The sequence below is a fragment of the Globicephala melas genome, chromosome 20 (genome assembly GCF_963455315.2).
Source record: "Globicephala melas chromosome 20, mGloMel1.2, whole genome shotgun sequence".
In the NCBI taxonomy this organism is placed as follows: Eukaryota; Metazoa; Chordata; class Mammalia; order Artiodactyla; family Delphinidae; genus Globicephala; species Globicephala melas.
The window spans coordinates 4,378,677-4,667,034 of record NC_083333.1 but is presented as its reverse complement, the minus strand read 5'-3'; the positions used below and the strand labels follow the sequence as shown (position 1 = coordinate 4,667,034).

General features: G+C 42.7%; 10 protein-coding genes, 2 long non-coding RNA genes and 1 other non-coding gene across 31 annotated transcripts; 8 read left to right on the top strand and 5 right to left on the bottom strand.

The window, feature by feature from the left end:
• Positions 1-6,627: 6,627 nt before the first annotated feature.
• On the top strand, positions 6,628-18,063 carry SLC46A1 (solute carrier family 46 member 1). Of its 2 annotated transcripts, XR_009560481.1 has the most exons (6): positions 6,628-6,861; positions 8,248-9,100; positions 10,222-10,305; positions 12,451-12,607; positions 13,145-15,718; positions 15,883-18,063. XR_009560481.1 is itself a non-coding variant. In XM_030862051.2 (5 exons), the coding sequence occupies exons 1-5, from the start codon at positions 6,634-6,636 to the stop codon at positions 13,200-13,202; spliced, it is 1,380 nt and encodes a 459-aa protein (XP_030717911.2). In that variant the 5' UTR covers positions 6,628-6,633; the 3' UTR covers positions 13,203-18,063. The 2 variants fall into 2 exon arrangements, 1 of the variants encoding a protein (XP_030717911.2); XM_030862051.2 differs by having other exon boundaries at positions 13,145-18,063.
• SARM1 (sterile alpha and TIR motif containing 1) lies at positions 15,214-33,828 on the bottom strand. Its single transcript, XM_030862048.3, has 9 exons — positions 32,973-33,828; positions 27,960-28,575; positions 25,328-25,540; positions 24,930-25,021; positions 24,577-24,812; positions 22,613-22,715; positions 22,347-22,536; positions 17,469-17,590; positions 15,214-17,379 (listed from the first exon to the last, which is right to left on the bottom strand). The coding sequence occupies exons 1-9, from the start codon at positions 33,440-33,442 to the stop codon at positions 17,250-17,252; spliced, it is 2,172 nt and encodes a 723-aa protein (XP_030717908.1). The 5' UTR covers positions 33,443-33,828; the 3' UTR covers positions 15,214-17,249.
• On the top strand, positions 25,334-38,037 carry VTN (vitronectin). Of its 16 annotated transcripts, none has more exons than XM_060291124.1 (14): positions 25,334-25,727; positions 27,978-28,535; positions 30,130-30,970; positions 31,432-31,576; positions 32,360-32,464; positions 32,990-34,301; positions 35,143-35,266; positions 35,360-35,479; positions 35,556-35,903; positions 35,981-36,120; positions 36,380-36,536; positions 36,703-36,855; positions 37,268-37,618; positions 37,847-38,037. In XM_060291124.1, the coding sequence occupies exons 6-14, from the start codon at positions 34,110-34,112 to the stop codon at positions 37,957-37,959; spliced, it is 1,698 nt and encodes a 565-aa protein (XP_060147107.1). In that variant the 5' UTR covers positions 25,334-25,727; positions 27,978-28,535; positions 30,130-30,970; positions 31,432-31,576; positions 32,360-32,464; positions 32,990-34,109; the 3' UTR covers positions 37,960-38,037. The 16 variants fall into 16 exon arrangements, with proteins under 16 accessions (XP_060147107.1, XP_060147106.1, XP_060147110.1 ...); XM_060291123.1 differs by having other exon boundaries at positions 32,546-34,301; XM_060291127.1 differs by having other exon boundaries at positions 31,432-31,612; positions 34,237-34,301.
• Positions 38,038-39,326: 1,289 nt separating this feature from the next.
• On the top strand, positions 39,327-40,431 carry SEBOX (SEBOX homeobox). The gene is made up of 3 exons (XM_030861104.2): positions 39,327-39,357; positions 39,521-39,681; positions 39,854-40,431. Exons 1-3 carry the CDS (start codon positions 39,327-39,329, stop codon positions 40,232-40,234), a joined length of 573 nt encoding a protein of 190 aa, XP_030716964.1. The 3' UTR covers positions 40,235-40,431.
• A 5,446-nt stretch (positions 40,432-45,877) lies between these two features.
• TMEM199 (transmembrane protein 199) lies at positions 45,878-50,931 on the bottom strand. 2 transcript variants are annotated; one of them, XM_030862052.2, is made up of 6 exons: positions 50,684-50,931; positions 48,858-48,931; positions 48,445-48,534; positions 47,890-47,932; positions 47,566-47,678; positions 45,878-47,267 (listed from the first exon to the last, which is right to left on the bottom strand). In XM_030862052.2, exons 1-6 carry the CDS (start codon positions 50,892-50,894, stop codon positions 47,172-47,174), a joined length of 627 nt encoding a protein of 208 aa, XP_030717912.1. In that variant the 5' UTR covers positions 50,895-50,931; the 3' UTR covers positions 45,878-47,171. The 2 variants fall into 2 exon arrangements, with proteins under 2 accessions (XP_030717912.1, XP_030717913.1); XM_030862053.2 differs by having other exon boundaries at positions 45,878-47,264.
• Positions 50,932-51,016: 85 nt separating this feature from the next.
• On the top strand, positions 51,017-59,732 carry POLDIP2 (DNA polymerase delta interacting protein 2). Its single transcript, XM_030862056.2, has 11 exons — positions 51,017-51,255; positions 52,585-52,666; positions 53,856-53,953; positions 54,632-54,728; positions 54,897-54,972; positions 55,215-55,322; positions 55,775-55,911; positions 56,728-56,754; positions 56,964-57,089; positions 58,073-58,152; positions 58,679-59,732. Exons 1-11 carry the CDS (start codon positions 51,095-51,097, stop codon positions 58,791-58,793), a joined length of 1,107 nt encoding a protein of 368 aa, XP_030717916.1. The 5' UTR covers positions 51,017-51,094; the 3' UTR covers positions 58,794-59,732.
• Positions 59,733-59,897: 165 nt separating this feature from the next.
• TNFAIP1 (TNF alpha induced protein 1) lies at positions 59,898-69,706 on the bottom strand. The gene is made up of 7 exons (XM_030862057.3): positions 69,565-69,706; positions 66,231-66,548; positions 65,439-65,608; positions 64,918-65,007; positions 64,783-64,835; positions 63,773-63,968; positions 59,898-62,627 (listed from the first exon to the last, which is right to left on the bottom strand). The coding sequence occupies exons 2-7, from the start codon at positions 66,433-66,435 to the stop codon at positions 62,391-62,393; spliced, it is 951 nt and encodes a 316-aa protein (XP_030717917.1). The 5' UTR covers positions 66,436-66,548; positions 69,565-69,706; the 3' UTR covers positions 59,898-62,390.
• A 158-nt stretch (positions 69,707-69,864) lies between these two features.
• IFT20 (intraflagellar transport 20) lies at positions 69,865-76,248 on the top strand. The gene is given in 7 exon segments (XM_070044419.1): positions 69,865-70,049; positions 72,882-73,074; positions 73,077-73,101; positions 73,261-73,389; positions 74,581-74,666; positions 75,264-75,367; positions 75,830-76,248. Coding segments are annotated over 6 exon segments (480 nt in total). The 5' UTR covers positions 69,865-70,049; positions 72,882-73,020; the 3' UTR covers positions 75,912-76,248.
• Positions 76,249-76,496: 248 nt separating this feature from the next.
• On the bottom strand, positions 76,497-84,303 carry TMEM97 (transmembrane protein 97). The gene is made up of 3 exons (XM_030862061.3): positions 84,079-84,303; positions 78,634-78,778; positions 76,497-77,713 (listed from the first exon to the last, which is right to left on the bottom strand). The coding sequence occupies exons 1-3, from the start codon at positions 84,205-84,207 to the stop codon at positions 77,454-77,456; spliced, it is 534 nt and encodes a 177-aa protein (XP_030717921.1). The 5' UTR covers positions 84,208-84,303; the 3' UTR covers positions 76,497-77,453.
• LOC115856072 (uncharacterized) lies at positions 84,050-91,864 on the top strand. Its single transcript, XR_004040684.2, has 3 exons — positions 84,050-86,253; positions 90,402-90,741; positions 91,731-91,864. It is a non-coding gene; the product is annotated as an uncharacterized lncRNA (long non-coding RNA).
• Positions 91,865-91,900: 36 nt separating this feature from the next.
• On the top strand, positions 91,901-97,425 carry LOC115856073 (uncharacterized). 2 transcript variants are annotated; one of them, XR_004040685.2, is made up of 3 exons: positions 91,901-92,163; positions 93,143-93,262; positions 96,487-97,425. It is a non-coding gene; the product is annotated as an uncharacterized lncRNA (long non-coding RNA). The 2 variants fall into 2 exon arrangements; XR_009560352.1 differs by having other exon boundaries at positions 91,901-92,169.
• A 23,504-nt stretch (positions 97,426-120,929) lies between these two features.
• On the bottom strand, positions 120,930-267,754 carry NLK (nemo like kinase). Its single transcript, XM_030862064.3, has 11 exons — positions 266,102-267,754; positions 181,330-181,459; positions 172,702-172,757; positions 146,306-146,412; positions 144,736-144,821; positions 139,972-140,181; positions 136,725-136,826; positions 131,126-131,212; positions 125,785-125,983; positions 124,774-124,867; positions 120,930-122,733 (listed from the first exon to the last, which is right to left on the bottom strand). The coding sequence occupies exons 1-11, from the start codon at positions 266,557-266,559 to the stop codon at positions 122,679-122,681; spliced, it is 1,584 nt and encodes a 527-aa protein (XP_030717924.2). The 5' UTR covers positions 266,560-267,754; the 3' UTR covers positions 120,930-122,678.
• Positions 206,696-206,768, top strand: TRNAA-CGC (transfer RNA alanine (anticodon CGC)). The gene has a single exon. It is a non-coding gene; the product is annotated as a tRNA-Ala (tRNA).
• Positions 267,755-288,358: the final 20,604 nt, after the last annotated feature.

Genomic DNA, 288,358 nt, shown 5'->3' with positions numbered 1-288,358 from the left:
AAGCCAATTATTACTGTATCAGCACTATCGATACATCTATGAAAAGAGCATGTTTATATGGTCAGCCTAGGAAAACAGGGTACATGAACACCACCAAGGAAGGGAAGAGCGAGCCTGGTTGATGGTGCCACAATCACTTCAGTCCCCAGACAGCTGTTCTCAGTGGTGGCTTCCCTTGTGCAGGGAGAAGATAGCCTGCCCCCAACCCCTCAACCATCCTCCTTTCTTTGGCTCTGATTCCTGCTCACCCAGCACCTTTCTGATCAGTAATTCCATCACCCATTTCCCTGTACCGGGAACGGGCAGCCCTAGATGAGCAATGTGGCCAGTACAGTCCGTGAACAGCCTTCTGGTTGGCCCCCCAGTCTCGTGTGAGTTCATTCTCTGGTGCACTCAGAAAACCAGGTGCTTGAGACCATCACCGCTGGGGTTCTGAGCCCAGAACTGAGGAAGGGCCTGACCAAAATTGTCCTTCCTCTGAACCCCTAGACATTACCCTCATGGTCACCCCCCAACTGGGTCAGCCATGAGGAACTCCTGCAGGGCCTCCCAGAAATCAAGAAGCCTGGGTTCAGTTACTTTATTTGAGAATCCAGGGAAAATAAAAATGAACACTTGTCAAGACAGGTTTTTTGTTTTTTTTTTTTAATAGCTTTATTTATTATTTTTTTTATTTTTATTTTTTTGGCCGTGCTGCACGGCTTGTGGGATCTTAGTTCCTCAGGCCCTCGGCAGTGAAAGCACGGAGTCCTAACCACTGGACCACCAAGGAATTCCTAAGACAGGTTTTTTTTGTTTTTTGTTTTTCGTTTTTTTTTGCGGTACGCGGGCCTCTCACTGCCGCGGACTCTCTCGTTGCGGAGCACAGGCTTCGGACGTGCAGGCTCAGCGGCCATGGCTCACGGGCCCAGCCGCTCCGCGGCATGTGGGATCCTCCCGGACCGGGGCACGAACCCATGTACCCCGCATCGGCAGGCGGACTCGCAACCACCGCGCCACCAGGGAAGCCCCTAAGACAGGTTTTTATAGTACATTTTTTTTTTTTTTTTTGCGGTACGCGGGCCTCTCACAGTTGTGGCCTCTCCCGTTGCGGAGCACAGACTCCGGACGCGCAGGCTCAGCGGCCATGGCTCACGGGCCCAGCCGCTCCACGGCACGTGGGATCTTCCCGGACCGGGGCACGAACCCGTATCCCCTGCATCGGCAGACGGACTCTCAACCACTGCGCCACCAGGGAAGCCCCTATAGTACATTTTAAACATTTACATTGAATAAATTAACACATTTTAAGACACACAACAGAATGCTGTTTAACTGTGCTATTCACGGGATAATTGCATGGACCTGCCTTTCCTAGGGCGCAGAAAGCCCTTCTCTATTTCTTCTCTCTGTTCGCCTGGTGACTCCATTTCACCACCTCATGCTTCAAAATTCAGCTCCTCTGCTGTGAATCCTTCTTTGACTTCCTCGTGAGGACGTTCTCTGAACGGATTTATGCAACTGCATACTTTTCTTATTGTAATTTGGAAGTGGTAGTGCTGCCTCCCACTGGCCTGGGAATTCCCTGAGGGAAGGGATTGTGTAAACGCTAGTATGTAACCGCAGCACCTGGCAGTGAGCTTGGCAAGCAGTCGATGCTAAGTGAACCGGATGGAGGGATGGAAAGATGAGAAGGTCCTATCAGGGACAAAGTGTTTAAAATGAGACCAAGAGCAGGAGTCCCAAGACAGGAAGTGGTCTGGGGAAGCTCCCCAGCCGGGTAAGTGGCTGGGGAGCTGTGCCTGCAGCCCTGCACTTCTCTGGATCCTGGACGGCCTTCCTGTCTAAGGCTCAGCTGGTCCCCTCACCTGAGACAGCCTCACTTCTTTCTGGTAAAATCCCTGCCCATCTTCAAGCTCGATTCAACAGCAACCACCATCCGTGGCACCTGGACCCAGTCACACAAAGTTCAGAGTTGGCATGTGAGAAGCAACAACTCGAAACAGGAAATGTCTTGACCCTATCTAAAACAAGAACAGCTCTCCAGAAGCTGTGGTTGGCCACTTGTGAAAAGGAAGCAGAGGCTTTGGGTGGAAGTCATGACAAGACTGCCATTTGGATGAGGAATCTTTGCTGCAATCATCTCTTTCACAGTGGTTGGTTGTAAGACAGTGCTCTACGGGCATGAACCAACTGGGAGTGAAGAAACCATTGTAGCTTCCACGGGCTTCCCCAAAGCTGGTCAACAAAACTTACTGAGCGCATGGCCCAGGGCTAGACAACACTGTCATTAGATACTTTTCATTCCTGAGGCCATGGCAGACAGAACTAATGGATCACATGACTCCTTCCCACCAAGCCAGAGAAGCAGCCCATCTCAATGCTGCAATCCAGGCAGCTGCAATCAATCGACTGAGGTTGGTGCATGCCATCAAATCTATTCAACATTTCATTTTATCGCGTGCCAGGCCCATTGCTAGGAGATGCAGAGATGAATAAAACAATGTCTCTGGCCTCAAGTCTGGAGGCAGGATGTGGGTAGGGGTTGGGAAGAGACAATCCTGTGAACACGTACTTATAACCGGGTGAAGTCTAAAACCAGGATTAGATGTCTGAATACAGTCCTGTGGAAGCACATACGAAGCAATGATTAATTCTGCCTGGAAGTACGGTCCAGAGATGGGTCTTGAAGGATGAATAGGAGTTGACTAGGCCAAGCAAGGCGGGAAGGGTATTCCTGGCAAAAGGACTAACATATACTAAGGCTTGGGATCCAGAAAACACTGGAGTGGGAAGAGGGAGAAGGAAACCTATACCCAGGGTGGGGAGGACTTTTCCCTGCATCTCTCTAAGCCACAGATATGACATCTGTGAAAATAATAGTACCTACCTCATAAAGTTGTGGTGAGGGTTGAATAAGATAATATGTAATGCCCCCACACAGTGCCTGGTTCAAGGAAAGTCAGCTCCTTTTTTTTTTTTTGGTGGTACGTGGGCCTCTCACTGTTGTGGCCTCTCCCGTTGCGGAGCACAGGCTCTGGACGCGCAGGCTCAGCGGCCATGGCTCACGGGCCCAGTCGCTCCGCGGCATGTGGGATCTTCCCGGACTGGGGCACGAACCCGTGTCCCCCGCATCGGCAGGCAGACTCTCAATCACTGCGCCACCAGGGAAGCCCGAGTCAGCTCCTTTTGATGTCTCCAGAATACCAAGGGGCAGAATTCCCTGGCAGTCCAGTGGTTAGGACTCCACGCTTTCACTGCTGAGGGCCCAGTTTCGATCCCTGGTTGGGGAACTAAGATCCCACAAGCCTCCTGGCATGGCCAAAAAAAATAAACCAGAATACCAAGGGACATGAAGTTGATCTCTGGCAACAGAGCCAGGTTAGGTTTAAAGTAGGAGAACATCAGATTTTTTTAATGTTATATTTTCCATGACTAAAATGCATGTTTATATTAGAAGAGTTGAAAATATTTTAAAAAGAGAAAGAAGAAAAAAAAACCAGTCTGAGGATTGTAACCTGGGAGACAGTCTTTCAGAAAGCTCTGAGGACTGTTCTACCTGTTATAGAAGCTTTTGAGACAAAAGGTTCTACATCAAAGTAACATATTGACAGTTTCCATAGTCCAAGAAGGCGAGTAGTGGGTTATTTTGACCTCTTTACAGGATTGAGAAAGAAATGTCTCCTAAAGAGTTACCTTGCTTGTGCCAGGAGAAAACTGCTTTTTTTTTTTTTCAGGGGGCGGGGGGTGACTAGGCATTGCTGTGTCTTCTCAAGGGATCTAGTTAATGTATCATACAGCTGCTCATTGCACACTAAAGGGAGGGGGTGGTGGCTCAAATGGGCAGAGAGAGAATTTTATGGTTAAAAATGTTCTCGTCCTGCCTTGCAAATATTCTTATTTTATTGGTTAGAAGGGGCTTCTCGCCACGTGGGCACCGCAGGCTCCAGCTCTGGGACGAGCCACACCCTGTCCCATTCCCAGAGATGGACCTTGGCCTTCCATCTCTCAGTCTTAGTTCTTTATCTAGGAAATGATTCTAAGATTTCAGCTGGACACCCCTTCCTCACTGTAGCTGACCTAACTGGGCCAAGCTTTTGTACAGGTAGCGGGGAGGGAGGGGAGGGAGCCAACCCAGGGACTTGTATGTTTAATGTGCCATTTCCTGTCTCTAGGAAGACCACAGGGTGGTGATGGCTGTGGGGAGCTTGGGCATCCTTCAGTCCACTGGTATCTAGCCAGCATCTACCTAGTTTGAGGCTCGGACTCCTTTTGGCTCAGGGGAGGGGGGAGAGTCAAGAAGCCAGCAACAAGCCCATGCACAGCCATGATGGCCAGAAACGGAGCTCTCACCACCCCAAGAATCAGGCCTGTGGGTCATGGCACAAGGCTTGCCTCCAGAAATCCACTCAGCTGCCCCCTTGTCAGGGAAGGCAGCCTTTCCTGGCTCCGCTCCTTCCAGACCAGGCCAGTCTTCTGAATTAGTACCCTCAGAGTCCCACGCTCTTCTCCTTTAAAGGTCTTTCCGCAGTTGAAATCTTAGTAGGATTTTTTTTTTTTTTTTTTTTTTTTGCTGTACGCGGGCCTCTCACTGTGGCCTCTCCCGTTGCGGAGCACAGGCTCCGGACACGCAGGCTCAGTGGCCATGGTTCATGGGCCCAGCCGCTCCGCGGCATGTGGGATCCTCCCGGACAGGGGCACGAACCCGTGTCCCCTCCATCGGCAGGCGGACCCTCAACCACTGCGCCACAAGGGAAGCCCTAATAGGATTCTTTGATGTCTCTCCCCGACCATTCTAGAAACTTCAGGGCCTGGTTGAGGGCTTTGTTTCCTCACTGCAGTCGACTTGAAAAAAATGCACAACATAAGAGCTGTGAGTTGAGTTTATTCAGTTTCTCACTGAGCTCTGAGAAACTGTTCCGAAGAGGTAACGGAGGAGCCGGGATATATATATAAAATTTTTTTGTATGTCTGGGACCATGCTGGGGGGGTGGGAGGGGCTCTGGAAACACAACAGTGTAAAGAAATAAAATGTTGCCTGTCATTCCAGTTCTACAAGGATCAAGCCGTTAGCCACTGCAGTCGCCCACCCAATGGAAAGAAAAACACCTAGTCGAACATAACAAGATTACTGCTAACCACAAAGAACAGGCATCTTAAGTTAATGATTGAGTACTTTTCTATGTTTGGGAAGACACAGGAATCTAGGGTGACTGAATTTTTTCTTCAGATGTGTCTCTTAACTACCTAGGGGCGGTGTCCAAAGCACAGAATTTCCCTCAGGTGCACTGTGGGTGGATGGATGGTGGGGGACCGCAGCGGCTAATGGCTGATTTCCAGAGCCTCCCCTAGGCATTGTCCCTGACATACAAGGAGCACTCAACAAATGCACTGATAAGGGAGAAAGCCAAGTAATACCATTCCCTTTTACCGGCAATAGAACTGGCCCAGACAGGAGATCCAACTGCTTTATGCCCCTATTTCTATAGTAGGAGGACCAGGGAGCACAAGCCCACACCTAAGGGCCTCCCAGGTCCTCCACCTTCTTCTCCTCCTCCTCTGCTCCTCCAAGGGCACTGCAGAGCCAGGCCCCAGCCCCAGAAACAAGATAAGCTTCCCAGGGAAAGATCCTGTGGCAGGAGGGGAGCAAGTGACAGCCTGTTTATAACAACAACAGCACTTACAATGTATCAGACGCTTTTTCCACAGCAACTTTTTGAGGCAGGTTCTATCAGCACCACCATTTTAAAGGTGAAGAAGTGGAGGTACAAAGAGCTAAATGGCATGTCCAAGATAGTAGCGGGGCCTAGGTGATGGAACTGAGGCAGGAGAGTTGGAGGCTGCACTCTTATCCACTGAGTCGCCCCTGTCACAGCGCAGAACATCAGCATAGACATCGGAAGTCATGTGTTCTTGGGCTTCCCTGGTGGCGCAGTGGATAAGAGTCTGCTGGCCAGTGAAGGGGACACAGGTTCAATCCCTGGTTCCAGGAAGATCCCACATGCTGCGGAGCAGCTAGGCCTGTGTGCCACAACTACTGAGCCTGTGCTTTAGAGCCCAAGTGCCACAACTACTGAAGCCCCCGCGCTTAGAGCCCGTGCTCCGCAACAAGAGAAGCCCCCGCTCTCTACAACCAGAGAAAGCCCTCGTGCAGCAACGAAGACCCAACGCAGCCGAAAATAAACAAAAAAAAAAATTTTTTTTAATTAAAAAAAAAAAAAGTCGTGTGTTCTTCTAGCTCAGCCTTGAGTGTCCAATGTCCTTGTTTCTTCATGAGTCAATTGAGATCCTTGATAACATCTAGCCAATAGAGTTGTTGGGACATTAATGCACTTAGAGTTTAGTACAGTGCCCAGCACATAATAAGCGATCAATGAATGTTAATTATTGATATTCTTGTTACTGTTATGGGTGTTCTGCACCTGAGGAATGCAGGGCTGTATCCTGGCACGGTCTGCAGTTGAGGTCACTCTGTAAACCAGGGGTACGGGGTCCCTCGCCTCCCCTCCCCAGCCCAGAGAGGGAGGGGCCGAGAGGAAGGGGGCCCACCACTCCTGGCCCCGCCCCACCAGGCTTAAAAAAAGAAAAAAAAAAAAAAAAAGACGCTGGGCGCAGGCGCAGAAAGCCGAGCTGTAAGCCTAGCGGCAGCTCAGCATGGACGGACGCGCGAACTCCCGGGGCGAGTCCCGCGCCTGGCCCGCCGGGCCCGTGCTGTGCCGCGGCTTCGTGGAGCCTCTCATCTTCCTTGCCAACTTCGCCTTGGTCCTGCAGGGCCCGGTCACCACGCAGTACCTGTGGCACCGCTTCAGTGCCGACCTTGGCTACAACGGCACTCGTGACAGGGGCAGCTGCACCAACCATAGCGTGGACCCCACCGCGCAGGTAGGGGCGGCGGGGAGAAGCGAGGAGCGTGCCAGGGGCGGGCCCTGGGGGCAGCGGAGTGGGCGGGGCCTGCGTAAAGGTTGGGGGCAGCCCAGTGGGTTAGGATATTAGGTGGTGGGCGGGGCCGGAGCAAAGTTGGGGCTTGACTGAGAAATGCGTTGCGGGGATGCTTAAAGTTGATCTAGGTAAAGCGAGTTTGAGGGTTAACAAAAGAGGGTGTCCACTGAAAAAAAATGCATAAACTGAGGGACTTCCCTGGTGGCGCAGTGGTTGGGAATCTGCCTGCCAATGCAGGGGACACGGGTTCGAGCCCTGGCCCGGAAAGATCCCACATGCCGCGGAGCAGCTAAGCCCGTGCGCCACAACTACTGAGCCTGCGCTCTAGAGCCCGCGAAGCCTGCGAGCCACAACTACTGAGCCCACGTGCCACAACTACTAAAGCCCGCGCACCTAGAGCCCGTGCTCCGCAACAAGAGAAGCCACGACAGTGAGAAGACCGCGCCGTGCAACGAAGACCCAACACAACCAAAAATAAATTTTAAAAAAAAAAAAAAGCACAAACTGAAAGTTGAGAATTATGTTTTATTTGGCAGACTTTCTGAGGACTCAGGCCCGGGAGGCAGTCTCTGAGATAGCTCTGAGGGACTGTTCCCAAGAGGTAAGGGAGGCGCCAGGATATATAGGAGTTTTGCAATAAAAACCAGGTAGTTGGAACATCAAAAGATTACTGTTAATTGAGGAAAACCAGACATCTCAAGTTACTGGGCTTTTTTTTTTTTTGGCTGCACCACCTGGCTTGTGGGCTCTTAGTTTTTTAACCAGGGATTGAACCCAGCCCCAGCCGTGAAAGCACCAAGTCCTAAAAATTGGACCACCAGGGAATTCCCACGAGTCAATGAATTTAGCACTTTTCTAAGTAAGGGAAGATGCAGGAGCCTGGGCTTATTGAAATCACTCCTCTGATATGCACCTTAGCTCTCTAGAGCCAGTATCCTGTTCTGTCCCATCCTGGGTCTGTACTTGGGGCTGGCTGCAGTGGCTGAGGGCTTGGCTGTCGGCAGCCTGTTGGTCTCCATCCTGAGTTACATCAGGGCTCAGCATCAGGGGCGGCAGTAGTGGCTGAGGGCTCGATGGCCGCAGCATCCATTGTCTGCCGATGCGGCAGGCAGCAGTTTTCATTCACAGTGCTAAAAGTAAGAGAACGGATCTTGCCCATTTCCCATACCCCTCCAGTGTCAGTTTTTAAGAGTTGTACTAAAATTCTCTGAGGTTTAGGGCTCCAAAGAAAGTCCTCGTCCCTGTATCTCCCAGGTTGGTGATGGTGTGGGCGATGGGCAGCCCAGAGTGAGGAACGGCACCCTGGTAATAAGACTCTTGCCTCCGCAGAAAGTGGAGACGCTTACCTCCCACTGGACCCTCTACATGAACATGGGCGGCTTCCTGGTGGGACTCTTCTCGTCCACCCTGCTGGGTGCCTGGAGTGACTGTGTGGGCCGCCGCCCGCTGCTGGTGCTGGCCTCCCTCGGCCTGCTGCTCCAGACGGTGCTGTCCATCTTTGTGGTACAGCTGCAGCTCCACGTTGGCTACTTCGTGCTGGGCCGCATCCTTTGTGCCCTCCTCGGCGATTTCAGCGGCCTCCTGGCTGCTGGCTTTGCCTCCGTGGCAGATGTCAGCTCCAGCCGTACCCGTACCATCCGAATGGCCCTGCTGGAAGCGTGCATCGGGGTGGCAGGGATGCTGGCGAGTCTCATTGGTGGCAACTGGCTCCAGGAGCAGGGTTATGCCAACCCTTTCTGGTTGGCCTTGGCCGTGCTGATTGCCATGACTCTCTATGCAGCATTCTGCTTTGGTGAGACAGTGAAAGAGGCGACACCCGCCCGGCTCTTCACACTCCGTCACCACCGATCCATCGTCCAGCTCTATGTGACCCAGGCCCCGGAGAAGTCCAGGAAGCACTTAGCCCTGTACTCGTTGGCCATCTTCGTGGTGATCACTGTGCACCTTGGGGCCCAGGACATCCTGACCCTCTATGAGCTGAGCACACCCCTCTGCTGGGACTCTAGGCTGATTGGCTACGGTTCTGCGGCTCAGCACCTCCCATACCTCACCAGCCTGCTGGGCCTGCGGCTTCTGCAGTACTGCCTGGCCGACACCTGGGTGGCTGAGATCGGTCTGGCCTTCAACATCATGGGGATGGTGGTCTTTGCATTTGCTACCATTACACCCCTCATGTTCACAGGTAAAGTGTGTATGGGTTCAGGGACCGTTTGTCTCAGAATTGCTGGGTGAAAGCTGGGGACTGGCCACCTGCTGCTGCCAAACGTAGTTCATGCCCATGTCTTCGGAAACATCACTGTGCCCCTAGCCTGCACTGGAGGACAGACAACTAAGAAACCTCATAAAAATGCCATCTTTGTTATACAGAAAATATAGACCTTCAATAGCCAAAGTAATTCATTCACATTACCAACCATAAATATTGTTAGTAAGATAGAGCCAAAGACAAAAATATGGCTCTTACACTAATTGCTCCACTCCTTGGCCTCCCACAGCCTATATTCCTGGTGCTCTTAAGCAAAGTCCAAGCCATTAATGCCTTAATACTCACTTCTCTGATAAGAATCACAGGACCTATCTCAAATATCCTTGGTCAGCTTCTTTGGGTTTTTAAAAAAGCCAGTCTTCTCAGACCGCAGCTATCAAATTCCTGCTTGTGTTAGTTCTTCTTTTCTTTCTTTCCTTTTTTTTTTTGGTGGGAGGGGGCAGCTGCGAATGAGGAAGTTAGCTTTCCTGAATGGACAGATTTATTTTAATAGAGCCCTAAAATGTGTACAGTTAGCCATTCTGTAATCACAGATTTCCTAATGTGGCCGCTCGCCTGGACAGTGCTGACGGGGACCAGGTACCTTTTTCTCCTGCCCACAGCATCTTCCATGGACTCGGTGCTGGGCTCAACGCCTTCGGGGGTGCAGAGATGTTGAAGACACTGTCATTGCCCTGGGATTTGGGGGCCTTTCCCCTGAAGGGGCCCTGGGGGGCCTCATCGTGAATGCACTTCACAGGCACCACTGTTTTTTAGCAGTTTGCAGTTTTTGTTGAGGAGGTAACAGTTGCACAAGGGAGAGAAATGGTTATGAAGGAAACAGTGTAAGCCTGTGAGTAACTAAATGTCAAGGGAAAAGGAACTTGCATTTACTGTGTGCTTGCTGTCCCCCATCATTGTCTCCTTCCCCGTCAGGGAAGTTCTTCCTGTGTCCAATCCGAGTCCCTCATGGGGTAGATACAGGACCTCTGCTACATCTCACTTGGGCACCCCTCTCCCCAAGCCCATTTCCTTGATGATTGTTTCTTTCCTCACAGGGTACGGGCTCCTCTTCCTGTCGTTGGTCGTCACGCCTGTCATCCGGGCCAAACTCTCCAGGCTGGTGAGAGAGTCAGAGCAGGGTGAGTATCAGGGTGAGCCTGTGTCTGGCTCCTCACGCCCAGTGTTTCCTGAACTGCGCAGAGGGTAGCCACGGGCCAGGAGGCAGCTTACCTTCCTCCCTCCCACCCTGGAGAAATAAGTAGCCAAGACAACTGCATTGCTGTCACAGCGCCCAGGGCTGGCAGGGAACCGCAGCGATTTGGATTTTCAGACCACAGCGTTGGAATTTGCAGTCAGCAGCTTACGATTATGTTCTTTTGCATAAGCCAAGCAGAGGATTTACTCTTTCCAGACTTCAGCTTTTCCATCTGTAAAATGGATGTGATGATGCCAGAGTTCCCTGCTTCTCTGGGGTCAGAGTGTCCAACTTTGTGATGTAGGTTTCACTGTCTCCACGTGGCGATGAAGCAGAGGCCCAGAGGGTTAAATTGATTCACCTGAGGTCACTCAGTAAGTGGTGGAACTAGGATGCACACCCAGGTCTGTTTCTAACAGCAGCAGATCTGGGGATCTGGGTTTTAGTCCTGGCTCTGTCACAGCGGCTCTGTGATCTGGGCCTGTTTCCTCATCTGTAACACATGTGAATTGCTCTTTTTGTGTGTGTGTGGGGGAGGGGTTCTTTTATAGTTTTTTAAATTTAATTAATTAATTAATTAATTTTTGGCTGCATTGGATCTTCGTTGCTGCACGTGGGCTTTCTCTAGTTGTGGCGAGCGGGGGCTACTCTTCGTTGCGGTGTTCAGGCTTCTCATTGCGGTGGCTTCTCTTGTGACAGAGCACAGACTCTAGGTGCACAGGCTTCAGTAGTTGTGGCACGAGGGCTCAGTAGTTGTGGCTCGCAGGCTCTTGAGTGCAGGCTCAGTAGTTGCGGTGCTCAGGCTTAGTTGCTCTACGGCATGTGGGATCTTCCCGGACCAGGGCTCGAACCCGTGTCCCCTGCATTGGCAGGTGGGTTCTTAACCACTGCGCCACCAGGGAAGTCCTGTGAATTGCTCTTGATGACATCTGTAGGCCCTTCGAGCTCTGACAGTCTGATAGTTTAATCTCAACTTTTGTTGGGCTGTTGCTTATTTTGCAAAATTTGTGTTCTGCTGGCATATCGATTCTATTTATTTTTAAATTTTTGGCTGCGTTGGGTCTTCCTTGCTGCGCGCAGGCTTTTCTCTAGTTGCAGTGAGCGGGGTCTACTCTTTGTTGCCGTGCGCGGGCTTCTCATTGCAGTGGCTTCTCTTGTTGCGGAGCACGGGCTCTGGGCGAAAGGGCTTCAGTAGTTGTGGCTCACGGGCTTAGTTGCTCTGTGGCATGTGGGATATTCCGGACCAGGGTTCGAACCCGTGTCTCCTGCATTGGCAGGTGGATTCTTAACCACTGTGACAGCAGGGAAGTCCCATGCTGTCATATCTATAAAGAATAGCTTATCAAGCCTCTTGGTCTTAGATCCCAATCCGGAAACATGTGGCTCATCCACTTTTTCCCATCTGCCCTGGAAGTAGGATCTGGTGATGGCAGAGACTCTGGTGGCATGTATAGCCCACCATGGGTTCTGTTATCCTCAGAACCCATGTGCCTTCATTCATTCACTCAATAAGCATTTTTCTAGCACCTTCACTGTGCCCAGAGATGCCAAGGGGAACAGGAGAAAAGAACAGCTCTTACTAACTGACTGCCTTCAGGGGGCCAGGCCCTGTGATAGGTGCATTACATGCGATTATAGTGTTACCAACAATCTATGAAAGGTATTATCCTTATTTAACAGAAGGGGGACAGAAACCCAGAAAGATAAGTGTCTTATTCGGTGATCACACAGCTGATAAGTGTTGAAACTGAGAATTAGCCCAGAAATTTATCCTAAACAGGAGATGATTCCAAAGGGGATAAACCTAAAACCATTTTATCAGACTTTATCAGACTTTTGCTAGGAGATATCACATGTACTTGTAATATAGAGGTTTAATAACAGCCATTTGTTTTGTAGCACAGGTGCTTTCCATGCATGACCTCATCGAAGCCTTATCACAACACATGATGTAGGAGTCATAGCTGAGGAAGGTGACACTCAGAGAGGTTAAGTGACTTGCTCCAGGTCACACAGCTGCGAGGTAGTGGTGTCAGGATTTGCATTTGGGTCTTTCAAATTCCTGAGTGTGCTATTTATTTCTTCACAGGTGCTCTCTTTTCTGCTGTGGCCTGTGTGAATGGCTTGGCCATGCTGACAGCCTCCGGCATCTTCAACTCGCTCTACCCAGCCACCCTGAACTTCATGAAGGGCTTCCCTTTCCTCCTGGGAGCTGGCCTCCTCTTCATCCCGGCCGTCCTGATTGGGTAATGCAGGGCCCTGACCCAGGCTCAAAATGGACCCCTTCACCCTAAATGTATCCTCTTCTTCCTCCTCCTTCCAACCTCCTCAGTCCTGGAGCTCTTCCCCTGTGGGTGTCTCAGTCCCAGCCTGACTCTCGCCTTGCAGCTGGTTGCCTAATCGTCTGGGAGCGATTCCCCGGTAGCAGCGCAGAGGCTGGTAGGGGAAGGGTCAGGCTCACAGTGCTTCTTGGCAAGGCTATGTTCTCGCACCCAGTTCCCCTCATCCCCCTCCATTTCCATTTTACAGATGGAACTACGGTGGCAGAAATGTGCTAAAGGGAAGCCTGGAGAGCTTCCTCGGCTAGTGGTGACCGGGCCACATGCTAACCTGACCCACTTGTTTCTTCCCCCAGAGCCCTCTGTCTCTGGACATTGTCTTCCACCTCTCAGCTTGGGGAGGGGGATACCTGGACCAGCCCATCCGATAAAGCCTGTGTCACTTCTTCAGGAGTTGAGGGTCCCCCCGTGTTAAATCTGAACTCTCTCTCTGGTCTCTCACAGGATACTGGAAAGGGCTAATCATTGCCCTGAATTCCAGCAGTTTTCCCAGAGCCCCTGATCTGCCTGGACCAGAGGGCAGGGGGCGAGAGGAGCAACGTGAACGCCAACCAGCTGGAAGTACACGCCTCTGGGTCCCAGTCCTCAGCAGCAGCGGCAGCTCCCCTCAAAGGGCAGTGTTCACCTTGGACCAGGTGGTCAAGCTAGACCAAGGCCCCCACCTCATCCACGCCGTGCCTGCCTGTGATTCTAGGATCTGGAATTGTAACCCAGACAGTCCCACTCAGGGCGGGCGGTGTGGGAGCCATTTGGAACAGGCATCTGTTAACCCTTTAGTCCATCAATCACATAGAACCCTCCAGGGGAGAGGAGAGGTCCTGATGGAGGGACCAGTTGAAGCATGAGGGCAGCACCTCTGCTTCCAACCCAAACTGTGCAGCCCACCGTGCTCAGTTCACGGCCAAGCAGCTACCAGTCACTCCTTAGTGATGAATACGGTACCACTGGTCAGTGCCAGCTCTGGGGGAAGGGAGGGTTGTGGGAGGGACTTGGTACCACCTGGAGGGAGAGTGCTGCTATCTCTGCGTGGGGATCAATCCCCTGGGCTTAGCAGTGCCAATCATAATAAGAAGTCTGTATAATCACCCTGGAATGAAACTTCCGGCCCCCAAGGCATTGGGCTGTGGGGCCTTCTGTTTTCCTGTTCCTAGTTTGCCCACTGTAGGTCAGATAGCAGTGGCTGCTGGAAGGGACAGGGGCCCCTGAGTTGCCATGGGATTGGTACTGGGCGTGGCCAGCTCAGTCCTCATCTGACTGCCCATTCTCTTCTCCGGAGCTGCTGGGAGGCGAAGGGCTGCCACGCTTGCATCAGGTCAGCAGAGAAGCTCCGGGCAGAGCCCTGGCCGCTCATTCCTCAGGGTCAGAGACCTACTCCCTGAAGACACCTTGCTGTGGTCTTCCTGGCTACACCAAACCAAGCAGAATCAGTTTTTGTTACCACTCAGCCCTCTAACACCTCCCATTGCTGGGCATTTCAGCAGGGCCATGTGCTGACACCATCCCTCGAGCATCTGTAGCTCAACAGGAACCTGGAGATGGGCCCGACTCCCCAGAGAATGAGGGGCCCATTTCTAGGGCGTTAGGAAAGCCTGGACCTGAAGTTGAAAGGCAGAATGGGATTTGGTATTAAGGCACTGGCTTTGATGAGGGCCATAAGCCCCCAAACAAATCAGATGACACTTGACTCTTCAAAACAGAATTGGCCACAGGGCATGGCCCCCTACTGGTATTTCTACCCTCATTCTCTCTCACCTGCCCTGCTAGCCAGTTTTCTGGCTAGAAATCACGCAGGTAAAACGTGGCCCAGGGCAAACTAGGGTCAGCTGTGGTCCTCTGTAGCCTGGGCCTGTTTCCAGATTACCATCTCACTGTCCCCTGTCATTGGGAGATCAAGCAAGGAGAGGCCCCCTCCACTGACTGTCCCAGCAGTGAGGGTGGTAGGAAAAAGGCTCTGGGCTGGCCTTAGGCCCAGGCTCTACTCCGGGCATTGCCTGTGGTTCGTGTGTGGCCTTGAGCAAGGCCCTCTATGAAGGGTTAGATCAGCAATGCCTCTAATTGTCTGATCATGGTTGGACAAGTTAGGAAACACTAGATTAAATACTGTTTTAAGATCCTTCCTGTCTCATACATTCTAGAATGGAATGAATGCCTCTATTCATGGACCTAGGGGAAGGATAAATGAGTTGGAGCTGGACTTTTGACTTTTGAGTGTTTCTTGGTCGGTCATGAGCAATTCTTGGTCTTGGAGAGGGGTGGGGTGAGGCTGACTCAGCCCCAACCTGGGAGCAGCAGCTACAGCCCAGCCAAGCAGAAAACCCTGACCCCGCAGACCCGGCTGCAGTGCCAGAGCCGGCTGGGGGGCGGGGGGTGAAAGGCTGTCTCTCAGCCCTTTGTCTCAGGACCGGCCCTGTGAGACCACGCCCAGGTGGAAGGTGCGGGCCAGGGTGCCTGCCCTGGCTGCGATCTGGGCAGTGTTTGTTACGGCCGGGGAGGCTGGCCCCTGAACACACTGGCCTGGCCAGGGGAGGCTCATCACTTCAGCTGCTCCGGTGGGGCCCGGAGGCTGGGCTGTGATTCCCCAGAGAGACAGGAGGCAGGCAGCAGTAGAGAGTATGCCAAACAGAAAAAGAAACAGTGCTGGGCAACCTCTCTGAGTACTGCCCATGAGGGACCTCAGGAGGGAGTGGGACTGATTGGGGACAAAAAGACAGAAGGCTTTCCCTGGAGGAGACTCATCACACTGTATTGTTATTGTCTCTGCTCTTGAGGGCAACATCCAGTCTGCCTCAGTCACCGTCGTATCCAGGACACTGGTGGGCATTCGTGCGGCAAGAAGGAAAAGGGTCAAGTGCAGTCAGGACCGGCTAGAGGCAGTATCTTTGACAGGGAGGCGAGTGGAAGGAAGGAGTTCCAAGCCTGGAGCGAGACCTTTGACTTTCTGACGATGTGGCCCAAGAGCTCCGAGGGGCCTGGCCAGCACCTGCTGGAGGTGGCTCTGGGAGCTGAGCCAGCCTTCAGGTGTGAACCCACTGCCCTCAGGAGGGGAGGGGAGGGGCAGGGCAGGTGCCCGCTGAGCCCATTAGCTGGAGCCTGCATTTATTGGAAGGAGGATGCTTTCTTGCTCTCCTACCCCGGTGGAGGAAGGGGCGGAGGGACACTCCTGCTTGGTTATTTCTTTACAGCCCCTGAGTCAGCCTTCTGTTGTGAAAGCCTGTCCCCCCACGGCTAGATTCTTTGGGGCAAGAGGGAAGCCAGCCGTCTGTGGAGCAAGCCGTCTGATTCTCAGTCCCCCCGGCAGTGGACTGAGCGCCAGGAGGCCAGGTCTGCATCCTGGGGCTGCCACTGGTGACTTGGGAAAATGACATTCAGTTCCTTCTCTGTAAGATGGAGATAACACCAGGTAAGGCTGCTCTGATGATTAGAGACCATGGAGTGAAGTGTCAGGGAAATGGCAAACGTTTGTGGGCATTTGTGTTTCAGTCTTGCTTCCTAAGGTATCATTCCTTGATCACCAGCTTCAGCCCAGGTGGGAGTTTGTGAGAAGTGCAGGAACTCGGGCCCCACCCCAGGTGTCCTGAATGGGATTTTAACAAAATTCCCAGGTGATTCGAATGCACCCCATGCCCTTCCTCAGGATCTTGCCTCTTCCCAGGGAACTACAGGTTCTGCCCAGGCTACTGCTGCTGCCACAGGGGGGCTGCCTCGCCCCAGCTCCCCCTGAGCCAGTTCGGGGGCAGCCTTGGACGGGTGAGGGGCTGAGGAAGGGAGCTGGGCCATGATGGGCAGAGGCGTGGCACACAGCACCAAGGCCAGGTAGGGTGGCTAGCTGCTCTTCGAGAGGCAGCGTCCCCTGCTCAGCCTCAAGCAGGGGGCTCCCGTGCACCGGTGAGCGCAGGCCGCGGCTGCAGACCAGCCAGAGTGAGGGCCGGCTCAGTCTCACCCTGACCCCAGATGTGGCAAAGGAGGATGCACATCAGGAAGGCTGGGAGTGGACCTGGGACCAGACCAGGCCAGCTAAGGGCACTGAGTGGTTACAGGGCAAGGCCACAGGATGGCAGGAAGTGGTGAGCCCGGGGCCAGGCGCAGTCTCGGTGGAGAGCCGTGGCTAGCCTCTCATCCCTAGCTGGCTCCTGGGCCCAAGCCCTTGCTTGGTGGTGAGGGTTGGCCATTGCACTGAGCCCTGCCCGAGGCTGCCTGCCTTCACTCTACTCAGGCTGGCTGTTGGCAGGGCAGCAGAGGGGTTAGCGTGCAGCACACCCTCATTCTCCAGTCTCCAGAGCTGAGCAATGACCCTCCCACGCCCGAGACAGGACCTGGGGGCAGGGGCTAGGGGAGGTCTTAGCACCCCCAATGCCTGGCTTCCCTTCCCTTTCCAGATACTGAGGAAGCTGGGTTTGAGGTGGACGGTGAGGGTCGGGGGAGGCAGAGAGCCATTTCCTGAGAAGAGCCCAGGCTGTCTCAGCCCAGGGAAGCCGGTTTGAGGAGCTGTTCCATTGGGGGGGATGATGGAAATGGGGGGTCACGGCAGGGCTTGGGAATTAGGGACTGGTTAAGCGGGGCCCAGGGGTGCAGCACCCTCCAAACTGGTGTCAGAGCCCGCAGATGAGTCCCGGGAGGCGCGGCCCTGCAGGAAGCGGATGATCTTCTCGATGGTGGCCTCCTGGTACTCGTGGGACCACCTGTGGGTGCAGAGGCTGGTGGGTCAGAGGGCTGGGCAGAGGGAGCTGCTGGCTGGGGGCCTGTGTAACCCGCCCTGCCCCCTCCTCACTTGATGCCATTGAAGGCGAGCACAGCCTGCATGTCCTCAGGCAGGGCCTGGGGCTCTGGCCACTGGAATCCATCAATGACGGGCACGATGTTCTTGCCACAGTTCAAAGCAGTCACAATCTCCTAGAGGAAGAAGAGGGGAAGAGGAGGACACGTGGAGCCCCATCCAGGGACCTCGGGGCCAGGCTGAGCCTAAGGGGGGATGTTGGCCGTGAAGTCCACGTTGACTTCTCCCTCATCCCCTGTGGTATGATAAATCTCATTTGCCCTTTGTTCCAGGTTCTCGGTACAGAGCTCCTAAAGCCCTCTCGCATGACCTGGGGGGTGGGGCTGTGCCGAATAGCTTCAGGATGGGGGCTGGTGGCCAGGAAGACTAAGCTGTGATTAGAGGGTTGGAACTTTCAGTGCCCCCCTCACCTCCAGGGAGGGGAGAAGGGCTGGAGACTGAGTTCCCTCACCAATGACTTAATCACGCCTACATAATGAGACCTCCATAAAACACCTAAGGACTGGTAGGTTGGTGAACACATCTAGGTGTGGAGAGGGTGGCCCGGAGAGGGCATGGAAGCCCTGCCCACGCTCCCACCCACCCTTACTTTGCCCTGTGCATCTCTTCCATTTGGATGTTCCTGAGTTGTATCTTTTAAAACGAACCAGTAATAGTTAAGTAAAGTGCTTTCCTGAATTTTGCATGTCATTCTAGCAAATTATTGAACCTGAGGGGGGTGGTCATAGGAACCCCTGCATTTGTAGCTGAGTCAGACAGCAGTGCAGGTGGCCTGGGCCTTGCGACTGGGTCTGAAGTGAGGGCCGACTTGTGAGACTGATCCCTTAAACCACGGAGTCTGACACTGGCTCCCGCTGGGTAGTTAGTGTCAGAACTGAACTGAATTGTGGGACAGCCAGTTGGCGCTGGTGAAATGGAGAACTGGTTGTTGGTATGGGAAAAAGCCCGCACAAATTTGGTGTCAAGAAGTACATCGCACCCCCTGCATCCAAACTGATCCACCCTGAGCCCTGCCAGTTGTAGTCCTTATTTATTTCTCAAATCCTCTCATTTTTCTCCACCTCCACCCCCACCAGTGCCCTGCTCCAACCCCGTATTACCATTAGCCCCTACCGGGTCTCTTCTCATCCATTCTTGCCTCCTCTAATTCATTCTCCATGTTGCCCCTTCACCTAGCTACTCTTTGCAAAATGCAAATCTGATCATGTCACCCCCCCTACTTAAAACTTCACAACTCTACATGGCTCTTTGAATAAAGTTCAAGGCTCTGTGCGGTTGGCCACAGCTCACTTCTCAAACTCTATCGCTGCGCTGTCCTCCCAGCCACACAGACCTTGCAGTCCCTTAGATTTGCTACCTCCCTCCCCCCACAGGGCTTCCTCTGACTAGAACACTCTTCCCTGCCCTTTCACCTAGCTAATACCAACTCATTTGTCTGATCCGAGCTCCATCAACTTTCCTAGGGAAGTCTTCCCTCACTTCCTGACCAGGTCAGATCCCCTGTTATAGGTTCTCATAGGTTCCACATCACATGCTACACTTAAAAATTTAAATTTACTAATGAGTAATTTACTTAATATCTGCTTCCCCACCAGACATAAAGGTGGGAACCATGTCCAGGTTTGACCCACCTTGTATCTCAGCATCTTTCACAAAGCCTTGCCCATAGTCTGCCTTTGCTAAATACTTAACAGTGGACTGGCTGAATGAATGAATGAGACAGCATAGCATTTAGGGGTTACGCTCTGGAATCATCAGATCTGGGTTCACATCAAGTCTCTGACACAGGTTCTGTCATTTGAGGCAAAAACAACAGGCTCTCAAAGCCTCTGTTTTCTAATTTCTAAAATAGAGTTAATGATAGTCCCTGTCTTGCAGGATTGCTGGGAGAAATAACTGTGCTATCCCATGGCAAGTGGTTAGGCTAGCGACTAGCATGCAGTGTATGCATGCAGTGTAGCTTTAAATAAATAACAAGTGTTATTACTTCCTCCTCTGTAAAGTGGGGATAATAAAACTTACCTCACTAGGTTGTTCTGAGGATATTCCTATTAATGGGTGCTCTGGTAAGTGCTTATTGAATGTTTTTTTCCTTTCAAGGGGGTACCACAAGGATTGGACTTTTTGAGTGCAGTTCACTTGTGGTTTTCCATATTGATTACCCACTAAATGTGGCTTTGAGGAAAGCAGTTTTAAAACCAGAGGCAATTCAGTACTAAAAACAACCAAGGAGGGATGATGGAGCCTTTGGGACTGGTCCAAGGCAAAGGCTCCCACCACCTGCCCGCTCCTCCCTCCTTGCAGTTGGCTGGGACAGTGATGGACGCCAGGCACCCTCGTGGAGCAGAGCCTTCCTGGGGAAGGAATCTGCATAACTTCAACCCTGATTGGCTTCTGGGGCACCTCTCCATTTTACAACTGAGAAGAAGGAAGCCCAGCGAAGGGGAGGGACTTGCTCCCAAGTCACATACATGCCCAGCCCAGGAGGGGGCCAGGTCTCTGACTCAAGCATTCAGATTCCAAGTCCAAGGCTATTTCAACCAAGCCCTCTGCCTCTCTGCTGAGCACTTGGATGAATTCTGGCCCTGCAGCAATTTATGTGGGAACCTTTAGACATTTGTTTTATCCAGAATTACACAGAAGCAAAGACAGCACACTGCTCACTGTACCAATTCAGAGGATGGCCAGTCTGACCTAGTAAACCTAGTAGATACGTATGTTTCTCCCAGTCATCTCAGCTTCATCAGAATCACTCATCTATTTAATCATTGATTCAATTATTCTAAAAACTCTTCAAGAGCCTACTTTGTACCATGCATGGTTTTAGGCATCAGGGATGCAGCATGAACAAGGCAAGGTCTGAGCTCTCACGGAGCTCACAGACACTCCTCTCTTTCTCTCAGAAGGCCGCCTGCCACCTGCTCTAAGCCATGATCCTCCAGGGTGTCTCTCTGACCCAGCATCCCCTCCCCAAACCAAACCCAGTATTCAGACCCTCCTACATGGCCTCTGGGGCCTGACCCTCTTCCTCACTGTCAATCTGGGCTGCACCCTAGTGTGAAGCCTTCTCCCTAAAACCCACTGGTATGGCATCACTGCCCTCATGGGATCCTTTTTGCCAGTGCTTTCAGCACAGGTCTTCTCTCTGCCTTTAGGAACCCCATAACCTGGTTTCTTAGTTCTTATCCAGCCAGTGGTGTGCTGGTACATGTTTAACAACTAGCTCTCCAGAGGGGGAAAAAAACAACCAAACAAATAAAATCCTGATTTGTAGTTTTTACCAATTTCTTTAGTGTAACTACTCCCACCACGGCTGATTTCAAGCTACTGGCGTGACATCACTGAACTCGGAGTTGGGAAAAGATGCAGTCAGTCTGGTGTCAGCTGATTCCAATCCTATCTCACCACCTCCCCTCCCACCCTTCAGATCTGAGACATAGGACAAAGCTGGATCTTAAGAAAGTGCATGGGCTTTGGAGTCAGATAGACAGGAGGAGTTCAAAGCCCAGTTCTAATTTCTGCCCAGGCAGTGTGGCCATGGGAAAAATTATTCTACTTCTCCGAGCCTTGGTTTCTTCATCCGTAAAATGGAGAAGGCAATACCAGTGATAATGCAGGTTTCTGGCACCCTTCTCATGCCTACTTTTTTTTTTTTTTTTTTTTTTTTTGCGGTACGTGGGCCTCTCACTGCTGTGGCCTCTCCCATTGCGGAGCACAGGCTCCGGACGCGCAGGCTCAGCGGCCATGGCTCACGGGCCTAGCCGCTCCGCGGCATGTAGGATCTTCCCGGACCGGGGCATGAACCCGCGTCCCCCGCATTGGCAGGTGGACTCTCAACCACTGCGCCACCAGGGAAGCCCCTCATGCCTACTTTTCTTCTTTGCTCCTGCTGTTGCCCTGCCTGAGATGCCTTCTCTTCCACTGGCCTAAATTCTTAAGACTCTTCTCAAGTTCTGCTTCCTTCACGAAGCCTCCCCGGATTTTTCCAGCCCTTGATGTTTTTTTCCTTTCTCCATATTCTCATAGCAAGTAAGAGGTTCGCCTACCCGGCTTTACGTTGACACCAATTTATGTATGATCTAGTCATTCTGGTCATATCCTTGTCTCCTTAGCTGCTTTAGGACAAGGGCCCTATCCATATGACAACTGCTTCCCTTTGCCCTGGCCCCAATTCCTGCTGACTAACGAGTAATGATTAATAACCTACAGATGTGATATAGATCCATCCATCCATTCTACAAGTTCCCAATAAGTTTTTACTATGCGTTAGGCACTCAGGATACAATGGGGAATTAAACAGTGGTAGTACTCACAAAAATTATATTAATAATCGTAATTGCTGCTATCATACAGCAGTTCTTATGTGCCAGGCATTCTGCTAAGCACTTCACAAATTTTACTTCTTTTAATCTTCCTAACAATATCCTAGGGAGTTAGGTACTATAACTATCCCACTTTCCAGTGATAAACATGAAGCTGATTAGGGTTAAGTAACTTGCCCAAAGCCAGAGCCAGGATTTAAACTCACAGCTTTGTGCTCTTAACCATTCCACTGTGCCTGTCACTATGCTCTCCTGCCCCCCTTCCCTCACAGAGGTTATTTTTCAAAGCGTGTTCATCCTTCTCTGACCCTCACAACAATTCTACGAGGTGAACAGGACAGGTAAGTTACCCCCATTTTGTAGATGAGAAAACTGGGGCTCGGAGAACCTAAGTAAGTTGCTCAAGTCCTATTACAGTCAGAGCCATGGCTCCTGACTTCCAGCTGGGCTATGGAGGTTGCTGGAGTATATGCAGGTGAGAAAGAATGAAACGGGGACCTTGTGCCCTGGGCCACAGGCCAATGCTGGGACCACAGAGGCCAGCACTTACCTTGTGCACCCAGTCCTTGCAGTCGTGGTCCTGCATGCACTTGTCCAGAGCCCCAGCCGACAAAACCAGCACAAAATTGCGGGCACCCATGATACTCTGAATGAGCTTGTCCTCGAACTTGCCCGCTTCCAGCTTCTCCACATCAATGAAGACACTGAAGCCGTGCAGCTGCAGGTGCACCTTCAGGAGGCTGCAAAGAGGTCCTGTGTCACTGCCACGGCCTCCCCACAAGGCCCCAGGCAGCCTGCCTGTCCGCCCCTCCTCACCTGGCGAGCTGGGAGCCCGAGTTCCGGCGGTAGCTGATGAAGACGTCTGGAGTGTCCCCGCAGGGCTTGCAGCCGGTGCAGGGCAGCGGGGAGTGTAGCATTTCTGAAGCAGACAAGAGACGGCTTGGTGAGGGTGGGCCTTCCCCATCATTCACCACGAGGTACATCATCTCCTGCATACCCAGCCCTCTCAGCCCAGCCCAGGCAGGGTGGCTTGCTCCATAAAGGGTCAGAGAGGTGGAGAGATGGGGCCTACACTAGAGCTCCAGACCTGCACAGCCAGCTGCCCACAGGTACTCCAAACCCAAACCATCCCAAATCCTCCCCAGACCCCACTTCTTCCTAGTCTCCCACCAAAGCCAGAAACCTGGATATCAGCCTCAACTCCTGCCTCTCATTCATTCATTCAACAAATACTTACTAAGTGCTTTCTGTGTGCCAGGCAGTATTCTTAGTGCTTGGGATACAGCAATGAACAGAACAAACCCTGCCCTCATGGAGCTGACACTCAATGCTCAGGGTCAGGCACCATGCTCTGTGGATTCTGCCTACCAACATCCTGGACTCCAGCCTCAGGGCCGTCCCTGTGTCCAGGCCCTCAACTCCAGCGTCCTCAGTGGTCTCTCCAGATCCACACCTGCCCAGTCTAATCTTTTTGCCGCAGGCACCAGAGAGCTCTGCTTAAAATCCAAATCTGAGTGTGTCATTGCCCCCACTACAAAGCTGTGCATGGCTCCCTACTCCCTACAGGAGGTGTTTGTAAGCTATTTTTGCTGTAGCACCCTCTTGTTTTTAAAAAATTAAATCTTGGGGATTTATTGGGAGCTGCAATGTAAAAATGATAGAACTTAATCTGCTTTGGTTGAAGCAAAAGAATGGGGCCAAAGCCCAGTCCCTTGTCCCCTGTGGGAGCTTAGTATATACTTATTGAATGCATGCATGCATGAAAAGGACCCATCTTATAATATGCAGACAACAGTCACAGACAACGTTTGTCTCTTTACGAGGTATAAAGGCAGAGGTTGAGATCCCAGTTCTGTCATTTAATGACTTATAACCTTACAAAATGAATTTAAATCTCAGTTTCATCATCTGTAAAATTAACACCCATGATGGAACTGTCCTTTATCTTTGATTATGATGATGGTTACACAGGGGTATACATTCAAAACTGTTCAAACTGGACACTTTTAAGTTAAATTATACCACTTTTATTCTTTAAAAAGTTTTAAAAGCTGACTTTAAAAAAACAACACCCACTGCACAGAATGGATGTAGAGATTAATGAGATAATATCTCATTAATCATAATATCTCATAATCAGGACCTGGCCTCTAGTAATTGACAATAAATGTCAGCCAAATAGTAAATTAGTAAATTAAATTAATAAATCAAGAGAGCTGCTAGAGCCCTAGGATCCACTCTGCTCTCACGACCTCCCTAAAGCACCCATACTTTGTCAGCTGTGGACTAACAGGATAAGCCCTCTGTCTTCCCGCCCACATCCCCTGTACCCAGCCCCCATGCTGTCTCACCTCCACACTTGCATGTACGGCTCCCTCTGCCTGGGCTGCTCTTCCTGCTGCCACCACTCTTTTCCCCACCCCCAACACATCCTTCAAGATCTGGTCAGGCATCCTCCCCTCTCCAAAGCCTAGGCCTGGGTGGACAGGGTAGGTGGTGCTTCCTCTAGGCTCCCACTGGAGTCCTGGGCATGCCAGCTCCTGCAGCCACGTGCCTGTTTATACATCTGCCTTCCTCCCACCCTCCTACCCACCTCAGACTGGGAACTTCTTGAGGGCAAAGTGCAACATATTCATCTGCATCCTCAGAGTCCAGTGCAGCACAGCCTACGTGCTCAATCAACCCGCAGTGAGGCTCTGAGCGCCCCCCCCATGTGTCTCCCCTCACCCCTCCAGGGCAGGGGCAGGGGCAGGGGTAGGGGCCCAGGTGGGCAGGCTGACCTCTGGCGGCCGTGAGGATGCGGGCGCGGTGCACGCCCAGGTGGATGCCACAGTCCTCCAGGAGCTGCTGCTCCGACACTCGGTGCAGCAGGGAGCGGTCCAGGCCGCAGCTGACCAGGCCATACGTGTATTGACGGAAGCGCGGGTCCAGGCTGCCCAGCCAGTCAGCCAGGTTGCTGCGGTCGCATGTAGCGTAGTTGGCGAAGGTCTTGAGCTCTGTGAGCTCCCTAAAGAATCTGCACCCAAGGGAGGAGAGGATGCTGAGATCTTGACTGGGCATTGGCTAGAGGCGGAGGGGGCGTTTAGTTAGACCTGCCTGGGGCGGGGGAGTATGCGGGCTGGAGCCTCCGTACCTCTTGCGGGTGAGGCCTGACTTCATGCCCAGGTCGGTCTGGAGTTCCTCATCCGTGAGCCGCAGAAGCAGGTCTCCATCCACTTGCTGCTCCTGGAGGAGGGGTCAGATGTAAGGAAAGGCTCCCATCCTCAGCATTTGCACCCCACCCAGCACAAGATCAAGAGCAGGGACCTGGAGATGGCGGTGGGAGAGGCGGATGGGACCCAGATGAGAACCGAATGACCCCAAAAAACACTGAGTACAGGCTCCCCACCCCCAAAAGTCCACCCTGGTGCCGCTGGCGTGCTGCGCCGGGATGGGGCGCGGTCGCCTGTGTGCAGGACGCCCCTAGCGGCCACGCGGCCCTCGGGGATGCGCCTGCTCCGACCGCCGGCCGGCGACCCCGTGCGGCTCTACCCGGAAGCTCTCGCAGTACTGGGAGAAGCCGATCTGCTGCAGCCATGTCTGGACCTCGGCTTCCTTCCAGCTGGCCACGCTGGGCAGGATGGGCCGTGGCACCTCCTCGCCCAGCAGTCGCAGCGCGCGCTTCGCCAGCGCCGACGTGGTACCGTTAGTGGAGTAGGAGACGAGGCGTTTCAGGCTCTGGATAGCACCTATGTCGCTGAATACCTGGGGAAGTGCGGAGAGCGTGTCTTGGACCCACCAATTCACCAGCCGCCCCCAAACGTGCCCGGTCCCTTCCCTCGCCTCTTCTCACCGCTGAAAACCCCACCGTCTGCCCTTGCCCTGCCTTCATCCAATAAATCACCAGGTCCTGTGGATTCCCCCTCCAGAAGCTCCTTCAACTCTTGACCAGGTAAGTCGCTCTCATGCCTCCCCTCTACAGCTCCCATCTGCCCTGAAATCAAGTCGAGTTCTCAGTATGGCTGCCAGGCCTGGCACAGTGCAGCCCCTGCCCACCAATCCCCGCTCTACTCCCCCTTCACCAAGCCACCCACCCATGGAGGCTCTCCCACCTCTGGGCCTCACTCAACCTGTGGTGTTTCCAGACGCTTAGTTCTTCTAGCCTGCTTGTGGGAATCCTACTCATCCATTGGATCCAAATTGATTGGCACCTCCAACATGCAGCCTGCTTTGATTGCCCCACAGCTTGGCCCATACCTCCAGTTAGGCCTCGTGCTACACTCTGGATGCTACTGTTGTTAATTGATAGTGCAATTCCTACTGGACTGTAAGCTGAGGTCATGTCTTAGTCACCCCTGGAGTCCCATAACTGGCACACTGCAGGGCACAGAGTGAGGGCTCACTATGTCTATATTGAACTGTGCTCACTTGGCCTTGCTGGGAAAGAGGTGCCAGAGCTGGTGGTCATGGCTGCTGCCAAGACCCACTCCTTGGGGTCCTCACTCCCTACTTCCCTTTAACTCCCTCCTCCCAAAACAGAATGGCCTGTTTTGTAAAGCCAGTCCTCCCATGGCCCAACTCTGGGGTGCAGAGAGGAGAATCAAAAGCTCCTAGAACACTGGACCTTGGAAGAGGCCTCAGAGACCCCCTAACACAACAGTCTCTTCTGCATCTATGGGGACACACGTGATGGGTGACAATCACCTGTGAGACACGCTCCTCTGATGACCCCTGTCCAGCCCCAGATGACCACTGTCGCACAGATAGGGTGGTCCATGCAGTGTGCTGTGTCACTAACCCCCCAAACCTCCAGAGGAATACAAAGGAGGGAGAGTGACATTATTGGATAATCTTAATTCTTTAATATTTAAAAAAATAACACCAGAAACTTCCGATAATTTAACTATTACTAGTCTCACATCCAGGGTAAGAACTGCTGCTGTGGTCCACTCCTTCAGTTTTCCAGAGGTCAAAAGTGAGGCATATAGGGACTTCCCTGGTGGCACAGAGGATAAGACTCCGCGTTCCCAATGCAGGGGGCCACGGTTTGATCCCTGGTCAGTGAACTAGAACCCACATGCATGCCGCAACTGAGAGTTTGCATGCCACAACTAAGGAGCTCACAAGCCACAACTAAGGAGCCTGCCTGCTGCAACTAACACCCAGCGCAACCAAATAAATAAATAGTAAAAAAAAAAAAAAAAAAAAAGAATATCCCACATTAAAAAAAAAAAAAAAGTGAGGCACATAAAGGCCCAGAGAGGGGAAGCCAGGTACCCACAGTCACACAGCAATTTAAAGCAGAGGGCAAAGGCTGCATATCAGGTCCTGAGATTGGGGACCCTTTGGGACTTGGGTGGGAGTTATCTAGTTGACACATGGATGTCCTGCCTCTGTTTACTCCATCTCCTTTTTGGACTCCAGACCCAAATGACAGAATGGCCCACTGGAGCACCCCAGGTTGTCATCCCTCAGGCACTTCAAACTCCATCTGTCCCATTGAACTCACTTTCTCTCCACCCTCAAACTATCTCACCCAGTTCACCTTATCTCAGTAGCACTGTCACCATCCACTGGGTTGTCCAAAGCCAGGAGTATCCTCAGCTGCTCATCTTCCTTCACCCAGCCACCCACCAAGTTCTAACTCTGTCTCTTCAGTACCTCTGGAATCTGCTTCTCTCTGCCTCTGCTGTCATGCCCTGGTCCTCACCTCCACCATCCCAGCTGCCCCCTGCCATGGCCTTCTATCTGACCCCCCTGCCTGCAGCCTCACCCTTGCCTACCCCATCTCCACGCAGCAGTCAGGGTGATCTTTGTAGAACACAGAGATCATGCAGAGATGTATGTCCCCTACATAAAACCTTGGTCTTGCCTTCAAGGCCAGAATGATGGGTCCCTCATCTTTCTCCTTGTTTCACCTCTCATGTGTATTTCAAGTCCTAGTTTTTTGTTTGTTTTTGTTTTCTTTGTTGTTTTGTTTTGTTTTTGGCTGTGCCACCAGCATGCGGGATCTTAGTTCCCTGACCCGAGATCAAACCCGTGTCCCCTACATTGGAAGCGTGGAGTCTTAACGAATGGACCGCCAGGGAAGTTCCTCAAGTCCCAGCTGAATGTCATTTCCTCTGGGGCGCCTTCCCAGTTTCTCTTTAACCCCCTCCCCACCCAACCCCACACCCGCACCCACCTTGGTCTTGCCCTGCAGACTCTTGATGACAGCCTCGGCACAGAGATAGAAAGCCCCGATGCACTGCGCCTCCAAGCGCGACGAGTCAAGCAGCGGCACAAGGCGCTGCAGGTCGTCAGGCCCGCGGCCCTGGCTGGTGTCACTGGCGTCCACCAGGCAGCGGGCGAAGCGGCCGGGGTCCAGTGAGGCCACTAGCGGCTCCACGAGGGCCAGCGTGCCCGAGCGCTCCACCTCGCGCTCCACCTCCTTGTTGGTGGCCAGCACCGCCACGGCGAGGCAGGCGTGCAGTCGGAGCATCTCGTCCTCGGAGAAGGCGAGCGGGAAGAGCCACTCGGCGGCGCGCTTCTCCACCATGCGCCTCTGCGCCGTCTGGCCCCCGTGCAGCGCGCAGTTGGCCAGCGCCAGCGCGCAGTGGCGGAGCAGCGGTGGGTCGGTGCGGCGGCACCAGTACAGCACCGCGTCCAGGCCGCCGGCCGCCACCAGCCGCTGGCACGTCTCCTCCGAGTGCTTGAACATGTGCTCCAAAATGCCGGCCACGCTCCGCGCCAGCTCCACCGGCTCCCGCTCTTTTGCCAGGTTCAGTATCACGCCCAGCCCGATGCGCGCCACTCGGTCCCTGCCGAAGGAAAGCGGGAGGGAGGAAGTGGAGGTGCCGCAGCCCGGGGTGCTTATCTTAACCCTTATGCTTTCTGGGCCTCGCTAGCGTCAAATAGTACATGAGTCTGGTCCTCCCTGCCTCCTCCACCTCCCTCATCTCCTGCCCTGGGACAACCAGACTTCTCTGATTATAAGGGTGCTCCATCCTGGCCACACCCATTTCTTCCCAGACACCCTTCCCTGGAGAATCAGCATGTGTAGTGGTTAAGATTTCTAGCTCTAGAGCAGATCTCCTGGGTCCTGGTTTCTTCTCTACCATTTTCTAGCTGTGGGACCTTGGGTACCTTCCTTTATCTTTATTGGTTTCCTCATCTCATAAATAGGATAAGGTGCATACCCACCCCATAGAGTTATTACGAGAACTAATGTAAAAATGCATTTAAAGTGCTTGGCACAGTTCCTGGCACATAGGAAAGACTCAATAAATGTTCATTTCATCAAAATTCTCTGCACTCTATGCTGTGTGACTGGGGTGTATTTATTCATTCATTCAAAACACCATTTATTGAGGACTTACTGTGTGCCAGGCACTGCAGTAGGGGCTGAAGTTAAACAGTGCCTAAGAGAGACTGGAGCTAATAACAGCTAATATGGAGACAAACAGTAAGCAAGTAAGCAGTGAATGAACAGGATAATAGTTATCTGACCAAAACGATAGCAAAACCAGGTGCTGTGATGGAGAGTGCCTGGGCGGAGGGATATGTCTGAGGAAGTGACATCTGCGAGTTAAATGTCCAGAGACCCCTGCTTGCCAGTATCTGGAAGGAGAGCATAACAGGCAGAGAGAACAGCAAGGACAAAAGCCCCGAGGGCTGATGAGCTTGGCACGTTCCAGGAAAAGAAAGAAAGCCAGAGATGTTTGCAATGTCTAAAACAAACAAGGAAAAGTATAAAATCAACGAGGGACTCATATATAGAATATATAAATACATATTCAAATGAACAAGCAAAAGGCAGTAAATCCAACAGAAAAGGGGCGAAGGACACAAATGGGCAATTTATCAAAGGAAATTCGAAACGTTAACAAGCAAATAGAGATACTCTAATTCATTAGTAATCAGAGAAATAAAAATTAAACCAGCTATCACTTTACACCCATTAAATGGGCAAAAAGCAGAAGCTACTTCAAGTGGTTGAGGTGGAAGTTTCAAGGGAAGAGTGAGGAAAGAGTTCCTGGGGGCCGTTTGAGCCATCTCAAAGCATTTGGACTTCATCTTGATGGCAAATGGGGAGTCACTGAAGGGCTTCAGGAAGGGGAGTGACCTGGTTAACACATAGGTTTTAGGAAACTCGCTCTGGCTGCTGTGGGGAGGACAGGTCAAAGGGAGAGAGCTTGGAGGCCAAGAGAGGAGACAGGAGAGTTGCCACACTCCAGGCAGAGGTGAAAGTGTCCTGTCTTCCTGACCTCCACCAGTGATGTCCCTCAAAGACTTATAGGCCCAGCCAGCTATGGAGTCCTTGCCCAGTGAGCACCACAGTGACCACAGTGCTTATGACTTTGTGTCCACTGCAGGGCCCAGGTGAGCCCAGAACATGGCCTGAGGCCAGGACAGCTTTGCTGAGCTGATCACTGAACTTCTCTGTAGCCCAAAGGAACAGATGGGTTCTAATCATCCACTCGGGCAGACGGCACTGCAATTGTTCCTTTAACCAAGGAGAAAGCCAAGGCTCAGAGAGGTTACATGGCATGCCCAGGTTACACAGCTGGTGAGAGGCATAGCTGGGATTTGAACTCACATCTGTCTGTCTCCAGGGCTCAAGATCCTTTGTCTGCACTCTGTGCTTCCAGAACAATCCGACTATATATACTCCAAGAAGATCAGAACCAGGAAGTGCTTAAGAAGTCATCTAATCCAACAACACCCCGCCTGAGGCTCCATGAAGGGAAGGGCATGTTCAGGAACATCAATTCAGAAAGAGGACTTTATTCACATTTCTTTTTTTTTTTTTTTTTGGCCGCGAGGCTTGCAGGATCTCAGTTCCCCGACCAGGGATCAAACCCAGGCCATGGCAGTGAAAGCCCGGAATCCTAACCACTAGGCCACCAGGGAACTGTGCAATTGTGCATTTCTTGAACCCCAGCCCTCACCTTTCCCTATGCACTTGGCACCTTTATAGAGTTGAACTCTGTGCTAGTTGTGACATTTATTCACTCAATTCTACAGTCTGAGAGGCTGTGGGTCTGGGATCAAATCACAGCTCCGAAAGAGGGGTAGATTGTCCATATATAAGCCTGTATATGTAATATACACATATATGCAAGTGCTTGTATATGCAGAGACTCTCTCTGGAAAGACGTACAAGAAACTTGTTTCACCGGTTTGCCTCCAGTGAACAGAAAGAAGAACGTTTAAGTGTGTATCTTTTTTGTACTTTGCACTTGAATTTATGTGCAATAGTTGTTTTTTTTTTTTTTCCTTTTTCTTTCTTTCTTTTAAAAACCTGTAGCCTCCACTTATTCACTGTGTATTCTTGGGAAAGCCATTTAACCTCATTATGGTCTCCTGAAGGGGGCAGGCTGTGACTTTAGAGGGCTAGCAGTAAGAGAGTGTGGTGGGACCAGGCTCAGAGCGCCCTTCCCTGATGGGCTTCTCCTGGTATTCGAGGGTCAGTGGAGCTGTGACCTAGGCTCCTGGGCAGTGAGTGTGGCAGCACCCAGGGAAGAAGAGAGCTGCAGGAAAGGGAATGGCAAAAGGAGTGGGTGCACTGATGGAAGAACCTTCTTTATGAGGAAGTTGGTTGGTGGAGGAAGGAAAAAATTTCATAGACACAAATTCTCAGTGTGTCATCACCCTCTTCCCTTCTTGCCTTCCAGCCTCCTCTCGGAGCAGTGCAGAGGTGTGGGGAGATTATGCCTTTCTCTGGAAGGATTTTGATCGGGACCTGGCTCGCTGGGTTCTGTCCTTGGTCCTGAAGTGATGCCAACACCAGCACGTTGTTTCTTGGGACCAGAGACATGGGTTAGTGCGCCTCCTTTCTCAGTAATTCTGAACCAGGTGAGGATTGTTATTTTCAACCTTGAAAAGTATCAGTTCTATTTGCATCTTGCAGCTCTCCTCTTCTTAGGGTGCTGGCTACACCCATTCTCCAGGAGTTCTAGTTATAGCTGCCCTATCCCACATACCAGGCCTACAGGACACGCCCTTCAGTGCTAGCCCACCACATCCAGTGAGCACCCACTCCATTTGCTAGCCCTCCACATTCACAGCCCATCCCCAACAGGACACCTGTTGTTAGATAGAAGATTAATGACTTACTGAACAAGCAGAATCCTAACTGGGCCTCCCAACTTAAATTGCTTCATTCATGCACTTTTGAAAGTTGTATCATTTCCACCATCCACAAGCTTATCTTTACTTTTTGAAAAGGGCAAGGAAAACGCCCCTAATCCATGCCCATCACACCGTTGAGAGCTTCATAAATGGAAAGTGGCCCTTCCAAAACCCTTCTAAACCTGAAGGGCCCGAGAATTCAGCATGAGACTGGAGTGTGACAGCCTGGTCTCCTCTGGCATTAGAGGCGCAAGGAAGTGGGTCAGTGGTCCTCATATTCCAGGGGAGATCCCAAGAGGCAGGGAAGCATAGCAACCAGCCTTCAGTTGGACCCCACCTACTGTATCTTGGCACGTGTGGGGAAGATGTAGGGAACACATACTCTGGCCCCTGCCTAGCTCCACACCTCAGTTTTCTCTTCCCCCACCATCCATCCCAACTGAAAACACCCATCGTGTTTCCCATGAGCAGGCACAGCATGAGATCATGTCTGTCCTGTTACATGAAGCAAAATGAAAAAGGAGGAAGCAGGAAGTGGACTGCTGGGGGTGGCATGAAGGCAGCAGGTAACCTTAGGTAAGCACTCATTTCAGCCTGGGGGAAGAGGAAAGGGGTCCCCCCTCCTATTTTCTGAGCAATGTTCTCTTTCTCTTTTAGTGGGAGTGAGACGGTATGGCAGAGAGAAGGTAGCACGGAAGGATATCCAGGCCCATCGGGAGGAGGGCTGTGGGTTTAGAGGGCTTGGGCAATGGGATCCCAGCTCCATCCTCAGAACCAGGGACAGATTCCTGTCCTGCTACTCCATTCCTCCCCTCTCTCATTTCTCACCCCACCAGCTCTGGGAGTGAATCCTGGCTGCACCATTAGTTCACTGTGTGACGCTGGGCAAGTCACTAAACTTTCCCAGGGCTCAGTTTCCTCATCTGTAAAATGGACACTCTGGTCCCCAACAGGGATATAATGCAGGGGTTTGTGAGGTGAGGCAGGAAAGGCACCGTGCGAGGCACACGGGAGACCGAGGCACTCGACCGCCCTTGCGACCCTACACCACGCGGCGCTCTCCGCCCCAGCCCGGCCCCCTCACCGGTTCTCTGCCACCAGGATCTGCTCCAGCAGGCGGGCAGCCTGCACGCGCGTCTCCAGCTCCGGCGCCTGGAGCAGGCGCAGCAGCAGGTCCAGACCACCGTCCAGGCGGATGGCGTCGCACAGACCCTGGGCTACCTCGCGGCCCATGGCTGGTAGCAGCCAGGCCTCCTCCACCAGCTGGAAGACCTCGGCTAGGCTGGCTCCCACGGCCCGCACGCCGCCCGCCTGCTTCAGAGCCGACAGCGCCTGCTGCAGCTCGGGCAGCGCGCGCTCCAGGGCGCCCTGCACCTCGGTGCTCGCCCCTGGCGACACCTCGCGGGGCCCGCGGCTGCCCGCCGCCCACCACGGCCCAGCGCAGCCGCTCCCGTCCGGCCCCGGCACCGCTAGCCGCTCGGCGCCCGACCGTGGGCCCGACATGGCGAAGAAGCGGCACAGCTTGTAGGCGGAGAGAAGCAGCGTCAGGACCATGGGCACGGGGTTTCAGGGGACATCCCTGGAGAGGCGGGGCCGGGCGGAGCGACCCAGACCTTGGGAAAAGGAGGAACCAAGAGGGGACCAGGGGGAAGATGATGCAAGAGGGAGGGTGGAGAGAAGGGTAACAGGCAAGGGCACCGACCAGAAGTTTGGGGGAGGGGTGAGGGCAGGATATAGGACGAAGAAGTTGGGGAAGGGGATGCAGGCCCAGATGCAGGGGACAGGCGGGAGGAGAGAGCGGGAAGGCGAGGAACGGACCCAGGGGCCAGAGGGTCTAGAAAGCAGCAACCAGAACAAAGAGCGGTTCCAGTCTCGCCTAGGTTCGCAGGGATGCTCTGCAGGAGCCCCGCCCCTGAGAAGCTGTGGTCGGGGAGCCGACGCCCCGCCTGTCGGTCTCGCGGGGCTCCTCCCTTGCCGCCTGCGTAGCCCCACTCCCAAGTCTTCTCCAGCTACGCCCACACGCTGGCTGGGCCTCTCCCCCTAGTCACGTTCCCTGCCTCCTATACTGGTGGCAGGGGAAGGAGGTGGGAGGCGGAAGGACTGCTTCGGTTTTACGTTGGAGACACTGGGATGACACTGGAATGTGAGGGCAACACGGTTGAGTGTGCCTTTGCCCTACTAGTGGTTAATGCAATCATAATAGCAACGCTTGAGACGCTTTATGCCTGTTTCTCAAGTAAGTCTTACATCGTGCCTACGAGGTAGCAATTACTGCTCCCATTTAACAGCTGAACCGACTGAGGTCCATGGAGAAGCTTCTCCAAAGTCACACTCCCCTCTGATTATAGAACAGAAAAAAAGCATCGGAATCTCTGAGGATCACTCCCTCCAGGTGGTGGGAGGACTTCCAGAGGTATGTGAACCCCTGAAAGTGGGCACAAAATCAGGCGTTGTGTGCCAGTGAGCATTTTCTAGGTAGAGGGATCCTATTTCTCACTGGAGCCTAGAAGTGTGGGGAACTGGGCCGCTTGTTACCGATGGGGGAGGATGAGGGTGGGGACAGGGAGTGGCCTGTTGAGAAGCAGTAAATTAGTGGAAGACTCAGGAATCACATCCAGTCCAAAGGGTTAATATTCACCCAACTTACCGTGCTGTGAAGACCAGCTTGGGGACATCAATGCACCCTGGAGATGAACCCAGAAATGAAACTTTGTTCTTTTATGATAAAAAAAGTGTCCCCAGCTCCTACCCCCTCTTTCACCGCCCTAAATACACAAGGGGTGGGTGAACCACCCAGCCAGGGATGTGCCTGATCAAACAGGTCACAGGTCAATAACCACTAATGGAGAATGAAGTTGGAGCTACTCCAGGAGTTGGGCATTTTGTCTGCTTTAGCTCCCAACACCCTGTGAGGCGAGTATGATTAGTCTCATTTCGCCAAAAAAAAAGAACTAAGGCAGGTAAAGCAGTTTGCCCCAAGGTCCCACAGCCCGTGAGCGGCAGAGTGGGACTTCTTTCTGCCCTCCAGATTCACTGTGCTAGTGCACTTCAGAGATGCCCCGGAGCTTGGTAAGGATCCTATTCACAGCTCTCCCAGGCCCGGAGTTCCAGGAACATGACCCTCTGCTGCAACAGCCTCTGGGGTCGGGTCACTGGGGGCTGGGCTGGGGGTTGAGCAAACAGAGCAGTAGAAAAGGCAGCTCCTCTTCTCTGGTTCCCCTCCTCCTTGTCTTGCCACTCCCTCCCTTCGTCAGGCATCAGAGCAGAGACCGCAGAGAACCTACTTCACCAGGCTCGAGGCTGGAGGCCCCGCCATGGCATCCCCAAGGCCCCTTCTGATGCTGGCCCTGCTGGCGTGGGTGGTTCTGGCTGACCAAGGTGCTGGAGGGTGTTGGTGGCCATTTGGGTCAATGTCGGGTGGGCAAGGGTGGTCTGGGCTTGGCCGTGCCAACTGATACCCCCTCCCCACAGAGTCGTGCAAGGGCCGCTGCACTGAGGGCTTCAACTCCGACAGGAAGTGTCAGTGTGACGAGCTCTGCTCTTACTACCAGAGCTGCTGCTCCGACTACGTGGTCGAGTGCAAGCCCCAAGGTGCGTTCAGAGTGGCTGGGCGGGCCTGGGGTCCCCTCTGCAGCTGGAGACTCACTACCACCCTCCCCGCCTGCAGTGACTCGTGGGGATGTATTCACTCTGCCAGAAGACGAGTACAGCTTCCACGACTACCGCGAGGAGACCAGATCTAATACCAGCGTCCAGGCACAGCCAGAGAGCCCCACCCAGACCTTTGTCCGGCAGGCCGGGCCTGAAGAGACTACTGAGCAGACACCTGTTCTGAACCCTGAGGAAGAAGCCCCAGGACCTGGGCGGGAGAACTCAGAGCCTGAAGTGGGGACCGTCATGCCCGAGACTGATAATCTAGGGATCTCCGAGTCCCCAGCAGAGGAAGAGCAGTGCAGTGGGAAGCCCTTCGACGCCTTCACCAACCTCAAGAATGGTTCCCTCTTTGCCTTCCGAGGTGACCTGAGGGGCAGGTTATTGGGGTGGGGGTCTGCCCCAGGAGCATCCTCCCTCACACAGCCTCCCTCCCTCTAGGGCTCTACTGCTATGAGCTGGATGAAAAGGCAGTGAGGCCTGGGTACCCCAAGCTCATCCGCGATGTCTGGGGCATCGAGGGTCCCATTGATGCTGCCTTCACCCGCATCAACTGTCAGGGGAAGACCTACCTCTTCAAGGTGCCAGACCCAGGGGCTGTGGGTCAGGGCCGAGCGTATCTAGGCAGAGGTTGAGGGCTGCTGTGCCCAGGATCAAAGTAGGCAAGAAGGCTGGATTCTGGCCTGTGGTCCCTGGCTGGGGCTCTGTGAGGACACAGAAGCCCAAGACTCCAGGTCCTGGGTGACAAGCCTGGAACTAGGGCTGCTGCCTTGGGCGGGGACTCTGCCTCTGTGCACAGCCAACTGCCTCCTCACCCTCTTCTCCTTCCCGACCCCTTAGGGTAGTCAGTACTGGCGCTTTGAGGATGGTGTCCTGGACCCCGATTTCCCCCGCAACATCTCTGAAGGCTTCAGGGGCATTCCGGACAACGTGGACGCAGCCTTGGCCCTCCCCGCTCATAGCTACAGTGGCCGGGAGCGCGTCTACTTCTTCAAGGGTACTCGGGAGGCGGGAGGCAGGGTGCGCACGCGCTGCAGCAGTCTTGGTCTCCTTTAAACTTCGCTGGCGACAGGCCTCAGATTATCCCCACCCCCGTTGCCAGGAGCTCCTAACTTCCGCAGCCTCTGGGCTTTGCAGCCTTGCTCATGGCCACCCTTCCCCAGGGAGACAGTACTGGGAGTACGAGTTCCAGCAGCAGCCCAGCCAAGAGGAGTGCGAAGGCAGCTCCCAGTCGGCCGTGTTCGAACACTTTGCTCTGCTGCAGCGGGACAGCTGGGAGGACATCTTCAGACTTCTCTTCTGGGGCAGTTCCTCTGGTACAGAGGGAGGGCAACTCTTGCGTCCCCATCCAGAGGGCTGGGATCCCCCAGGGTAGAGGTAGGGCTGAGCTGGCCTGAGGGGCTGTGACTGTGCATCTATCAGTCAAAAGCTGTTTGCTCAGGCCAGACTTTGCTTCTGTTGACCTTTGTAGGGGAGGCCTGCCTCCACCCGGACCCCACACCTTGGACTTTGCCTAGCACAGCCAAGAGCACAGCCAGCAGAAGGCGGAGCTGTAGCTGAGGCAACCGGGGAGGGATATGGTGGAGGGAGGCCAGGGGAAAGCGTATTGAACAGGTAGTCGGAAGGCTGGGATGCTGGGCTCTGCCATTAACTTGCTGTGTGTCCTTGGACAAGGCATAGCCCGTCCTTGACCTCCAGGGCTCCCCATTAACCCCTTCCTTGCCACAGGTGGTGCTGGAAAGCCCAGGTTCATCAGCCGGGACTGGCATGGTTTGCCTGGACAAGTGGACGCGGCCATGGCTGGCCACATCTACATCTCAGGCTCAGCTCCCCGCTCCTCTCGGACCAAGATGACCAAGTCTGCGCGTCGCAATCGTAAACGCTACCGCTCGCGCCATGGCCGTCGCCGTGGCCGCAGACGCAGCCAGAACTCCTACCGGCAATCTCATTCCACCTGGCTGTCCTGGTTCTCCAGTGAGGAGTTGGGCCTGGGAGACTATAACTATAATAACTACGAGATGGACTGGCTTTTGCCTGCCAACTGTGAGCCCACCCAGAGCGTCTACTTCTTCTCAGGAGGTGGGAGCCCTCGCCAACCCTGTAGCTGGTCTAGCTGGGTCATCCCTGCTGTCCCTGGTCCTCATGGGCTGAACACAGCCCTTGAGTGGTGACTCCAAAATGCCAGGCCGGGAGTCCTCTGGTGCATTGTGGATGTTCACTTACCCTTCCAGGAGAGACCCAGGTCTTAGGGCAGGATGGGCAGGGCCAGGCAGGGTCTCATGCACCCTCTCCCAACCTCTCTTCCAGACAAGTACTACCGAGTGAACCTTCGCACACGGCGAGTGGATGCTGTGATCCCTCCCTACCCACGCTCCATCGCCCAGTACTGGCTGGGCTGCTCAGTCCCTGCCCAGGAGTAGGAGTCCGAGTCCAAACAGCTGGGCCTCTGCTGCTCCCTCCTCCAACATCCTCCTCCCAGCTCAATAAAGATCCCTTGGCCCTGAGTTTAAGACTACTGTCCTGACTGGAGTGGACAGGCAGGAGGCAGGGATCTGCCTGGGTAAAAGAGGGGAACTTGGGCAGTCAGTGTGACTTGGGGGAGGGGACAGAGAAGATCCTTCTTTGTGTCCACCCTGTGTTGGGCTCAGGCCCTCTCCATGAGCCAGAAAAGCTGTGGGTTGGGAGAGCCTCGTGAGAGAAAGCCTTCCTCGCACACGGAGCAGCCCCCAGCAACCCACCAGCAGCTAAGCAGGAGCTTGGACCCCTCTGAGGATGACAGGAGTCACCAAGCTACCCTACCCAGCCCTGGGTTTGTTTTGCCCCTTGTCATTGACTATGGTCTTGGAAGGGGCAGGGGGGCAGGAGGTGGTGGGTTCCAGCTCAGCTTTTCTGCCCATCCTGGACCTGAAGTGCTGTTAGCTCGGACCCTTGGGTCCCTGGGGAAGCGGTCACTGTGCTCCCCCAAACCTATCCCTATGATAATGGGCCTTTGAGGTCTCTGTCTTGGGTCTGGGGTGCAGAGCACTGAGGCAGGAGAGACAGGAAGGGCAGGAACTGAAAGGAAATTCAAATGCACCTATTTCTCTTAGAAAAGTGGCCCAGAAGACTTCCAAACGATGAGTACACTGTAAAAACAAACATCTTTCTCAAAACCCCTCAAATGTACTTGTGGAACCTCCTCCGGTTCCAAGTTCCCGGACTGTAGGAAGTCCATCTGGGCTATCGAAGGGCCAGGGACAAAGGGCTAGGTGCAGGTAAAGCTCTAAAGCAGAACTGAGGGTGATCTGGTGGCGACATCTGCTCCCAGCCCTGCTGAGGGGAGGGTGGCTGCCGCTCATCTGCTGTCCAGCTTCTCGTCCTGTCCAGCTTCCCCAGCCCCATCCTCAGTTGTGGGATAGGACTCCACCCGCTCTCCCCCAAGGCAGCCAGCACCAGAGCCCCAGGAGGAGCATCTAGAGAGTGATCTCGTTGGCTTCCTGGACGGAGCCCTGGGAGGATTTTCACAAAGTACAGGATTTCAGACACAGACTGCCAGAGTTTGAGCTTTGAGGAGGGGGGCTGGGGCCAGCTTCTTTTGTGAAGCCCCGGAGGAACAGGGTTGCCCCACCCATACCCCTGCAAGCCCCCTTTTCCTCCGGGGCTTCTCAGCCCTCCTCGAGCTGGATGCTAAACCTCCCGCCTCCTGGAGGCGGGGCCAGCCTTCTGAGCAGGATAAAACTCCACGCGGAGGGGAGCGGTGTGGGCACAGCCTTGGCATGGCCATCGGGGTCCTAACTGTGCCGGCCCCATGGCCAGTCCAGTGGACGTGTCCCCTGCAGGTGATCTGGTGGGGAAAGGGTGGGCAGGGCGAGGATGTGGGGAAGGTATGATGGGTAAGGTTGAAGAGGGGTGGGGAGTAGGGGCTTCAGGGTCTGTTGGCTTTGATGCTGCAGTGGAGGCTCTTGCAAGGAGTCCTGACTTGACCCCCATCCTGGCCTGCAGGCCATGCCAGTGGGTTGGGTCCCCACCGGAGAAAGAGGACTACCTTCAGCAGAGGGCAGCTGCTGGAGTTGGAGCGGGTGTTTGCAGCACGGCCTTACCCCGACATCGGCACCCGTGAGCACCTGGCCCGGGTCACCTGCCTTCCTGAGGCCAAGATACAGGTGAGCTGTGCCCCTCCCCCCGACCTCAGGGTCGGGGTGCTCTCACACAGCAGATTTCTAAGCTTGAGTCACAGTCCCTTCTCTCTGGATATCCTGCCTCCAGCTTCTGCTTTCCCTGTACCTGGGGGGAGGGGATGCTGGCACCGGAAGAGACTCCTTCTTTCCTTACCAGGTGTGGTTCCAGAACCGCAGAGCCAAGAGAATCAAGAGTAGGAAGCCAGGAGGCCTAAGTCCCAGGCCCGAGCCTCCCCAGAGATCCCTTCCTCTTCCGGACACCATCCAGCAGTCCTGGGAGCCCCGCACCCTTGGCCAGCCTCCACCCTCCAACAGCACAGCTCAGTGTGCCTCTGTGTGTCGACATGCCTCCTGTCCAGCTCCTGGCTTGGGTTCAGGGCAGGGCTGGGTAGGGGCTAAAGCTACGGCCCCATGGGGACCGGCTGGGGCTTCAGGGGTCCATGTCTCTTCAGAGCGAGCTGCTCCCCAGACCTCACTGGGCAGCCTGTCTGACCTCATCTATGCCTCGGCAATTGTCACCAACCCGGACCACTCCTAATCTAGGTCTAGAACTTGCAAGTCCCTTCCTCTGGCTCCTGTAGCCCATCCTGCCCCTTAAGACTGAACACACCAGAAGCGGATCCCCTGCCCTCTCCTTTTACACGAGGCAGTTCTCTTATGGGAAGAAAGATTAGCTCAGGGATCCCTCTCTCTGCTGTCCTCCAGCCCAGCCTAGATGCGGGTGCTATGGAGTGACAAGGGCCTGGCTTCTGCTACCCAGCACCCTGCCCCTCCAGGGACACCTGCCCATCATCTTGGCAGGAGGTACCTACAGAGGGATGAGGTGGGAGCCCATGTTTCCCACTTCTCCTGCCAGGCCTGGTCCCCAATTCTTCTCATGCCAGCTGACAACACGTCCTCCCTCTAAAGGAGAATGGGCAGCTGCCCCTCACCGAAGGGCCCTTCGGGCCATTACCTAACTGACTGTCAAGTGAGCTAGGAGAGTGCCGATCCTAACTTTAGACTGCAGGGATCAATCCTTAACAGATCAGGGCCCCCTCTCCTGTCCTCCTGCCACCTGGATGAATTAATCACAACCATGGATCTGAAGAGGGAGTGATATTAAAGTAATAAAGTAGAAATAGGAACACAGGGCTTACGTTTATTTAATTTTCACAAATATCAGATTGGCTGCCCTCTGACCTGGGGCTGCGGAGACAACCTGACAGATTTCGGGATGGGGTGGGTGTGGTGCATGTGGTAGCATTGGGTTTTGATATCACTGTCGTCTGTAATACCAACTAATCTCCAAATAAAACCCAAACTCTGTACCTTAATCTGGATTGTTGTGTGCTGCAAATGAATTGGGACGATGGGGGCCGTTTGCTTTTGAAATTTATCTCCATCACCTAATCCCTAAACAGGGCCAGGTTCCCCGCAGATTCTGGGTGGGAGGTATTACCCAGGCTTCTGCTGGGATTGGTTAGAGGGAGAGTTAATCGAAGGGCTTAGGGCTCTGGCTGACAGACCCTGGAGAGATGGGAGCCTCAGCTGCATCCCCTGCTCCCGGTCCCGCTTGTTCCGGGACACTCCAGCTGCCTCCACTCCTGGAGCTGCTCTGCCTCAGAAAGAAAATCTTGGGATCTGCAGTTGGTCTGTGCCGGATTCAAATCCTGGCTGCTGTGTAGTCTTGGAACTCTGCAAAAGTCTATGAACCCGAAAAATGGGGATGATAATACTCATCTCCTCTCTGTGTTGGGAACGAGAAGCAATAATGTAGGTGAAGGGCTTCACGTGGTGCGCGACACGTTGCAAAAGCTCTCAACGCACGCTAGTTCCCGCTCACTCCCCCTACGGCGGGCCATGAGAAACTGGGAAGGTCCCAAACTTCTTGCTCCTCTGGCCTCCTGCCAAGGACTCCCCTTTCTCCCTGGGAAGCCCTGGACCCAAACTGCACTGGAGAAAGCATGGTATAGTGAAACAGAGGGAGTGGCTGGGGCTGAGAGCAGAGTTCCCTTCTCTGGGATGAGAACTAGAGGACGGGTCACCTGATTCCTATTTCTCATTCTGCCCTTGCAGATGGACGCCACCTGCACCATGGCCATTTCCTCAGCAGGCACTAAGGCTTTGACCGCTTTAGTCTCAGAAGCCAGCCCATAAAGGAGCTCTATATTAATGCCACAGAAACCTATTGGCTTGTGAGCAGGGGGCTGGGATCAGGTAAGGATGCCATCCCAAGAAAGAGGAGTGTGCAGGGAATTGACTCCAATGGCATCCTGAGAAGATGCCCTGGGTCAGAAGCTATTTAAGAAGCCCTGCTCCACGGGAATTCCCTGGCGGTCCAGTGGTTAGGACTTGGCCCCTTCACTGCTGTGGGCCCCGGTTCGATCCCTGGTCGGGGAACTAAGGTCTTACAAACTGCTTGGCAAAAAAAAAAAAAAAGAAGGTCTGCTCTTTATCTAAAATTTGGAAGTCTTTCAACCTGAATCCAGGTACATGGAGGCTGTGAAAACTTGAAGATATGTGGGCTCCCCGGCCCACGGAGTTTAGCACAGGTAAGTACAGCCATGACTCTCCACAAAGCTTCAGTATAAGCTTTTTTTCTCTCTCTCATGTTTCAGGGTTGTATAACAACTTATTTTGCACAATAATATCTTTGTATAATAATTTTTATTTTAAAATGTATTTATTACCATAATCTACTTAATCATCTTACTGCTGATTTTTTTTTTCTTTTTCTTTTTTTTTGCGGTACGCGGGCCTCTCACTGCTGGGGCCCCTCCCGTTGCGGAGCACAGGCTCCGGACGCGCAGGCTCAGCGGCCATGGCTCACGGGCCCAGCCGCTCCGCGGCACGCGGGATCTTCCCGGACCGGGGCACGAACCTGCGTCCCGTGCATCGGCAGGCAGACTCCCAACCACTGTGCCACCAGAGAAGCCCTTACTGCTGATTTTTAAGTTGAATCCAATATACAATTTTATTTTTTTTGGCCTCGCCGCTCAGCTTGCAAGATATTAGTTCCCCAACCAGGGATTGAATCCAGTCCCACGGAACACCAAGTCCTAACCATGATGTCTCCATGTTGCCTGTGAAGTGAAGGCTCATGTCTGCCCAGTTCAATGCCTCTCACCCTTCTCACCCTGGAGTTGATAAATTACCAAATTTCATCTTTCCCTTTTTTTTGGGGGGCTGCACCACACGGCTTGCAAGATCTTAGTTCCCCAACCAAGGATCAAACCCATGCTCCTTGCAATGGAAATGCAGAGTCCTAACCACTGGACTGCCAGGGAATTCCCTCCAATATAGAATTTTATTATTAGACATAACTCTGAGATGAACACTGGCATGTATTACAAACATCACTTACAGATATTGATAAATCACTTTTTTGTGTGGGTAGCTTTTATTTTTATTTATTTTTTAGGGGGTCCTATTGAATTTTATTTATTTGGTTTTGGTGCTTTAAATTTTTTTTTAATTTTATACTAGAATATAGTTGATTACAATGTTGTGTTAGTTTCAGGTGTACAGCAAAGTGATTCAGTTATACATATAGATATATCTATTCTTTTTCAGACTATTTTCCATTATAGGTTATTACAAGATATTGAGTATAGTTCCCTGTGGTACACAGTAAGTCCTTGTTGATTTATCTATTTTATATAAAGAAGTGTGTATATGTTAATCCCAACCTCCTAATTTATCCCTCCCCCAACTCTTTCCCCTTTGGTAACCGTAAGTTTGTTTTCTAAGTCTGGGAATCTGTTTCTGTTTTTTAAATAAATTCATTTGTATCATTATTTAGATTCCACATATAAGTGATATTATATGATATCTTTAACTTACTTTCACTCAGTATGATAATCTCTAGGTCCATCCATGTTGCTGCAAATGGCATTATTTCATTCTTTTTTATGGCTGAGATAAATTGCTTTCTAAAAGGGCTGTTGGTATGCCTTTTTTAGATACTTATTTTTATTTTTTTATATATTGATTTATTTTTTTATTTATTTTTGGCTGCCTTGGGTCTTCGTTGCTATGCGCGGGCCCTCTCTAGCTGCGGCAAGCGGGGGTCACTCCTCGCCGCGGTGCGCGGGTCTCTCACTGCGGTGTCCTGTTGCCGAGCACGGGCTCCAGGCACGCGGACTCAGTAGTTGTGGCGCCTGGGCGTAGCCGCTCCGCCGCACGTGGGACCCCCCGGGCCCAGGCCCCAAACCCGTGTCCCCCGCACTGGCAGGCAGACTCCCAACCACTGTGCCAGCAGTGAAGTCCCTACTTTTTTTTTTTTTTTTTTTGCGGTACGCGGGCCTCTCACTGTTGTGGCCTCTCCCGTTGCGGAGCACAGGCTCCCGATGCGCAGGCTCAGCGGCCATGGCTCACGGGTCCATCCACTCCGCGGCATGTGGGATCTTCCCGGACCAGGGCACGAACCCGTGTCCCCTGCATCAGCAGGTGGACTCCCAACCACTGCGCCACCAGGGAAGCCCCCTACATATTTTTTAAATACCTCTTTTTGCTGATCCCTGATGTAGATCATAACTGTCCAGATATCTTTAGGTCAGTGTGTGAAATGTTTTCTCTAAGAAGAGTTGAAATGGAGGATGGTTCTATATTACTGACTAAAGCCAAAGGACAAAGTGATGATCAGTTTAATCCCCAAGTCTGTCTCATGGCACATGAGTTGTCAGGCTCCCTAGTACCAAAGCTTAATGGTGACCCCACAAAAGTATAGGCAGTATTCTCCACTCTTCCCTCGAGCACCCTAAGTATGAAGTAAAAGAAAGGAGAGAGAATATAGAAAATTAGGAACTGCATCAGACACAATGAATACTTCAACCTCAGACTCCTGAAGGTCAGGAAGAGAAAAAAAGAGCTAACAATTATTAAGCACATGGTGAGAATGAGTTCCCACTCCATGTTAGTACTTCATATGTACTTTCATTTGACCAATTTTCTAACTTTAGGAAGAGACTGAATAGTGTTAAGTGTGGAGAATGGTGACATGACAGCCAAGAGTCAGGGGTTCTAGTCTTGGCTCTAATAAGCTCTGTGGCCTTGGACAGACCAGGTGATCCTCCTGAATATTAGTGTCTTTGTGAATTGCTTGGTTGGGAAAATTAATCTAAGTTTTTGTGGCATTTAAAAATTCTGTGGTTCTCTGTTGTTTATTTATATTTTTGGCTGTGTCGGGTCTTTGTTGCTACGTGCCAGCTTTCTCTAGTTGCGGCGAGTGGGGGCTACTCTTCATTGTGGTGCGCAGGCTTCTCATTGCGGTGGCTTCTCTTGTTGCGCAGCACGGGCTCTAAGCACATGGGCTTCTGTAGTTGCAGCACGTGGGCTCAATAATTGTGGTACACAGGCTTAGTTGCTCTGTGGCATGCGGGATCTTCCCAGACCAGGGCTTGAACCCGTGTCCCCTGCATTGGCAGGGCAGGCAGATTCCTAACCACTGCGCCATCAGGGAAGTCCCTGGTTCTCTGTTCTGATTTATATGTTTCAGAATAAAATCTGTGTATTTTTTCCCTCATTTTTCTTACTGTTCTCGGCCCCAATACCCCAGAGATATTCATTGTCAAAGGTGGAGAATGGAATACAGACCAAAGCAAATAATTCAAATAGATTTTTTAAGCACATAGCATAGATATTGGTCTGAAGGTTAAAGTTCTTTCCATTTGCAAGACCCAATCACTTGAGAAGGGATGATGTCTACAAGAATTCTAAAAATCTGGCTTGGCTTTGCTTATCAGGCGCAATGAGTGACTCAGTGTAGCTTTTTAACTCAATCTTAAACAGTCTGGGTTGCTAGAAACACTGTACAACGCCACCTGCATTTTTTCTCACAGTTGACATTTCTTCCAATCAACAACAGAAATCCTAAGATTTCTCAATAAAGTTATCCGAGGCGTAACAGAAGGGCCTAAGCCCTCCTTCTCTCTCATGCAGAATATTGCCCTGAGAGGCTGACTTGCTATAATTCAAGAAATTGGCAATATTGTAGAGGAAACATCTACTGAGCCAATGAGTGTATAATTTCTAAGAACAGAATAGTGTCCTGGGAAAAAAGAAGACCATGGGAGCTCATACACTGAACAAACGGAAAGACAGAATCCACCATTAGGAGCAGACCCTGACCAATTCTCACAACTATGGAAATCTTCGGGCTTTTGTGTTGTTGTGAGATTTGAAATAAGAATACACTGGATACAATAAATATTTATTGGATAAATAATAATGCTGCTATAATTTCTAAACGTCTTATACAGATTCTATCAATACACCACTAATCTAAGTTCTTAGAAGTTTAACATTACATAGAGACTTCAGGACAACCTAGGAGTCTTTGGCTCCATTTAACAGAGGAAGAACCGAAGTAGATCATTTGACCTCTCTCAGCCTCAGTTTTGCCTTCTGGAAAAGGGGCCTAAAACCACTTCCTTTTCCAACCTCCAGGATTGTTGTGAAGACAAAAAGCAATCATGTAAAACAATTAGTCAACTGTGAACTTTTACATACTATTGTTTTGCACCTATCCAAACATGTTTAAGAATCCACATAAAATAACCTACATTAGGCTAATGTATAACAATATGTACACATATCATATATATTATAAAGTGTATACTCATATTTATATAATTATACATGTAGTTAAATCTGAAAATAGTCCCCTGTCTACCAATAATATCTCCCTTTATTAGTTGAGACAATTCACAGTAGGCATACTCTCCCCACAAATACAAACAAGCACAAGGGGTTTTGCAATTAAAAGCAAACATACTGTTTTGCCATCTGAACTGTTTTCATTTTTGGAAGCAGAGCAAAGGGTGATAGGAAGGTGGGAGGTTTAAGGAGGGCTGGTGAGTGGTGGAGACGGGCAGAAGCATATAGAAAATCTGAGCAAGGCAAGCAGAAGGAAGAAGATGAAAACAGAAACTAAGATTCCAAAAACGTAGCTGCCTTGCTTCTGAGTCCACCGTCCTGTACCACCCGGCTTTCTCTTATTTGATGTCCTCTAATTGGTTCCTCTTCCAGCACAAACTGAAGAAAGGGAATCCCTTCTGCTTTCTTGGAGTCTTCTGATCTAAATTACAGGTCTGCATCAAGATGTGTGGAGCAAGGATGACCACTGGTTTCTGCACCTGGGCAAGTTCAAGGCAGTATGGTCTACTTCTGGAAAGGCCTGGATTCTCTTTACTTCCAATGGAAGAAAAAAACCCAGCCCCAGCAATGCCCAGAATGGACTGTAGAAGGCAGATGGGCACCGGGTTCAGGAGAATGTACAGATAGACCAGTTCTTTCCAGTCGTTGTCTGAGTCTCCTCTACTGCCCACTCTGTAAATTGACAGAGGATGGGGCTCCCTGCAGGAACAGCAGGTGGTCTTGGCTCGGCCCTCTGACTAACCGGAGCTGAGTACAGAGAGCCTGATGGGTTGACTGAGAATCAGTGATTGGCAGCTGGGAGCCTGGAGTCTCCAGACTTTGATGATGAAGCACGGTTACAGCTCTCCCAGCTCACCTTCCATCACCCTCACCATGATGTAGAGCTCAGCCAGACCCACCACAGAGGCCACGATCAATGCTGCCAGTACCTGCTGGGAAGTGAGAGAACCAGGCTTAGGGGATGCAGGCCAGCTTCCAGCTCTGCAGCCTCTAGCACCTAATAAGGATGGAGAGGACCTCAACCCAGCCCATAAGTTGGGGGGAAGGAAAGAAAAGAGAATCTGGATTCTCTTGAGGTTATTACCTACCTCTATGACTGTTGGCTGGATCTAATGTCCCCCTTGTTTATCACATAAATACCTAACCTGTTCAAGGCATTTTCACATATGTCCTCCCTTTCCCACTAACACTCCCACCTGGGGCACCCTGCCCTGACCAGTACCTACTCACCGAGGTCATTTCTGTGAAGATATACTGGCTTCCAAGGTAAGTGCAGACGAAGGCAGCTGCCACCGTGACAATGAAGTTAAAGATGGTGATGACCAGAGCCTTCACTGACCTCACTTTGGGGAGGAGCCCAAGGAAGAAACCGTTAGGTCAGCATCCTCCAAGAGGCCCTTTTATCTCATGGCTGCCTCCCCCCTCAGCTGGGTTTCCCTCCAACAGCAAGCCTGAATAGCTCAGGCTTAAACCCAGAGCACTGGAGTGGGAAGCAGGGCCATGACTGACCAGTCCCAGGACAGGCTTTAGCAACCTGATTTCCTAGTACCTCACCTTGCTTTCCCAGGTCACTGAGGGTTCCACCATGCCTTGAATCCTGGGAAAAAGAAAAAGCAAAGGATTTCAGAATGGAAGCAGCTCAGAGGCAGCCCAGCAAGTATTCATTTGTCAGTCTGGGCTCAGCCCTTTTTATTACCCAACACATTAGTTCTGCCTTCTCCATGGATTTTGTCTGGGACCAGTTGGATTCTTCTCTGGACCACAGGTCAAGCATTTCAGAGAAGAGACATAGGTTCCCAGTACCCATGTACCCCTCTCCTGCTCCGGGGCAGGAGCATACAGAGAATAGGACGGAGCCACGTCAGAAGAATGGCTCCAGGCTCATCCCCACCCTCTATAACCTTTAAGACTCAGTCACCATCTGAGCCCAGAGACTCAGTAAATGAGTTGGGAATTGTATTTGGCTTGTACGCAGCACAGAGCTTCTACGGTCCCTTAATAGTATACAAGCCAAGTTTCCATGTTGCTTCTTTCATTTGTACCTCTTCCCAGAGCAGGGCCCTGCTTTCAGGGGCTACACAGTCCATGTATTGAAGAGCGGGCCCTTACCTGACAGGTGACATTGCGGGTGATCCGCTTATATTCCTCATTGGCCAGATGTATCTTAATCTTCTCCAGACGGGCAACTAGCTCTGGGTTCTGAGGCAGAAAAATCAAATGAGAAGAATGATACGCCCAGCTTGCTAGAAAGCATGTCACAATCACTAGTTTCAGGCAACAAAGTACTAAGAAGACCCACGTACCAGTTCTGCCTCCAGTGCTTTGGAAACTATTTTTTTTTTTTTAAATTTCAGTTCTCCAAGCTGTCAGACTAGGAGGACAATATCTGGTTCCCCAACCCCAGCATTCAAGGATTTAAAAGACAAATTTTTGAGCCCAAATGTTGATTCATAAATTTGGATGTATCATGAGTAAACCCAACTCAACCAACACCCACTCTCACAAATATATCCCTTACATACCCGAGGAGGCTTCACAACCTCTGGGAGATAGATTTCACTGCCTTCTAGGAGCTCATGAAGGTATAGTGTGGAACCTAGGAAAAAAAGATTTCCACAAACATAATGATGCATAGAGCTGAGGTTGAAGGATTAACATCAGAGAAGGGTCTAGCTCTTCAGTTCTTTCTACCAAAATAAAACATGGCCATGCCTATACCAATTCATCTCCAGGATCATTTTCAACTGGGAAGAAACTAGGACAATCCCATGTAAGTATCTCCTAGTGCTACATACTGACTTTAATTGTTGGCTCTCAATTACCCTACCAACGTCACAGCCAATAACATGTAAGCCATTTATATTTGCCTTTAAGTTAGGTAATTTCTGTGGCCACAACAGAACTTGCCCTAAATAGGTTTAAGGCGTAGTGGTGGCAAATACTCACAGGACACTGTACTAGATGATCTCTATGGTCCTTTTTAGTTCCAATAATTGAAGAATTACCCTTCACACTTCTGGGTAGGCTGTTAATTCCGGCAAAAGACCTCACATGTCAGTTAGTCCTACTGCCCCCCTTTACATGTTCAGGGAACTGAGGCCCAAGGAAGAAAAATGACTTCTCCAAGAAGAGTTAATAGCAGAGTTAGGTCTAGAACTTAGATGCTACTCCCCGTTCAGATCTTTCAACACACTTTTCCATCATCCTATATCTAAAAACAAAAACAAAAAAATCCCATTAGGGAATTCCCTGGTGGTCCAGTGGTTAGGACTCCGCACTTTCACTGCTGAGGGCCCGGGTTCAATCTCTGGTTGGGGAGCTAAGATCCCACAGGCTGAGCGGCGCAGCCAAAACAAAACAAACAAACAAAAAAACCCATCAGATTTGGCACTTTTGCTAAGAAATCCAGATTCCCAAACAGGGCAAGCTCACTATGCTAAGTTGTTTTTTAGTGTGGCTTAAAAGAAAGAAACTGAACCTGTGCAGTGGTATTGGGTTAGAACTTGGACTTCCTCAAGGGTCAGGTGGGCCTAAGTGGGCCTGGAAGTTAAGAGGAGACTCAAGAGAACAGAAACTGCACAAGTAAATTTTGTCATCCACGAAGAATTCCCATGGAAATTATGAAGGGAGTGGGCTCCCCAGGGTTTATGAGGTGACTCTTGGGCTGGCCAGATGATCATTCCATGGGTGAAGGAGAGTGATGGATTTGAAACCCAGTCCCCCTAAAACTGAGTTCCCTTAATGAGTTTATAATTAATCTCTCTATCCAAAACTTTATTCCCTTTCTTGTCCCCTCTAACCTCAATCCTTTGCTAACAATACTAATGAACCAGAGTCAGATGACTAAAACTGCTATTGCTGATGACATCTTTAATGTACTAAAAGTGCTGTTATAGATATCATCATAAACCTGCAAACTCAGGTTGTTTCTCCAGGGCAAGGTAAGCTAACAGACGCCGGAGCCATGGACCACCTGGCCTGAGAATCCTTAATCAGAGACATCCTGACTCGCAAAACGACAATTAGGAAATGTCACATGACAGTGATTATTCCCAGTCTCTTTGTTCTTCTCCCTTAAACGAAAACCCCTTAACTCAAAGACCAAGCTGAAATGGATCTGAAGCTTGTCTCCCACTCCCTTGCTTGGCACCCTGCATTGAACACTGTACTTTCCTTCACCACAACCGTGCCTCAGTAGATTGGCTTTGCTGGGAGTAACGCAAGCCGCGAGTGTGGATCCGCAACAGATACATCCCTCATAAAAATGATAGAGGTAGGAAAAAAGACCTCAGGAGAGACTAAACTCTGGAAAAAAGGAGGCGACTCTGGACTGGAGACTGGGGCTCACCCCTTTCTCTCAGGTACTGATGCAGGTCCCGGATCAGGCGGAAAGAAACCAGGCGAGCGGGGCCAGCCGGACGATCGCCGCCCTTGTGCTTCTTCCCTAGCACGGCCTCAAGTTCTTCCCGCAGCTTCCCGGGCAGCTGCTCTGGCTCCAGCTCTCCACCGGGGCTCAAAGCGCGTACAAGTCGCTCGCCGACTAACAAGGAAGACGCCATGACTAGCCGACTTTAAGGTCAGGTGACCCCGGGCTGGGACTTCCGGCCGCCTGTGCCGGAAGGAGCGCGAAGCTCGCGGGGCGGGGCAGAGGGCCAAGGGGGCGTGGAAGCGGCGCGGGGCAGTGTGGGGCGGGGGCGGAACGCCGCCCGGCGGCGGGTCGAACCCTGTGTCAGCAGCGCAGCGGGTACTCGGGCGGGACATGGCGGGCTGTGTGGCCCGGCGGGCCCTGACCGTGGGCAGTCGCTGGTGGTCCCGGTCGCTGACCGGGGCCCGAGGGCCGAGGCCGCTCTCTGCGGCGGGTGGAGCTGGGACCTTCCCACCAGTGGCGACCACGACGACGCGGAGGCACCTCTCGTCCCGGTGAGGGACGAAGCACGGGGGCCGAGCCCGGAGCCCAGGGAGCGTGTCCCGGGCCAGAGGGGAGGCCAGGGAACCCGGCCGGCTGGGGGTGATTGGAGTTCGACCCGGGAGAGGGTTCTGGCCGGGAGCCGACTGCGCTGCCCGCGACGCGTGCCAGGAGCGGACAAGGGAGCGCGGCCCAGAGCCCTGGGTTGTGCAGGACTGGCTCTGAGGGGGAACTAGTAACCCTCCCGGAGCGAATCTTACTTCCCAGAATGTGGGAATCCGAGCGCCGCTGTTAGTGGGCAGCCCTTTAATTAAGTCCTAGGGCTTTCCCCCAGCCCGTGACTGGGCCAAGGCCTCCCACAGAAAGATGCTAGAAGTGGGAAACAGGATCCGAATCTGCGCCCTGCGTGGGTCCCAGGTTTCAATGTGACCTTGGGGACACACTTTCTCTTTATGTGACTTGGGGAATGGGGTTTGAGGCCATGGGGATGGTGTGAGCAGTGTCTCTAGGGATGGGCCAGGCAGATCAAATTGGGGCAGGTGAATCAAGTGGCAGGAAACATAAAGTTCACATCTCCAAAATAGTAAGAAAACAGTGCTTTGAAGGACCCCTAGAAAGAGCAGCCCTGTCCGGAGAGACCACTGTAAGAGCTGACCTTTTAGTGGGTGAGATTAGACACGGACACTGGAGAGAGATGATAGCTATTTCCAATTTAAGGCTCCTGTAAAAACTGATTAAATCTGAACAAAAACTAGATTGAGAGAATAATACTAGGTGTAGTGCAGGGGTGAGGACTGCAGTTTAGAGGGGGAGATGGACATGGAATTATAACACAAAATAAGTATTTTTTGAGCACCGTTTATACACTAGATTTTGAGGGAGCACAGGCTAATCAGACACAGGCGTTGCTCCCAAAGAACTTGCAGTCTCTAATGGAGATAAGACAGGGACACAAATAACTGAAATGCAAGGTGGAAAGGGCAGTTAAAATGCTGTGGGAGTTCAGGAGGGTGGGTCAGGGAAGGAATGGAGGCAAGGGATACAATTAAGCAGGGTCTGAGGGCATGATATGAGGAATGCTGAGAGTCAAGAGAGAAGAAAGTGATCTGGGAGCAGTCAGATCTTATGGAGGCATCTGTGGCTGGACCTCAAAGGAGGAAAGGCAGAATCTCTGTGGAGTGGTGGCTTAGCAGGATCCTTACCTGCTTCAGCTGGCCCCACTGCTGCTACCCTTCTCTGCTGTCATTGCCCTGGCCCCTCAGTATCCTAGTAGCTTTTACTGATGGATTAGTACCCTTCACTTCTTAGCTGTTCAGTTGCTTGTTCTTTTCCTTCCTAATCAGAAACCGACCAGAGGGCAAAGTTTTGGAGACAGTTGGTGTGTTTGAGGTGCCAAAACAGAACGGAAAATATGAGACTGGGCAGGTGAGTGCTGGGCTGCGTCATCTTTCATTTTCACTGTGTACTCTGCTTCTGAAAGGGTCAGAGTTGGTCACAGGCCTGAAAGTTATGGTTTTCTGCCTTGGTGTTTGGTGCCAGACCAGAATCAAGTTTTTTTTTTTTTTTTTTTAAAGACGGGTTTTCTGTTTTCCTGGATTTGAGTACATTTCATGTGTCATTGGGTTCTGTTTCCAAGTTAGTGTGGACAGAGATGGTTTGGACTGTATTGAGGAGAGAGTCCTGTTGCTGAAGAGTCGTCTAACAGTGGCTGGTAGGAAGCCAGTGGAGGGAGCTTTCAGAAAAGCAAACCTGCTTTCTGATGCTTTGTCATAGTTGTTGAACTGATTGCAGTGAAGTAAGCTCTGGGTGTGAGGCTCTTTTTCTGTGTCAGCTTTGTGCCAAATCCACTGAGATAGATTTAGGCCCCTTGTAGGTAAGGAGGACTTTTTGTTTATTCAACTTTTTTTTCCCGTATGCCTACAATGGACTAAGCTTTATGCATTGGTGTTAAATCAGAAAGCAATGCCTTCATGGAGTTGACAGTCTAGAAAGGAATTACAATATGCAAATGGTCAACGGCTGTACAGTGTGCTAACTGGAGAGGAGGTGAGGGAAGACTTCCTAGAGACCTCAGCTATGGCCTAAAGGATGAGTAGGGGCTTCCCTGGTGGTGCAGTGGTTAAGAATCTGCCTGCCAATGCAGGGGACACGGGTTTGAGCCCTCGTTCGGGAAGATCCCACATGCCGCAGAGCAACTAAGCCCATGTGCCACAACTACTGATCCTGCGCTCTAGAGCCGGTGAGCCACAACTACTGAGCCTGTGTGCCACAACTACTGAGCCTGTGCTGTAGAGCCTGTGCTCCGCAACAAGAGAAGCCACCGCAATGAGAAGCCCACGCACCGCAATGAAGAGTAGCTCCCAAAGCCCGAGCACAAAGACCCAATGCAGCCAAAAATAAATAAATTTAAAAAAAAAAGGATGAGTAGAAGTCAGCCAGGTAAAGAGGCAGTAAGCATGTTCCAGAGTTGGTCTGGGTGGATCACAGAGTTCAAGGGAAAGAGTAGCAAGACCTTGTGCTGGAGTTGCCACCACTTGTGCCACTTAGGGGTCGGGGCCCCTCCTGGATGGACCTGCTGGACTGCACACTGACTGAGGCCTCTCTTTTCTCCCAGCTTTTCCTTCACAGTGTTTTTGGCTACCGAGGTGTTGTCCTGTTTCCCTGGCAGGCCAGACTGTATGACCGGGATGTGGCTTCTGTAGCTCCAGAAAAGTAAGTTTCCCTATCATTGTGCCTCATAGTATCCTCAGGAGGAGGCCTGACTCATGGCAGACATACATAATTGGGGTCCCAGCACTGAAGGCAGCATCCTTCTGGGCCTTAGGAGCGGTCCCAGAACACTCCCTTGGCACTAATACCCATGGAGACAAAAGTCTTAAGCTAGGAGGTCCCTTTAGGTCTCCCCAAGATGCTCTCCCAAGGCATTCTCAATTTGCATTATAAGTACCCCAGAGGGCATCTGGGGGACTAGGCTTCTTGATTTCTTGATGTTCAGTTAGAATCTTTCCCTTAATCTCTTATCATCACTAGAGTACATTAAAAAAGAAAAGGCCCAGCTCCATTAAATGATCACAGACAGCCCCTGGGATGTGAGAAGAGTGGGGTGCACTGGGCTCCAGGGACTAAGGCAGCAGTTTGATTTTCTCAGCTTGGCCCTTTTTTTTCTAAGAGGCATCCAGAGAGTGAGACAAATAATGACTCTACACCACACTCTGTTGCTTGCCCCTGACTGAGGAATGCTGGGCCAGGGTGTGCTGCACAGCTACCCAGCTGGTGCTAAGCTCCTTCAGCTTGGGCACTGGTCTGTTGAGGTGAGGGGGTGGTAGGGAGCTGGGGCAGGCACTGCTTCCGTTTCTCTGGGGTTGATCTTGGGCTTCTCCTGCCTCATAGAGCAGAGAACCCTGCCGGCCACGGCTCGAAGGAGGTGAAAGGCAAAACTCACACTTACTATCAGGTGCTGATTGATGCCCGAGACTGTCCACATATAGTAAGTAAGCAAGATGGTTGCGCCTGGGGTTCCTTTCCATGGGAAAGCCCCGAACTGTGATGGGGACTAAGAAGGAGAGGGGTCAAACAGGCCCAGATCAGCACTGGGCCCTAAGTCCTCAGGACTGGATAGTGACCGAGAAGATCCCTGACTCGCTTCTTGCCTTAGTCTCAGAGATCTCAGACAGAAGCTGTGACTTTCTTGGCTAACCATGATGACAGCCGGGCCCTCTATGCCATCCCAGGTGAGTAAGGAGCATCTGAGTGGTGCCTGTCAATGAGGGGGGTCTGGTGTGTCTCAGGGAGAGGATTCTGAGGCCTTTCTGCTGTCCTTTAATCTGCTGGGAGGGAGTATAGGCGCTGAGAGCAGTGGTGCCAGGGTCGTCCCACCCTGCCATAAGGCCAGGAATTGTGTTTCTTTTCAGCCCCATTCCTCCCCGCCTCCTATGTGAGTTTCACTGTCTCTTTGTCTCTGTCTCTCTGCCAGGCCTGGATTATGTCAGCCATGAAGACATCCTCCCCTACACCTCCACTGATCAGGTTCCCATCCAGCACGAGCTCTTTGAAAGATTTCTTCTATATGACCAGACAAAAGGTAACTTCTGTCATAGAGGGAAGGTGGAGTGGGAGGGCCCTTTCTTCAAAGAGAATATCCCAGCAGCAATTTCAAAGCTCTATTTCTACAATCTTATTTAATCTCCCATTAGACCTGTCAGGTAGATGGCTATTATCTCCTCCTTACAGATATGGAAACAGACTCAGGGATGATGAGAAGGGACTCGAGGTTGCTAGGTAGTGGCAGAGTGAGGTCTGAAAACCAGGGCTCCTAACTCCCAGTCCATTTCTCTTCCTCTGACGTCACATACCTCCTCAGGGCTTATTCTTGGTAGGCAGTTTTGTGTGTTCTTCCAGCCTGTGCTCTTGCTCACGTTTGGGTGTCTTGTTTACCTGGGCCACCACTGGGAAGGGTTTTCTAGGAGGAGCAGTTGGGCAGGGTGTAACGCCCTGGACGCTGGCCTGGACTAACCAGTCGATCTCTTGCCCCAGCACCCCCTTTTGCGGCTCGGGAGACGCTACGGGCCTGGCAAGAGAAGAATCACCCCTGGCTGGAGCTCTCCGATGTCCACCGGGAAACAACCGAGAACATCCGTGTCACCGTCATCCCCTTCTACATGGGCATGAGGGTATGTGCCCAGCCTGGGACCTCCCCTCAGGGCTAGGCCCCCAGGTTCTGTGTCGTGTCCCCAGTGACTGGGGGTGTGGGTTCCAAATTTAAACCACGTGCCTGTGGTTCTGCTTTCAAGTGCTGCATGTATTGATTGGGATTGAGCAGCCTCTTGGCAACAGCTGACACCAAGACCTAGAGCAAGGAAACTCTCAGATCCCAGGAAGGAGGCCTCCTGGCTGACTCTTCCTTCTCTTCCGGCTCAAAGGGAGCCATGTCTATGAAGAATATACACATACTTGTTTAAATCAGTGTAGGCTTATCTTCCCACTTTTTATGCATTTATTGAGCTATTTCTTGCTTGGCCGTAAGCTAGGTCCGGGGGATACAAATATAAATGAAACCCTGTCCCCTGCCTTTCAGGAGCTCATGGTAGTGGCGGGAGGCCAACATACAGCATTCCAAGTATTGAAATAAGGTTGGGATATGGAAAGGCCGAGGAGGAGGACAGCAGCCTGGACCAGCAGTAATGTGGGGCAAGACAGGGAGGGTGGTGAGAAAGGGAAGAGCCCCAGGGCTGGTTTTTGTTGGCATCCAGCTCTGTTCGTGATCTTGATAGGAATGAAGAGGAAGGGCGCCAGGGATGGACCCAAGGGAGGCTGCCTCCCTCTGGGCTTGTTGGCCATAGTTGAGACATCATCAACCCACAGATACCTGTGGCTTTGTTCTGTCTTTGCAAGTACCTGGAATACATCCACTCCCTTGGAGAGATGTTGATTGGAATAGACTTGTTCCTGCCCTCTGGGCCTGAAATTCTTTGTGTTTTTTCCCCCAGGAAGCCCAGAATTCCCACGTCTACTGGGTGAGTGTCTCCCTCGGGAGGAGGGGAGCTCAGGAGGTGTACCTGTGGGCACAGGTTGGGAGGTGGGCAGGTTTACCTCTGGGGGCGGGAGGTGAGACGGTGCAGTGCCGGTGTTGGTCTTTGTTGCCCTGTGCTCTCCTAGAATTCCAAGGGAGCTGGCCCAGGGTCTATTCCTTCTCAGATGTGAACTCTCTCCCCTACCCCTGCAGTGGCGTTACTGCATCCGCTTGGAGAACCTCGACAATGACGTAGTACAGCTCCGGGAGCGACACTGGAGGATATTCAGTCTATCCGGCACCTTGGAGACAGTGCGGGGCCGAGGGGTGGTGGGCAGGGTGAGCATCTTTGGGCCAATAATGCTCAGTTTCTAGTCCTGCCCAGCAGGCCTAGGAGCTTAGTGCATGGTTTCCTCCTCCTCTGTGGTTAGGGACAGAGGCTTAGTGTGTGAAAGCTTAGGGCTGTTTGGGGTGAGAAACCTCACCCGTGAGATCGGTTTTCTTATAACGCATTTCACAGATGAAGAGACTGAGACTGAGACTGTTGTTTAACTAGCCCATGGTCCTGTAGCTAGTAGAGGCAGGGCCTGGGTTTGAATCCAAGTGAGTCTGCCATCAAAGCTTGTGGTTGCCAGCCTATTAAAAAATCTACTGGGATGCCCTTGGGTGGGGCATGGACCCGCCACCGCTCCTGGTCGTCCTTCCTCTGCCTCTTTACACGTGTTCATCCTCTGCTGGTCCTTGAAGAGATCTGATTTTGCAATTCCTGCGTTACCCTACCCAGTCTCCAGAGAAATAAAGTCATGAGAGGACCACATTCAACAGGCATTCATCCATGTTAGCAGGGAGCTGGGGAAGCAGCGTGGGGTGGAAAGAACAGGGCTGTGGGGTTAGTCTGTTTTCAGATGCCCACTGTGTTGTTTATTTACTGCATAACTTTGGGCAAGTTAACCCAAATCTCCATTTCTTAGGATCACACCTGTTACCTTATGATTACCAGCAGACTTAAGTTAGCAGAAGTTTGCTGAGCACAGTGTGGCTCCTGGCACTTAGGTGCTTGGTGAATGGGTGCTGGACAGGGTATTTACAGAGTAGATCCTGGGCTTAGCATCTTTGCCTGTAACCTCAGCCATTCAGCCTGAGATTATCTTTCCCAGGGTCAGAATAAAAGGCCCAGGGCAATGGCTGTGCTGTGGAAGGTGCTGGTCGGCCGTTATGGTGGGAGGCATGAGGGGGGCATCCAGCCCGGACTGGCAGTCAGCATGTGGCCCCGGGGCACAGGGAGCTTGTCTGGCCTGACCTATTTGCCTGAACCCTCACAGGAACCAGTGTTATCCAAGGAGCAGCCCGCATTCCAGTACAGCAGCCACGTCTCCCTGCAAGCTTCCAGTGGGCACATGTGGTGAGTAAGCATATGCTGGGGCAGGGGCAGCTCAAGTCCACGGACACTGCGGGTCAGAAAAAGTGAGAGCTTGTAGCTTGCAGTTAACTCTGGACCAAGTGAAGTCCTGAGGTGGAGCCTTATCTGCTGTTCATTGCTGTGTGGGTCTTGTCTGATTTATGACTGTTTTCCAGTTCCCTGTGATTTTGTAGAACGAGGACTTAGGTCAAAGAGGTCTGGTGACTTTGATGCTGCACTGAGTTGCCCACGTAGTTGGGTTTTTTTCCCTGGTGTTTCACTCCTTAACCTGAAAGTATAGTTGGGTAGCTTATGCAGGGTGTATCTAAGGGCCAGATTCAGGAGAGCTTCATTTCTTCTTCTCACGTAGGGCCAGGATAGGCTCTTGGGTCTCTGATCAATGTTGTCCTGGCATGAGCCAGGCAGAAGAGAGCCCAGGCCTGTCTTATCCTGCCTCAGTTCTGGCGCTGAGGACATAGGGCTCTACAGGCTTCAACCCTCACTCCCTCTAAACCAGTTTCTCTCACAGGGGCACATTCCGCTTCGAGAGGCCTGATGGTTCCCACTTCGATGTCCGGATCCCTCCCTTCTCCCTTGAAAGCAATAAAGATGAGAAGACACCACCTTCAGGCCTTCACTGGTAGGCCAGCTGAGGCCCTAAGCACCCAGGCTCGGACCCCAAAGAACAGCTCACATCCCACAATTGCTGCAGAACTCTGTCATGGGCCACAGTGGGTCTCTTAATTGTTTGCACCTTTTGATTGTGGGGTTCTTATTTTGGCGGGTGGAGTATAACTGTTTTCTCCAGAAGACCCATGTAGGACTCCTCCAAGGGTGGCCTTCCCCGTAAGCCCTGCCTATGCTGTGTTCCAGTAAACCTTTCCATCAGGAACTCTGTGTTCAGCTGCCATAGGTCTGGAGGAGTTTCCTAGCCTGTCACACAAGTTGTTTAGAATGTGAGGTTTGGTCAATAAACCAGTGCACGCTTGGCCCCCCTTGCCATTTCTGCCCCCCGGGTCTCAGGCTCCCTTTTTGACCTGGCAGGGGCCCTTGGTTGCTGTCCTTACTGCCCTTCCAGGAAGCTGCCCCTTCAGCTAGAGTATCTGTCTCTTTCCTGAGTCTGGGGGTTGGCCGATGTCTCCCAGGTCACTCAGCCAGTGAGGTGGGGGCTGGACTGGACTCTTGTTCCCTTTACCCTCTGCCAAGTGCAGAGCGGGAGGCCAGCGTCAGGATCAAAAAAGTGGCTCGGCTCTTTGTGCTGGCCAACTATTGGCATTTCTGGCCTCCGTGGGCCTGGGGGAGAAGTGAGGCAAGCCTGTCAGGTTTTCTGGAGCAATGGGCTTGCCAGCACAGGTCTGTCAAGCCTCCAGATCACAACTGCAGAAACTCAGCCAAGGAGCGTTAGGTATGGACAGTGATGAAGCCAGTCTACTTTCTGAGCTTCTCACAGATCTCCAAGAGCCAGAGATAAAATGTGCTGCATTTTTGCCCTGATTCTTAGGATTCCTGCTCCTCCACTACTGTAGTGATTGTCACAGAGGTTGTTTTCTTGAATTAATATTAAATTTCAGTTCCAACCCTTATTAGTGGTGTCCTTAATCCTCCACCAGGGGGAGCCTGGGTTGCAGGGCAACTGAGTGCAATGGGGCATAGGACCCAGTGAGAACATAATAAGGTCAGGTGGTGAACAGAAATACAATTATGATGTCCACAGCAGCGAGCTGACCAAGCTATACTCACTGTAAGCACAGCTCTGTACCACTGAAGTGTAACACAATTTTATTAGAAATTAGTGTATTTTTCCATCACTTATGTTGAGCAACAAAGAATTGTAGTTACATGATAAAGGAGTTCTGTCATGTCAGGACCTGTGCCATCCTTTAAGCAGAACTTGGTCAGGTAACAGAGTGATTAGAACCTAATCCTGGTCCATGTAGTTAACAGCAGGCTTCCAGTTGTCTCAGAAACTGACAAGAAGGTTTGACCTTCATCCACTCTTTTTGTTTACATTCCCCTGGGCTGCTCAGAGTTGAAAAATTCACACAGCCGAGAGCTGCTTTCTAAGTGGGGCTGGGAAACTCAAAGAAAATACCCCAAACCCTTACACCACAGTCTGATTTTAAAAGCTAAGATTACTTCAGTGAGTTCAATGTTAGTATTCAATATTTAAAGACCAAAGAGATATTTTCAATTGGACAACATAAGTGCCCAGAGTCCCAGAAAGACTACTCACCACTGAGACAGCTGAGGATCTGAATGTCAAAGCAGTAAAGAGAGGCTACAGGGGCTGGGGAGGTCAAAGGACAAGCATTAAAATGCCTCAGTGGGGAGCTGGGACTTTGAGTATTAAAGGGCTTCAGGAAGGCAGCTGAGGAAACAGACCAGGGCCCTCGAGCAGAAGCATTCCAGTCGCTGTGGGAAAGCCACAAAGCCAAAGCCAGAATCCGGTCAAAGAAATGGATTTGTCTTCATCTTGTTACTCCAGTGAAGGCTGGAAGAACCGTTTGTAGCTGATCACCAAGGTGCCTCACCTGAAGTCTTTATACATTCAAGACAGCGACAAGTGAAAAACGCTTAATTAAAGTCACCTTTCCCCTGCCCCACCATGTCATTTCAGGTCCTTGTGAGTGTCTGCTAACCCTGGCCTGTCATTTGCCCATAGGCTCATGGGTCAGCCGTGAAGAGCCACCTAGCTATAGTAAGAGTAAAGAGACATGAACTTGGTAAGCTATGTCCCTTCCTGACGGAGTGGGTACTGCCAAGTGCTATGCTGCTTTGTTAGGCTGGCTGAACAGCTCCCTCACTGGCGGCATTCTTTTGGAAAAGAATTCGGATAAGCAGCCTCCTAAGGGCCAAGCCAAGCAGAAGGGAATGAATACCAAAGCCCTGAAGAGGAACCTGCACCCTTGCCCAAGAGCCAGTGCTTGCATCTCCACAGCCAAGTACCCAACAATAAAAATGAAGAAACCTTTCAAGGCTCTTAGGCTACTCACATTATCCTGTGTTCAGGGACTCACCACTGGGCAGAACCACCATTCCGCAGCCAGGACACAAAACCAATAGCATGGATGCAGGGCAGGGAGATGTATGGCCAAGCACAGCCGCCTCTGCACAGGGCCTCCAGGAACGTGGGGCTCTGCGCTTGCTGTCCTCAGCTGATGGCAGGCAGGTGTGGTGCCCGCGGGCTCTGCAGCCTTCCTGCTGCAGCTCATGCTCCTGGCTGCAAGCAGCTCCCGGCCCACATGATGGCTCTTTGGGTTTAGAGTGAGGACAGCATGCCTTGGAGCCAAGGGCAAGAGAATCAAAGACCAATCATGGAAGACTCTAGAAGTCAGCACGTGACCCTAAGATGTAGGGGCAAAGTATCCTTTCTTATAGGGGTGTCATGAGGACCATAGGTCCTAACTCACACATCCTTACCCCCTCAGTGCTCCCTGGGCCAGCTGCTTGGCCAGTTTGGCAAAGCCAAAGATGGTCAGTTTTTTTTTTTATTGCTTCTTTCCCCTCCCTCAGATTGATTCTACAGGGAAAAGGGGGTTAGGATCAGAGAAGGATGACGTGGGTCAGGGCAGAATACAAATCTCCTGAATAAAAGTACAAAGTGCTTTACAGAACCAGATCCCAAAGGCATCAAAAGGGCCGAGGGTTCTGTTTTACCCAGGGTCTTGGAACCCTGGAGCAGAAATACCCAGTCTCCTCATTATTAGACTTAAAACTAGTCATTTCCTAGATTATTTTTTAAAAACCAAACTCATTAAGCCTGTGCTTAAACACCTTAGGAAAAAAGAAGCCCCACCTTCGGTAAGAAATTGGGCCTCCACAGCACCAGAAGCCACCTTCCCCACAGAGTGAACCCATTCCCCATGGGCCTCCCCTGAGGCCTAAAGTAGCCCTTCAGCAGAGCAAAGGGGTGCTCAGCGAAGGGCCACGGGGAATGCTCTTGGCAGGGGGGTGGGCAGGTCAGTCCATTCAGCCCAGGGGCAGCAGCGGCTCCCTGTGGCAGAAAGGGAGATGCTGAGCAAAGGGGCTGGGACTCAGTCATCCTGAAGTGCTCAGGGAGCTAGGAAAAGAAACGCAGTCCCTCCCCTGCTCAGGCCCTCTGACCTCCCAGGCAGGGCCTGTCATGCCTCTGGGTGCTGGAGCAGAGACCCAAGCCAGCAGCAGCGTGGGGTGGCCAATGGGGCGGGGTTCCACAAGACAGGAGACAGGGTATCTCGTGCCCTGACTCCGGGAGGGTCTTGTCAGTCGCGATGGGCAGACTGGTGGCCGAGCTGCCGGTCATCATAAGTGCTATAGCGCTTGACGTGGATGCGGCGGACACGGTCCCGCAGTTCAAAGGTTTCCTCGTCTTCACTGGGGGACGCCTGGCTGCGGTTCCGGCTTGTGGCCTCCAACAGGGAGTTGTCAGGGACTCGGGGGGTCTCGTAGAGTAGAACGTTGAGTGTCTCCTCATAGATTCGGGCCTCTGGGAATTCCACCTGGGGCAAGGGGGACGAGAGGACCGAATGAGGCTTTACCCCAAAGAGGGAGCAGCATGTCAGGGCCCCTGGCCCTGTGCTGACTCCATAAGGCCTCCAGAACTCTCTCAAGAGACATGACTTTCTATCTCAAGAGGGAGGGCAGGGGTCTTCTTCTGAAGGAGGCGTGAGGAGACGGACTCTACGGACACAGAGACGCGGAACGCTAGCACCCTCCCCCTGCCTCACCCAATCCCAGACCAATGGACTAGTGTGTGTAGAGGTTATGGCCTTGGCTCTGTGGTCAGGCCTAGGTACAAATACAGCTCCCCCACTTATTAGCTGTGGGGCCTTGGACTTAACCTTGCTGTGCCTCAGTTTCCACATGTTAACATCTACCTCAGTGAGTTGTTGTGAACATTACATGAAAGATGCCAAATGCTTAGCAGAGAGCCTGACGCACAGTAAACGAAAAAGAAAAGCTTGGCTGCTCTGAGGCCTTCACGTGCACACAGCTCTCCCCGAGATGAGCTGCCCTTCCACCCCAGCAATGCTCTGCCGTCTCCAAAACACACTGGCGGCGGGGTGCGGGTGCACAGCTATTCTCCAGGGAGGCACCATCTGCCTGCAGCCGGGGCAAAGAGAGTTAGCTATCTCCTATCAAATCCCTTACATGTGCCTGGCATTGCATTGTCACTGCAGAGGCTAAGCTGATTGACCAGAAACACCCAACCAGCGGGGGCCAGAGGAGATCTGAACAGCTATTTCTACTAACCTGCACTGCTTCTCCTAAGAACTGTCTCATTTTCATAACAGCTCTGTTAAATTCACACTCTTATTCTCAGATTTCTAATGAGGAAACTGAGGTCCAGATGGTTTACATGGCTTATCCAACATCAGAAAACTGATAAATGGTGGGACCAGAATTCAGATCTGACTTGGGCCAACTCCAAAGACCCGGTCCTTCCCATGGCATCAGGCTGTTCCCTGCTGGTCAACAGCCCTGCCTCTCAGCTGACCAAAGCAAAGTTCTATACCATTCCCTAAACCCCACGCATTGGCTTGTGTCCTTGAGCAGCACCATCACGGCAAGTTTGGGAAAGACAGCAAAATGTATGCCCGGTGGCAAAAGGCTCAGCCCCACTCACGCGGCAGAAGCCCCATACCTTGGTCTGCTTCTTCTCGGTGGCGTACACGATGGACGTGCAGCACACCTCTGCCAGCTTCCGACCCTGCCCGTAGAAGGACCAGCAGCAGATCTCGTCGCCGATGACATCCTTGATGAAGAGCACACGGCCGTTGAAGCGCAGGGAGAGCTTGTCGAACAGCTCGATGTTTTTCAGCAGGTGGTCATCGGAGTTGCTGAAAAACCAGTGAGGGCCCGGGGGCCTGGGAGTGAGGGAGTTCCCAGCACAGGGGCGGGTGCTGGCCGGGATCTCTCCTCCCCTCCGCTGTCGTGCTCATGAAAGGAGGAAGAGTCAAGATGCCAGAGGGACAGCGAGAGAAAGGGTCATGGGGCCCCCTTCGGGTTTGGGGGCCTGTGAGGAAAAGGAGGTGAGTTGGTTTTAAGTTAAAGCAGAGAGGACTGAGGGAGGGAGGTCTCCTCTTACCAGGCTGGAAGGAAGGAGGCTCGCTGCCATCTCAGCAGGAGGACCCCCTTCCCTGGCTGTGGGGTGTGACGCTGGCAATATGTCTGCCCACGGGGAGTCCCTGAGAGGGTTTGGGTCTCCGAGCCTGCAGCCTCCTGCATATACTTAACTATGGCCTGTTGAGAGGCCACTGGGGGACAAGGGGGACACTGGCCCAGCTATGAAGAGCGAGGGCTGCCTGAGGAGGAGTCCCAGCCCCTTGGCTTCCCAGCCTTCCTCCAGCCCATAGAGAATGCAGGGAAGACACCTGGCCCGCTGCCTGACATGACACACGTTAAGAGGCTGTTACATGTTCAGTCCCATCTACATCCCAGCCAGGGCCCCGCATTGAGTTCCAAATGCCTCGGCTCTGATTTCCCTCCTACTATGTTCTCTTCCCGAGACCCAGACTCACGCCAACTGTGCCAGGCGTGCAGGTGGCCTCCCTTGGGTCTGCTGCCCGATTTCTGTCTGCTCAGCCCTCCCCGCTGCTTCTATGGCCCTTCCCTGGGCAGTGCACCCCACCCCTCATCAGGTGCCCCCCCTACCTGGTGTAGGAATACTTGTTGTTGCTTCTGTTGTATAGCAGCTTCACCACGGGCTGTGAGGGAAGAGAGCATGAAGGCCAACGGCCCGACACCCCCAGCCCGCGGCCCTCGGCGATCCCTCGAAAGTCCCAGTACCTTGGTGGAGGATTCGATGAGCCTCTCCTCTTCCTTCAGGGATGTGATGACGGGGACGTTGCACACAGGCTGGTAGGAGTCCTTCTTGTCCTGGGTGACACACAGCCAAGAATCTTTTTTCGAGATCTTCTGTTTGCCAGGCTTAGCCAGGCTTTCCCCAGGAGCCGTCAGAGCCCCGCTGCCATGGCCACCCCCTACTTGTTGAGGAGGCATCAGGTAGAGACAGGAGGCCCCTGGCAATAGAACTGCCAGCTGGCAAGCAGACCCCCATTCCCAGAAGCCTAAAATCCAGATATCCAGGCAGATAAACTAGAAGCACGGTCTACTCACACCGCCTGAGTCCGTCACCTTATAAAACGACCGGCTGCCGGCTTGCTTGGCCTGGGCAACAGCTGGTGTGTCTAACTAGGTTTGGACTCATCAGTCGTACTGACACGTAGCCTTCCAGGAACTGGACCCTACCTCCCTGAAGGAGGGGGCCCAACCCGACCTCATCAACCTGGCTGACTCTGCCTCCGTACCTGCAGGGCAGTCTGGCACATGTTCACCAGCCCCTGAATGAGGTAATATTTTGCTTCAGCCATCAGTTCCTTGATTTCTTGCCGGTTTTGAGGGAGGATGATGGTGTCATCTCGGAGGTAATTCAAAATGGTGCCAAAGTGCTTTCCACATCGGTCTATGAGGATCCAACCTAGGGATTCAGACAGGCCCCAGAGGGTTACTGTTTGCCTCCAGGTACCTCAGAGCAGGTAGCAGGCAAAGGCCACCTGACGAGCCTGGTGGCAGGTGATAAGGGGCACAGAGCCCACAGCACTGGGTAACGGGAGTGGGAACAGAACCTCCAGCTGTTAAGTCCATGGTTGCTTTTCACCCCTCCTCCCTGAAGCCAAGAACTGGCACATACCGTGGGAGACACAGGCCCTCCAGGCTCCGCGGAGGCCCACAGAGTTTGTCTAAGCTCAGGAGTGCTCAGGCCCACCTCCCGGCAACACAGAAACACCTGGCCCTGCTCGCCTTTGGCCCGCTGCCCAGGCACTATGGCAATGGCTCTTTTGAGAATCTAGTCCTATGTGAATATTTTAAAAGTATGGATCTTCTCCCTGGAAAATATGTAAATACACAACATTCTATGTATAACTTCAAAGAATTCTGAAGCTCTACTAAGAACTCCAGGTGAAGGAGTCCTGCACTAGGTGAACAGGAAAAATGAATCTAGATTCCAGATCTGCCAGGCTTGAGCCACGCCCTGAAATCACTTCCTCAGGAACTTCTCCTTCCTTCCCCACCCCACCCAACAAGCCCCAGCACCTCACCTTCTTTGTCGGTCAGCACCTCCATGCGCCCACTGAACATGGCCTTGAGCATGGTGTCATGCCGGGTTAGCGCCCGCACGGTGGTGTAGTACAGGGAACCACCCACATTGAGCTGGACGTATTTGTTGCCCAAGCCTCCTCCCTTGAAGCCGCTTAGCTTGGGCTTGGCCCCTGACGCTGGGCACAGACAGGTATCCCCCGACATCTCCCGCTGCAGGTAGATCACCACACGGCAGGAGGTTGGCTTGGAAGGCCCCGCCGTGGTGGAAGGGTCACGAGTGAGTGGCCAGTGGAGGCCAGAGCCTCACACTCTCAGCGCTGTGAGCAGGAGATGGGAGAGAAGACAGGAGTCAGCAGAGGAGAGCCCTCAGCCAGGAGGCAACAGGAAGAGAAACACTGACCATCCAGTCATTCTCTCCTTATGAGCCCAAGTCTCCCTGGCGAGGCTAAAGCCCTAGGCAATGGCAAAAAAGACATTCCTGCTGTTCTTCATGGTACCAGGAACCAGGTCTGGGAGCACAGTCTCCCAGAACCCGATGCTGGTCACCTCACCAGTCTCCCTGAGACTTGGCCCAGCTCTGGGTGGCAAGGAGGCCAAGTAAACTCTTGGAGCTAATCAAAGACAGCTCCAGGAACAGACAGGGCAGAGCAGAAGTCCTCACCCTGGGGATCCACCAGTCAGATTCCAGTTGTTTTCTTCTCAGTGTTCCCAGGATCCAAGATTTCCGGCCAAACCTACTGGGAATCCAGCCAGCCTAGGAGTTTCCCAGGAGTCTGAGGGACAGGATACACTTCCTTTCTAACGATTCTAGGCTCAGGAGCAGCCTGCACCAGTGCTTCCTTTGAGCACCATCCAGAGTCTGGTTTCAGGAAGGCAAGTAACAGCAGCTTCAGGAGAACATGGATTGAGCCAGGCTGGAGTAAGCCGGCCAGTATTCCTGGCAGAGGTTACCCTAGCTCCCCCCAAGGTTTCCTGACCTTCACCTTTTTTGGCATCAGCCCTATCCCAAGTTCCTGAAATTGTCACCATTTTTCAGGATAGAACAACTACAGGATGGCTATTTTTGCTTCTTTTTCCTGAGAACAGGTCCAGCCTTATCTCCTTCTCTCTTCCTGCCCGACAAGAATGGGGAGAAAGGGCCAAAAAAGACCAGATGATAAATTTAAAAACAATTAGGTGATTTGGAAACTGAAACACTGACGGGAGTTCACAGGAGGGAGAAGCAAGCAAAGCAGAGAAGGGCAAAGCCAGATCACCCCTTATGATCTAATTCTATATGTGTTTTGGCTTTCTAAAGAATCGCTAAAATTCATTCACTGAACGAAAACAAAAAGCAAACATTCTTTGCATGTTTATTATGTTCCAGGTACTATTCTAGGCATTTAATATGTATCAGCTCATTTAATTCATTTGTCAATAAAACAATATTGCGTACCTACCAAGTTAAGCAGGAGGGATAAAGAGATGAAAAGATATTGTCCTTGACTTCAAGGAGTTCAAAGAAGCATGATAATGTCAGTTAACAAGAAAAAAAACAATAAGCGTTAGCATTTATCATGCCCCTGGCTTTGTGCCAGGTACTGGGGATACAGAAGAGAACAAACAAGTCAGCCTCGTGGAGCTTACATTCTAGTGGGAAGACAACAAACAAGAAAATGAATAAATAAGCAGGCAATTCCAGAAGGTGAGAAATGTAATAATAAAGATAATAAAACAGAGAGTGACGAGGAAGAGGTACTATTTTAGATGGGGAGCCAGGGAAAGCCTCTTTGGGAAGGTGACTTTCCAGCTGAGCTCTAAGAGCATTCCAGACAGATGGAAGAGTAAGTGCAAAGTTCCTCAGTCAGACACAAATTTTAGGAACAGAAATAAGGCCAAGATGGCTGGTGCATAGAAAGAAGGGGGAAGTTGGCTGGATGTAAACTCAGGGAAGGCAAGGGCCGGATCATATTGAAGAGTTTGGATTTTATACTAATTGCGATGGGAATCGATTGTAGGGTTTAGAGCAGGGGAGTGATATGATCTGAGATCACTCTGGCTACTGTGTAGAGAATGGACCGCAAGGGTGCAAGAGACCAAGTGGGAAGACTGGAGGAAGCAGTAGTCTAGGTAAGAGATGATAAAGCCTTGGACTGCAGTGCTGGTAATGAAATTAAAAAAAAAGCGAAATGACCTCATTTCATCATCACAACTTGCAGAAGTTTACCTCGTTATCTCTTTTAAGTGTAACCCAGAAGTGCACTGGTTTTCCCACGTTTACTGCTCCACTCTCCAAACAGTGCTTAGCACAATGCTATGCACATTTAAAAGTATTTGTCAGTTTGTTAGACTGAAATTGTCCCCGAAAAGATTTAGGTAGGTCCCTGGGAGGAATGTCCGAGGAAGGCCCAGGGCAGGTGCTGTATGAAATACTGAATTCCTTTGGTGGCTTGTCATGTACGTATGAGATGAGCCCCCACCAGCAGATTGCTCAATCAGTAAGTAAACTTGAATAGTGTGAGGTCACCTAACCTTCCTCTGCCCACCCCAAAGGAATAAATCCACTCCTTAACAGGTTTTAACAAATTCCCTATGTATTTTGTGTCTAGCCCAATTTCCCCAGGATCAGAGAAAAGGAGCTCACTAAAGGCTAGGCAGCTGCCAACAGAGGAAGACAAATCCAAGCTAATCTATTCTTTTCCAACAAAGCAATTGCTTTGAGCCCCTGGATGACGTCAGCTCAGATTCCACCGGCTCAGATTCCGCCCAGGCCAATGGGTTCCAGGAATCCTGTGGCAGGTGACGCCCCAGAAAGTAACTCCGGTGAGAATGAAGTTTCCACTGAGAGCCTCAATGCTCTTCCTTCCGGACTTTGTGTGTGGATATTTGGGGATGCTAGGGGCGTATCCGTGTCACACTCGGCGAAGCGAATGGCAACCCAAGACGAATAAAGGACAAACAACCACGGCGGTGTTACAAGGTGGGGTCCTAAGGAAAGAAGGTCCCAGAAATTCGTCATACTGGGGATGGCGAGGGGAGGAGCCGATCTTGGTTAGAAAGGGCGGATCTAGCAGAAACCCAAGGTGTAAATCTTATGCTTTATCCAAAGGGTCTGGGGAAATTCATCGAGACCCAACCTCTCCGTGGCCTTTGTAGAGTCTTCCCCAGCCCGTACCCTTCCCTACTATCGAGAAACCGAGACCGGTTCTGACACCCACCCCCAGGGCAGGATTTCAGCTCTCCACCTCCCTTCGCCGTCCCACGCCTTTTCCCCAGGACTGGGAGGGACTCTCTTTGCTCAGCCCAGGACCCGTCCATCCCTTCCCCTAGGGCATGGGCCGGCTCGGCTCTCACCCTCCCAGGTGGCGCCTCTCCTCTCAGCTGGGTTGCAAGTCGACACCGTGCCGCCCCTAGACTGCGTCCGCCTGCCCTCCAGCAATCCCGGGCCTTAAACTCCCATCCTCTACCCGCGGACTCCGCCCCAAACCAGCGGGAGCCTGAGACTATAAGGCGGGGCAGGCCCAGCACCCAATCAGGGCGGAGGGAGGAGCCCCTGAGAGAATCCCGCGGTGAGCGCACAGCTACTTCCGGCAGCCTTTCCGGCGCAAAGGCCTCTGGGTCTTGTAGGCAGCCGTCTCTCCTCTCAGGCCTCTGTTTCCCAGCAGGCTCTGCGGGTGTACGGGCTTACGATGTCGGGAAGTGATGTTAGGCGTAAACAGGTCTTGTAGCCGTGGCCGCTGCTGAAGCTGGCGAGCAGGGCGCCGGCTGCCACTGACCGGAGAGAGAAGCTGCCTGTCGACGTCAGCCTGGGTCGCAGCCGCCGCCGCCGGGGTAAACAGGTAAGACATGAACTTCGGGTCGGGGGACGTGGGCGGGCCCGGGGCAAGATGAGCCTGACAGGCCCGCGGCCCGAGGAAAAGCCTTCCCAGGGTGAAAGAAACGTGGGAATTCCGCCCGGCTCTGGGACCGGTTTTACCCCCGGCTAGGGCCTGGAGCTTTACGCGCTGATGCTCGCAACCATTTTAGGAGGAAACTGAGGCTCAGATAAGTTCAAGGAGTTTACGTAGTGAAGACAGCCAGCTCCATCACCCAGGTCTTCCTAATTTTCCCCACACCCCACGGATGGAGCCTGCTCGTAGCGCCCAGCGTGGGTCCGGAAGAGCCCGGGGGCCCGGGGGGTGGAGAGCGCGTTACCACCCTGATCTTCAGGGAGCTTAGTCCGGCTTTTGTGCCCGGTGCTCCTCAGGTGCGCGTGTGGTGGTAGCTGGGAGAGAATGCCGTAGTCGGCTGTGAACCCTCTGCCTACACTTGCTCTTCGGTCTGACCCATCTCATTCAACTATGTGCCTTCCAACCGTGCAGCTGGCTCCGGCCAGATACACGGGAATCTTGCCTGACTCTCCTTCACTCCTCCTCAAACCCCTGCATTCAATCATCCTTTACTAAGTCTTATCAACTCGACTTACAAAACATCTCAAATCGGAACACTTTTCTTCAGCTCCAAGCCTTGGTTACTGAAATAGCTTGCTCTGTTTGTTGTCACAGCCATTCATGCCACAGACATTTGCTGAGTGCCAGTTCTGTGCAGGCACCATGCCAAATGCTCGGGTAACAGTGATGAACAAGATAGTTGTAGCTCCATCCTCTTATTCCCTCCAACCCATTCTCCATCCTGGGTTAGAGTGATCTCTCTAAAAGGCATATTTGACTATGCCACTCTGCGGGCTGCCCATTAATTACCCTTATGAGAAAATCCAGGCTCATTGCTGCAGCTTTCAGAGCCCTCTGCCATCTAGCCCTAGCCTCCCCACCTCGCCTCATCCCGTTTCTCTCTTCCCCTTGCTCAGTGTTTCTACCACGCTAGCCTTTTGGCTCTTGGAACACATCAAATTTCTCACAGCCTCAGCATCTTCACACATGCTTTTCCTTCTGCCTGGAATACCTCCTCCCCCTTTAACTTGAAAAACTTCTGGACACCCTTTAGGTCTCAGAGTGTCACTTTTTCAGAAGACTTTTGTTTACAAATGTTTTTTGTAATTTTGTTTACATATAAATTATGTCCTCCTGCTTCGGCTTCACGTAGCACCATGTGCTTTTCTTCATACTGTTATCACAATTCATGATTATCTTTTTACTGTCTGTCCAGAGGTCAGAAGCTAAAGCATTAAAGCATTTTCTTCACTTCTCTATCCCCAGAGCAGGGACTCAGTAGATGTTTGTGAATAAATGCAAGCTCTCAGGGAAGAGAGTGGAAGTTGAAGCAGATCTTTGTGCCCTCAGGTTACTTGAAGCAGTTGTTCTAATTAATCAGCTGGTAGGTGTTAAATGCTTAGACTATATGTGTAAATAGAACAAATAAGAAGACAGATCTTTTTTAAAAACCCAATTATAAGGGAGGTCTGGATGATTAAAATGTTTCAAAATGAAGATGCTAGCCAACTTACTTGAATGGGCTGCAGTGAGGCCAAAGGCTCTGGACCACGGTCATACACAGCCAAACATACATTAGTTGGCCCACACAGTGTTGGATGTTTTTTTTTTTTTCCTTGCTTAAAAGTTTTGAATTAGATACTCTCCTTTAAAAATCAGATTTCATATATTAATCTGGATTTCTGGTCCTCTTGAAAATCAGTTCTTGCAAGAATGGAGCTTAAGTCTTTTTAACCATTGCTCTTCCTATGGCACACCTACCCCGGGAAGTCACTTGCAGAATCACCCCATTCAGAACAGAACTTCTCTAAGGAAGCTGGAAGGGAAACAGGTGAGGCTGGGGGAGGTGGGAGGGAAGGGCTGGCGCAGGGCCAGGTTGTGGTAGCCTTCGGAACACCTGGGGTGTGGGAATTGGTATAGCAGCCAATGGCTAGACCTCAGTAGCATTGCCTCCCTTTTTAGACGGGGTATGTGCTCTCTTATTTTTATTTTATTTTATTTTGTGTGTGTGTTTAAGCCAGAACGAGGGTGAGTTTTCAGTGTTTCCTTCCCAGAGTTGAGGCATCCTTTGGACCAGGAATGCAAGGTGGCCTGGGAAGGGAGAAGTTATCGCTGCTGGTTCTCTTGTCTCTTGTCTACGGAAAAAAAAAAAAGCCAAACTCCTTAGCTTAGCACACAGGGTGTTTCTGATCTGGCTCCATCCGACCTTTCCGGCTCCATCCTCTGTCTTTTCATCTTCTAGGCAGGATAGGCCCTTCCAGTGGCTTCATGCTCTTGTCCAGGCTGTTTTCTCTGCTTGGAATGCCTTTCCTTGGCCCTTATCGGTATGTTCTTGATGATATTTCACTTCTTTTTGTGTTTTCTGCTAGAAAGAGACTGACCCCTTTGGGTCCCAGTTCAGGCAGCTGTGCCTGTGGCGTACATTTTGGGTAATATTCCTACACCTGGGTTCTTATTTTTTTAACCTTAATTTTTAATTCACTCAGATTTTCTTTTACTTGTCTTTTATGTTGTTCCTGTACTATATTTGAAAAGCTCTTTTATGTCTTTTTGGGTACATAGCTGTGGTTAAATAAAAATGCTTATGGCTCACAACTTAGTTCACATGTCACTTCCTCACCCCAAGTTAACTGTTCTATTCTCCTCCACGCTTTAGTGATATTTCTGTAAAAGCACTTAACACAGTATTATTTTTCAGTGTACATGTCTGTCTTCCTCCAGCTAAACTCTGTGCTCCTCCAGGGCGGGCACCATGTTGTACTCATCTTTACCCCCAGCATCTAGCAGTGTTGGCATGTAGTAGGCCCTCAAGAAATGTGTGTTGAATGAACGATGCCTGTGACAAGCAACTGGACTTTATTCTTTCCTGACCCTTGCTCCTATGACACACCTCTTCCTGGCTGACACTGTTACCCCTTCAGAGCAGGACTGCTCTTCTCTAGGGAAGCTGGAAAGGAAACAGGTGAGGCTCAGAGAGGCAGAGGCAGAGGGAAGGGGGAGCCTTTGGAACATCTGGGTTTTTGGCATTGGTGTCCGGGACTGGGAGTGGGGCTGGGCTGGAAGGAGGCATTTCCTTGAGTGGCTGGGAAGTGATCGGGGATTGGGGCTGGTTTCTTTACAGCCATGGCCAAGGACATCCTGGGTGAAGCAGGGCTGCACTTTGATGAGCTGAACAAGCTGCGGGTGTTGGACCCAGAGGTTACCCAGCAGACCATAGAGCTAAAGGAAGAGTGCAAGGACTTTGTGGACAGTGAGTGTCATCTGGGGAGACATGGTGCCACTCAGCTTTGTGCCCCGCCCCCACCCCCGGACTGCAGCTTTTGGCCCTGCCACAGTGGAGCTGCTGGCTCCCAGAAGGTTGAGCCTGGCCTTCATGAATTCCCGTGTGCCACCCACCTTGTCTACCTGTCTTCTTGTGTAGTCCCAGAGTACCAATCAAAACAAACACTGCAATGGAGAGAGGAGGGTATTTGTTTAGATATGCCATCTCAGGAACCTTAAACTTCAGAACTATGGCTTGGGGGTGGGAAGTGGAGTTATGATCTGATTTCTTGGGAGAAATAGTGTTCTCAGTGCCCGGCTTGCCTTTATTGATGGATTGATTGACTGCCATGCCTCAGGGCATGGCCATAAGTAAATAAATAGTTCCCTGACCAGGGATCAAACCCGTGTTCCCTGACCAGGGATCAAACCCGTGCCCCCTGCAGTGGAAGTGCAGAGTCCTAACCACTGGACTGCCAGGGAAGTCCCTGACTTGCCATTATTTGGAGTGAAAATTTCTAGAGGCAGTTCAAAAGACTCATTTTTTTTAGCTAGAGATACCCGGGATGCCTCCTGTCCCAGCAGCCAAGCAAACCCAGTAGCAGTGAATACAGAGCAGATCTAGCTAGAGCAGGGATTTCTGAGCTTTTGGACATCTGTAGGCTGTGGAGAGAGCTTGACTGGTGAAAGGTAGCGTGGGTTCTCTCACCAGTCTTCTGATTGCTGTGTGCATGTCGTCCTACCCTCTGGGCCTTAGTTTACTCCTCAGTAACATGGGGTTCCACTACACCCAAGGACATTGAAAAAAGCAAATGCGAGATTAAGTCCTTAAATGCTTTGAGCTTTTTATTAGCTCAGGTCATAGGTGGAAAGCCCCTACCCCACCATTAACTGAAATCTAGTGTCTTATCTGAGGCTTGTCTAGAGGCAGTGTTCACATCCTGAGGCGGTTCTTTCATGAACACAGCCCTTTGTGCCTCAAGATCCAAATACGCCCCAGTCCAGCTCTGGGCACCTGGCCACCCTTCTCTAGGTTCAGACCAAGGGTGTCAGACACCAAACGTTTTCTGACACAAATTAGAAGGCGCAGTTAGCCCTGCCCTCTTGCTGCAAGGGAATGCTGAGGGAGAGTGGTGATGCTGAGAAAATAAAACATTTTGTTTTGTTCTTTCCCCAAAAGAAATTGGCCAGTTTCAGAAAATAGTTGGTGGTTTAATTGAGCTTGTTGACCAACTTGCAAAAGAAGCAGAAAATGAGAAGATGAAGGTAAGATCAGCATGAGTTTTGTCTAAATCTTGGCCTGGTTCACTAGCCTCTCATCCTTCTGCCCTCTTGACTTATTTGGGGGTAGGGGAAGGTGGGCGGGGATTCTTTAATTAGAACAAGATTTTAAATAAGAATACCCATGCAAATATTGAATGATTATGTTGTACACCTGAAATAATTCCTGGTCCAGTTAAACCTACTATTGAACTCTTATATGCCAGTGTACTTTCAGTCATTGTTTCCTTTAATCTTCACGTCATCACTGAGATAGGTGTTTACCCTCATTTTATAAATGAAAAAATGAAGGCGTGCAGAGTGTAGATGACTTGGCAAAGGACACAAATGGCACACCAAATGGGCCGTGTGCCAGGCTCTGGGGACACTCCTAGGTCTGCGTCAGAGCTGCAGTTCCGTTCTCACCAGGCACTTTGGGATCGTGAGGTTAATTAAGCCTCTTTCTGACTGACTCCTAAAGCTCTGAGGCTCAACTTTCCCCACGCTGGGCCCCACCCTCCACCGGACCCAGGCAGCGTCTCTTCCCCACTTGAGGACTTTAATGAAGCCATGGCTTTCTTTGGCAGTATCGTGTTTTTCTAGGCCATTGGTGCTCGGAACTTGCTCAAATCTATAGCAAAACAGAGAGAAGCCCAACAGCAGCAACTCCAGGCACTAATAGCTGAAAAGAAAATGCAGCTTGAAAGGTAAGAAGTTCTGACATAAAGCAAGTTCTTTACTGAACTGCAGTTCTATTTTTCCTTTTCGAATGGTCACCTCTTGTCCTTATTGTTCATCATCGTTCTCCCAGGAATAGTGTCTTAACTTGTCATCCTGATTAAAATAAAAATAAAATTACATTTCATGGGAGAAAAATGTCACTATCAGACAGCCTCTAGTAGTTTGAGAGCATGAACACTCAGGTAATGAGTGTCCAGAGTTGGCTGGCTCTGTGAAAGGAAGACTCGCAGGGTTGGAGACTTCTCATGGGTGGCCCTAGGTAGGGCTTTGCCTCTTATTTTTTCTCTCTTTCTTGCCCTCACTAACTTCATTTTGAACTCACACCGTTTCTTGGAATCATCTAAATCACTTAACGTTCTTCTCTAGAAGAATTAAGTCCATGGTTTATTTCATCTATTTTGAGGGCTTCTAACAATTTTGTTTTTCAGGTATCGGGTTGAATACGAAGCTCTGTGTAAAGTAGAAGCAGAACAAAATGAATTTATTGACCAATTTATTTTTCAGAAATGAACTGAAAATTTCATTTTCTAGCAGGAGGGCAAAAAAAAAAAACCCCACAACCCCCAAAACAAAAAAACCTCTGTACCAATCCAGTGACTTGACCAATGACCCAAGTGTGTTGTGTGAGATGGTGTGTGAGGAATGCAGCATCTCTGAAGGCAATAAAACAAATCTGGGGGAGCTTGTTTCAGACGTCAGTGCCTATCTGCAGGCGAACACCCAGTGGCCATTGTGGTCCAGGTTCTCACCTCTTGCATTCTCAGTCTGAACTGAGCGGCCTATAAACTTTTTTTGTAAATTCACAAAGCTTTGGAAGGAAAAGCAATAAATTATTATTTTCAAATGGCTTGATCTACCTCTTTTCCTGGTGCCCTTGAAATGTACATTTAACCCTTTGTAAGAGAACCCTGGGCTCTCTAGCCCCTGGTCCACAAAACAAACCAGGCAGTGGTCAGCAGCTACCTTTATTTTGACCAGACACAGGAGTCAGACGATACTCCCAACAATCAGACCATTAGGGCTTGTAAGCAAAACAGGCAAAAAGGGGGAACTAACCAGAACCAGCATCTACCATTTTCCATGTGTGTTCACAAGTTTCTTTGTTTTTTTTTTTGAGTTGGCCTCGAGTATGAATTTAGAGAAAGCTAGCAGAATACCAAGTACTAACGTGAAGAGACCCTATATGCACACACTGGACCTGTCATGCACAGCTCCCCGCCACCCGTTGCCTTTGACTGGGAATGAGACAGGAAGGAATTATTAAACTATTCGGTAGGACGAAGTTATCCAGTAGGAGGGACACCTCCAGCGCAGGTTTGAGACACCAGATGTGAAAGGAACTTATGTTAGGTGGTCTGTAAAAAGTAATAGAAGACAGGCTTGGAAAGAGCATAAACAAGGCGACTTTAAAAAATCTCTTCTCCTGGGACAACCTGTTTAGGACAGGAACAATACACCTTCCAATCTGACCCATTTCTGACTGAAGGTCATGCCAAGGTTGAACGTTTAAGGAAAACTAAGTTTAACCCTCTTACAGAATAGCTCACCCCCTCCTAGGTGTGGGGACAAGAAAACAGTTTTTAATGAACATCACAGAGGCACAGCTTCAAGCTTAAAAATGGCCTGAGACACCCCAGTGACACGCTGTAGAGTCATGAGTCAAAGGGTTAGTCACAGGTATACTGTGGATCAAATGACTCATGAACATGCCAAGTAGGCCGTGTTGCTTGGAAGTTTATCTGGTGTCTGGTCTGGTCCTGCCTTTAGTAATCCTACAATGGCACTTGGGCACACAGTGAGGCCTTTGGCACCCCTTCCCTATAACCTAGCCCTCACCCCTCTGCTCATCCTCAGGTGATCGGTCTGTTTATGCCAGTGCCCTTGGAAGACGAGGGTTTGATGTGCCTCCTGCCAGTGCCTTGGCCTTGTGTGTTGCTGCTGGTGTGTTTCAAATACTACTGAAAACATGGGTTCTGAGCATTTTCCTGGTACTGGGTCCAACAGGAAACTGCCCCGTGGTCACCTCTCCCCTGGACCCGGGGTGATTTTTCCTCATTTTTTCTTTCTTTTCTCCTCAGACTTGTAGTAGGGGTTGTGCAACATGAAAAGCAGAAGTATAAGAGGGATGAGAAAGTAGGGCATGTAGACAGACATAAGGAATAGTCGTTCGTGGAAAGTCTTAGGTCCTTGTCCTCTGAAACAACTGGCTTTGGAGAAATCCTCGAGTAGAAATGTGGAGAGGATTGGAATCAGAGTTGTCATCGTTTGAACCGAGTAGATGATTGCAGGGGTGCGGATCCACCTGCAGCCTCCTGAGGTCATCGAGGAGAGAAAGAGATAAGGGTTAGATCTGCTCATGGCTCCAGGTATGTCCACAGCATCCTCCACCCTGTCTCTGCCTGCTTCCTTCAGCTGAATCATTCTAGCTCCTTTTCCACCAAGTGGAAACTGGATGTGATATAATAATGCCCAAGGTGCAGACTTATGTGACAGCTGGAGCCCTAGCCACTGACTGCCAAAGAACACTGGGTGGTGTCAGAATTAATTCAGAAAAACTCTAGGGCAGTTAAATCGCCATTACTAGTTAAACCAGGTTGTTCTAAAATGCAATTGGGGGAAGGGGAGGAGGCGGGGGCAGCCCTGTCAGCAACATCTCTTTGCTAAGTAATTATATATAGGTGAGAGGGATCAAGAGATTCTGCTAAGAGATGGCTTGGGGGTTCCAGTGGGAGAGAAGCTGTACAAGCTTAGTTACCATGAACACTGGTATGGCCACCTTCTTTTTAAAGGCATTCGTCATGGGGACACTGTAAGAATAATTTTTAAATGAGAAGCCACTTAGAGATTAGCTTGATGCTACTGCTTAAAAGCCAGTATGATACCACCCAAAGCAGAAAAGTAAACGCACCAACAAGAAAGAAATTCTGTTGGGGTGAGGTGGGGGGGGAGGGACAATAAAAAGGAACAAGTTCAAACTTGAAAGTAGCCTCAGGTTTCATGTGTGTGAGAGATTTCCAGTTGACTGAGGCAGTCCTGCAGCCCAGCTGACCACAGACACTAGCCTGAGCCACATTAATGTCCCTATACAAGATCTATCCTGGCCGTTCCCACCAATCCTATATCACCCTCATACAGCCTCCAGGGACCACTCCCCTCTCCCTTGGTAAAACTTTCCCAAAAGATTTCTGGGACCTGGTTTCAGAGCAAAAATGGGATTTCCCCATTTACTAACCTTTGAAGAAGGCATATGTTGCGACAGGAAAGAAAGGCAGCTGAAACACAAGCTCGCAAAACAGGAAGGACTTAAACCACACCGGGGGGTTCTGTAGCAAGGGGTCTTTGAACTCCTCAGTATACCACTGCCGCAGGTTTCTCAGCTGGGAAAAGATGAGGATCACAATGAATACAGCTACCTGGCAGGACAGGCTTCAGCAGGTCCAACCCGCTGGCAGAGCCTCTCACTACCCAGCTCCCTTGGCAGCAGATGGCACACCCAGCTGGCTTTTGTGGTGCAGCCTAGATGGTCATTTAATAAAAACTCACTAGCTCTAACTCAAATGTTACCTTCTCCCAGCAGCTTTCCTCAGCTCTTCCAGCCCGTGTGCTACCCAGCATGTCTGTGGTAACACATGTCCAGGTGTGGATACTGTCAGGAGCAACAGTATGTGGCACTTAGTAGGCTCTCAGCTGAACGCACAAACGTGAAGTATCTGCCAACAATAGCCTTCTTTATAAAGAAATGATGTGAAAACCATCCTGACGTTTGTCCTTTCAAAATAGCAACTGCACAGCAAGCTCCAAGGGCCAGATTGCCTCAAATACAGAAATAAGTTTCCTTGTCTTTTTTGGGGGGGCGAGGTGCGGGGGGGAAGTGTAAGGGAGGTAAATCTAACCTCTGCGAAGTTGCTATTTTAGACAATCTAACTTATCCCCAAATCTCAAGTTCCTTGTCATTCTTTACCCCCCTAATTCTAAAGTTTTTTTTCTCTTTTAGGGGATCAGTAGTATATTTGCAGAGGAACAGACTCTGCCTCACTCTGGAGAGTGAGTGGTCTCAGTTCTAGCTTGGGCCCCACCTTCGTGATGACACTGTCAAATCAAAAGATGCAGATCCATGTAGATGAGGCTGCAGGCAGGGGAAGGAAGCAGGAGGGTTTGAGGCTGCCCACTTTGTGCTCTTTTAAGAGCCCAAAGCCTAGGGCTCTCCACACTACATAGACTACTGAAGGTCTGTCACATTTCACATTTAACCTCCTGGAGATGGCATCTTGATATGATAAATCAAGACAGCTTCCAAGAAAAGCATTTGGCTTACAATGGAAAATCCAAAGATATTTTTCCTGTTAATTTTTAATCTAAAGATAAAGGCTCACTATTGTGAAATAGAGGCCTCTGTGCTGCAAGTGTGCTGTTTGTTTAAGCAAACATACAGAAACAAACATTCTGTTAGCATAATATTAATTACAAAAAGGCCTTAGCTAGATAATCAATTTATTGACCAAGTGATCTTGAATTTGTATTTGACTTGAAATTTAAATTCACAGCAATATCCTTAGCTTCCTTCTAAGCACTTTTCAGGATGGTAATGTGGTAGAAAATATTCATAAATATTCACTGCACCTCTCCTGGGCTCTATTTTCTCATCTGTAAAACAAGCAACTTGGATTAAATTTTTTAAGATCCTTCTTTGCTTTCTAGATTTACTTTAAAAAAAAAATTAGAAGGATGTATTTTGAAAGATTTATTGCAGAATTTAAAAGGCATTCTGGTTCATTTGGGCTTCCCTGGTGGCACAGTGGTTAAGAATCTGCCTGCCAATGCAGGGGACATGGGTTTGATCTCTGGTCCGGGAAGATCCCACATGCTGCGGAGCAGCTAAGCCCGTGCACCACAACTACTGAGCCTGCACTCTAGAGCCTGCGAGCCACAACTACTAAGCCGGCGTGCCACAACTGAAGCCCACACGCCTAAAGCCTGTGCTCTGCAACAAGAGAAGCCACTGCAATGAGAAGCCCGCGCACCGCAACGAAGAGTAGCCCCCGCTCGCTGCAGCTAGAGAAAGCCCACACGCAGCAACAAAGACCCAATGCAGCCAAAAACAAATTTATTTTTTAAAAAAAGGCATTCTGGTTCATTTGAACTTCACTTTCTATTTAATTCGTATACATTCAGATCCACCTATTTCATAAATCCAGGCAGATTTGTACAACACTGTAATTTCTAAGGGCTGCAGGATGATAACAGCGAAATTTAAAACACAGTTGACCCTTGAACAACACGGGTTTGAACTGTGCAGGTCCGCATATATGCAGATTTTTTTCAACAGTAAATACTACAGTACTACACGGTCAGTCGGTGGCTGGCTGAATTTGAAGATAGGAACGTGGGTATGGAGGGCTGATTATAAACTGTACGTGGATTTTCGACTGTGGAGGGTCAACGTCCTTAACCCCCAAGCAGAGTGATGAGCATGGTACCCAGGGGCTGAGTGCCTGGCTCTGAGTACTGGCTCTGGGCAAAGCACTTAAATCTCACTAAACTTGTTTCCCAGTTATAGTACCTACCTCGTTGTTGGTAAGATAAAAAGAGTTAATACTTACAGTCATTAGAACAATGGCTAGCACACAGTAAATGTTAAGATTACTTAACTGAATGTAATACATATTTAGAGAAGTTCAATTTAATCCTATTAAAATCTCAGCGTGCAACTGGTCATTAATAATTATTAGGTAAGACCCCCAAAAATAAAACTGTTTCCATTTATAACTGACTCACATTTGACTCAACTTATCACTGTTATCCATTAAAATATTCACCTGGCCTACGCACATGGATTTCTAGACCGAAGTTGCTACTGAACAGCTTGCACTCCTCTTAGAACGAGCGCACAAACTTTCAACATCTAGATGCTCACTTGTTTTCCCGTATTTTAACAGAAGCAATGCTACCCAGCTGCAGATGATACTACAAAATGCTTCCCATCCTCTCCATGTTCTAATCCAAACTAAATTCTTATTGTTTCACAGTAAGAGTTTTTCCAAGTGTTGATCTGCTTCAAACCAAGAAAGATATTTGCAAATTTTAGCCTAACCATTATGTGATCTCCACAAGCTTTTTAGTTCTGGAGAAATTCCTTCTATTTAGGGAGGAAAAACACAACAGATGTTAAAATTTGGCATTTTTCAAAGAGAATGTGAAAATAACTCAGGGCTTTTATTATTATTATTTCCCCATACAGAAGCAACAAAACCATCATTGCCCACCCCAAAGCAACAAGGGTGAATAGAGACACAGGCCTTCCAAGCTGGGTGGCCCCTGTGTTACTAAGGTCTTTAAACAGTATCATAGACAAACACACACACACACACACACACACACACACACACACACACACACACACTCTCTCTCTCTCTCTCTCTCTCTCTCTCTCTCTCTCTCTCTCTCTATGTTGGCCCTTGACATTTTACAACAAGTCAACTTAAAAAAATAAAGCTGAGAAAACTACCAAATCAAATATATAAGTTTAAATGGGGTCTTTATGATTTTGGAAACATTTTAATTGTATTTTGTGAGTGGAGAGCAAGAACTTGTGGGAATGGCACATTCACAAAAGATAGGAAAACCAACAGCTGCTAAGTCTGGAACGGTTGGCTACCTGGAGTAACATAACTGCTATGTATGTATGTATGTATTTTGCCTGTGCCAGGTCTTAGTTGTGGCACTCAGGATTTTCGTTGCGGCAGGCGTGTGGGATCTAGTTCCCCGACCAGGGATCGAACCGGGCCCCCCAAATTGGGAGTGCGAAGACTTACCCACTGGACCACCAGGGAAGTCCTATGACTGCCTAGTATTAAAGGGACTCATAACATCAGAGATTGTGAACAGGCAGCCTGCTTGAGTTCTGCTGGCCCCATAGACTTTGCACAGACATGGCTCTCCTTTCTTCAAGGCAATTAATGGCTAATGCGGAGCTGTGACGACCTGTTTAGAAGGATCATGTACCACCTGGGCCTGTGTTGTAGGCTGAATAATGGCTCCCAAAGACATCCACATCTTAATCCCTGGAACCTATGACTGTAACCCTATTTGGCAAAAGTGACTTTGCAGATGTGATTATCGTTAAGGATTTGGAGATGGGAAGACTATCCTGGTTATCTGGTGGGCCCTAAATGTAATTACAAGTGTCCTTATAAAAGTTGGGCAGAGGGAGATTGGACTAAAGAAGAAAAGGCAGCAAAGTGATGGACTGAAGCAGAGATTGATGTGATGTGGCCACAAGCCAAGAACACCCACAGCCACCAGAAACTGGAAGAGGCAAGGAACAGATCTGCCACTACGACCTTCAGAAGGAACGAGGCCTACAAGACTCATTTCAAACTTCTGACCTCCAGAACTGAAAGATAATAAATTCGTGTTGTTTTAAATCACTGTATTTTTGTAATTTGTTACAGAAGCAATAGGAAACTAATACATCTTGTATATGTTTGAGCTTGTGATTTAACTCATCTCTCTCCTACTTGACAGTTGAAGCTACAGAGCCCTGACTTGCCCAAGGAACTCAAGAAGTTCTTGGAAGAACCAAGTCCCCAGACAATGCTCTTGCCACACACAACCTACACTTTTCCCAGGAAAAGGTAGGTCAGAGGTCTTCCCATTTATGCTTGGAGCTAGAAACAAACCAGACTACGGAGTGGGGGTTTATTGTTGAGCAGTGGCTCTTAACCTTTTGGGGAGGGTCAGACCCCTGGAAAAGTTGATGGAAGCTATGGAAAACAAGGCACACACAATTTTGCATGCCCTCTTAGGGGTTCATGGACCTCAGGTTAAGAACCCCTGCTCTGCAGAGAAAAAGCATTTAAGGAGAAACAGAGGTTAAAATCAAATCTTTAGGTAGACACGTCAGGCTTGCCTATAGTTCTGCAGACAGATTGGAGAAGTATAGAACTGAGGACTGGAATTCCGTGATAGAAGGTTATAGGGTCCAGACATGAAAATAAAACTCAATAAATAAAAAGCATTTAAAGCAAAAGTTAAAGTTTGGGGTAAAGAATGCTCTCCAACAACCAGGAAATGGGGCTTTCGCCTCCGTTTCTACTCAGATGCTCATTCTTGCTCAAAGCGAATAAAAAAGGCCGATTTGAAAAGGTGTCGTTTACTTATGAGCTTCTGAAGTTGCTGGATCCTAATCTTGAAATCAGGACGCTCTGCGAATGTCCCTTAGAGGGGTCTAATACTACTTGCGTTATTTCTTTGGGATTAGTCGGTATTTTTAAAGCTCTCTCAAGAAACACAACTTGAAAACAAATCCAACATGTGTCCATAATTTAGACACTGGTTCATCCAGGCTACTTCCCTCAAATACTGACAACTGACCAGAGCTGGGGTGTGTGTCTTAAACCCAGGGAAGAACTGTCTTTAAAAGGAGCAAGGTGTTTGGCCCCAGGAGCCTTGGGGAAGCAACTGGGAGAGACAAAGAAAACCCCGAGGAAGAAGTCGAGTTGAAGGGTAAGGAGGGGCCGGAGCGCCGGCGGGATCCAAGGAAAGCAGGAGGGAACCCTGAGTGGGCGAGGCGGGGCGCCAGGCAGGAGGAGGGGAGATCACGGGGACGCCGGGGCAATCGTTACGCCGAGGGGCGCCAACCTCGGCGACCGGCGGCTAGGACAGACGGCGCCCTCACCTCCACAGGGTAGAGATCGCGCGGAAGCACCGCCTGCAGGTCCACGAGCAGGGTGATGGGGATGTGGGAGAGGAAGTAGAGGCCCAGCAGCCACTCCAGGCCGCGCCGGGCGCCCAGAGGCCCCATCATCCGTCGCTTGGCAGAGCAGGAGCCCAGACTACGCTGGAGGGAACGCGACGTGAGAACAGGCCCGCAATCGCGCCATCCCAGGAGCCCGCGCCCCGCCCCGCCCCGCCTCGAGGGCGACGAAGGCCGCTCCCATTGGCTGAGAAGCCGCGCCCGGGCCGGGAGCGTCCGCCGAGGAGGCCAGCGGACCGTTTCCATTGGCCGTGGGGAGTACCGCGTGACTTGGGGGCGGGGCTGCTCGGCTGCCGCGTGGGGCCGCTCCGGGCGCGGGGCTTGCACAGCCAGAGGTCCTGCCTGTCGCGGGGCCTTCCGGCCTTCTTTCCGCGATCGCGTGTCATCCGTGGCCCTTTCGCTCATTACTCTTACGTTCCTTCGCTCCATCCGTTCAGTGCTTGCTGGGAGGCTCCTGTGTGCCCGGCCGTGGGCGCTTATGGAGATGGAGCGCCCAGTGCAGTGGGGTGTCACTCATCAGGGCCGGCCGGACAGTGCGTGGTGGTCCGGGCCGTGGCGGCAGTCACGGGCCGTGGGAACAGCGGGCAAGATCCCTGTCCCCCCGGAGTTAGGGTCCCTGAAGCCTTCTGAAGGATGTGTAGGAGGCAGCCAGCCTCAATTAAGAAAGAAGCACGGGGATATAGTAGGAGGTAAAACTGATAATTCGTGGTGATTGGCTGTGGAGAATGAGGGAGGCTCAGTGGTTCATTTTTATTCTGCAAATATTGATCTTTAGTTATATGCTGGGTGCGGGTCTTCCCTGGGACAGGATGGGTGGGGCTGCCATTCACTGAGAAGAGTGAGGTAGAGGAGAAGTGAGTTGAAGAGAAGGTAATTTGGTTCTGGCCATGTTGTCACTGAGCGGTAGCCTCTGCGGCATCTGAGTGGAAAAGTCTAGCAGGCAGTTGGCCGAACATGTCTGAAGATGTAGATTTGTGAGGCATCAGCGTTTGATGGGAGTTGAAGTTTTGAGAGCAGAAGGCCTGTGAGAGATCTTAGGCGACCTGCAACCTTAGGGGTCATGGGACGAGGGGGCTGAGATACAGGTAGACAGCAGGAGTGTGATGTCTCAGAGGCACGGGCAAGGAGGGAGGGTCAGCTGTGTCAGAGCAACACCTGTGACCTTGTGCGAGCAGCTGTGGCTGGTGGAGGCAGGAGCCTGATGACAGCAGGGCAAGGAGTAAGGAGATGGGGAAATCGAGGCAGGGAGCTAGACATCTGATTATGAAGGGGAAGAGAGATGGGGCAGTGGGTGGAGGGGGATGTGCTCAAGAGAGACTTATTTATGTACTTTTCAGATGAGAGAGACCGGAGTACTTTCATTTGTTTAGATGCTGCTTGAAGTTTCTCAGTCCGGGGAAAGGTCGTCCATGTAGGAGGCCGAGAGCAGGAAATGTGGCTCAAGGCCGCCGAGGAGCTGGAGAGAATGGATCAGGTTTCGGTCAGAGGAGTGCTGTGCTCCCCAGGGTGGGCCCCATGGCACTAGGACAGAGAACTGTGGTCAGCGTAGAGGACCCAGCTGAGATGTGTGGCCATTGATCTGGAGGCCCCACTCTCCTAGGCTGTGTGCTTTTCTCCATCATGAGATCTGCACAGAAAAAGGCTGTTCGACTTGTCCAGGGTTGGGGTTAGAAAGACAGTGGTGATGTTGAGGAGTTGAACAAGAGAGTAACTGAAGAGACGGAGCCCGCAGTTCAAGCAGGGTAGGGAGTGAGTGACGTAAGGCCAGAGGGGGCTGGTAGACTGGGAGAAATTGGAGAAATGAATGGATTTGAGGCCTTGCTGAGGAATGAGCGCTAATGTGATGGGAGTAACTGGATGGATGGGCCGGAAGGTTGGGAGAGTATGACACGCGGGTACAGGTGTGTGGGTTCTGGATCTCAGACGTTCTGCCCATGGGAAGCTGTGGCTGAAATGGAGTGGAGGGGAAGGTATTTGGAGATGAAGTCAAGGGACGGAGAGCCCAGGGTGTGGGATGGATGGGCCACAGAGGCCACCTTGGATGGTGGTGGCAGTCGGGTGGAGAGAAGGCTGTGAGAAAGGCTGCCAAAGTCTTCGGTAAGTAAGGGGAGTGACCAGGAGGGAGGTGGGCATGGGTTGAGGTCTGGCTTAAACCTCGGAGAGTGGAGGGGAAATGGATGTGGCCTTGGGGAGCAGGGAGGCTGGTGACCCCACCTCCTGACCCTGAGCTAGCGGACTGTGAGAAAATGAGCAGCCAGTGCTGGGGAGGGCCGTGGGGAAGCCGAGCCCTTAGGGGCAGGGGAGCTAGGTGTCATCTACTGCAGGAGGTAAGGGCTGAGGGTGTGGAGGGCTTTGTGAGCCCCATAGTAGAGGGGTTTAGGCTCTGGAGAGGAGAGGGGTGTTTACTGGGGAGGAGAATCAGAGCAGGGTGGAGGGAGAGCACAGCAGGAGAGGCAGTGGAGGTTCCTTCTGGGATGGTGAACAAGGGATAAACATTGTGAGAACACAGAGTTCTGGCATCCCCAGGGCCTCTAGGGGGTAGGCTGGAGCGCTTCTGCACAGCTGTACTCAGGAGGGGGCCTGGCAAGAGCGCCCCCCCCCCCAAGAACGGCTTTCAGGACATGGCAGACACCTTTTAAGCTGTAGTCCATGCTGACTGTAACTGCTTGCTACGGGGAGGGAGCGTGGGGCCCCCAGGCTGGGATTTGCCCAGGGAATGGCGTTAAGTGTACAGCTGTTAAAGTGACTTCCTCCAAAAGCATCTCACTCAGCCAAGTTTGTTATCTGTAGATAAAGATTTTCAAGGCCAAGCACTTCAGGAAGGCTCTCCATCCAACAAAATCTCTGTCCAGCTGCTGTCTTATGTTTGAAATTCCTTTAGTGGGGGAACCAAAGCTTGACAAGGTCAGATAAGTAGTAGAAGATAAATGGCCCTGGGGAGGAGGACAGGGTTAATCAGCAGATTCTCACCAAAAGCAAGTGTTGAGTGAAGAATGACTTAAAAAAAAATGTTCTGAGCAGCTTCCTTGTCCTTCTGAGTGAGAAGAGGTGATGTTTAGCACCTTTTGAAAATTATTTGTATTGTGATGAGACGAACACCACTAGCCCGACAATGGACCCCGCAGTGGTGGAAACAATTCTAGCCCGTAACCCCAGCCGAAAAGTGCTCGGAGAAGGCCCGCGCTAGACCTGCCACCTTCCTCTGGGGCAGCAACTATGCAAGGCTCTTTCCTCTCCTCTCTGCTTTTGTTTCACTCTTCTCTCTCCTTAAAATGCACTCACCCCCCTCACCCCACCCCTGCCCGCCTCCCCATTCTTAGGTGTTTTAAGTTCCAAAGGCCTGCTGCCCTGACTGCCTCTGCCTGGGGGATCGTTGCTGTCTCTGAACCTCCGAGGCATTGCCTCTGACATGTTCATTCTTTTCACTCTGAGCAGCACTGATCTGAGTACATGTCTACACCATTTTAGGTGTACGGTTCAGTGGCATTAAGTACATACACGTTGTTCTGCAACCATCACCACTGTCCACCTCCAGAACTTTTTCATCATCTCAAACTGAAATTCTGTATCCATTAAACAATAACTCCCCATCCCCCTCCCTCCTCTCCCCAGTAACCCCTATACTATTTTCTATCTCTTTTTTAGGTACCTCATATAAGTAGAATCATTCAATAGTTTTCCTTTTGTGTCTGGTGTATTTCACTTAGCATAAGGTCTTCAAGGTTCATCGATAGATCATGTATCAGCATTTCTTTTTTTTAACTAAAGTATAGTTGATTAACTAAAGTAAAGTAATGTTTTGTTTCTGGTGTACATCAAAGCAATTCAGTTATTTATATTTTCTTTTTAGAATTCTTTTTTATATATCCTTTTAAGTAATATATATATTTTTCATATTCTTTTTCACCATGGTTTACTACAAGATACTGAATATAGTTCCCTGTGCTATATAGTAAGACCTTGTTTGTCTATTTTTATGTATGTTAGTTTATATCTGCTAATCTCAAACTCCTAATTTATCCTTCCTCCCCCTTTCCCCTCTAGTAATCATAAGTTTGTTTTCTATGTCTGTGAGTCTGTTTCTTTTTTGTAGATAAGTTCATTTGTATCTTTTTTTTTTTTAGATTCCACATATAAACAATATCATATGATATTTGTGTTTCTCTGTCTCGCTTACTTCACTTAGTATAATAACCTCTAGGTCCATCCATTTTGCTGCAAATGGCATTATTTCGTTCTTTTTTATAGCTGAGTAGTATTCTATTGTTTATATATATATATATATAAACTTATATATATATATAGACAATATATTCTATTGTTTTATATATATATATATATACACACACATACATACACACACACATCTTCTTTATCCATTTATCTGTTGATGGACATTTAGGTTGCTTCCATGTCTTGACTATTGTAAATAGTGCTGCTATGAACATAGGAGTGCATGTAGATCTAATCTCTGGAGACAAGCAGACCATTGGTTGCCTGGTGCTGATGGAAATGGTTGGGAATGGGACAAGGGAATATTCTGGGTGATGAAAATATTCTGTATCTTGATTGTGGTGGTTGTTACATGGGTGTATATATTTTTCAGAAGTCATAAAGCTATACCCTTAAATTAAGTTTTATTGCATGTTATACTAAACTCATAAAAAGTCACTTAACATCATTAGTCATTAGAGAAATACAAATCAAAACCACAATGAGAAACCACCCCACATCTAAGATAACTATAATTTAAAAAGCAGCAACAACAGAAAATAACAAGATTAGAGAGAATTAACAAGTCTTGGGGAGAATGTGGAGATACTGGAACCCTGTACCTTGCTGGTGAGAATGTAACATGATGCAGCCACTGTGGAAAAGTTTGGTGGTTCCTCAAAACGTTAAAATTACCATATGACCTGGCAATTCTACTCCTAGGTCTATACCTAAAAGAACGGCAAACAGGGATTCAAACAGATACGTGTACTGATACATAAATGTCATAGCAGCATTATTCACAATAGCGAAAAGGTAGAAACAAGTCAAGTGTTTATCAGTAGATGAATGGATAAACGAAATGTGTTATGTACAGTTGACCCTTGAACAACATGGGTTTGAACTGCATGGGTCCACTTATACTTAGACTTTTTTCAATAAATACATACTACTACCTGGTCTGTGGTTGTTAAATTCATGGATGTGAAACCAAGGATGCAGAAGGCTGACTGTAAACTTTACACAGATTTTTGGCATGGAGGGTCAGTGCTTCTCACCCCTGTATTGTTCAAAGGTCAACTGTACTTACAATGGAATATCATTCAGCCATAAAAAGTAATGAAGTTACGATACATGCTGTAACATGCATAAGCTTTAAAAACATGCTCAGTGGGGCTTCCCAGGTGGCGCAGTGGTTGAGAGTCCGCCTGCCGATACAGGGGACACGGGTTCGTGCCCCGGGCTGGGAAGATCCCACGTGCCGCGGAGCGGCTGGGCCCGTGAGCCATGGCTGCTGAGCCTGCGCGTCTGGAGCCTGTGCTCCGCAACGGGAGAGGCCACAACAGTGAGAGGCCAGCGTACCGCAAAAAACAAACAAAAAAAACAAACCAAAAAACCAAACATGCTCAATGAAAGAAGTTGGATACAAAAGGACAAATATCTAGGAAAGGAGAATGCTTAGAGACAGAAAGATTAGTGGTTGCAAGGGGCTAGGAGGAGGGAACTGGAGTGATTGCATAATGGGTACAGAGTTTTGTTTGGCGTGATGACAAAGTTTTGGAAATAGTGATGGTTGCAGAACATTGTGAATGTAATTAATGCCCCTGAAATATACACTTAAAATGGTTAAAATGACCAATTATCAAAGAACTAAAAAGAAACAATTTTTAATTTCAGCAAAAGTTGAAAGCAAAAAAACATTAAGATTTTAATTTTGTAAAGGTAATGGTTCTCAGAGATATAATTTGATACTTTTATCTCTACCTGCCTACCCTACATTTTCACTGTGATGTCTAAGAGATGCCTCCACCTCAGCTATGTCCAAAGCCATGACTTTCTGCTTCCACTCTGTTCCTCCAGATTCCTTCCCCCATAGTTGACCCCTCCTCTGTTTCTCAGGCCCAAACAATGGCATCATTCTTGGCTCCTTCCTTTTTCACAAACTCCAGATGTGAATTGAAGAAAAATAAAGCTGATTCTATCTTTGAAATATATCTAGACCTACTCATATATGAGCACTTGCTTTATTACAGGATTACTACTGGTGAACAGCGAAGTAGATTTTCAGTAAATGGTGCTTCATCAGCTGACAATCTAGATGGAATGAAATCAAACAAAAATCAATTGCAAGTGAATTGTGGATCTAAATGTGAAAGGCAAGATAAACTGGAAGATGACACAGTAGAATATCTGATCTCAGGGTGTGCAAAAAGCTGAGGGCAGGAGACTTTGGTCTGCTGTGTTTATGATGTATCTCCAATGTAGACGCTCAATATTTACAGAATGAAAATAAAGAAACTTCAACATTCTCTTGAGCGATATACACACATACAAGTACTTGGATCATTGTGAAGACACACAATGTTCTTAAAGGTAAGATTTAATGTCATATAAATGTCACTTCTCATTAGTCTATCATCTAATGAAATCCTAATTAAAAACCCATTCAGGGAATTCCCTGCGGTCCAGTGGTTAGGACTCCGTGCTTCCACTGAGCAATGAGGTGTGATAAGGCCTACCAGGAGGTAAACAATATTTTAAAGCCACAATTATTACCATTTTGTTGAATCTAGGACACTGTGTATTATAAGGTGCATCACTGGTTCGTGTGCCGCTAAGAAAAACACTGCCAACTAGCCTATGACTTCTTAGTTGCCTCCTGATTCAAAGATCTCACAGGTGTGAATGGCACTGACGCATGGATTCTCAGACAGATTAACAACAAAAAAAATTAAAATGCCAGAATAGACCCCAAAACCTACGTGATTAGTAGAAGATTAATATTGCAGATAGCTGGGAAAAGAGGGATCTTTCATCGACTGGTATTGAGAAAATTAGGTGGTCATCTAGGAAAAAAGCCTCCTATCTCACACCTGATACACACACACACACACACACACCAGCTGGACCAAAGATGCAAAACCAAAAAACAGTTGTAGAAGAACTTGAGGGATAATAATTTTTATATTATCAGAATAGGGAATACCTTTCTAAATATGTCATAAATTGAGAAACCACACAGAAAGACTGATAATCCGACTTCTTAAAAGCAAAACCCAGAGGCAAGGCCGACACTGCCCCACAATCTAAGTGAAAATACAAAAGGTAAGCTGGGAAGTAGCCTGGCTGCTCCTCCCACAGAGGGCTTGACCCACCCCATCTTATTTCCAGGGTCCTCATTCTCCCCAGACCCCCACTCACATGGCTGCTGCCAGTGCCAGTCTATATGGGACCTCAGCCATCTCCTAAAATTCGAGGGTTATTTTATACAAACATAGTGGGTTGAATGGTGGCCCCAAAAGATGTGTCCCCTAGAATGTACAAAGGGACATTTTCTTTTTTTTTTTTCTTTTTCTTTGCAGTACACGGGCCTCTCACTGTTGTGGCCTCTCCCATTGCGGAGCACAGGCTCCAGATGCGCAGGCTCAGCGGCCATGGCTCACGAGCCCAGCCACTCCGCGGCACGTGGGATCTTCCCTGACTGGGGCACGAACCCGTGTCCCCTGCATCGGCAGGCGGACTCTCAACCACTGCGCCACCAGGGAAGCCCAGGGACATCTTCTGAAAGAAGGGTCTTTGTGGAATGAGTGAAGGATCTGAGATGAAGTCATCCTGGATGAGGATGGAGGAAAGTGCTTGGAGCCATGCCAGTGACAGCACGCATGCCGAGTTGCAGGCCACATGGGATGGTCGGGTGGTCCTGGTCTGGGTGCTCTTCTGGAAGTTTCCATTTACCTACCTGAGCTACCCCTCCGCTCCTGGACCCCACTGCCTGGGGAGAACTTACAACAGCAGGTACAGGTAACACATCCTCTTTAACGGGTGGCAGCCCGGCAACTCCTGCAAAAGGTCCGGCAGAGGCCCATTCAGACTGGGCCATCCACACGGCATGGCCCCTCACTCCCAACCACCAGCCCAGCCCCGCAGCCGCTGACAGGGCAGGGAGCGTGGCCTGAGGAGCAACTGCAAGCGCTCTTGCTGCCTGGGAGGGTGTTTCCAGACCTTGATCCAGGCACACCTGGGAAGGGCTGGCTGGCTGACTCAGGCTGCCCAGATCGGCCAATCCTTGCCCATCAGGGGCTCACAGTTGCAGAAAATGGGCCTTGCTGCACCAGCCAGGTCCAAGGAACAGGTGTGAGGTCCTGAGGGTCAGGATGGACATGGGGCTGTGACTTCGGCTTGTTTTCTAATCCTTTTAACTGACCCATGAGTGGGAGGCAACTGCAAGAAGACCCTCTCCTCACAAGAGGGATCTAGGTGTCAGGGAGAGGAGGGCTGGTGGGCGGAGACAGAGGCCTGGTGCCTGGGTGCAGTGGAAGCCTCTGGAAGAGCCAGTGGAAGGAGGCTGCACAGAGTGAAGCCCAGGGTCGCAGACATGTCCAGGAGCTGCTGTGTGTTAGTTCAGGCCCTTCTCTGAGCTGCTCAGGGTCAGCTCTGACGGACAGGTGGGGCTGGGGTGCTTTGCTTCGAGGGCTATGGGCGCAGTTCCTGTGTGCCCAGCCCTGCGGGGGTGCCTGCCCAGGTGGGCCCTGTGGGCTGCTGGGTGCCTGCCCAGGTGAGCTCCATATCCTGGGAGGTGCCTGCACAGGTGGGCCCTGTGCCCTGGGAGGGGGCTGCCCAGGTGAATCCCATGCTCTTGAATGTGCCTGCCCACGTGAGCCCTGCGGGCTGCTGGGTACTTGCCCAGGTGAGCTCCATATCCTGGGAGATGCCTGCCGGAGAGAGCCTCCTGTGCCCTGGGGGGGGCGTGTGAGCTAGCGTCCTCTCTTTGCAGCCGGCACGGAGTTGCTTAGCGACTCCCCCGTGGACACCATGGACACTGCTGAGATGAGATGAGAACCAGGAGAGGCTGCTGGTGTCTGAACCTCTGCCCGGGCCCGTCTAGAGCAACGAGGTCAGTAGGTGGGTGCTGGCTGCTGTGCTGCGTGAGGGAGGCCCCATGGGTACCTCTTGTTTCTTCCACCTGACACCACGGAGGCACCCCCCCACCTGGGACAGAGGGTACAGCCTGCCCCAGGCAGGTGGGAATTCCTGGTGACCCTGTCGGGGACACCAGAGGGACGGAACAGGCAGGAGGGGAGTGGGCGCCCATGCAGAGCCATGGGGCTCGGGGCCCAGGGGGCCTTTCTGGGTCTGCGTTGGGAGTGGACGAGCAGTGGTGAGTGTGACCCAAGAAAGCTGCCCTGGTGACATGAGACTGACCCCGCTCAGGGAGACAAGCCTCCCAGGTGACTCCCAAAACAGGATTGGAAGACAAATCCTGTTAAAAGAAAGTTTTGTAACATGAATCCTGCTGAAGGAGAGGTTTTGCAAAGCTGATCCCCTAAGAGGAGGCTCCGTGAGCTCTTCCCCTCAGGGGGGGACGTGGAGCCTGCCGGGAACAGGCAGTCCCCCTGGGCGGGCGGCGGGTGCAGAGCCCACTCTGTGGCCCCATGTCTGTGCTTCTGGGCGGGTAACTTGGCTTCTCGGAGCCTCAGCTTCTCAGTCTGTTCAAAAGGTGATGGCAGCATGGATTGACTAGTAAGTTGCCCAGAACAGAGTAGAAAGGGGTCTTGTGGAAATTGCACAGAACATCGTCTTTAGGGGAATCGCAGGTCCCGTTTCCCACAGGTCTGTCTTCAGGATCAGGAGAGCGGATCTAAGCAGATTTGCAGTAGAGCCTGGGGACGGGCTCGGTTTGGTGGGTCCTCCTGTCTCCTGAATCATGGACGGGGAAGCTTCAGCGGGCAGTGGCAGGTTCATCCCACCTCTGGAAGTGTCTGGACTCCAAGGCCCAGCAGCCCCTGAGCCCTGCGTCTGGGCCCCTCGGAGGCAGGCGGGACAGGCTGACCTCCTTCCTTCCCAGGACATGTGAGGTGCAGGCTGTCGTCAGGGAGAAGCAGGGATGGAGGGGTATCCTGTGTGGGAAGAGGACATGGGGCAGCTTGTGTACGTGGATGTCCACACCAGGAATGTGGGTCAGTGCAGGGGGACTTGGACACCAGGAGGTGCAGCTGGTGGGCCTGAGTAAGCAGGGCTGGGGGTCCCGTGGAGGCGGTGGGTCGAGCTTCACCCGTGCTGGGCCTTGGACTCCCCGGCCTTCCTTGTCCTGGTCACTGGGGAGGAGGGGCTGAGCGGTGCTGGTGGAGTGACCACCAGGCCTTGCCAGTGTTGGCGCCTCCGGCTGTTGTCAGGGAGCCTGTGGGGTGTGGGTTCTGCCGTGCCCGCCAGGGAGGAGGTCTGGAGGGCTCCGGCAGGAGGCACTGGTGTGGCCAGCACCTGTGCAGAAGCTTCCAAGCCAGTGTCCAGAGAGAACCCCTGCCTGTGGATTTCAAGTCCACATACACAGATCAGCTTCTAGTGGGCTCGGATTATTTTCTAGACACAAAGTCCTAACACCCTGTGTGTCCACGGCACATGGAAAGGCACATCTGATGTGGTTCCAGGTGCTGCCTCTGGACCCCCTCCTGCCTGGACGCCGCGCAGCCAGTGTCACCATGGTGACTGTGTGTCAGGCGGGGGGCAGGGGGGAGAGCAAATGGTCCAGGCCCACGAGGGGCTGTGCCATCCACGGAGCCAGTGCTGTGGCTGTAGGTGTGCCCTCCGCTCACCCCACTGGCAGAGGCTACTATCCCCTTACAGATGGGGAGGCAGTCGGTGTGGCACCTGAGGTCGGGGCCTGTGGCTGGCAGGCGGTGGTGGTCAGCAGGGGGTACGCACGAGGTCAGGGAAGGCTCTCAGTGTGTTTACAGAGAAGATGCGAACGTGGGTGCAGGTGCAGAGCTGCCTGCAGATACTGCTGTGAACGCCCCTGAATTCTTTCCTGAGAATATTGGCGGAGGGGCATTCAGACAACAGGGCAAACAGCTTGTTCTGGTGGCTGTTGTTGGGGAAGCGGGGCATAGACAGGGGCTCAGCCCGCAAAACCCTAGAACCGCCCCCAGAATGGCAGGAAGTGGTTCTTCCACCTACTAGACGTGGAGGGAAGGAGTGAGGTCTGCGGGGCCACCTTCACTTTCGGGGACTTGCTGGGAGGCTCGTATGCTCAAGGCTAAGATGGGTCACAGCACACAGTAGGGGTGCATGGCGGGATCCCTGTGCTGGCTTCCTCATGCCCCCTCCTTCACTCGAGGGTCTTGAGAGTATCTCTTCCCCCAGTGAGGAAGGGTAAAACCATGACATTTTCCCCCAGGGAAGCTCATTAGGGACTTGGCCCCCAGCTGGGGCTGGTCACCTGGCATCGTCTGCCCTCAGCCTCCAAAATGCCAGTGCCCAGAAGGAGAACCAGTGTTCAGCATGAAACACATGGTTTGTGCAAACGGCATAGGTGCAGGGGCCGACCCTAACGGGAGGGAGGTTTAGATAAAAGCAGGGAGCCGTTCCCCAGCTGTGGTAGCTTCCTGGGGCGGCCATGACAAATGACCACAAATGGAGCCTCAGAACAGCAAAAACCGATCCTCTCTGTTCTGGAGACCAGAAGTCTGAGATCAAGGCGGCTCAGGGCTGAGCTCCCTCCCGAGGCCCCAGGGGAGGAGGCTTCCTGGCTTTTCCAGCCTTTGGAGGTTCCAGGCGTCCCTGGGCTCGTGGCCACATCCGTCTCCATCTTCACGAGGCTTGTCCTGTGTCTGTCCTCTTCTGTCTCTTCTAAGGACACCTGTCACTGGATTCAGGGCCACGCTCATCCGGGATAAACTCATCTCCAGATCCGTAAATAGCGTCTTTAGATCCTATTTCCAAACAAGGTCCCATTCCCAGGTTCTGGGGGGCCAGGATGTGGACATAACTTTTGGAGGGGGCCCATTCAACCCATACCGCAGCCCAATTCCCAGACGCTGACCAAGGGCCATCCATGCCTACTGACCTTCCTCAGGACAGCAGTCAGGTTAGCGATGTTCTGTCTTTCTGCACAGAGGCATCTTTTGTTTCATGCACTTGATGGGGGGAAATGCTGCTGGCTGACCTCCCAGTCTTTCCAGGGACCATGCCGAGCTATCCTCCCTGGGAGTGTGGGAGCACGGCCAGGGCACCCTGTATATGCTCTGTGCTTACTGCTCAGTGGTCATACACCTGCTTGGGGCTGGGCACCCTCAATAGGCTAGACTGGCCCCTGGACCACTGCACTTTCTACCACATCAATAGGTGCACTATGTGCGGGCCTACGACCATGATGTGTGGACAGGCACTCATGCCTGCCGCATGGCCTCCAGCCCACCATGGACCCTCCAGTCCTGCTGTGGACACCACCATCTAGTCATGGACTCCCGCTCCTGCTGTGGACACCCCCATTCCATTAACCCCCAAGAGACCTGCTGAATAGGGGTGAGAACTCCACTGAGAAGAAGAGACCAGGGATGTGCATGTGCCTTTGAGGAAATCATTGCTCAGAAGACTGCAGCATCTATCAGCAGTCTTCTCCGTGATCTCTTGACCTTTGCTCTTCCTCTTTTCATCTGGTATCTTGCCAGATCGTTCATGGAGAAATTAGGTCCTATCTGGCAAGAGCAGAATCGTCTTCCCAACACATGAGAAAAGAACAGGCATGGGCCCACACCCATCTTATCCTTCCCTGCCTAACCGGCCCCATCAGGTCAGGAAGATGTGTCCCTCCTCCTGTCAGAAGCCAAATCCCAGATAAAGAACTTAGATGTAAAGGAAACCAGAATATTGTTTTGAGCTATGGACACTTTAAAAAAAAACCAACAACAGCAAAAACAAATGATCAAATTTCCCAAAATATGGATGTTACAGAAAAACCCGAACGAACTTTTGGGCCAACCCAATAGGTGCAAAGAAGGGCGCGGGGACCTTTCTGCTCTTTTTTCCCCAAAGCAGGAGAGAACATATCCTCCCCCCCAACCCCCACTCCTGCCGCCATGGAAGACGTCCTCCCTCTGCTGGAAGGAGAGCGACATTGTTACCGTCAAGGGAAGAAAGTGGAGAATGAGAGAATTCTGTACAAATGGAGTTTGTTAAACGTAATTCTCATACTCCTTCACTTCCCCACACAGTGTACTTCCTTTTCCACAATCGCCTCTCTTTGTTCAACACAACAGAAAAGCATTTAGGTTTTGCCACTTCTCTGGGTCTGTCTTCATTTCTGTAGTGGGGCACCCTGTGTCTTGTAAATCTTATGGGAAATAAATGTGTATGCTTCTCGCCTGTGAATCTGTCTCCATTTAGTTCTCAGGACCAGCTGTCAACTCTAAGAGGGTGGAGGTATGGTTTTGTCTCGGTGACATTTTTCTTGTCAGCATCTTTGAATTCTACCTCCTTCCTTGGCTTGATTCTTCAGTATGCTGACATGCTCTCAGCTACCATCTTTAGAAACTGTGAGAATGAAACACATTCTTTTTTTTATTTTTTAAATTTATTATTTATTTTTGGCTGTGTTGGGTCTTCGCTGCTGCGCGCGGGCTTTTCTCTAGTTGGGGCGAGCGGGGGCTATTCTTCGTTGCGGTGCGCGGGCCTCTCACTGCAGTGGCTTCTCTTGTTGCGGAGCACGGGCTGTAGGCGTGTGGGCCTCAGTAGTTGTGGCACACGGGCTCAGCAGCTGTGGCTCACAGGCTCTAGCGCGCAGGCTCAGTAGTTGTGGCGCACGGGCTTAGTTGCTCTGCAGCATGTGGGATCTTCCCGGACCAGGGCTCGAACCCATGTCCCCTGCGTTGGCAGGCAGATTCGTAACCACTGCACCACCAGGGAAGCCCATGAAACACATTCTTACCCTATGATCCAGCCCTCAGAATTTTTGGTATCAGTGGACCCAAATGAGTCGATTGCTTACATCTACTCAGAAACCTGCACCAGGATGTTTAGGGCAGCTTTATTCAGAACTGCCAGAACTTGGAAGCAACCAAGATGTCCTTTAGGAGGTGAATGGACACATAGACTGGGCTACATCTGTGCAACAGAATGTTCTTCAGCACTGAAAAGGCAAGAGAGAGATATGGAGCCATGGAGAGACAGATGGGGCACCTGAAACGCATATTACTCACTGAAAGAAGCCAATCTGGAAGACTGGCATACCTTAGGGTACCAACTACATATGATATTTGGGAAAAGGCAAACCATGGAAAGGGTGAGAAGACCATTGCAGCGCCAGGGGTTTGTGGCGGGGTTGAGGGGTGAGGGCTGATAAACAGGTCGAGCACAGAGGCTTTTTAAGGCGGTGAAGCTATTCAGTGCGATACATTCATTCATGGTGAAATACATTTGTCAAAACCCATAGAATGTACCACACCAGGAGTGAATCCTAATATAAACTCTGGACCCTGGTGAAGGTGTCCATGTAGATTCATTGATAGTGACTGACACACACAATGTCGTTGGATAGTCAGGGAGTGGGGGGCTCTGAGCACCTGTGGGGATGGGGACAGGGGGAGCAGCAACAGCAGAGCAGGGCATATGTGGGACCTCTCTGTACTCTGCCCAATTCTGCCATGAACTCAAAACTTCTTTAAAAAAATAAAGTCTATTTAAACAAAGAAACAAACATTCGAGTAGTATCACATGGCTGCTCGTCTTCAGTCCTCAATTTTTTTTTTTTTTTTTTTTTCCCGGTACGCGGGCCTCTCACTGTTGTGGCCTCTCCCGTTGTGGAGCACAGGCTCCAGACGCGCAGGCTCAGAGGCCATGGCTCACGGGCCCAGCCGCTCCGTGGCATGCGGGATCCTCCCGGACCGGGGCACGAACCCGCGTCCCCTGCATCGGCAGGCGGACTCTCAACCACTGAGCCACCAGGGAAACCCAGTCCTCAATTGGTCTGGGCCACTTGAGAGTGGAACTTCAGCGGCCATTGTCCTTTCAACCCGCATCATTTCAGAGTTTCATCTGACATCTGCTTTTTATCTCACTACAATCTTTTTTAAGATAATATGTCTTCTTTTTTTTAAATTGACGTATAATTGATGGGCAATATTATATTAGTTTTCTGGTATAACACATAGTGACTTGATAGTTTTATACATCACAAAATGATCACCAAGATAAGTCCAGTTACATGTCACCATACAATGTTGTTACAGTATCATGGACTCTATTCCCTATGCTGTATGTTACATCCCCATGACATTTGTTTTATAACTGGAAGTTTGTACCCCTTAATCTTTCTCACATACTGCGCTCATGCCCCCAGCCACCTCCCCTCTGGCAACCACCAGCATGTTCTTGGGATCTGTGAGTCCATTTCTGTTTTGTTGTGCTTGTTCTTTTGTTTTGTATTCTACATAGGAGTGACATCATAAGTTAGCTCTCTCTGTATGACATATCTCAGCATAATACCCTCTAGGTCCATTCATGTTGTCATAAGATTTCATTCTCTTTTATTGGCTGAGTCATATTCCACTGGGTGTGTGTAAATATGTACATGAAATCTTTCTTACCCATTTGCCAATTGATGGATACTTTGGTGGCTTCCATATCTTGGCTATTGTCAGTACAGCTGCCATGAACATAGGAGTGTGTATATCTTTTTGAATTTGTGTTTTTGTTTCCTTCAGAAAGATACCCCCAAGTGTAATTCCTGCATCATATGATAGTTCTATTTTTAATTTCTTGAGGAGCCGCCATAATGTTTTCCGTAGTGGCTGTACTAATGCACATTCCCAACAAAAGTGTCTGAGGGTTCCCTTTTCTCCACATCCTCGCCAACTTTTTTTTTTTTAATTAATTAATTAATTTATGGCTGTGTTGGGTCTTCATTTCCGTGTGAGGGCTTTCTCTAGTTGCGGCAAGTGGGGGCCACTCTTCATCGCGGTGCGCGGGCCTCACACTATCGCGGCCTCTCTTGTTGCAGAGCACAGGCTCAGTAATTGTGGCTCACGGGCCTAGTTGCTCCGCAGCATGTGGGATCTTCCCAGACCAGGGCTCAAACCCGTGTCGCCTGCATTGACAGGCAGATTCTCAACCACTGCGCCACCAGGGAAGCCCCCTCACCAACTTCTTATTGGTTGCCTTTTGGATGATAACCATTTTTTCAGGTGTGAGGTGGTAATTTCATTGTTGTTTTGGTATGCATTTCCCTGATGATAAGTGATGTTGACTATGTAGTCATGTATGTGTTGGCCATCTGTATATATTCTTTGGGAAAATGTTCGATCTTCTGCCAATTTTTTACTTGGGTTTTAGTCTTTTAGACGTTGCATTGCATGAATTCTTCGTCCGTTTTGGATATAAACCCCTTTTCCGATGTATTGTTTGCAAATATTTTCTCACGTTCAGTAGGCTGCCTTTTCATTTTGTGGATGATTTCTTTGCTGTTGAAAAGCTTTTCTTTTAGGTGGGATCCCATTCGTTTATTTTGCTTTTGTTTCCCTTGCTTGAGGAGACAGATCCAAAAAATATTGCTCAGACTGATGTCAAAGAACATACTGCCTATGTTTTCTTCTAGGAGTTTTATAGCTTCAGGTCTTACGTTGAAGTATTTGATTCATTTTGAGGTTATTTTTGTAGATGGTATGAGAAAGTGTTCCAAATAGATTCCTGTGCATGTTGCAGTCCAGTTTTCCCAACAAGATTTATTGAAGAGGTTATCTTTTCCCCATTGTATATCTCACCTCCTTTTTCATAGGTGAGTTCACCATACATAATGGGTTTGTTTCTGGGCTCTCAGTTCTGTTCCATGGGTCTATGTGTATTTCTTTTGTGCCAATACCATACTGTCTTGATGTTTCCGGGCTTGTAGTATAGTTCGAAATCAGGGAACATGATATGTCCACGTTTGTGCTTCTTTCTTAAGATTGTATTGACTATTCAGGTTCTTTTGTGTTCCCACACACATTTTAGAATTCTTTTTTCTAGTTCTCCAAATAATCCCATTGGCATTTTGATAGGAATGGCATTGAATCTCTAAATTGCTTTGGGGTGTGGAATCATTTTAACAATACGAATTCTTCCAATCCGTGAGCATGGTATGTCTCTCCATTTGTTTGTGTCCTCTTCAATTTCTTTCAACAGAGTTCCAGTTCTCCGAGTACAGGTCTTTTACCTCCTGGGTTAGATGTATCCCTAGGTATTTTATTTTTGTTAATGTCACTGTCGATGGAGTTGTTTTCTTAATTTATCATTCTGATAGTTGTGAGTGTATAGAAATGCAACTGATTTCTTTAGATTAATTTTGTATCTTGCAACTTAACTGAATTTTCTGATGAGTTCCATTTGTTTTTGGGTGTCATCCTCAGGATTTTCTCTGTAGAGTGTCATGTCATCTACAGACAGTGACAGTTTTAAACTTTTTCCTCTGCCATTGAATTCATTTTACTTCTTTTTTTTTTAAACAAACATTTTATTTTGTTTATCTTTATTTTTTTTTTGGCTGTGTCGGGTCTTAGTTGCAGCATGTGGGATCTTCGTTGAGGCAGGATCTTTCATTGCGGCACGTGGGCTTCTCTCTAGTTGTGGTGTGTGGGTTTTCTCTCTCTAGTTGTGGCACACAGGCTCCAGAGCGCATGGGCTCTGTAGTTTGCGGCACGTGGACTCTTGTTGAGGCGTGCGAGCTCAGTAGTTGTGGAGCATGGGCTTAGTTGACCCGTGGCATGTGGGATCTTAGCTCCCTGACCAGGGATCGAACCCGCGTCCCCTGCATTGGAAGGTGGATTCTTTACCATGGGACCACAAAGGAAGGTCCCCCCACCTTTTTTTAAATTGAAGTATAGTTGATTTACAATGTTGTGTTAGCTTCTGGTGTACAAGGAAGTGATGTAGCTTTATATGTATATATTGTTTTTCATATTCTTTTCCTTTATGGCTTATTACAGAATATTGAATATAGTTCCCTGTGCTATACAATAGGACCTGTTGTTTATCCATTCCATATATAAGAGTTTGCATCTGCTAGTTCCAAACTCCAAGTCCAACCCTCCCCTGCACCCCTTTGTTCTCTGTATCTGTGAGTCTGTTTCTATTTTGTAGATAAGTTCATTTGTGTCATATTTTAGATTCCACATATAAGTGATATCATATGGTATTTGTCTTACTCTGCCTTCACTTATGATAATCTCTAGGTCCATTCATGTAGCTGCAAATGGCATTATTTTATTCTTTTTTTTAAAAAAATATTTATTTATTTATTTATGGCTGTGTTGGGTCTTTGTTTCTGTGCGAGGGCTTTCTCTAGTTGTGGCAAGTGGGAGCCACTCTTCATCGCGGTGCGCGGGCCTCTCACTATCGCGGCCTCTCTTGTGGCGGAGCACAGGCTCCAGACGCGCAGGCTCAGTGATTGTGGCTCACGGGCCTAGTTACTCCGCGGCATGTGGGATCCTCCCAGATCAGGGCCCGAACCCGTGTCCCCTGCATTGGCAGGCAGATTCTCAACCACTGCACCACCAGGGAAGCCCTATTTCATTCTTTTTTATGGCTGCGTAATATTCCATTTTGTGTGTGTGTGTGTGTGTGTGTGTGTGTGTGTGTGTGTGTGTATCACATCTTCTTTATTCATTCATCTGTCGATGGTCATTTAAGTTGTTTCGATGTCTTGGCTATTGTAAAGAGTGCTGCTGTGAACATAAGGGTGCATGTATCTTTTTGAATTATAGTTTTGTTGGGATATATGCCCAGGAGTGGGATTACTGGATCATATGGCAACTCTATGTTTAGTTTTTTGAGGAACCTCCATACTGTTTTCCATAGTGGCTGCACCAACTTACATTCCCACCAACAGTGTAGGAGGGTTCCCTTTTCTCCACACCCTCTCCAGCATTTGTTATTTGTAGACTTTTTAATGATGACCATTCTGACCAGTGTGAGGTGGTGCCTCACTGTAGTTTTGATTTGCATTTCTCTAATAATTAGCAATATTGAGCATCTTTTCTTGTGCCTATTGGCCGTCTGTATGTCTTCTCTGGAGAAATGTCTATTTAGGTCTTTGCCCATTTTCTGATTGAGTGGGGTTTATTTTTGGTATTGAGTTGTATGAGCTGTTTGTATATTTTGGAAATTAAACCATTATTGGTTGCATCATTTGCAAATATTTTCTCCCAGTCTGTAGGTTGTCTTTTCATTTTGTTTATGATTTCCTTTGCTGTGCAAAAACTTATAAGTTTGATTAGGTCCCATTTGTTTATTTTTGCTTTTATTTCTATTTCCTTGGTAGACTGACCTAAGAAAACATTGGTATGATTTATGTAAGAGAACGTTTTGCCTATGTTCTCTTCTAGGAGTTTTATGGTGTCGTGTCTTATATTTAAGTCTTTAAGCCATTTTGAGTCATTTTTGTGTATGGTGTGAGGGTGTGTTCGAACTTCATTGATTTATATGGGGCTGTCCAACTTTCCCAACACTACTTGCTGAAGAGAGTGTCTTTTCCTCATTGTGTATTCTTGCTTCCTTTGTCGAAGATTAATTGACTGTAGGTATATGGGTTTATTTCTGGGATCTCTATTCTGTTCCATTGATCCATATGTCTGTTTTTGTGCCAATACCACATTGTTTGATTACTGTAGCTTTGTAGTATTGTCTGAAGTATGGGAGGGTTATGCCTCCTGCTTTGTTATTTTTCCTCAGGATTGCTTTGGCAATTCTGGGTCTTTTATGGTTCCATATAAATTTTAGGATTATTTGTTCTAGTTCTGTGAAAAATGTCATGGGTAGTTTGGTAGGGATTGCATTAAATCTGTAGATTGCTTTGGGTAGTATGACCGTTTTAATTAACGGTTTAATTAACAATATTAATTCTTCCAATCCAAGAGTATGGGATATTTTTCCATTTCTTTAAATCATCTTCAATTTCCTTTATCAGTGTTTTATGGTTTTCAGTATATAAGTTTTTCACCTCCTTGGTCAGGTTTATTCTTATGTATTTTTTTGATGTGATTTAAAAAAAAATTATTTACTTATTTATTTATTTGGCTGTGCCAGGTCTTTAGTTACAGCATGTGGGATCTAGTTCCCTGGCCAGGGATTGAACCTGGGCCCCCTGCATTGAGAGCATGGAGTCTTAACTGCTGGACCACCCGGGAAGTCCCTGATGTGATTTTAAAAGGGATTGTTTGTTTCCTTTCCTTTTCTGATATTTCATTGTTAGTGTAAAGAAATGCAACCAATTTCTGTACGTTAATCTTCTATCCTGCTACATTGCTGAATTTGTTTATCAGTTCTAGTAGTTTTTGTGTGGAGTCTTTAGGGTTTTCTATATATAGTGTCATGTCATCTGCATATAATTACCTCTTCCCTTCCAATTTGGATACTTTTTATTTCTTGTCTGATTGCTGTGTCTAGGACTTCCAGTTCTATGTTGAATAGAAGTGGTTAGAGTGGGCATCCTTGTCTCGTTCCAGATTTTATCAGGAAGGCTTTCAGCTTTTCACCGTTGAGTATTATGTTGGTTGTGGGTTTGTCATAAATAGCTTTTATTGTTGAGATATGTTCCCTCTATACCGACTTTGGGAGAGTTTTTAAAATGAATGGATGTTGAATTTTATCAGATGCTTTTCCTGCAACTGTTGAGATGATCTTGTGTGCATGTGTGGTTTGTTTGTTTGTTTGTTTTCTTTTGGCTGCACTGTGCGGTTTGCAGGATCCTAGTTCCCAAACCAGGGATCGAACCCAGGCCCCTGGCTGGTAAAAGTGCCAAGTCCCAACTACTGGCCTGCCAGGGAATTCCCGATCTTGTGGTTTTTGTCTTTTCTTTTGTTGATGTGGTCTATAACATTGATTTGTGTGTGTTGAGCCATCCTTGTGACCCTGGGATGAATCTATCTTGGTCGTAGTGTATGACCCTTTCTATGTATTGGATTTGGTTTGCTAATATTTTCTTAAGAATTTTTGCATCTGTATTCATCAGAGATACTAGCCTGTAATTTTCTTTTTTGGTAGTGTCTGTCTGGTTTTGGTATCAGGGTGATGGTGGCTTCATAGAATGACTTGAGAGTATTCCCTCCTCTTCAGTCTTTTGGAAGAGTTTGAGAAGGATCGGTATAAGTTATTCTTTGTATGTTTGGTAGAATTCCCCAGTGAAGCCATCTGGTCCTGGACTTTTGTTTGCAGTGAGGTTTTTTTTTTTTGCTGTACGCAGGTCTCTCACTGTTGTGGCCCCTCCCGTTGCGGAGCACAGGCTCCGGACATGCAGGCCCAGTGGTCATGGCTCATGGGCCCAGCTGCTCCGCGGCATGTGGGATCCTCCCGGACCGGGGCACAAACCTGTGACCCCTGCATCAGCGGGCGGACTCTCAACCACTGCGCCACCAGGGAAGCCGGGAGGTTTTTTTTTTTTTTAATACATTTATTTATTTATTTATTTTTGGCTGCATTGGGTCTTCGTTGCTGCACACAGGCTTTCTCTAGTTGTGGCAAGTGGGGGCTACTCTTTTTTTTTTTTTTTTTTTTTTTTGGTATGCAGGCCTCTCACTGTTGTGACCTCTCCCGCCGCGGAGCAACAGGCTCCGGAAGCGCAGGCTTAGCAGCCATGGCTCACGGGCCCAGCCGCTCCGCGGCATGTGGAGTCTTCCCGGACCGGGGCACGAACCCGTGTCCCCCGCATCAGCAGGCGGACTCTCAACCACTGTGCCACCAGGGAAGCCCTTTTTTTTTTATTTTTCTATTTTTTGTTTGTTTGTTTTGTTTTTTAGGGGGCTACTCTTTGTTGCAGTGTGCGGGCTTCTCATTGCAGTGGCTTCTCTTGTTGTGGAGCACGGGTTCTAGGCGCACGGGCTTCAGTAGTTGTGGCATATGGGCTCAGTAGTTGTGGCTCACGCAGGCTCAGCAGTTGTGGCGCATGGGCTTAGTTGCTCCGTGGCATGTGGGATCTTCCTGGGCCAGGGCTTGAACCTGTGTCCCCTGCATTGGCAGGTGGATTCTTAACCACTGTGCTGCCAGGGAAGCCCAGGAGATTTTTTTTTTTTTTAAATTACAGATTCTATTTCACTTCTAGTGATTGGTCTGTTCAAATTATCTATTTCTTCTTGATTAAGTTTTGATGGGCTGTATGATTCTAGAAACTTGTCCATTTCTTCTATGTTGTCCAATTTATTGGCATATAATTGTTCATAGTATTCTCTTATGGTTTTTTTTTTTTTTTGTATTTCTGCATTATCAGTTGGTTTTTTCCTCCTCTTTTGTTTTTTTAATTTTGTTTATTTGGGTCCTCTCTCTTTTCTTCTTGGTGAGCCTGGCCAAAAGTTTGTCAATTTTTGTTTACCCTTTCAAAAAACCAGCTCTTGGTTTTATTGATTTTTTTAAATCTCTATTTTATTTGTTTCCTCTCGATCTTTATTATTTCCTTCCTTCTGCTGAATTTAGGTTTTGTTTGTTCTTTTTCTAGTTCTTTTACTTGGTAGGTTAGGTTATTTGAGATTTTTCTTGTTTTTGTTTTTGAGGAAGGCCTGTATCGCTATGAACTTCCCTCTTAAGACTGCTTTTACTGCATCCCACAGATTCTGTATGGTTGTTTTCATTGTCATTTGTCTCAAGGTATTTTTAAATTTCCACTTTGATTTCATAGTTGACCAGTTGGTTTTTTAGTAGCATGTTGTTTAGTCTCCATTTTTTTCTCGTTTCTCTTTCTGTGGTTGATTTCTAGTTTCATGCTGATGTGGTTAGAAAAGAGCTTGAAATAATTTCTGTCCTCTTCAATTGGTTGAGGCTTGTTTTGTACCCTGGTATGTGGTCTTTCCTTGAGAATGTTCCATGTACACCTGAAAAGAATGTGTATTCTGGTTTTTTTTGGATGTAATGTACCGAAAATATCAATTAAGTCTTACTGTTCTATTGTGTCATTTAGGATCTCTGTTGCCTTATTGATTTTCTGTCTGGAAGTATTGTCCACTGATGTCAATGGGGTGTTAAAGTCTCCTCCTATTATTGTAGTCCTGTCAATTTCTCCCTTTATGTCTGTTAGTATTTTTTTTTTTTTTTGTGGTAAGCGGGCCTCTCACTGCTGTGGCCTCTCCCGTTGCGGAGCACAGGCTCTGGATGCGCAGGCTCAGTGGCCATGGCTCACGGGCCCAGCTGCTCCGCTGCAGGTGGGATCTTCCCGGACTGGGGCACGAACCCATGTCCCCTGCATCGGCAGGCGGACTCTCAACCACTGCGCCACCAGGGAAGCCCTGTTAGTATTTGTTTTATGTGTTTAGATGCTCCTATATTGGGTGCATGTATGTTAATGAGTGTAATATCCTCTTCTTGTATTGATCCTTTTATCGTTATGTAGTGTCCTCTTTATCTTTCTTTATGGCCTTTTGTCTGATATGAGTATTGCAACGCCCACTTTCTCGTCATTTCCATTTGTATGAAATATCTTTTTTCATCTCCTCACTTTCAATCTATGTGTGTCCTTTGCTCTAAAGTGGGTCTCTTGTAGGCAGCATATTGTAGGCTCTTGTTTTATTATCCAATCTGCCACTGTGTCTTTTGATTGGAGCATTTAGTTCATTGACATTTAAGGTAATTATTGATAGATATGTGTTTATTGCCATTTTAAACCTTCTTGTATTTAAGCCTTGATTTTGTATTCTTTTTTTTTTCTTTTCCTTTTGTGGTTTGATGGTTTTCTTTTGTATTATGCTTGTGTTCTCTTCATTTTCGTTTTTGTGAATCTAGTGTATGTTTTTGGTTTGTGGTTACCCTGTTTTGCAAGTATGTTAAGCCAGTACTGTATCTACTTGCTTTAGATTGGTAGTCATGAAAGCTCAAACACATTCTAAAAAAAACCCTACATTTTCCTCCTCCCCTCCCCCACATTTTATGATTTTGCTGTCCTCTTTTACATCTTCATGTTTATCCTTTTGCCGCTCATTGTGGTTATCGTTTTCACAATTTTTTTTCTAATTAATTTAATTTATTTATTTTTGGCTGTGTTGGGTCTTCATTACTGCACAGGCCTTCTCTAGTTGCGGTGATGCGCAGGCCCAGTGGCCATGGCCCATGGGCCCAGCCACTCCGCGGCACACAGGATCCTCCTAGACCAGGGCACGAACCCACGTCCCCTGCATTGGCAGGAGGATTCTTTAACCACTGTGCCACCAGGAAAGCCCTGCTTTCATTTTTTTTTATGTGTCTTTCTGTCTGCTGTTTTTTTTAAAAAAGTATTTATTTATTTATTTATTTATTTAGGTTGTGCTGAGTCTTAGTTGCAGTGGGCAGGCTCCTTAGTTGCGGCAGGTGGACTCCTTAGTTGTGGCATGCGAACTCCCAGTTGCAGCATACACGTGGGATCCAGTTGCCCATTGAACCCGGGCCCCCCCGCATTGGGTGCATGGCGTCCTATCCACTGCACCACCAGGCTAGTTCCCTGTCTGTTGTCCTTATTGGGTGATTTCCATGATTCTATCTTCCAGATCACTTATTCACCCTTCTGCATTATTTATTTTGCTATTTATTGCCTTCAGCTCAGCTTTTGTGTTGGCAAATGATTTTTCTAATTTAAATCGGCTACTCTTTATAGTTTCTAGTTCCTTTTTACAGTGATCAGCATTTCTGTGGATAGCTTTTCTTAATTCCTTCAGTGTTTTTATTATCTCCTTTTTGAGGGCTCTAGCAGACTGGGGAGGTCTGTTTCATTGTTCTTTCAGTGGAATTCTCTTGTTCTTTTAATTGGGAGTGGTTCCTGTGCTTCTTCATTTTACTTATAATTTCTCTGACTATGAATTTGGGAGAAACAGTGTCTACTGTTGTCTTGAAGGGGTGTTTTCATGTGGGAGCACCCCTGTGTAGCCTCCATGAGCCTAATATTTTTGGTGCAAGGGCTGCTTTTAGTATGGATGCCTGCCACGTCTTTTCTCATTGTGTGCTGGCTGATATCCCCTTGATAGGGGGTGTGATTAGTATTATGGTGACCAGAGCCTGCACTGGATGCTGAGCAGCGCCTCCTCTTTGCTCTGTGATTGCAAAGCCCTGTCGAGGGCAGAGTCTGTTCCCCAGTTGTTTGAGTAGAGGCTCCCAGATCTGTTTCTGAGCTGCAGTGTGAGGTAGGTGGGACTGGAGCACTTCCGCTGGGAGAGGAGCCACTGCGTTTTCCTCTGCAGGAGCTGTCCACCAGGAAGTGCACTCTGTGGTGTCGCCTATCACCCACCGTGCCCACTCACAAAGCACACTGTCGTTGCCACTGCCGTTGGCCCCGCTTCAACCATGAGAATGCTGGCATTTGGCCTGGGTGTCCCTCAGGCACTGTGCTCACAAGGCCACCAGCACAGATCCGAGATCTGTCAAAGTCAGGCACAGGGACGGCCATAGTTGCGCACCTGGACCTGCCGTGGAGCTACAGAATGAGCCTTGACCCTGGCCCTGCCTCCGCGTGCCTATAAAGACCTGCAGCTGCTAACACCAGACCCACCCCAGCCATAGGAGCACCAGTAATCCGCTTGGCTGGGGAGTGCAGCAAGGTGGCCGGGACTGCCTGTGCTGGTCTCTCTCTGTTCTGTGTGCCACAGTCTGGCTGCTGTACTTCCCTCTGAGCCTCTGAAGCTCCCTATCTGTCCCAGCTGATCTCCCAGCTGGTAAAGGGGGTTCCCAGGCTGAGGGAACCTTTCCTCTTTCACAGCACCCTCCCAGGGGTGGATGTCCCATCCGGAGTCCTTTTTTTTCTTTCACATTTCCTGGTTACCTGACCTTTCTTGCAACTTTGGTTGTATGAGATCTTCTGCCAGCATTCAGTAGGTATTCTGTGAGAATTGTTCCATACGTAGATGTATTTTTTATGTATTTGTGGGAGGTGTGCTCTACATCTTTCTATTTTGCCATCTTGCCAAAATCTCTCATTTCTTTCTTTCTTTTTTTATTTTTTGGCTGCGTTGGGTCTTTGTTGCTGCACGCGGGCTTTCTCTAGTTGTGGCGAGTGGGGGCTACTCTTTGTTGCAGTCTGTGGGCTTCCCATTGCAGTGGCTTCTCTTGTAGAGCACGGGCTCTAGGTGCGCGGGCTTCAGTAGTTGTGGCATGCAGGCTTCAGTAGTTGTGGCTTGTGGGCTCTAGAGCACAAGCTCAGTAGTTGTGGCACACGGGCTTAGTTGCTCCGCGGCATGTGGGATCTTCCCGGACCAGGGCTTGAACCCCTGTCCCCTGCATTGGCAGGTAGATTCTTAATCACTGTGCCTCCAGGGAAGCCCCATTTCTTTCTTTTTTAAGCTGGAATAATATTCCATTGTATGTATATACCATATTTTGTTTATCCATTCATCCATTGATGGACATTTGGGTTGTTTCCACCTTTTGGCTATCGTGAATAATGCTGCTTTGAACAGTGGTGCACAAATATCTGTTGGAATCCCTGCTTTGAATTCTTTTCAAAGAATTGTATATACAGTTCTTGTGTATATATACATACATATATATATACAATATATATACGATATATATATATGATGTATATATATATATATATATATCTCATATATATATGTGTATATATCCAGAAATGGAATTGCTGGATCAAAGGGAAATTCTAATTTTTTTGAGGAACTGCCACACTTTTTCATAGCAGCTGCGCCATTTAACATTCCTATCAGCAATGCACAAGAGTTCCAATTTCTCACATTCTTGTCAGGATATTTTATCATACAATATCTTGTATGATTTTTTAAAAATATCTTTTGCTTTAAATATATTTTTATCAGCACTTCGTAGCTACAGATTCCAGCTAATTCTAATTGTGGAAAAATGACTATCATATAAACTGATCGTAAAGTCCTCATTGGCAAACCAAGTGGTCAAAACAGATTTACCTTCTGTTAGAAGTCTGGCTTCATTTTATACGTTTCCATAAAAAACCTCTCACTTCTGAATTTCAAGACAGAACTGTGCCATGAATTTGTTGCCTGAATGAAATAAAGTACTACCAGTTTCAGTATTTCTTCCTAATGCTCTCTTTGCTTTACTTTCAAGGTGTTCTCTTTCAAGATTGATGTATTATTTGACAGTAATGAGATGAAAGAGGTGAGGTCCTTATTAAAAAAACCCAAAACACACAAAACTGTTTACTTGGCAACCCAGGAAGTTTTTACACACAGGGGCATCGTGCCGCAGTAATATTTAAGATGGATGAGAAGTATGTCTATCTTTTGTAACGTGGGAGAATGGTGATCATGAAGGGGTAGGTGGAAAAGGACACCCTGAAGGAGAATGGTGATGGCGGGAAACAAGTTGAAGTTGACTCTCTTAAAAAACATATGTGCTGGGAGCGGAGTCAAGATGGCGTACTAGGAGGACACGGAATTCGCGTCTCTGCGCAACTAGGGCACCCACCAGGCACTGGTGGGGTACCAGTGACTGGGTAGGATGTGGGGCATGGTGGGAGTGAAGGGGGAGGAGAAGTGGAGGCAGGACGGGACTGGTGCCCATGCCCAAGGGGGAAATCGGGGAATCACTGGGAGGGCAGAGGATCAAAAGGTAGTGTGGCCAGGTTTCCCCTGCCCACTTGGGCCCCCAGGAACCTGCTGAGATCCCGGGCCTGACCCTTTGCCCACCAAGGCCCCCTCCAGCCATGCGGGTCCTGAGGGAGAGGGAGGGAGGGAAGAGGGAGCAAAAGTAAAGGCCGGAACTCCGGGACTGGCACCCCTGAGGGGTGGCTGGGGGAGGGGAGGAGTTCCTACACCCAGCGGGACCCACCCATGGTTAGGGGTCCAGCGGCGACGGGGGAGACCCTGGGGGAGACGGTGGGGGAGGGGTAGAAGGAACGGAAGGGAACATGGCCAGCGCTTTCCTTGTCCACTTAGGCACCGGGGAGCCTATTGGGCTCCCGGGCCTAATCCTCTGCCCTCGGAGCCTCCCTCCTGCCACGCACAGCCCAAGCCCCGCCCCTACACCCCCACCCAGGGCCCCACCTCTACACTCGGAGACTCCCTCCAACATGCTGGGCCTAAACTCCACCCACAAACCTTCACTCAGGGCCCTACCTCCAAACTCCAGAACCCCACACTCCAGAGGCCCTCCTTTCCACGTGCTGCCTCTCCCCTTCTGCACAGGTCCTAAGCAGAGGCCCCGCCCCATGCTCAAATGTCACTGCCCCACCCACCTAGGTCCTGCCCCACCCTAAACCCCGCCCCTGCCTAACTTCCACCCCCACCTAAACTCCGCCCCCATAGCCAAGGCTTTTTTTTTCTTTTTTTTTGAATTTTATTTTTTATACAGCAGGTTCTTATTAGTCTTCCATTTTATACACATCAGTGTATACATGTCAATCCCAATCTCCCAATTCATCCCATTCCCCCCCCACCCACTTTTCTCCCTTGGTGTCCATTCGTTTGTTCTCTACATCTGTGTCTCAATTTCTGCCCTGCAAACTGGTTCATCTGTACCATTTTTCTAGGTTCCACGTACATGCGTTAATATGCGATATTTGTTTTTCTCTTTCTGACCTCACTTTGTATGACAGTCTCTAGATCCATCCACGTCTCTACAAATGACCCAATTTCCTTTTTCTGGCTGAGTAATATTCCATTGTATATATGTACCACAGCTTCTTTATCCATTCGTCTGTTGATGGGCATTTAGGTTGCTTCCATGACCTGGTTATTGTAAATAATGCTGCAATGAACACTGGGGTGCAGGTGTCTTTTTGAATAATGGTTTTCTCTGGGTATATGCCCAGTAGTGGGATTGCTGGATCATATGGTAATTCTATTTTTAGTTTTTTAAGGAACTCCATACTCTTCTCCATAGTGGCTGTATCAATTTACATTCCCACCAACAGTGCAAGAGGGTTCCCTTTTCTCCACACCCTCTCCAGCATTTGTTGTTTGTAGATTTTCTGATGATGCCCATTCTAACTGGTGTGAGGTGATACCTCATTGTAGTTTTGATTTGCATTTCTCTAATAATTAGTGATGTTGAGCAGCTTTTCATGTGCTTCTTCGCCATCTGTATGTCCTCTTTGGAGAAATGTCTGTTTAAGTCTTCTGTCCATTTTTGGATTGGGTTGTTTGTTTTTTTTTAATATTGAGCTGCATGAGCTGTTTATTTATTTTGGAGATTAATCCTTTGTCCGTTGATTCGTTTGCAAATATTTTCTCCCATTTTGAGGGTTGTCTTTTCATCTTGTTTATGGTTTCCTTTGCTGTGCAAAAGCTTTGAAGTTTCATTAGGTCCCACTTGTTTATTTTTATTTCCATTACTCTAGGAGATGGATCAAAAAATATCTTGCTGTGATTTATGTCAAAGAGTGTTCTTCCTATGTTTTCCTCTAAGAGTTTTATAGTGTCCAGTCTTACATTTAGGTCTCTAATCCATTTTGAATTTATTTTTGTGTATGATGTTAGGGAGTGTTCTAATTTCATTCTTTTACATGTAGCTGTCCAGTTTTCCCAGCACCACTTATTGAAGAGACTGTCTTTTCTCCATTGTATATCCTTGTCTCCTTTGTCATAGATTAGTTGACCATAGGTGTGTGGGTTTATCTCTGGGATTTCTATCCTCTTCCATTGATCTATATTTATGTTTTTGTGCCAGTACCATATTGTCTTGATTACTGTAACTTTGTAGTATAGTCTGAAGTCAGGGAGTCTGAATCCTCTAGCTCCTTTTTTTCCCCTCAAGACTGCTTTGGCTATTCGGGGTCTTTTGTGTTTCCATACAAATTTTAAGATTTTTTGTTCTAGTTCTGTAAAAAATGCCATTGGTAATTTGATAGGGATTGCATTGAATCTGTAGATTGCTTTGGGTCGTATACTCATTTTCACAATATTGAGTCTTCCAATCCAAGAACATGGTATATCTCTCCATCTGTTGCTATCATCTTTAATTTCTTTCATCAGTTTCTTATAGTTTTCTGCATACAGGTCTCTTGTCTTCCTAGGTAGGTTTATTCCTAGGTATTTGATTCTTTTTGTTGCAGTGGTAAATGGGAGTGTTTCCTTAATTTCTCTTTAAGATTTTTCATCATTAGTGTATAGGAATGCAAGAGATTTTTGTGCATTAATTTTGTATCCTGCAACTTTACCAAATTCATTGATTAGCTCTAGTAGTTTTCTGGTAGCACCTTTAGGATTCTCTATGTATAGTATCATGTCATCTACAAACAGTGACATCTTTACTTCTTTTCCAATTTGGATTCCTTTTTTTCTTTTCCAAGCCAGGACATGGAAGCCACCTAAGCATCCATTGACAGATGAATGGATAAAGAAGATGTGGCACATATATACAATGGAATATTACTCAGCCATAAAAAGAAACGAAATTGAGTTATTTGTAGTGAGGTGGATGGACCTAGAGTCTGTCATACAGAGTGACATAAGTCAGAAAGAGAAAAACAAATACTGGATGCCAGCACATATATATGGAATCTAAAAAAAAAAAACACGTTCTGATGAACATAGGGGCAGGACAGGAATAAAGACGCAGATGTAGAGAATGGACTTGAGGACACGGGGAGCGGGAAAGGTAAGCTGGGACGAAGTGAGAGAGTAACATTGACATATATACATTACCAAACGTAAAATAGATAGCTAGTGGGAAGCAGCTGCATAGCACAGGGAGATCAGATCGGTGCTTTTGGACCACCTAGAGGGGTAGGATAAGGAGGGTGGGAGGGAGACGCAAGAGGGAGGGGAAAAGGGGATATACGTATGCATATAGCTGATTCACTTTGTTATACAGTAGAAACTAACACAACATTGTAAAGCAATTATACTCCAATTAAGATGTTAAAAAAAACAAACACATGTGCATACACACCTCCTGGAGAGTCTTCACTTATCCCCAGGGGTATATGTATCCTAGTTTAAAGAATGCTTGTGTAATTAATTTTATCCCCCTCCCAACTAGACATTATTTTTGCTTTATGCAGTCTTTGTTTGCTTAGTTTCCCCCACATGTTCACCAGTTTCTTTGTTCATTCTTGTATTGGAAATCTGCTTGTAATTATCCTGTCTTCTTGAAGTATAGCCTTTAGGATTGCCTTTGGTGAGGATCTGTTGATAGTAAACAATTGGTTTTCTCAAAGATCTTTATGTATTTACACTAAATGTTAGTTTATAATTCTAGGTGAATTTTCTATCAGAACTTTGGCTATATTATTTGGTTATCTTCTAGCTTCAGTTTTTGCTGTTGAGAAGGCAAGTTTCACTGTTATTCTTTTTAGGCAATTTTTTCTGTTACATTTAGGACCTCCTCTTTGTCATTCTGCAGTTTCACTAAGTTGTCTATCCTGCTTATGATTTGTTGTGCTTCCTAAATTCAACGATTCCTATTCCTAACTATGATCAAATCTAAGAAAAGCTCAGCTATGATTTAATATTGCCCCTCTCGTATCCTTTTATCTTTGGAACTCCAATTTTATATAGATTCAATTTTTTTCACTCTATCCCCCAAGTCTCAATATTTTATTATTTTCTGTGCATTTGTGTTATTTCTGCTGTATATGAGGCAGTGTATATTGGGTAAGTTTTTACAAGTTTTAGTTTTTCTTTGGCTGTGTTCAATGTTCTGCTTATTTTTACTTTCAGTGACTTTTTAAAATTTTATTTGTGTGAGTTGATTACTTTTCAAATATGCCTGGTCATATTTCAAAGACTTTTAGTCCTTGCTTGGCGTTTGGATACCTTCATTTTTCTAAATATTCTTAAGCATAATCATTTCGTATTCTGTATCCAATACTTCCAATATCTGAAGTACTTGGTAATTACTTTGTAATTGTCTCTTAGTATAGTGGCTTATCTCCCTGTGCTTTGTAATTTGGACTGTGAGTTCATATTTGGGTGGGCTTTATCTACCAGAATCCTCTGGGGCCCCAGTTAAGGATGCATTCCCCTCAAAGGAGCATCTGTGTTTGCTTTTGCCAGACACCCCAGGGCACTACCAACTGAGGGCCACTTTAAGTTAATACCTTGTTTTGAGTTTCTTAAGCCTTGATGGTAGCATAAGTCTGAAGTCTAATGACATGTTAGGGCATACTTGTGGTTTTAAAATTCTTGTGGAGGACTTTTTTTCCCACCAGGAGCTGAGGCAGTAACAGACAAACATACACACACACACATATATGTATGTGTGTATATATGTATGTGTATATATATATTCTTTAAATTTTTCCTTCCATTAATTTATTAGAAGATATTGAATATAGTTCCCTGTGCTACACAGTAAACACTTGTTTATCTATTTTATATATGGTAGTGTGCACCTGTTAATCCCATACTCCCAATTTATCCCTCCCCCACCATTTCCCTTACCGTTTGTTTTCTGTTTGTGAACCTGTTGTTTTGTAAATAAGTTCATTTGTACTTTTTTTAGATTCCACATGTAAGTGATATCATGAATTTGTCTTTCTCTGACTTACTTCACTGTATGATAATCTGCAGGTCTATCCATGTTGCTGCAAATGGAATTTCATTCTTTTTTATGGCTGAGTAATATTCTGTTGTATACATATACCACATCTTCTTTATCCATTCATCTGTTGATGGACACTTAGGTGGCTTCCATGTCTTGGCTATTGTAAATAGTGCCGCTGTGAACATTGGGGTGCATGTATTTTTTTGAATTAGATCTTTCGTCTTTTCTGGATATATGCCCAGGAGTGGGAGTGCTGGATCATATGGTAACTATTTTTAGTTTTTTAAGGAACCTTCATACTGTTTTCCATATAGAGTTTGTTTTTTAGAATATCTAATCATTCCTGTTGCTGGAAGTAAGAGTTCAAATATTTTTGCTGTACTCAAAAAGATACATGTACACAACTGGTTGCAAAACTCAGCTTAACCTGTTTCTTGATAGATGAAAAAGCATGGACATTAATGATTTGGTCATTCTATTGGTCTTTACTTGCAATCTGTATGATGATGTATATGAAGACGTTAACTTTTAAGGCCCTTGTTGGTAAAATAATTGAATGATGAGTTTTGGTAAACAGTATAGAATGAAAAAGGGTACACAAATGACTAGACAGGGCCACATCTGAATCTGGGAAAAGTTAGGAAGCTTGTATAGCTAAATGCCTCTTGAATTTTTTCAGTGTGTCTAGTGGGATGGAAAAAATGGTTAGTTTTTTAACAATGTGGTTTGAATAACTTGTCTTTAAAAAAAATTGTAGTGAACTGAAAAATGATTTAGAAAATACGTAATACTACAGATATGAGCAATGGCTTACCTGGGGGAAGACTGGTTAGTTGGCTCCACCTTGAATTACTTTTCTTCGTGGAAAAAAATGTCACGCCGAAGTATAAAAACATAGATAAGAGGTAATAGATTCAAGTCGTTCATCGTTTGCCTTCGTAATAAGGAAGTGGCTGAAATTAAAAGCTTTAGCTCTGTGTTCACGTGGAACAACCTTCCACATTGGTCAAGTGGAGAGAAGAGGGCAAGACACAGGAGTGTTCCTAGTGTGCTGTCATTCCTATAAAATTATATAAGCTTGATTGTGCAGAGTATCTCTGGAATGATCCCCAGAAACTGGAAACAGTGGTTTGCACCTCTAGGGAGAACGACTTCCTTTTCAGGTTGTACCATGTGAATGTATTACTAATACATACACAATTTAGTTTTTTTTGTTGTTGTCTATTTTTATTTTGGCTGTGTTGGGTCTTTGTTGCTGCACAGGGGCTTTCTCCAGTTGCGGTGAGCAGGGGCTACTCTTCGTGTGGTGCGTGGGCTTCTCACTGCGGGGGCTTCTCTTGTTGCGGAGCACGGGCTCTAGGCGCCCGGGCTTCAGTAGTTGTGGCACATGGGCTCAGTAGTCGTGGCTCGCGGGCTCTAGAGCGCAGGCTCAGTAGTTGTGGTGCATGGGCTTAGTTGCTCTGTGGCACGTGGGATCTTCCCAGACCAGGGCTCGAACCCATGTCTCCTGCATTGGCAGGCAGATTCTTAACCACTGCGCCACCAGGGAAGCCCCACAATATAGTTTTTATTTTTATTTTTTCACAATATAGTTTTTAAAAGGAACTCACAGTATTGTGTTTACAAGATTTTTCTTCTCAAGGATAGGCGTTCTCAAAAACTCTAAAGCTGTCCATTAAAAAAAACCATGGTATAACTGCTGTAATTAAGAAATGGATAAAAATAGTTGGCTGTAAGGATGATGAGCTGTGAAAATTAGTATTATTATCAAAACATAAGTAAAAATAAACCCAGCTTTCTTTACTACTTAGAGATCTTTTGAGCATTTCCCTGAGACAGGAGACCGACTGCTGTTTCAGAGACCTCTGAAGTCGGCTACCTTGCATAAACACTGACCTCTTAGCAAGAAGGTCCGCTTGTTAAAAATTCTACCAACAGCAACCTGAAAACGTTGTAATTTACTTCTTTCCAAGTATCTGGGCATTGTTCACTCATTGGTAAAGTCACAAGAACAGGGGAAAATGTTATCACTTGTGTTTGATTCTTAAAATATTTTAAACCTGAGAGAGGAAAAACTGGATGTTAAATCAGTGAGTAGTATCAGTCTCTTCCATTCAGCCCTGATTTCCAAAATGGAAAACAAGATTGAATAGCATTTAACTTATTCACTGGAAAACTTTTACTTTGTTTTTTCTCCTTCATGCTGTGTCATTTAAAACATTGAGATAAAAGTACGTTAAAGAATGGAATGTAAAAAGTGCATGAATTCTGGAGCTGAGATGGGAGTGAGGAAGACCCTGATTTCGGGCTTATGTAAGCGGGTGGATGATGAAGCCCAGAGTCGAGGGGTGAGGCGTACGCAGCAAATAGAGCACTATAACTGGAGTCATTCTCTTCCATCTCACCTGCCAAAAAAGAAAAGCCTGGTGCTGTGCTGCCAGGAGCACCACCCTGGCACTGGTCCTAACCTAATACGAGGAGCCTGGCTCAGTGTACAACTCTACTCCCCTTGTCCCCAGTCCTTTCCCTTCCACAATTCCTCATGAAATAGTTAAACCTCAACTATTTTGCTCGTCTAGGAAGGGGAAAAAAAGAGCTAGTGGGGAAGTGAGAATGATTTAATAATAATAAAATTGTCGGGGGAAAACCATTATTAATTTCATTTTTGACATGGCTGAGGTGCCTGTAAGATACCCAAGTAGAAATTTCTAACAGACACCTAGTAGAAAAATCTGGGTATACAGGTAAGAGATTTGGGGTCATTCTCTTACAGTCAAAGAGGCCATGAGGGTAGATGAGGTCACAAGGAGAGTGTCCAGCAGTGGATCTCGGCTGCACATTGGAATCAGTTGGAGGACTTAACAAACAAACAAAACCACAGCACAAAACTGATGCCTGACCTTGCCTCCAGAGATTCTGGGGTGTGGCCTTGAAATTTCTGAAAGTTCTCCAGGTGATTCTACCAAGTAGCCAAGTCAAGAACCCTTGGCTTTGGAGTTGGATGAAAACCCAGGATTGATCCCTAGCCCAGAGAACACAAACATGGGAGGTTTAAGCAGAGGAAGGAGCCTGTAAGGGAGACTTGTAGCCCCTAAAAGAGAAAAACAGGTGTGTTTCAGAAGCCAAAGAAAGACCACTTAAGGAAGGAGGGGTGGAGAGTCACTGCAGGGAAGACTCTAAACGTGTCTATTTACTACCATCCTGCCTAGACGTTACTAGAACACAGTAGAAAACAGCACCCCCCAAAGCTGTCTTAATTTAAAAATCCATGCAAGTGATGCATTGTCTTCTTTAATGTATTTTAATTTTAATATAAGAGTAATATTTAAAATGACTTAGCCACCTCAAGAGATTATCTCCATCTTCTGGATTCTTACACTTAAATGGCAAACAAACTGTAGCTGCTTACAGCCCTGACTTACCTGTTCATACTGATTACTGGCTGTAGAAAACTCCACATTTTTGCGATTATCAATAATTTTAAATTAAGAAATAATCCCCTGGTTAGGTGAGCAGGTTCTAGTGGGAACAGGTCAGCAAGTTTTCTCTAATACTTATCTGTGAAGAAGTTTAGTTTCAAAGTGTTATACGTGCAGTTATTTCTTAATGCTCTCGTGATGAAAACGTTTTCTTACTTAAGCATTATTGATATTAACAAGGCTTCCATATAAGTGATTATTGCACTTAGTAGGTTTTCAAAAGTTTGTTGGATAAAATAAACTAATACTTGTATTCGTATTGATTTATATGCGTTATAACAGTCAACTCCTCCCATGTCAGAAAAAAAAAAATCCATTCATTTTGCTAAATCAGGAAAAGATAGGGAGAAGTACACACACCACCTACAACCCCAAGAGTAATGCTGTTTTATCTAGTCTCAGGGAAAGTATTCTGAAGTTAGGCAGTTTGGTATCAGGTCTTAGTCACACCACCCAGCTGGGGCTTCTTCAGCTGGAGGTACCTTTGGGATGCCAGGGGCAGGAGGCAGAAAGGAAGAGGAGGGAGGGGTCAAGCCCCCTTAGCAGTCTGCTGCATCCAGAGCAGCTCACTTTTGTTTAATATAATGGACTCCATTATATTGATTTCACATGAAAATAGGATTCTTTGCTTAAAAAAAGTTTGAAAACCACTGGATTAGACTCTATAAAGTCTGGAAAGACTAAATCAAATTGCATATATTTAAACCACAATATCTTTGACATCAGTTAACTAAGTTTCCAATATGTTTTTGGCAATCTAAAGTCTGAGAAGATTAAAAAAAACCCCACAACTAATTACCTCAAAGATTGAAATGGAAATATAAATAGGTAATGTCTCAAAACTTTGCAAATTCAGGATACAAGCTGTACTGAAGAGAAAATAAAGGAAAGGAGTTGAAATAAAACAGATGACACCTCTTTTTCAAATGTCACATTTAATGTTTTCACCACTGTACTTCAAATCTACATTGTACAAAGTGACCAGTAAGTGTGCCACGGTAATTGACCAACCTCTGAGATTGTACCTTTCACACCAGTGTCTTCTTGGGCTCTTTTGATACTAAACACGTTTCTCATTCAAGTGAATTGAAATGCTTCAGTTGGGTTGATTCTCAGGAGCCTCATAAAAAAAAAACAAAGATATTGCACCATCTTTGTTTAGTAATTCAATGTTTGTTTCTTTCACAGCAAATAATTACTTCATTGAAGTTAAAACTTCCAAACATAACTTATTAATAGTCTTCAAATTCAGCTCAGATCACTCAAGATGAAAATACTCTGCTAAATACAGATAACTTACAATAACTTTAACAGTTAATTGTCCATAACACACACCAAGGTTTTTCCTAGACCAATTTTAAGACGATCCATTTAGTATTCCTTGTACAGGTGAAAAACGATCTTCAATTTTCTTGTCTTTTTATTTTTAATATAAAAGTTGGAAGGGACATTCAAGTTTCAAGTCTCCACATTGAACTTAAAAAAAAAAAAATAGTCATCATCAGCATGTGGAGGTAAACAAGCCAAGTTGTATAACTCCAGGAGGTAGAGGCCTTCAATTTGTATTCATATATACATATGCACAGAAGAATTCAGTGTTCCAACAGAAAAAAGAATTTGTCAAAAAGTAATAAGTTATTTACTACTGTGACATTTCAAGACTCCCACAGCTTTGCCTAAGGACACAAACACATTTGACATAATTCCCTATGTGCCTTTTTTTTTGTGGCTTAAATTTTTTTTAAATTTGTTTTTGTCTTTTATTTATTTTTTTTTACTGTCCAGTGCAGGAAAAGTCTCACAAAATTTCACAGACCTAAAATGTGCAAGCTAGTTCTCTCTCTATACAGCAATGTTGGGATTCTTTTGAAATTAGCCCAGAAATGAATTATTTACACACATGAAAGATGCATGCTGGGGGTTCTTTTATGTAAGAAAGAGCAGAAAAACTTCTAATAAAAATAGATTAAATATATATATATATATTTATACTGGGTAAGGAAAACAAAAGTTTAGTCTCTCCTAGTCACAAATTCATTCTCTCTACCAACAACATTGGATTTTAGACAGCACACATCACCGTCACGGCTCTAATGAGAAGCTAATTATAGGGCTTGATCATTAGGTGGCATGCCCCTCCCCCCTCCCCCCTCCCGAGGTGCAGCCACGATCAGCTCACGTGGCTCCATGATTGGTCGCAGGCAAGGTTTCCAGATTCTTTCGTTTTAGAGAACCCCAAATTTTCAGGAATGGCTCAAATATCAAAATGTATGACTGTCCTCTGTGTGTGTGTGTGTGTGTGTGTGTGTACAATCTCACTTCATTTTAAAAAAGAAAAACAAAACAAAACAAAAAACACAAAACCCCAAACTCCCAAATTTGGTTCAATTCTCTTTTGTTCTGAGGTGAGCCATAACAGCTGCACTAAATTCATAAAACATGTGCAACTCTGGGTAAAATATTTTTCTTCTAAAAGCACAACCACTTTACAAGATTAAAAGTCTAGTAACATTTCTAAATATTATTCATATCATACAAGTAGTGGTTGTTAATTTAAAACTTCATTAGTAAAATTACAGTACAAGCATGATTAACCTCCAGAATTGCAAATCCCAGACTCCAGTGGAAAGCTACATTACATCTTCAGTAGTACATTATCTTCCACCGTCACTCCCACACCAGAGGAGATGGGGGCATCTCAGACGGCTGAGCAACAGTGGAACTGGAAGAGAAGAGAGACACGGTGAACCGGTTGTAGCACCACAAAAGGCAACAGGGCAATTCATTACTGCCTGTTTTCCCCCTTCCTTTAAAAAAAAATTGTAAAGTCCATTCCTGGATTTTTATTTGTTTCTTTTCACTTCTCTAAAGGTGCATTTGTTCCAAATTGTTCATGTAAGGATCTGTATCTGTAGTGAGGTGATATGGTACAGTAGCTAATGAGTGGGCTTGAAAGCAACACATCATTTACTAGTTGTATGACACCGAGCAAATTCCTTCATCTTTCCTCTCCTGGAAAGGGATGCTATCCACCTCATAGGATATTGTGATGAATAAATGAGATAATGTATGTTTTTCACAGTACCTACTTCATAATATAAATGGTAGCTATTATAAATAATAATGCTTATAAATCAGTCGGGAAGATAACCTTAAAGGATACAGAATTATCCATTTAAAAGTAGCTTCTCAAAATAAGGTGATTTTAAGTGGGGACCTATTTTGAATGAGCCTCATAAGCATTCTTTTATCAAGTTTTAATTGATAATCATTTAGCACTTGTTATCCACAGATCTGTTTTATCAGTTATTTCACATGTCTGTCTAATGTTGCCAAGATTATAGACTTGAGGGGGATGTGTGTCACTTTGCTTCCTGGGGGCCCAGGATAATGAATAACTTGCACCTGAAAGGTATTAAAACACCTAATTGACTCTTAGGGAAAAATATTAAAACAAAGTAATTTTAAACCACAGGGAAGTAAAAAGGCAACTTAAATTCCTTCTTTCTACAGAAAAATACATGGAAGGAATGAAAGTCCCCTGATTTTAAAAATTACAAACAAAAATTCTTGACCTTGGTTCAATAAATTCAATCAGCTTCAACACTATATCAAGGCCAATTAAAAGGAAAGTGAAGGGAAGGGAAAGACAAGCAAGGAGGAGAGGGAAAAACGAAAGGCAGGAAGGCAGGAAGCGTGTGGCCTCTCAGATCAAAGCCTCCCTTCGTGCTGCTCTGCGATACCTGAGCCAGACCCTGTTCACCTTTTTCCTTCGCCACAGGCCCAATGATAATCTTTGTCAACAGAGGGCGCTGAAAGGGCATTGCAAGGCCTCTTTTTTTTTTTCCCTTGGAAGGCCCAGCTTTGGTCTACCCAAACTTTCTGGCAAGTTTCTCTCCACCTAGCAGGCTCTTTGATGGATCAGCTCTGCTCACCCCTTTTGTAAAGTTTCTTCACCATCATGCTGTGTTCCTGTGGCTCCTCTCCAAAGAGGTCCAAATCTTATTAGCCTTGGGTAGAGGGGCTTCCTCTAACTTCTCAACTTCTCCCTTGTTCACTCTCCCTCAGTCCAGAGGGAGTACTTGCTTTCCGCATTTGCTACTTCAGACTCTTCAGAATCCTCTTGCATGCCTTTTAGTAGTTAACCATCTTTTCCTAGTTAGTGCTTGTTATTAAATTTTCCCTGTTCATATTACTGGGTGTGGTTTCTTTCTCCTGACTGGACCTTGATTGATACAAGGAGTTAGGGAAAAAGAGATGGAGAAGGTAAGGACAAAGAGAGATCAAGAGAATGACGCTTTCTAGGTTCTGAAGGAGGCTTATAGCTCTATAACCAGTAAGACTGTTGGTTTCTCTTTAAACAGGATACACCAGCAGTCCACCTATAAAACAGAATTTTCTTGCTTGCGGTTATTATTAAGGTGGTGGGGATGGCAGTGGGAACTGAGAGGACCATGTGCAACGCCAGGACAGTGGCTGCCGCGCTGCTGGCAAAGGAAGATCCCCACGTACTTGACCAGGCAGAGTAATGGGCATCTGGGGAACTGCCAAGGCAGCCACAGTGAACTGGAGCTAGTGTAAGAACAAATGCTTACATTTTTAACATGCTTTTGACTAAGCCAGAACTCACAACAGAAACTTTCTGTTGGACCTTTTATCTGTTATCTAATCTAAATAAAACCAGAAATATGCTGAATGAGAAACTCACAATGGCATCCTTTTAATTCTAACAAGAAAGTCAGAATTACATCCATATAGTTACCTAATAAAGCTCTTAAAAGCAGCAGACTGAGGGTTGATGCAGAGAGGCACTCTGTTTCCTTTCTGCTGTTCCAAAATGAACTGATGAATAATTTCTGTGGAGAAAACAAATATCATACAACCCACGCCAATTTGCAGGCCTGGGAGCAGTGGATTCTCAGGTTAACTCTAGTCAGCATCTGAACGGCATTTCCTAGTGGTTTAGTTAAACACACATGTCATCTATCAGGCAGAATCCAGTGGAACTTTTCTGAAACCAAAATGACAGGTGCTGCTAAACGTAGGCAAAACCCCCCAAAGTGCCATTCCGGGGGTTGGAAACCCCATGAGTGGAAGGTGTAAAATGGTCTATAAATTTGAGAGTGACTCCACTGGGTTGGCATTATAAATGAACTCTTCTAAATTGCTGGTAATTATTGCCTTTTTGAAAATCACTTAAAAAACCTCAGTTGGTATTTAGGTACATAGTTTCAGGCTGGTCACTTTGGGGACGACTCTCTTCTAAAATGTCCTGGAGCAACACTTAGAACCACTCAGAATTCTGGATGTCCTTACCCGCCCCCCCAGTAGATCGTGTCAGGAAATTTTATGAGCAGACTATCAGAAATCCCCTTCTTGTCATCATCCAAGGAATGATTCCCTCAGTGGATGTTTATCCTTTTAAAAACTTTGCATGTTATATAAAAAAGTCCAATATGTATCATTCCATGAAATCACACTGAGTGAATACATATTAAATATACTGAGTCACACTAAGTCAGTCAGCTTTGAAAACAAGAACAAAATGTTCATTCCTCTGCCGGACCTTCCCCTGGATATAAAATCAGTGTTTTTATAACACACACAGCTTTCTTGGCATATGTGCTCCGGACAAACAGCTGTATGCAAGTTTGTAAAACAAACATATAAAGGAGCTTTGATCTCCATCCAGAGCTCAGCTTTCCACACAGCCACATAGCAGAAAATGTTACCAGTCACCCCACCTGGCGGAGGGCCAAAAAAACAAACTCACCTTTAACCTGTCGGACAGAACTGAGGTTCTTCTCAAAAGTGTCATCAAACTTGGGATTGGTGATGGGCTCAAAGTCACTGGTATAAACTCTTCCAGTAGAGGTGGAAAAGCAACATTTACACATACACGTGTGATATCGTAGTCGCCCTTCATCTAGGTAGGGGTGGGCTAAGGCATCCTTAGCGGATATTCTTTTGGACTGAAATCAAATTTAGAGACCAGCACATCAACACTGCAGATAAACATGACTGTCCACACAGGATCTTTCACGAGCCACAGTGACTGCTTTACACGGCTTATACTTAACTTATGGAACATCCTGTGTAAAGGGATAATTGCGGACGGTGAGGGTGAGACAGTAATTGAATTTGGAGGTGGGTAACATAGCAGTAGAGGGAGTATATGACTTAAGACAAACTACTGTGATAAACCACCATACGCTACCGGAAAGCACTTAGAAATGACGCTGCTAAGATCCTGAAAGTTCTTACCTTGAAACAGATATATGCAGGGTCAAAAATGACAAATATCATGACATTCAAATATGTAATGCTTTGGAAGGGATATATTTACATTTAAAATAACAGTTATATTTTCTAAATATGTCTCAGCATTTAGAAGAGATGTGATCATGGTGGCAATTTTACAAAGCTCCTTGAAACTTTTATCCTCTTGGATACCAAATCAACTTGGGCAAAAGCTTCTCTGAAAGCTGCTGGAGTAGGCAGCAGCTCATGAATGGCCTGTATGCCATGTTCTGATATCCAGCCCAGGGTGAGTGTCAGCAGCCTGGGGTTTTCTGGCGCTTCAGATCAGAACACTTAATATACTAGTTTCAGGTTACATAAACCATAAACTTTTAAACTCATTTCTCCATGAAAAAAAGAAAAAAGCTGTCCCTCCTTTTAGCTCAGTGGGTATGTAAGTACTACTGAGAGAAGGTGGATTTTGATTTAAGGATGACTCAATAGTAGAGAGTAGAACACAAACTGACACTTTGCCCTGCTTATAATATGATCCAGCACTTCACATAACACAACTAAAAAAAAGAAAACCATCTGCACTCAAACCAAAAATAACTGGATCACCGCAACTGGTTCTGGTCCCCCAAGTAATAAAATGTTAAATATTTCCCATAAACCTGGATTCCCTAAAAACACCTTATCTCTGATTTTTTGCTATGCTAATGTTAAAAGGCATGTCATGACCTTTTGGGATATGATAATAACAAGAGAAAGCTGCTGTTTATCCACCATGAAGAGATGAATGTAAGCTTCACAATCCTGGTTTTGTTCCTTTTGCTACTTGTCATGTTTTGTATTTGGTGATGCAGCCCTTCTGAAGTCTGACTCACTAGCACAGTTAGCAACTAAACTTTTCCTTTTCTTCCTAAATGAGTCCAACTATTCCCAGAGGTTCCACTGGCATCAAGGTCTAACACCCTGCCTGGGTCTGGGCCCCTCTCAGTCCTCAGCATCTCTGGCCAGTCTCACGTGTGGGACTGAGCTCTTTGGCTTTTGCCCACTAAATCTGGTTATTGGCCAAGTCTATTTCTGTTTCTGACTGAACATGGCTGATCGTGTCCAAACTGGTGGCAGCAGTGATTGAATCTGGGTTTTAATTTTATCATATGACCATTAAGTCACTTCTGTCAGGTGGCAGATGTCAGAAATTGGGCCCCTGTCAGCTGCCACCAGCAGATGGAATCTGGCTTCACTGTTAGTCTTTTTTGTTCGTCTGGGAACGCTGGTATTTCCTGAAATTTCAGATGCAAAGCTGAAGAGATTTTGGTGTTTTCCTAACTATGGATGGCACGCTCTGTGTTTGAATGTTCCTTGTGCACCAATATGGGGTCCTCTAAAGTGTCTTACCTAAGAGAAGCCTTTGAACAAAAAGTAAATCAAATCCCTAGCATGCAATGATCAACTTTCATTTCTCTAAACAAATTAAGGTCTCTTTGGGACTTCTGAAACACGGCTAAAGAAAGGAGACTCGTTTTTTAAGGGGTATGAACACTGAAAAGAAAAACTGTCCTGTTAAATTGAGGAAAAAAAAATCACAAAATTTCTCAGATTTAATAGTGATGTTCTTTTGAAGGAATTGATGGTGCATAATTATGTCCTCTATGTCTTAATTACATCTTGTTTAAGTAATCAACATTTGTAATAGATATGGACACTTCACTTGTTTATATCCTAGATTTTGTTACTTTATCAAAATTGGCTCTTCTAGTTCTGAATAAGTGATAAAATTTTCCATTTTACAAATATAAATGGATGTACTTCGTATACTTCTGAGGCGAGTTAATACATCATATTATGAGATCTCTTAAAATCAAATGGAGCAAACTCCTATTGCAACTGGCTTTTAGAAACAGTATCAACACATTAAAGACATATAAAAAGCAATGGAAAGATGTAAAAACATTCTTCTTCCTTATGAATAAAATATTTTGGCTCTTTAGAAATTTTTGCTTGCTCAAGTTATAACTCAAAGATTAAAAAAAGCTTTAATTGGGAGTTAAAATAATACTATTACTTGATTACTAGATTACAAAGTAGGCAAAATATTTCTCTTAAACACCTTAGAAGTTTTAATATCCGGTATATAATTGTATAAGATAATTGTATACAAGATGACTCTTTGGACAAATCAGTCTGAGTTAATAGTTATAAAAATTTAAAAACACCTGTACAAATAACGCTAATACAATATTCTCATTTATATAAGTTTTAGGTTTGTTTTCTCATAAAAAGCCTAATCATTCTGAATTTGATTTTTTTTCCTACTGGTTTTGCTGGTCAGATAAACTAATATTACTCTAAGATTATGGAATTACAAATTATGTGTTAAACTAAATGAGATGAATCATAATAGGTAATGTGTTTCTAAAAAGAAATTAGTTTTTTGTATGCTACGAATCATAAAGACTTAATGAGTCAACTAAAATTTCAATCTCCTAATTCTTAATTAACAATAAGACCTTACTAACATTAATTTGAGTTAATAAATGGTCTTTGGATATACGGACAACATAATTTTAATATACCTAGGCTCTTCATTAATACAGTATTGAGTAGCCATCAATAAACAGTTAAAAAAGATGTGCAAATACCTTTGGGTTAAAATACATATGTATTGTTTTAAAGAACGTAAAAGAATGGGTGATGATAGGAAGATGTGTATGCAAGATAACAGTGTTTTTTTGTTTGTCGAGAAAAAAGTAAATAGTTGTCTAAATTCCTAATAATTATTGTTGTGCTTTAAAAATATTGCTTGTAACTGTTTACTGCCTTTACATAAATTACGGTCTCTGGAGATTTGTTTAATGTCATCACTATTTTGAGGTAATAAAACCCTCATTTCTTTCTTCTTAATGTATCACTAACCCTCAAATTTAACAGGTTAAAACCAGAATGAAACATTCTTTAAAAATGGTATCTAGGGCTTCGCTGGTGGCGCAGTGGTTGAGAGTCCGCCTGCCGATGCAGGGGACACGGGTTCGTGCCCCGGTCCGGGAAGATCCCACATGCCGCTGAGCGGCTGGGCCTGTGAGCCATGGCCGCTGAGCCTGCGCATCCGGAGCCTGTGCTCCGCAACGGGAGGGGCCACAACAGTGAGAGGCCCGCGTACCACCAAAAAAAAAAAAAAAAAAAAAAAGGTATCTATTTCTAAATGAACCCTCAGAACTAGAAAAAGAATCCTTAATATCAATCATAAACTAAATTCAGTAAGCATATGTCAGAAAAAAATTCCAGATAAATCATATCTCCTTCTTATAGATAAATCTAATCTGTAACTATGACCACACCAAAGGTTTCATTTAATTAGGTGTGACAATCCCACTGTTAAGGAATAAGGACTACATTTCACATGTAGAACTGATGTCTAAAAGGCCTCCCAGGAAATATGCGTGTTATCCGCTGTACAGTTCAGGAAATTCCAGCCTTAGAGTTCCAGCCATGAGCTCCTGGCAGGTCAGGATCATAAATAAACATGGGATCTCAGAGAAAGAGAACACCCAACATCTGTAAGTACTGCGGGAAAAACCTGGCACAGGTGAATTACACAGTTCCTCGTTCTTAATCTAAGTGGAACTAATAAAGAAAATAACATACTTCTGACACAGAAAAGTAAATTTAACCTCAGGGACTTTAGAAAATCCTTAATGGGCAGACAGAAATTACCTCTGAAACCTGAAGTTCATGTGCCTCTAGTTTTGTTAACCATACAAAAGGTCTCTATGTATTAATCAACATCTCCTGTTAGCTACGCAGATAAACTTGTGAAATAAAATATCAAACTAATGACACTAAACCACTAGCTCATCCAGCAAATTATGTGGCTGAAACTGTCTTTAATGGCAGGAACTTGACCACAAGGAGAGACTGTGGGAACAAGAACTGCCACTTTGTCTTGCTTCCCATATCACTAAGTACCTCACTCACATGCCAAAGTAAACAAACAAAAGGAAAACAAAAACACCAACCAAACAAAAAATCCACTTTGCACCCTGAGATGTAATAAAAATAACTTGATCACTCTGATCGGTTCTGGTCCCCCAAATAACAGAACCCTGTTTCCCACAAACCTGGACTTCCTAACAAAACATTTTTATCCCTCATCTTTGTTATGCTGACATCTGAAGATAGTTCTGACTTCTGTGGATTTAATAATCATGTGAGAAAGTTGCTGTTTTCTCATCATGAACAAACCAATGTAAACTTAACTGGTAATTTTGTGGGTATTTTTCCCCTTTAAATATCTGTTGTATTTTGTATTTGGTGACTTCCATGTACTCTCGGCAAGTAAAATTTTCTTTCCTAAATGCTTCCGTTTTTTAGTCTTCTTTGACAACAGTTATTGGCACAGATGCGAATAATGAATATTCTTTGGACAAATGAATAAACGAAGAGCTGAACTTTGCCCCAGAAGAGTCAAGTCTAGAAATGGCATTTGGAAAAGCCACCATTTCAACAACCCAGAGTAAATATTTCCTTACGCAATACAATGGGCAGATTTTTTTCAAATAATGTTAAAAAAATTTTTTTTCCTAATTCGAATTGGTGTCAAACTCCTTTTACAAATATCGAGATAAATAAGGATGGTACCGTTCCTTATCTCTCTTCACCTAGACTCTTATGTGTTAATACTCAAACTTCTGTGTGATGGGTGAGCATGATACACATGGAACTGGGGGCTGAAGTTTATCTTTTAAAAAGTCATTATTAAAAAAAAAAAGTCATTATTTACATTGCCCATCTATTCAAAGCCAGGATGTTTTTCTTAGAACACATATTTTTAATTCATTAAAAAAAATATAAAAACAAACACTACTTACTGGATCAAAGACCAACATCCTGCAAAGGAGATGAACAGCTTCATGTGTAGCCTGGCTAGACAGGGTATAAAGTACAGGAAGAGATGGCTGTGAAAAAATAAAGAATTCAAATATGCAAGTGAGTGTTTGTGTAAGTAGATATGGAATACAGCCAATTTATGACAAGGTAAGTACCCAGCTCAAAAGGTGAGTGCACATGAGTCTCGACTCAAAGGAAATGAGTATTCCCCTCATTAACCAGTCTTCAAAAGCAACAACTGTCACTGACTTTCAGTGGCATATTTTATATTGCAATGATTACCCATTGTAGGTCAGAGCACAGAAGAGCCTATGAAAAATGAAAGCTAATCCTGAAAATACGGAGCTCCTGTTAGCCTTATATCATACACGCTTTGGCAAGAAGGGAAGACCAAACACGCCCAAGGATGGGAGAAAAGAAGATTTAAAACCTTGGCTACATGCAAGTAAACTGCGCAAAGCAGGCATGTGAACTATGTCTTACGGCAACATTACCTTGCTAAAACACTAAAGGAGCCTTAGGACACTCAGGAATTTACAGAATCTTCTAAGAAAGGATGACACCACTTTAGCACTGATTACTCACTCAATAACTGTCTTTTTTAAGTGGCAGGCATATCCACATGCCTATATCTAACCCTCTTGCACTGAGGCAGGGAGACGACTCTAATGACCTGAGAAGCCACAGAACTTATAAAGCTTTTATTTCGCTGCTTGGAGGGTCAGGGGATGGAGCAGGTGAATGGCATCACTGCACTGTCTCTCACGCAAGTAACACTAAAAGGTCTCCTTATATCTCAATCACGGGCCTAGAATCCTACTATGATAACCACTAACATCAAGTATTTTACATATCTGCCTCCTTCCCTCAGTTAAGCCGTAGAGGAAAATTCTACAAGAACAACAAGACACCTCAGAATCATCAGGAGGTAATTATTCACCATACAGATGTTTTCTTCAGGATCAAGAGTAACAGGAGATGAGATGGGGGTTCTAGTTTACTAACTAATTAGATAAATCAACATCCTGAATCTCAGTATCCTTAAGTATAAAATGAGGAGGTTGGACTAAATGATCACTGAAGTTTACTTTAGTTCTAAAATTGCATGACACTTGATAGGATTACTATAGGTAAAAAGCATTATGTGCACAGAACCCATATATAGTTGGCATTTAAATATTTGTAGATGGGAATTTCCTGGCAGTCCAGTGGTTAGGATTCCACACTTCCACTGCAGGGGGCACAGGTTCGATCCCTGGTTGGGGAATTAAGATCCCACGTGCTGTGGGGTGCGACCAAAAACAAAAACCCCTAAAATCCATATATATATATTTGTAGACCAATTTACTACTCCTTGATGCATTTACATGTTTTCCTGCTAAAAATATGTAAATCTATGACAGCTCTGAAATTATTTGTATTAGTCAAGATAAAGGAGGGGGGGATTGTGGAGAGCGTGGGGAGAGGTTTTAACTTACAATTTACATATATTTTCCATAAGAACTTTTTTATTGTGTAAAATGAAGTAATTTGATATTCTTAAAAGATTCCGATTCTTGGTTTGACTGTGAATAGCTGTGCTTTTTTTCACTGGCTTGTGCAGGATGGCAGCCAAATTCCAGTCAGTTTTTACTGACCAAAATGTCTCTCCATAAGCAATTCTTTTCTTTCCACTCTCAAAGTGAATCTACCCCTCATCCCATTTTTGTGGTGCAGGCAGGTTATAGGGAAGGGAACACTAGAATGAGTACTAGAAGACGCGGCTTCAAATTCTAACTCTGCCATCACTAGACTCAGATAAGTCCCTTGAACCTTAGCTTTCTCATCCATTAGACTGCACAAGTACAGACCTGCTTACCTACCACCACCACTGCTGATCATCTAACATCCACCAAGTGCCAGACCCTGAGCTAGGTGCTGGGACAACAAAGATGAATAACACCTCTCTGTGGGCAAGGAAAACACATAAACAAACAGTTCCAGAGGCCACTGAATAGAGGATATAAGACAAATTAGAAGGCAAAATTTACGACTCAAAGACAACTGGGTATGGGATGGGGAGCTTGTGAAAATCAAGAGTGGATGTTTAAGGCTACCTGAAATTTTTAAAATCCACCCCCCCAATATTATCTTTCTTTACAGAAGCATACCCCAACAAATACACTAAAAATAAGCCTAAGTTTCATTTCAGCCTAAACAGTCATCTGATATGCTTTCTCCTTTCCTGTGTTTATATTATATATGCAAGTTAAAAAGAGGGACAGAGAAAAACAGTCAGTTCAGTCATGCCAGTACCTCTCTAGAATGACACCTGTTAATAATTTAGCATTGGCTCCACAGGAAAGATGCAATACTAGAAATGCTGCATTTCTAATTCCATTTTCTTCCCCTCTAATTTACCAGCCATTATGCCCGGGCAAGAGGCCCTAGATGGTATATGCCACAGTCATCGTGAGCCAACTGCAGGGTGTGGTCACCCCGGCAGCACCGGCCAGGCTGCACAGGGCCTGTTAGATATTGCTGACAGTCTTCACCCGGCAGCAGAGAAGCTGAGCTCCTCAGTCAGCAGCGTTGAGTTGCACCATGCACAGTGCACTCTAGTAAGCATTCTTGGGATTATATAAAAGAAACCCCCAATTGAAACATAAGAAGTTTGAATTGAATGAACTCTCTACCATACTCTGAGTCTCTTAACTGTAAGATAAGGTCCCTGTCAGGGGACAGGACCATTTTCACCTCAGTGAAAATACTTTACCTATTTCTGACACAATTAGCTGAGAACAATCTGAGGAATGATGAAGATCTAAACCTTGTAAGAGATGAACAAAGGGACTAAGGGCTCTTAAGAGACTTTTCAATCCTACCAAAACGGCAGTGCCTCAACAAGTATCTGCCCTTAATAGGTCCCTGGGCCATGGCAGCTAAGATTTTGAGTTGTGGAAAAGAGACAGTAAGTTAAAAATGCCATATAGTGTTCTTGTCTGCCCCCCGTTTCCTGACTTTAAGGGAACCACTCCCTTTTTCACTCTCAGATCAAGTGGTTTGGCTGGGCTTGATTTCAATCTCTGAACTCCAAGGATGGGCACTTGACCCAGGCCTGGCCAATCATATGGTATATTCCCCTGAGCACCACGACTGGTTCCAGGATGGGCACACAGTTAATACAGGTCAGGAACATACAATGGAATGGATAAGCTAACACACACCTCCAATCCTTTTATCCTTATCTACCTTTATTAACTGGGATAGAAAAGACCCATTTTTTTTTTAGCTTCTCTTGCCATCTCGGAGGCCACATATCACATAGTTCTGGACAATGACATATAAGCAAAGGTTTGCTAGGCAGGCTTCTGGGAAAACTTTTGCTTTCCTGATAAAAGGAACAGATAGTGCTAGCGCTCCCTCTTTCCTCCATTTTTTCCCTTTGAATATGGATGATTTCTGGACAAGCTACAGTCATTTTGTGACCATGAGGCAATAGGCAAGAGACTATGAAGTCAATATTCTAAAGATGGCAAAAGCAGAGAGAAAGAAAAAAATTAAATCCTCTATGACATAATTGAGCTGCTATGCCATCACCAGACTGCCTACCTCTGAGACTTCATGATATGAGGAAAAAAATAAACTTCTATTTCTTTAAACCACTGTAAGCAAGGTTTTCTATTACTCATAACCAAATACATTCCTAATGGAATCAGAGACCTTCCAAATATTTTTATGGACCTATTTGGGAAAGCTCTTTCCTGAGGATTGATATGCTAATAGAACGCAGGGCTAGACTACTGGTTCCATTTTTGCAAACACATGGGGGAAAGCCTGTCTGAAAATGAAGCCACCACATAGGAAAACAGAACAGAAGAGTCAGATTCCTGGCATGAAATATCACTTGACTACCTGAATCCAGCAGAGCCTGAAGTCAGTGGTAGCTCAAGACTTTTCAGTTATATGAGCCAGTAAGTTCCCTTTTTTGCTTAAGTCAGTTTTAACTGTCTCAGTGGAAAGAGTCCTGACTGATGCCACATGCAAATATGTATATTAATAAACCAACACAAGTATATTAATTTGAGGCAGTAATCTGTGACTTTAAGAAGATAGCCAATAAGGTTCTCCTGTATATGTATATTTTTTAAAAAGTCCCAACAAATAATAGTACATATTTCTGTTTGTACAAATTATGTAAATAAATGCATAGAAAAATATGTCTGGAAAGATATTCTAAAATTAATCCAGAAGAGACTAGGATGGCGTGGGGGTAGCTATGGATGACTAACTCTCTGTAGAATTTTTATTTTACATGTACTCACATATTACTTGCATATATACAAAATTTTAAAAAATTGCTTTGAAGGTATATGCGCCAGGTATTGATAAATTAGATTAATATTCCTGATACTGGCCAGTAAACTGAACATAACAGATCTTGTTAGTTCTTTCTATTTATATAGAACCTTCCTCTAGGTTAAGACTTACTGTGCTCTTCTAAGGGAGTTAGGGCCCAAATGATTCTATACTTCTAAACTAAATGCAACAGAAGGATGTAACCAGCAGGAGGCTATTTAAAATACCAGCACCTACATCTCTAGTAGTAAATCTACATTTACTAGTTCAGGCTGGCTTTAGAAGATAACACACTTTACCCATTGCCCTTTTTGCCTGTCAAAATGGAAGCTCTGGAGTCACTAGAATCACAGAGAGGGAACCACAAGGGAAAGGTAAGGCCTTGACCAAATGTCTGGCAGGTAATTGAGAGGACTGTCAAACTCAGTCTGTCATTTGGTCTATCAATTAGATCAACCAGATCTTCTAATGATCAATCAGATCATCTAAATGCCCAGTTTAAAAGAAAGCAAGGCAAAGCCCAGGAAAATCAGTTGCCGAGTCTTCCTGTTCAAGCCTTCTCTCTTCTGTTTCGGTTTGTTGTTCCTAGGAAAAGTATTCCCCTTACTCACTCTTCACATCATTAAGCTGTTTTGTCCAAAGGAGATTAGGAAAGTGCTTCTAAAAAATGCTGCTAAATCGACAGGGTGGAGATAATAACCATCTTGTCTTTCTCAGCAGTGACTTGGCTGGTTGCAAGTAATATTGATCAGTGCAAATCTGGCAATCTCTCTTCATACTTCTTTTCTAACAACATTCACATCTGATTCTGTGTTAGTGGCAAGAGGGCAATAGAAACAGCTTCACATTCCTGGCTGGAATGAGAGACACCAGGTATTTCGGCTCAGTATGTGGAAAGTGTATCTTGAGTATACATGCACTAGGTTATGGTACTGAGGTCAAAGCTCCACCCCCAGTAACTTTTCCCGGACACATCAAAAACCAGGAGACAAAAGCCAGGGGTCATTTATTAGCAAAGGTGCTACAAAAATATTTACTTTTTCCTATAGCATTGGGAATTACTATATTCTATTGGGTTTGACAAATATTTTAACATTTTCTTACTTATGGCCATGACATAAAAAAATTAATAAAACCTACAAGTAATGCTTTTGTTTAAAAATTCTCATTTCATTATTCTGTTGGAAGAAAACTCTGCCCAAACAGATGGTTACCAAATACAGAGCCCTTCTCTCCTCTTACCTGTTTATGAGGACCCCTGAGTATGTGTGCCTTAGCACCTTCACAAGCTGTCCTCATTGCTTCCAGTGATGGTGTGCCCAAGAGATCTGTGATCAAATCCAACTACGAGGAAACATGAAGTACAGATGGACAGTAAGCTCATGGAAACAACATTTCATTACTCTTAAATCACAGCGTTAGAGATGAGGACCAAATTTGGGGGAAAAAAATATTAAGGCAACTTCCAGATTAACTGGTAGGAGCCTCTACTTTCACCTTCTGGCCTTTTTAAAAACAAACAAACAAACAAACAGATAAATGTTTATTAGGAATCTGTAAGATACAAATAGAGAAAATAGTTTTGGGAAGCATGGCATTCTAAGGCTATAGTAATTTAGGGTCTGCATCTGCCTGCCCCATGTCTTGATACCGCAGCCTCTATGATCCTTGTAGAAACAAACTGCACTCTCAGTGATGGCTAATGACTATTCTGTTCAAACAGTTAATCAATGGATTCTGATGCTTCAAACGGATTCAGGCTCATCGAGGAGCTAATCCAAACCAGGCAGCTGTGATTTAGTAAATACTCAGAACATTCACACCTGAAATAAAAGCTAAGTTTGGGCCAGTGCAGACCCTTTACATCTGGTTACGCTAGAAATCTCTTATACTGGCGAAAAACCGTGTGATTTAGAAAACCATGACACCGCATAAGGCCACACCTAATTAGCTGTGCACAATAAAGGAGAGCAATAAAAATGGTCTTCTCACAAACAAGTCTTTGTAGGTAGCAAACTACCTTAACAATTTTCTTTAGTGCTATGATTGTTCTAATTTCATAACCCAATTAGCAATAACATTTCATTCTAATTCCTCCAGGATGGAAAATTCTTATCCAGTGGATACTTATTTTCCTGGTTCTGGGGTTGCCAAATACAAAGCACTATTTTCTGCACTTAACTAAGCTATGGGGTAGCCATCAGTATCACTGCCCTCCAGGATAATAGAGATTCTCAAGTAGCTTGTTTTGCACAGAATAAAAGATCTCTATATAAAAGCTCTTTGGGAAAAGTGTGTTGGCGATACTTTTGGACCTCTAACAACTACACTAAAGGCCGAAGGAAATGACTGGCTCATGAAAACAAATGGAAATATTGAGAAAGTTGTCTAAAATGTGTCAGACCTACGGATGAGAAACATTTTTATGAAGTCTGCTGGTACTACAGTACATAGGGTATTTATTTCTCGAAGATAAAGGAGAAAATGCTACAGAAAATATCTACTTCCATTTAGAAGTTAGACTGTTTTTTCATTTTAGATCTTGATTTCTCACTCCAAAATACACTGATGACTGATAGATGTGAAGGAGACTTCAGTGGCTACATGAGACTGGCAAACTCAAGACCTATGCTATCTCTCTAGAAAATGAGATATTTGAATCCCGTTTCAGTTGCTTCACACTTTCCTTTGTACATTCTTTTCAGCAGCAACCCAAGATCCTTGTTCAATATATAGTATTTGAACATCTTAATTTTTACTTAAGCTTTTCTGTATGGCAGCTTATGTCCAGATATGACATATCATCTTACAGGTAAGTCTGTTAAGCTCTACCTTCTAAAGAAATTGAATAGTAAAGTGAATATTATCAATAGTATCCAACATTAGATTATTTATGATAATTTTTTATCACCAGGATCAATTGTAAAAGATGTAAACTTAAACAAAAAGACTGAATGTATAGCAGAGAAATAGATTTAAATGTTGATCAGAGCATATATAGTTTCTAATGTATCAGTTAACAATTCTTGGTAGATAGAGCATAAAGGAAATGATTTCATTTTTGGTCAGGTGCATGAATTATTTACAAAGATACACAATAGTTAGGGTGATCTTTTAAAATGTGATCAATCAAAATCTTAACACTCCCTTGCTCAAAACCCTTGCTCAAAAACAGAGAGCTTTCCATCACACTTTGGATAGAATAAAATCCAAAGTCCTTATCAGGTCTCCATGGTCAGGCTCTTTCTCTCTGACCTCATCTCTTACATACTCTTCCTTAATCAAGCCATGCCTCCAACACGCCACACTTGTTCCTGCCTCAAAGGGCTTTGTTATGCTGGTTGTCCCTTTTGTCCCAGGTATGCTGCTGGCCTCACCTCCGTCCAGGCACCTTCTGGTTGTCCCTTTTCCTGGAATACTTCTTCCCGGTATCTTGCTCCCTCATTTCACTTGGGTCACTCCTCAAATGTTATCCCTTCAAAGAGTCCTTTAGCACTGCTCTGCTCCATCATCATTCTCTATCCCTAACCTGGTTAAATTTTTTTCTTCATAGAATTTATCATTACTTGGGATTATATTTATTGGTATACTTATTTTCTATCTCATGTGAAAGTTTCACAAAGCTTTGTCTTATATGGCTGTATCCCTCACACCCTGGCACACCACCATCACGACCATCATAACTGCTAACGTTTACTAAGTGCTTACTAGACCCCAGGCCTTACTTTCAGCTTTACTACTTCATTTAATCTGCACAACAATCCTCAGGAACAGTTTAACTTGCCCAAGATTTGACAGATAGCAAATGGCAGAGCTAGGATTTGAACCCACCAATTTGATTCTACGGCCTGACTCATCATTGTTACGTTATTCTCACGCAAACAATACTGTTAAAATTTATGAATAAAAAATACTTAGGAATTACCCCAAAGAAAATATGGGTAGTAATGAATTAGCTATAAAGACGGACAGTTAAAGTATAATATCAGGAACGGTTTCCTGAAGCTACAGTTTAATCAGCTCCTGATGTTCTCTGCCACATTTAAATATTTTAGCTCAATAAAAGTTAGAAAGGTTTCTAAATGTTCATATTTAAAGAAGTCAACACTTAAAATTTATATTCTAAGCACAAAGTGTAAGTACATTAAGTCACCCAATACATTTTCATGTCAGATCCATTCAGTTAGAAAGAACAGAGGCCCTCTAACCACTGAAGATTACACCTGTGCAAACTGTTACATCTGAGTCTGCTGCCATGCATCAGTGCGTGTAATAAAGTCAACATTCCCTCTAATAGGCTCATAAGTTGCAAAATCAATATCTCTGTAATCTTCAACTTCATAACTTTCTGAATTTTAAGTGAACTTGAATTTGCTAAAAGCAATTTAGACAGTACAATGAATAAGCCCAAGACATGTGTGCAAGATGGTTTTTCCTTTAAATCTGTAACAGAATTGAAAAGCTCCTAAAGCCTAAAGTGAAATCATACCTGCTGAATGGGACTCTGTGCCTGAAACAGTATTCTTCGTCCTAGTAGTTCTGCAAAGATACATCCGACAGACCAGATGTCAATAGCATTGCTGTAATGACGGCTGCCCATCAGGATTTCCGGAGCCCGGTAATACTGAGTAACAACTTCCTGAGTCATGTGACGGGATTCATCTAATTCTTCCACTCTGGCCAATCCAAAATCACAAATCTAAATAGAAAAGATTATCAAAATATTGTCAAACAAATATATTTACAAGTTTAAAAGTAAAACAAAATAACAAAAAACTAAAATCTTGATAGACCTCTGAACTTTGAAAAGTTTTCAATGATATAGGCAGAGTATATTTGTGTCAACATAATTTGATCTTATTTGGATGAAAGGGAAGAAAAGTCTCAAACTTCCATATTTCTATATAAAATGATGTATTGTAAAGATATGCTTTTCACTTTTCATCTGTTTTCAACTGGAACTAACTAAACAAACAAAAAGCAGCTGAATGCATACTTCTAGGTTTGATGAACAAATCAAGCTAATTTATTTTCAAGGCTGGCTTATGGAGGAAGATATTACAAGGAAAATCTTGAAGACCTCCTGAGCTAACTATGTTCACTATCTTTTGTTTGTTTGTTTTTGGCCGCACCACATGGCTTGCAGGATCTTGGCTCCCCCGACCAGAGATGGAACCTGGGGCCCCGGCAGTGAAAGCACCAAGTCCTAACCACTAGACTGGAGGAAATTCCCATATGTTCACTATCTCAATGGAATATATATAGTAAAATTTCTTTAAAGCTATGGGTTTCAAATGGAGTCCTGCTAAATCCAGTTCTGAGGAGGTACTTCAGGAGTTCCGTAAACATTTTACCTAAATTTCACATGTATCTATTTAAAATACACACTCAAATGTGTGAATATGTCAAAATGTAGCACACTGTAGAATAACAATGCTAACAGGTTCCTTCATTTCTTCACACCATTAACATTTAATTAATTGAGTGCCTGTTATATTTTAGACAGTATGCTAGAACTTGGAGACATAATGGTAAATGAGAAAGACTGATTAATTTACATGCAGACCTAGGAATAAATCTTTTCTTGCTCCTTCTGTTTAAGTGAAAAGTATTTGGAGGTTGCAAGGTGAGCTGTTAGTAAATAGCAGCAGTGCCACCACCAGCAACTTCTGCTTATTTTCAGGAATTAAGATTTTCTTGATACTGGGCAACCAAAACAAAAACTGGGAGCACTGAGGATGAGATAAAAGAGTAATGACCATCTAAGCTCCAGTGTTCTCACTGATTAACTCTGAGTCAATATTATAAGGGACAAAAAGAACACTTTTTTTTTTTTTTGCGGTACGTGGGCCTCTCACTGCCGTGGCCTCCCCAGCTGCAGAGCACAGGCTCCGGACGCGCAGGCCCAGCGGCCATGGCTCAAGGGCCCAGCCGCCACGTGGCCTGTGGGATCCTCCCGGACCGGGGCACGAACCGACGTCCCCCGCATCAGCAGGCGGACTCCCAACCACTGCGCCACCAGGGAAGCCCAAAAAAATAACACTTTTTATCTGTCTTCTAAGTTGAGGTCCCAGCATAATATTTCATTTGAAAAAAGGGTCTGGAGGCTTGAAAAAACTTGAAAACCACTGCTTTAAAGAAAACAAATTTTACCCCTAATTTTTGGCAATCCTCTCTTTTTATCTTGAATGTACTATGCCTGGTCACATCAAATGAATTCATGTTTGTATGTGGGGATGAAGAAGTATAAAGCCAACATCTTTAAAACTTAAAAATGAAAGTAAATTTCCAGATCACACAGGAAAAACTATACCAAAAAGGAAGAAAGGCATATGTTGTTTTTCAAATCCTCCCAAAGGCCAGTGTTCAAATAACACATAATGTTTAAACGCTCTATTACTTGGCCAAAAAATTTTAGGATATCTTTTAAAACAAAATAAAACCAGAGGAAAGGACTTAAATCTACTTTAATTTTCTTGTATTTATACTAAAAAGAAAAAAAAAAACAACCAACCACCTACCCAGCAGAAAATGTTTTCTCTTATAAAACAGATCTGGAATCATTTTTGGCAATTTATTTGGAAGACAGGCTAAATTCAAAGTAAGAAGCTTATATGGTCAGATAACCAAAAAGATATTCGATTTCCAGCAAAATTATCTGTTTTGTGCCTAATAGTAAACAAAATATATTCACAATCTGAAAGAGCGTTAATTTTTAAAAAATGTTTTATCATAATTATTTTCTATGCATTTTTACATTTGAGAAGAGAGTATTAGCATCAGTAGACTGGCACTCTACTCTGGCTTTTAAAAGTAGGCTGCTAAGACAAGTTAAAGGAACAGAGCAAAATTTCAATTTGTTCTCATCTGTATGTTGTTTATTCATAAATGACATTTTCTTTTAGTTACTCATTCATGTAGCCAGAGGTTACAATACCATAACGATTTGGAAAATGGACTGCAAGCAGTTAATGGCGTCAAGCATGACAGATTCTACACAAATGCTTTGTGAAGTTCTCCAACCAGAAACTGAAATAAGAAGAAACTGGCTTAAATTGTCATAAAGTGACTTGGTATGAATAGGACAAAGAATTCCTGACTTTAAGGTTTTTTTTTTTTAAAACCAGGGTTTACTTATTTTTAAAATATTTATTTATTTATTTTTGGCTGTGTTGGGTCTTCATTGCTGTGCATGGGCTTTCTCTAGTTGTGGAGAGTGGGGGCTACTCTTCATTGCAGTGCGCAGGCTTCTCATTGCGGTGGCTTCTCTTGTTTGGAGCACGGGCTCTAGGCGCACGGGCTTCAGTAGTTGCAGCACGCGGGCTCAGTAGTTGTGGCTAGCGGGCTCTAGAGCACAGGCTTAATAGTTGTGGTGCACGGGCTTAGTTGCTCCACGGCATGTGGGATCTTCCTGGACCAGGGCTTGAACCCGTGTCCCCTGCATTGGCAGGTGGATTCTTAACCACTGCGCCACCAGGGAAGTCCCTGACTATAACATTCTTAATTTTTTTTAAGAATAAAAATAGGTTATGGGGATAGGTTACAGCTCTTTTTATTTTTATTTAAAAATATTTATTTATTTGGCTGCGCTGGGTCTTAGTTGCCACATGTGGGATCTAGTTCCCTGACTAGGGATTGAACCCGGGCCCCCTGAACTGGGGGCGTGGAGTCTTAACCACTGGACCACTAGGGAAGTCCCTACGGCTCTTTTTAAAAAGTGATGGTGGCAGGGGAATGAACTCAAATGACCTATAGAAGGAATATTTACTTTAGTGGTTTTTGGGACAATTAATTTTCTGTGGAAACAAAAGAATGAACTACAATATTAGTTGTTTTCAGGGAATATATGAAAAATAGGTTTTAAATCTTTCTAGAGTTAAAACAGGAACAGAGTTCTTCAAGGAAAGAGTGAAGGGAAATTTTTTATTCAAAAGCAGTATAACATCAGCTTTTGAAGAAAACTGGCCCACAGTTTAAAGAAAGCATTTAAGATAAAACTGAAATTTGGGCTTCCCTGGTGGCGCAGTGGTTGAAAGTCCGCCTGCCGATGCGGGGGACGTGGGTTCGTGCCCCGGTCCGGGAAGATCCCACAAGCCGCGGAGCGGCTGGGCCCGTGAGCCATGGCCGCTGAGCCTGCGCGTCCGGAGCCTTTGCTCCGCAATGGGAGAGGCCACAACAGTGAGAGGCCCAAGTACCGCAAAAAAAACCCAACAAAAAAACCCTGAAATTCATTTATATACTTGGTTTTAAGGTTTAGCTTGCCAACAAGCTAAGTACTAATGACAGTCTTTAAAATATGTTTAAAAAATGTTTAAAATAAGACAACATCTATAAACAGTTCTTTTCTTTTTCAAATATATCAGTTGAAATGTTAAGAATATTTACTGTAGACTGAAGCACCATATAATACTTTAGCCACTCATAAAATAAGAGGAGCTTTAATTTGCTTACATAGAGATGACTCAGCTCTAGGAAGGCCCTTATCTCTAATTTCTATGATAGGGAAAACTATGGTGGGCCCCTCACTAGGAGTTCTGCTAATACACATCTCTATTAGGGGTAGGGTGTATGTACACATGTGGATTTTGCTATTTGTGAGCCACTCTAACAAAAGACAATGGGGTGGGGATGGTACTGGGGTAAGAATAAAAAACTGAAATTGACATCTTGAGATTTGCGGGCTGCTAACCATAATAAATCCTGTAATCAATACCCCTTCAGAGGGATAACTGAGAATTGGTTACTGTATACCGTGGAAATACATTGGACCCTTTCCTGGCTTAGTATTTTCACTTCTAAATGTTTCGATTTCCCTACTTTGCTGCCTCAGTCAAAAAGCATATAAAAATGTTAGCTGTGCAAAAACATATAGACAGTCTTCTTAAAAGCCACACTTGATTCTTACGTAAGTAGAAGCTTACTGGTCTTCCAATCTTTCTTCTGATATACACTTCCTTTATAATAGAAAAATCTGAAAAGAAATCACCTTCTCTATTCTTATTTCTAGTCACACTGAAATTCCAATTCCAATGTTTCCAAAACATGTGCAAAATATCACCAAGAAACCATGAGCCAAGACTACAAATTAGTTACTATGTCCATGCCTAGTGATATTGCTAGAGAACACTGGGTTCTTTAATTTTTGGTAAAGTGATGAAAATAAATTTAACCATTTCTTTCACAAAAACATGTTCTTAAACGTGCCTTGACGTTCCAATTTTTTCTTACATGTTTAAATAAACTGAAAAGCTACCTTTAGAACACAGTTGCTGTTCACAAGGAGATTCCCTGGCTTAATGTCTCGATGTAAAATGCCAGCTGAATGGAGATATTTCAAACCTGAAACAACAAACAGATTTAACTGCAGATACTTAATTCCTTTTACTCAACCAATGATTTGGGGAACACCATAGAAACAAGAGTACAGGATTTTAAATTGTTCTCTAAATAACTGCATAATGAACACTATTAAAAGCTTGAGTTAGCCCTACCTCAAAAAACTATAATTTATAAAATGTCATCAAAAGTTTGCACAGTCTAGAGATAATGTCTATAATTCGAAAGATTATTGAGGTTTAAGTATATAGACAAGTGTTCCAAGCACTGGAGTTAAGGCTGACCAGACCAATAACCTTGAATTGTTCACAAGTGTGGCTACTGGAGCTCTCTGCTGATACTCTCAACCTGTGATTGTGAGCTGCTCCCACAAAATAGTTCCCATCAACCAGCAGGGAGCCTTTCCCAGGACAGATCTTCACTGATGAGACAAAATTCAGAAACTTGCCCAGGTTTGTTGGTAGTATTCTCCACCACTAAGAATCAAGAGGGTAATTAATTACTTTAAAAATATTTTTGACATCTTGAAAGACTGTGGGCTTTAGCACTGCTAAAGATCACAGCTTCAAGGCTGAGTCTTCTGAATAAAATATAGCAAATCCCTTTTTTTTTCCAAGTGTGAAAAAAGGTCCAATAGCCAATATCTCCCCTCTACCCCCACCCCACCCCCATCCCCAAATATCAACAAATCTATAGAAGGTGAACTTTCTAGCTTTAACTCTGTATGTGCTTTAATTCTTTTGGCAGATGCTTGTCAATTTTTATAAAGAATGCCTTAATTCTTTGAATCCCGTGGGAGAAAAAAAGTACTTTACTAGGTAAGAAAACTGTTTCAGCTTTAAACAACTCTCCATTTGTAACGGCAAAATTCTTAAGGACACACCTGATGACCAGAGGAAGCTCCAACAATGCCAGCCCAAATCGCTTTTCTGTCAAGTCAGTGCTCTTTAATGAGCCAGGCTAGAGAATTAGTTAGCTGGCTGTTTCTATCAGTCTCCTCCATGCTTGAAGAGTCATTTTGCTTTTCTAGAGTTGAACTCAGGCATGCCTGCCAACACTCAGGCCAGGCCCACCTACTGCTGGCTTGAAGAATGTATGTTATCCATAGGGAACACAGTTCCTTTTCAATTTAGTCATCTGATGCCAGCCACACACTCCTACTAAAGGCTGTTTAGTGGAAACTTTGTGACAAAGCATTCTTGTTTGACAAACCATCTTGCTTATTTACCTCCCTATATTAACCCCCTCGACTACCTAATGAATTAGATAGGCCCTTCTCTTCCATCACTGAAAATAAGAACCACTTGGCTACCCTTAAAAGCCTCTTATTTAACATCAAGTATAGAAATTATTAAATATACCTTGGTCAAAAGAAAGAAGTTGTTAGGGAAGAAGTAAGCCTTGGAAGGTCAGATTAGTTCAAATGAAAAGCAAAACATTTCATTTATACAGTGACACTACCTTTTTCTTCATAAAGAAAAACTTACCTCGCAAAATCTGATAAAGAAAAACTTTGACATGATCTGAGCTGAGTGGTTGAGGAGAGACGATAATTTTATGTAGGTCACTCTGCATCAATTCTGTGACAACATATCTTGAGGTTTCAAGTTAAGGAGAGTTCCGAGAATTCAGCCCCCAATCCCTGCAAAGTAGGTACCAGGTCTAAATAACTTCTGTTCTTAAGGCTGGAAAAAGCTTAGGGAAAGAAAGCTTCTAGACAGCATGAAAGAGGTGACAATTCCAGCCCTCACAAGATAAAACACTGCCAAAATTAAAGAATTTTAAAAAGTTAGCAGAAGTAAACAACCAAGTGACTTCACTATAATTAGCATTATAAAAGAGAAAACCAAGGGTAAATATTGTCAGTGACAGCTGGGCCAGGAAGAGTGTGAAGACCAGTCTGAGGGTCTATTCAGACATGTTACTGGAGTGTCCTTTGAACCCCAAGAGAGGGTTGTTGGTCTCACCCTAGGCCACCATGGCACCAATGGAAAAGATGACAACCTACCTATCAACTGTGGCTTAAGTTACTCTATAAATCATGGTACTCCTAAAAATACGCAAATGGTTAGTTCAAATCCAAATCTCTCTACAATCTTCACAACTGAATTCTTTTATTATTTAACTTTTTATACATTTATACTTCCCTTACTAAATTTTAAGCTTCCCATGCTTTGCACTCTGTTATACCCTCAGGGTTTTGCTCAATCAACACAAGGCAGATGATCAAAGGCTGGGGCGCAGGGAGCAATGGAGATGGGAATTCAGGACTCTTGTGAAGGCACCACCTTTTGCTTTATCTAGAAAAGGAAAGATGCATGTCTTACTCTGCCTGCAGTTAAGAACTCCTTAAAAGTCTGGGCAAGCTTTATGATTTAAATAATATAAGCTTCCTTAAGTCAAGGGGAGAGGGCCTTTGACTCTAGGAGGCTCCTACCAGGATTCAAATTCTTCTGACACCTTGTAAAAGTCAGTTTCACATTCTGAGTCAAACAGTAAGGCTTCCCCAGCCCTGTGCACCTCAAAGCAGGGAAAGGCAAGACAAAATGTCAGTTATTTTGTTTTCTTACATAGTTCCTCAGATCCTAAAATTCTTCTTCCAGAAAGGTATTATGGAGGCTGTAGTCTTAGGGTGCTTACCACTAGCTATAAATGAACTAAGAGGTCCTGGGGCTCTTGTTTCAGCATTTACATGCTTGTTTTAAGGGTAAATGCTGGGCTTATAAAAATAAAGATGAGAAGGAATCTGCCTTCAAAACTTAAATTTTCAAAAAGTGATGTTAGGCTTTGTATCTTACCCTTATGAGCTTTAAAAAGTCTCTTGTAGTAAGTGATTATTATTTGGGGAGAAGGATTTAAAAACACTTCTAATTTAATGTTTTAGCAAAAACAGGTAGGAAAAGGGACAACTTGGGAGTAAGGGAGAATAACTGATAACACTCGACACACCATAGTTGGAAACGCCCTCCTCCTTGAGACATTTTCTTCAACTGGCTAGCAGGACACCCAACTATTGACTTTCCTTCTCCCTCTCTGGTTCTTTCTTCTCAGTCCTCCTTTGTTGGTGCTCTTTCCCAAGCACTTAATGTTGAAATGCCCCAGGGCTCGGTCCTCTTCTCTCTTTTTTGGTCATGCAGCATGGCTTTTGGGATCTTAGTTCCCCAACCAGGGACTGAACCTGGGCCCTGGGCAGTGAAAGCACAGAGTTCTAACTACTGGACCGCCAGGCAAGTCCCTGGTCCTCTTCTCTTTCGATACTCACTCTCTAGGGTAACGGGATCCAGTTCCATGACTTTAAATAACATCCATGCTGATGACTCCCAACTTTGTATCTCTAGTTAATCTTCTTTCCTTAAGTCCAGACTTGTCTATCAAACTGTCTACTCATCATCTCCATGGGATGTCTAATTGACAGCTCGAACTACCATGTCCAAGATGTATTCTCTATCTTTCCCCCACCACACACTTTCTAGGTGTAGGCTTTCCCACAGCAAACCTATTTTTCCAGCAGGTTGGTCACACCACAAACCACAGACCTTGGAGTCAACCTTGATCCCTCTCTCACTCTGCCTCCAATCCTATTGGTTCTTTCAAAACTTAGCCACAGAATTAGACCACTTCTTATCATGTCCACTATTACCAGCCTGGCCCAAGACCCCTAGATTTCTAAAACAATTCTAAGCCAGAATACATTTTTCACTGTTATATTTTGTCTGTATATTGAGTCACTTTATCATATAGAAAATGCAATTTTAAGCTTTTTATCCTCTTAGGTTTAATTTTTATGTTAGGTTTTATTAACCAGGCTCTTTCCAAAGAAATTAGTGAGGAAATGAGATCTGGCACGTAGAATTTCCTTATAGGAGTTTTCAGTGACATGTTAGAATCTTTCTATAAGATGATATACATCAGTTAAATTACAATATTATTATCAAGGTTAGATTTAGTTACCTTAATAGTTAAAAAATTTTTTTCTTATAACAATTTCCAAACACACAAAAAACTTGAAATAATTAAACAGTGATCACCATATATATGCCTAGCACCTAGATTTACACTTAACATTTTGTCATATTTGCTTCAGTGCACATTTACCATGGCCCTTTCCATTCATCAATTCATCTTATTTTTTAGATGCACTTCACATAATCATGCTTTAGAACGAAAGCCAGATTATGTCACTTTCCTGCAAAACCTTCCCATTTCATATAGAGGAAAAGTCAAAGTCCTTAAAATGTCCTTGCAGGGCGCTAAATGATCTGGCTTTCTTCCATCTCTAACCTCCTGTCACTTTCCTCTTTGCTGTTCTCTGAAAATGCTAAACACACACTAACCTTAGCCCTTTCCATTTTCTCTGCCTGGACTGTGCTTCCCCAGACATCTACTTGGCTAACTCTTTCACCTCCTTTGTATCTTTGCTTCAATTTTATCTTTCGATTGAGGCCAACTTTGACTACTCTAATAATGTGTCCTGCATTCCTCGTCCAATTGCTACCCCCTTGCACAACCCTACTTTTTCTTTTTTCCTGTAGTACTTATCCTACATAATTTACTTATTACATCTATTGTTTGTCTCTCCAATCCTTCTCCATGAGGGCAAGGGTTTTTTCTCTGTATTGTTCACAAGTCTATCCAAAAGTCTCAGAAGAAACAATGCCTACATATAGTAAGTCCCCTGTAAATATCTGTTGAATGAATGAATATATATTGAGCACCTACTAGGTATTAGCCACTCCATTAAGTATTTTAAATATATCATCTCATCTAATTTCCATGGCAATCCTACAAGATAGGCAGTGGTATCCCCAATTACAGATGAGAAAATTGAGGCTAACAGAAGGCAAGTAACCTGCCTAAGGTTACATAATAGTGAAATTGACTATGTTTAAATTGTTTCAGTGGCCCTACACAATTTAGGATTTTACCTTCTTTTCTTTTGAGTTATATTTTAAAAAACTCTAATAGGGCTTCCCTAGTGGCGCAGTGGTTGAGAGTCTGCCTGCCGATGCAGGGGACACGTGTTCGTGCCCCGGTCTGGGAAGATCCCACATGCCGCGGAGTGGCTAGGCCCGTGAGCCATGGCCGCTGAGCCTGCGCGTCTGGAGCCTGTGCTCCCCAACGGGAGAGGCCACAACAGTGAGAGGCCCGCGTACCGCAAAAAAAAAAAAAAACAAAAAAACTCTAATAAAATATACTAAATGTTCAGTGTTCTTTATAGAAGAATTTCAGTTAATAAATACAGAAGTAATGAAAGATTAGGGGAAAAAAATCACTGTTTTGCAACCTCTATGACACCGTGGATCTAAGGTACCAATTATCAATGGTTGCTAAAACCACTTGAAAGGAATGAGACCCACATCAACTCAATCCACCACTCAATCTTAGCAGCACTTATTGTGGGACAAGATATTATGTCCCTATGATTATACACACCACTGCCTAGAAAATATTCATGTCTTAAAAAACAACATAATCAATCTTCTAGTTCTAATTATCAGTTTACTAGAAATATGGGAAATAAAAAGACATCATGAGGAAGCAATCAGCTAAACACACAACGTGGATCATTCTCCAGGAAAAATATCCCCAAAAAAATCAATGAGAAAGAAAGAAAGAAAGAAAGGGAGGGAGGGAGAAAGAAAGAGAGAAAGGAAGGTAGGAAGGAAGGAAGGAAGAAAGAAAGAGAAAGAGAGAAAGAGAAAGAAAGAAAGAAAGAAAGGGGGGGGTTGTGAGGGGAAGGGAAGGGAGGAATGTTTGGGATAAAAAGTCTCAGGAAATATAATAACCAAATGCAATATATGTACTTTGTTTAGATCCTGATTCAAACAAACCTGATTAAAAAATGAGATCTTTGAGGCAATCAGGGGATAGTAAGGAATTAGCTAATTTTATTAGGTTATGATGGTTGTTTTTAAGGCCCTTACCAGGTAGAATTGCATATTTAAGTATTTTTAGGTAAAATAATGTGATAGTTGGGATCTACTTTAAAATAATACAGCTCTCCTTTCCCCCTCCTCTCAATAAAAAGGAAATGAGACTGGCAAAATGATTAGTAATTGCTGAAGCTGGGTATTGTGTATATGATAGATATTATACTATTGTCTCTCCTTTTGTGTATTTTAAAAAATTTTCCAAAATAGTTAAAAAACAAAAATTCATCAGGGAAATACAAAGAAGCCAAAGAGTATAAAAACTACATAGAATCCTACCTCTTTGAATTAACCTATAATATCTTCATGTAAATGTTGTGTATGCATACCTATCTGTATTTTTAAAACTGGGATTATAGCATACACATGGCTTTGCTGCCTGTTTTCTTGCAGAATTTTTATTACTGTAGAGGGTTCTAATGTATGGATATATTTATAATTCATTTAACCAATCTGTCATTGTTGAAAATCCAAGTTATTTCTAATTTTTTAAACTATTTTAAATAACCATGAGATAAATATCCTACATATATAGCTTTATGTGAATCTGATTATTTCCTAGTGATATATTCCTTGTAGTGGAATTATCGTGACAAAGTAGATCATATTATATACATATATATATACACACACACATACATATATATTTTTTAATTTAAAATATCTTGTGAATATCTTTCCATGGTATACAATTCTTTTCTATCATTTAAAGTGCTTAAATAGGGACTTCCCTGGTGGCGCAGTGGTTAAGAATCTGTCAATGCAGGGGACACAGGTTCGAGCCCTGGTCCGGGAAGATCCCAGATGTCACGGAGCAACTAAGCCTGTGTGCCACAACTACTGAGCCTGTGCTCTAGAGCCCGCGAGCCACAACTACTGAAGCCAGCGTGCCTAGAGCCCATGCTCCGCAACAAGAGAAGCCACCGCAATGAGAAGCCCGCGCACCGCAACGAAGAGTAGTCCCTGCTCGCTGCAACTAGAGAAAGCCTGTACGCAGCAATGAAGACCCAACGCATGGCCCCCCCCCCAAAAAAAGTGCTTAAATAGTATTCCAATTTATGTAATATGGCATGACTTAAGCAATCTCCTACCAATTGGCCTTTAGGATATTACTGTTGTTGTTTTTTGTTTTTTTTTGCAGTACGCGGGCCTCTCACTGTTGTGGCCTCTCCCATTGCGGAGCACAGGCTTCAGACACGCAGGCTCAGTGGCCATGGCCTACGGGCCCAGCCGCTCCGCGCCATGTGGGATCCTCCCGGACTGGGGCACGAACCCGTGTCTCCTGCATCAGCAAGCGGACTCTCAACCACTGTGCCACCATGGAAGCCCAGGTTATTACTGTTTTGACTGTAATGTAGCTTTGTGTGGGGGGCGGCGGCATAGAGCTTTAATTTTGTTTCACAAAGGATCCTCAATTACGTATAGATCCTCTCTCTTGGGTTAATCCATTTCTCTAGAGAAGAGCCCTCCAAACTTCTGTCTTGGAGGGCACAGGCCAGGTTGCCAGTGTTCTGTATCAGTGGGGGATGGGGCCAAAGACACCACAGCTCCGTTCATGCTGTCTCCAGGAAATAAAGCATTATACGGTCTCCTGCGGAATAGGAGACGATCTGAACATTTGAACATCTTACTACTTCTTACACAGGCTTGCAACCAATTCTGTGTTTAGGCCTACCTGCACCCCTACTTTCTGAGATACTTGATGCCTCCAAACCCTGAGCTGCTCTGATGTTCTGAGCAAGAACTAACTTGTTTCTGGGTTCTCATTACTGCCAGCAGAGGTTTCTGCCTCTTCTAGTTTGAGTTCCTAACCCTTTACTGACATTTTAGGGGGGCTTCAGGAAGAACTGGCAGTAAAGATTTGTGTTCTATCAACTGTGTTTTCAGATTGAAAACTGTTTACATGTTTATTGGCCATATATATGTGTGAGTATGAGAGAGGGAAAAAGACAGAAAGAGTGAGAGAGAGACTTGTTTCTTTTCTTTACTCAATTTTCTACTGGGGTGATAATTTATTTGTAAAAGTGCCTTACATATTAAGGATATTAACCCTCTTGTATATACTAAAAAATTTTCCCACTAGGAAATCTTAATCATAGGATAGAGACAGGAAAAAACTTCTATTTGCACCATTAAGCCTTAATCAGAAGTCCTAATATTCCTGAGTTGGTTCCAGAAATCTCAAGGGACGAAAACAAAGGAACATTACACAGGAAAAAAACCAAGACAGAACAACAGAACAAAACCAGAAAAACTTCACAACTGCTATCCCTGTATTAAGTACTATCAACTTAATATCAACTTGCAGTTTTACTCAGGGAAAAAAAATTCCTAAAGAGAGTACTCATCTGTATGGGATGGCAGCCATGTCTTCTGAGTTTATTGACAATTTTTTCTTCCTGCCAGGATTGAAAAGTTCTTGCATGGAAGTGAAGACCAGGTTATATTCTATTCTGCCTTACATATCTGTATAAAACAGGTAGCCAAGTTGCGATTCCAGAATCTTTACTGTTACTGGTGACAGTTGGTATGCATGCAAACAGCAGAGAGAAAACATCTTAATTTTCAAGTTATCAGGTTGAATTCTCAGGGCTGGCACTTGAAAAATCTTGCTTTGACTTATAAAAGGAACGAATTGATACAAAAGCCAAAAACAGAGAATAAGTATGAAATAATGTCATATGCTTTCTTCTAACAGTGACTATATTTTCAAAGAAAAGGGAAAATCAAAACACTGTCTGGCTGGAATGGGTACTGTTCTAATCAGATATTTTATAAATAATTACTAATTTCAGAAAAAACTCTTACGTTTCACTTAGCATTACGAAACATATATTTCCAGATCAGGGTGTTGTTCACATCCTAGACCTGTTGGATTTGAACTGACAATGTTGGACCATTTTGACCACCAAAAATAGTAATTTCACATTGTTCAACCTAACACAGAGCAAAGTATTACCAGATATCAAAAAACCCCCGAAAAACAAGGCATTCAAAATGAATGATTTCAAGTGGTAAGTCAATTCTTCTATACTAAGAGCCCATACATATGTGCACAGTTTCTTACAAAATATAAACCAGCAGGTATTCCCTCTGCTAAATGCAAATAACTAGATTACTATGTTACTGTCCTTAGGATCTGTGAATTTAAAAAACCTTTCATTCAATCTCCTGTTATAATATTTAAGAAGAGTTTAGAAGAGTGTTACTTTCACATCTCTGCTTCTTGAGAAGATGACATGCTGGGTTAAAAAAAAATGAAGGTAGGTTAATAAACTCTTTTTTTTTTTTTTTAAAATAAACTCTTAATTTAACCAGAAAGTCCAGGGCAAAACCACATACAGCCCTGTCTACCTTGACCATTTTGTTTACCTTTGTGCAGAGATGCTTTCCCCTCCTCTAATATCTTTTAAACATAAAAGTCTTGATAGGGCTTCCCTGGTGGCGCAGTGGTTGAGAGTCCGCCTGCCGATGCAGGGGACGTGGGTTCGTGCCCCGGTCTGGGAGGATCCCACATGCCGCGGAGCGGCTGGGCCCGTGAGCCATGGCCGCTGAGCCTGCGCGTCTGGAGCCTGTGCTCCACAACGGGAGAGGTCACAGCAGTGAGAGGCCCGCGTAACGCAAAAAAAAAAAAAAAAAAAAAAAAAAAGTCTGATAAATTTTAAATGTATGATTTTTACAAAGTGATTAAAACAGCCACTCTGCAGAGAGTAAGTTCTGTCAAACTTTAGTTTAGCAAAGTAAATTCTTCAGGGTTGAAATGAATATTTTTCACCTCACGAATAAAGCATTTTTTTCTTCACAGAAAACAAGCCAACGACCAGGCCAACCTTAAAAAATTTTATTTCTCTGGAAAATACAATTCCTGAATTTGGAGATTTAACAATATAGCTGCAGAAATTTAGAAGCAACACACACCACTTTATGATAAGGTTTCTGCTTTGCTCTAGCAGAAATCCTCTGAAGTCTCAATCCCTAGCATAATGTCTCCCAGATGTCTCAACTAGTTGCCATGCCAACTAAAGCAGCTTAAATTAAATGAGGGCCTGAAAAGGCACCTGCATCACTCCAGGTCTGTTGCGCATTAAATAAAGCTCTCTTGACAGGGACGCAGAGGTGCCATTAACTTGAACAGCAGCTATCTGATTATTGTTTCTGAGTAATTTAATGAGGGTCTCCAAACAAGAAGAAAAACAGGGTGCTCTTTCCCTCTCCCGTCCTTCTAAATGGGACAGCCTCTCCGACAGCCGGTGCACCCACTGGGTCAATGACTTTGCTGTGGCCTTTTAAGTTAGCATTGGGTAAAGGTAAAACACAGGACCAAAGTTAGGACTTTCAGGAGAATATCAGCAGATTAACCATTTTCCCTTATTAAAACTCATCATTAAAAATATGGTTGTAAAAAACACACTGTGCATGGTATGCTAACCTCAGAGCGATCTGAACAGCGCTGCTATAAAATAAATTGCTGCTGATTGCAGCAATTAGTTAAGTAGCTCCATGAAATATGGATTTCAAAATGTACTGATTTGCTTCAGAAAAACGAAAGATGCAAATTAACAATTACAAATGCAAGGGGGCGGCGGTGGGGGGGTATGGCAGCTCTCGATGCCTCAGGTGCCCAAGAGACACAAACGTTTCTGTGTTGTTTTAAAGAGTTAATTGTGTATGGTTTTTTGTTTTGGTAATACTGACATTTCAGAAGCTTCTTTATATATAACAGGGTACAAAATAGTCCCTTTGCTGCTTTCTCAATTATTAGTCAATGGGGAATATCACTTAAGAGAAACACAAACTTCAGCTAGAGAGGTCATATGATTTACCCAAGGTCACATTCAGTCCCGACTCCTAGTCTAGTGCTCTCTCTACCCCACCAAGCTGCTTCCCATAGCAGCTTGCCTACTATTCCCATTTCTTAACCAAATGTCACCACAACATGCAGATTACTTTGAAATAAAGAATAGCTGAATTACTTTTAATTATGCGCTATGAGGAGAAGAAAAGGAGAAAGGAAGCTAACTTTCTGTTGAAGCTACTTATGTGCCACTTTATATGTCATCTCATTTAATCCTCACTAACAATACCTAATTTGTAACTATTTCTATTAAGATATGAGCACACTGAGGCTGGGACAGGTTAAGCTGCTGACACAGAGCTCGGATTCAAACCCAGATTGTCATGATTTCTAAGACTGACCCTTTCCATGAAATTCTGCCTCACTCTGTTCACTATCAAGAGAGAAAATGAAATCCATAAGACTGACATTATTTGCATGTTGCAAAAACCAGGTTCCAAGCAAAAATCAGAAAATCAGTACAGCAATACATGATGTGGCTTTCAGGATCCCTCCCTTGCCATGTGTCTTCAAATGGGAAGTCACTCTCTTTGTTCTTCAACAAATATTCTCAACAGCAGCATGTGCTAGACACCGTTCTAGACACTGGAAATTTGATGGTCTATAAGAATGTCACTGCTGTCACTGAGTTCATAGCCCACCAAGGGAGATGGACAATTAAACAAGCAATTACAACAGCTTCACTCAAATATCACAACAGTGTTATGGCTGTTAATCTCATAAAGCCCCTTAGGCACTGCTTTGGGATTGAATACGCCAGATTTGCCATCACACAGCCAACAGGAGTAAGAGAAACAAAGTAGCACAACCAAGAAATATTCTTCTAAAAAGATAAATCTCTAAATTATTAGAATTGCTAAATTCCAATAACTACAGAGATTTAAATCTTTAGTTAAACATGTGAGAAACCATCAAGAGTTCTTCAGCTCCTACTGAACTTCTGATTAGATGCACATTCTAATTGGCAATTTGCCTATATCTATAAAAACACATACATACTTTCCTTAGGTTTCCTAAAATGGTTCACCTTAAGACCTTTTTAAAAACACATGAGAAATAACAAAAATAAAAGCAACTAACACTTATTGACCTTTCTCTATGTGCCAGGCACTTTCTAAGCACTTTATACGAATTATCTCTATGAGTTCTCACAGCACAAGTGGTAGATTATTCTAGAGACTACTTGTTCTCTTTTTGAGTTTTAGTCTTTCCTTTTGGAAGGAACTGAATCCGAAGATGTCTGAAGTAACTGCCCAAATCCACACAAGTACTCTTCTTAATTTCTTCTAGGATCTGTAGTCTTAGTTCTATTACTAGTAGGCCACAACCTCAAATAAGAAGCAATCCCACCGTTTGCTGAAGTATGATCTCAGTTTGGTGAAAAATATTTTTGAGCCTACTATGTGCCACTTTTAACATAGGTCACCTCATTTAATCCGCATAACAGCCTGGAACTACTCCCACGCAACAGATCTAGGCTGGGGGTGAAGGAATGTCAGGTGGACAGGCTAAATAATGATACTCCTTTGACCAGCAACTGAAAAATAATACAAGGGTTAAAAAAAAAATCATAGAGGCAAGTTTTTCTACCTTATACTTTCTTTGCCTCTGTCTCTTTCTACCTCCTGAGTTCCTTCCTTCAAGTCTTATTCCTTTCACCCTTTTTTCTTTCTTTTTTTAAAAAAATTTATTTTTGGCCACTCCGTGTGGCATGTGGGATCTTAATTCCCCGACCAGGGGTCAAACCCATGCCCCCTGCATTGGAAGGGTGGAGTCTTAACCACTGGACTGCCAGGGAAGTCCCCTTCCACCCTTCTTAGTCAAATTACAAAGCTAAAATTGACAATTCAATAAACATTTTCCTGTACCTATGAATCACGTATGCTTACTTGCATAGCTTCATATTCCCTATTTTTTTCTTAACGGATAAGGAGAATTTTAAAAATTCACGTGCGCGCACGTCTGTGTACATATAAAGAAGTCCCAGCTAACTTTTTGTGTGTGGTGGGGTAGAGGGTTGGGCTAGTAGTCCTTGAGAAGAAAATGGGAAAAAAAGAAAAAAAAACAACTAGAAAAATCTCTGAACTAGAGATTGCTGGAAATATAGGACAGGCTTTGGTTGGAGATCTAAATTGAAAATATAAGTTTATATATTATATTACATTAGATATGGTAAGAAATAAACAAGTCTCTACTAAATGAAATCTGCCACAGATGGGACGTTAATTTTTTTTTTTTTTTCCGGTACGCGGGCCTCTCACTGCTGTGGCCTCTCCCGCTGCAGAGCACAGGCTCCAGACGCGCAGGCTCAGCGGCCATGGCTCACGGGTCCAGCCGCTCAGTGGCATGTGGGATCTTCCCGGACCGGGGCACAAACCCGCATCCCCTGCACTGGCAGGCGGATTCTCAAGCACTGCGCCACCAGGGAAGCCCGGGGTGTTAATTTTGCTTTTGGTTACAATCTTCTTTTTCTTGCACAAAGTTTTTATTTTTTATTAAATATTTTTCCCATTCTTTCCTTCTTTTATTAAAAAAAAATCTGGATTTTGAAATTATGGAAGCATGTCATTTATAACCATTAATGAGTTATAAATTCAACCTTACTGATATGTTCTTTAGAATAATGCACATCAGTGTCAAGAGCTGAGTTGTTAGTGCATAGAGTCCAAATATAATATGCATGACACCCTGCTAGACTCCCACAAAGGTTGCTGAGGAGTAAAATGTGTTCATGGAGAACAGAGGTTGAAGCAGGAAAAAGCAAAAATAAGAAATCTTCTGAGGATCAATCAAAGAAATGAGGTAGGAATGTATTAGAGATACCAGAAAGGCAGAGAAAAGGGAGGAGTGTTTGGGATTAAAAACAGTTTTGTACAATTTTCTTTGATGCAAGAAAGGATTATGGGCAAGATGACTAGGGAACTAATGTAGATGGATATAGAGCCTGGCAGTCAACTACCCTCAATGGTAAGCCTCCCCTGACCTCTTGCTCCAATTAAAACAAATCTGTACTACAATCAATATTTGTTTAACCCACCTTTATGATGCTGCATCTATTTTAGGAAGTAATTTAAGAATGCATCATAATCAGCCTCATGCCAGAAAGCCTGGCTACTCCAACTGTCAAGTAATTCTGCAGAAAAAGCTACATAATCACCACAGAAACAAATGCTGACATCAAATTCTGACCTTCAATTATGAGTAAGATGATTGAGTCCTTTTCTGTTTTTAGGAGTCATGATTACTCAGGCAGGCAGTCACAGAGGCTGCAGGACTGGTGCCAACAGCAGCTTTGTTTAACCACCATCATTCGCATCAATAAATACTGACTAGGTACCAAGTGGGTGTAGAGAGCATGCTAACTCAATGACAAAACAGAGAAAAAAGATGGATGAATGCAAGGCAACATTCAAGAGATTAGAAGAAGCCTGAGATTGATGTGTAAAAATCAGGTAGAGAAAACAAGAAGGAAGCAAAAAGATTTTAATGTACACAGCCACAGAAGCTTGATCAAAAAAAAAATAGCTGGTATTTATTGAGAGTTTTCTATGTGTCAGACTTCCAGCTTAAACTTAATTTGCCTTATCTACCCCTAATTACTCTAAGTAAGTCCTATTAAGATTCCCATTACACAAATAAGTGAAGAGGTTTAGAGAGGTGAAGGAACTAGCCAGAGGTCATAGCTGGTACACAGAGGAGTTGCTGCTAAATCCCAGCTTTTGTTCTTGACCTGTGCTCTGTCTTTCAAAAGATGAAACCTCAAAAAATGTGAACAAAATAATTCTACTTAAGAAGAGAGCATATTTTTAAAATGAGTTAAACGGGTTTAGGCAGTGTGGTGTAGGCTTTGGAATCAAAGACCAGGTTAGAATCTCGACTCGGTCACTTACTAGCTTGGTAACATTAGGCAAGTTAAATAACTTCTCTGAGTTTGTTTTTACTTTTATAAAAGAGGCACAATGAAAATAAAAACAAAGAAAGAGGCACAACCTACTACACAGGGTTACTGCCAGGTTTAGATATTGTACGTGAATCACACATAAATGCCTGGCACATAGGGAAGAGTGATTACGTGGAAGCTGCTGCTACCATCATCACCACTGTTATGGGAAGAACACATGTGACTATGTTCTTATCTCCTCCTAACATCCCTCCCCCCCACCCTAAGAAAAAGCCAAAGGAAATAAGTAAAAACAACAAACACACGCAAAACAGGCAACCAATTTAAAAAGCTCTTTTAAGGTACTGATCTTAAAAAGAAAGATCAGAATTTCAAAAGGGTATCACTGCTGAAAAGGAAAATTATATTCACTTCTTATTAATGGGGTCTCATGTACTAGTTTTCTTGGCACCAAAAAACAGTATGTCCATTTGTGATAGTCACATTCCTTCATAAGAGGACAAAAACCCTTTTCTTAGACCAAGAAAAGTTTTCTACAGGGCATACTGTATATTACTTTTGAGAAAGAACTAGAGTTGGTTTTGGACAGATTGGAAACTCAAGGGAGCAATTAAAAGTGTTAATCTCTGTGAGACCTCCACACAGGGGACTCCTGGTTTTGGTAAAGGGCTTCTAGTAACCTGAAGAGTTTCTCAGTCTGAGCTCAGGGTGGTACACATTAGCTATCATACTGGTTTCCCCTGATTAGTATTCCACATATCCAAAACAACACACACATGAAACAAAACTCTGCTTGGCTCATGCATATCATATTTCCTTTGGAAAAATGCCACTTCAACCTAATCCTATTATCTACCATCTGGGTTCTCTTGCCACCCCTAAGTGATGTAGCAGTACGAGGAAAACTGTCAATAAAACACATAATTATTAAACCTATCACCAACAATTCAGTGCTCTTAATTTTAATAATGACATTCATATATATACAGAGAGAAAACCAATATAATAAGTAGTACATAAATAAATTGTACTCCGGCTAAAATACAGATTTGTGCTAGTGCACTGTAGGTCTATTAAGTTCCTTGAAGTACTGCTCTCAAATAAATTGAGTTGGTAGCTGGAAACTCAGCTGGTCTATGAAGTGGCTAAAAGCCCCACTGCTTCCCCATATCCTCCAATTAAGGCAGGCCTGATATATTTAGTGGCTTCTGAAACCTCTGGGCATGTAACACATGCCTCCCTGGTGTCTACCAACCTTAAAAAATAGAAATAAAGTCAGAACAGTGGGATAGGACAAAAAGATCAAATAAATAGTCCTACGAGCACCCCTAAACTCTCACACCTGAATTAAGTGTGTCAAGAGGCTAATAATCAGAAGGTTAACCAGTTCAAGAGAATGATAATGGGGTTATTTAGGTATGGCTTTGTTGTTATTCATTATTACCCTCTATTAGTTGGGAAGTCTGATAAGCATTTCATTCCCACCAGCTGGGAAGTTTTAGAGGTATATTTATTTTGTAATAGAGGTGAAAAGACTAGATTCTAGCTTTAGACTTTTTTGGCTTCACCTGAAACACACATGTTTCAAAGAGCTGGTGTGAATAAGTTGCTCTGACTATAGTGACTCTCTTCAAAGCAGAGGGAAAAAAATTCCAACTGTGAGCTGGAACTTTAAACAGTTCTTTTAAAACAACCTCAGATTTGCTAGTACACTAAGGCCAAGGTAATCTTTGTGCAGTCAGGAAGGGACCGCTACTAGGAGATGTGACCACTACTTTAGGGCATAACAAGGGGAGTGGTTCTGGGACTGCAGGTTGAAGGAGGAGATTAGGTCTTATCTTTCTAATTAATAAGAAAGGTTTGGTTAAGGTAATGGAAAAAGAAAAAGTAGTAAGAAAGATATAATGTGGATGCAGTCTGGATGGAAGGCTTGGAGCTGCTAGTGGGTTGTATATAGAATATATTTTCTGGTTAAGAGGAGGCCACGTAAGGGAATATGAGGTACTGAGGTTGACAACCCATTCCTCATTAACAGTTCACATCTTATTATTAAGACAAAAAATCTTTCTATAACTAGGCTAGGTTTGTTACTGACAGACCATTATGAAAGTCCATTTGTTTGTGATGAGTACTTGCTAATGCCATCTGTTGGTAGCTGGCTTGGCACACTTTGTTTGCATCACAAAGTTCATAGGAGTTCCTATTGTCTTCCAGCTTCACTAAGTTCTACTTCCTCTGTAAGGCCTTCCCTTACTACTTTTATAGCACTTATTAAGTGCCAGGTACTGTTCTAAGTCTATTTAACTATCCCAATTTATTCCTCAAAATAACTTTATGAGGTAGGTACTATTATAATTTTCATTTTATTAACCAGGAAATTGAGGCACAGAGAGGTTAAGTAACTCGCCCACGAAAACACAGGTTGGACTTCCCTGGTGGTGCAGTGGTTGAGAGTCCGCTTGCCAATGCAGGGGACACGGGTTCGAGCCCTGGTCCTGGAAGATCCCACATGCCGCTGAGCAACTAAGCCCGTGCTCCACAACTACTGAGCCTGTGAGCCACAAATACTGAGCCCGCATGCCACCACTGCTGAAGCCTGCAAGCCTAGAGCCCGTGCTCCGCAACAAGAGAAGCCACCGCAATGAGAAGCCTGCGCACCACAACAAAGAGTAGCCCCCACTCGCCACAACTACAGAAAGCCTGTGCACAGCAACAAAGACCCAACGCAGCCAAAAACCAAAAACCAAAAAAACCACAGAAAATACAGGTAGTAAGAGGCAAAGCTGCGATTCAAATCTAGGTGGTCTGGTTCCAGACTCCATGCTCTTTGCCACTACGATAGATTTTCTATTACCTCAAGCTAGCAGAATGCTGACTAGGTCGGCCCTGAACTGATGATAAAGATTTTGAAATAAACAGAGGATAAGGAGCTTGTTCCCATTTCATGATGTGATAGTAAGTCACCAAACTCAAGACTGCTCTTGTCAGGCAGCAGAACTAACGGATGATGAGAGCATGGCAAGCAGAAGGAGTGCAGACGGCACTGATTTTAGAGTGCTGTTATGTAGGCTCCAACATCAAGAACATGTATTGGAGGAGCCACCAAGGCTTTGTAAGGAGAAGAAAGGGAGATACTTGGTGGTCAATTTCCTAATATAACAATCCTCGAAGAATATGTAATGAAGGCAATTTTCCATATTACCATGTTCAGGCCTGCCAATCAGTCTATAACTTATATTGTTTCCACCTCTCAGACAAAAGAGAATAAAGCTGATTCATTACCCAGCTTCTACAGTCAGTAAAAACCAGGAGAATTTATAAACTATTATGAATAAATGATTGCTATTGATAAGGGCTATGCAAATATTTCATAAGAAAGCACTGCTATATAAGTACTTTAATAACAGAGAGCTAACCATTCTGGACAGCTCAAGTTGTGCATATATGTGAAAATCTGTGATGTGGTCTTACGTAAAAAAACTACCTATCAGCTTCAAAAACTCTGGCCATCTAGAGTTCCGAACTATAGCGGCTGACCTGTCTGCCTAACTGAACTGAAGTCTGAGAACACATTTAATGTTCTATGTGCAATCAGCAACTGAGGTTGTGTGAGAAACTATTAATGATGCGTTAAAAGCCTTCAGATAGCAAAATAAGCGTATTTAACTGGTTTAGCTGGGTTGGGAGAAGAAAATGGAGAACCTGCTGTATCAAATTATTTCCTACAGAATGAATATAGACAGAAAGCTCTGAAAACACAATTTTAATCCCTGACTTCAGATATTAAAAACTGGACAATTCTTTCTTCCATTTCATTCTGGACAGAGACCAACACTAAACCAAATTATAAAGAAGAAATCTTGCAATATTAAATATTTATCAAGTAGGAGCCATCCATGTTGGTCAACAGTTTTACAACTATTTGTTTTAAAGTCTTCATCTTTATGCAATATGAGTTAAAACAAATATGAAAATCAGGTGATTTTTCCAAAAGGACATGGCGAATTTTTGGTTTAATAAACTATAGTATGTAGATACCCAAGTCTGATTCCTGAAGCCACAGATTCTCTTATATGAAAAGTCCAAGAATGACAGTTAAAATATTCTTAAACTCACATTAAGCACTAATTCTGAAATCCTGCCATTCCTGTTGGAAGGAAAAATCTCACAACCATAAATATGGGAGACTTAACAGTATCCTTTTCCTCACATTTTTTTCTTCCAAAATCAGGTCCACAGAGGAGGGAAATTTCAACCTCGATCTCAGATATATAACTGCCTATGAAATAAAAACGAGGGCATTAAATAGCATGGATAATGAAAATCCGGTTTATGGGTATTGTTGATTTCAAACAATGCTTTCCATGTGAAAGAAAAACAGCAATGCATCACAGAGAAAATTGCTTTCTCTGGTAACAAATGGTCAGCCCTAAATCTCATCATCTTCTTTGCAACAAAAACCATGGGCGTCTTTGCAACCAGAAAAAAATTGGTGTGTGCTTCAATTAGAATCACTGACCTTTTCTGAAGCATGCCGGTGCTTCTCTATAGAAATCAATGGAATAAAAGGTCATGGTGTTAAAATGTTTGACTATAACAATCTCTTTCCCAGGCTAAGGCAAATTCCTCTTCTTTTTAAGATAACTAATTTGTTGTATAGAATATCAAAAATCAAAAAATAAAAACTACCTTTAATTTGCGATTTAAAATTGACTAAAAAAAGAAAAAAGTCTATTCTGCCACCGGAAAAAAAGAAAAAACCCCTGGAAAGTTGTTATTCTATATAACCTGTCATGGCCCAGAAAATTTTGTTGGCTGAGTCCTTGTCACTAAGGCTATAACCATAAATGCAATGAAACAGAAAAAGCATCCTAGAAAATATTACGTTATTTCAAACCTCAGCTCTTTTCTTCCCAAAGTACCCTAGAGAAGGCAAAGGCAAGCTTCTGTGTCTGTCAAATGTAGGTGGTAGAGCCTGGGATTACTAATCTTCCATCATCACAGCCCTCCAAAGCAAATAAATGCACGTGTATACACAAACGCAGACATTAAGAGCCAAGGAACAGGATTTCCCTGGTGGCCGCAGCGGTTAAGAATCTGCCTGCTAATGCAGGGGACACGGGTTCGAGTCCTAGTCCGGGAAGATCCCACATGCCGTGGAGCAACTAAGCCTGTGTACCACAACTATTGAGCCTGCGCTCTAGAATCTGCGAGCCACAACTACTGAGCCCGCATGCTACAGCTACTGAAGCCCGCACTCCTGGAGCCCGTGCTCTGCAACAAAGACAAGCCACTGCAATGAGAAGACCTCACAAGGAAACGAACAGTAGCTCCCACTCGCTGCAACTAGAGAAAGCCCGCAAGCAGCAACGAAGACCCAACACAGCCAAAAATAAATTAAAAAAAAAAAAAAAGCTGATAAGTAGAGAAGGAGTAAGCTGCCTTCTTCTCTCCTACCCTTTCCAGGCTATGGTTGGTCCCACTGCTATGCTCAAAAACCTCTTAAAAAATATACAACAGAAGCTAATTCCACATTCTCGCATCCTTGTCTTTTCTAGCAGCCTATACAACAATCCTGATTTTAGCTACATGACACAAAAAGCTAGTTTACATTTGAGTATTCAAATTCTCCTAGGTGGTCACTGGTAACTTCAACATTCATACCGAGAATCATTCCAGAGCTTTAGTCTAGTGGATCCCAACCCCGAGGCCACATTAAGTTCACTGGAGGGAAGTTTAAAAAAAAAACTGACTGATGCCTAGGATCCAACTCAAACCAATTAAATCAGAATCTCTGGTGCTCAACATTGCTAATTATTAGAGAAATGCAAATCAAAACTACCATGAGGCACCAGCTCACACTGGTCAGAATGACCATAATTAAAAAGTCTACGGGGGGCTTCCCTGGTGGCGCAGTGGTTAAGAGTCCGTCTGCAGGGCTTCCCTGGTGGCGCAGTGGTTGAGAGTCCGCCTGCCGATGCAGGGGACATGGGTTCGTGTCCCGGTCCGGGAAGATCCCACATGCCGCAGAGCGGCTGGGCCCGTGAGCCATGGCCGCTGAGCCTGCGCGTCCGGAGCCTGTGCTCCGCAACGGGAGAGGCCACAGCAGTGAGAGGCCCGTGTACCGCAAAAAAAAAAAAAAAAAAAGTCTACAAATAGCAAATGCTGGAGAGGGTGTGGAGAAAAGGGAACCCTCCTATTCTGTTGGTGGGAATGTAAGCTGGGGCACCTACTGTGGAGAACAGTATGGAGGTTCCTTAAAAAACTAAAAATACAGTTGCCATATGGTCCAACAATCCCACTCTCCCACTCCTGGACACATATCCTGACAAAACTATAATTCAAAAAGATACACGCACCCCTCCCCCATGTTCACAGCAGCACTATTTACAATAGCCAAGACTTGGAAACAATCTAAATGGCCATCGACAGATGAATGGATAAAGGAGATGTGGTACACACACACACACACACACACACACACAAAATGGACTATTACTCAGCCATAAAAAAGAATGAAAGAATGCCATCTGCAGCTACATGGATAGACCTAGAGATTATTGTACTAGAAGTAAGTCCAAAAGAGAAAGACAAATATGATATGATATCACTTATATGTGGAACCTAAAATATGACACAAATGAACTTACCTACAAAAAAGAAACAGACCCACAGATAGAGAACAGACTTGTGGTTGCCAAGGGAAAGTGGGGTGAGGGAGGGCTGTATTGGGAGTTTGGGACTAGCAAATGTAAACTATTCTATATAGAATGGATAAACAACAAGGTCCTACTGTACAGCACAGGGAACTATATTCAATATCCTGTAACGAACCATAATGGAAAAGATTAAGAATATATATATATGTACGTGTGTGTGTGTGTGTGTGTGTGGTGTGTGTATATATATCTATCTATCTCTGGGATGCAGGGTCTGTTCATTTCTTTTCTTTTCTTTTTTTTTTAAAGTTCCCTAGGTGAATGTGATGTGCAGCCAGGGTAGAGATTCTCTCTAGCCCTCAGTTTCTCAACCATCTGAACTCTAAAGACTTTCATTATTATTCTACTTCATCCATTTCAAAGTGTGGCTTGAGATCTTGAAGGTACTACAACTTGTTCTCCCTTTCTTAGAATAATCTCCATATTCAAACCACACAACTACTCCTGCTGAGCCTGCTCTTTGCTGTCATCCCAACATCTGTCTTTGGATCTTGCCTCTCCCCTTTCTCAGAGTACGCCAAGTCCTCTTCTGATTTCAATTGCTTCTCTACCGATGTGGCCAGCCATTCTGTAATGTTCTAAGCAGCCCCTCAGATTTCTTCATTTCCTTGTCTTGCCTCTGTAAATACCCAACCAGTCATCAACTCGACAACCTAGGCTGTTGAGTACATGGCTAAAGAAGTCCCAATCAATTGCCAAAAATCCTTCTGTCCTTTCACTATATTGTGCACAGCAGTCACTACCTCTTAGCCCCAAAAGTCAGGTCCTTGTTAAGGTATTTTTAATTAAAAAAATTTTTTTGGTAAAATATACATAATAAAAATTACCATTTTAACCAATTTTACGCGCACCATTCAGTGGCATTAAGCACAATCACAATGTTATGCAACTATCACCACTATCCAATTCTAGAACTTTCTCATCACCCAAACAGAAATTCTTTGTTAAGTTTATAAAGTACGCTTCCAATTCCGTCATTCCTTACCACAAAAATCTTTCATTGGGCCCTAAAATGCCTACTGAATAAAGATGAATTTCCTTAGTTCAACATTCAAGGCTCTCTATGACTTGGCCCTAACTAGCTTAATTTCTCATTATTCGTGCATTCTAAACTCTAGCCATTCCCTAAAAGATGCTGATACTTACTCCCTCCATTTGGAATATCCACCCTCCTCAATGTTACCCATCCAAATCCTTCTCATCCTTCCATACTCAACTGAAGTGTCTTTTCCCCCATGAAGTCTTGTGTTTTCTTTTAAAGTCCCACATCACCTGTCTATATTCTTTTGGCACATTCTACCATGTATAATAGTTTTTTCTTTACATCTTATCTCATCCCACAGACTTGAGGGAAACATTGTTCTTGAGGGAAAACATTAAGAGGCATCAGTGGGTTAAGAGCACTCTTGGCCCATTGGACCAGACAACATGGGTTCAAATCCCAGCTCTATCATTTTTAAGTGACCTTGATCAAGTTATCTACCTCTCTGAGCTACAGTTTCTTCATCTTTAAAATGGAGATAAAGGTATTTAGAACAATGCCTGACACACTAAATTTAAAAAAATTAAAGAGCCAAAGAGTCAGTAGATACTAAGATGGTTAAAGTCAGGAATTTTGCTGTTCTTGGATTGTTCTGCTAATTTTTCCTTGGTTTTGTCTTTCTGTGTCTCTGTCCTAGGCTTCAGGGCTAAGGAGCCAGAATTGGTGACAGTGGGTAAGTGAAAGTTTTTGTTTTAAATCATCAAATGCTTTTCAAGTAATCAGCTTGGAAACTAAAATGGGAAAGAGTGAAAAATCAGATCCTCAACGCTCTCAGGATATGCAGAACTTTTTCTATCACTATACTTTCCAACTTATAATTATTATTTACATGATTGTATCCCCCACTAGATTACAAACTTGAAAGGCAGAGACTATCTTATTTATTTAGCACCTACTATATGTTAGGCACTGTTCTAAGTGCTGGGAATACAACAGTGAGCAAAACAGAAAAAAAATTCCTGGTTCTAGGAACATAGTTGATGCCTATGCTTATTGAATAAATGAAGAGGAAATTCTAACAATATGGGAATCTTCAAAACTCCTAAAATGTAGATTTCTGGTCCTTGCTGGTACTGTTGTTGCAGGAAGAGTGTACTTACATATGCATATACACATTTTATTTTGTTTGTTCTTAGCTTTTCACTGGCTCCTAAGATTCCCTGAGGGTCACAGAGCTGTTTCATAGCACTAGGGAATTACATATTGTGTATATAAAATATAGTATACTAACACTATCAATTAAACTACTGCATCTGGGAGTAGTTTAAGTGATAGCATTACATTATTGCCTACCAAGGACTTTAACTGGCTGAACTGGATGTGTAGGTTCCCTCGCTGCCTTTACGACAAGAAATTCCCGTTTAAACACTGCCTGCACAAGCCAAACCTATTATTCAAACAGGGACATTTCTGAAAGTGAAGGAGAAACTTATTTAGTATTTATACCAGGACATCAGGTAAAATCCAGGAGTCCTAGCAAACGGGGACAAATAGTCATCTCGTTAGACTTCTTGTTTCCATTGGTTTTAGGTTGTGATTGTTTCTAGCACAGAAGACCTGTACCATCCATATTCTTCTCTATAAAATGCTAAGATTATGTTTCAAGTTAAAAAGAAGCTTTTCCCAAAGCAAGCCAAATTTTAAATTCTAATCCAGTCGACATCTAGTACTTTCTGGGAAGGGGCCTGTTTATGTTACAGAGTCCAGAATCCTGATGGAAGCATGATAAGTAATGTTTTCCCATCAAACAATTAGAAACTTGTTTCTCTTGGATGAAATTTCAGTAGGCTCAAAGTAATTAAATGCCAAACTGCTTTCATACACATTTCCAAATAGGAACTCAAAGTGCAAAATGAATAATGTAATCCTTTAACAAGCTGAAAGCTCAATTCAGAAAAAATATAATCTTTCTAAATTATTAAAGAATATATTTTCTAGGTGTATATACTGGATTTTAAAACTATGAAAACACAGAAGCTAAAAGATACAGAGGGCATAGTAGAATTTATTGCTCTTTCCATACCTGACTCATCTGTTGAACCCTGTAGGAAGATTTGTAAACAGTTATAATCATTGTCTTTTAAAAAGTTGCTTAAGGAGATATCTAAAGATGCATGGTCTTTCAAAACCCAAGCTAAATCTTTGGTGGGCACTGATATAATCATTTTTATTACAGTTTTAGGGAAAAACATATGATTAACTGTGTGATACCCATGTTGACACTTGTGATTGTGACACCTGATTACATCAAAATGTTCATAGACCTCAGATTTTCGAAAATGATATTAACTATTCAATTAGTTTTAAAAAGACCTGGTTTAAAATACTATTTGTGAAAACTTACATATGCAATATAACATCCTAATTTTCTAGTCTTAGAAAAAAGTGTAATGATATGGTACTGTATGTTCAATGGAAGATTACTAAAGACTATTTCTTTCCCTTTACAACTTAAATAATATGATATATATTTTTGACTCTATAAACTGACTCCTTTATCGACTAAATATTAGAACATCCATTACACAGTACACAGAACTTACCTAAAACAAGAGCCTCAAACAGACCTGAAAAATAGTTTCTTCAAAGCACAATTCCAAGATCATATATTTAAAATTCAAAGTATTATCCATTCTAAAATCCTCCAACTTGAAAAAAGCACTGTCTAAAACCATGTGTATTGTGTATGCCATGATTTTGAGATACTATAGCAGGAGCTGCCGGCACAGAAGGATAATATACTAAGGTGAAATCAAACAGTGACTTGAGATCCTATTAATCCTCAATATTTTTGTGTTGTAGGTAGTAAGTTTTCTTATTTTTCAGAGGGAAACTGAGGGGAAAACTTTTTTTTGCTTTGACTACAACAAATTTATTTGTATTAAAAAGCACAGGACACAGAAAACTTTCTACTTAGAATATTAGAAGAATCAGGCAGAGCATATATGTAATAACTAAGGCATTTCTTACATTTCCATTTAATAGCTGTTCTAAAACACAAAATTTTAGTGTTCTGTTTCCCAAGCTAAACCATGCCTTCCTAAAAAGTCTTTATCATCTTGTAGCAGCTACAGGTTTAATTCTTTTTTACGTTAACAGGATTTGGTGCTTTCCAAATGGCACCACCACTGGAAAACACCTTTTTTCTGTGTATCATTCTACATATAGCTAAAAATTAGACAACAGACAAAAAGAATATTGACGTTTAGGTTTGAAGGTTTTTCCATCTGTAGCCAGCGAACTACTGTGAAAGCACAGGTGTCAATCTTTTAACCTGAAGGTAAATAATTAAATAAAAAAGTAAAACATTTAAGTAAATGGTGTACCAGGGGTTCTGTGAATATTTTATGACAAAGGCTTCTAATTTAAACATTCATGAACAATTTTAGGGAAAGAATTTCATAGAAACATTCTGCTAGCTAATGAAATGGGCTGAAATCAGCTACCAACCACTCATGGTTTTAAACCATAACTATGCTAAAACTTCCTCTGCTCTGCAAGTATTTGAAATAATAATGAATCCAGGATCTCCCAGACTCAAATTATGGCCTATAATAATGAGCGATTGAGAACTCCTAGCTTATAAAAGCACACATAGGGTTTTTAAAGGAATGACAAACGCAAGTACAAAAAATTAATGCCTGATGTAGACAATTCATGCTTGAACTATAAGACAGACATGGATATAATGAATTAGCTAAGTTCAGTGAAGAAAATCTAAAAATATCTGACATTTATTTAAAATACTCATATTCACCAATTATCTTATATGAAAACATTCTTTCCCCACAGATGGCCTAAGTGCAGTAAAGGGTTAACTCAGCAGATCTGGGTTGCCCCAAACCTACACATTCCAAAAGTCTTTAGGACTGGCCCCCGACTGGCTCCCGGGAAATAACCTCTGAACTCTTGCAATATCCTGCCTCATATGAATGTCTTAGTATACCTGATGCTTTGGCCATACCAGATGGTTTAAGTTAACAATGTGATTTATGGTGAACACCTGTTTTTGTTCACCTGGGGCCCTGGGCCAGCTGTATTAGTTCAACCTCTGGGTGAGGAGAAGGGAGGAGGGCTGAAGGCTGAGTTGCTAAGGTCAGTCCCTAAGGCTCACTGACCTCCAATAAAAACCCTGGACACCAAGGCTCAGGTGAGCAGCCCTGGTCAATAACATTTACCTGTGTTGTCATACACTGTTGCTGGGAGAATTAAACTCTATCTGTGCAATTCCACTGGGAGAGGACAACTGGAACTTTGTGTCTGGTTTCTCTTGGATTCTGCCTTAGGTACCTTTTTCCTTTGCTGATTTTAATCTATATCCTTTTGCTGTAATAAACTGTAACTGTGAGTAGAACAGCTTTCCTGGGTCCTTAAGTCCTTTCACTGAATCATCAACCCTGAGGGTGATCTTGGGGACCCCTGACAGACCTGTAAATCCAGTAAAATTCTTATTTAATAAAGAAAATTTCTTAATTTCCAAAGAGGCAGAGACAGTATTACACACTCAGAGGAATGCCTTCTAGTATGTGGATGCCCTTCTCACCAACAAAAAGGATAAAGAAGGTGGCTCCTGGCCAGGTGTAGAAAGTTGCTTCTGCTTAATGAAACAAGTACTGCCCCCATCCTACCAGCTTCCTTCTTTTCTTCAGTGAGGAGCCAGGTAATCTTCAGGAAGTCTAAGAAATGGAATCCTTAATGCTCTCACCGCAGTTGCTACCACTGACCTATAGCTGAGGAGAAAAGAACTTTCTCAATCCTTCTATCCTTAGATTAATTTTATACTTTTAAAAAAAGGGTGTGTCAGAACCATCTGGCCTGGCCCAAGATCTCATTTTTGTATGCCAAGAGGTATACAAAGACACTCTATCAGCCAGGAGCTGGTCAAGGGCCAGTCTCTTCTTTGGAATGTACGGGGGTGGAGCACCCCAAGTCCACTGAGTTAACCCTTTACTGCACAAAGGGATTAGTTCCACAAAGGACTGGTGGGATAAAATACCACCAAGAATTATAGTATTCAAGAGCTCTCTTTAATTTTCACCTTACCCCAAGTGGTGGATAAAAGGGCAGTATTACCTTCTTGACTGATTGGCAGTTGTTGTATAGTGATAAGAGCACTTTATTGAGTTCTACTACAACACAGCTGCCTCAATGGTTTCACCAGCAAAATGGGAATAGCAATACCTATCTCACAAGGCTGTGGGGATTAAATGAAATATCTGTTCAGAAGTCTTGTTTTGTGGTATCACCACTCAGGATATATTGATAATGCTGAGCTCTGTCAGATACTTGGGATTTCAAAATTACCTGGTTCCAGGTACTCAACCACTTCTGCAAGGATGAGATTTAATACACTTCAAGGCATGAACCCCAGAAGGTGCTAGAAGAAGAAATTAATAAAAAATTGCTCCCTTCTTTCACGTTCCCTGGTTAGGATACATTTCTTCAAAATAGTCAATGTGTGGAGGTTGGAGTATGTCAAGGGCAGAGAGTACCTGGGAAAAGGAAAAAAAAAAAAAAGCCAAATTTAGAGAAACAAAAAAGAAACAAAATATAACATAAATACAAAAAAACACTATGAACTCATTAATGATTTTAGGCTTGGTTACAACTGAACACTGAGATTAACTAAATTTATCAATCAAGAAACATGGTCCAAAACATTAAGATAGGTTTTGTAAAATCACTTTCAAAGACGATTTTACTTATGCCAATATCAGAGAGGCAATTGGGTTATACTACATGCTACCAGAACCCCTGCACAGGAGAGTGCTGGAAAGAAATGCCCGATTTTTAATGATCAGTGTTGCTTTAAGAGCATGAGGAGCCATATCTACCATTCATTCCTTTACTCCTCTGTTCAAAAAGTGTTTACTAAGTGCATTCTATCTGGCAGGTACTGTGGGAGACTCTCGGGGAAAGCTGATGAATAAAACTGATAATCATCCCTGTTCTGGAGACCACGGGAGAGGAAGGCATTAAACAAATAGTTACACAAAAATCTAATTGTGACATTTATTATTATGAAGGGAAAAAGTAAAGAGGAGTGGGAGAAAGAGCTTCCCTGAAGCAAAACTACTCTAAGAGTTGAAGGGCGAATAGGTGTCGGTCAGGCAATGTAAAGGCACTGAGGCAAGAAAGAACCAGGCAGATTCTAGAAACAGAAATGCCAGTGCTTATGGAACACAGTGGGTGGGAAGAAAATAGACTAGGATAAAACAGAAGAGAAAGGCAGGGTTATATCACACAAAGTCTCTTTAAATTATGGTAAGTGTTTTGGATCTTATTCCAAGTACAAAAAAAGAAGTCACTAGGGTAGGAAAAAAAGACTTTAAGGCATCTGAAATTCAAGTCCTTTATAAAAGCAGCACACTACCAATGTAACTTCTGCCATCGAAACACAACAAATAGGCCTTCTTTCCCTACCAGCTGTTTATCTATTCTTTTAAGCCCCATCTATGATGTCACACCTAAGAATCTGAATCTATCTTGCTAATGAAAACTACCAGGCTCAAAGGATACAGAAGAAATTATTTAACAGGAAATAAAGTGTAGTACAAGTTCAAATTTTCTGATCTTTAGCTTAGTTTTTTAAGAAAAAAATTTTTTTATTATGGAGAATTTCAAACATATAAAAGTGGGCAGAATAGTATAAAGAATACACATGTAATCAAGACCTGGCCTTAGTAGTTATCTACACATGACCATTCTTGCTTCATCTATGCCCTCCACACTCCCTATATAATTTTGAAGAAAATACAAGACTTATTTCACCTATACATCAGTAAATATCTCTAAAAGATAAAAACTTTAAAAAAGTACAATTATCAAATCTGAAAATTTACTGTTTTTCAATACCATCAAATATCCAGTGCTCAAATTTCTAATTTTCTTATTTTTTAAAAAAAAGTTTGTTAATCTAAATCAGGAGCTGAAGAAGCTTTATATATTATGGTTGATTTATGTCTTTCAAGTTTTACCTACAGATTTCTTTCTCTTTTCCCCTTGCAATTTATGTATGGAAGGAACTTTGTTCATTTTAAAGGTTATTCTTTTTTCAGCCAAGAGTTTTTCACTTTAAAATTTTTAATTAAACTAAAACCTCCTGTATTGAAAAAGCTTTTATTCACTTTAAAACCAGCTAAATATAAAGGTTTTAAAATAGTTTAGATGTTTTATAAAGAATATCTATATTTCCTTTCTGAATTAAAATGTTTATACTTAGACTCTTCGTATAAATGGAAAATAACAGATTTTCCAGTTCCTTCAAAGAATAATTTTTATCATATGAAAGATAATTATTTCATTTCTATATTTTTAAAAACCTATAATTAGCTAGTGTCACAAATTCACATAAATTCATTTCTCATTATGTGATAGAAAAAATTTTAACATGAATATTTGATGCTTGTGGAAGGCAGTTAAAAATTAATGTTTTACTTGACATCTTTTGGACTCTAAGCTCTGTATCTGAACAACATACATCCTGTCTTGGGGGAAAACAGAATGCAATGAGTGACAGCGTCCATTAGACAAAGCTATTTTACACTTCAAATCTATCTGCTATAATTAGAGGTTATCTAAAGGAAAGTGACAACCATACATTTTAAACCTTGACAGAGAAGAATGAGGCTTTCTTACTCCAAATTTGATGAGGCTTTCTGTAGAAAAGCCATATAAAACAGGGCTAGACATTTGCACCAAAGCATTTAGCTATGATTCTTAGCTTTGAAGGTACAATATTTTAAACTCTGCCTGGAATTTTTGAAATGGCTGTTGTCTTATACTCCTGTTCTTTCTACCACCTCAAAATGTTTATCGGATGATGGCATTCCACAGTGTTCCTAGGTGGCAAAAACAGTGCTTAGACCATTAGAGATGATACATGAATCTCAGAAGTGGTGTAAATGAGGAAGTGAGAAGGAATAGTAGCAGAGTTTCAAACTCCAGACTTCATGCCTGACTCACTATTTAAAAAGCCCAAGTCCTTCTATAACCCCTCTACTATCTGTGGGAATAAAGTACGTGAGATTAGCCTTATGATGTAAATAGGAGGACCCTTGTAAAGACTTTGACTTGTAAAGAGTCAAAGTATCCCAAAATACCACAGACTCGTCAGAAGATCTCAAATACAAAAAAAAGCAAGCAGACATGTTTAATTAAAAAATGAACTAAAGCGGGCTTCCCTGGTGGCACAGTGGTTGAGAGTCCGCCTGCCGATGCAGGGGACACGGGTTCGTGCCCCGGTCCGGGAAGATCCCACATGCCGCGGAGCGGCTGGGCCCGTGAGCCATGGCCGTTGAGCCTGCACGTCTGGAGCCTGTGCTCCGCAACGGGAGAGGCCCCAACAGTGAGAGGCCCGCGTACCGCAAAACAAACAAACAAACAAACAAAAAAAACAATTGCTGTGAATAAGTGCAATCCTAAATGTAAAGACTAAAAATTTAACTGTTTGTAGAGTGCATTCCCATATTTAAGCAAAGGAGCTCCCACCTCCCCATTCTCTCACCACCACCCCCACCCGGAATACATTTCAAGTTCTTTAAGGTAGCGACTGTTACTATTACTATTTTTTATAGAGTTGTAAGATATAACAAAGTATACAAATCCTAAGTGTATAATCTGATTAATTTTTACATACAAAGTGTATAACAAGATAAATATTTACTCCATGGTTAAAATCTAGATCAAGAAATTAAGGATTTCAAGGCCCCCCTTGCTCCTTTCCAATCAAAACCCATCTCTGCTCAGAGGTTACGATTATTCTCATTTCCATCACCACAGACTCCTTTTGCCTGTCCTTGAACTTTTTACAAATTGAATCATAATGAGTGAAGACCTTTGTATATGGCTTCTTTCATTTACTGTTACGCCTGTGAGATACACCCATGTGTGGATCCTCATCCTTTTTATTGATGTGCAGTATACCATTATATGAACTAACACAATGTATTTACCCAGAGTACTGCTGGCAAACCTTTCGGTTGTTTCCAAATGGTATCATGAATAAAGTTCCTCTGAACATTTTTGTACATGTCCTTTGGTAGATGTATGCAGTCATTTGTCTTGAGTATACCAAAGAGTACAACTGCTGGGTCACTGGGCAGGTGTATATTTGGCTTTAGCAGAAACTGCCAGGTTTCCTAAGTGGTTTTACGAATTTACATTCTCACCAGCAATGATGAGTTTCAGCTGATTCGCATCCTTGTCAACACTGGGTATTGTCAGTCTTTTATTTAAGCCATTCTGGTGAGTATATAGTAGTATCCCACTAGTCTTAATTTACATTTCTCTGATGACTAACAACTTTGAGCAATTTGTCATATGCTTATTAGCCACTTGGTTATCCTTTTATGTGAAATTCTTGATTAAGTCTTTTACTGATGGGTAAAAATTCTTGATCTGTAGAAGCTCTTTATAAGATATATGATGTTTAGATACAGAATTTACAGTCTGAAAAATGTCAAGTTAAATATTTATTTCTAATGGTCTTCCTCAAATGCTAAATATTTATTTTAAAACTTGTTCTATCACATAATATATTCTGGAAACAAGTTTTTTGTTGGATAATGCCTGAGGTCTGTCTTTTCATTCTCTTAAACTTCTGATGAACATTAATTTTTAATGTTAATGGTGTCCTGTTTAACACTTTTTTAAAAAAAGGTCAATGCTTTACTTCTCTAGTTAAGAAATCTTTGTTTATTTCAGTCATGAAGACATTTTCCTATGTTTTATTCCAGAAGCTTTGTAACTTTACTTTTCATATTTAAGTCTATGATCCATTTTGAATTAATTTATGTATATGTCAAGAAGTAGATTTTTTTCATATGGATATCTAATTGATTCCTGTTTATTTATTTATTTTTAAAAGTCTTTATTGAATTTGTTACAATATTGCTTCTGTTCCATGTTTTGGTTTTTTGGGCACGAGGCATGCGGGACCTTAGCTCCCCAACCAGGGATCGAACCCGCACCCCCTGCATTGGAAGGCGAAGTCTTAACCACTGGACTGCCAAGAAAGTCCCTGATTCCTGTTTATTGAAATGGATAGCCATTTCCCTCTGGATTGCAGTGGCACCTGTCTTGTAAATCAGGTGGACATGTATGTGTATGTCAGTTTATAGACTCTATTCTGTTCTACTCTATTCTGTTCCATTAATCTATTTTTCTGTCCTTGTGCTGCCTTGATTATTATAGCTTCAAGTGTGAATCTCCAACTTCGTTCAACTTCTTCAAGATTGTCTTGAGTCTTTTAGGTCTTTTCCACTTCCATAAACTTTAGAATGTTTGTCGATTTCCACACACACATACGCATAAAACCCTTCTGGGATTCTCTTTGGGATTACATTGAATACATAGTTCAACTTGGGAAGCACATGGGTATTAACCACAGTGAGTATTCCAATTCATGAACGCAAGAGCCTGTATTATTTTAAATGCATCAAGAATCTGCTCAGTACCACAAATTTTAGGCACAGAGCACACAAAACCAAATCCACTGATAAGTAACTTATTCTAAGTATCCTTTGCCTTTTCACACTCCTTAGCAGCAGAACCATTAGCATTAATAATGTCTGCAGCCAAACAGCTTGTCTGCGTTCAGAGAAGGGTCCTATTGGTATGATTCTTTATCCTACTTATGAACCTAGAGAGGCCTTATTTGAGTTCAGTCAGACTATACAGAGGAAAACAAATGATCCCGCTTTGCCTTCACTACCTCCTCTTTTGCCTCCTCTACTCCAGAACTAAAAGGTTGGGAAAAAGTAACTCCAAGAGAGATCACTGAGGTTACCATTCCAGACTCCGAGACTTCATATTTTATTTATTTATTTTATTTATTTCATATTTTATTTATTTATTTTATTTTATTATTTTATTTCATATTTTATTTCATATTTTATTTCTCCGAGATTTCATATTTTATTTCATATTTTATTTCATATTTTATTTCCCTGTCACTTTCACTCACTCACTCTTCAATAGACTGACTACCTACTGTGTGCTTAGTGCTATTGCCTAAGGACAAGAAAAACCCAAGAACTCTATTACAGGGGCTCTTAGCAGGAATCAATAGGTCCTAAGGAGGCACTGGATGGGCATTAAAGGACTAGTAAAAGTCTAAAATGACATAAAAATTATGTGTATATGTATTTTTCCAAAAGACGGTTCATGGCATTCATCAGATTGTCAAAGAATGAAAAAATCCTCAGTCATCCGTTTTCCATGCCGATAAAATGACAACTCTGTGTGTGTGTGTACATACATGCACAAGTGCACAGATGGGCAAAGTAGAGAATATTTTGTCAGATTTTATAATAGCTCAGATTCTGACTAGACACTACTGAGAGGCCTAAACAACACCAATCTTTAGAAAGTTAAACCCATTTCTGTTTCTCTAAGTTGCTGCATCAAGGCAAACCTATCCCTTTAAGATGAACAACCTTTAAGGAAAAAAATGTGCGTGTGCGTGTGCGTGTGTGTGTGTGTGTGTATCTCAATCAGTCAGATCACCTGAAATCAATGAATATGATACAATGACTTTGAAGGTTCTGTTCAAAAGAAAATCTAAAGGCTTCCAGGGTTTTGCAGCTATTCTGTGTCACATAAAAAGCCATCCAAATTAAAATCCAACCTTCCTACAACAGCCAGGTTAATCTTTCTAAATGCCATTTTCATCATGACATTCCTTTCTTTTCCTTCTATTCAATCAAATGTTAATCTCAAAAGGCTCATCTTAAGGTTTCTCCCTGTTTAAAGCATCTTTGAGATTTTAAGTCCATGACAATTACTCTCTTTTTCTTAATAGTACAATACTTGTCTGTCATCTTTCACCTGAGAAGCTTTAAAAAAATACAGCTACCGGGGTCTCAACCCCAGAGATTACAATGTAGTAGGCCTGGGATGAAACCCACGAATCTGCTTTTTTAAGGCTCACTTGGTGATTCGAATATATTTTTAGGTTTGGTTGCCCAGCTTTTCACTATGCGCAGAACACACAGTGTCCTGTATTAATGTTTAACCATGCAGGCAGTCCTCCCACAGCACTGTTATCACAGTATCACATTACTAAACTCCTTGAGGGTAGAAACCCCTAGAAGCTGATGTAGTTTAGGGATATAGGATGTGCACAGTAAATGTTTACTGAATTAATGAATATGGGCCCTGAAGCAAGACAGATTTAGACTTCAATCTGTGCCACCCTGACCTTGGGCAAATTACTTAACTCTAAGCTTTGGTTTCCTCCTCTGTAAAGTAGGGATAATAAGCCCTATCTGACAGGACTTTTAAGTATTAAATTAATATATGTAAAGCATCTACACATTTTCTGACACTTGGTAACAAATGCTTAAACACCCGGTCCACTTCCTTCAAAAAAGGACCATGTTTTGAACTTTTTTTTGTATTCTTCACATGACCTAGCACTGCACTCTGCACACAGGACACAATTAATAAACATCTGTTGTCTTAACTACATCAAATACCAGTTGCCTCTTAGACTGGCATTCCACACATACCAGGTATGCTGGCCCCGAGATGCTTTTGTAGATCTCAGTGCACAGCATAAATTCATTATGTATAAAATAGTGGTGCCATGATGTCCCATCTCCAACTATTTGCCTCACTTTTGAACATTCCCACAGAAATCACAAGCACTCTCTTACGATACAGCTCAGGAGCTCGAACAGTAGTTGCTGTGTTTTAATATGTGTGATTTTCAAGACTGCAGTTTGTTTCTTTTCTTACACTACTCACTCTGACACTATCTTTGTAACTTAATTAGTTACTCTATAGGAATGAGTCATGAGCAAAGACAGCAACATATACAGATAGCAGTCTATTACACCATCCCTCCTTTATAAAAGAAGCCAAGATAGGTTTGAATAAACCATTGAAACCCTTAGAAAGTGAATTTCTGATACCACCTTCAAAATATGTCTTTATTGTGGACCCCTTTACTTGAGTCTCTGACAATGTACATAAGGTTTGTACTCTTTGATGCTGGGGTGGCACTCACTCAGGCAAATTCAAGAAATAACAAAGCAAGCACTAGACATCATTCTAAAATCACTTCCAAAATTTCAGGAAACAGTCATAAAATAGCAACTGGAATGATGTTTTCAAAGTTACTGAAACAAACAAACACATTGCTAGGCAGTCCCAACTGAATGAAAGACAAGCAGTTACTTTCTAAAAAAGTTTAAGGAAAATGGATTTCAAGAGGGGTAATCAATAAAGTGAAATGTGTCAAACCAAGGAGCTTCAAGTGAACGTATTGTAAGTTTGATATTCCTAGTTTTACCAAATAGTTCAAACTTTTACAAATTTATCTCTTAAAGTGTGACCTACACTTCGGCCAAAGTTCTTCAGGTTCCTGTGCAAACAAGCAGTCAGACTCACAAGAAATTACTGGTTTCCTGATTTTTATTTCAGCAATTAAAATAGCACTGGTTGAGTACCAAATGCAGAATGTGAGGCAGTTTTTCTTTTCATATGAAACTGAAAACTAAGAGTCCAATGCTAACATCCCCCAGGTAAATTTTACACATACCAAACTTTTAATTCAGGATTAGTTGAGAAGAAGCTCTCTCAAACCACTGTGATTCTGTTTCCCCACGAATCCTGACATCTCTAAACACAGCCATAAATAAGATAAACTATGTTATCTTTAAAAGCTGTATTGTTTTCAAGAGGAGAAACTTTTTTCTCACATCTTTAATCTCTGGTTTAAAATATTAAAAGATATAAACAAAGCATTTAAAATCAGGGGCCAATTACTTCTATTTAAATCACTCAGACTACGTATTATACTCTATTTTTATGTTGTACATTAGTATTGTTCCCACGCTAAATATTAACATTTGCTTTAAATCAATTAATATTTATCTGTCAATCAATAAATCCTAGAATTCACTTAAACTTGCTCATTCACAAAAAAGGTCTAATTTGTCTCAGGTTTCCAAATCCCTTAATATGGTACATGTACCCTTTTTAACTCTCTTTTGCTCTTTACTAATATAATCAAACATACTTAGGAAATAGTTTATCCCAAACACTGATTTCACTTACATTATCATGTTTAAAAAAACACAACATCTTCAATTCCCGGAAGACCCTTTTGCAAGAGACCAGATTCTGGAAGACGTTGGGCATCTTTTTGAGTGCTACTCTCTTTCCATCTCTTGGATCTGTTACTGACCTAAAGACACAATATTTAGGGGAAGAGGAAAAAAAGACAGAGAAATCAATCCCAAACTTTGTTCTTCAATGTTTCAGAGCATGACAAATACCTTTATGTTAAAACACTCAATATTAAATCCACTTAATAATGCTTCAGGTATCAGTGAGAAAGATTTAAAAAAGTATAATCAAAGAGAATGTTTAGCCCACCCAACTCATTTGCCATGCTTTTTTCTTTTTTTAAAATTCCTGTCTAAATTTCTATAAACACTTAACCTTCCTGAGAGGTCACTTAGCAATACATCAGAGGTAGGAGGGCTACTAGTGGTAAAGCCATTTTAAAGACGGGAGAAAAAGTATTGAACATTAACACGACTGAAGTCAAATTAGTTTTATGCTTTATTTTCAGAACCAAATTCAAGATGGAAGAAGTGTTCATTCAGATGTGGTCACTTTAGTTGAATGTAGAGAATACAGTTTGAGTATTTTGGTTTCTTATATAAATGAAACATCTTTTAGTAGTACGGGTTTCAGGACACAACAGTGTCCCCTCATGAGTCTGAGTGGCAGCTTAGGGGCTGTAGCTTCTAGGTTATGGTAACTTCTTCCCTTTTGTTTCTCAGTTCTTGGTATGATGGCTGCCCCTTGTGGTTACTCTCTTTAATAGCTCAGTGTCCACCTTTTCTCTCTTTTAGCCTTCTAACACCTATGTTGCCAACTCCTTGTATTATATTTCCCTGTGTTTGAAATACTAATGTGTTTCCATTTTTCTGACTGGACCCAATCGATACATATTAAATCAAAGAGTTTTGCTAAACATGGCCAATTGGCCATCTGGCTAATCGAGTTTCCATGAATTAACCTAAAGCTTTTTTCCTTCGACCCATCATTGATGACTGGTTGTCTTTGTAGAATTCATTCCTGTCAGATTTATTTTGCTAGATTCCTATCATGCTCGGCTACCATTATCTTTCATTTTCTGTTTCAGCCATTCAATGCTTTGGCTATTCCTCCCAGATTTGTATCATTTTGAAATCTGGTCGGTATGTCATCAATGCCTTTATCCAAGTTGTTAATTAAAGTTTAGAACAGGACTGAGGACAGAGCTCTGCAACAGATACAACACTAGAAGCCATCTATGAGGCCGGCATCCAATCATTAATCTGTGTATGGTTAGTCAATTAATTATTTATTTAATTAACTACAATCACTCAGTTTGTTTCTTCATCTTGTCCGCAAGGAAATAAGACACTCATCAAATTGCCTTCCTGAAAATAAAGCATTCCTATTTTTTACCTAAAAATCATACCAAACTTCTTTATGAATATCATCACTTCTTTATAAATTTATCTTAGTGATTGCTACTTCCTAAGTTCTTTTAAAACTCTTAAACAATGCATTCTAGTATTTTTAAAACATCGTGAGGACTTCACTTTCTCCCACTGATTGAAAATTTGCTAAAACAATTAAGTATTATCATTTTCAAGTCTTCAATAGCTTGAAATGTAATTCAACTAGGCTAAGAGACCTAACATTTTTGACTGTTGTTTAAAAAACACCAACCAAAATCCACAACATTGCTTAGAATCCACATAATCTAGGAAAGTAAAATAGGAAGGAAACCAAATATAATATTATATTGACTATTAAGATTTTTTTTCTGTTTAAATACACCACTTCTGTAGCTAGATACTGGAAGATAAAAGTCAATGAAACAGCAAGGAAGGGAAATTCTGGATCATACACTGCACAGTAGTCATTGCCTCTAGAGTCTTCTTTAATCTAGAACAGTTAATTAGCATTTCTTTATCTTTTATGACATTGCCATTTTGGAAGAGTACAGGCCAGTTAGTTTGTAGACTGTTCCTCAGTTTGGGTCTATCTGGCATTTTCTTGAGATTAGATTCAGGTTCTGTATTTTTCACAGGAATAACACAGATGTCTTCTTAGCGCACCACGTTAGGAGGCCCATGAAGTCGATTTTTCCCATTACTGGTGATAACTTTGATCACTTGGATGAGGTGTCTGTCAGGTTTCTCCACTGCAAAGTTACTATTTTTTCCCTTTGTAACTATGTAAATAGGCTATTCCTCATCAAACTCTGACCCACTACCTTTAGCACCCATGGATGTTTTTTTGCCTGAATCAATGATTATTACTATGATGTTGCCAAATGGTACTTTAGTAATTTTTAATATGTCTAACAGCTAGCCTGCACAATATTAATTTTTAAAAATGAGTAAACTGATTTAACACAATACCCTTTCCAAAGACCTCATGCAGCAATACTTCGCAACTTCTGACTTCTTACTGGTCTTGACCCTACTGTGGTGAGGAAAGCTGCTTTAAGATAAATCCACTCCTGGCTCAAATCTGTGCCTTGTAATGTTTTAAGGTAAAATTCACAAAGCAGCATTTTATTTTATTATTCATGCAAAAGCCAGTCATGCCTGTGGCTGGTAACAATATAATCTCATGAATGTGAATGGCAGTGCGGTAATTTCACGCCATGTTGAGTTTGTTCTCTCTTAACTTGAAGTAGCAGATGCTTTAGTTCAGCACAAACAGTATCACAGAACACAGATAAGTGTGGAAGCCTGTTACACAGGAATTCTTTTATTTTCTTTGTTACTGAAAGGCTTGCTGTGCTTAGTTTCTCTGCTGCTGCAATACCCTGGTTATTTCAACTGCACTTGTTAATGAAGCTCCAGCTGTAGAGATAATGAACAACATTTAGGGCAACTTTCCTCATTTCAGAAAATGGAGCCATCCTTCGACCTACAATTCACTTATGACCAGTTACCTTCTCTAAAATACTGTTCGCTCTAAATGAAAACAGTGCATCTGTTATTTCATCTGATTACCTTCATAATCATTCAAGTTATATTAATAGGCACTTACTTCCTCAGTTTTAAATTAACATTTGATTCTGTAAACATTACATTAAAAATAATGTTTTAGAAAGAGAAAAACAAAAACAAAAAAATAAAGTTTTAAGGGTTGTGAGAATCTTTTCTTACATCTGCTCCGGGTACATCAATCCTTCTCTGCACTTAGAATTTAAGTTCAACTGCTTTTTAAACAGCCAAAAGAATCCACGAGCCATTCTTCAGAGAGATACAGAGTCAGTCAAAAGAGTACAATACCAAAACAGGAAGCTTTTTAGATATGGTTGTGGTCGTTTTGTTGTAGAGTTTTCTTAATCCCAGGAAACTGTGACCACTGCCACAAATCTGCTTATATTACTGACAAGCAGAAGAGGTGAAACGAAAACAAGAGTAAAACTTATCATTGGGGATACTTTCCCAGGCACTAGAATGTTACATTATAATATCTTTTAATTAGTATAACTAATCAGCAAGAGTCCCCAAGAAATTAAATGCTCCTCACTCATTTTATGTGAAGAATCTTTCCCCCATGTATTTTAGCAGTTTTAAATTTCATGGTGCTAATACAGGTTTTTAACTATCCAAAGCAAAAAAAAAAAAAAAAAAAAAAGAGAGAGAATGCTTCAACTTGGATTAAGAAAATCAGGTTCTTCTAATTCTAGTCACATTAACTTGTAATCAGCAATTCTCTATTTTTTACTATACATACTACAATTACTATGTCAACTGTACCAATACAGTACACATCTCAGTAATAGAACTTCCTAGCTAGGCTCTAAATATTTAATTATTGCCTTCACATTCATTTCAAGATTCACGTCCTTAAAAGTTATTTTTACTTGTATTTAGATTAAGTTTCCTTGAGAAAACAATAGCAAACTATGAGACAAAAATAAGTCTAGAAAATGTTTATTTGTCCTTAGTATATATTATATGTTCATGGACACTACAGGTTAAATATGGAATTTATTTGTATGACTCTCTGGTTTTTATAACCAGAACTTCAAAAAGCTCTATCTAGCTTGTGTGCACTCTGACATAATATACAGAGTTGCAAACTATTTAGAAGCACAAACCTTCTAGGTTTCCCTGCCCCCACCCAAATACACATAGAAAAGGATTCTCATCTTTCATATTTAGATAATTTGTTCCATCAGCTGGGGTTTTCTGATGTTTGGTTTTTCTTTTTAAATGTTTATCCAAATTTGGTATTTGCTGAGTTAGCTCTATACATAAGAAAGCAATCCTTTTCCTTTAAGATACTTATAAATGATCCCCAAATTTGTTAATCTGATTATTACGAGGAAAAAAAGGTCTTACACAGTAGCCAAACCAAAGCAGTGAAATAGTTCTTTCTTTCTCTCCTATCCTAACACTACTGATCAGGAGAAGCAAAACATCTACATTTAACTGGGAGAGTTAATAGGAACTTATCCTTTAACTCTGTGTCTAAGTAAGTATAAACAGCAATGATCCCAGCAGATGAGACACAGCACTGAGCCATGCTGATCTGTAGTGAGAGACCCAGGAAGGGAAGGAGGAAGAATAAGGAACAGGCAAGCCATCCAATATCAAGCTGTCACATTTATTTTCAAATACTTGTTATTGTAAGAGCTAACTTTTAAGACTGCCTCAACTCCCCAAACCAATAACCACTGAATAAGTTAAAATATAGGTGAAAAATTATTTAATGCTAATTACTGTTGTCTTGGGAATATTTTATGGTTCTTTAGAGCATGAATTAATTAGTTCCATCCTTACTGTAGATGCTGGGAAGACAGAGAGACCCTTCCTCCTCAGTCACTGTCAAATATCTCTGTGAGAGGGCTTCCCTGGTGGCGCAGTGGTTGAGAGTCCGCCTGCCGATGCAGGGGACACAGGTTCGTACCCCGGTCCGGGAAGATCCCACATGCCGCGGAGCGGCTAGGCCCGTGAGCCATGGCCGCTGAGCCTGCGCGTCCGGAGCCTGTGCTCCGCAACGGGAGAGGCCACAACAGTGAGAGGCCCGCATACCGCAAAAAAAAAAAAAAAAATCTCTGTGAGAGTCTGACCGGCCTGCACAAAAGTTGCCACACTGCCTTTTCAAGGGGGATTTTCTCATGTTAGAGGGTGAACATGACATAGCCTAGTCTGCCAAGTCTAGGAAGTTTTCATGGCACACTACCCACAGTCTTCTAGAAATAGACCTGTGAACATTGTATGGGGAGGAAAACCAGCTGCAATGAAGGAAAGGTTTCTGTACAAAACCACAAAGGAAAATAATTCACAACTGCAACTCCTTCTTGCATTTTAACAACTTTGGGCAACAGGAGGTTACAAAGGGTAACCAAAACTAAAAACTATGTCACACAATAATATGCTTGCTTTCAATCCCATTGATGAATTCCTGAAAGATATGTATTCAGTAACAGGAACACTGAGGAATATAAAGATTTTTAAAAAAATTTAAAGATGGCAGTTTTTGTTGTACATTAGTTTCATAAATGTGGAAGACATCAAATGAAAGAAAAGGACAGTTTTACTCACATAGTAGGTTTATAAGATTATGGCTTTACCAATGTCAAAAATTGTAATGAATTTAGAAACAGAAACTTCACATCATCAGAAAAAGTTTTTAAATTATTATTTTTTAAGATTATTTATTTATATTTTATTTTTGGCTGCGTCAGGTCTCAGTTGTGGCATGCGGGATGTTTGTTGAGCCACGTGGGATCTTTCGTTGAGGCAGGTGGGCTTCTCTCTAGTTGTGGCGTGTGTGTTTTTTTCTCTTCTCTAGTTGTGGCACACAGGCTCCAGGGCATGTGGGCTCTATAGTTGTGGTGTGCGGGTTCCAGAACGCGTGGGCTCTGTAGTTTGGGGCATGCAGGCTCTCTAGTTGAGGTGCGCGAGCTCAGTGTTTGTGGCACACAGGCCTAATTGCCCCGCGGCATGTGGGATCCTAGTTCCCCAACCAGGGATCTAATCTGCGTCCCCTGCATTGTAAGGCGGATTCTTTACCACTGGACCACCAGGGAAGTCCCAAAAGTTTCGTTTTTAATTGCCATAGAGAATGCTTTATCATTTGATAGTTTAGTGGTTAAGCTAATATTTTAATAATTAACATAAAATGTAAGTCTCAATATGCTATAAGTTAAAAGTAAACTGTCTGAACACACCAACAGTAAACTGCCATTTTTGAAATAAAAGGGAAAATTTGAATATGGTTTAAAATTATGATTATAAATTAAATTTCCATATTTTCTAGAGATGTATATACTAAGTATACATAGGTGAAATGATATGAGATCTAAGATTTATTTTAAAATACTACAGTAATAAATATTGTTGAAACAAAGCAAATATTGAAATTATTGAATTTGAGTAGTAGGTTAATGGGGTCTAATTATTCAAAACTAAAGAAAATGTATATTTGCAAAATTACAAAATAAAAAATGAAATGAAAAAAATTTAAATGTTTTTCATAATAATGTTAAAAATATCCAATATTGGGATTAAAACTAAGAAAAGCTAAGCAAGACTTTTACACAAAAGGACTAAAAAACATCACTGAGAGAAATTAAAGACATAAATAAATGGAGAAACATACCATATTCATGAATTAGAAAACTACTCAATATTGCAAAAATTTCAATTCTCCCCAAATTGACTTATAGACTCAGTGAAATTCAAAACATGAAATGGTTTTCTTTTTGTGAAACTACACAAATTAGTCTTAAAGTTTTTATGGAAATGCAAATATGCCAAGGACAGCTAAGACACTCTTGAAGAAGAATAAGGTGGGAAAAGTTGCTCTACCAGATAAGAAAACTTATTATAAAGCCACAGTAATTTAGCTAATATAATAGACCAATGAAATAGAAATATGGCTCAGAAACAGATTCTCCCATATTTAGACACTTGGCTTATCATAAAGGTGGCTCTGCAGACAGGAAGGTTGTGCCTTAAGGTAGCGTTTCCCATTTCAAGCCCATCCGTCTAAACACTGCTCTATAATACTGGGGCTAAGACTCTGCAAACCATGTTTTGGTTTTTCCAGCTAGCTTCAGGTTAGACTCTGCTAATAGAGGGCTTTAGAGGAGACTGCAAGGCTGGAGGAGCAAAAAGGAACAGAGGGCTCTTATCCAGATACATACGTAATTCCTACAAATCAATTTTTTAAAAGGGCCTGAATAGGCATTTCACAAGAAAGGATTAATTCAAATGGCCAATAAACATATGAAAAGGAGCTTAACCTCATTAGTCATTTGGGAAATGAAAATTAAAACCAAATGAGAAAGTACGATATAACCACCAAAATGACTAATGTTTAAAAGTCTGACAATACCAAATGTTTGGTGAAGATGTGGTGCAATATCAATTCTAATACACTGCTAGTAGAAGTGTAAATTGTACAATCACTTTGGGAAACAGGTTGGTTTTATATACTAAAATGAAAATAAATATACACTGGAACCCAGCAATTTGACTCTCAGGTATATACCCAAAAGGAATTTGTGTACCTATACACTAAGACACAAACAAGTGTGTGTGTCCATGGCAGCCATATCTTTAATACCCTTAAAACTGGAAACAACTCAAATATCCATGAACAGCAAAATGGATAAACAAATTGTTGTATTTTCACATAATGGAATACTCTATAGCATTAAAATGAACTACTGCTACATGCAACAACATAGATAAATCTCACAAACATAATTTTGAGCCAAAGAAAACAGTCACAAATGAATAATAAGATTTCTATATAGAAAATATAAGCAAAGTTAAACTCTAATGTTTAGGGATGCACACTTAGTAGACAGAAACTATTAAGAAAGGAAGTGGTTATCATAAAAGTAAGGACAATAGTTATCTTGGGGGGGCACTTAATGATGGGGCAGAGAAGAGAAGACTTCTGGGTGCTACCAATGTCTTATTTCTCATATGGATGATGGCTAGAAGTGTGTACTTTGTGATAGATCACAGAGCTGTATGTTTTATTTCGTATTGTTTCTCTCTGTGTGTTATTATATAACTAGAAAGGTAAAGGCTAACTTCCCAGTTAAATTTGAGCATAAAAAAGCATTTTAGATTGAGATCTATATAATGAGTAATTTTTAAAGAGGGTGATTCTTTCCTTTTTTCTTTTTTTTTTGCATATAGATACACATCTACACCAGTCCAATGGAGTCTATCATACCTTTCCTTGTGCCACTGGTTCATTCTGTAGAGAGGAGTATACATAATATCTTCCTTATGTTTTGATAGAATTCCAAAAGAATTCGCTTGCTTAAAAAAAAACAAACGTTTTCTTCATCATTACACAAGAATATGCTATTAAGGAGCATTCCACAGGACAGTGCTGTCAGCAGAATTATAGCAGAACTACAGTCCCACCCCTAATCTAATCACAATCTCCTAACTTCTATTGTGAAGCAAAACGCTGAAGCAGCTACAATATATAGATGTCCTTCAGGTTTTTAATTAGTTAGCCTTTTAAAAATAACCAAACCCCAAAATATTGCAAATACAAAACAGGAGGCAAGACTTCCAGCTGTGGCAAACTGAATAAATCAGCAAATCCTCTCCCAACAAAACTACTATAAAACTGGACAAATGTGTCAGAAACAACCATTACAGGACTCCAGAAAACAACTAAAGTCAAATGACAAGTTTAAAAGTGTTTATTTATGAAAAATATAGAACTCTGGGTAAGAACAGTGGAAGTCAGTGGTGTTACTGCTTTGGGTTGCTCCTTATTCACCCCCCACCCCAAGCACAGTCCATGCAGTACCTGGTAAGTGCTGGCCACGGAAACCAGCAGCTTCACTGCCTGAGTCTGCTGAAGTGATTTGAAATGGAAGGCAAAAAACCCATACCCAGTGGCATTGAGAGTAAAACCATTTAAACCCAACTAGAAAAGAAGAGATAAAGCCTACAGCTCTGCTAGCCTGAGGCTGTTGTCCCAGCTGGGAAGAGGTGCAGACTAACAGAAATCCAGAAATTTAATAAGGAGATTCTGGAATGAGAGCCACAGGGGGGCCTGGTAAACTCTCTATGCATTCCTGGCTAACTGGGGGCTGCATATATGCTCAGAGTTGACTGGAGAGGTCCTAAGCTCTCCACCTATCAAGGGCTGACTAGGAGGCTTCCTACATATGAAGGGAAGAAATGAGAAGTTTAGCAGAGAGTAAAAGCTGAGGCATGCCTGAAAGCTAGATGAGCTCCCTAATACACTCACAGAAGGCTCAGCAAAGGGTAGAAGCCTTACTGGCTCAAGATGTTTGAGCACAACCTTTAACTAATCACTGGCTGAGCACTAAGCTATGGGACTCCAAGAAGGCCAAGGTAAAGATGAAAACAAAAACAACTGAGCAAAAACTTGAATGGCTGCAATCCACAGGGGAGAAAGATCCCGCATACTAAGTCAAGTTACTTAAATATAAGCAAACATACATAACAACAGCAATAATGACAACCTTCAGACATGGGAGGAGGACTGGGGAGGAATCAGACCCAGGGTTGTTACAATATATTACCAAATATGTCCAGTTTTAACAACAACAACAACAACAACAAAAATTACAAGACGTTAAAAGAAAAAAAAAGGAAAACGTGACCCATACTCAGGGGGAAAAGCAGTCAACAGAAACTGTTTCTTAGTGGGCCCAGATGCTGTATTCAGAAAAACTTCAAAAGCAGCTATTATAAATATGTTCAAAGAATTAAAGAAAAATACGGCGACAATGACAAAACAATAGAAAATCTCAATACAGAAATAGAAACTACAAAGAAGGAGACAAACTCTAAAGTTGAAAAATACAATATTAGAAATGAAAAATTCACTAGATTGGCCCAAAGCAGATTTTGGATAGCAGAAGAAAAAAAAAAATCAGTGAACATAAAAGAGCCATAGAAATTATACAATCTCAAGAACAGAGAGGAAAAATTTGAAGAAAAATGAACAGAGCCTCAGAGACCTATGCAACAACACTGAATGTACCAACATACATCTAATGGGAGTACCATGAAAAAAGGAGAGAGATAAAGGAGCAGAAAAAAAGATATTTGAAGAAATAATGGTTTAAAACTTTCAAAATCTGATGAAGAACAATATACAAAACTCAAAAACTCCCAAGTAGGATAGACACAAGAATTCTGCACCTAGACACTTCGCAGTCAACCACAGATCAAGTTAAAGACAAAAATAATAATTGAAATATGAAGAAAACCAAGACAATTAATGACTGACTTTTCATCAGATATAACGAAGACTAGAGGGAAGTGGAACCCCATAATTGCAGTGGTGGTAGTGGGGCAGGCAAAAATCCTATATTCAGTTAAAAAAGACCCTGTCCTTCAAAAATAGAGGCAAAGTGAAAACAATCCAAGATAAGTAATGACTAAGAGAATTTGTTGCCAGCAGGTCTGCCTTATAGGAAAAAAAAGAATCCCTTTGGTCTGAAAGGAAGTGACCCCAGAAGGTAACTCAAATCCACAGGAAGAAATGAGAAACAAGAAATGGCAAATACGTGGATAAATAGCACAATACATTGTTGGTTTTAACATATATAGATGTAATATATATGACCATAACAGCACAATAAGGGGAGGGAACTGAGCTGTATTGGAGCAAAGTTGTTGCATTCTACCAGAATTAAAATACTATTAATCTGATATAGATTGTTCAGAAATTAAGATGTACACTGCAATCCCTAGAACAGCAAATAATAAAATAACTAAAAAACCAAAGGAGGATTAAAAAAAAATCAAGAGATGAATTAAAATGGTCAAATGAAAAATAGTTGACACAAAACAAGAAATACAATTTTGAAATATGGATTTAACACAAAAGATAAAAAGGAAGGCCACAGCAACTAAAGAAACGAGATATATAGAAAACAAATACTGTAGCAAAATTGCAAATGTAAATTCAATCAATAATTACACTAAATGTGAATGGATTAAATACTTCAATAAAAAGCAGAGATTGACAATTTTTTAAGCTTTTTTTTAAAAAATAAATTTATTTATTTATTTTTGACTGCGTTGGGTCTTCGTTGCTGCACGTGGGCTTTCTCTAGCTGCAGCGAGCATGGGCTACTCTTTGTTGCAGTGCACGGGCTTCTTATTCTGGTGGCTTCTCTTGTTGCAGAGCACGGGCTCTAGGCACATGGGTCTCAGTAGTTGTGGCATGCAGGCTCAGCAGCTGTGGCTCACGGGCTCTAGAGCGCAGGCTCAGTAGTTGTGGCACATGGGCTTAGTTGCTCCACAGCATGTGGGATCTTCCCGGACCAGGGATCGAACCTGTGTCCCCTACATTGGCAGGCAGATTCTTAACCACTGTGCCACCCGGGAAGTCCCAAGATTGACAATTTTTAAAAAGCAAGATTCAACCATATGCTGTCTACAAAAGACACACTTTAGATTTAACAATAAAAATGGGTTGGAAGTTAAAAGAGGTAAAAAGACATACCATAAAAATGGTGACCACAAGAGAGCTGCAGAAGCTATGTTAATAGAAAACAGAACAGATTTTAAGACAAATATTACTAGAGACAAGGAGGAACATTTCATAAAGATAAAAGGGTAAACACATATATGATAATTATAAATGGTCTACATAGTTAAAAATAGACTGTCAAAATTCACAAAGCAAAACTTGACAGAAGAGAAGAAACAGACAATTCAATAATTATATTTGGAAGTTTTAATACCCCACTCTCAAAGATAAAACAACTAAACAGAAATTAAGCAAGGACAGAAAAGAGTTAAAAAAATACCATCGACTAACTTTACCTAAGTGATATTTACAGAATGCTCTACCCAACAAGAACAGAATACGCATTTTTGTCCAAGCACACACAGAATGTTCTTTAGGAAAGCCCAAATGCTAAGTCAAAAAACAAGTCTTTACAATAAACTAAGAAGGACTGAAACCAAAATATGTTTTTCAGACCACAGTAGAATTAAATTACAGATGTTAGAAAGAAATTTTAGAAATCCCAATATTAGAATATGAAACAAAACAAAGAAGAAATCACAAAGAAATTAGAAAATACCTGAATTGAATAAAAATTAAAACACAATATATCAAAATTTATTGGATACAGTTAAAGCACTGCTTAGAGGGAAAATGTATACCTTTAATCAGTTATATAGAAAATAAAGCCCTCAAATCAGTGAGATATAAGCTTTTATCTACAGAAAACTAGAAAAAGAGCGTATTAAACCCAAAGCAAGCAAGAGGAAATAACAAAATCACAATGGAAACAATAAAGAAAAAAGCACATCAAGAAAATCAATGAAATAAAAAGTTCGTTCTTTGACAAGGTCAAAGATAAACCTTTAGCTAAACTGATCAAGAAAAAACAAAGATACAAATGGACAAAATCAGGAATGTAAAAGGGGACATCACTACTAACCCTACACAAATTATTAATTAAAAATATTCCCTCAATGAATAGCCCATGTCCAGATGGCATCATTGGTCAATTATATCAAACATTTAATGAAGAAACAGTACCAGTCTTTCACAAATTCTTCCAGAAACTGAGAAGGGACCATTTCCCAACTCATTCTATGAGGCCAAAGTCAGACAATGACAAAAGGACTGAATTCCTTTATCACAAGAGATAAAAACTATACCTTAATATCCTTCAAAAATATTAATGAAAACATCCATGAGTAGGAAATCCAATCTAGCAACATAAAATCCAACTCCCATTTACGATAAAAACATTCAACCAACTAGAAACAGAAAACTTCTTCAACCTGATAAAGGGCATAAGAAAAACAGAGCTAATATCTTACTTCACAATGAAAGACTGAATGCTTCCCCTTAAGGTCAAGGAACAAGGCAAAGATGTCTGCTCCAGCCATGTCTATTTAAATTTTATTGGAGGGTCTCATCAGTGGAAAAAGTGCCCCCCCCAAAAAATTTTTTTTTAAAAACATCCAAATTGGAAAGGAAGAACTAAAACTGATTTTATTTGCAGACGACATGATCCTCTATGTAGAAAACCCTAAGGAATACACAAAAACAGTACTTAAACTAATAAACAGGTTTATCAAGGTTGCAGGATACAAGATTATTATACAAAAACCCATTTTTTCTACATGCCAGCAATGAACAATCTGAAAATGAAATTAAGAAAACAATTCCATTCACAACAGAATCAAATCAAATCAAATACTTAGGGAACAAGTTTAACAAACGAAGTTTAAGATATACAGCAAACTATGAAATATTGCTGAAATAAATTACAGAAGACTTAAACAGAGAGAACACTTCATATTCATGAATTGGAAAACTCAATGTTAAGATGGCAATCTCCCCATAGTGACCTACAGATTCAGTGCAATTCCAATCAAAACTGGAACCCTCACATATTACTGGTGGGAATGTAAAATGGTACATCCACTTTGGAAAACAGTTTGGTTGTTTCTGAAAAAGTTAAAATAAACTTATCATATGATTCAGCAAATCTACTCATATATTTACACAAGGGAAATGAAAATATATGTTTACACAAAGATTTCTATGTGAATATTCATAGCGGTACTATAGCTGAAAAACGAGTCAAATCTATCAACTAGTGGATGGATAAACAAACTATGGTACATCTATACAAGAGAATAAAAAGGAACAAACTACTACTTCCTTACAAGCTACCACTTACATGGCTAAACCTCAAAAACATTATGCTAAGTGAGAGAAGCCAAACACAAAAGACCATATATGATACTATTTATAAGAAATTTTTGGAAGAGACATTTAGAGAGACAGAAAGCGTATCAGTAGTTGCTCAGGGTTGGGAATTGGAATGGGTGATTGACCACAAATGGTTAAGTTTTGCAGGTAATGAAAATGTTCTAAAATTGGGTCAGGGTGATGATTGCATAACAGTGGAAATTTACTAAAAATTACAGAATTATTACATCCTCATGATGGGTGAATATTATGGTATGTAAGCTATGCCTCACTAAAGCTGTTAAAACAAAAACGTCACCTCAGAATACTGACTGTTTACAATATTCTAGACCCTATTCTGATTTTATGCTATATAATTCCCCCCTTGATATTTATATTGATATTTAAGTTTTTCTATTTACCCACAGAGATTTCACATTTCAAAGAATACAGAAAAATCGTAACTTCTCTCTCTCCTTTTTTCTTTTAATATCAGCGTTTTGTTAATCTCTAATTCACTTGGAAATTCCTATAATGTATGCAATGAGGAATTAATTTTTGGAACTGAATGAATGAATCCATGAATCAATCTTTGGAACTGCTACTTTGTTTTATGGTTTACTTGTTTATTTTTCAACCAATACTATTTGATAATTATCAATTAATATGTCTTATAACTTCTTCATATATACATTATTGCCATATAATCAAATTCTTTGAAGCAGCTACCATCAAATTTAGCACATCAGAATCAACTGGTAGGCTTTACGAAAAGAAACACAAAAACAAAACAACCCTATTTCATTACTTCCTAAGAATTTGTATTTTTAAAAGCTCCCAGCTGACTCTGACTTTACTCAGGTTCAAGAACTACTGCTTTAAACACAGTGCTTTTGTAACTTTAGGTACGTAAGAATCACCCAGAATTCTTAAAGTCTTAAGGTGAAGATTGATTCACTACGTCTGCAGTGGTGAATTGAGGTTCTGCATTTATAAGAAGCTTTCAGGTGATGCTGATTTTACTGGTAGCAAGGTTTTAAGATATGTATCTTACTTGGTTAAATATTAAATACATAAGGTAAACGTGGGATCTTAGTATACTTGGCCTTCCCATTAGCCAGGGTATCAGTCCTCATTTATTCTAACTTCTTTTATGCTTGCCATTAAAGTTTTATTGTTCACATATACAGAGTAAGCTCAAGTGTCATGTCTAGTGCCCTGATTTTTGTGACTGCCACTTAGGGGATGCCTCTTGACTGCCTGGCTCTGGAGGCCAGAGGATTTTGTGTCCTGGTCCCGTGGGACTGTAATGATTTGTGTCACCCAGAAAGAAGCTCATATCCCATCTGGTGCCTTGATTTTTGTTACTGCTGCTGGGGACACCTCTATCCCTCCTGGCTCTGGTGGCCAGCAGGGCTTATACATGTGCTCCCAAAAGACTGTATATATTTGCATACATTTAAAAGCTGATGCCTGAGGATCTGGCTTCTAGTTGTCCTGAATCTGGGTGCTGAGACCCTCCCTTTTGGGACACTGACAGGTCTTAGCACATCCTCAACTACTAGGAACTATTAAAAATACAGGGTGCTTCCCTGGTGGCGCAGTGGTTGAGAGTCCGCCTGCCGATGCAGGGGACGCGGGTTCGTGACCCGGTCCAGGAGGATCCCACATGCCGCGGAGCGGCTGGGCCCGTGAGCCATGGCCACTGAGCCTGCGTGTCTGAAGCCTGTGCTCCGCAATGGGAGAGGCCACAACAGTGAGAGGCCGGCGTACCACACACACACACACACACACACACACACACACACAAATAATAATAATAAGCTGCTTGGACAATCACAAAGGTTTGAGAGACAACCAAGAGCTGAAGTAGGGTTGAATGATAAGGTTCATCTCCTACATAGGCCAGTCCTTCAAGACTGGGAGATGTGGTTGCTTCATCTACTGTATAGAAACCAACAGAGAATAAAGCAAAATGAAGACACAGAGGAGTATGTCCTAAATGAAAGAACAAGATAAAACCTCACGGAAAAAAAACCTTAATGAAACAACAGAGATAAGTAATTTACCTGATAAAGAGTTCAAAGTGATGGTCCTAAAGATGCTCACTGAACTGGGGAGAAGAATGGATAGACACAGTGAGAATTTCAACAAGAAATGGAAAATATTAAGAATGTACCAAATATTTAGAAATCACAGAGCTGAGGAATACAATAACAGCACTGAAAAATACACTAGAGGGGTTCAATAACAGACTAGATGAAGCAGAATAAAGAATCAGTCAATTTCTAGAAGGCAGTGGAACTCACCCAGTTAGGACAGCAAAAAGAAGAAAGAATGAGAAGAAGTGAAGATGGCCTAAGGAACTTTTATGAGACAACATCAAATGGCCTAACATTTGCATCATAGGGCTTCCAGAAGGAGAAAACAGAGAGAAAGGGGCAAAAATATTATTTAAGGAAATAATGGCTGAAATCTTCCCCATTTGGGGAAGGAAAAAGACATTCAGATCCAGGAAGCCCGAAGAGCTGCAAATAAGAAACATCCAAAGAAACCCATACCAAGGTACATTATAATTAAAAATGCTAATTTAAAGACAAGGAGAGAATATCAAAGGCAGCAAGAGAAAAATACTTGTTACATACACAGTAACCCCCCCTAAGGCTATGAGCAGATCTTTCAGCAGAAACTTGTAGGCCAGAAGGTTGTGCATGATATATTCAAAGAGCTGGAAGAAAAAAAACTTCCAACAAAGATTATCTTTCCGGGACTTCCCTGGTGGTCTAGTAGTTAAGGCTCTGCACTCCCAATGCAGGGGGCCTGGGTTTGATCCCTGGTCAGGGAACTAGATCCTGCATGCCACAACTAAAGATCCCACACATGGCAACAAAGATCCTGCACGTGACAACCAAGATCCCACATGCTGCAGCTAAGACCTGCTGCAGCCAAATAAATAAGTAAATATATATTTTTTTTAAAAAAAAGAATATTCTACACAGCAACATTATTAATCAGAAGTGAAGGAGAGATTCCGAAAAAAGATTGCCAGAAAAGCAAAGGAGTTCATCACCACTAAACTGGTCTTATAAGAAACGTTAAAGGGACTTCTTTTAGCTGAAAAGAAATAGCACTGATTAGTAACAAGAACACATATAAGGGGACTTCCCTGGCAGTCCAGTGGTTAAGACTCCATGCTTCCACTGTAGGGGGCATGAGTTTGATCTCTGGTCGGGGAACTAAGATCCTGCATGCTGCATGGTGCAGCCAAAGAAAAAAAAGAACACGTACAAAAGAATAAATCTCACTGGAAAGGTAAATATATAGTAAAGATAGTGGATTAATCCCTTATAAAGCTAGTATGAAGGTTAAAAGACAAAAGTAGTAAAAAATATCAATAACTATGACTATGATAATTAGTTAAGGGATACACAAGATAATGATGATTGCTGGATCATCTGGCAACTCTATTTTCAGTTTTTTGAGGAACCTCCATACAGTTTTCCACAGTGGCTGCACCAATTCACATTCCCACCAACAATGTAGGAGGGTTCCCCTTTCTCCATTCCCTCTCCAGCATCTGTCATTTGTAGATTTTTTTAAATGATGGCCATTGTGAGGTAGTACCTCACTGTAGTTTTGATTTGCATTTCTCTAATAATTAGCGATGTTCAGCATCTTTTCATGTTCCTTTTGGAAGATTAGCCTTTATTTTTATGTTCTGTCCTTATCAGGCACCATATCTGTCTGCCTCACAAAACAGCCTTCAGTGTTCTGTAGCTATTTATGATATAGGTATTATATGTTGAAAAATATTCACCAGTGATCCTAGCAAATTGTCTTGTGTTTCCTATTACAATTGATTTATTCAAAGTATCTAGTTGTGTAGTGTTCTAGATTTTTAAAGTCTAGTTTCTATATTTTTATAAATGCTATCCACTTCAGTAGTTATGTTAATTTTGTCTACCTTATCACTCTGTTCTTTTCATAGATCCTTTTGAGATTAGCTAGTCCATTATATATAAATTTTTTTTTTCTTGTCGAAACAGGCAGGTAGAGTTGAACAAAACTCTTAAGTTTAGCTTTGCCAGTCTTATGAGCTGAAAAATTGGTGACGGGGGTTTTTATGTCTTTCAAGTAGTATATAGCCTTTTGTAGTATGTATTTCTCTTTTTCGTCTGGTTGAAAACCAGCTATGTTTTGCTACTCATTTCTTAGTTTTTGTACCATAATATGAAGATGCTGCATGTAAAATTTATGCTGAAAGTTACTAAAAAATTGTGTGTATTCAAATCTGTGCACTAAAGCACACATGCCTACTATTTCCATTTTATTCTCTCAAAAATTTACCTTATTATGTTACTGAGAGCAATTAGTTTTTGATTCATTTGAATTGAAATTTTTTTTTTTTTTTTTGAATTGAAATTTTAATAGTGAGGGACCTCACTGGTGGTCCAGTGGCTAAGACTACGCATGCCCAGTGCAGGGGGCTGGGGTTCAATCCCTGGTCAGGGAATTAGATGCCACATGTCGTAACTAACAGTTCGCATGCCACAACTAAAGATCCTGCATTGCACAACTAAAAAAGATACTGCATGCCGCAACTAAAAGATCCTGCATGCTGCAACTAAAGATCCCGCATGCCACAACTAAGAGATCTGGTGCAGCCAGCCAAATAAATAAATTAAATAAATATAAAAAAAAATTTTTAACAGTGAGATGTTGTCTCCTACTCAACTGTTATGGTATATAGCTCTTGCATTTATCAGTTTTTGTTTCCCATGGTTTCCTGTTATGTAACCTGGAACACATCTGCTGGCATATAAGAATGGTGTGTAAGACATACCCCAATTTTACAAAAGAAATTTTGAGATACTTCATGTATTTTCATTACATATGAATTGAAAATGATTTTAAATGTACAGGAAAGCACTATTTTGTTCATATAAATAAAGCACACTGTATAATAAACAATTTAGTTGAGGATAATAAGTTCTGAATATGCAAAAATATTCTAAAAACTAAGATAATTTTCTTTTTGGCCGTGGGGCTTATGGGATCTTAGTTACCTGACACGGGGTCGAACCTGTGCCCTCGGCAGTGAAAGCATGGAGTCCTAACCACTGGACCGCCAGGGAGTTCCCAAAACTAAGAAAATGTAAGAAACAAATTGTTTGAGGTATGTTTTCAACAACATAGATATAATGAGGCACACAAATCATAACTCAACGTATTTTATGCTAGGTTCTTCAACCATAATATGGAAATGAAATAAACCACCCCCAATAGGAACATCAAACATTGCAAACAATTTTGGTATTCTAGCATAGGGCTAAATTCACCCTTGGCTCTGGGCAGAAAAGCCTGCTGGCATAATACAGGGAGCAAACTGACTCTAATGAGCAGTGTGATCATAATTAGCTAACAATGTCTACCACAGACCCACGTGGGGAAATGGGGGTGGAATGGAATGCTGCTGTTAACAGATAACAAGGGCTTTCTTCTATGGCCAGTCGATGGGTAAATCACCAGGTCTTCTTCATGGCTCACTCAAGAAATGACAGGGGGAGGATTTGGCTGCCCAAACACCTGGCAGGGGTGTAACTGATGACTGACTCCTTACTTTTTCCCAAATTCATTTTTCACCAGCAAATGATACCTGTATCCCTTTGAAGAATAATCCATATTTTCTCCCACTTGAAAAGAGCTAGCTAGAGGGAAGAAGAAAATACCATCCTAGATTTAGATCTGAAGCATACCAGCCTATGGACCAAACAATGATTTAAAAATTTTATATTACCAGCCCACACACACACACATATATATATATATTTTATATATATATATATAATTACAAACTATAAAATCTCAGGTAAAGAGGAATTCATTTGCTTCAGCTACAGCTCATTAGCCACCTGTTATACCACAGTTAGACTATCAGGTGTATATTATTACGTGGTAGGAAGATTTTCAGTCCTCCTCTGGGATATGAATTTGAAAGACAGCACTGGGTGAAAGTAGGTGCCTGTCTCCTTTCTCTTCAGCTAAGACAGAAAACCTTGAACCAAGGTGAAGAGTCAGTGTAGCAATCAAGATAGTTAGTCATGCAGAATGCAGCTGAATACAGGAAAATGGTCTGCTGCCTGGCATTTTACTGAGGAGAACACCTGAAAAAAAAACACCTGACGAACAGAAGCCTAGCAGAATTAAACTGGGATTTAATGGCGCAACAGTTTTAGTAGTGGAAGGTCAGAGAAAGCGACCACAAGAAAACCACAAAATGGATTTAGAACTAGGACAACCTGAGTTTGTTCTTAGAGTTTCTTTTGCTACTTATATCCAAAATACCATCCCAGGAAAAAGAAAGGCTTTCCTTAATCTATAGGGTTCCATACAAAAAGATTCCAAGACTATTACTACCACCTCCTATCAAATAACTGCAAATTACTTCCACATGAATCCTGAATCACTCCTTGAGAGCCTTGCTCTGCTTATTGTCAGTTTCACTTCAGGAAAGATGAAACTAACCATCAAAGTCATGAGGATGAGAAGTGTCAAGTTTGTTTGCCAAAAAAAGTCTATCTGAAAACTACCACTTACAACATCTAATAAAGATAACTAAAATCTATCTCCTGTCTTCCAGTGACTGGCCCCACTTTGATAAAGTAAAAATGATTGTTTATATATAGCAATTTGTTATCAGGTCACACAAATCCCCAGGAGAAACAAACCAGAGAAATAAGAACTGCCAAGGTCTACCTAAGAAAGAGGCTAGAAAGGCAGCTTTACATCTAGTCCAAGATGGTATCTTAAAATCCCTGCCTGCTCTTAGAGAATATAGTAGTTTTGGTGACCAATAAAGTGAACATCAGGCAGGAAACATTCATCACTAGACAAAGGGTAAATGGGGAATCTCAAGTTGAAAAGGAATTCTGAAGTGTTTCACTTATTAAGTAGCAACTACAACCAATAATACAAATAGAATGAGAGTATACAAAAGGATAAAGGTATGAGTCAAAAATTAGTAGGTAAAGTGGTCAGAATAAATTCTTCAAAGAGCTTATCAATCTTAAAACTATCTCCCTTGGAACAGAAGTATAACCTACAAACCTGCTAAGTTTAGGAAGAGAGTAGAGTTTTGCCTGTTTTCAAAAGTATTTATTCAGAACTTGGTTTCAGAAGTTCATCAATGACATTAATTTGCCACCACTGTGACAACCAGACAAAATTTAAAATGTAAGCATATTTCCAAATCCGTTATTACATGATTTATAAATATACATTAAAAATTCCCTTAATTAAATCTCTAGGACTTTAAATATGTAGTGACTATCTGAAGCAGCTCTCTTGAACTGTTTTTAATATATGGCTGAATACAAATAACTTTCAAACAAAAATTTTCACATTACAAAAGTTTCAAAGTTCAGAAAAAAGAATAAACCATAATTTTAAAAAGTGAGTGCAAAAAATATTTTAATTTTTTAAGTAAAAAGGCACGCAACGCATAATCTCAATGTCTAAACTTCCAGAGAACAATCTACAGGACTCATCCTTGTCACTCTCACAACATTTTTAACACTATATATAAAGTTGCAAGACTGATACAAAATAAAACGTCCTTCCACTTCACCACTGTTGTTTAGAACAGAATGGCAACTTCTAAACTCTTTTACACTGGACCAAAAAACCAGAAGTGCTATTCCCTTTTCAAATGGCTATTCTTAAACATGTAACCTAAAAGTCCTCTAAAGAGTTACTATAGCATATAAGGAAGGTAGAATAAATTTATATAACATTGGAGATGTTCTACTAATCTGATTTGCAAAGACAAAGCCTTTTTCAATATCAAAATCATATCAAAAATGAAAAAATTATAACATCAAAAAAAGATCCTCAATGATTGAAGATATACAGGAATAATTCTAATAAGGGATGAGGAGAGATAGGTAATAAATGGATATAGATATATAAAAATGTAAAATCTTACGGAAAAACACAAAAGATAACTTGAATAAACAGAATAAACCACGTGCCTGAAAGAGAAGAGTGCAGCAGATTCTTTTCCAAAAATGGCCACAATAACAGTACTAGTCTCACATGCTCTTCAAAACTCTTCAAAACATTACCATTTTGCTCACAGAGAGATGGGCCTATTTTCTTCCCTTTCCTTGAATCTGGGGGAAGGCTTGTGACTTGTGTTATTCAAATGCTGAAATTCTCCCAAACATAAACCAATCAAACAAGACCGCTCTCTTGGCCTTTTTTTTTTTTTTTCCTCGGTACGCGGGGCTCTCACTGCTGCGGCCGAGATCTCCCGTTCCGGAGCAGAGGCTCCGGATGCGCAGGCTCAGCGGCCATGGCTCAAGGGCTCAGCCGCTCCGCGGCATGTGGGATCTTCCCAGACCGGGGCACGAACCCGTGTCCCCTGCATTGGCAGGCGGACTCTCAACCACTGCGCCACCAGGGAAGCCCTCTCTCGGCCTTTTGAGCTGAGCTACCATGTAAGAAGTCTGGCTATCCTGCAGCCATCATGCTGAAATGACCACAAGTGAAAATGATGCTCAGGAGCCCTACTTCTTCCATCCCCAGCTGTTTGGATCTTCCTAGTCTAGGCACCATTTAGGTAAGGAAGCCTTCTGATGATTGCAGCCTTCAGCCTTGGAACTGTCCATGCTGACACCAAATGCAGCAGAAACTAGCCATCCCCACTGAGCCCTCCTCATCAGAATGCAGATTCAGGAGCATGTCATTTTTTAGCTCTAAGTTTTCAGGTGGTGTTACACAGCCATAGTTAAGTGGGAAAATAGTACTAGGATGTAAATTATCAATTCATTTATACATTTAACAAAATTACAATTAATACTCCAAAAAGATTTTGGAGAAAATCTGTTAAAATGATTCTGTGGCAGATTAAAGATGGCCATAAATTCTTAGACACAAACCCATTAACCCTTCAGACTAGACAAACTCACAGGTGAATACCACCAAGTGACCCTAGTCAACGTCATGTGGAGCAGAATTCCCAGCCAACCCTGCCTGAACACCTGGCCCACAGATTGTGGACAAATAAAATTACTGAGTTTTAAGTCACTAAGTTTGGAGTAGTTTGTTATGCAGCAACAGATAACTGGAAGAGGTTCTAAGATTTATCTAAAAGAATAAACAGTGATAAATAGCTACAAAAATGATAAAATAAGATGCTTTGCTGTTCAGATATGAAATGTAACAAGCTATAAAATTTATAATATTACAGTATGGTATTAGAACATAAATACATGCCAATTTTAAAAAACAGAAAATTCTGAAACAGACCCAATTAGATATAAAATTTTACAGAATGATAAATGTATCAAATCAACAGAAAAGGGATATACTATGCAACAAACGGTGCTGGGACAACTAATTACTTTGGGGGGGGGGAGTTATATCTTTACCATAATCTTTATGCCAAAACAAACAAAATATATACATAGACTGAATATAAAGCCATAAAATCACTAGAGAAAAAGACAGATGAATAGTTATACATTCTTTTTTTCAAATTAATTTATCATTGGCTGTGTTGGGTCTTCGTTGCTGCACGTGAGCTTTCTTTCTCTAGTTGCGGCGAGCAGGGGCTACTCTTTGTTGCGGTGCGCAGGCTTCCTCTCATTGTGGTGGCTTCTCTTGTTGCAGATCATGGGCTCTAGGCACGTGGGCTTCAGTAGTTGTGGCTTGTGGGCTCTAGAGTGCAGGCTCAGTAGTTCTGGAGCACAGGCTTAGCTGCTTCGCGGCATGTGGGATATTCCTGGACCAGGGATTGAACCCGTGTCCCCTGCATTGGCAGGCAGATTCTTAACCACTGCACCACCAGGGGAGTCCCATAGTTACATGTTCTTAAAATGGGCAAGACCTTTCTAAGTATAACAAAAAGCATTAGTCATAAAATAAAAATCTGTCAAATTTGACTATTTAAGAATTATAAGCACTATGAGAAAAAAAGAAAACCAGGAAAACATTTTAAAATATGATAAATAATACTTATCTTTCACGTATAAAAGTTTTTACAAATTGATAAGAAACAGCTCAATAGAAAAAAAATGGGCAAAGGGCATAAATAGGGACTTCACAGAAAAATATATATGGTCCATTTTTTAAAAAAAGAAACACTGATTGGAGGAGAGTAACAGAATCTAGACACTATACAACACAACATTCATGATGTCCAGGATACAACCCAAAACTATCTGATATATGAAGAAGCAAGATAATGGAACACATGCTCAAGAGAAAATAAAATTTGGCAAGTTTGACTCTGAGATCAACCAGAGGTTTAAACAAAAAACAAAGATTTTTAAATGGCTGTTATGATCCTCAATAAAATAAATCAAAACATGCTTTTAATAAATGAAAATCTCATCAGAAAATAAGAAATCTCAGTAGAAAAATAAAGACAAAAGCAAATTCTAGAGCTGAAAAGTTCAGTTTCTGGAAAAAAAAAATTCAATGAATGAACTTAACAGCCAAATGAAAACAGCAGAGGAAAAAATTAGTGAACATGATGATAGGTCAATAGAAATGATCCAAGATGAAGAACACACGCACACAACATTTTTTAAAAATAAAAGAATAGTCTCAGGGACCTATATGATTAGATTAAACAGGCCAGCATATTTGTAACTGGAATGCCACAATGAGTGGAGAAAGAAAATGGGACAGAAAAAATATTTTAGGAAATAATGATTGCAATTTTCCCAAATTTGATGAAAGCATCATAGTCAAACTATTGATATACAAACATTAAGAGCAAATCTTAAAGGCAGCAAGAGAAAAACAACATATTATATACAAGGTAAAAACATACACTGATCTACAACCTACTTCTCATCAGGAACCATGGAAGGCCAACAGAAAGTGGAATAACATCTTTAAAATGCCTTTGAAAGAAAAAATAACTCATACTTCCATATATTCAGTGGAAATATCCTTCTAAGAATAAAGGTAAAATAGAAATGTTCACAGACTTTTTTAAAAATTAAGAAAATTAATTGGCAGCAGACCTACAATACAAAAAATGCCAAAGAAATTTCCTTAGACTTAAGGGAATTGATACCAGATAAAAACTTGGATCCTCAGAAAACAATAAAGAACACTGAAAATGATAAATATCTGGTTAATGCAAAAACTTTCTTCCTGATTGCCTTTTCCTCTAAATTCTTTATAAACCATTAAACAGTTCAAAGAAAAACCTATATCACTATTTTATGGCTCATAATGCACTACATATAACAACTATAATATAAAGGATGAGATGGTTTGAGAGCTATAACACTGCAAGATTTCAATATTTAATGAGAAGTAATATGTTATTAATTGTAGGTGAGCTGTGAAAAGCTAAGGATGTATACCACCATCCCTAGGGCAACTACTAAAAACATAATGCGAAGAAGTACAGCCAAAATACCAAAAGGAAATTAAAGTCAAATTCTAAAAATATACTTCAAATAATCCAAAAGTGAGGGGGATAGGCAAAGGAACATAAAAACAAAAAACAGGAGACAACAGAAAACAAAAAATAATATGGTAACCCAAACGTGACCATATCACTAATTATGTTAAACATTAATGGACTAAAAATTACAATTAAAAGGCAGAGACTGTCAGAATGGATAATAAAACAATTACCCACTCTGTGCTGTCTATAAGAGACACAGGGACTTCCCTGGTGGTCCAGTAGTTAAGACTCCACACTCGCAATGCAGAGGGCCCAGGTTCGATCCCTGGTCAGGGAACTAGATCCCGCATGCTGCAACTAAGATCCCGCATGTCACAACAAAGACCCGGCGCAGCCAAATAAATAAATAAATAAATAAATAAATAAATAAATATTCAAAGAGACACAGTTAAACCATAAGGACAGATAGGGTAAAAGTAAATGGATGGAAAATAATACACCTTGTAAACAGTAATCATAAGAAGGCTGGAATATTAATATTAGATAAAACAGATTTCAACACAAAATTTGTTCAAAATACAAAGAGAGGCATGCTATATACATAAAGGACAATTTTTCAGGAAGACAAAGCAATCATAAGTGTGCATGTGGCCAATAACAGAGCTTCAAAATAAATGAAACTAAAATTCACAGAACTAAAAAGAGAAGCAGATCATTCCACAACTATAATTGTGATTTTAACACCTCTCATAGTAATTGGCAAAACAGCTAGGCAATATCAGAAAAGACATAGGTGACCTTTCCTTACTTTGTATTTATAGAACATCATACTCAACAACAGCAGAATAGAAATTCTTTTCATAAGCATATGCTATATGTTTACCATGATAGACCATATCCTGAGCTGTAAAACATTTCAATAAATTAAAAAAGATTAAGATTACATAAAGAATGTTCTTTGGCCATAATGGAATTAAATTAGAAACCTTTAACAATAAGATCAAGAGAAAAACAGAAATATTTGGAAATTAACAACACACTTCTAAATAATCAGTGAGTCAAACAAGAAATCACAAAAGAAATTTGAAAATATTTTGAATGGAAGGAAAATGAAAATACCACAGAGCAAAATTTGGGATGCAATTAAAACTGTTTACAAGGAAACTTACCACTTTGGATGATTGTGTTAGGAAAAGATATCTGACATCAATAACGTGAATTTTCATTTTAAGAAGCCAGAAAAGGAATAGCAAATGAAACCCAAAATAACCAGGAAGGAAACAATAAAGGGCAGAAATCAATTAAAGAAAAATAATAGACAAAAATTAATGAAACCAAAAGCTAGTTCTTTAAAAAGACTGATAAAATTGCTAAGCCTCTGGCAATACTGATCAAGAAGAAAAAAGAAAAAGTATGAGAGGCGACAACTTATCAGTATCAGAAATGAATATGGGTATATCACTACAGAGCCTGCAGCTATTAAAAGTATAAGGGGGGCTTCCCTGGTGGCGCAGTGATTGAGAGTCCGCCTGCCGATGCAGGGGATGAGGGTTCGTGCCCCGGTCCGGGAAGATCCCACATGCCGCGGAGCGGCTAGGCCCGTGAGCCATGGCCGCTGAGCCTGCGCGTCCAGAGCCTGTGCTCCGCAACGGGAGAGGCCACAACAGTGAGAGGCCCGCGTACCGCAAAAAAAAAAAAAAAAAAAGTATAAGGGACTATTATTAAATTTTTTATGCTAATAAATTTAACAACCTAGATGAAATGAACAAATTTCTTGTAAGATACAAATGACCAAAATTGACCCAAGAAGAAACAGATAACCTTAATAACCCTATATCAACTAAAGAAGTTGCATTCATACTTTTAAAACTTCCTTTAAGAAAAATTCAAGACACAGATGGCTTCCCTGGTATATTCTACCAAATGTTTAAGGAAACAAAACCAATTTTACACAAACTCTTTCAGAAAATAAAGAAGGCAGGAACAATATTCAATTCATTTTATAAGATCAGTATTATCCAAATAAAGAAGGCAGGAACAATATTCAATTCATTTTATAAGATCAGTATTATCCTAATATAAAAGGCAGACACAGACATCAGAAGAGAATTATAGACCACCTCAAGAACATAAAACATAAGTGCAAAAATCCTTAACGAAATGTTAACAAATTGAATCCAATGGTATATACAAAGGAAAATTCATTACAATCAAGTGGGGTTTAATCTGGGAACTCAAGGTTAGTTTAACTTCTGCAAATCAAAGCAATTCAACATATTAGAATAAAGGAGAAAAGGAACGCAACTGTCTGAATAAACACCGAAAAAGCACTTGACAAAATTTAATATTCTTTCATAATTAAAGGTAGATAACGTTCTCAACCAGATTAAAACTAACAGCTAAAATCATACTCAATGATAAAAAGCTCGAGACTTCCCTGGAGGTCCAGCAGTTAAGACTTCGCCTTCCAATGCAGGGGGTGCAGGTTCAATCCCTGGCCAGGAGCTAAGATCCCACATGCCTTGTGGCCAAAAAACCAAAACATAAAACAGAAGCAATATTGTAACAAATTCAATAAAGACTTTAAAAATGGTCCACATCAAAAATCTTAAAAAAAAAAAGAATGATGAAAGGCTCAATGTTTTCTAAGATCACGAACAAGGCAAGGATGTCCACTCTGCCCACTTCCATTTAAACAGTGTTCTGGAGTACCTAGCCAATGCAATAAGGGGGAAAATAAATAAAAGGTATATGGGTGAGAATTTAAGAAGTAAAATTGCCCCCATTGATAGATGACATGTTCACGCACATATCAAACACTAAGGAATCTACAACAAAGCTACTAGAACTAATAAGTTAATGTAGCACAGTTCCAGGATATGAGGTTAATAAACAAAATCCGGGCTTCCCTGGTGGCGCAGTGGTTGGGAGTCCGCCTGCCGATGCAGGGGACGGGGGTTCGTGCCCCGGTCCGGGAGGATCCCACATGCCGCGGAGCGGCTGGGCCCGTGAGCCATGGCCGCTGAGGCTGTGCGTCCGGAGCCTGTGCTCCGCAACGGGAGAGGCGGCAGCGGTGAGAGGCCCGCGTACCGCAAAAAAAAAAAAAAAAAAAAAAAAATCAACCAAAAACCAAAATCCAAGTGTATTTCTATATACTATCAATAAACAATTAGAAGATAAAAATTTAAAAAACAACCCCATTTACAATAAAATAGAATGAAAAAATAATATACTTAAGAATAAATTTAATGAAAGATGTGCAAGATCCATACACTGAGAACTATAAAACATTGCAATGGGAAATTATAGACAACTTAAATAAAAATATACTATGTCCATGGACCCATGTTCATCAGCTTCAAGGACTTAATATTGCTCAAACAGCAAACTTCCAAAATTGATCTTTATATTCAATGCAATTCCAATCAAAATTCTGCAATTTTTTTTGAAGAAATCAACAACTGATTTTAAGGATTTACAATACTTGATTTCGGGACTTATTTTAAAGCTACAGAAATCAAGATGGTGTGGTATTGGCATAATGATAGACACACAGACATAAAACAGAGCAGACTCCAAAACAGACCCATGCTTACATGTCAACTGATTTTCAACAAAGAGAGGCCAAGGTAGTTTCAATGGAAGGAAAGAGTTTTTCAATCAGTGGTGCTGGAACAATGGGATAACCATATGGGGAACAATAAACATGACCCGTAACTCACGCTATATACAAAATTCATTCCAAGTTAATCACAGACCTAAATATAAGAGTTAAAACTATGAACTTTCAGAAAAAATAATAGAAAATTTTTGCGACTTTGAGTTAGACAAAGATTTCTAAAATAGGACATAAAGAAGCACAAACTATAAAAGGAAAAAAAAAAAAGATGAAATGGACTTCCCTGGTGGTGCAGTGGTTAAGAATCCGCTTGCCAATGCAGGGGACACGGGTTTGAGCCCTGGTTTGGGAAGATCCCACATGCCGCGGAGCAACTAAGCCCGTGCGCCACAACTACCGCGTGCTGCAACTACTGAAGCCCCCATGCCTAGAGCTCATGCTCCGCAATGAGAGAAGCCACTGCAATGAGAAGCCTGCGCACTGCAACGATGAGTAGCCCCCTACTTGCGGCAACCAGAGAAAGCCTGCGCGCAGCAATGAAGACCCAACACAGCCAAATATAAATAAATAAATTAAAAAAAAAAGATGAAATGAACTTTATTGAGATAAAAAATTTTGCCCTTCTACAAATAACAAATGCTGGAGAGGATGTGGAGAAAAGGAAACCCTCCTATGCTGCTGATGGGAATATAAATTGGTGCAGCCACTATGGAGAACAGTATGGAGATTCTTCAGAGAATTAAAAATAGAGTTGCCATATCATCCAGCAATTCTACTCCTGGGCATATATCCAGAAAAAACTATAATTCAAAAAGATACATGCACCCCCTACGTTCACTGCCACACTATTCACAATAGCCAAGACATGGAAGCAACCTAGATGTCCATTGACACATGAATGGATAAAGAAGATGTGACACACACACACACACACACACACACACACACACACACACAGGAATATTAGCCACAAAAAAGAATGAAATAATGCCATTTGCCGCTACATGGATGGACCTAGAGATTACTGTTCCGAAATAAGTCAGAAGGAGAAAGACAAATACCATATGACATCACTTATATGTGGAATCTAAAATATGACACAAATGAACTTATCTACGAAATAGAAACAGACCCACAGACATAGAGAACAGACTTGTGGTTGCCAAGGGAGAGAGGGGAGGGCTGGATTGGCAGTTTGGGGCTAGCAGATGCAAACTATTATATATAGAATGGATAAACAACAAGATCCTATTGTATAGCACAGGGAACTATATTAATAACCTGTAATACACCATAATGGAAAAGAAAAACAAACAAAAAACCACAAAAAAACCCTTTTGCTCTTCTAAAGAAACTGCTGAGAAAATGAAAAGGCAAGCTACTAAATGGGAGAAAATTTTTTTAAAACATCTGACAAAAGGCCTGTATCCAGAATATTTATATCTCTTTCCATAGTAAAAAGACTAACAATCCAATTAAAAATGGGCAAAAGACGTGCACACTTTATAAAAGAAGATATGCAGGGGACTTACCCAGTGGCGCAGTGGTCCGCCTGCCAATGCAGGGGACACAGGTTCAATCCCTAGTCTGGGAAGATTCCACATGCCACAGAGTAACTAAGCCCATGAGTCACAACTACTGAGCCTGCGCTCTGGAGCCCACGCACCTAGAGCCTGTGCTCTGTAACAAAGAGAAGCCACCGCAATGAGAATTCCGCACGCTGCAATGAAGAGTAGCTCCCGCTCGCGGCAACTAGAGAAAGCCCGCTCACAGCAACGAAGACCCAACGCAGCCAAAAAGAAAGAAGATACGCAGATGGAGAATATGCACAAGAAAACCAAAATTCAACATCAGTAGTCAAAGAAATGCAAACTAAAGCCACAGTGAGATTCTACTACACGCTCACTCTAGAATGACTAAAGCGTAACAAGACTGACATTTTTAGCACTAGCCACACTACACTGTGATTATGGACATGTCTCTCTATTCCAATAAAATATAAGCTCATAAGGGAGAAAAAACAAGACTGACAATAAAGAGTGGTGGTGAGGATTTGGAGCAGCTTGAACTCTCATACATTGCTGGTGGGAATATAAAATATACAGACACACTGGAAAGCGTTATGGCAGTATCTTATAAACTTAAGCATATACTTAGCATGTGACCTAGCAATTCTACCTCTAGGTTATTTGCCCAAGAACAATGAAAATATATATCCATGTAAAGACTTGTACACAGAAATTCATAACAGCCAAAAATTCAGTGCACTCCAAATGTCCATCAAGTGATGAATGGTAAATTTTAGTACATCCATAGTATATGTAATACAACTTGATATTACAAACAATTGAAATATTAATAAACAACATGATGAATCTCAAAACATTATGCTAGGTAAAAGAAGTCAAACACAAAAGACCATGTACTATATGATTCCACTTGTTTGAAACTCTAGAAAAGACAAAACTATAGGGACAGGAAGTAGATCAATAGTTGCCTGGGGTTGTGGGTGGGAGAGGGGACCAACTGCAAACGAATGGGAAGAAACTTTTTAGGGTTAGAGATCCATTCTAATGTCCTGATTGTGATGGTGGTTGCACAAATGCATATAACTATCAAAGTTCATCAAAGTGTACCATTAAAATGAGTGTATTTTACTGTATAGATAAGAACACACAGTCAGAAAACAAAAGAAATGGTGCTCCACTTCACTAGTACAAACACTGATGATATAAATGTTTATGTCCCCCCAAAATCTGGTCAGAAATCACTTTTGATTTTTTGATTAAGTTAAACAGTCTACAGTAGGATAGCGTACTGGGTACAAGTGGCCCAAAGTAAGATAAAAGACTGCGATAAAAATGCTAGATCTTTTTAAAATTAATTAATTATTTTTTGGCTGCATTGGGTCTTTGTTGCTGTGAGCAGGGACTACTCTTCGCTGCGGTGTGCAGGCTTCTCATTGCGGTGGCTTCTCATTGCGGAGCATGGGCTCTAGGCGTGCAGGCTTCAGCAGTTGTGGCTCGTGGGCTCTAGAGCACAGGCTCCGTAGTTGTGGCACACGGGCTTAGTTGCTCCACGGCATGTGGGATCTTCCTGAACCAGGGCTTAAACCCATGTCCCCTGCACTGGCAGGCAGATTCTTAACCACTGTGCCACCAGGGAAGTCCAATGCTAGATCTTCAAAAAGAAACTGGTTTATGTACTAAACGTTTTGTGCCTTGGTCTAGTATTAACATGATGTCTGTGTAAAATGACAAAAAGAACCACTGTTAAATCACATTATATTTCCTGTCATTCTGCATTATCCCAGATTGCTAAATGTGTTCAAGAAGTCTGATTGAATTACTGTATACATTTACTGTCCTAGGTGACAGTTTTGTCATTGTTAGAGATTTCAGTAATTAAAATGGGAAATAGAAGTTTAGGTTATTTTCCTTAACAAAACTATCTTCCTTGGAGCCACATTATTATGATGGTTTTCATGCTCCTGTACACTGCATGTCTTAAGCTGAGTGCAGTTTAGGGGATCCTCTCTAATTTCAGGAAGGTACTTCTTTCCTTCACCACTGTGATCTGACCTGTGACAAATCTGTACTATACACTATGTAAATGGCTAACAAGTCAATTGCTAACCAACTGAATGTACAAATCTTAGTGCTGGTGCTAAAATCTCTTCATGATAGTCACCATGATCTCAAAGTTTGTTTCAAAATTTGCAAGCATCAATCAAATCTGAAGATGAAACACTAATGAATGTTGAATTCTCACGCTTTAGGTGTATTTCCTTTTTTAGATTTTTTGGTTCTCTGCTATTTTTACAGTACTGTTTCATTTAAATTTCCTACATGCCAACTTTGTTTGTGTGATTGAAATAAAATTGCAGTATATACATGTTAAAAAAATAATTTGTTGTTTAAGTCAAAAAGAAAGAAAGAAAGAAAGAAATGACACTGAAACCAAGAGCTGTTGTTTTTTCTCCATTTGCCTTGGTTAAATACTATACTAATGATGAAAGGCATTAATTAGTACAACATTTCTTGAAAGTAATTTGGCACTGTACACATAAATTCTTTAAAAATGAGTGGACCTTTTGACCCAGCAATTCTTTTTCTAGGAATTTTTACTACAGAAATAATCATAAAAGTTAAATAAGACTATATACAAGAATAGTACTGGAAAGCTCTTTATAATGATGACAAATAACTGGGATAAAGCCCTGTATGTCCAACAACAGGTGATCAGTTAAATAATAAAACATTCATTCAATTAAAATGATGTGCCCAATAACATACGTGTCCTTCCCGATGTATGAAAATATACTTCTTTACTGCATTTTACGTTGGTACCTTTCACAAAAATGTTTATCCTCTACCTGTGGGAGTTATGGTATAAAGAAGTGACTATAAGTATCACAACAGTCAGATTTCTAATATTAGAAGAAAACTAATTAATCATTACTGTCCTCTTTTACCCCAGATTGGGCATATGAAGTCATATTTTCTGTCTAATTCTTACGACGATTAATGGAAAGAAGGAAAAAAAGAACCTTTGGACTTTACTCAGTATTATCACAAAAGATCTGATATGAGCAACTATTTCACTTCAAAAGGGCTTTGACCCACAAATTTAATTAGTTATTTTAATGATTTACTTACAGTTTGCCCTGTAATAGACAAAGGAGTAACAGAAGGTTCTAGTATACACTTTTTAGGTTTGTATAACTTGGGTCTCAGTTCCTTATCTATAAAAGAAAAATGGTAAGGTGCAGGATTGGCCATTTCTAGTTCTAAGGAAGATTTAATATACTAAAAATCAGTCAATGCTTTTAAAAATTACTGGCAAATGCAAAGTGTTAAGAAATAAACCCTGGTCGACTAGTCTGGGATATCTTGTAAACATTCACTTAAAGAAGAAAAAAGAAAGAAAGAAAAGAATAAGATCCTTATTAAATCCTGGTGAATTTAAACCCAGGGAACATTCACTATCAACCTGTCAAGGAGATTAACAAAGGCAGGAATCACAACTAAAAAGTGATATATCCTCAATGGTCTCCTAGTTGCTAAAATTTAAAGTCAGTTATCTTACTTGAAGATAGTGAAAATGTATAGCATCTATCAATATAACCACGTCAGCATCAGGAAATAAGATGTCTAATAGTCCCACAACTACAGGTAATTCAAACAGAAAAGAACAATACACTAACAGTTATTTGAGGCTAATAATTTATTGTGCCTACTTTAAAATAGTTTCCCAATCCAATGAGGTTCAGATATTCAAAGTAAGGATAATTAATTTATAAAAATGAAATACAACTTGGATTTCCACCTAACAAATAGTATTATGCCTAACAAATTTGCCCTGCAACTCAGCATATCTTAATTCAAAGAAGAGAGTAAATAACCTATGTAATATGTTTGTAAATTTGACTATAAAGATTTGAATTTCATTCATTTAATGCCAAATCAAAGAAAACAAGTTAAATTTACAAATACACAAGAAATGAAACTCATTTATTAAACCTTCTTAATAAAGGAAATAATTACATTTGGGAGAAATGGTCAATTATAAATATTATACATTAGTTAAATTTAAATTTTTCCATAATCAATCAACTATCTGAACTATCTTTGCATTATGAACATTTTTTTTGTGCAGTTGCCTTCAGAAGTTACACGATAAAAATAACTTGTAATATGGCCATTTTACCTTGCTGCCTCATTTTTAAGTTAAATTACATCCCAAACCAAAGTGAAATACAATGTGGAATCTAAAAAAGATGATACAAATGAACTTACTTACAAAACAGACACAGACTCACAGATTTTGAAAACAAACTATGGTTACCAAAGGGGAAAGGTGGGGGGTGGAGGGATAAATTAGGAGTTTGGGATTAGCATATACACACTATTATATATAAAATAGATAATCAACAAGGACCTACTGTATAGCACAGGGAACTCTACTCAGTATTCTGTAATAACCTATATGGGAAAAGAATCTGAAAAAGAATGGATGCATGTATAACTGAATCACTTTGCTGTATACCTGAAACTAACAAAACATTGTAAATCAACTATACCCCAATATAAAATAAAAATTAAATTAAAAAAAAAGAAAATAAACAAAAAAAACCAAACTGAAATACAAGCATTTGGCTCAAGCAAAGTTCCATCAGGTGGAAGAAGAATAAAACTATCATTAAGTGTGATTGGAGATGGTGGTGATGGGATGTGATGCTGCAACATATTAAGACACAGCCAGACAAAACAAAGCATGAAACAAGGGAAAGGCTCCATCACATCACTGTTTAGACCCCATAGTGTTGCATTCATATATCCTACAAGGCAACTGCTGGGAGAAGAATGCACCTCTTATTTTCTAACAGAAGGAAATGATTCTTTAACTGCCCATAGTAAGGGATTTCTTAAACTGTTTCCCTGACATTAATGATTTGTAAAAGTAAATTTTTATTAGGGCCTCATTTCTTTATTGAGGAAGACGAAGATGTTTCAAGATTATTTTTCCTTTTCTCTCTGCAGTTTGGAAATAGAGGTGGGAGTGTGTAACTAGAGAAGTGTCTTCAAGATCTACAGGAGCTTTTAACTGACATATCAGTGGCCCACTGAAAGCATGTCTTTTGTTTACCAGGTGTCAGGATTCCAACATTAAAGTTAAGGTAACCTCTCAGTCCAAGTGCAATGGTTGACAGACATTTTCTCCTCCTTCAGTACTCCTTTGATTATATTTCCTTAGGTCCAGAGATCTGAGGCTATACTAGAGAAGGACTTTTAAAAATTTAAGAACACTTCGTTTTCAAAAACTCAAGTCTATACCAAGTGAGTCACAATAATAACAGTTCTGTTAGGTTTTGGTCAGCACATTTTTTTAGGCTTAATTAAGTAAACTAGGGTAAAAGTAAACTATATTGTACTTTTTTTGTCATGTGTGAAATTATAATTTTACATAGTAGAATCAAGAACATATGCATTTTGTGATCCTCTTCAACAACAATTCCTATTTTCAGTGAGTCAGTAAGAAGTCCAAGATGCTACTTAAGCCTTGTTTCTGTAGTACAGTGGCTAGCATGTTCATGTCACAGAATGCTGTTTAAACTAGATTCTTCTGAAACCAGTTAAGTAGCTACCATTCTTTTTCAACTTTTTCAAAAGAAGTATATTCTTGACCTATAAAAGAATGCTTGTGCTGACAACTGCTTGAATATTACTATTTAATAAGTAAGGCATCATGATGAATGTACAATTACACTTAATCTGTGAGAGAGACTTCGATGGAGAAACATGGGAAATTTTGGAAAAGTAAATTCTCCATTCAGGTGTTATGATTTTAAGAAAAGAGCAACAGTTGAAACACACAACGAAGAGAAAAGGACAGGAACATACTTGAGGGAAGATGACTTCTATTTGAGCCAGCTATTTTAGAAAATCCTAGAAAACTTACAGTGAGTGTCAGAATGCCATCTGGCTGTACTATTGATGTAATTTTTAAATGTAACTTTAAGGATTGATGCAATCCAGGGGAAGCAGAGGGGAGGGAAAACCTAAGGGAATAATCACTTCCACTATATTTAAGTGCAGATTTGGCATCATATGATACTTTACATCCTGATAAAGAAGTGAATTTTACTGACACCTTGTTTTATAATAAAGCCCTTGAAGATTAAGAAATTACACAATAGCAATAGGATCCTTGACTGTAGAATTGAGCCTTGGATAGACAGATGCATCTTTTCCAAAGAACTCTAAATTTCTTTCACAACCATGTCAGTTATAGTCTGGGGAAGAAGAAAAGAAAAAGTAAAATAATTCCATCACATGTAGAAGCTACTAATCTGTGTTAGAAATGGAATGAATCAAATGCACTGCCATGTCTAATAGAATGGTCAGCAAACTCTTCCCCTAGGGTCCAGGTGACTGTCTAAGTTGACTACCCTCCTAGTTTGAGGGGTACTGCATTGCTGGGGAGAGAGGGAGATAAAACAGGAGGACGAGGACCAGGAGGCAGCAACAGTAGTACGGTGTGACATTTAACAGTACCATATAGAACTCAGTCTTTTCTCCCATGAATACAATCTTCTCCTAGTACACATAGCAACAATTTCCACTTGAGGTGGCTGATGGCTATTACTTGTGCCTTCCCAATGTTCTTTCTCATCTTAGACTGCTAAGCAGATCACATTCTCCACCATCCAAAAAGACTTCTTAGGAAACTGAAAAAGTGGAGCTAACCCTTTTCCTCTTTCATTAAGGAAGAGCTGTAAGGATGTGTACTGAGAGCTGCCTCTGCCATGTGGAGAAACCAATTCAAGAAAATAATCACAATTTGCAGAGAAAGAGAAAGGAGACAAGAATCCTGATAATATTCAAGTCTTACATTTCATTTACACCTAAGGCTAGTTCTACTTCTATCCATCTTGAAGTCTGGTTATATGAGCCAACAAATCTTTTTTGCTAGTTTGAGTTGAACTTTTGTAATCCAAAAGACTCAACTCTTACACCAACTTTTACTAGATGTTCATTTTTACCTGTATAAAAATATTAGCTTTTGTCTCTCCTTCCCTTCCCCTCACAGATCATAAACATTGTAATTTGCCCTTCCAGCAAACCCCTAGGAGATGTCAATGTCTAAAATAATCTTTTTTCAGATATTTAATCTCTTCATGACTGACCTTTACATTATATATTATCATGGATGCAAATCAGTAGCTCCTTTGTCAACTCCCTATATCTCTCCCCAGACTACTTCCCTTTCTGGTATGCAAGCCTTGGACTCAGCCAGCAAAGGACAAGTGGCTATAGCTGGGTTAATAGTGCACTATTTATAAATATACCCACGATAGTCATTTCAAAGGTGCAAAAGAGAAAAGCAGCCTTATTGAAATGTGTTCTCGCTTTTAGATTCAGGACAGGAACAATTTGACATCAACTTTCAAACTACTTGGGCTCGAAACTACTTTTGGATTTGTTTTGGTGGTGTATTTGTTCAGAAATCTGAAGAATGTAACCATTCCCTATATAGCAAATCCTAGGGACTTGTGGAAAATTATAGCCTTTTCAGAGAACTTAATTTCACTTCACATAAATAAAAACAAATCATTTTACTTGTTCAGAGGTTATGAAGTATCATCTGGTGAGGACATAACTGCTACTGGCAAAACTTGCAAATCTATCATCTTCTAGTAAAAACATTACAGCTCCTTTTTGCTACCCTTGTCACTGAGCAATAGTCATTTTTTGTAATCTTTCTTGTCATTCTCTTTTTGGAGATGTTGAGTTGAAATTCTAATGTGTTCTAATGCAAACCATATCCTGACTTTGGCAGTCTGACAGCTGAATAAGGCCTGACACAATGTTCATCAATTATTAACACTAGCAGGAACCATTAAGGAGTCTAGTGCAACATCAATAAATTAGCTGAACAAATGAAATAAATGAATAGTGAGAGCCTTTGATGTGCAATTTTATGGGAAAGATTGTTACCTTCATTTTTCAAAAAGGAAAATTGATGCCCAGAGAAGTTAACAAATTTGCCTTGGGTCACAGAGAATAAATAGCAGTACTGGGATTGGATTAAAGTGTTCTTTTTTCTATACCAGGCAGCTTTCTCTGAACCCTGAAGGTCTATGAAGCAGCAATTACAAAGCTGTCCCTCTATACCTTCTAAGGACCCCTTTGACCACAATTACATTTCACAGAATTCTTTTCATTATAAATCGCTCCTCTTGATATGCTTATAGAGTAAGTTAAGGGAATATGCAGTGAGGACAGGGAGGGAGAATTAATGGGGACCGCCCACAAAAGCTCTACTTTTGGAAATGCTATTATATATAGATCAGCCTACTTTAGGAGTGCTCAATTTTGGTTTCATTAAGTATGTATGTATTTCAGAGCCAGAACTATATTTAAAAAACCCATTGTATACTTTTCCAGCATCTGGTCACAAGAATATTTCAAAGAAACCAAAGTCCTTTGTTTCATTAATGTATGTTCCCACCTCCTCCCAAACCCCTTCCCAGCCAGTTATCATTCATTAGTTGGGAGACAGCATTTCTCAAAAATGTAGATTAGGAAAAGTATAACAAAAATTAAACCATTTAGTTTCTTAGCTGTTTCTGCACAAGGACAGGACAGTTTGTTTCACCTTTATCTCCCTACCACTTGTTACACAGTAGGTGTTTGTTGAAAGGGGAGGCTTTACTAATGTAAACTTGGTTAGAAAACAAGCAGTTTTATAAAATATGTATTGTTCACTGAGCTTGAGGATAGAAAAGCCTTAGTAACAGAAAGATAAATCCTAAAATACTGTTCCAAAATATTTATGTAGTTAATGGGAAAAAGAAAATTCCTTGGCAGGGACTTCCCTGGCGGTCTGCGAATCCACTGCAGGGGGCGGGAGTTCAATCCCTGGATGGGGAACTAAGATCCCACAAGCGGTCAAAAAGCTAAAAAAAACCCCAAAAAAAAACAAAAAAAAGAAAGAAAGAAAAGAAAATTCCTTTGCAAACTATGGTTTCCTCCAAAGAGAAAAATAAGTATCACCAAAATGGAAAAATTACCACATACTGAGAAAATGTTCTAGATTGGTTTTTATTTGTTGTAAAGAAACGTGTATCTATAAGTTTTCTGAAACTGGTAACATATTAAATGCTACATTTCAATTATCTAAATTCTTTTTCCAAGACAAAAATGCTGACAAGCCTTCCCTTTCCCTCATTCTCCCTTTCCTCACCTCCCCGCCTTTTTTAAAGCTACAAACAACATACCAATCTTGAGGCATTAAGACCAGAAGCATAGGACCAAAGAAAAGTTGGTCCTGACAGAGAAGCATTTTACTTCAAAAATGGGAAGAAAAAGCCGCTGTGCAGGTGCTATATGTCACCAATCCGAAGAGGTTTTGCTCTTTAACAGCACATTTAAGAAAAACATGTGGGCTTCCTTGGTGGCGCAGTGGTTGAGAGTCCGCCTGCCGATGCAGGGGACACGGGTTCATGCCGCGGTCCGGGAAGATCCCACATGCCGCGGAGCGGCTGGGCCCGTGAGCCATGGCCGCTGAGCCTGCGCGTCTGGAGCCTGTGCTCCGCAACGGGTGAGGCCACAGCAGTGAGAGGTCCGCGTACCGCAAAAAAAAAAAAAAAAAGAAAGAAAAACAACAAAATTGGGAAAAAAAAAAAAGTATATTGTTAGTTATAATGATTTCTAGGTCTTTCTTGTTCAACAAGGGGCACCTACCTGGCAACATTTCAAAAGATGATTAAAATGACATTCAGGACATAGAAGACAGGCTAGTTGTCAAGAGAAAAAAATGTGATGCCAGCATGACAAAGGCTTTTTATTTTGGAAGATATATAACAAGTGTATTATTAACAAAAAAATAAAATAAAAGGCTAAGAAGGGAACATTACCCAGTAATGATCTATTTTAACTTGGATTAAATGCCATAAAACTTGCAATGTGTCTTTTGGGATACCTCAAAGGGTAATCAACAAGGGTCTCCTAACAGGAAAATGGTCCCACAAAACAGACACACTCATTTTACAGAGCGCTATGAAAATTCTGATCATTACTTTTTCAAGGAGACTAACTGGAAACAGGTCTTGAATCTATGGGAATAATTTTATTTGGTAGATTATCAAATGTAGCTAAATATGTGGATGAGATTTATGTGGGAGCACTTATTTTATATTTAATAAAATGGAAGCCATGGAAGCTATAAGAACTATATTGACCTCTGTTCAAATCAGTTATATTTCAGACACAAATGTAAACAGAGAAATTAGACACTCACGTACTCATTGCCCAGATAAAATGTTTGCTACATCTGCTTCAGATACCTTTTGTTAAAATATGAAATGCTATACAGATGCATCAAAAGACTCTCCGTCCCTCACTCTCTCCCTATCCAGAGTTAACCAACATCCTGACTCTGGTGTGAATCCTTGATATTCATACTTTAAAATTTATCCATGTTGATCTGTCTACATTGAGTTCACTCATTTTATGTGTAGCATAGTATTCTACTGTATGAATAAACTATAAGCCCACAGATCCAAGAAATTCACTGAACTCCAAGCACGAGAAAATTATACCAAGGCACATAATAATCAAATTGTTTAAAACTGGTGGAGCATGGGGGAATTGGATGAAGGTATGGTCAAAAGGTACAAACTTTCAAATAAATAAATAAATAAATACTGGGGATGTAATATACATGATGACTACAGTTAACACTGATGTATGTTATGGTATGTTTGAACGTTGCTAAAAGAGTAGATCCTAAAAGTTCTCATCACAGGGAAAAAAATTTTTCTTTCCTTTATTATACTGCACGCCTTAAACTTATACAGTCCTATATGTCAATTATATCGCAATAAAACTGGGGGGGGTGGTATTGCTTAAAACCACTGATAAAGAGAAAATCTTAAAAGCACTCAGAAAATAAAGACATATTACATACAGGAGAACAAAGGTGAAGATTATAGCCTATTTCTCAATGAAAACAACAACATGTGGAAGACACTGGAACACCATCTTAAAAGTACTTAAATGAAAAAAAGTCACCCTAGAATTTCAAATCCAACAAAAATAACTTTCAAAACCAAAGATGAAATAAAAACTTTTTCAGTCATGCAAAAGCTGAAAGAATTCATCACCAGGAGACTTGCACTGTAAGTAATGGCAAAGGAAGCCTTTAAGCAGAAGGAAAATGATACCAGACAAAAACCTGGATCTACACAAAGGAATGAAGAGCATGGCAATAATAACAGACCTTTTAGTATTATTTAAATCTCCTTAAAAAATAATCAATGTTTAAAGCAAAATAACGTGGTGTGGGGGTTTAAAACATGTATAAGTAAAAACAAAAAAAAAGTTTTTAAAAACAACGATAACATAGGTAAAAGTAAAATATATGACACCAATAGCACAAAGGCTAGAAGGAGAAATGGAAGTAGACTACTGTAAGGTTCCTGTAAGGTTCTTACGCTATGTATAAAGTAGTAGTATAACACCAGCTGAAGGTACTCTGTGATGAGTTAAAGATGTATAGTATAAACCCTAAAGTAACTGCTAAAATAACAAAGCAAAGAGTTATAGGTGAAAAGACAAACAGAAAAATAAAATGGAGTCATAAAAAGTATTCATGCTCCATATTTAAAAACTGATAAATTGGAAGTCATCAAAATTAAGAACTTCTGCTCTTCAAAAGACACTGTTAAGAGAATAAGAGACAAGTCACCAACCTGGAGAACTTATCTGAAAATCATATAGCTGATAAAGGATTTTTACTGAGAATAAAAAAACTCTCAAAACTCAAAAAAAAATCAATAAAACAATTTTTTTAAAAATAGGAAAAGAGTTGAACAGACACTTCAAAAAAGATATACAAATGGCAAATCACTAGTCATTAGCAAAATGCAAATTAAAACTACAGTAAGATACCACTACATACCTATTAAAATACCTAAAATTCAAAAGACTGACCCTATTAAGTATCAGCAAGGATGTAGAGAAACTGGAACTCACACTGCTGGAGACGTAAAATGGTAAACCACTCTGAAAAACTGCTTAAGAAGTCGTACAAGGGCTTCCCTAGTGGCACAGTGGTTCAGAATCCACCTGCCAATGCAGGGGACATGGGTTCATGCCCTGGTACAGGAAGATCCCACATGCTGTGGAGCAACTAAGCCCGTGCGCCACAACTACCGAGCCTGCGCTCTAGAACCCGTGAGCCACAACTACTGAGCCCACGTGCCTAGAGCCTGTGCTCCACAATGAGAAGCCACCACAATGAGAAGCCCACGCACTGCAACGAAGAGTAGCCCCCGCTTGCTGCAACTAGAGAAAGCCCACGCGCAGCAATGAAGACCCAATGCAGCCAAAAATAAAAAATATTTATATATAAAAAATAATTTCAATTGTTCTTGAACTATTAAAAAAAAAGTTGTACATACACTTACCTTATCATCTAGCCATTCCATGCCTAGGTGAAATGAAAACATAAGTCCATGCGAAGACTTAGACATGAATATCCATAGCAGCTTTATTTGTAGTAGCCCCAAACTAGAAATAACCCAAAACTATGGTATATCTCTACAACAGATTACTACTAAGCAATAAAAAGTTATTACCTATTGATTTGTGCAACAACATGGATGAATCTCAAAATAAAAATGCTGAGTGAAACAAGTCAGATGAAAAAGAGCACACTCTATATGATTCCATTTATATAAAATTCTCAATTTTATGCAAATAGATTTTATTTTCTAAATGCAAACTAATTTATAGTGACCAAAAGCCTGGAGGTGGGGTGGGTGAAGTAGGGAGGCATGGAAGGGAACGATTACAGAGAGACAAAGGAATCTTTCTGTGGTGATGAATATGTTCAGAATCTTGACTGAGGTGACAGTTTCATGAGTGTATACATACATCAAACATATTGTGCAATTTAAATATGTACAGTTTGTTGTATGTATTAAATTATAAATTATACATACAGTATTAAATTATACTTTAATATAAAGCTGCTTAAGTAATCTTAACCTGTTTTCTAAAAAGGTACAAACTTTCTGTTATAAGATAAATAATTCTGATGATCTAATATATAACATGCCGACTACAGTTGATAATACTATATTGTAAAACCGAAATTTGCTAAAAAAGAACTTTAATGTTTTCACTCAAAAAAATAAATAAATAAATATAAGAGGTGATAGATGTGTTGATTAACTCAGTTGTGGTAATACTTTCACATGTCAAATCATCACACTGTACACTTTAAATAAATTAAAAATTTATTTGTCAATTATACCTCAATAAAGCTGAAAAAAAATCTTCACTCGTGTTCATTAATGACGTTGGTGTTGGTATGCTGAGTGCTGTGTATGTACTACAGAATGAAACAAATGCATACTTATGTGATGTTTTACTTCTATCATGCCATTGAAGACCAGGATTCTCAATATGTGAGAAAGGAGATACAAGTGTAAGATCAGAGTTTAAATAATTAATTTCGATTTGAAGTATCAGTATAAACTCCTGATGTTATTTTATCTTAAAAAGATCTGTCTACTGAAAAAGCCTCGGAAACAATGACCAACCCAAAAAGAATGAGTATCTCTTATGCCCAGAGGACACTGGACAAATGGCTGATTCTAGGTCTGGGGTAGGAAATGTACAGGATGAGCCTGGAACATTTTGCCATATCTAAACTACCAGGATCATGTCAAAAGGACTCAGAAGACCAGTGCCAAGACAGTATAATTTGTACATCAATAAAGATAACTGCAACAAAATTAAAATATGTTTAAATCCATAAGTTAATAATTGGTCACTTTTGGACGATGGTAGTGAACCAATATATCATTTTGAAAACAGATAAAGGGGACAAATCATGCATTTATCCTACTTTTACAAATCCTACCTATACAATCTATACCTACCAAAAGGTAATCAAAGAGAAGAGGAAGCTTCACTTTACAGAAATATTTCAGCTAATAAATGAAGAGGAAATGGTAGAATTAGAATATCACTACTTTGCAAACCTTAACAAATCGATGGACCTAGGTTTTAGTTATCAATGTCTACTAATATCAAAAAAAGAGAGACAACCCAGTATTATGTGTCTCCTGTCAAGTACACATCACTATCTAGTAGTCATGCCCACCCATGAAAAAACACCAAAAAACAAAAAAACATGGACATGATTAAGCCTCTAGATCCAACTACTAATGAACAGAAAACAAAACAGAATAACATGCTAAACCACATGGATGCAACCAGTAAATCTCAGTAAACTCTAAGAAAAAACCACCTAGATTCCTTAAAATTAAATTATAAGAAGAAAAAAGGGAGAAATACAGAGAGGGAATCACTCCCTTGATGCGGTCATTCTCAGAGTATTCTAACCTTTCCTCCTTGATGACTTCATCCTCTGTATTAAGCTATAAACCTGAGAACTGATGACTAAATCTCTTAGAGCTGACACCACAGAGGTGACATGGCCTCATCATGGGTTATAAATTCATAGTACTAAAAAAAAATCTTAGATATCATCCAGCCTAACCATCTAACTAATATATTCATCTAAGGCAAACAAAAACTTTCAACAAACAAAAGTGAATAAAATCCAAATTTCTTATCCTAACATTCAAATCTCTGTTTCTAGTTTTATCTCCCTTCTCTAAATATATCCTATTCTACTGCCAAACTGGGCACTGAAATTTATTTGTGTAGCACTCACAATACTGCAAAAGATACAAAAAGCAATGATACATAACATTTAGTCCTGTTGACAAGTCACAGCCTAGACAATTCTGAAGCCTGGAAGACTTAACCCCATCACTGCCCCTTTCTGGATTAGCAGTTAGGTGGTTGAGTTCTTTCTGTTCCCAGCTCTATCACTCAATCAGCTTTCAGAGGCTTGATTCTAGAAATCAAGCCTCTTCATTGGTACACATAACTCTGAAAACAAATGGAAGACTTACCACAAGACAATTTTCTACATATCAGACAGTGCAAGGGATAGTACAGAAATGGGAAAAAGCAGATTTAATATACATCATAAGGAAGTTCTTTTCCTCTGCTTATTTCTAAACCACGTGACTATTATTTCAAATAGTTCTCTGCATACAGTTTTTATGATCAATCAAAATCCTTTTAGGAGGGGCCACAATAGAAACCATTGCATTTAACTACACAGTATAACCCATCTTAACGGTTAAAAATTTCCTTCTAAATGACTATTTAGGTGTAACGTTTAGGATAAATAAGAAAACCCTGAGATGTGCACCTGCATATGTTATGTTACTTAGTCACTACAAACATGCTATTTCCTCAGTGTTTGCATTTTAAAGCTTTTACAGCCAAAAAGCACTCTACTCAATTCAAAAATTGACAGGCTTCAGGGAAGACAAATAAACCCTTTTGGACCATCAACTTTAGAGGTCAACATTAAATTCTGCTCTTCAATTTCATCTCACAATCCAAACTGATCCCAAAATAAGAAGAGCTGCAGGAAACACAGAGGATTGTGCTTCCCTAACCCCACTTACCCTTTTCCCCAGCTTCCTATTCACAAGGACAGGAGGCATCCTGGTTTCGGACAAAAGGAAACGATAAAAGTTGGATGAACATATTAGCAGAAACTTGTAATTAGGCATCTGGGACTTGGAAAGATGCACTTTGCCAAAATATCCTCTTACAATCCAGGTAATCCAAGTGAACTTTATCTGCTATGCTAGCACCCTTTATTTTTCTTTTGAACAGCTAATAGTGTTTAAAAAATACAAGATTCCATAGAAAACTATTTTCTTTGTCTGGGCCTCTTAGAAAAAGCCAATCATAATATGTTGCAGATGCACTATTTCTGTTTAAAGCGTTACTTTAAAAACAGCAAGAATTTCGGGGGAAGGGGGACACTTCCTCTTGTGTGGTTGACAAGCTTTCAGTGACAAGGGGCATAAAAGCATCCCTAACACATGCTCCTAATGGTGATTTGCTTAGGGACTTAGAATTTGCCTGGAGATGTCAATATCAAATGAAAACCCGACTAAAAAGAAACCTTCAAATCAACACAAAAGCTGACTGCCTTTGCTTCTGCAGCATACACATCATCAGTCTATGTGAAGGGTTAACAAGAGAGGCTTCAGGATAAAGCTCAAAGGTAAGCTTTATTCAATCTTGCCCCACAATGGAAAACACTACGGCCAGTTCTCTGTGGTTTATATTTATTACTTTTGGGGGGAGAGCAATGGGGGAGGGTAGACATTCTAATTTTTAAAATTCATTTAATGTTGCGTTATAATTACCCCCCCCACAAAGAATGTATAATAATCATTACCACTTATTCTTTAAAAATCCAGCTCTAAAAGCAAAACTGATTACATTAAGGAATCAAGTCCCTTGAATAAAATGCATACCGTTAAAAACATAAATAAAATAAAAATAAATAAAATAAGATTTTAAAAGAGCAACTAGTTCTAGCATTTGGATGTGTGGCTTTCTGTTTTCAACAAACTTTCAAAATATATAGCAAGATGTATACTATGCTGATCTACCAATTTGGTTCAGGAAATGCTACAAACTAACAGAAGAACTAAAGTGCTCGCGGGATGCTACACTTGGTACTGTCCCCATTGTGCTTCTCACAGTGGTTCTCTACTTCATTAGCAGCATGAAGTTATGCTGCATTCGTAAGTGTGCTATGTTCCAATAATTTAATGATCTCTTTTATTTTTTTTTAACTTTTTTTTTAAATTTATTGGCTGCATTGGGTCTTCGTTGCTGCCTGCGGGCTTTCTCTAGTTGCAGTGAGCGGGGGCTTACTCTTCGTTGCGGTGTGCAGGCTTCTCATTGTGGTGGCTTCTCTTGTTGCGGAGCACAGGCTCTAGGAGCGTGGGCTTCAGTAGTTGTGTCATGCAGGCTTCAGTAGTTATGGCACACGGGCTCAGTAGTTGTGGCACATGGGCTTAGTTGCTCCGAGGCATGTGAGATCTTCCCGGACCAGGGCTAGAACCTGTGTCCCCTGCATTGGCAGGCAGATTCTTAACCACTACGCCACCAAGGAAGTCCCTAATGATCTCTTTTAGACTGTCACAATCCTAGCCTTGTGGGGTCGGCGGGGGGTGAGTATTAGGGATCACTTTTAGAATCGGATGAAAGTTAATGGGTAATCTTAAAAAGTCACACACACACATGCATGCACAAAATATTTCACACAATTTCAGGGATTCACAGACATTCAGAAGCCACAGACCTGCAGGTCATAATACTGGGTAAACTAGATATCCACATGTAAAAGAATGAAGCTGGACTCTTACATCATATGCAAAAATTAACTCAAAACGGATTAAAAACCTAAATGTTAAGACTGGAAACTATAAAACTCCTAAAAGAAAACATTGGGAAAAACCTTCATGATACTGGATTTGGCAACGATTTCTTGGATATGACACCAAAAGCACAGGTGACAAAATAAAAATAGACAAATGGGACTGCATCAAACTTAAAACTGCACAGCAGGGCTTCCCTGGTGGCTCAGTGGTTGAGAGTCTGCCTGCCGATGCAGGGGACACGGGTTCGTGCCCCAGTCTGGGAAGATCCCACATGCCGCGGAGCGGCTGGGCCCGTGAGCCGTGGCCGCTGAGCCTGCACGTCCGGAGCCTGTGCTCCGCAGCGGGAGAGGCCACAGCAGTGAGAGGCCCGCGTACCGCAAAACAAAAACAAAAACAAACAAAACTGCACAGCAAAGGAAACAATCAACAGAGTGAAAAGCCAACCTACAAAATGGGAGAAAATTTGCAAACCATATATCTGATAAAGAACTCCTACAACTCAGAAACAAAACAAAAAAAACTCGATTAAAAAATATGCAAAGGACTTGAAGAGACATTTCTCTAAAGATATACAAATGGTGATATACAAATGGTCAAAAGCATATGAAAAGATGCTCTGTATCACTAATCATTCAGGGAAATGTTAAACCATACTGAGATATCACCTCACACCATCAGGATGACCACTATCAAAAAAACAAATGCTGGTGAGGATGTGGAGAAACTGGAACCCTTGTGCATTGTTGGTGACTATATAAAATGATGCAGCTGCTATGGAAAACAGTACAGAGGTACTCAAAAAATTAAAAAGAGAATCACCATATGATCCAGCAATCCCACGTCTTGGTATATATCCAAAAGAACGGAAAACAGGATCTCAAAGGGTTATTTGCACATCCATGTTCATTGAAGTACTGTTCACAATAGCCAAGAGGTACACGCATCCATCCATCAAGAGAAGAATAGATGAAGCAAATATGGTTGTCAAGTTGACCCTTGACAGTGCAGAGGTTAGGGGTGTTGATGCTACATTCATGCATATAACTTTGCAGTCAGCCCTCTGCATCCAAGGATTCAACCAACTGCAGGTTGTGTAGTACTATATTTGTTTAAAAAAAAATCTGTGTATAAGTGGACCCGTGCAGTTCAAACCCATGTTGTTCAAGAGTCAACTGTACATAAAATGGAATATTATTCAGCCTTAAAAAAAGAAGGAAACACTGTCATATGCCACAATATAAATGAATATTGAGAACACTACGCTAAGTGAAATAAGCCAGTCACAAAGACAAATACTGCATAATTCCATTTATATAAGGCATCTAAAGTAGTCAGAGTCATAGAAACAGAAAGTAGAATATGGTTACCAGGTGCTGGGTGAGGGAGGGATTGTTGTTTAATGGGTATAGAGGTTCAGTTTTGAAAGATGAAGAGTTCAAGAAATCTGTTACATAACAATGTGCATATAGTTAATATTACTGTACTATTTAAAAATGGCCAAGATGGTAAATTTTATGTATTTTTAAAAGTAAACCAAAACAAGAGATAACAAGAAAAGAATCTGTAACAGTACAATAAATCTAGGGTGAGAGGCTGAGGTTGGTTTTTAAGGGTCCTTTAATGCCATGCTAGGGCTCTGAATAAACTTTGTAAACAAACAACTGAAAGAATGAGATAGAGAGGGTGCTACAAACCAAATACTTAATAACTACTGAGTCTGGCACTGTACTTAGGCACATTACACATATCATCTCATTCAATTTTCCAGTAAGCCTGCAAATGAGTACAAAATAACATGGAAAGTGGGTGAAACTGGCATAAGGAGCCCAACTAGGAGAACACTGCAGTAATGCTGCTATAAGGAGATAACAACAGTGATAACATTTACTAATGCTGCAGCTGGAATGACCCCTAAAAAGTCTTCAACAATTTCCTGAACCAGGTTTAATTTTGCTACCAAGAGGAAGATTTTGCAGGTTTTTGGTTTCTTCTATATAATTTCTTTTTTCAAATGGTAACGTGATCATACAATCCAGCAATTGTACTCCTTGGTATTTACCCAAAGGAGCTGAAAACTTATGTCTACACAAAATCTTGCATATGAATGTTTAGAGCAGCTTTATTCATAATTACCAAAACTTAGAGGCAACCTATTTAATGTCCTTAAATAGGTGAATGGATAAACTGTGGTATATCTAGACAATGGAATATTATTCAGCACTCAAAAGAAATGAGCTATCAAGCCACAAAAATATAAGGAAACTTACATGCGTATCACTAGGTGAAAGAAGCCAATATGAAAAGGCTACACATTACATGATTCCAACTATATAACATTCTGGAAAAGGTAAAACTATGGAGAGAGTACAAAGATCAGTTATTGCCACAGGTTGGGGGAGAGGGAAGGATGAATATGTGGGGCACAGAAGATTTTTAGGGCAATGAAACTATTCTGTATGATACTTTAAGGTTGGATATATCATTATACATTGGCCAAAAACCATAGAATGTACAACACAAAGAGTGAACCCTAATGTAAACTATGGATTTTCAGTGATAATAAAGTGTCAAAATTGGTTTATCAATTGTAACAAATGTACCACACTTGCGTGGGATCTTGATGGGGGGAGGAGGTTTGGATGGGGGATGAGGTGGGTAGAGGAGTTGAAAGGGATAGCTGGGAACTCTGTACTTCCCACTTAATTTTGCTGTGAACCTAAAATGCTCTAAAAAATAAAGCCTATTAATTTTTAAAATGGTAACATGATTTATTTTATAATATAATCAAAGGAGATGCTTTTCAATGCTTGAAAAAAAAGGCACGTTATTTCAGGAAATCTTCTAGTAAGTAAATTTTAACTTTTCCTATTGGATATGCAATGATCTAAACTCCCATTCAGCTACCTTTACCAAAAATAATTACATATGCTTTCTAGGACGAAAAAAAATGTACAATACTTCTTGGATTGAAGCAGTCCTTTCATAATTTTAGCTGACTGAATAGAAGCGTTAATAAGCTTCATGCAATGCAACTTTATTTGCTTATTCTTTTCAGTGCTTAAATAACAAATGTATACTTTAAGGTAGAACATCCTTGTAAGAATACTATTCCATAAATCCAAATTATAAGATGCTTGAGAAAGACTGGAATTTTCTGTGACTCTATTTGTTAAAAAGAATTAATCTTGTTTCAAAGCTTACAGAAAGAGAACTCTGCCAGTAACATAATGTAAGGTTAATGTTATAAAACATGAAAATCTAGAATTCGATTATCATCTCTGGTATGAATGAATAATAACACATCACTGACAAGAAGAAGCTGAAGTTTCCAAACATTATCTTATTACTTCCCTCCATACTAATGCAAGGTTTAATGTAACAGTATTCTCCGCGTCAAATTGATCAAGATGCCTGATTTTAATCTCTAGATTAATGTTTTAGATTAATTTACAGTGCCAGATGCCTAATAGGCTTAGAAGCAGTTATAATTTAAGTATCCCAAGACAATTCTCCAGAATGACTTTTGTCCCCAAGGGCTGGCAAACAGGGGAAGGAAGGGAAAGGAGGTTTGTATCTAGTATAAGAAAGAAAAGTACAATGCAAAGAAAGACAAGAATAGGAAAAGGAAGGAAAGGGGGCATAGGTACTAACAAAAGAAAGCACCAAGAAGAGAAAACAATAAATAGAAAAAGAGCTGACATGACACACAGTATTAGATTAGTATAATTTTATGTATATCTCTGACTATAAATCTCAGTCTTTCATGCTACATTGTTAGTTCAGAGGCAGAAGAAATAGGGAGAGAGTAAAATATGCCAATGATGAGGTGAGTCCAATCATCACTTTGGGTTCTTATCTGGTAAGACAGAGGACAGATATTTGAATAAAATGCATGTACCAATAATTGCTAACCCTCTCAATCCCTAGTTCTCTCCTTCCATTGTTTTATAAACCACAGGTTCTCTGTACTTTGTTCACATAATTAGCTTTCAACTTAAAATACATACACATAGATGCACAAAAATGAAATACCTTCTCCATTCTCAGGCAAAATACCCAGAGAAAAGCACCTTTTCTGTTAGAAAAGAATATAGCTCTCTTATTATTTAAGCTAATCACACTAACTTTAAAAGTATTCAAATTTTAAATTATCATTATCATTTCCTTTAAAAATCCAGTCTCTAAATTAGAAATAACCTGAAAAGGCTCACAATCCTTTTTTGCCCCCAAACACTGTAACAACCACAAATGTCAGCAAAACAAAATTCTCCTTTCCTCAAAACAACTCACTTTGGGGCTTCCCTGGTGGCACAGGGGTTAAGAGTCCGCCTGCCAATGCAGGGGACATGGGTTCGAGCCCTGGTCCGGGAAGATCCCATGTGCCCCGGAGCAACTAAGCCTGTGTGCCACAACTACTGAGCCTGTGCTCTGGAGCCTGCGAGCCACATCTACTGAGCCCACGCACCTAGAGCCCGTGCTCTGCAACAAGAGAGGCCACTGCAGTGAGAGGCCTGTGCACCGCAACGAGGAGGGGCCCCCACTCTCCGCAACGAGAGAAAGGCCACATGCAGCAACGAAGACCCAACGCAGCCAAAAATAAATAAATAAATTTATTAAAAACAACAACAACTCACTTCATTTATGACACATGAAGAAAACAAAAATGGACTTTCCACTTCACTTGTTTTAATTTGCTGTATCGCTACATTAGAAGTTTTTAAAAGATAGATTTTGTTGTTTTAGTCTATATTTATATCCACCCCATTCCAAAACAAATGGGAGATATCTAAGAAAGAAAGAAAGATTAAAAAAGAAGAAGAAATAAGAGTCTAGGGAAGGGGAAAAAAGTAGGAAAGTTACGAAGTGAGGATGGGAGGCCTAGAAGGTAGTCTGTAGGCAAAACGCAAGCTAAAATAGTCTACATTTCTTAACCAAGGAGGCTGTACATTTGGCTATGAGCCTTAGAGCAGTAAAAGCAAAAGAGGAAAACCTAAGAATGGTTTTTAAGTTGAGGCAGTTTCACTCAAATGCCCAAATTTGTCAAACAAGAGAAGTCTGTGAGCATGACAGTTACGTCAAAATTCCAGAGTCAAGAAGATAAAACAGAGATGAACCTGAGGCACAAATTGTAGAGATGTTGTTGTTTAAGCATTGCTAAGAAGCTGCCATACAAGTTGTTCTTGCCTGTATATGTAGGTGCTGCATGGAAACAGCCCCATAACTAACACAAATGAGGAAAGGTTACTTTCATTTCTAGTGATTACATCTTACATCCGATTCAGAATTTCTGGCAATTGCAAACACAGTCTGTTCAGTGGCAGACCTTTTAAAAAAGTTGTTGCTAATTTCACATAAATCACCTTAGAGAGGAGAGGCTTCTACTTGAATAACATCGAGACTCAGTTGTCTGAATCAGTTTAATGCTGGGTCTATTTCTGAATGATTCGTCTGCCAGATCACATGATATAAACTCACAGGCTAATACAGCCAATACTCCCTCTTATGAGGAAGGTAAAGTTACACCATATTTCATTAACTGTAAGATGCCACCAACGGTAAACGTGCCATTATTTTATGTACCACCAAAAAGGAAAAACACCCACACTGTTTATTAAGCTGTGGGATACAACTGATTGTAAGAAACGTCCTGATTGTGGAGATGTTAAAATGAAAAGTGGATATCAGAAAAACGTTTACATGTGAGACATGCTCCTTTGAGCAACACGAGCCAGCTTGCTATCCATCCCCCAGCCTTTGGTACTGGCACCTCCTCTTGCCTTCTCTGACCTGGGCCTTTCACTATTGTTAAGTCATCTCAACCTCTGCTCTAGTTGGTCTTCTTGTCAACCTTTCTGTACTCTCTACTCTCTACCAGGTATTCTTCCCATCTCTTTTCCATACCACTACTTAATTCTTTTCCTCATCTGTACATCTTCAACTACGAGAAAGAATGCTAGGCAGAAGGGATACGTGTTCACAAAATTAGCTTCTCAAATAGACACCACTGTTTTTTCTTATTGTAGGACAAGTATATAATAGCTACAAAATGACTATGTAATTCACCACAGAAAGAGAGACCTAAATTCAGGAAACAGGAAACAATACCATCCACTATCACTCCCCAAAGTAATCAAGGTCATCTAGGAAACATCCTTTAAAATTAAAAAAATAGTATCCCAGGGGCTTCACCTGGTGGCGCAGTGGTTAAGAATCTGCCTGCCAATGCAGGGGATACGGGTTCGAGCCCTGGTCCGGGAAGATCCCACATGCTGCAGAGCGGCTGGGCCTGTGAGCCATGGCCGCTGAGTCTGCGAGTCTGGAGCCTGTGCTCCACAACGGGAGAGGCCACAACAGTGAGAGGCCTGCATACCGCAAAAAAAACAAAAACAAAAACAAAACTATGGCTAACCTTGAGGGAGAAGCAAAGGAATCCCTGAGGGCAGAAACAAGAAGAAAGCATAAATTCACAAGAGTGAGGAACACTATAGCCAAAGTTTTCCCTGGAGTTACTGGCCAATCCTTGGGGGACAAAAGTCTAGGTTTTAATGGGCTACTTGCTGAGAGGTAAGATTTGTTTTAAAGGTTTTGAGAACTCAACCCGAGGAGGATACCTCGGGTCCTACCATGGAGACAGACTGGATTAACAACACATCTATAAATATGCCAAGACTCCCCAAAAGGCTGTATCCTTAGTAGGTGAAACAGGAAAAAACTCATTCTGCAGAGGGAGATGATGGGAATAAAAATCTTTACTGGCTTTGGCTCATGGTAGGACAGTTAAACCAAAATGTATCTCCACTATAATTCTTAACCACAGTCTGCACCACTGTGGGGCTAGAATTCAACTAGTTGTGTGGCCTGAAAAACTAAGGTGAAAAATTTGCTTAAAAATAGGTGGTACCTCTAGACACTCAAATTATCTCTGGAAAAAAAAAAATCTGATTTCTAACCTCAAAAAATTACAAGTTCCAAAGACCATGAGCTCGCAGTTTAAAAAAATCACAGGAAGGAACAAGCACCTATGAGTCAGAGCCAACTAACAGTAAACTATAGAATTAGACCAACAAAGACTACAGATAATACAATTATCAGATGCATAATATGAAATAAGGATTTTAATATGCTTGAAGCAATAAAATAGGGGGAAAAGTATTATACAGGAATAGGAGACTACTAAAATTGACCAGGCAGATTTGAAAATAGACAATATATATTACCTATGGACTTTAAATATGCATGTTAAAATTTCTAGGGCAACTGAAAGAACAGAAGTAGGGTATGAAACTTAAAGATAAAAAATTTAAGTATGTATTGTTTACCAGCGACGTACAAAATATAGGACACAGAAGTGTTGAAAGTAAACAGATAATAAAAGAAAAGCTAAAAGATATACCAAAACACTAAACAAAGAGAACTGGTAGCGAGTTAACCATTTCCAGTTAGGGTATAAAAGTTAACGAGATACTTCTTCTAACAAACAAAAGAGGTTGGGTAAAAGCAACAATTTCAGAGTTTTTTGGTTGGTTGATTATATACATGAAAGTTGAGAATTCAAAGAAATGGAAATGAACTAAATTCCAGAAAGGAATGAGAAAACATCCAAAGCCTCTTTCATTCCAAGATACAGTGGAAGGAGAAAACTGGCCACTAAGATGGGTAAGGAGAGAACAACAGAAACATTTTAGCAAACTTTTACTGGCTGAAAATAGGCTGGTTTGATTGACTAGAAACTTGAGGATCTCTAGACCCAAGGTTTGTACCTTTTCTAATTTTTTCTCATGGGGTCTTTACAGTAGGATAGAGCAATACGACTACTGAAAGAGATGCCACTCAAGTCCCATGGTGCCTTGAGTGTAAAGTTGTGGTGGGGCAGGAGGGTCTACAAGTAGTCAATGACATTAGGCAGTGAAATTAAAAATTCAAATATCATTTCCAATAGTAATGAAAAACATTAGTTAGGGGTAAATTTAACAAAATGTGTATAAGATCTCTATAATGAAAACTCCAAACTACTGACAAAAGTAACGAAAGACAAAAATAAGTGGAGAGATATACCATGTTCATGGATTAGAAGACTCAATTTTGTTAAGATGTCAATTCTTTTATATTTAATTTATATATTTTACATCACCCTAATCAAAATCTCAACATATTTTAAAAATAGAAATTGAGAAGCTAATTCTATATTGATATGGAAAAGTAAAGTTTTAGAATAGCCAAAATAATCCAGAATGAGACCATGAAATTTGAAGGGCTTTCATTATCTGCTTTCAAGAGTTACTTTAAAGGAGTGGTTTTCAATTATGGGTGATTTGTCCCCTGGGAGACATTTAACAACATCTGGAGACATTTTTGGTTGTCAAAACTGGGAGGATGTTACTAGCATAAAGTGGATAGAGGCAAGGGGTGCTGCTAAATATCCTATAATACATGGGATAGCCTCCCACAACAAGTAAGTATGAGGTCCAAAATGTCAATAGTGTTGAGGTTGAGAAATCCTGCTCTAAAGCTACAATAATCAAGACAGTACACCATTAACATAAGAATAGAGAAAAAAACCCAATGAAACAGAATTAAAGTCCAGATTAGACTGTACTTACACAATCAATTGATTTTTCCACAGCAGAGCAAGGCAATTCAACAAGAAAAGGAAAGCATTTTCAACAACAGGTGTTGTAAGAACAGGTCATCAGTATTAAAACCCAATAACAACAACAACAAAAACTTTCAAACCTTTATCTTACTCCATATACAAAAATTAAATTGAGATAGGGAATTCCCTGGCAGTCCAGTGGTTAGGACTCCGTGCTTTCACTGCCAAGGGCACAGGTTTGATCCCTGGTCAGGGAACTGAGATACATACATACATACATATATACATACATAAATAATTAGCTAATTTAAATTGAGATAGAAAAGTGACCTAAACATAAAAACTAAAACAATAAAATTCCTAGATAAAAAAGAATATTTTTATGACTTTGGGGTCAAGCAAGAAACATAAATGAACTGCAAAAACATGTAGATAAAACAAGACTGGCACAAAAGAATATATATTGTATGATTCCATCTACATAAGATCTAAGAACAAGTAAAATTAATCAAAGAGGATAGAAACAAAAAAAGTGGCTGCCTAGGGCAGGACAATGACAGTACATGGTGGAATTCACTAGGGTGAACTTCTTGGTGATGAAATGTTCTGTATGTTGATTGGGGTGGTGCTTACTATTGTCAAAACTCATCAAACTGCATACTTAAGATCTGTATATTCTGTTACATGTAAATCACAATTTAAAAAAATTTTTAAGAAAAAGTAGCAGCTGCATTACCAAAAGATAAACCATGGAAAAAGAGTTTTTAGAAATAAAAATGAGTACATATTCAGAAGGCTCAACATAACAGAAACATACAAATTCTAAACCTGCATGTAATATGAGCTTCAAAATATATAAAAGCAAATATTGAGAGAACTAAGAGGAGAAATAATACAAATTTGCCAGAGTAAGAGATTTTAACAATACATTTATCAATTGAAAGGTTATGCATATAAATATATAATTGTTTACATAAATAATTATATAAAGTATATATATTTAAATAACACAACTAGCAAACTTCATCTAGTGAACACACACAAAACACCACACTAAATAACTGCAGAACAAACATAAGTTTCAAACACAATAGAATATTTATAAAAAGTGACCATATACTAGGCCACAAGGTAAATCTTGACAAATTCAAAGAAAATAGTATTATGTAGACCACCCATTCAAATCAGAACAAAATGTTACAAGGTAGTAACTTGTCAGGTATCAGTTTTGAAAAGTAAAAACACACTTCTAAATAATCTACAGGTTACAGAAGAAATAAGGGATACACAAATATGGCCAATTGATTTTTGGGAAAGGTGCAAAATCAAATCAATGGAGAAAAGACAGGCTTTTCAACAAATGATTCTGGCAAAACTAGACATCCATACACTAAAAAAAGGAAGCTCAGCCTAAACATTACACCTTATATAAAATTAACTCAAACATGGATCTCAACATAAACCATAAAACTATACAACTTTTAGAAGAAAACAGGAGAAATCTTCATGACCTCACAGGCAAAGAGTTTCTAAATATAGCACCAAAAGCATGATCCATAAAAGAAGAAAAATGATCAACTGGACTTCATCAAAATTAGAATGTTTGCAGCACAAAAGACACTGTTGAGAGAATTTTTTTTTAAAAGAATTACAAAACGGGAGAAAATATTTGTAAATTGCCTATTTGAAGAAGATGCCTATCCAGAAGATATAAAGATTGCTCAAAACCCATTATTAAGAAAACAAAGCAATTTAAAAATGGGCAAAGGCGGGCTTCCCTGGTGGCGCAGTGGCTGAGGGTCCGCCTGCCGATGCAGGGGACACGGGTTCGTGCCCTGGTCAGGGAGAGTCCCACGTGCCGCGGAGCGGCTGGGCCCGTGAGCCATGGCCGCTGAGTCTGCGCGTCCGGAGCCTGTGCTCCGCAACGGGAGAGTCCACAGCAGTGAGAGGCCCGTGTACCGCCAAAAAAAAAAATCAAAAAAAAGAGAAAAAAGTGGGCAAAGGCTAGAACAAATACTTAACCAAAAAGGATAAAGAGAAAGCAAATAAGCACATGAAAAGATAAATGCTCTGTATCATTAGCTATTAGGGGAAATGCAAAACCACAATGAGACAGCACTACATACCTACTCAAATGGCTAAAACTGGGAGTGTGGAGGGGCGGTGATGGATAATACCAAATGCTCACGAGCACATGGAGCAACTGAACTCTTATATATTGCTTGTGGGAACGTAAAATTGCAATCACTTTGGAAAATACTTTGGCGTTTCTTACAAAGTTAAACATATACTTATCATTTGACCCAGTATTTTCTCCTAGGTATTTACTGAAGAGAAATGAAAGCATACATCCACACAAAGATCTGCATATGGGCTTCCCTGGTGGCGCAGTGGTTGAGAATCTGCCTGCTAATGCAGGGGACACAGGTTCGAGCCCTGGTCTGGGAGGATCCCACATGCTGTGGAGCAACTAGGCCCGTGAGCCACAACTACTGAGCCTGCGCGTCTAGAACCTGTGCTCCGCAACAAGACAGGCCGCGATAGTGAGAGGCCCACACACCGCGATGAAGAGTGGCCCCCGCTTGCCACAACTAGAGAAAGCCCTCGCACAGAAACGAAGACACAACACAGCAAAAGTAAATAAATTAATTAATAAACTCCTACCCCCAACATCTTCTAAAAAAAAAAAAGATCTGCATATGACTGTTCACTGTGGTTTCATTTGTAATAGGCAAAAACTGGAAACCCAAATGTCCATTAACATGTGAATGGATAAAAAATTGTGATGTATAAATACAATGCAATACTATTCAACAGAAAAAAGGAGCAAACTATTGATATGCAACATAAATCATAAGGACTGAAATGTGCTCACTGGATTTGGTACCTAGCTGCTAGTTAATAATAGGTCACTGGTCATTCGTTCGTCAGAGCAGTTTGAGCTGTATGGTAAGTGTAAGAAAGATGCGTACAGTGGATTGGGAGTAAATGAGAAGTGAAGAAGTAGAGACAACAACTGAAGACCAATCTTTCACGGAGCTTGCTGTGAAGGGAAAGAAAGGTTAGACTGGTAATCTAGAGGATGATAAAAACAATTTAGGGGTGAGCCTTGGGCAAGTTCATAGGCTATGGGAAGAGGTACTATAGAGAGACAATGACTAAAATCTGAGAGAAGGTAATACATGGAACAAAGCCCCTGGAAAAACTGGAAGAGAACAGGATCCAGAGACAGGGAAATGAAGGAAAGCTGAATAATGTTGACACACATTCGTCTGTGGGTGTAGCAGGAAGTTATCTAGTTCCTCCATCCTTTGGCTTTATGTTCTCTGTGAAACAGAAGATGAAGTCATCTGTGGAAAGTGAGGAAGAAGTGGAGTAGGAACTTAAGGAGAGTGAAAGAGATCTGAAATAGCTGCTGTGGGAAGTGGAGAAAAAAACTGACTTGAGACAAGTATAAGGCTGTAGAACACTGAAAGTCCAGCAAAGGTTATAAACCATGAACTATGTCAAACTGCCATAAAAGTTTCTGAATGTCTAGAAATGAGCCTCAAGTAAGTAAGGAGAAAGGTATTTTCATCACTGCTGGCTTGTAATAAAGTTTGTAGTCCACACTAGGAGTAGCACTGACCTAGTACTACAGTTGCCTTCTGGTTTCTGTTCTTACTGCAAACCATTCTCCTCAGCACTGCCTATGCACCTTATAAAAAGAAATCTGATCATTTTAATCATCAGTTTAGTTCATTCAGTAGCTTCCTAGATTCAAATAAAATCTGAAGGTATTACAATACAAACAAGGTCCTTCTTAATCTCATCTCCTAGTAATCATTCTCTCATCCATCTCATCTTTCACTCTAGTTATAATGAACTAATTCCACGTCTCCAAACGTACCATGGTCTTTCACGTCCCCGTAACTTTGTACATGAAATACTCTCTGTGCTATCCTTCCCCATCATCCCTTGACCTTTCACCATCAAAATTTAACTCAGATGTCACTTTCCTAGTTAGGCGTACTACAAAAAATGCACTGCATAACTACCCAGGCTACCATTCACAATATAACGCTATAAGAACTGTCCCCTTGGAATCGTACAAAGTGAGGCCCTGGTTATCCCACCTATATCTTCCTGCTGTAAGTATCCTGGACCTATCTGTATGTATAGTTCAACTGTAATCTGTTTACAAAGATTCAAGTACAAGCTTCTTCAAAGTAGGGATTGTGTCAGGGAAGCTTCCTTAGCCTCACAAATTAGACTAGGTATCAATAACCACTCTGTTTTCCTCCATAAAACAAAGATGCTAAGGGCTAACAGATAACAATAAACACAGCTCATATTTATTGTGTGTTTACTATGGGCAAGGCACTCTACTAAGCATTTTACATATATTATCTCATTCAATTCTTACAAGAGGCTGAGATAGGTACCATCATAATCCCTGCTTTATAGAAGAGGAAACGGAGACACAAAGAGCTAAAGCAACTTGCCTGAAATCACATGGCCAATAAGTAGCAGAAAGTTAATTTAGGTAGATTATCTCAGGAGATTTGTTTAATGTCTGCCTTCCCTTCTTAAGGTCATATTAATTTTTTTTTTTTTTTGCGTTACACGGGCTTCTCACTGTTGTGGCCTCTCCCGTTGCGGAGCACAGGCTCCGGACGCGCAGGCTCAGCGGCCATGGCTCACGGGCCCAGCCGCTCCGCGGCACGTGGGATCTTCCCGGACCGGGGCACGAATCCGTGTCCCCTGCATCGGCAGGCGGACTCTCAACCACTGCGCCACCAGGGAAGCCCTAGGTCATATTAATTTTGTTCCCACTATGCCCTCAGGGCTCAAAGCCTAGTACACAGGTCTTCAATAAATACATCCGCTAACTTAAAGATGACTCTAAAATCACACCTTTACACTTAGTCCTACTAAATTTCTGCTTGTCGATTTCTACTCATAGCACTGTCTCTGAATACCTGTCATCTACTATTCCGGCCATCTTTCTGGGCTCTTTTTTTTTCCTTTAAATTAATGTATGTATGTATATATGTATGTATGTATGTATTTATTTATTTATGGCTGCTTTGGGTCTTCATTGCTGTGTGTGGGCTTTCCCTAGTTGCGGTGAGCAGGGCCTACTCTTCCTTGCAGTGCACTGGCTTCTCATTGCGGCGGCTTCTCTTGTTGCAGAGCACAGGCTCTAGGAGTACGGGCTTCAGCAGTTGTGGCTCGCAGGCTCTAGAGCGCAGGCTCAGTAGTCGTGACACACGGGCTTAGTTGCACCAAGGCATGTGGGATCTTCCTGGAACAGGGTTTGAACCCATGTCCCCTGCATTGGCAGGTGGATTCTTAAACACTGCGCCACCAGGGAAGCGCCCTAACTCCTACTGATTTGAAAATCTGATAAGCCTTATAGGTTATTGTCCAAGTTATCAATAAAAATGTTGCAGAGTCCTATATTTAGAATCAGAAAATTATTTTTGACATCTTAAATCTGGATACTCACTCAACTACTTAACTGAAATCACAGCTTTTTAAACTATTTAAAAGGCTAAAGAATAGACCTATTACTTTGGTAGAGTTTTCCATAAAACATTATTTTGTCTTAACTTTTCTCATGGTATGCAGTTTTTCAACAGGTAAACACTCTTTTGTCATTTCATTCAGTTTAATTATATATTAGCTTCCAAATGCACTTCTCAGGGTTTCTCATTTTGTCATGATTCCTTTCTGCTAACCCTCTATTTGTCATTAAAAGCTCCAGAAGAAAGAGTAGGGAATAAGATGTTCCATACTACTAAGTGAACTTTTATGAGGGTGAGGGGATAAATCTTCCAAAAGTTTGACTCTATATACATCTTTGCAGAAAAGAATTAGGAATTTTCTTTATATAGACAAATACAGACAAAACATAAAAGGACTTTCAGACTGTAAAATTATCTCCTCTTTCAGGAAAGCATTTTAGGGACTATTTTTAAAGAATAAAGTTCAAGGGCTTCCCTGGTGGCGCAGTGGTTGAGAGTCCGCCTGCCAATGCAGGGGACACGGGTTCGTGCCCTGGTCCGGGAAGATCCCACATGCCGCAGAGTGGCTAGGCCCGTGAGCCATGGCCGCTGAGCCTGCACGTCCGGAGCCTGTGCTCTGCAACGGGAGAGGCCCCAACAGTGAGAGGCCCACGTACCGCAAAAAAAAAAAAAAAGAAGAAAAGAATAAAGTTCAATAAGAAAGATACGATAAAATGATTTGTTTTTAAAACCTAAACCCTGAGAAACAAAATGAGAAAATGAGTTGCCTGAGGTAAAAATTGTGTACATACATAAATCTTCAATTTTAAATTATTCTTCCTCTTGGAGACTATATTAAGCTTTATAATTGAAGTATGCTAGCATCAGACATTAATATTACCCATGAAGTTTATTTGGGGGTAAAGTGTTCCAGTTGTGTTACAAAACTGCTAATGTAACAAACAGAAAAAAAGATAAGGGGTGACTTGATTATTGTCTTAAAGATAAAACAGTCATCAATCTGTCATAATTTAATAACTTTTGCTAAAAGTATTTATCCAATAGTTTATTATGTTAGTTATTAAACACACGACTTTAATATTAAACTTTTCATCATTATTCAAAGACACCAGAGTAGATTTTAGTAAAATTTAAAATGTTTGCCTAAAACATTATACAATTCCAGGTTTTGATTTTTTAATAAATAAGGATTTTTTAAACATATTCACTTCGACAATCCTCAGTCACCCCTGCCCCACCCCCGAGACCTAACTGTCAATAGGAAGCTTAATAATGGTATTTACATTCAGTGAAAGAGAACTAAATGAAAGGAAATGGGCATAAAGTTAGTATTAGATACAGAACTTTTGACCAGAGGGCAAGAGGGCAATAAAACTCAGAATTAAGCCACTAAATGAAGACTATGGAGTCACAACTGCAGGCATTCTAAGAAATAAATGCCAGCAACTTACCCCATCAATAATTTTCTCTCTCTCTCTGGGGGTTCAATACCCTATTCTTATTTATGCACTTTCAATAGGCATCACCTCTCAAATCTTCCCCACTAACTTACATGGCATTATTTTCTTAAAAATTAATTTTATAATAAATTGAGCAATCCAAGATATCCCCTATATAGCAACACTGAAGGAAGGAATCATCAATTACTAGAGCATTAATTGAGTGTACTGGATTAAGTGATCTTTATGTCTCTTTCACATCCACAACTAAAAAATAAAGCTTCTAAGAAAAGAAGCTGCATTTCTAGTTTTGAGGAAGAATGGATCCTCATTAGATACTTACATGAAATACAGAGACCCCACAAACCATTTAATAACTTTTATTATTCTCATTCAAGTTAGGAACTCAAGTGACATAGCATACAAATTAGCTGCTGCTACTTTCGTCACTAGCACTGTTGCCTCATAACTAAGGCATCAGAAAAATTATCTCTGGGATCATTCAAAATCATGACTTTTAAAATGTCTTTTTTCAATTTTCTTCTAACTATAAGATTACGGGCTCCTTTAAAAGCCTATGTAAAACTAACTATTCCAAAAAAAAAAAAAAACAAACAAAAAAAAAACTAACTATTCCTACCACCATCTCTTATAGACCATGTTTACTAAGAATTAGTTATCTGAGGATGCAGCTTTTAAATAACAGCAGGTGCTCAGTATTAAGGTTCAGGGGTTATTCCCTACAACAAAATTCCCCAGAACTCAGGTTCAAAAAACAACAGAATAATTACAGTTTAAGTTAAGAGAAAAACAATTAGTTCATTCTAATAGAAAAGAATTATTTTTATTTGGTAAGGTAAACAAAATGGTGAAACTTATGCAAATATCTTTGAAGCTATTGTGGACACCATAAAAAGTTAGATGGAGAAGACATTTAAAGGCATACTACAAAGAACCATTTTTATATTAAACCTAATTGAATGTTTCCTTTGGTTTGAGGAGCCTGAATAAATGGGTCAACTATCCTCTAAAGTATAAAGATTCTGTATAAACTCTTATCATGTGTTCCCTCAGAGACTCATTAAAATGTTGACAAATAAAACAAATTCATCTCAATTCTTTATCATATTTTAAAATTAGAAACAGGAACCAAATTTATTAAGTTACTGTATTCTCTATTTATACCTTTCTTTATAGAGTGCAAAGTACTTTATTTACTTACTTATTTATTTCCTGCAATTTATTTATTTATTTGTTGGCCGTGCTACACAGCATGCAGGATCTTCGTTCCCAGACCAGGGATCGAACCCAGGCCCCCAGCAGTGGAAGTGCGAAGTCCTAACCACTGGACCACCAGGGAATTCCCCAAAGCACTTTAAAGTCCATTTAAACTTTACCATATGTATAAAGTCCCAAAATAAGCAAAACCAAACAACAGGTTGTTTAGGGAATTTTATGGGGTGATAGAACTGTTCTAAAACTGGACTATGGTGACGGTTGCACAATTGTATAAATTTACTAAAACTCAATGAACTATATATTGTGCTCTAAACAGGAGAATTTCATAGCATGTAAATTATACCTCAATAAAACTCTTTTAAAAATAAAGCATCAGGGCTTCCTTGGTGGCGCAGTGGTTAAGAATCCGCCTGCCAATGCAGGGGACATGGGTTTGAGCCCTGGTCCAGGAAGATCCCACATGCCGCGAAGCAACTAAGCCCGTGCACCACAACTACTGAGCCTGCATTCTAGAGCCCATGAGCCAAAACTACTGAAGCCCACGTGCCAGAGCCCATGCTCCCCAACAAGAGAAGCCACCACAATGAGAAGCCTGCACACAGCAACGAACACCCAATGCAGCCAAAAATAAATAAATAAATTTATTTTAAAAAAATAGTAAAATAAAATAAAAATAAAGCATCGAGAGAATGAGAAGACAAGCTAAATATTAGGGGAAATATTTGCAAAAGACATATCTAATAAAGAAGTTATCCAAACTATACAAAGATTAAAACTCAACAATAAGAGAAGAAAAACAATCTGATTAAAAAATGGGCCAAAGACCTTAACAAACACCTCCCCAAAGAAGATATACAGATGGCATATAAGCATATGAAGAGATGCACCACATCATATGTTATCAGGGAATGCAAATAGGAGATACCACTACATACTGCTTAGAATGGCCAAAATCCAGAACAACAACTGCTTGTGAGGATGCAGAACAAGAGGAACTCTCACACATTGCTGGAGATAATGCAAAATGGTTCAGCCACTTTGGAAGGCAGACTGGCAATTTCTTACAAAGCTAAACATACTCTTACCATACAATCTAGCAATCATGCTCCTTGGTATTTACCCAAAGCTCTGAGAATTTATGCCTACACAAAAACCTGCATATGAATGTTCTTAGCAGCTCTATTCATACTTACCAAAACTTGGAAGTATCCAAAATGTCCTTCAGTAGGTGAATGGATAAATAAACTGTGGCACACCCAGAAAATGGAATATTATTCAGCACTCAAAGGAAATGAGCTATCAAGCCATAAACAGACATGGAGGAACCTTAAATGCGTATTACTAAGTGACAGGAGTCAATCTGAAAAGGCTTCATACCGTATGATTCCAACTACATGACATGAAAAGGGAAAACTCTGGAGGCACTAAAAAGATCAGTGGTTGTCAGTGGTTAAGGGGGAGGGATAAATGAATACACAGAGCACAGAGGATTTTTAGGACAGTGAAACTATTCTGTATGATACTACAATGCCGAATACTTGTCATGATACATTTGTCAAAACCCATTGAATGTACACCAAGAGTAAACCCTAGTGTAAACTACATACTTTGGGTGATAACGATGTGTCAGTGTAGGTTCATTGATTGTAAAAAATTTATCACTCTGGTTCAGGATGTTCATAGTGGAGGAGGCTGTTCATGAGCAGGATCAGTGAGTTTATAGGAACTCTGTAGGTTCTGTTCAACTTTGCTGTGAACCTAAAACTAAAACCTAAACAATAAAGTCTATTTAAAACAAACAGGGACTTCCCTGGTGGCGCAGTGGTTAAGAATCTGCCTGCCAGTGGACACAGGTTCGAGCCCTGGTCCAGGAAGATGGCACATGCCACGGAGCAACTAAGCCCCTGTGCCACAACTACTGAGCCTGTGCTCTACAGCCTCAGAGCCACAACTACTGAAGCCCGCGTGCCTAGAGCCCATGCTCCACAACGAAGAGAAGCCGCTGCAATGAGAAGCCTGTGCGCCGCAACTAGAGAAAGCCTGTGCACAGCAACGAAGACCCAACGCAGCCAAAAATAAATAAATAAATATAAAACATACAAAAAGATAAAATAAAGCAGATTATACACCATGATTAAGTGTATATCTCAGGAATTTATCTCAGGAATTCAAGGTTGGATCAACATTTAAAAATCAATTAACGTTCAATGCCCTTTCATGATTAAAAACATGAACTAGGAATAAAAGAGAACTTTCTCAATCCTATATGGAGCATCTGGAAAAACCCACAGCTAACACATTTAGCAGAGAAAAGACTGAAATAACTTCTCCTTAAGATCAGGAACAAACAAGGAAATCTGCTCTTGCCCTAGAAATTAGGCAAGAAAATAAAGGCAGCAAGATGGGAAAGAAAAAGTAAAACTCTCTCTTTGCAGATGGCATGATATTGTATATAGAAAATCATGAGGAATATATTTATAAACTATTAGAACTAATAAAACATGTTCAGCCTGGTTGCAGGGCAAGATTGATATATAAAAATCAGTTGTACACACAAGCAACGAGCAATCTAAAAATGAAATTAAGAAAGCAATTACAATATCATTAAAAACAATAAAAAATTAGGGATAAACTTAACAAGAAGTATAAAACATACTCTGAAAACAAAATTGAAGAAATTAAAGAAGATCTAAATAAACGGAGGACTTCCCTGGTGGCGCAGTGGTTAAGAATCTGCCTGCCAATGCAGGGGATACAGGTTCAAGCCCTGGTCCAGGAAGATCTCATATGCTGCAGAGCAACTAAGCCTGTGTGCCACAACTACTGAGCCTGCACTCTAGAGCCCGCAAGCCACCACTACTGAAGCCTGCATGCCCTGGAGCCTGTGCTCCACAACAAGAGAAGCCACCGCAATGAGAAGCTCGCGCACCGCAACAATGAGTAACTCCTGCTCTCCACAGCTAGAGAAAGCCTGTGCACAGCAACAAAGACCCAACACAGCCAAAAATAAATAAATAAATAAATTTATAAAATAAATAAATGAATAAATAAATAAATGGGAAAACATCCCATGTTCATGAATTAGAAGACTTAACATTGTTTAGATGACAAAATTCCCCAAACTGATTTACAGATTCAATGCAATCCGTATCAAAGTCCCATCTGGCTTTTTTGCAGAAATTGGCAAGATGATCCTAAAATTCATATGAAAATGCAAGGGACCCAGAGTAGCCAAGACAATCTTAAAAAAACAACTTATTACAATGTGACAATAATCAAAAATGTGACACTGACATAAGGAGAGATTTATAAATCAATGGAATAGAATTTGAGAAATAAACTATTACATTTATGGTCAACTGATTTTCAACAAGAGTGCTTGTTGAAGCACTCAACATTCAAGGTCATTCAACTAGGAAATAAAAATACTCTTTTCAACAAATGGCAATGGGGCAAGCAGATACCCACATGCAAAAGAACGAAGTTGGACCCCCTACCTCACACCATACAGAAATTACTCAAAATGGACCTAACTATAAGAGGTAAAACTAAAAAACTCTTAGAAGAAAGTATAAGTATAAATCTTCATGATCCTGGATTAGGCAAAATCTTAAATATGACACCAAAAGAGCAAGCAACAAAAAACAAACAGATAAATTGGACTTCATCAAAATTAAAAACTTTTACGCTTCAAAGGACACCAGCAAGAAAGTGAAAAGAATGGGAGAATATATTTGTAAATCATATATCTGATAATGGACTGGTATCTAGAATACACAAAGAACTTACAACCTCAAATGTCCAGAATAGGCAAATCTAGAGAGACAGAAAGGTTAACAGTTGCCAGGGCAAGGGGGAATGGGGAGCAATTTGCTAATAGATATGAGGTTTCTTTTGGTGGTGATGAAAATGTTCTAAAGTTAAAATGAAAATTTACTCTGTGAATATATAAAAAAAACATTAAATTGTACAGTTTAAGTGAGCAAATTGCATGATGTGAATTATATCTCAAAAAAGCCATTTTTTAAAAAGCAGGCAATAATAAACACAAAATTCAGGATAGTGGTTTTCTCTTGGCAGGGGAAGTAAGGCAGAGAGATGGAGTCGGATGTATTTTAAGGGCAGCTTCAACAGTGTTGATTTTATCTTCTATTTCTTAAGCTAGGTTGTGGGTTCATGGATACTTTTTTATTATTCTTCATAACTTCAATCACATATCTTTTATATATATCAATATTACATTTATTTGTTTGTAAAAGAGCACAGGCCTGGGTGAAAGCTCTTTTCTACCATTTGTTAGCTAGGAAGCCTGAGGCAAGTCATTTAGAGCTTTCTGAGCTGTAGCTTCCTCCTCTAAAAATAGGGAAACTATCATGTACCTCCTTATGTTTATAATAAAGAAATTCTTAGCGTTTCTTTAAAGTAAAAGTTATTATTATAAAATCCAAAGTGAAAATCCACTATACTCTCACCTCACTGTAATAACCATTGTTGGTAGATATCCTTTCAGACTTTCCTGGAACATATGAGTAAATTTTTTTATATTTTAAGGGGACAATCTTTTTTTTTTTTTTTTTTTGCGGTACGCGGGCCTCTCACTGTTGTGGCCTCTCCCGTTGTGGAGCACAGGCTTCCGACGCGCAGGCTCAGCGGCCATGGCTCACGGGCCTAGCCGCTCCGCGGCACGTGGGATCTTCCCAGACCGGGGCACGAACCCGCGTCGCCTGCATTGGCAGGCGGACTCTCAACCACTGCGCCACCAGGGAAGCCCTAAGGGGACAATCTTTGACATTGATTTTCACTTAATAAATTGTGAGCATCTTTCAAAGATAACCACTTCACTATTCATAGACATTTAGGTTGTTTTCAATCCGGGGGGATTTTCCCTAGTTTTTTTGTTTTTTCTTTTAGACTTTTTTTATGGTATATTTTACCAAACACACATCTTAAATTTCTACACAGATAAATCTGATGTTCTTGTCTTGCTTTGAAGTCAAGGTAATATACTCTTCTCCTTCTAAGATGATAAAACCAGTTATCCATATTTTCTTCTTACTTTTTGGCTTTGTTTTTTACATTTAAATCTTTAATCCACTTGGACTTTATGAATAGGGATCTAACTTCATTCTTCCCCACCACTAGCTAAACACCCCAACAAAGATACAAAATAAACCAGTGATGTGCTGGAGCTAGCTCATACTGGCTCCTGAGAGACTGTCACATTTTCTGGAATTTTGCAAAGCTGACAGTGAAAAATAGAATTTGAGAAATAAACTATTACATTTATGGTCAACTGACCAACATTTATGGTCAAACTGTCAAAAATTAAATTATATAAACTTACAATGAAATAAATTATATTTAAAATAAAGGTAATAAATACTCAGAAATCATTCCTAATTATTTTATTATGATTTATGCTTTTACGGTTAACATCTACTTTACCTGTATGGTGAAAACAGTTTACAATGGGTGTGCTACTGTGTTTCTTTTTCCAATTCAGCGTTTAGTGACTTTAGGTTGCTAGCTTGAAACTGGCCATTACAGGAGTATTAGTATTTACAGAAATTGGCAAGCCCTACAAACTAGAGCTTTTTTATTTTTCTGAGAACCTGTTGTTAAACGTATACCAGCACACCACAGAAATAGGCCATTTTTCCTCACTAATTTTAAAGAGGATCTCTAGTACACACTAATCTGCATTTACTCATAAATTTATAGAACAGCATAAGGAGCTTAGTATTTTTTTTTTTTCTGTGCTAGCATCACAGACTGCTTTGGTATGTTTTGATATATTAGATGACACTTTAGACACAGTTTCTATTTTTCTAACATGAGATCACAGCACTGCATTGAGAATGTATTTTTCCTAAATAATTCAACAGCATTCTTATTTCAATGTAGATTATAAAAATAAAGGACTATTTTGGTGAATAGTTGGTTATTGTATATTATTTTTAGATTAGGGCTCTTTACTCTTAAGAAAAAAAATCCAAACACAAAAAAACAAAATCACCACCTTGGGGTAGTCTAAGTACCACTCTGTTTTCTCATAAAAATTCCTCATTGCACGAGGAAGTAGGGATCTATGTAATGGCAAGAGCCAGTGGTAGTACTCTTCTCCGACAGTCACCGTGACATACAAACAGCATTAGGAACTTTCAGCTTAACAACAACCACTTAGTAAGTACCCACCAAGGACCATGTTAGGCTCTGGAGATGCAAATGAAACATGGTCCCAGCTTTTGAAGCTCTCATCATTTTTAGTGGATCAGTAGGTAGAGAATGTGTCTTAAGTGACTACAAGCATTTGCTTTGATTAGTACTGACAGGGAAAGAGACAGGAACAGATGGATTTTCATTTGTCTTCTAAGAACAAGCATTTACCTTAAGAGGAAAAAAAAAATCGAGGTATTAAAAGAAGAAAGTCTGCCCACCTACAGAGACAAGCTGATGTGTATTGGTAACTAAATCTTCAGCACCTACACCAGTTAAACATCACAATGTCCCTATTTTAATGTCTTTCCTGCTGAGGTACTTTAAGAAGTCAGTGACTTACTTGCAGATACCACTATCAACTGCCATCAAGTAAACCAGCATCTGCTGCATGTATCTTTCTTACCTGTCACAGGCCATTTAGATTTGAACTCCAGCTACCTCATTCTTGGTGTTTATGTTATGCAACTACGTAATGTAATAGCTGGGTGGACTCAATAAAACCCACTTCTGCACATAAACCAAAAGACTTTACTTTTAAAGACTTGCTGTCCATTTGGGGTTTCTCATTAACAAAATGTCTTATATCGTAGCCCAAGGAGCAAACACAGCAGCTGCCCTTTTCACATACACAGTTGTGGCTTGATATACACAGTGACGATTTCAACCATTTCTAATCACTAATATTTTAAACTTTAAAATTTATTTCTTAGGAATTTGTGCTACATATGGAAATAATCATTACCCTTTGGGAAACAATGTCTCATTTACTGAAAATGAGTTTAACAAAGGAATTATTTGGTACTGAAAAATGCAGAGCAGTGAATTGGGTGACACAAACCACAATATCATCGGCTCATGTGACTTTATTAGGGTAATTTCCTTAAATATATATATATAGTAACTTAAAATTTAGCTTCAACAATGTAATATCCTCCGTCATGTCCTCTGTCATAAAACTGTGAAACCAGATCTTAGGTTCTTATTTTGAAAATGTCCCTTAACTCCCAATCTGAGATAAATACCTCAAAAAAGAAAAACTTTACAGAATGGAATATTTCTATTCTGCCTGAAGCCTAGTTTTGACTGGTATGTTTCAGTTGCACATTTGATTCACACTGAATTTTGTTTTAAGTATTAAGGGAATAAATAGCATTCCAAAAGTCACAAGCTTGAAAATTTCCAGTTCGTTCTCTAGTTGGAGACCGTACAAAACTTATTACATGGAACAGTGAGTTGATGCAGTGACCATAAATTTCTTAACACTGTAAGTCTAAATTTAATTGAAACCCAATCTCAGCAAGTTCTGTAAAAATAGCCTCAAAGTAGATAAAGCAAAAGTCACAAAATGTTAATCTAGAAGAATGGTTTATGGGTATTATTATTGTACAATTCTTTCAAGTTTTCTGAGGTTTAAAATTTTTCAAATTTTACAGAACATGATTACATACATGAAAAGAGTGAGCTGTTTTCCACCAAAAGCCTTGTAGTTCATGACATTAAACTTTTACCAGAACTTAGAGTCACCAGCACACAAAAACCAAACAATAGAGTATTCTAAATACTCTATTTTTTTTTCAGAAGCATTGTTCCTGGTTTCATTTGTAGAGTTTTTGTTTTATATTTGTTTTATTTTGCTTTTAGAAGAACACCTCCTCCATTTTCAACAGGCATTAAGTTGGACAGGTATCACTGGTAAAGTAGCAAAGGTCCTGGCTCAGCCTCTTACCAGCTGCATGACCTTGAACAATTCTCTTAGCTTCTTTTCTCTGCGTCTCAATTTTCCCACTTATAAAATGAGGCAGTTACACTAGATGCATTCTAAAGTATCTTCCAACTCTATAATTCCTTTCAGATAGAGCTCTAGGCTTGTGAGAATGAAAAAATGAGCCCTCAAAAAAAAAAAAAAAGGCCAAAAACCTACCTTTTAATGTTAGTGAAACAAATAGGATACAAAATTGTAAATATACAATGTAATAATCATGATCCCAACGCTAACATAACAAACACACACATTCCAGATTTAAAAAATTGAAAAAAAAATTACACCAAAATACTATTAGTGGCTATCTCTGAGTTGTAGGTTAAAAATAGCTTTTTGGTATTTTCCAAGTTTCCTACAACAAACATATTATTACTTTGATAACAGAGTGGAAGGAGGGAGTTGAAGAGCAAGGAAAAACCCTTCTCTTATGTGCTAAGGGAAATTTTACCTTTGGAAGGCATTCTAGAATCTGAATGAATTTTTCAAAAACAGTTGTGTGTTAATCAGAAAAAAAATCTCTGGTATAGTCATTTACTTGATACCTGTCAACAATCATTCAAAAACTGTTAGTTATATGCCCTAGGTTAGTAAACTTAAGGAGGTACTGCATTTTTTCACATGTACTGAAACTGGTAATAACGATGATAGCTAACATACACGCATTGCCAAGCACAGTTCTAAGACCTTACATATATATTGATTCATTGAATCCTCACATCAACCCTATGAGATAGATATACCATTATTTACTATCCCCATTTTACATACGAAAACCAGAGGTTAAATAAATTGCCCGCAACTAACAAGGGGTAGAGTCAAGATTTAAATACAGGCAGTCTGTCTGTCATCAGAGTACAGGCTCTTAACTATTAAACCATCCTGTCCCTTTGTACTTAAATGTCCTTTTCAGGTCATTCTTTAACTTCCTTTGCTCTCAAAGTTCATCTAAACTACTTTTCTTCAACCTGAAAAGAAATAATATTTAAATACTGGGATAAAAAAGACTGGCCAACGTTTTAACTTGCAAGCTTAAAATTATGATTCATTTCTAAGTCATTATTTCAAAGGTACAGAAAGTATAACTTAATCTCCACACGTATCACGAGGTAAACAATATGATAACATCTGAGGAATTAAATATGTAGCATTAATTACTAAGTTAAAATTGGAATGTTTTAATAAAAGATGCTTTATTGATTGACGCTAATTTGTCCTCATGAATCTTCTGTGAAAAGAGCCCCTAAAACCAATTGTTGTACCTTTCTAAAATTTCTATTTTATTGAAATGACATTTTAAACCATGTTGTAATTAACTAGTTTGTTTTTTAAAAGAATGCATCAATATTTATTTTGAACACTGGCCTTAGTACACAACCAGCTATCTTCACAATAACCTCAAATACTATAACATGCAGAACCTGGAAAAGCAATACAAAGGAAGCCAACCAATTCAACATAGTTGAAGGTTCTCACCTAATTCTTAGGCAATTCAAACCCAAACCAAGTATACATGTGTCTCTTTTTCTGCACAGTACCATTACCTGTCAATTTTTATGGTTTCTGGGTTACTTTTACTAAAGCTCAAACTTCCCCATATCTAGCCCTGTCAAAGTAAATATAGAAAGCAATAGTTTCCTATCTTAAAAAATTAAAAAGAGAAGAAGTGGAGAAGTGAGAAAAAAAACCTTTGCATCAGGCTGCCTGTTAACTTAGATGTGCAATGAGACAATCGCCTGATAATTGCACCCTTTGGGTGCTTCTGTACTGGTAAGATAATAAAGAGAAATAAAGTCACCTGGTTTATTTCAATTTACTTACACAATCTGCAAATCTGTAGCTCTCTGCCATGGTACATTAAAAAAATTAGCATGTAAGAAAAATCACCTGCTTATGTAAATTGGAGGACGGTTTTTATCCACGCAGACAGAAAAAAAAATGGCTCAATCTGGGTCAAATGACTAATTTTATCCATTTGTTCAAATGTCTCTCTTCACCTTTTCTCTGTAGCTCAGAGCAAGAATTTTAGGTCAAGGAACGGATAAACAAAAAGTTTCTGTGTTGTCCATTCCCCTGTAAGAAGTCTGCTGCCTCACACTACTGAGCTCTATATTACTTAAACTGAAAACAAGACTGAGAACTTTATCTAGATAACAAAACCACAACACTGAGAGAGGAAAGAAAAGAAATCAGTGGAGGATATCTGATCCAACTGGGAAGGAAAGCAAAAATGGCAAGGATCAAGTACCAATTTTACCTTTTGCTACTTTAGGCAAACAGGGCTTCAGAAAAGGAAAATACTCCAAATAATTCAGGGCAGGCAGGACAACTTCTCTACAAAGAACATTATTCCACTTTGCTCTATAAACACACCCTGTCAAGTTCTTCTGAGTCTGACATAAGTTAGATGAATGCGTTCTTGGTCATTTAATGACTACCTTCCCAGCATTCATTGCTGGAATTCATCCCTCCCACTTATAACTGACTCCATCTCCACGTCCAGGGGTGGACCTGACTGATCCAAAAGTAACCTTAACCCCACTGACAGTGACTGGTTCAGAAATGAGTGAACAACCCAATAAAGGCCAAAGAGACTCTAGAACTGGGCTGGTCAATAAGACTGTCAGTAGCCCCATGGATACTGAACACTTGAAATTTGGTTAGTCCAAATTGAGAAGTGTTGTAAGCGCTAAGAGACACACTGGATCTTGTACATTTTGTATGAAAAAAGGAATGTAAAATATCTAATTAATGACTTTTATAGTAATAACATTTGAAATGATAATATTTTGGATATATTGAGTTAAGTAAAATAATTACTAAAATTAATTTCACCTGTTTCTTTTTACTTTTTTAGTGTAGAAAATTTTAAATCACATTATGTGGCTGGCATTATACAGTTGACCCTTGAACAACTCGAAGGTTAGGGGTGCTGACCTCCCCTGCCCAGTGCAGTCAAAAATCCATGCATAACTTTTGACTCCCCCCAAACTCAACTTCTAGTAGCCTATGGTTGACTGAAAGGAAGCCTTACTGATAACATAAACAGTCGATTAACACATATTTTGTATGTTACATATATTATATACTGTATTCTTACAACGAAGTAAGCTAGAGAAAAGAAAATGTTATTAAGAAAATCACAGAGGAGAAAATACTTCTGCAGTGCTATTTACAAGATGAATCATCTGTCAGTACCTATCAATACTGTCTTATATGATACAAAACACTGTAGATATTATACATATCACTAATGCTAGACGTCCAAAATGAAAAGATAACATGAAAAAGAAATTAATATTTATTTACAGGTATAACTAGTCATGCATTGGTAACAAAGAAGCAGCAATATGGTAGCTTTATGGTAGGCTAGTTTAATCAATATGAGTATTGGAAACATTGTTACATTTTTTAAAAAGCCAATTACCTGTGATGATAGGCTGATATAGTTTCTCCAACTCTGAATAAATAGTGGGGGCAGGGAGCATACTGTATGTTAATGTAATTCTTTGAAAGCAAAGTTATAAAAGAGTAAGAAAACTAACACATTATTAATTTTATATTAAACATCATTCACCTTGCCTATGTAAGGATAGACTAGTATCTACATATATTTTATGCATTCATGACACCTTTTACTTAATGTTTTGGATATTTCTAGGCTATGTGGTTTGTGAGTTTTTTCAAATTCTCACAAATCTCTAAGAAAGTTTCCAATATACTTATTTTTAAAAATCTGCATATTAAGTAGACCTGCACAGTTCAAACCCATGTTGTTCAAGGGTCAACTGTGTATCTAGGGACAGCGCTACTGGCTTACTGAGGACTATTGAGGACATCTATGAAAGTGCTCCCTTCCTGCTGTGGAAGAGCTTTAGGAAGTCGAGCTCCCTCTATCTCTGGGCATGTATGCCCTAAACTGCTACAGCTTTAAAGCTGTGACACAGCTCTTTTTCTGGGAGATCCATCTGCAAACTAGTAAATTCCCTACGTGAATTCAGAATTTCAAAGATTCGTAAAAACAAAACATTTTAAGTCAACTTGCTAGTTAATGTAAGCACTGGTAGGCAAATCAGCTTACCTGGTTACTCACAAAAAAAGACAAAATACTTAACATTAGACATTATTTAAATATTTAAAAATCACTCCAAATAATTAGGAAGGCAAGCAAATAAGTCTAAAACATTAAAAAGGGAAAGTACTATCAGGAAAATAATACCAAATTTATATTGAGGAAAAAATTGATTGCTCATTTGCAAATAGGCAGGCCCTTCACAACTGTACCACAACATGTATAATCATTACCAGTAAGTCAGTAACAGGAGAAAGTGAGTCTTTTGGACAAACTGCACACTTAAAATCTGATCCCAAATTTGAAAACTCTATGTAAGTCATCACACTGGAAAAGGGTTACATTTACCTCATCCTACCTTTAAACAATTTGACAAGCTATTCAACATCTGGAGGCCTGAAGAAAGCTGTCTTGTGGTCACTAGCAGAATCTATTTGCCCAAAGTAATGCCAGAATGCTTTACAAATATTAATGCAATTTTATAATATAAACTTAGGAAGCACAGGATTTTATAAATGAGGAAACCAAGACTCAGAAAAGTCAAATAACTTTATCAGGGTCATAGAGTTGTTGGTACCAAGGCAGGGACCATAACCTTGTCTCCTAACAAGTTTAGTTAGTACTTTATTACCCTGTCATTTAAGAAAAAGAATCCTCCCAAGGAAATGGTGCCTTGAATATAATAAACATCAAGTTCCCTGGTTTATTAAACTATAAATAACAACTTGGGATTTGGGAGAATTCTATTAACAATAAAAGTGCTGCTAATACTGAAGACATTCTTCAGAAAGAAACATATATATATATATATATCAGAGGGGGAAAAAATCATACAATCATTCTCTCATGTGCCATCAATGATCTGCTTGCTAAATTCAATGGCCTTTTCCACCCTCATTTTGACTTTATCTGCACCAAAGATCACTCCCATCTTCCTAACCATCTTCTGCTGTGCATAGGTTGTCACTCTATGCACTATGAACACATTTTCCTATCTGACTACCCTTAGTTCCACCTTCAATAATTTCTTCCACCTACAACTGAGAACATTCCCTAAGGCCCAGACCTCAGCTACCTCTACTCTTCCATTTACATGTCTTAAAAAAAAATCAATCTGAACAAGTCACTCTCTTACTTAAAAACTTCCAATGGTTGCCATTCCTAATATTTCAACCTTTTTCATTATTGCCCGCCCCCAGGAGCGTTTTCAGACATTTTCCCCCTTAACTGCCCCCCCATGAAATTTTAATACCATAGATATGTTGTATATCTGTTTATGTACTGTATGTATATATGTGCTTTACTCATAAAAAGAGTAAGTTTTTTTTGCCCCTCACCCACGTACCAATGGCGTCTCATCTCTTCAGCAGGACACTCCAACCTCTTCAGGATCTAGCTCAAGCTTTCGTCTCCACCCTTATCTTCTATCACCTTCAGCAACTCCAGCCCCGTGAGTCCCCCTCACAAGGGCCCATCCACTCATAATGCCCTTCCCCGTTGCGGACGCTCTCATTCTTTTTTTTTTTTTTTTTTTTTTTGCGGTACGCGGGCCTCTCACTATTGTGGCCTCTCCCGTTGCGGAGCACAGGCTCCGGACGCGCAGGCTCACGGGTCCAGCCGCTCCGCGGCATGTGGGATCTTCCCGGACCGGGGCACGAACTCGTGTCCCCTGCATCGGCAGGCAGACTCTCAACCACTGCGCCACCAGGGAAGCCCGACTCTCTCATTCTTAAGACTCAGTAGTTGAGGTATTATCTCTTCTAGGAAGCATCCATACCTTCCACAGAAATTCCTCCTCTGTATTCCCGGGGAGTATCTCTCTATTGCTGCATTTATGGCAGTGAATTACAACTATCCATTTACAAATCTCTCTCCCCCACTAGATCATAATCTCCTTTAAATCCTTATCATCCAGCACAGTGCCTGGCAAACAGTCAACACACAGTAAATGAGTATTATAAGAACAAGTGAAAATAATTTGTCCTTATGTTTTTCACTGTTTCAAATTTAGTTTCAATTCTCCATCAAGACTCCCTGAGAGCAGGGATGTATCACTTTTCATACTGTTTATTTTACTGTAAGCTCCTTCAGGGCAATACTGTGACTTAAACATCTTTATATCCCAAGCACCGTACAGATAATAGCAGAAACTTGAAACAGGTTTGCTAAATTAGTAATAGAACGAAATATCCTCATTAGTGCCTACAACAGTGCTGGTCTGTAGCAGGCTGACAATAAAAATACTTTGACTAGTGACTTCCAACAGTGTCAAAACCTTCCATATGATTCAATTAGCCAAACTAATTCAAAACACAGATGTGAAACTGGGTTTAGGTAAAGAGCACCAATCATGATCAAAGGCAGAAATCCCTGTACAGAGTCCCTCTACTCACACCATTACAATTAACTATTAAAGTTGAACTCAGTATAGTTTCCTTAGAAGTCATCTTTTCATAATGCCAAAGTGCCAGAATTTTTTCTAATGTCTCTTGGCTAGGTACCTTAGAACTACTGACTAGGTCTATGAGGACTTGTCACGTGCTTATTCACAGTATTACAGCTGTTGCCTCAGGCACTCTTTGTTACCCCCAAGCAACAAAAGGATCAAACTGACAAGCTATTTTAGTTAGGAAATCATTGTTGATCTGCATTAGATGACCCAATCAACAAATAATTCACGTGAGTATTATGGAAGCACAGGGAATCATAAGTAAAACCCAAATATAATCTTATAATGGGAAGAGCTTCTATCCAATGACTTCTTTCTGTTTGGTTGGATGACAAATGTAAAAGTTTCTTTGGCTTTGACAATTCCCATCAAAGAAATCAAATCAGCATATTAAGGAAACTTACAGTAAACAAACAGTTGATTCTTAAACTGCTAGGACATCAACAAATCTAATAAGAACCACCAAGAATAGACACTCAATTCTACATATAGAAGTCAGTGAAACTCTAATGCTCCAAGTTGTGAAGATAATGAAATATTCCAGTACTCCATTAGAAGATGGCTTTTTATATCAAGGAACAACAATGCTACAGTTGCCTAAATTTTGAGGATTAAATCCCAGAACTTGAGACTCAAATAAACATTCAGTTAATGTACTTTGCAAATATTCTTCTAGCATAGCACATGAAAGGGAACTACATCTACCCCTATTTCTTTCTCAGGACATGCACCAGTGGTTACTGACAGCTAAAAAAGATGTAAAAAGCATGTAATTTTGAGGGATATTGTTGTTTTAGCTTGTCTGAAAAGGCAACTCTTTCTGAAACGTGTTTTTTAAGGAAAAAAAATCACCTTTTTTCTTTTAAGCTGATATTCAATAGCAGAACATGACATTTCTCCCTAAGAATACAATGAGTTTCTTTTGTTGTGTTTTGTTTTGTGTTGGTTTTGTTTCATTTTTGGTTTTTGAATAAAATCTGCATAATCTTGTCCAAGAGCCCAAGTACAAAATGACTTCCAGTGTTACAGGCTATGGAGTTTCTCTCGCCAAGAAACCAGTTCAACATCATTAGACTGTGTTACTTTTATTTTCTCTCTTTGTCTCCTCTGCTTTATGACAATGAACCTGCAGTTTCTAAAAGTAAGTTCGTTTGTAGTTAAAACTAACAATATAGATTTCCACATTTCTAGTTTCACACGGATGCTTTGTTATGTCTAGAAGAGCAACCGTTTCCTTTTTATGGTGCAGGCTCTGCTTCTTCAAAGCTCTTTTCACAAAGCAGACCCCCCCAAAGAATCCAGCTGTGGCTGTTAATCTTGGCTGATAGAGAAACTTCTCAATACTACAGATTCTCAACCTGTAAAACACAGTTAATAACAATACACTTTAGTATACCACTCTTTCTGATGCAACTAACTCCAGCATTTTCCCAAAATTATCCCAAAAGCATTCCCCATTTTTCCAAATTATAGTTTGCTATTTGAGGAGTAAAGGAGAGAAAACATCAGAAAATACAAGATGCCTCTAATTTTCACAAGATGAGCAAGCTAGACAATCTCTGCCATGCATAAGGATTTACACTGAATAATTTTTGATTAAATCATACATTTCCCCTGCCTCACTGTGATCTTCTTTAACAATTCACACCTTTTCATCCAAACACAAGTAAAATGAATTTCTACTAAAGCTGAACTTTGACAATAAGGATGTCCTTCATTTGTTACATTCTGAGAAAAAAAAAATTAATGTCCTTCCAGGCATGGAAATCCATACTTTCTAAAACAGTACAGACGATCTGGCTAAACATCTACCAAGTCCATACAAACATGTATATTATGTTTTTTCTATGCATTTGTTTTTAATTAATTGAGAGAATTGGACAGAATATTTTACCCTAACTCTAAATTCAACCCTCCTTACTTCCCTGGCATGTAGCACAACTAAGGGGACACTCTATGGTATTTAAAGTCATGCCTCCAAAAAATAGTCTGCATGTTGATTTTACCTGATAAATCTGATCTTATGTGAAGCCACTTCTATGCACATTTACACAAGTTTGATTCTCCTACCAAAAGAAACCACAATAAAACCCAGCTAACATTTATTGAGTGCTTACTGTGTTCTAGACAGTGTACTCACTGGTTTACAAGGATTACCTCATTTAATCCTCATACCAATTGTACGAGACGGGTGCTAGTATTATCCTCACTGTATAGATGAGGAGCAGAGAGGTTAAACAATATATCAAGATCACACAGCTAGTAAGTAACTAAGTATCAGTACAGTGACGCTTAAGTTTCAAACTACTTAAATAAAGGTAACCTGCTGAAGGAATTAGAATAATAAAATTCAAAGTTCTCCAACTTTACTTGGAGTACAAAGACAACAGACTGAATGAATCCCAGGATCTTTGATCTTTCAATTAATCAGATAAGTAAAAAACACTGATTTTATAAAGAAGAAGCTTTTTCCACTCACTTTTATTAAGGTGGCAATATGTACCATTAATTCAATCTGATATTTTTGGCTGACAATGTCAAAACTGCCTGGGTTTAGCGGTCCTCAAACCTTTCTCATGGGGTCAACTTCCTCCAATTCTCAAAAGCATACACTTCACGAGCCCCTGAAGCCTTTATGTTATAATACATCTTTAAGAACAGTATAACTTACTTTCCTCTGGCAAATGTGAACTACAGACAAGAAGGTATTTACATTATTCTCACCAAACAACTGAGGGTCCTGTTTGTGAGTTGTTTTGTGTTTTGGTTTTGCATTATGAAAATGTCCATATGGGCATTTGAAAGCCTTGTTATCTGATGAAGAAGGTCAAATTATATACAATGCTTTGATAACCCATGAACAATATTCTGTCATTGGCAATGAACGTGTCTCAGGCTACCCCATGATATTACTAGGTAAACTGGAAACCTTACTTTGAGATAAAACACAGCAGACAGTTGTTAATGAAACCTTAATTGAACTGTCAAAGCACCACCTTTACCAGCAAGGTAATATGTAATTCACTACTTTTACACAACTGTCCAACACTGATAGGTTATTCCAATAGTTAAATTCAGCAGAAAGATAAATCAAGCCTGGTAGACTAAATTGTTCAGTGATAAATCTGAATGGTAAAATGCTGCATCACTTCTACAAATATCTCTCCTTGTCTACATGGAGAAACAATAATATTCCTCAAAATTATATGCAACATATTTAGCCATCAGTTAGTACCACTGGGTACATGTACAAAAAAAGAAACGAGAGCAGATATAGTTTCTTTTCATATGCTATGTCAGAAGAAAAATACTTGCAAAATGTATTAAACATATTTGAGTCTAAGTGAATCTTATAATGCCCAAGTAGTTATATGGTGCTTTGAATTAAATGATGTATCATTAGGAGAATATTTTTATGTTCCATTTTAATCACTTTAGAAAATAGTTGTTTCAGACTCATTAGGTGCCTTCTAAATTAAAATGAAAAATTTTCATTCAGTTAGTTAAAAAGTAAAAAAGCTCACTAATATCTTTTGCTTAGGTTTGAGAATACCAGTGCAATTCACTGTGGTTTGGTGTCCAGATCTCTAGTTTTAATAATCTTACTCACGTCATATAGCAGTCAAATTCCAAATATAATAAGCAATTCAGACAGCAATTCATAAATATGTAAATATAAAAATAGAAAAGAATTTGCATACTAAAACACACACCTGGAACTCTTTCCTCTTTTTTTTCATACCAAATTGTATTTCACCTGTAACAGCTGATAAAAACATTCAATGCAGCTAAGTAGAAAAACTTGATTAAAGAACAAAGGAGGACCTGACCAGGAGATCAAGTAACCAAGCAGCAAAGATGCCACAACACTGTGGTAGGTGCTGGGGAAAAAAAGAAGTACTCTAGCAGACACAGTCACTACCCTCATAGGGCTTACAAATGTAGTCAGTCAGACAGGGCAAACGTTCCACAACTGGTGTACAGTGGAAGATGGCACAGATATGGAGGTACTTCAAGTACATGGAAAGAACTCCATGGGTGGTAGAAGGGGTCGATCAATGAAAGAACCTAGAATGGATTCAAATCAAACACATTCAGCTTTTCATGTATTGGTAAGTCAGAACACCCACTACCAGAATGTTTGCTGTGGGATATGTTTCAGCACTACAGTTCCTCACCTCCCTCCCCTTAAAAAAAAATTCCCTTAGCACCAACTTTAAGTTAAAACTTCTACAAATCACATCACCATTTGATAGAAATGTAGGTGAATAACATCTTTAGAACATAGTCAAGAATGCTGCAACCCATTTCCCTTTCAGCATCTCTAGTTCTTAGCACTGCATGCAAAGCACTAAAATGAAAGAAAGCATCCAGGTCTAAGAAAATCCAAACAAATTCTCAGTAAATCAATGACAAAATTTAAAGCAAGGAACGATCTTTTTCCTGCCCCCTGCCCCCCCACTTTGAAATCCTCAAGGGCTGGACAAGGAACAGCAGTTCACAGTGCAGTCCCTGAGGACAGGATATGGAAGGGACGAGAGGAAGGCAAGAACAGGCAAGGTCCCTGAGCAGAGACTGAAAAGGCACCATTACCGGCTGCATTCTTTCCCACCAGGAATCCCACACACCTTGGAGAACTTGCTGGGAAAACACTGGACTTCACCAGTTTAAAAAAAGACGGATCGATCACTTAGTAGCCTAGTTTATAAAATCTGAAATGTAAATAAAGATGGCCAGATATAATGCAAAAATGAAACATGTCAATTATAGCCTGAAAAGCAATGACGAAAGGAGACATTTACTAGGCTAGTTCCAAAGAGTTCGTTCTCCTGTGGTGATGAGGGCTTTTCTATACATTAACAAGAATCTTTTCTTTTTTTAAATTGAGGTATAGTTGAAGGAATCTATTTTTGAAGCACTGAAAACATCAATTCACCTATCCACACCAGAATACTTAATCCTCGGGGGGAAAAGCTCAGTTCACTCTAGTTTTGAAAGAAATAGGACCCTACAATGAGAAATACATTTTATTATAAACTATCAATCTTCCTAAGAAGGACAAATAGACAAAATGTTGCATTTAAGAAGCCCTCGGACTTTAAAAAGTATACTAGCACTAGCAAAAGTAGAGAAGTTTCATGTTTAAAAAGTATACTTCCTACTACAGCAGCCAACCAAGGGATAACAGCAACTTACAAGCCACTAAATGACACTAAAACATTACACTGAATGTGGGCCACTGCATAGTTACAGTCTACTGACCTCAATTGTGGTACTCATGTGTGATGCTATATTTAATGCATTCTTATCAAAAGACTAAAGCTACATACTTCCCAACTGTAGCTTTACGGTTTAAAATAAACCACTCATGCAATGACTTAACTGGTTCAACTATGAACCTTATCTTCCTTCTGGGGATCAAGATCACAAATTAAGGAATGAAAAGACAGAAAGAGCAAAGTAGTTATGCAACGTATACCCCAATGACAAGACTATTATAAAGAATCCAGTTTGGGTCAGTTGTGACATTTGCTGCAATTGGGCAACTGATTCAAACTAAATCGAACATGAGAGATGGCCAAGGTCTGTGTAGAAATAAGCATTCCATGCATTCATCTATTTACTGAATCTCCATTCAGTGGCTTGCTCAGGTTCTACACAATAGGTTTGGTAGACAACAAACTTATGAGAGTTACTCAACAGAGGGTGCTCCACCAACGCTGTCCATGACTCCAAAGCACAAGCCTAGATAACCGATGCCATCAGGCCTCTTTACCAGGTACGGAAGGGTGCCTTCCTACAGTTGAGCTGAGAAGCTTGTTCCACTTGGGTTGACATGGAGAAAACCATGAGAAAGGACTTGCCCAACGACAACCATGAGAAGAAACCAGGAGAGGCTGTGTTTTTCTTTGGATACTCACCAGACGACACCAAAGGCTCCATATCCAATAGGTCTATCCGGCTCAATATCCAGCTGCTGTTGTGGATGATGCGAGTGCTGATGATGGTGCGCCTTAACTGTGGCAGCTGCGGCAGCCTGTACCTGAGCTGGGGCTGCTGCAGCTGGTCCAGGAGCCTGACCCGGTGCCGGTGATGGGAAATACGGCTGCTGCTGCCCAGGGTTTAACATGGCTGCAGCTGCGGCCGCTGCTGCGGCTGCCGCAGCTGCAGAGGAGGTATGCTGCTGTACGGGGTGGACAGCAGCAGCCGACCCGGGATGAAGATGGTGCTGAGGGTGGTGGTGGTGGTGAAGGTGAGGAGGAGGGAGGTGTGGAAGGTGGTGGTGATGGTGGTGGTGGTGCCCTGCTGCTGCCGCAGATGTACCGCCATTGTAAGCCGCCATCATTTTTGCGTTGGCTCTTGCGCCACAAAGAGACATTCAAAAAAAAATGCCCTTTGATTGGAAAGCAAACTGGGTCAAGCTGTCATTTGGCCATTTAAAAATGAAGAAAAAACCCACTCACTCCACCTCCAAAATCATGGAGCGGAAGTGGCTTTATGTCTTCATCAGTCAATCCAGACAAGTTAGAGGATCTTGGTGTTTAATTTGGGGGTGAGTGTGTGTGGAAGGGTGTGGGTTGCCCCAAAAAATAAAAGAAAAGAGAAAAGAAAAAGAAAAAGGAAGAAGGGACCCCTTCCCCCCAGGTTTCCTGCCACAAGTGGGTACTAAAACTCCATCCTTAATTCGGGGGAGGTTCCAACTTTGAATGTGGGAATAAAGGCCAAACCTCCCGACCCCCTGAACTCCACACGCGAAAAGGATCAGGTAACACACCACCCTGGGAATCTTGTAAGAGGCTTGACTCATCTACCCCTTCCATTCCCACATCCTTTTCTAAACACCTACCACCTCCTCAAAAATGCAACTGAAAAAAATTCCAACCACCCCAAAGTGAAAAGATGGGGGGAAATGTTCAGGGAAACTAGCTCCCCCCCTCGAACTCTCAGGCCTTCCTACATCTCCCCCTACTCCTCGTCAGGTTGACCTGATTGGGGTGGCGGGGGGGGTACTAAACTTTCCCGAACAGAAAAGAGCCAGGGAAGGAGGCAGGAGGGACAGAGTGAGCAGAGGAGGCGACAGGGCAGGACAGAGAGGAGAAAGAGAACCGGGGCAAAGTGAAGGTAAGGAGGTGCGGGGAGCAATGAAAGAGAGGTGGGCAGCACTCGGACGCCCAGACACAGGGAACCGCCCCGGGAGGAGGTTAAGGTCCCGGGGCCAAAGAATGGGAGCCCCGGGAGACGGGCGGGGTGCAGTCGGAAGCGGGCTGACTCCTGCCCCCGCCGCCGGCTGCTTCTGCTGAGGAGGGTTGGGGGGGAGAGCGGGTGGGTCCCCCCGCGCGACGGCCCCCGCAGGGCTCAAGGCTGCTCCGTCTCCCCCCCTCCCCCCCACCCGGCTTCCGTCCCCGCGGCCGCTTTCTCCTCAGCCGCCGCGGCCGCTTTCTCCTCGAGCCGCCGCCTCCTCAGCCGCCGGTGCCGCCGCGGCCGGACTCACCTCCCCTAGCAAAGCCGGATAGAGCGGAGCCAGCGGCGGACACGCGCAACCAGCCGCCGAGGCCCCGCCCCCGCCTCACACTGACCGGCTACCCTAGCCAATCCACGCCCACCTGTCCGCGTCCGCCTCCAATCCCGGGCCGGGAGCTTCAGACAGGCGCACTGTTCGGCCAGTGGCGACAGAGTGTGGGTCTCCTGGGGAAATCCCGCCCCCGAGCCGGGATGGGCAGATCGAAAGACCAATCAAAAGGCAGAGTTGGGCCTGACCGACAAGACCAAAAGCGAATTAAACACCAAAGATCTCCGTGACATTTTCTTTCGCCTTTCTCCTCTTTTCTTTTTCTTCTTTTATTTTTTTGGCAGGAGCAGGAAGCTGCGTGCTAATCCCGCCTGCAAAAGCTGGAAGAGAGGGGTGGAACGAAAGAACCAATCGTGAGCCGGGCACCAAGAACAGAGCAACCAATCATTGGCTTGAAGAGGAAGTGGGCTGAGACTGGGACCAGATAGACACTTGATTTGACAAATGGAAAAAAAGACTGATCTCGGTCCCACCCTTCAGGTCTCCTATAGGTCAGGATTATGGCGAATTCGCTGTCATATCAGCGATGATCAAGGGGCGGGGCCAAGTGTAAGGGGTGTGGTCTAAAGACGGGGGCGGGACCTAGATGAAGAAGGCGGAGTCCAAATCATCCATTGATTGGAATCATCTACTACTCCTTTTAAAAACATCAGGTGTGGAGAAATAGGAGCAAAAGGGGATGTCGAGCTTCAGAAACTCAACCAAGGTTATTCAACAAGACAGTCACTGAAGAAACTCAGTAGACTGACAGTTCATAGCCTATAGCTGGTCCTCCATGGCTAATCCTCATAGTGGCAGAAAGACGCGTTATTTCGTTTTCACAACTACATGCTCATTGAACGATAGGGCTATTGATACTAATTAAGACAACAAAAATAATAAACTTAACCACAAAGACTGTAATTTTCTCCCATATTTTCTAATAAGTTCTAGTCATTGAAATCTTACTAAAATAACATCTTTCACTTTCACATAACCTCACTTATCTTAATATATTTTTCTTTAAAAATATGAAATAATAAGCTTACAGTACCTTACCCTTACTAAAATTGTGCACTCAATCCTGGAAATCATCATTGATTCCTCTTTTGCCTGCCCACTCCTCCCCTTCTAGTCAATCATCAAGTCTTAAACGCTTTTGAACACTTCTAAACACACACACCCTTCTCCCCAGTCACCACAGTATTACCCAAATGCATGCCACTAGCATCTTTAATTAACGCATCTCCCTGCCTGCAGGCTTGCTCTCCTCTAATCCACCCTCCACTGAGAGCATTGCAATCTTTTAAAAATACAAGTCTGACCACACCCCTACCTTTGAAAAAAGTCAATAAGTCTAAATAGCCCAGCTAGATCTGGTTCCCGCCTTCCTCAGCAGTCTTATCTCTCACCTCAACCCTCTATGCTCCAGACATTCTGAATTTCTTTCAGTTCCTCAAAATGGTTTGTTGCCTCCAAGCCTTCAAGCATATCTTCAGCTCCAAACACTCCCCACTCCACTCCTCTAACTTATAGTTCAGGTCTTCACTTTTTTTTCTGGAAAGCTTTCCCTAACCCTGTGGTAGAGTAAGTGCTTCTGTTATATAGATATATAACAAGGCACTACCTCCCTCATAGCACTGAGAACTCTTTATTTTTTAATTGTTTACTGAGTTTGACCAGGACAGAAAGCTTGTCTGTCTCACTCTGTGATATGCCCGGTTCCTTGGGCAGAGTCTAAAAGGTGAAGGTAATAAAGATTTGCATGCGTCTCTGAGAAAAGAAGTGGGTACCAGTCCAAGCTCTGCTATTCAGTAGCTTTATGACTTAGGCAATTTAACTTTTCTGAGTTTCAGTTGCCTCGACTGAAAATGAAGGTAATAATATATGCCTCATCAAGTAGAGTTGGGGATTAAATTAAGGTGATACATTTTAAAGTTCCTGGCAATATATGTTCATTCTCTTTCAATCAGAATCTTGGGGGTGGGGGGCAGGAATCTGTTTAATAAGCCCTCCAGGTGATTCTTACATGCACTAAAGTTTGAGAAGCACTAGCCTAAAGGGGCTGAGTCAACTTTACTTTTCTGTATCTAGTATAGCACCTGGCACCTAGAAAGTGCTCAATGCGTGTGAAATAAAGAAATACATCCAATTCACCAGAAAATTATTGCATATGAAGAGCTATTTATTCCTGCCACAGATATTTACTGAGCACCGACTCTATCTAGGCATTGTGCTAGGTGCAACAATAGGGGAAGGGAGACACAAATTAACAGTCTGCCCTTGAGGAAGGAGCTCTAAGTCTGGTGCGAGAGTTTCCAAAACGATGTGTGCACACACCAAGCGGTGCACAAAGTGAGCCACTGGGCTCCACAAGGAAATTAGTACAACTTCTATTTCTGCTTATTTTTTATTTCATCTTTTTAAAGTGTCCATTTTGTCAGTGTTTTATAATGTACATAATATACAGAGTTGTGTACATGTATATTATGTATAAATAAATAAAATATGTAAATTGGGGATTTATGCTCCAAAAATTTATTAAAAATATTGGGAAATCACTAGTCTAGTGACTATTTAATGTCCATGATTTAGATCAGCTCTGTCCAATGGAAATATAGAGAGTAACATAAAAATTTTAAATGTTCTAGTAGTCATATTAAAAAGTTAAAAGAAACTAATTCTATTTGTAATTTAATATATTTTATCTAAATCAACATATCCAAAATTTGTTATTTTAAACATATAATCAATGTAAAAAAAAAGATTGTGTATATATGTATATATATTTTGATACTAAGTCTTCGAAATCTCGTCTGTATTTTGCATTAACAGCATATCTCAACTAAATCAAAAATTCAGTTTCCTCCATCATACTAGTCACATTTCAAGTGCTCAATAGCCTCATGTGGCTAGTGGCTATCATATTAGACAGCACAGATATAGATCATGGGTTTGAATCCCTGCTCTGCCCCTTACTAGCTGTATGATCTTGGGCAAGTTCCTTAACCTATCTTAGTCTGAATTTCCTTGTCCATAAAATAGAGAGGATCCCTTACTTCTCCAACAGTTGCGATGATTCAAATAGACAATAATGGAAAGCACAAGCCCAGGGCCTGCCCGGCTCCTCATGGGGGCAGTAAGTGGAGTGGTTACTGTTAGTATTACACTCCAAGGCAAAGTGTCCTACGTGTCAGATGAGAAATACACTTCGGGCACTGCTCAGTTCACATCCCCAGCATTCCATCCACATGGAGCCGGCCTGACAGACACTCAATTCCCCTTAAACACATCACCAGACAGTACAATATCTGGCCCTTTCCATTCTGCTCCATTTTCGAGAGCTGAGCATGATGAACAAGAAGTTGGAAGTGACTCAGCAGGATAGCACTTAAAGCCTAAAAAAAGCACGCAGGACATCAGAATGCATAAGCAGGAATAGAATGTGCAGGAAGTGGGAGGTGATCTTCCCTTTCTTCCAAGAACTGGCTCCCCCCCATGAGTTGTCTGCGGAGACTATGCGGCTTTGAGCACTTAACACTTTTGAGCTTTAGTTTCTTCATCTACTTTGAAGTAGAAAATATCTACTGCGAAGGGATATTGAGAGGATTAAATAAGGTTATGTATTAACATATGAAAGACCTAGCACAGTGCCTGACACAGATCAGCCACTCAATACAGGTAGCTTCCTTCCCATTTCTAGGTATTGGTTATTGATCAATTTTTCCCCTGGTGTCTCCATTCCCAGTGCTCTTCAGAGAAACGGGTCATGGTAAGAAGCTGGGACTGGGTAAGGCCAGACAAATCCAGGTTCATGAGTTGTCCAGGCCTTCTGAAGCCTTCTATCATCCCCAGAGCTCAACTCAACAACATAGCTTAAGCCCCACGAGAGCTCCCTTTGCATGAATCTGAGGACTTTGGTCTCATCTTACCCCTCTCCATCTTTCAGCCCCTGGGTGAGATATTCGTCCCAACTCCAAACCCCAAGACCAAACTTTAGCCCTGACTCATGTCCTTGGCCAGGAGAACCAGGCAACGTTCAACACTTTCCCCCTTCCCAGGTGAATCAGTGATGAACATTTTATCTTAGTTTTATTAAAAAGTTTTAAACTATGTGATAAAATTGATATGTTTAACATTTATAGGTGCCCTTTGTCATTCTGCCTTCTTAAATCAATAACTGAAAGTATAACTCACATGCATTGGACAAACAATAAAATAAGGCATCTTTCATAATATCATACAGGAAATGTCCTATGGATCCATTTTCAGCTTGGACTCCAAATGTGATAAGATACTTTTCACTAAAAGGGCAATGAGGAGCCTCGTACAAAACTTCCACCTATCCACTCCCAGTACATCAAGTTGCAGAGCTCAGCCTCCAGGACGGAATAAAGTTTGCCCTCCCTAAAAGCCCTCAAACACAGTGATCCCAGGTTACAAAGAGAGCTGCGGCCTTAAATCGCCATTCCTAGATTAGCAGGTGAAACCAAGTTCTCTAAGACCACACTGAGCACTGTGTAGGCAAAGAATAAGACGGGTTCCAATGCCTTGCTGCAAATTGGAATCACCTGGGGATCTTTAAAAATTACTGAAAGCCTGGCTTCAGTGATGTGATGGTAAATGTTTAACACTCAGCTCTTCAGAAAGAAAGAAAAAAAAAAGCTCTGATTTGTAACCCATTTCCATGGTATGAAAACTTCTACCATCGTTGATTTCAAGTTACCAGTATGACTTCACTAAAGGTGGAACTGGGAAGAGATATACACAACAGTCTCCTAAGGCACGTGGCAGCTGACCACTGCCTGGCATCCATCCACCCCATTTATCTGGTATGGGGTCTGGCCTGGGCATCAGTATTTTTTAAATCTTCGCAGTAGATTCTAATGTGTTTGTAGCAAGCTTGGAACCACTGGGCTAAGGGCCTCATGATAAAGGCCCAGAAGCAAGAAACAGGCCACTTCACTGTCTTTCAGTGAAAAATATAACTGACAACTAGATTTAACATTTGCCTCCTCATGTCAGTACATTTTCTCCCACTAGGCAAGCCTCCACAGGAAACTAAATCATTGGCAGAAGGTTGCTCAGTGGGCATGGTCTCAGGGCACAGGGTGGAGGAGTGGAGGGGAGGCTGGTGGGACATCTGAAGAGCCAAGGTCATTTTACCAATGTAATTGTCTGACTGGAGATCCCTGGTGGTGCCGGAAACACTGATAAATTCCCCCTCTGGGACACCCCTCCAGGGATATCATGAGTCTTCTATTAAAACCGTCTGTATTCTGACTGCGTGGCAAGCACTTGATTTGCTTAATTCTTAATTGTTACACTTTCAGCTGTGCTGATTGAACCCTAGTCATTTTGGTTTAAGTGTACCTACCTCTCCACAGGGGAGGTGAGGGAGGAAAGGAGTTTTCTTCTAGAGATGGCTAACTGGGCCCCCATCTCTGGGTTCCCATAGCCCCTTCTGCTTATTTCTCTCATGGTGCTTATAACACAGCATCACAGATGTTTACTTGTCTGATGCTCTGGGAGCTCCCTAAAGGCAGAGACTGTGTTCCTGTTTTTCTCTGCATCCCCAGTGCCCAGTGTTGGTTCTTAAGTTGAAGTAAAACGAGCTCGTCCATCACATTATAAAGTATTTTTATCTTATTTTTTAAACACAAATAATTCACAAATAGATTGTTGTTTAAAATTTTTCCGTTTTCTATTTAACCAAATTCTCCTTTGACCCTCTCATCCAGTCCTACTCTCCTCGGAGATAACCATTATTCTCAGATAAGTGTGCATCCCAACTAGACTATTTTATGGTCATTTACACACACACATACACAAACACACACACACAGAGAAATAGAAATATATGTTTTTTGTGTGTGTGTTTTAAAAATATGTGCTACAGGGCCTCCCTGGTGGCACAGTGGTTGAGAGTCCGCCTGCTGATGCAGGGGACGTGGGTTCGTGTCCCGGTCCGGGAAGATCCCACATGCCGCGGAGCGGCTGGGCCCGTGAGCCATGGCCGCTGAGCCTGTGCGTCCGGAGCCTGTGCTCTGCAACGGGAGAGGCCACAACAGGGAGAGGCCCGCGTACCGCAAAAAAAAACCACCAAAAAACAAAAAACGTGCTACAGAAACTAACACACCATTGTAAAGCAATTATACTCCAGTAAAGATGTTAAAAAAAAATACGTGGTATTATCCTACACATCTAGTCTTTATAACATGCTTTTTCACTTAACAATATGTTTTGGGGATCTTTTCGTAATTATTTAATGTATTTATTGTTCTGCTTTGTTCTTTCAAAATGTTGAATTCGAAAGGAGACCCTGAAACAAGGATTCAAGCACAAGTACTTTATGTGAGAGGTGATACTAGAAAATACCAGTAGAAGGATGGGGAAGTGAGACAACGAAGGGAAGGAAGCCAATAAAAGGTGTTTTATCAAGCAAGTCATCACTGTAGGTAACCAGAGCTCAAGTCCTCGGGGAACTCTGGGAGTCAGTGTGTGACCTGAGTGTGGAACCCTCTACCTGAAGAGAGCTGGGGCATCACCTCCCATCTACCATTGGTTGAGGGCTGCTTCAGAGAGGGATTCATTCCCCAGTACTTTTGGTTTGCCATGCTCCTGGGCAGAGAGCACTCTGGTGGCCAGAGAAAGTCCTCAGACAAGGAGATGCAGGTGCTAGCAGTAAAAAGTCAGCAGGCATACAGAGACATCGTAAATCCCAGGTTCTATGGGTACAGCATTGACAGGGTCTGCTACAGAGCAGGTATGCCTTACTTTATTATATCATTTTCCATTTAAGTTGCTTACATTTTTTAGCTTTTACAAACAAGGCTTTCACAAGTGTTCCCATCCATGCTCCTTACACATGCATGCAAATATTTCTCTAGGGTAGATGCCTACAAGTGGGTCCATCCATCACTCAATGTTTCTCTCTAATTTTATTCTCCCAGGTGAGGGAATGCCTACTGTGATCCGCTCTGAACTTCAGGCTGCCAGAGTGTGAATGTCTTCTCTTCCTTAGTCTCTCAATCTTGCCTTTTCAGGAATTCTTCCACGCTTAAAGAGATGAGTGCATCTAATGACTTTCCTACCACACTGGATGGAATTCCCATGGCCTTGTCATTTTTCTCCACAGGCATCCCTATGATGTTACCCTTGTCTTCTGCCTTCAAAATCTGTTGCTGCTGGTATATTTCAGATTATAAGTCATCCTCTGGTAATAAAAATCAAACTTCAGAGCAATGGCTTCTACTTGGACAGATACTTCACCTCTATTTATCTACCTAGGCAGGCCATCATTTCCAAATAAAGAGCACTTGTTTACAACCTGAGACAGCATGTGGGCAATCCTTTTTATACAGTAGCTAGCACAAGGACACAATTAGGACTTAAAAATTTTCAGTTCAAAAAATCAATTCAAATTTTTATTTTTACTTTTTATGTCAATATTATGGATCTGTAGTGTATATCCAATAAATATTTTAACTTTAATAAATTTTGACAAACATACATAGTGACACCATGTAATCACTACCCCAATCAAAATACAGAGCATTTCTATCCTTGTCCCTTTTCAGCCAATCCTTCCCACCCTTGACCCAAGGAACCACTTTTTTTGCTTCCCATCCCTATAGATTAGTTTTGCCTGTTCTAGAATATCATGTAAATGCAATTATACAGTAATTACTCTCATGTAAGTTTTCTTTCACTTAAAATGTTTTTGAGATTCACCCATGTTTTTGCACGTATGAGTAGATCTTTTTATTATTATTATCATTGAGTAGTATTCCATTGCATAGGTGGATCACAGAGTTTGCTTATCCATCCATCAGCTGATGAACTTTGGGGTTATTCCCAGCTTTGGGCAATTATAAATAAAGCTGCTATAAATGTATGTATATAGATTTTTGTGTGGACATATGTTTTCATTTCCCTTGCGTAAAGACCTCGAAATAGGAATGCTGGATAGTAATGTAAGTGTATGTTTACTTTTATAAGACACAGCCAAACTATTTTCAAAGTTATAAGTAACATTTTACTTTTTCACCAATAAATTATGAGTTCCAGTTGCTCATCCTCACCAACACCTGGGACCATAATCTTTTTAATTATGGCCATTTTAGTGGATGCATGGTGGTATTACTTTGTGGTTTTAATTTGTATTTCCCTTCTTACTAATGATGGTAACCATATTTTCATGTTCTCATTGGTCATTTGTATAACTTTTTTGGTGAAGTACCCTTTTGAAACATTGAGGGTAGCTATCCTTTATATATTCTGTATATAAGTCTTTTGTTATATATATGTATTGTGAATATTTTCCCCCAGTCTATGGCTGCTTTATCAACTTTTCTTAACAGTGTTTTTGAAGAACAGTAGTTTTAAATTTTGATAAAGTGAAATTCATCCATTTTTTTCTTTTATGGCTTGTGCTTTGGCGCCCTGTCTATAAAATTTTTGCCTACCATAAGGCCACAGGATTTTTTTCTTATATTTTTATCTTTTACATTTAAGTCTATGATTCAGAGTTTATTTTTGTATATGGTGGTGAGGTAAGGGTCAAAGGGTTTTGGGGGGATTCCCCCCATTTGGATATCCAGTCGTCCCAGCATCATTTGTTGAAAAGACTATCTTTGCTCCATTGAATCACCTTAGTACCTTTGTTGAAAGATAATTTTACCAGATATGTGTAGGTCTACTTCTGTAAATTCTATTCTGTTTCACTGAACTGTGTCTGTCCTTATGCCAATACCATATTGTCTTAATAAATATAGCTTTAAATTACATCTTGAAATCAAGTAATTTAAATCCTCCACCTCAGTTCTTTTTTTTCCAAAACTGTTTTGGTTATTCTAGGTCATTTGCACTTCCATATAAATTTTGAAATCAGCTTGTCAAATTCTAACCAAAAAAAAAAAAAAAGCCTTCAGGGATTTGGATTGTTACTTCATTGAGTTCATAGATCAGTTTGAGGAGAATTGACATCTTAACAACATTGAGTCTTCCAACCCATGAACGCAGTATATCTCTTTGTTTATTTAGGTTTTCTTTAATTTTCCCAGGCAATGTTTTGTACTATTTGGTGTACAGGTCTTTTTTATAAATTTATTTATTTTTGGCTGCATTGGGTTTTTGTTGCTGTGCGCGGGCTTTCTCTAGTTGCAAGGAGCAGGGGCTACTCTTCACTGCGGTGCGTGGGCTTCTCATCGAGGTGGCTTCTCTTGTTGTGGAGCACGGGCTCTAGGTGCGTGGGCTTCAATAGTTGCAGCACGCAGGCTTAGCAGTTGTGGCTTGTGGGCTCCAGAGCGCAGGCTCAGTAGTTGTGGCGCACGGACCTAGTTGCTCCGCGGCATGTGGGATCCTCCCGGTCGAGGGCTCGAACCCTCGTCCCCTGCACTGGCAGGCGGACTCCCAAACACTGTGCCACCAGGGAAGTCCAGGTTCTTGAACATATTATTGTTGAACAACATAGTATTATTCTTGAACAACACCAGATCTTGAACATATTATTTTAAATTTATCTGGAAGTATTTCAAGATTTTTAATGTTATTGTAAATGGCATTGGTTTTTAAATTTCATTTTCCACTGGTTCATTGCTGTTATATAGAAATACATTTTTTATAGTGACTTTGTATTCTGTGGCCTTGCTAAATTCATTTATTAGTTGTAGTAGCTTTTTCTTCTAGATCCTTGAGGATTCTCTAATCTTATTAATCTATAAATAAAAAGTTTATCTCTTCCTTTCCAATATTTAGGCCTTTTATTTATCTTTCTTGACTTATTGCACTAGTTAGGACCTTCAATGAACTGTTTAATAGAAGTGGTGAGAACAAACTTCCCTGCCTTGTTCCTAGTCTTAGCAAACAACCTTCTAACATTCAGTCTTTCAGCATTAAGTATGATGTTATCAGTAGGTTTTTTATAGATGTTCATTGTCAAGTTCAGGAAGTTCCCCACTAGTTTTAACCTGCAAGTATTTTTAGTTTCATTGTTTACATTTCACCATGATAAAAGATGTTGGAACTCTAGGTCTCGGTTCTGTTTCCTCTGGTAGTATTATGTAAAGAGCATGGTTTTGGAGTCAGACAGACTTGAACTCTGCCACTTTACAGCTGTACAAACTTATTCAAATTCTCTATCTTCCACCTCAATTTCCTCACTTGTAAAATAAAGATGACTAATTTTTCAATTTTATTGTGAATGATATTTGTTTTTTTTGCATGTATCTGGCACAAAGTAGACACTCAAAAAACATTATTACCCTCTCTCTATCCCTTGCCTTCTTTTTGCGGTACGCGGGCCTCTCACTGTTGTGGTCTCTCCGGTTGCGGAGCACAGGCTCCGGACGCGCAGGCTCAGCGGCCATGGCTCACGGGCCCAGCCGCTCCGCGGCATGTGGGATCTTCCCGGACCGGAGCACGAACCCGCATCCCCTGCATCGGCAGGCGGACTCCCAACCACTGCGCCACCAGGGAAGCCCCCCTTGCCTTCTTTTAGTAACATGCTTTTGACTTTATAATGACATTTATGATGTCTGCCTAAATCTCACAATAGGGTTTTCTAAAATGGGTATTGGTCACATAGGAAGGTCAAGATCTCATTGGTGGATGACAATTCCATGGTTTACCATAACGTGACATCAAATCAGGTGCTTCCCTCTGCTGACTGCAGATTCCATAATTATTCCCAAGCTAAGACTTTCTGCGATTAACATGTTGTCCCAACCAATACACTGTTGCAAATGATACCTAATTATATCATGTCCACTTCTTTTAATAGTATATCCAGAGAGGATGATTCACAAGTCTTGGCTCCAATTCAGATGTACAGAGAAACTTTATTGTTAGTCCATACACACGTCTTCTTAGGCCTGAAATTCCCCTGCTCTGAACACAGCAGGAGTCAAGGATACTAGGGCAAAAAGTGTTATAACTCCCAGGGAAGTGTTTCCAAATGCCAGTCTCAGAGCAAATGCCTGATTGAAGTGTTTCACAGAGACCTCTGTAGAACAAGAAATATAAGGATGATTTGTGAGTTCTTCATAGAGCTAAATGTACCATTCCTTATTCTAAGATTCTCTCTCTCCTACCTTTTTGGTGTGAATGTCCCCATATTGTTGTTTTATGATGATATTTATTATCCTTATTTGTTAAAAGAAGTTAGCAAAATTATCTTAATCTACTGCACACCACCAATTAAAAACATAAGTTACTGGGACTTCCCTGGTGGTGCAGTGGTTAAGAATCCGCCTGCCAATGCAGGGGACACGGGTTCGAGCCCTGGTCTGGGAAGATCCCACATGCCGTGGAGCAACTAAGCCCGTGCGCCACAACTACTGAGCCTGTGCTCTAGAGCCCGCGAGTTACAACTACTGAGCCCGTGTGCCACAACTACCGAAGCCCGCACACCTGGAGCCCAGTGCTCTGCAACAAGAGAAGCCACCGCAATGAGAAGCCTGCACACCGCAACGAAGAGTAGCGCTGCAACTAGAGTAAGCCCACACACAGCAACGAAGACCCAATGCAGCCAAAAATAAATAAATAATAAGTTACTGGCCTGCCTGAGAGATAGCAGAGTATTTTTTCCAGGAGTACCTCAGTATGCCTAGATTTGTGTCATGGTAACAGATTGTATATCACCATTATTACTTAGGGCAACTATGGACCTACTTGGAGTCACTTCAGAATTCCAGCCTTTATCCTCTAACCAGGGGTGTCCACCGCAGTGACAAAACTGCAAGGGCCTGGATGCAGAGAGCCTGTGATGCTCTAGTGGACTGAGGCCAGCCTCACCTGACCTGAAAAAAGTGTAACTGTTCAATTTTGTGGCTCTAAACAGGGGGATATATTGGACAAGCTGAAAAAATATAGGTGAACAAGTGCCAAGAGAAAGGGCCCACGTCAACTTGTTGAGTATTTCGGGGAACCCAGGATTTGTGGGAAGCCTGCTGTAGGGTACAGAGACAGATCATGAGTGAGAAGAAGCCCGGCCAACTTGGCTGTGACTTATCCTTAGAAGCCTCCGTTTCCACAGCCGCTAAGTGGAAATGATCACCCTGCCCGTCTCTCTGGAGTGTTTGCTTGTGGATTGAATGATAATGGATAGGAGAGTGCTTTGCAAACTACAACGTCCCAGACAAATTTAAGAAATGACTCTCTTTTACTCTGTTGACAATTGAGAAGGCAGTATTTCTAGACATATGACATAGCTCCAGGCAAACGCTTTACTGAGAAGAGATGATGGAAATGTACATGGCCTGTAGGCTAAATACTGTCAGAACGTGTTACCACCAAATAAATCTGGATAATCGTATTTTTAACGCCATGCTCCCAAACGTAGTAACTAGGCAGAAAAGCTCAGCTCTGGTGAAATGCTGGATGCAAACTGGGGTCTGAGGTTCACAAAAAAACAGCCAGGGTCTGCGTCTGCTGCCCATGCCTCCATATTCTGGATAAACTTCTCAGAACACATTTGGGCTACAAAGATATGCTGGTGTAAATTCAGAAGATGTTTTATCTGAAGACCTAACCTAGCGTGAGCAGATTTTTCAAACAATAAATTATTTTAATTGCCCTAAAGTCCATGCTGTTAGAGTATATTCAGATCATAGTCAGTTCTTTAATAGTAACAGTTATCATTAAGTTAAGTGCTACCTATGTAGGGGGACTCTTTTAAGTTCTTCAGTATATTCTCATTTAATCCTCCCAACAAACTTACGAGGAAGGTACTATCAATATCTCCATTTTCAAGATGAGGAAACTCAAGCATAGAGAACTAAGTACCTTACCCAAGGTCATGCTTTTAATAAGTGATGAAGATTGGATTTGGATAAGGCAGTCTCTCCCCATAACCTATTCTGCTCCTCTGTTTTTATTAAACATGTGCTTTATTCCAGACACTGGACCAATAAACTACAGGGATTAACAAAACCAAATCTATGCCCTCTGAAACACACAACCTAATGGGCAAGAGGGAGGCACAAATGATTATGACACAATGTAGTGAGTACTACAATAGACATACTTATCCCTCTCCCCTAACCTACTTCCCTCCAACGCGTTCCTTATCGCCATCTAACAAACTACATATTTACTTGTTTATTATCTGTCTCCTTCTATTAAAACTATAAACTCCATGAGGGCAGGGGTTTTGTTTTGTTCACTGCTGTATTCTAGTATCTAGAGGAATGCCTGGCAAGTAAATATACTTAGAATCTGCCTTCAAGGCACAGGAGTAAAAATTAAATAAAAATGAATAGATGTCACAAAATATTATCCGATTCTTTCTTGGTGATCTGGACTGATAAGGTCTTTGTGGAATGAGGTGTGATGAAAAGCTTCAGGGAGAAGAAAGAACATTAGCTAGAACTTAGGCAGTGAAGTTGCCCTTTAAATATCCTGAAGTTATTCTATTCCCTATTCCCACATTCTGTTCCCTATCCTACAGGACCCTCCCACTGCATCCCCCCTCACTTCCCCTCTGCTTTACTCTCTCAGTTTTATCCTTCAAAACTCATATCAGCTGTCGCTTCCTTGAGATGACACACCTCTGTGCTCCCACAGCACCCTCTAAAATGATTCAGTATTAGAATCACGGTTTTACTTGTCTCTGGCCCTACACCAAAGGCTCCTTGAGAGCTGAGTCCATGCCTTATTCAGTCTATATTTCCAGAACCAAACACTGTGCCTGGCATGAGAATAAGACTCCTGAAACGTTTTTAATGGCTAATGGAAGAATCAGTCTCTTTGTCTCTCTCTCTCTTTCTACACACACACGTGCACACACACACACACACACACCCCTACACCTCGGTGCAGGGACCATGTCCTCTGGTTCCAGTACCACGTTCACTAAACTTATGAAAGTTCTCCATATGGAAGTTGCTCAATAAATTTTGAATAAAAACAACCATAAAAATATAAAGAATAATACCATGGAAGTACTTATACTACTTGTCATTATAAAACATATTACAAACCTACACAAAGCTACAAAGTAAAACAGTGTGCTAATTGTGCAAGAATAAACAGGCAAACCAATGAAACAGAATAGAAAGCCCCTAACAAATAAAAGTATGTATAAGTATTATTTCGTGGCATTTGGAGTTGGCATTTTCCTATCAATTAGGAAATGATGGATCATTCAGAAAGTGCTGGAACAAAGTGGTTAAAGACCGGGGGTAAAAAGAAAGCTTAAATCTCTATATCATAACATGTACTAAAATAAATAAAGATGAATTCAATAATAACTCATATTATTGTTCACTACGTGCCAGACCTGATACCAAGCATGTCACAAACATTAACTAATTTCAGCATGATGGCAATTCTATGAAGTTGATACTATTGATTTTATTTCTGCTTGTAGAGGAGTAAACTGAGGCTCAAAGAGTTTAAGTTGATCAAGTTCTCACAGTTAATAAGTGAGGAGAGCTCGTATTCAAACGCAGGGCCAGCTAACCCTATAGCTTTTACTTTTACCACCACACTAAGGAAGTACCTCTCACTAAAGAAGTGTAAACACTTGAACCACAGAAGAATTACCACTAATATCTAGGTGTCATGTCTCCTTAGCCTCTCTGGTCTGTGACAGTTTCTCAGACTTTTCTTGTTCTTGATCACCTTGAAGGTTTTGAAGAGTAATGGTAAGTATTTTGCAGAATGTCCCTCAGTTTGTGTCTGTCCGATATTTTTCTCAGGGCTAGACTGGGGCTATAGATTTTTGGTAGGAAGACCATAGAGGTGAAGTGTCATTCTCATCACATCATATCAAGGGCACATGCTATCAAGATGACATATCACTGTTGATGCTGACCTTGGACATCTGGCTGAGGTAATGTTTGCTAGATTTCTCCATGGTAAAGTTACTTCCCACCCCTTTTCTTTCATACCATATTCTTTGAGAGCAAGTCACCAAGCACTGCTCACACTCAGGGTGGAAGGGGATGGTCTGTGTCCTTTTGACATAGCTTCCTGCCTTCCTTAGCAAGGTATCTCACTTCAGAACAGCATTCACTTTTGGAGCCTCCACTCTAAGACAGATTGCTGTGGGTTGGCTGTTGGAATTTTTTAGGAGGGTGCTAGTTAGAAGCCTTTACAAATCATACCCAGATGTAGAGGACCTCCTGTGACCCCCTTGAGATTAATAGAGGGGGTGAGAGGCTACCAATGGACAGATTTCCAGGGCTTGCTGATAACCCAACGCTGTTCTAGATCTAGCTCTCCCCAGCTAAGCTCATATCCTTTATCTAATGTTTCCCCCTACCAATACCTTTATAGTAGGGCTCAGTAAATGTTTATTGCCTGATGGATTTTTTAACTTAAGATACTCATTTGCCCAATTGCAAGATTCTCCAGGGCTTTATTATGCTAGCACAAGTCAGTACCTTTAAAAAAAATGACACTGATATATATTCACTTAAATAAATTAATGTACCCATCTCAACTGTTCTTTTTGGCTATAAAGATAAGCTCACATTCCAAAGCATGTGACTCTAATACTAAAAAAAAAAAATGCTTCAGGCTTTATGCTGATACATTTGTTGTGAGCATTACACGAGGTGATATAAAACCATTTTACACAGTACCTGGCACATGGTTTGCACCAATAAATATTACTACTGTTATTGAGAAGTATCAGGTCTCTTCTTTTTTTTGGTCGTGCCACGTGACATGGGGAATCTTAATTCCCCGACCAGGGATCGAACCAGCCCCCCCTGCGGTGGAAGTGCAGAGTCTTAACCACTGGACCACCAGGGAAGTTCCAGGTCTTCTTTTCTTGGCATTTGTCAAGGTATGTCATTGTGCCAGAGATTGCATGAATGGAAAGGTAAAGAGAGAGTAAGGAGATGGGGTGAGAGGCATTTCATGATTTATTAAATTATGAATACAAGAACCCCACTTCTTACAGAAATAGAAAAAGTGCTAGAAATGCAGCAATAATAAAATATAAAAATGTGCTTCTGAAAGTAGTGTTATAAACCAAGTATATAGAAAAGATGAGGTGGACCTGACTTTGCATTTTGATTTATTTATTAAGATACACTTAATGATAATCTACTAAGTTACATGTTAGGTGTTAGGGATACAACACTGAATAAGAAAGATTTGGTTCTTGCTTTCATGGAGTTTACTGTCTACTGTTTACTGTTAACTGATACAGCAGTTAATAAAGACACAAAAAATAAATATGTAATTACAAATTGTGATAAATACTACCCATGTCTAATAGACAACTCAAACTCAACTTATCCAAACAGAATTGTTTGTTTTTCCTTTGTACCTTGTTTAGTGTTCTCCACCTCTGTAAATGGCACCACCCTTCACCAGTTTAGATCAAAAACCTTGAAGTGGGCTTCCCTGGTGGCGCAGTGGTTGAGAGTCCGCCTGCCAATGCAGGGGACGCGGGTTCGTGCCCCAGTCCGGGAGGATCCCACATGCCGCGGAGCGGCTGGGCCCGTGAGCCATGGCCGCTGAGCCTGTGCGTCCGGAGCCTGTGCTCCGCAACGGGAGAGGCCACAACAGTGAGAGGCCCGCGTACCGCAAAAAAACTAAATAAATAAATAAAAATAAAAAATCCATCAGGCAATAAACTAGTACTCACAATAAATACACATAACATGCATGCTCATAGCAGCACTATTCATAATGGCCAAAAGGTGGAAAAAACCCAAATGTCCATCAGTGGGTAAATGGATAAACAAATTGTGGTATGTATACGCAAGGTAACGTTATTCAGCCATAAAAAGGGATGAAGTACTGATACATGTTACAATGTGAATAAACTTTGAAAACATGCTAAATCAAAGAAGCCAGATCTACCCACCCATTCAATTTGACACATTCTTCAGGGCTATGAATATCTTCAATTACACAGAGGAGCCACCCTTGTCCTTCAGGTGACTGCATATGTCTAATCCCATCCATTGTCTTATTTAAGGTCCAAATAAGTGTGTGTGTGTGTGTGTGTGTGTGTGTTACTAGGCACCTCATTTATAGACTCCATGTAGCCACAATATTCCCAAAGTAACCCAAGGGGCTGGGTAATTCTCAGTTCAACAGTTCTCAAGTAGGACTAGAGGTGAGGGTACTGTGGGAGAGGAAAGGGCAGTGAATCAAAATCACCTGGGGAGCTTTTCTGAACTGTGCATAGTTGACTCCTTACCCCACAGCCAACTGTGATAGACCAGAGGGTTGGAGCGGGTGGTGAGGACAAGTATGAGTATTTTGGATAAACACCACAGGGAATTCTGAAAATCTTTCCCTCCTCCCCCACACTTGTGAGAACTTTATATACTTCAAGGGAGCCACTGACTGTGGCTGGTAACTTGAGACACAGTGACCCTTGTATCAAAGGAACTATGCCTTTAATCTGTGAATATGGAGCCCAGCTGCTTTTGAAGAGACAAGGTGATCCCACGAAACTTCCTTGGATACTTCTCCATCAGCCAGGTCTTTGCCACTATTTTTGTTTCAGAACCACCCACCTAGTTGAGGCTTTCTTTCTCAGGAAAGGCATTTACCCAGCAGAGTTCTCACCCACCAGAAAGTGGAAAAGATGAGGACTGGTGGAAGTGTGAGCTGAAAGGCAAAAAAGAGTATTTGTCTCCCGATGACTGATTCTCCCCTCACCCCCCGCAACTACTTCTTTGCAAGAGGAAAGACTAAATGGTTTCAGAAAGTGAAGGAAAGAGAATGAATTCACAATCACTTTTTTTTTTTTTTTTTGCGGTATGCGGGCCTCTCACTGTTGTGGCCTCTCCTGTTGCGGAGCACAGATTCTGGACGCGCAGCCTCAGCGGCCATGGCTCACGGGCCCAGCCGCTTCGCGGCATGTGGGATCTTCCCGGACTGGGGCATGAACCCGTGTCCCCTGCATCGGCAGGCGGACTCTCAACCACTGCGCCACCAGGGAAGCCCCACAATCACTTTTGTGGTGGTAGAGAGTAAAGATGCAGGTTGAATCTTCTTTACAAATGGTCAAATACCCCAACTCACTTGGAATCTGGGTTGGTGAGATAAGCAGAGTGCAATGCCAGCTTCAAGTTGTTTCACTTGCAGAGGGTGGTGCTTGTCAGTGGAGATGGTTCTTTTCCTTGGGAAATTTGTTTGTTTTTTAAATAGGCAGTATATGCCTTCTTTTTCTTAAAAAAATTTTTATTTATGGCTGCATTGAGTCTTCATTGCTACTCACGCACCTTCTCTAGTTGTGGTGAGTGGGGGCTACTCTTCGTTGGGGTGTGTGGGCTTCTCACTGCGGTGACTTCTCTTGTTGCAGAGCATGGGCCCTAGGCACATGGGCTTCAGCAGTTGTGGTGCATGGGCTCAGTAGTTGTGGTGCACGGGCTTAGTTGCTCCGTGGCATGTGGGATCTTCCCGGACCAGGGCTTGAACCCACATCCCCCGTATTGGCAGGCGGATTCTTAACCACTGCGCCACCAGGGAAGTCTGGGAAATTTGGAATGTATGCAGGAGGAAAAGGAACCAGTATAACTGCAGGGATTCTCACAGCACTGAGTTGCCCATATGATGTTTTGGACTGCACAACGGTAATATATGAGTGGTTTTTGGCAGTGGAATTTTGTCTATGAGTGTGTCAGTAAGATGCTTTAGCACAGTCTACCAGAACAGGTTTGGTGGCAGTAAGGACTGGCGCTGTCCCAGCCCATCTCCCTCAATTTCTCTCCCTAAAACTAACGGTCACACTAAGATCTTCACCTTGACAGGTGGCCAAATCAACACAGCATGGGGTGACTAAGTGCTTTAGAATTGCAGCTTTCAAAATGGAACTGATTCCTTTGGCAGATGTGGCCAGGTGTGGCAGTCTGCTCTCAAGTCAACAAGAAATCATGAACGTGTTATTTTCTGCTGAGTTTGGTTTGTAAACTGGCCAGATGGGGCCTACAGAAATCTTTTATTTGGTCCACATGATATTTTGAGGTTTTAATTTGAACCAATACCTGATCTCTGGCTTTTTAAAAAAAAAAAATCAGAAGCTCTGGTAACGTTGCATTTCTGCATGACAAGGATTAACGGGAACTAAGAAGGAGCCTCTTCCTTTAGACAGTTCACCTTAGTCCTCACTGCTCACACAGGACGTGGATGTGCTATTTTACCCATTTGAGCTTAGACCTCCTTCATTGTGCACCCAGCAGCCAGCATGTCCCCGAACACTTAAAAGCAAGTGGAGGAAGCACCAGTCCCCTATCTAGAAAAACCCAAAAAGAACCTCCAACTGTGTGCAAATCCCCTCAAACTGTAATGGGGGAAACACATGGGAAGTTCCCTGGAGATAAATTAGAAATCCTCCTGGAAGACATACCAGATGGTGGAGAATGTAGTGGCTGCTCTGTAGTAGTACTGAGGAGGTTAGCATTAATCCCTGTGGAAACAGTTCTCTTACCTCCAACAAGTTTATTTCTAGGCTCATTAAATATGCAGTAGTTCGCAACTGAAGTGAGTGTGCTGGAGTTGAGAAAGTGTTCCTGGTATTGACACGTTTCCTTTTTTTTAAAATTATTAATTCATTTTTATTTATTTTTTTAGTTTTGGCTGTGTTGGGTCTTTGTTGCTGTGTGCGGGCCTTTCTCTAGTTGCAGCGAGCGGGGGCTAGCTTTGTTGTGGTGCACGGGCTTCTCGTTGTGGTGGCTCCTCTTGTTGCGGAGCACGGGCTCTAGGCACACAGGCTTCAGTAGTTGTGGCACACGGGCTCAGTAGTTGTGGCTCGTGGGCTCTAGAGCACAGGCTCAGCAGTTGTGGCGCATGGGCTTAGTTGCTCCACGGCATGTGGGATCTTCCCGGACCAGGGCTCGAACCCATGTCCCCCGCATTGGCAGGCAGATTCTTAGCCATTGTGCCACCAGGGAGGCCTGACACATGCTTTCTGATTGAGAACCACTAGTCCTAACCAGTCTCTAAGTCCTGTGTGATCATTTCCATGGGGACTGTAGTTCCTCCTTCAGAATTGTGCCTTGTCTCTGAATTCCTGAGGATTATTTATAACTAAAGGCAGAAGAGAGGGAAGCCTGAGGCTTATAAAGGTTGCCAAGAGCAGTGGTTCCAGTACTTCCCTGGTGACGCAGTGATTAAGAATCCGCCTGCCAATGCAGGGGACAAGGGTTCGATCTCTGGTCCGGGAAGATCCCACGTGCCATGGAGCAACTAAGCCCATGCACGACAACTACTGAGCCCACGTGCCACAACTAGTGAAGCCCACGTGCCTAGAGCCCGTGCTGTGCAACAAAGTCATCACAATGAGAAGCCTGCACACCGCAACAAAGAGTAGCCCCACTCGCCGCAACTAGAGAAAGCCCTCGAGTAGCAATGAAGACCCAACACAGCCAAAAAAAAAAAAAAAGAGCAGTGGTTCCCAAATCTGACTGTGCATGAGAATCCCCTCCAAATCTTTAGATTCCTGGGCTCTGTTCCACACCTACTGAATTACTGAATCTTTGGGAATGGGGTCTATGTATTTGCATCCTTAACATGCCCACTGGATGATTCTGATGCAGCCATCTTAGCACCAGCTTGTGCTTCTTTTTTTTTAAATATTTATTTATTTATTTTTGGCTGCATTGGGTCTTAGTTGTGGCATGCAGGATCTTTTGTTGCAGCACACAGGCTTCTC

Bases quoted from the DNA above. Each gene is read 5' to 3' on its own strand.
- SLC46A1 (XM_030862051.2), top strand. From the start codon at position 6,634: ATGGACGGACGCGCGAACTCCCGGGGCGAGTCCCGCGCCTGGCCCGCC. The intron at 10,306-12,450 runs GTGAGTATCAGG...ATTTCTTCACAG, and splicing joins GGTGAGAGAGTCAGAGCAGG to GTGCTCTCTTTTCTGCTGTG. The intron at 12,608-13,144 runs GTAATGCAGGGC...GGTCTCTCACAG, and splicing joins ATCCCGGCCGTCCTGATTGG to GATACTGGAAAGGGCTAATC.
- SARM1 (XM_030862048.3), bottom strand. From the start codon at position 33,442: ATGGTCCTGACGCTGCTTCTCTCCGCCTACAAGCTGTGCCGCTTCTTC. The intron at 22,716-24,576 runs GTCAGCCTGCCC...TGTCTGCTTCAG, and splicing joins CATCCTCACGGCCGCCAGAG to AAATGCTACACTCCCCGCTG. The intron at 22,537-22,612 runs GTGAGGAGGGGC...ACCTCTTTGCAG, and splicing joins TCGGGCTCCCAGCTCGCCAG to CCTCCTGAAGGTGCACCTGC.
- VTN (XM_030862054.2), top strand. From the start codon at position 34,110: ATGCCTGTTTCTCAAGTAAGTCTTACATCGTGCCTACGAGGTAGCAAT. The intron at 34,302-35,142 runs GTATGTGAACCC...TCCCTTCGTCAG, and splicing joins TGGTGGGAGGACTTCCAGAG to GCATCAGAGCAGAGACCGCA. The intron at 37,619-37,846 runs GTGGGAGCCCTC...CCTCTCTTCCAG, and splicing joins CGTCTACTTCTTCTCAGGAG to ACAAGTACTACCGAGTGAAC.
- SEBOX (XM_030861104.2), top strand. From the start codon at position 39,327: ATGGCCAGTCCAGTGGACGTGTCCCCTGCAG. The intron at 39,358-39,520 runs GTGATCTGGTGG...CCTGGCCTGCAG, and splicing joins AGTGGACGTGTCCCCTGCAG to GCCATGCCAGTGGGTTGGGT. The intron at 39,682-39,853 runs GTGAGCTGTGCC...TTTCCTTACCAG, and splicing joins TTCCTGAGGCCAAGATACAG to GTGTGGTTCCAGAACCGCAG.
- TMEM199 (XM_030862052.2), bottom strand. From the start codon at position 50,894: ATGGCGTCTTCCTTGTTAGTCGGCGAGCGACTTGTACGCGCTTTGAGC. The intron at 47,933-48,444 runs GTAAGGGCCCGC...TCTTTTTCCCAG, and splicing joins CCCGCAATGTCACCTGTCAG to GATTCAAGGCATGGTGGAAC. The intron at 47,679-47,889 runs GTGAGGTACTAG...TCCTCCCCAAAG, and splicing joins CAGTGACCTGGGAAAGCAAG to TGAGGTCAGTGAAGGCTCTG.
- POLDIP2 (XM_030862056.2), top strand. From the start codon at position 51,095: ATGGCGGGCTGTGTGGCCCGGCGGGCCCTGACCGTGGGCAGTCGCTGG. The intron at 52,667-53,855 runs GTGAGTGCTGGG...CTTTTCTCCCAG, and splicing joins GAAAATATGAGACTGGGCAG to CTTTTCCTTCACAGTGTTTT. The intron at 53,954-54,631 runs GTAAGTTTCCCT...CCTGCCTCATAG, and splicing joins GCTTCTGTAGCTCCAGAAAA to AGCAGAGAACCCTGCCGGCC.
- TNFAIP1 (XM_030862057.3), bottom strand. From the start codon at position 66,435: ATGTCGGGGGATACCTGTCTGTGCCCAGCGTCAGGGGCCAAGCCCAAG. The intron at 63,969-64,782 runs GTAGGGGGGGCA...CTGGTTTTTCAG, and splicing joins AACAAGTATTCCTACACCAG to CAACTCCGATGACCACCTGC. The intron at 62,628-63,772 runs GTATGGGGCTTC...CCCTTGCCCCAG, and splicing joins CCGAGAAGAAGCAGACCAAG to GTGGAATTCCCAGAGGCCCG.
- TMEM97 (XM_030862061.3), bottom strand. From the start codon at position 84,207: ATGATGGGGCCTCTGGGCGCCCGGCGCGGCCTGGAGTGGCTGCTGGGC. The intron at 78,779-84,078 runs GTGAGGGCGCCG...ATCTTTTCCCAG, and splicing joins GCGATCTCTACCCTGTGGAG to CTGAGAAACCTGCGGCAGTG. The intron at 77,714-78,633 runs GTTAGTAAATGG...CGATGACCTCAG, and splicing joins AACATATGCCTTCTTCAAAG to GAGGCTGCAGGTGGATCCGC.
- NLK (XM_030862064.3), bottom strand. From the start codon at position 266,559: ATGTCTCTTTGTGGCGCAAGAGCCAACGCAAAAATGATGGCGGCTTAC. The intron at 140,182-144,735 runs GTAGCTTTTCAG...TTTTCTATTTAG, and splicing joins ACAGCAACTGTGTTCTAAAG to ATTTGTGATTTTGGATTGGC. The intron at 122,734-124,773 runs GTAACTATATGG...CTTCTCTTCCAG, and splicing joins GCTTTTAAGAGCTTTATTAG to TTCCACTGTTGCTCAGCCGT.